Source organism: Pelodiscus sinensis, chromosome 5, assembly GCF_049634645.1.
Source record: "Pelodiscus sinensis isolate JC-2024 chromosome 5, ASM4963464v1, whole genome shotgun sequence".
Lineage (NCBI taxonomy): Eukaryota > Metazoa > Chordata > Testudines > Trionychidae > Pelodiscus > Pelodiscus sinensis.
The window spans coordinates 62,211,341-62,421,062 of NC_134715.1; the positions used below are offsets into that span (position 1 = coordinate 62,211,341).

The 209,722-nt window shown below is 43.0% G+C and overlaps 3 protein-coding genes across 7 annotated transcripts; 2 read left to right on the top strand and 1 right to left on the bottom strand.

Annotated features, from left to right (window-relative positions):
- The first annotated feature begins 43,572 nt into the window (after positions 1–43,572).
- TMA16 (translation machinery associated 16 homolog) lies at positions 43,573–199,971 on the top strand. 2 transcript variants are annotated; one of them, XM_075930157.1, is made up of 8 exons: positions 43,573–43,579; positions 155,564–155,600; positions 157,972–158,084; positions 164,741–164,778; positions 166,124–166,208; positions 170,710–170,858; positions 193,487–193,529; positions 199,736–199,971. In XM_075930157.1, the coding sequence occupies exons 2-8, from the start codon at positions 155,598–155,600 to the stop codon at positions 199,926–199,928; spliced, it is 624 nt and encodes a 207-aa protein (XP_075786272.1). In that variant the 5' UTR covers positions 43,573–43,579; positions 155,564–155,597; the 3' UTR covers positions 199,929–199,971. The 2 variants fall into 2 exon arrangements, with proteins under 2 accessions (XP_075786272.1, XP_075786273.1); XM_075930158.1 differs by lacking the exon at positions 43,573–43,579 and adding an exon at positions 158,534–158,601 and having other exon boundaries at positions 155,566–155,600.
- NPY5R (neuropeptide Y receptor Y5) lies at positions 57,321–96,323 on the top strand. 3 transcript variants are annotated; one of them, XM_075930146.1, is made up of 3 exons: positions 57,321–57,470; positions 76,221–76,388; positions 88,035–96,323. In XM_075930146.1, exons 2-3 carry the CDS (start codon positions 76,251–76,253, stop codon positions 89,376–89,378), a joined length of 1,482 nt encoding a protein of 493 aa, XP_075786261.1. In that variant the 5' UTR covers positions 57,321–57,470; positions 76,221–76,250; the 3' UTR covers positions 89,379–96,323. The 3 variants fall into 3 exon arrangements, with proteins under 3 accessions (XP_075786261.1, XP_075786263.1, XP_075786262.1); XM_075930148.1 differs by lacking the exons at positions 57,321–57,470; positions 76,221–76,388 and adding an exon at positions 79,427–81,493; XM_075930147.1 differs by lacking the exons at positions 57,321–57,470; positions 76,221–76,388 and adding an exon at positions 82,456–82,827.
- NPY1R (neuropeptide Y receptor Y1) lies at positions 61,630–73,759 on the bottom strand. 2 transcript variants are annotated; one of them, XM_025184013.2, is made up of 4 exons: positions 72,392–73,759; positions 70,048–70,150; positions 67,138–67,992; positions 61,630–67,008 (listed from the first exon to the last, which is right to left on the bottom strand). In XM_025184013.2, exons 3-4 carry the CDS (start codon positions 67,864–67,866, stop codon positions 66,550–66,552), a joined length of 1,188 nt encoding a protein of 395 aa, XP_025039798.1. In that variant the 5' UTR covers positions 67,867–67,992; positions 70,048–70,150; positions 72,392–73,759; the 3' UTR covers positions 61,630–66,549. The 2 variants fall into 2 exon arrangements, with proteins under 2 accessions (XP_025039798.1, XP_006121943.1); XM_006121881.4 differs by lacking the exon at positions 70,048–70,150.
- Positions 199,972–209,722: the final 9,751 nt, after the last annotated feature.

Here is a 209,722-nt window from a genome sequence, read left to right on the forward strand (position 1 = left end):
TTTAAGAGCAGGTTAGACAGATGTCTATCAGGGATGATCTAGAGGGTGCATGGTCCTGCCATGAGGGCAGAGAACTTGATAATTTCTCAAGGTCCCTTCCAGTTCTAGTATACTATGATTCTATGGCAACCCCATTAAGGTGGGGTTACAACCTAATCTGGAGTCCAGACCCACAGTTTGAAAACCACTGAATAACACAGTCTTTTAACAGTGATAATTTTCATGCTGAAGTCATGTTAAAAAAAACAGATAAATGAGGAGTTATTCATAGGTACAAATTTAAATGTTGCTTTCCATGAATACCTGTGCAAACAAAACACATTCACAAACCAAAGACACTACAACACAGGCTAATGTGAGATCATTCTTCCCTCTACAGTCTGTTCCACTATACAGGATTTAAAGGTAAATTTGTAAAAGTATTTAAGCACCTTATTGTTAACTTCCATGAGAATGAGGTGCCTACCCACCTTTAAAAATCTGAACCTTACTCCCTAAAGTTCAAGCATTTAGAGGTCTGATTCAGTGGCTTGCTTCTAGCTCTGGATTCTATCTTGATGACTAATGAAAGTAGGGCTAAGCACAACTGAAGGAAATTCATTTTAAGTGAATACTCAAGCTTGAGCACATTATTTGCTTAGCTACAATATTTCCAGTCATTTCTCTGCAACAGAGAATGGTGGTAGGCAACTCCTTGTCTTCTCCAAAAGTCCAGATGTGCAAGATCCTGAAAGTTGCCATACTCCTTCAATGTCTACTATAAGATCATTTGGAGAATTAGTGAGAAAAAATAGATTCTGTGATGAGTACACTAATGATAGTTGGCTATATATCTCATTTGTCATAGATACAACCGGTGCTGCCACAGATATCACAATGTCTAGGGAAGATCATACAGGGATGAAAAGTGGTTGCCTGAAACTAAACCCAAGCAAGATGAGAATAATGCTCATCAGACAGGAAAGTTGTGATAGATTAACAGAAACACCATCCTTCCCTTCCTGTAAGCACGTAACCACCATCATTTTTTAAGTCGTCCTGTATTCTAACTCTTGAAGTTTTATATACCTGAGATCAAAATAAATTTAGCTCAAGGCATTTCACAAAATAAATTGGAATATTTTTCTTCTAAATCTGAGGGAATATCATTTAACCATGTGACAAGGTACAGATCTCTGCTTATATACATGACTCTGACACATCTAGTCCCATGAGCACTACTATGTATTTGATTTGTGTTTTATAAGCCGCCACACTTACAATCCCATGCTGTAGTTGTTATAGTGTTATACCATCATAACAGAGCTTACTTCATGCCAAGAGATTCCTCTCCATTGCACTTTCTTCTTGTGTTCCTTTTCTACTCTTGCAGTTAAAAGGCTAGTGACCTCCTTAGCTCTCCCTAACACAGGCTGATCTAGTACACTAGCCATTCTTTCCTTCAGTCAGTCCCTCACTCAGGAGCTAATTACATTTACAGTGACCAGAGGGCTGATTCTGCTGCTGGTTATCAGAACTTGGTCACAAATCTCTAAATAACTATTTATATTTTGGGGTACTCTCGAGGCAGATGAAAAAGTATTTTAATTGTCATAGCTCTTAAGACTTTCAAGACCAGTATGAAAATCAAAATGCTAAATTTCCCAACAGGTCTCCTCAACAAGCTACAGCGTTACTCAGGTTCACTTGCATATACTCTGAGAAACTGGAAGTCTTTTCCCACAGGGTGTTTTTGGAAATCTACAGTGTATGCAATGTTTCTGTTTTGTTTAGTGGAGAAGCATCACATTGTTTGACATCCTTGACTAATATAATCACAAATCCAAGAAACTCTATCAGTCCCTGTATAGGTATTATAATGTTAAGTGTGAAAGGAAAGGGTACCTCAGCCGGTCTGAAGAGACAAATTCTAAAGATAAAAAAACTAACAAAAAGCTCATTATTCTGGCAGAGAGAGCGATTAACTCTCACAAAGTACTCCTCAAGCTGCATAGATAAAAGATTTTAAAACAATCAGTATGTTTGCTAAAGGACAGAGGACAGAACAATACGAAATACTAATTATTTTATGGCAATTGTAATGAAGTTGTGATAATTTTCTACATTATTCTGTCTTCTGGTCTTACCAAGGACAGAGAAAAAGTGAGTAAGAAAGAGACATCAAGCTTCAATAAATAACATCAGTTTCCAATTATGCCTGGAGCCTTGAACGAGGCAGGTTATAAAATAGGAAGTGTTGGGGATCTCCCACAGAAAGTGCACTTAAACTACTCCAGAAGCATCACCATGGAGTCATCAAAGGCTTAAATAAACCATTACTGAAATTTGTATTTGAAGTATTTGTGTATGACACTTACTATGAAATCTAGGACAGTCATGCAAATTGAAAACATACAGTTATGATAGACAATATCAACCAATATCATTGTAGCTCAATTACTATGTATGTAGTACCATAATGTCTACAATATCTGACTAGTACCTTCCATTGTTTCATATATCGCAAATTACCATTCAAAAATGTATTGAAAAACCTAATTCACTAGATGAAGTCTGCCCTGTAGATGATCACACTCAATGAATTTCCAGAAGGAATAAATTCTATAGGCAAGGTATCTGTATCAGAAAATTCCATGTAGACAAAGCAAGAGGAAAATGCCTGTTTTTATTTTCATGCTATTTATGTACTAGATGCAGCAGTAAAGCATGTGAAGTAGTGAACACAGAACAATGAAAGATACATTTAACTGTGTTTGTACATGGCATCAAGTAGCCATTATAAAAAAGGAAATGAATTAGCTGTTGCAAATCCACCTGTGTGACTATCTAGTATAAAAATAAGCAATACAAGCACACACTCTTTGCCCTAAATATGATTTCCTTCTTCAGTCTTAATCCATGCCAATAAATGCAGCTTAATCTTAGCACACTTTTTCAATAGAAAGTAAAGTTGTAACACTCCTGAAACACTCTGGAGCAATGGGTATATGATGTTGAGAAAACAAATCTTCCTTTTGCTGAAAAATAATTCTAAGTGCAAAATGCAGGCTTGAGTAAGTAGAGGGCAGTAAATGCTGTGCCTTGCTTTAAAAAAGTTTTAAGCATGATCTTGAGATTTTTTTTTGTTTGTTTTTTGTTATTGTCCATCACTTCTCTGTTAAAAATTGGAGGAAGCAATTATTTAAAACAAAGTTATAAAATACATGGGTGACATGGTATGATGGGTGTAAACTAGACTTGCTTTCTTTCACAAAAGAAAATTGTGTCTCTAATATACTAGAATGATTTGAGAAAGTCAACCAAAATGGCTAAAGGGGAACCAATTTGGATTTTCAGCCTTTGATACAGTCCCTCAGAGAGGCTATTAAGGAAAACCAACTACAGTAGTGATAAGATAAAGATCTATCTCGATGTACAACAATTGATAGTATACAAAGGGAAGAAAGTGTAGGAATAAATGGACACTTTTCAGCATAATAAACAGTTAGGAGTGGAGAAAGGTTATTTCAAAAATCTGCACGTGGGCTGGTGCTCTTCAAACTCCATGCAAGGAGAGGTGGGTTAGATACCTCAAATTTTTCTTACTCTAAGTGACAAATTTTAGCAACCCCCATTATAGATGTGACAATGTTAGTATCAAAAATTGTCATGATTCTTCCGCATTCTTTCATAGGTTGCAGAGTTTATATATTCTTCCATCTGGACCAGTAAAACAAAAAAGTGTATCAGTTTTAAAGAAAGAGGATGACATCAGTGGAACTTATTAGATTCAAGGAAAATAAAAAACAATAATATATATTACAATTTTATATAATATTAAATTCTCAGCTAGAAATGATATGATCAGGCTAACATTTTAAACAGATTCTTTAAAACAACTTTGTCAGAGTGGTGTAGCTATAAAATGCACTTGAAAGTAATAATCTGAATTTAAGTTTTTACAAATAACCTTAACTCTGACCTTTCATATATATGCACATCCTTTACTTTTCACTCAACAAATAGAGGAAAAGCATTTAGTGTTTAAAAATAGAAGGAACTGCCCACTGTTGTATTCCAGGTCTAGACTACTTTAAATCCAAATCCATATCCCTGAGTGATGTAGTGAAGCCAACCCAACCCCCAGTACAAAAAGTTCTAGATTTTGAGAAATTCTCCCCTTGACCTAAGTACCATGTCTCTGGTACCTGTCAATGTAGGTAATGACTATACTGCAATATTACCTTGGCTGCAGCATTGTGGCCTTTTAAATGTACATAAGATCACAGATTGTTTTTGTGTTTGTCAAGACATGAGAGATATCCTTGAAAATCCTTGTGACAGAGTAGTGGGAACTAACAGCATAGTTAGAATGTTGATCACTTAGACACCAATTAATTCTCCCAGAGTGGACCTGACTTTGCCTAATTAGTGGAATGGAATAGGCTTGAGGAAGACTAAAGAGCTAACTAGTCCAATAGCACAAGGGGTAGAAGAATTCACGGAAAGGAAGTGTGAGGTTGGGGAAAGGCTAACAGAGCCAGACTAGGAAGGATCTTTAGGTGGAAAGATCTATCTTCTCATCTAGGCAGAGGCTGAAAAGAAACTAGTGCTGTAAATAATGTTGTATATGGATTCAGATACGGTGGTAGAAAGCCAATGTAAATAAACTACACATTTACGCATTTAACAACTACGCATTTAACAACAGAAGGTCTCCAGACAGTTTGTGTAAACACAGCAAAAGACCAAAGCAAGACCATGCTTTGTCAAACCCCCTTTTCTAAATCACGTGATGATTTCTCTCAATGCAGAACGCTAAAGTGAATTCATATTTTCCCATTTTTATTTTGTAATTGTTTGGTCTCATAGTGTGCTGCTTATGATACAAAGATAGAGACTCATTAAAGAGGGATTAACTGGACAACTCAAACACAGGACATGTCTACACAAGGAAACTATTTCAAAATAACTAAAATCAATTTAATAAGTCTCGAAATAGCAAAAGCAAAATAGTGTGTCCACACTACAGGGAAACCTTGAAATTAGTCCAAGGCAGGCCCTGTTATTGTGGATGCGCTACCTCGACTTAGAACCCCAGGGAGCACTGGGGAGTAATTACTTCGAATTACTCTGGAGAGTCGTTATTTTGAACTAGTAGCACCAGAACATCCACACTAATGCTATTTCAAAATAAATGGCTTTCCTCATAGAAAGCATGAGTACAGATTTAAAAAAAAAAAAAAACTGTTATTTCAAAATGACAGGCTTAGTACTGTGGTTGTTCTGCTTATTTTGAAATAAGGAGGGTTATTTCAAAATAACTTCCTAGTGTAGATTAGGGAATAGTGGTAAATGCAGCTGCTTCTCCTAATAGCTGTTAGGTTAAGATGGCTCTGACCATAAAACTATTTTTTTTAGAGAATTTTTCTTTTTTTGCATGTAGAACCTTAAGTGGAACAAATGCATAGTTTAATTTCAAAGACATGGAGAGTTTATTTTTAAAATATTTACATTTTATTCAAGTCGAAGTCTTGTTGCTTTTTGATCACAAATTCTACAAAATTTGATGGTCCCTTATTTCACCAGTGATGTTGCACAGCCAAGAGAACAATTGGCTGACTTTGATGTTCTCGGAAAATGTCATGATTCATGCAATGTAAAATTTTTGGAGTTGACATGACTTTGTGCTGGAAAGCGAACAGGCAAAGAACATTGGCAGCAGGACTTACTTTAACACATTGACTGTTAAATACTTTAGTTTATACCTCCTATGTTTACGAAGGGGGTTATAGATAATGCATGTTTGCTGACAGAACTGTTGGTGAAATGCAGGGTAAGTCATGCTGGGGATGGTCTGACTGATTCCTGGGTGTGTTATAAAATTTTAGAAGTTATTTAAAAAAGCCAATTGGGTGTTTTTTTTTAATTATTATTTCCCTGCTGAGAGATGTACTACACATATCCTGCAGTCTGCAAGAACAGCAGATTAACTTAGCTTGTAAAAAGCTTATACATTTTATTTCCCTAGGATATTAAACACTATAATGAAAAACTGAACATTCAAGACATCTGCTGATGGGAAGGCAACCAAGGAAACTGATTTGGGAATCAATAGCTAACCTCATTTTAGTAAGTCTGCAGAAGTTTTAAATTACTTCACAAACATACGCCGGCTAAAATGATACCTAAGTTGCACTGAGGTTGTCACTGTCTTCAGTATTCCTGTTATTGCCATTCTTACTAAGGAGAGATGGAGTTTGTACCTGTTAGAGGGCTAAATTGGTACTTACATTCCACTGCTTGCCCATGCAGTTTGAGACCCTTGGGGTCTAAGCCATCAATGATCCATCATGTACACTTCCTCCCCTTCTTGAGCAAGTGGGTGAAAATAGACCAGAAGTAAACAGACCTTCACTTCCTTGTTGGCTAGTGCAGTGGTGTTCAGAAAAGCAGACGCGTTTTTTCGGCATCCCTGTAAACCTCATTTTACGAGGAATAAGGGATGTTCCGAAAAAGGGTTTTTTTCTGACATTTGGCCCATTGTCGATGTGCCAAATGACAGAAAAGCCTCTTCCGAAAAAGGAATCGGAAAAAGATACGCAATTGCAGTTCACAATTTGCGTCTCTTTCTCCGATAGAACTGTGTAGTCTAGACACAGCCTCAGAGAGGATACCTTGAGTCAGAATACCTGCTCCTGAGTTGGTACAGCCTACACACCGGTCTTTGCTCAGGATTGTGTCTCTAAAGCAGGGGTGGGGAACCTTTTTTGGGTTGGGGAGCCACTGACCCACGGAAAAGTCAGCTGGGGGGGGCCACACACAAGTAAACAAAAAACCCTCTCACCGACGTGGCCCCCAATTGAGGAGAAAGATGCTTCCCACATTCCTCTCCCACAGCAGAGCTTAGGGACCCCCAGCCTACTAGATTGTGTGTGCTCGGGGACAGTGAGTGCTGGAGTGCCAGCATAGGCTCCCCAATGCTAGGGGAGGCCTTGAGCCTCAGGGGCTGGATCCACGCAAGCCAGGGACCACATCAGTTCCCCACCCCCACTCTAAAGGCATACTCTAATCTACAGGGAGGAAAAATTGTTAATGCCGTGCATTTCATTTTCACTATAATGATGTAGCCACCCCTTCAGAATGCTCAGAGCAATGCTACTTTAAGAAAGTGGATTTGACTGGGATTTCATGTGGCTTTCTTTTTTTTTTTTTAATTGGGAGAAAATTTGGTTTTGATAGGGAGGGCCTGGGGAAAAGTTACAGTGTATCTAGCACTTGTGAAACATGTTGATCTTGCAGTCCTAGAGGCTGAAGTCTGTTATTTATTCACTGAATGGGTATAGCTGAGGGAATGCTAGTGCAAGCTTCCCACACAGTCCCTCCTCAGCGTACCTCAGGTTGGCCTGGAATCCATCTTTTGGGAGGCAGAGAGTAGTGCAGTCCCTGTGCTCATTAATCCTTGGTGTTTCTCCTCAGACCAACAGCATTTAGTTCCAGTTAAGAGAGGTTTGAAAGGATTCATTGCTCTAACTTTTGAAGAGTTCTGACCCTGAACTGTACATTGAAATTTAATCTTTCCGAGATGCTTCCTTCTAGATGAATCAGTCTGGATATAGGCAGGCACATGTTTTTCAGGCAATATTCTGAAGAATAATGGGAAGTTTTAGTAAGAAGCACACAGGCCATACTGGCACATTAAGAAAAAAATATATTTCAAACAGGATATAATTTAGGATAATCATCAACTCAGGAATTAAACACAATGAACAATGGTCAGTCCAATAGTTTTATAGGGAAGGGAAAGTAATATGTTTATACCATCTCATCTTCCTAAATTTAGCTTTATTTTTGCTTCCAGAGCTTGCTAAAGAATTAAAAGCTAAATCCCAAAAGAAGCATATAAACATAAGCAATAAGTTATTGGAAACAATTTCCGATCACAATGTTAATATACTGATGTATTTTAAAGAGTAAGGTGTCTGATTTACTGCTGTACTAACCAATTGAAACTTAAATCACAAAGTAAAATTAATTAAGGAAAGCAGAAGCAAGCTAGATCAATGTCTTCATTTATCTCCCTGCTAAGTGACACGGATTTCCTGATGGATCCTGCTCTGGATGAAAGTAGGTTTACTACAGTTCTTTCCACCTATTAATTAGACACTATTGCCCCCAAAACAGTATCACAGATTTCTAGTCAGCCTGGCCCATGCTCGTCTCTTGTGTGCTTTTACATCATACTATAAAAGTTCACTGAGGACACCAGCATTTCTCAAACTAGGGGTACTGATTCAAAAGGGAGTTGCAAGGAGGTTACAAGGTTATTTTAGGGGAGTCCTGGTAGTGACTCCCTTACTTGTACTTGTATTGATAAACAAAATTTCCAGAGATTGAGAGGTTAAGAGAAAGGGAGGGGATGAGAGGTGGTTAGAGAGAAAGATCAGGAGATGGGATAGAAAAGGAGCACAGGGGAAAGTATAGGGGTCAGAGGAGGAGCACTGATAAGAAACTTCTGCATCTCAGACTAGGGAATTAGAGGAGAGAGTTATAGAGGGAGAAGAGAAAACAAGTTGACTGTGCACATTACTAATTTTTCGCTAAGCCTGATTCTGTGCTAGCCATTTTTCAAAGAAAGACAATGACAGCTTTGCTCACATTGGGACTTCAGAAATGGGTTCTGAACATTTTCTTCTATGTGCATTTTTTTGGTTTAATTTTATACCATTTCTTCTATTTGTTTTTTTCTGTGCACTCCCAATCTCCATTGCACATGTCCTCTTGAAGAAATTGAGTGAAATTCACCCTGAATCTTCAATTACACTACAAGTGGTGACTTAGTCTTACTTTATTGATGGAAAGGAGGATTTTTTCATTGTGCTGTTGGGGTAAATGGGAAATCCCATTGAGATTATTTGGCATGAATTGCGGTATTTTGCTTTTATTTTAAATATTCATTAATCTAATCCTTGCTTTCAGTTAAAGAAAAGAAACTCAGCTAATTGTAGTGCAAACCCCCTACCCTCGATTTTATTTTAACCACTTTTGTCTGTTTTGACTAAGCTATTCCATCTATTGTAATAGAAAGATATCATTTAATTAACAGAGAAGGTAATAATTCAGTATGAAACTGGAGAAGAAAGAGCCAAAAGGAAAGTTCAATGGCATGGAGGGCTGTAACTTGAGACATTTCATAAGCGTGTTTACTTATAAGCACAACAGGTACAAAGTATTATATGCTCTGCAAGCTGTGATGTGCCCCCTGGTGATCAATACAGATAGAGTCAGCTAGTTAAGAGATCAAAGTGATAGTAACAGGATGAATAAAAAAAGGAAGCTGTTCTGGATTTTGTTTGTTTGGGGGGGGGAGAACAGTGTATATATTTGGGCTTGTATAATAGCCTGGATTCACACTGCTTCTCCCTCTGGATTTCAGTGCTTGGGCTCCAGCCTGAGCACAAACATCAAGGCTGCTATTCTTTATTGCTACATCCCATACTCCACAAGCCCAAGTCAAAATGACCCAGGCTCTGACATTCTATGCTGCAGGTTTGTCTTTGCAGCATACTTATCTACTATATAGTTGAAAGCCTGTCCATCCATCTGTCTTTCTGTTTGTTCGAGAATTCCTCCTAAACAGTAAGAGCTGGGACCACCAAATTCAGCGTACAGCTTCTTCTTAACATAACTTAAAGCAAAGTAAGTGTTTGGTTGTACCAGGAAAACGAGATGTGCCTGAAATGAGATTGCTTCTCATAAAACTATATAAAAAAGAAAAACAATCACCAGACAGATGAAAGAGGATTGCTGTGCGTGTGCCCTCCCTCCAGGACTGCCCCAGCCCTGAGCCTCCTACCCTCTAGGAACCTTTTAGGGAAGACAGGAGGGGCTGATGCTCCCCCACCCTGATTTGTATAGGAACATTGCTGACTGTTCCCTTTTATCACAGAAATAAAAAAGTGCAGTTTGCTGCATTCCTCACTGTCTGGGAAGTGCAGGGGCAGACGAACATGGAACTGCCCCCATCCAAGATACACGCACCCCTCCTCTAGCACCTGCTGCAGCTGCAGCAGCCATGGAGAGGCACTTCTCATCTGGTCCCAAGTTGCTGCAGAGAGAAGGGGTTGGGGTAGTCCTCTCTCTTTGGGGCAGACTGTATACTGAGCCCCTCATCCCCAGCCCTATCTCAGAGCAATGATATAAATGAAGCATGTACATTTTCATTTTATTTTCCCCAAAACAAAAATTGAGTTCCATACCCGAGCAACACCAGGCAAATCTTCTAGTACCCTATAAAACAAATCCTGCTCCACTAGAAGTCAGTGGCAAAACTCCCTTTGATACATGTAGGGGAGAATCCTGAATAAGCTCTGTCTCCACCTCCATCCCTGTTCTTTTTTATTGTCTATCACATTGATTTTAAATATTATATATGGTATTAAGTGTTTGCACAATTGGGCTAAAAATTATCACGAGTGCTCATTGTTTCTATGTTATGTAAAAAATGTATTACTGCATTTTTCAAACCTTTACTACAGAACATAGGAAGAGGCAGCTCATTTCTACTGTGACTTGCGAATTTCAGTTTTAGCATTTTTAATATAACAAAGCTAGTGATTCTTCCTAGTGTAAACACTTTATTATACATAATACTATGGGAAAAGTACATTAGGTGCAGTTTTTTGATTTTTGTGAAAAATATACAGGTATGAACATAAAGTGTGGTCATAATTGTTGTGAAAAATGTATCAAAATATGATGAGTCTTCTCACTGAACAAAAGAATTGTCTTGAACTCTTATTCATGTCTCTCTCCAACTGCCAATTTACCTCATTTCATGAAAGCATGTTTGAAAGATGAGAATATGCGCAAACCTATCCTGTCATCTGTAAGTTACAAACTTGAAGGGATTCATAGGCCACTCAGTTCAAACCCTATCATCAGAGGCAGAGTTTGGTGGTACAAGGATCAGCCCACAGTTTTGGCTTAGATTTGAGTTTAGCTATTGATTGTGTGATATGTATATCACAAATCATAGGAATAACTGGCACAGGCTCAAAAGTAAGCTATAAGGTCAAATGTGCTTAAAAGGAGGATCCAAAATGGCTTAACTGATCTCAAATAGAGACTATAACTAGAATAACAAAACTGGGTTTGAAGACTGGAACTTTGAAATTCAAGCAAGAAATCTGTGTAACTGTGACAGAGGGAGAACTGATATATTTGAATTGCATTACTGGTAATATCCATGAAAACAATACCAGGAAAGGTGTCTTGCCAATTCAGTCTGTAGAAATCCCTTTAAAGGTAAGAGAAATGATGTAGGCAATGTGTTTGCAGTGAATGAATTATCCTAGCATTAGGGGCAGAATGCACTGTAACAACTATATAATGTGGTAGCTTTCCAGCAAGGCAAAGATGAGGAGTGGTTTAAACTTGTTTTTAGACACAAGGGCTACGTCTACACTGGCACCCTTTTCTGGAAATGCTTAACACGGAACAGTTTTCCGTTATAAGTATTTCCGGAAAAAGCTCATCTACATTGGCAGGATGCTTTTCCGGAAAAGCACTTTTCCCGGAAAAGCGTCCGTGGCCAATGTAGTCATGCTTTTCCGGAAAAAAGCCCCGATCATCATTTTCACGATCGGGGCTTTTTTGCAGAAGAGACTACTGTGCTGTCTACACTGGCCCTTTTCTGGAACAGTTTTTCCAGAAAAGGACTTTTGCCCGAATGGGAGCAGCATAGTTTTTCCCGGAAAAACACTGACAATTTTACAGTAGATTGTCATTGCTTTTCCAGAAAAGCAAGCGGCCAGTGTAGACAGCTCGCAGCTTATTCCGGAAAAGCGGCTGCTTTTCCGGAATAAGTGGCCCAGTGTAGACACAGCCAAGGTATTGGGGAGAGTCTTGGCTTCTAAAGCTTTTGGGGATCTGAATTGACCCCAGCTTAGTTGCTGAGCCATCAATAAAGAAGGGACTGTAGCTGGAAATTGTGAACTGTCAGATCCTCTATAAAAGAAAACTGAGAAGCGGGTGAAGGTGAGAAAAGGGTGAAGGTGAGCTCCTAGCCTTTGTATTGGACCCAGGACTGCACAATTAAATGGGGAAGAGACTTTTTGGTTATGAACCAGGAGTTGTGCTCTTGAGCCAACAAAGATCTAAGTTGTACTGCACTGGTCCAGCACAAGATTGATTCTGGTGGAAATGGACTCATTAAGCAGGCACCTCACCAGTTTCAGCAGCAGAAAGAGAAAAGGCACTACCGAATGCTAAGGATATGTATCAGCTGATTGTGAACAACTAATCAGCTATCCGATAAGCAAATGCTTATTGGATAGTCGACACAGTAGTCAACTAGTCGCTTCCCTTCACCCCTTGTTGCCTCTATCAGAAAGAGGCAGCAAGGGGCAGGGGTGAAAGAGGAGGGGGTGTCTCAAAGCAGCAGAGCTGCATGGAGCCTGAGATCCGACCCTGGGCTCCACACAGCACTGCCGCTTTGAAATGACTCATGCAGCCTGTGGCCAGCTGGGAGTCCCCTGCTGACCCCAGGCTCTGTGCAACACTGCCACTTTCAAATGTCACATGGGCTCAAAGTGGCAGTGCTGCAGGGAGCCCGCGGTCAGCTGGGGACTCAGCTGGCAGCTTTGAAATGCCACAGGGAGCCTGGAGCCAGTGGGGGAACTGCTTGAGTCCCCTGCTGGCCCCATGCTCCCTGCAGCACTTTCACCTTTGAAGTATAGCAAAAGCCCTGGGGCTATTGCTACACTCCAAACGCGGAGCATTCTTATCTACTAATTGAGTATTTGATCCACTAATTGCATTGACTATTCGATTAGCCAATTAATTAAAATTTTACATCCCTAATCAGGACAACAGCATTACTGAATCTTCAGCCAGTTATGGAGCTTCACCCGCAGTTCTGATAAAGAAAAAGGGTTGCAGCACCAGGTATGTGTAGACTATAGAAACTTACTGGAAGTAATTTTAAAGGTTTCTTATCCATTAGATAATGCCACCACCAGTAGATAATGCCTTGGATATTGTAACAGATTCAGTAAAAGTGAGCACTGACAAATGCAAATGGATCGAAAAGACAACGAATAAGAACTTGTTTTCACAGTAGGACAAGGTTTGTGACCATATAAACTGATGGCTTTTGACTTGTGCAATTCACCAGCCACACTTGAAGCTAATGGAGTAGGTATTACCAGGTAAGCCACTATTAGCTTGTGTGTTGCACCTTTGGACATCCTGGCACATGCTAAAATGTTTGAACAGGTATTAAAATAAATGAATTGTGATAATCTGAAGGTGATTTATTTGAAACTGAATCCAAACACACGTGAGTGGTTCCAAAAAAGTAATACAGCTTGGCACACAATTAATTAGGAAGTAATTTCCACGGACAAAAGAAAATTGAGGCTATGCCTTGCTGGCTAATTCCCGATGCCAACACGTGTGGCATTTTATAGGGCAGTAGGATCATTTGTAGGTTTTTAATATTGGAAAACCACTGCATAGTTTAGGTGAGAAAGGGAAACCATTTTTGCAGTCTGCAGATGTGATGTAGCATTTTCAGAGTTGAAAAAGGCTCTGACTGTTCCTTGTCTGGGCAGTATTGACAGAAGAACAGAGTACTTAAGAGAGTGGTAGCTTATTATAGTCAATGTCCAAATTCTCCTCAGAGAGATTATTGTCCATCCCCAAAAGAACTCCTAGCAGTATTTAAACCTAAAGAACGCTTTCATCAGTATCTGTATGGAAGACAGTTTATGCTGACTGAGTTCCCTGCAATGGCTCTTTAGACTCAGCAATCCAGCAGGACAGCTTGCCAGATGGCTGGAGAAACCACAGCACTATGATTTCACAATCACACACAGGCCTGTCATGTTAATGCTGTTGCCTTTTCCAGATGGTTTTGTTGGGAGGCTTAATTGCAAACACTGCCCCAAGCAGGAGCACAAGCAATTACTCACTAAAGGGGATGAGTGTGCCTCTTTTCCAGTTTGCAGAAGTACCCCTGTTCCTGGTTGGTCCACTGGAACAATGGGGAAGGAGTTGCAGGAAAGGACCCCAGAGCAACTATAAACTTCCTGAAGTGAAGATTCTTATAACATCACAATAGTATCTGAGCAGAAAATGAATTGGCAAATGCAGTCAGCTATATTAAAAATAGTGGCTCTGAGACAATATTATGATCATTAAACTGCTGGAAATGTTGGGATTGCAAAAACCTTAGCCAAGTAAGGGAGAATTTCTTCTGGGTAAAATGCAAGCTGGACATAGAAAACTAGTGCAGGAAAAGTACTGCTTCCCTTGGGCTAGACTGCAAGCTTCTTTCCGAAGAAGCTTTTCTGGAAGAGATCTTCTGGAAAAACTTCTTTCAAAAGAGAGCGTTTGCACAGCAAAAGCGCAATAAAAAGCGATCTACTTTTTTGAAAGATAGCATCCAATCAATGCGAATGCTATCTCGCATTTCAGTTGTGATTACTGTGGACAGAGTGGCCACCAGGGCACCTGTGCTTTTTCTTGGAGGCCTCTTTCGAAAAAACATTCTTCCGTGTTCACACAAGCCTTTTTGTCCATTCTTTTGACTTTGTCCAAAGAACGCCATAGCAGTGGGGACATAAGTGTAGTTTTTCTGGAAAAACAGCCGTTTTTCTGGAAAAACTCTGCAGTGTAGACATACCTTTGCAAAGAAAAGCTCTCTCCCCTTCCTGCTCCCCAGTAAAATTGGCAAGGTCTCTTAGCAGCAGTATCCTATGGTAACACCATTGAAGTCCATTGCCATTCACGTTCTCGGGCCCTTACCCGAGACAGACTGGGAATAATCAATACTTGCCAGAAGTTAGAGTACTTCACAAATTGACTTGAGGCATATCTAATCAGAAATCAAGATGATGTGGGTCCCAGTGAATGAATTCATCAGAATCAGAGTCCTAGGTAAGATACACAGATCGAGAAAAGGTTTGAATCCAAAGCATTTCAACAGATTGGTGAGATTCTAGGGATCCACACATTTACTCCCCAGCAATTCCAATGAGATGGCTTTGTTGGCTTTAGAGGGTAGCTGATTACCTTTGTAGTAAAGCACCAAAGGGCCTGGGACCAGCATATTCTATTCCTTTTTATGATGTACAGAACAGCAGTCATCAAGAATACAAAGTATATCCCAACTCTCCTCATGTCTGCACATATTCTTTTATTCCTCTGCAGGTTATGAACCTTTTGGACTGTGTAGAAACCCAAGAATCCACAAGTGAAAAAGTTCACAAATTCTCCATAGTAAAGATGTGAATAGCCTCTGATCAAATGAAAAGTTTGTAGGGAGTCAGGTAATATAGGGAAACATTTAAAAGAGGCAAGCTGGTCTGGTTGCACGATCCTAGGACAAAAAAGTGTAGGAACCCCAAGCTAGGTAAGCTTTGGCAGGGACCCTATACAGGAATGACTCAGACAAAATGATATACAGGATACCTTGGGTCCCAGGGCTAAACCTAAAGTTATTCATAAGGCAGTGTCAGGGGATAGGCTTTCAGCCATCTCTTGAATCAGAGAATATTACTGCAGATACCAAAACTGAGAAAATTGTGACATTAAGTTCCCTGCTTAAACAGAATGGACAAAAACCTGTCACAGACAGCAATTCCCACAGATACAATAGATATGCCCCAGGAGTACACTGAAAAGAAATCCAAGAAGATAAAAGTCCCGAAGATTTGGGTGGCAATAAAATTCTTATGATATTATGAAACTGTCCCAACAGTAATTAACTATTCTTAAGTTAAGTAACTTGTTGTCAGCCGACGGTCAGAGCAGTGTGTGTGTGTGTGTGTGTTACACCCAAGTCTTCAACTGCTGAGACGCAAGGTCCCGTCGCAGCAGGCAACCTAGGAGGCTGAAGGGCGCCCCGAGAAAAGGCTTAACGTCTGTGCCTTTACCGCTAGGAAAGGGGTCCCGTCACAGAGAGCAGCCAACAGGCTGACAGATGCCCCAGAGTTTATAGGAAGAGCTTATTACATCTCAGATTTCAGCTGCGAGGATACAGGATCCCTTTGCAGCGGACAGCCTAGGGAAGACTGAGAGATGCCCCAATGGATCTGTCCTCTGGGAGGGACACGATCCAAAACGCCCAAGCTCTTCCTATACCTGTCCCTTATGACCGGCTGAAGTTCTTTTAAATTGTGCTTGGTTCTGTTACAGCAACCGAAGGAGTCAGGTTAAAGCTTAAACAGTTACAGGTTTATTAAAGAAGCTTATAAATCATATGGTTACAATGGCTATTGCTCTATTTCTTAACTGATAGCAAATACAGATCTTATGGTTACATAGGAAAAAGGAAGATAGAAAGTAATGGTACCAAATGACAGCTTAATCTTTAAAGAGCTCTATTCTATGCATGCACTAAAACAAAAGGACACATACTGGTACAATTTTTACCCCCTTCTGCATCGCTTGGTCCCAGCGTATCAAGCCAGGATCAGTCCCTCAATTCCTCGGAAAGACGAAAATACGAGGTGGGTGTCCCCATGGACCTCGGGAGGTCAGTCACCTAACCCGACCAGCAGGTAGATGGTAGATTGACACTCAAAGTGAGTGTGCTGCTGGACCCATCTTTATACCCATGGGGTCATGGATTTCTCTTTCTTATCTGTGATGCCAAATGGTGCTGGTCTGTCTTTCGTGACACCAGTTCTTACAAGTGTAAATTAAGTTCACAACTCCCTTGTAACAGAGATAACTAAATTGGAAGTATTGGGCATTCTTCTCTCAGTGGGAGATTCCTCTCCCAGGGATGACTGTGTGTGATTGTATCAACATAGGTGCCAGCCAGGGCAGTTCTCGCAGCCTCGAGGTCAGCTTATTGCCTTAATCGTTCTCTTCTCATATCAATGTTTTCAGCTTCTCAGGATCAGATGAGCCAGCATAGACTATGCTGATTTTATTGCTCCTTCTCTACCCTGTATACAGGCACCTCAGAGGGGCAAGCAAGATTGATGTGACGGGGGGAGGGGCCTGTCTGGCTACACTTGTTAAATTATTTTTTTCTTTCTGTTTGAGTTGGGTTCTTGAGAGCTACCATTTCAGGACTCCTCAAGCTGTTGGACAAAGCTGAGGTTTGTTTTGTTATGAATTGACTTAACCTTTTTAAACTGATGAATGAATGAATCCTCCAATCCAGTCATGTGTAGAGAATCAGTCAGGGGCCATACTTAAAACAAGGCATAACAGAGTCTGCCCAAAAATAGCACCTGTAGGTTCTTTGAAAATAAAATTGCAGTAAAGAAATACCTAACTATTACAAAATTTTAATCCCAACTGGAATATCTACAGGGCTCCAACTTTGACTAGCTACTTGGGTTGAAAAGAGATGATACCAGTATGGTGAAAAGGCATGTTCCCTATCTTCTAGCTCTGTCTTTCTTCTGGGTCTGCCATTTTTATCCTAGTCTTCCCCCTGAATGGAAGAAATAGTAGCTATAGTGTGGGAGGGAATATTTGTGTCCCATCACTATACCTTTCATGGCCCTCCTGCCCCATTTTGCACAGATTTTCCATAGTTCACACAGTGAAGGGGAGCTTATGGCTGTGTGCTATTGTGGACAATTCAAATAAGAAGAGGATATTTAGCTATTCATGGTTTTTAAGACTTGAAAAATGATCTCACCAGTCTTCAGCAGCCACATCTAAATACCAAATGCAAAAAAAAAAAATTCAGAGGGCTAGCCGAGGTAGTCTAACTGGAAAAACTTTAAAAAACAATGAATAGTCTATCAGCATCTTAAAGACTAACAAAACATGTAGATGATATCATGAGCTTTCGTGGGTACAACCCAATTCTAGTTGTCTTTCAGATCAATCTCCCTCAAAATGAGATGCAGGGAGCTTTTGTTTCATATAGTAGTATGTGAAAATTACAGAAATACTGGTCACCATTCAAAAGTCAGTACAGGCAATGTTTGTGTGAGGGTACATCTATACTGCAATACTATTTCAAAATAACTAGCACTATTCTGAAATAACTTAGTTCACGTCTACACAGCAAGCAGTTATTTTGTAATAGTGTCAAAATACTGTCAAGCTAGAGGACTTCTTACTCTGACTCCTGTAACCCTCATTGTACGAGGGATAAGGGAAGTCGGAGGAAGAGTGCTCTGTTTCAAAATAATGTTGCGTAAATGCTTCCTACTTCGAAATAGGTTATTTTGAAATAAAATACACAACTGATATAGCTCAGTTTGCATAATTTATTTCGCGTTAAGCCCTGCAGTGTAGACACACCCCAAGGGTATGTCTACACTAGCCCCCTAGTTCGAACTAGGGAGGCTAATGTAGGCATTCGAAGTTGCAAATGAAGCCCGGGATTTAAATATCCTGGGCTTTATTTGCATCTTCCCATCCGGGCGCCATTTTTAAATCCCCCTAGTCCGAACTAACTGCCCGCGGCTACACACATCAGTCAAACGTTAACTCGAACTAAGTCCTTAGTTCAAGTTAACTGTTACACCTCGTTAAAATGGCACCCGGATGGGAAGATGCAAATAAAGCCCGGGATATTTAAATCCCAGGCTTCATTTGCAACTTCGAATGCCTACAATAGCCTTCCTAGTTCAAACTAGGGGGCTAGTGTAGACATACCCTAAGAGAATTAGGTGCAAAACATGTAATAAGTGTTATAGTGTCCCTTGCAGTTTGTCACTTTCTCCTGTCTATAGCACATTGGACCTTGTTTATCAGACCATGTTGGCAGGTGAAGAGAGATGAAAAACCTTGACAGTGTATCAGTTTTACAAGATACCACCACTAACCCTTGAAGTTATTGCTCAGTACATTCCTACAGGACTCCTTATGCTCAATAGCAATCTGAGATCTATGTAGGTGCAGGATCAGACCAGAAGGTGCTGAACCAAACTCCATAAAAGTTAATGGAAAAATTCCCTTTAACTTTGATGGGCTTTATGGCAGGGCCTAAAAAGTCAACAGTTAGCCAAGATGGACCACACAGGGTCTCCCTGTTTTAAGTAAAAGAAAATGCTTCACAATCTCAACTACTACAAGATGGTAACTACAGATAAGTGTTGATTTTTTCAAATGGTGACCAGTATCCATGTTCTTCATTAGCTCACACAAGTGAATTAATATCAATGTGGTCGTGTAAGAAGTAAGACCTGTTCTGTCTGTGGACACAAAACAGACACCTGCTATGTGAGTCTTAGTAGGTTTAGAGGACTGAAACTCACAGCTGCCTCTATAGTGGGAAAGCCACCTTTTGTCAGCCCCATTCACACAAATTATAACGTTGCTTGCTTACCCATAGCTCCACATACTGTGTTTTGTTCCTTTAATTGGAATTTCTCTGTTTTGATTGTTTAAGTAATTGGTGCTGTGACTATATTCATGAAAGGGCATGGGAATTGTGCAGGTCTGCCCTGAAATGTGAGAGTGAGTTTACAAGCAGCAGCCTCTCAAAAATAGGGTTGCCAGGTGTCCAGTTTTGAACCAGACAGTCTAGTATTTGAGCTTTCTATTCAGGAAGCAAACTGAGAAAATATAAATGAGAAAATATAAATATCCAGTATTTTCTAAATAAGATGTAATGTAGATTGTGATGTAATGTCAAGAGTGTTCAGTATTTTTGTTGAAACCATCTGGCAACCCTACTAAAAATGAATTTAAGCTCAACAAATGAGATAAGAAAGCAGGAAAGCTGTCCTGGGATAATATTTCTCTGCATTCTCCACCAGGAAATTCTGTGCCTGTTTGGAGTGATAGAACAGGATTGACAGGAGGGGTGCAGAGCTGGTTTTGCAGCAGGGCCTGACAAGACCAGCTGTGAGGGAGCAGAGCTGACTTCATGCAATAGGCAATGATGGCAGAGCTGATAGCACAGAACTAGACAAGTTAGTTGCATGTCAGAGAAGAGCCTGGTGGTGAGGACTTCTGTAGACTGGAGCAGATAAGATTACCAGCCCTTGACTCCCAGTTCCTTGACTCCCATTAGTCTCACTGGGTCCCTTAGGGTGTGTCTAGACAGCATCCTTATTTCGGAATCAACGATGCAATTTGTGCAATGCAGATTGTGTAGCTTATTTAGAATGTATTTCAAAATAGCTTATTTTAAAATTTAGTGCTATCTACACAGCACCAAACTTCAAAATAACATGCTATTTTGAGACATCCCTGTAACCCTCATTCCAGGGATGCCAGAATAGCACACCCATGATTTCAAAATCTATTTCAAAATAACGGGCATGTGTAAACAATGAGGAATAGCCATTTCCAGATACCTCCAGTATCGTGAAGTAGCTACGCATAGTAGATATACCCTTAGTGGAGTTACTACTCCTGATTCGATAATTGAGTTAATTAATTTATTACAAACAAATCTTTACATAAATATCATGTTTCTTTTTTCGTTTTTCCTCTTTTCCTGTATATAAAAATATATTCTTGGCTCTGTGTTCTCATGGACTCTGTATACTTGTGAATGGGGAAGAACTACCTGCAAAGGTGACCAAGGAGAATTAATTTTAATGTCCTATAGACAACAGGAGGAGTATAGCTCTGGGTGGGTACTTTAACCTTGGTTTTATTTATTTTAGAAAAGATCTCTTGGACAGACTAAAGATGGGCCTTGCTGGCACTACTGGTTTCAGGCAAAAGGGTTACAGCTGCTGTATCTTGGTTTTTTTATGATTTGTGTTATGTTGTGTTCCTTTATGGAGCTGTGTAGAATCTGGGGCCTATCAGCATAAAAAAACCCCGCCAGCCATGTTTTCATGGGATAGGGGAACATGCTCCTCCAGAAATCACAAACTACTTCACTTTTTAAAAAGAAATTAATGACCACTCCATATCAGGAATGGTAGGAATAAGAGATCCTCCGGAAAAGGGCTTTATTCCGGAGAATCGCGCCAGTCTAGACGCTCTTTTCCGGCTTTTCCGCAAGCCGGAAAAAAAAGCAGCGGCCATGTTTATTTAAATCCCGCGGGGGATATTTAACTCCCCCGCGGATTTCCCTATTCTGACTTGCCTGCTTTGCACGCCTCTTCCGGAGAAGGGGCCAGTCTAGACGTAGCCTGGCTGTATATTCCTCATTCCAGCAAAAGAGAGAAGTGGCTGAGAGGCATGGGCAGCCTATTTGGATTAGCAACCTACTCCACAAAGAGGTCCACACATCACTGAAGAGATGCTGATCATATTGGGCACAATTCCTCACAGGACTACTAATCCCTTTGTGTGGGGATAGCCAGGTTCCATAGCCATGTAAACAGGGCCTAATGCACTGTACTTATACTTGTTAGCAAGTGTTACCCACCAGCTCTGTGATTCTTGGGAAACCAGAACATGGTCACCTGTCAGCCTTGTGCTCTTGGGGAGCCAGGGAGTGACATTCATGGAAAACCATTCCCCTCCCTCAGGCCTCTGCTAGAATCAAAGACAAAGTAATGAAAAGGCCAGGGAAGACACACCTAAACTGCTTCAGACCAGGGTGATATAATTAAGGAAACACTCCAGCCTCATTTGCAATAAAGATGGAACAGAGGGACATCTCATTAGCATACAGAATGGAGAGCAGCTCTTCCAAGGCAGGAACCGCAGTGAACTATGGGACACCGAAAGCAGAGAAGCACTGCCTGATGGGAAATCCCTGCTCCAGATGCTAATGAACCTAGGCCTGCTCACACCCAGATTAGTCATTATCAGACCAATTCTAGTAACAATCCTATTGACATCTAAAATACTGAAACTGCCTAGTTGCATTGTGAGCTCGTTCAAGGAACATCCTCCATAACCAGGGGTGATCAGTCTCTATTGTCTCTCCTCTTTCTCTTTGAACTATCTCTATAAAACTCCTATCCTTGCCCCAAGAAAACTGTTCTGATACCTGGACTTAAACTGCATCAGTTCCACTGAGACTTCTTCATCTCCTGTCTGATCGTGCTGGGGGCTCTGTCCTGCTTCTCTCCTGCCCTCTGGACCCCCGGCTACCATCATCATCTGGGAACCCCGATCAGTGCAAGCTCCGTGGAGTGGTGAGGTCGGTCTCTCTCACAACTATCTCTCTAAGCATAGCCTCCTGACCCTGCCCTGTGTAAACTGTTATATGGTTACCTAACATTTGTAATCAGTTTCAATTTAGATTTAATATTGTAATTGTTAGATTTAATATTGTAACTTTTTTATATCTATTCACTACTCAGAAATAAATCACTTTCATTGTTAAGCTGGTTGCTTTTCTCTCTTTCTTTCTCTTTTGCTCACTCTTCCTTAAGGGGTGTTGTTTTGGCTTCCCCATTTGCTCTGCAACAATGCTTCTTGCACCCAAGCAAAAGATCCCTGTAGTGCCCAAAATCCTGTGGGGTTTGCTCATCGTGTGGTTTACCAGTGAATGACTGTGGTGTGAAAGTGGGGATAGGGAGTGCTGAACCTGGGGGCTTATGAGGATGGCAGCTTAAAGTGCTGTTTAATCCAGCCCACGGAGTCCAAAGGCACATGAGGGTGCAGTGTGGCATTGTAACCCTGATAAATGAGCATACCCCAGAGTATTGGGCAAATCTGGTAACACAAGAGACATCCAAAATGAGGGGAATGAAGCAATTTAAACTCCTAGCATGGAAGTCTGGCCCCATTGACTTCAGCAGAGCTAGGATTTCACTGTTGTGGGAAAGCGTGGCATGCAGAAGTACAAGAGTAAATGTAAGGTCATACTGCAATTATAGCAGCAACAACTTTTAAAAATGTGACTTAAGCTCCTGTTTTGCCTTTCCAAAAGCATTTAACCTGTGATTATATGAAAATGAATCCCTGGACATGATAGGTGTTACCAGTGGGAGGGAGCATCATATCTTCCCATTGTAAGATACAAAATAAGATTGTGGTTTTGGTCTCATAAGATACTTCAGGTGCATGGTATCACAAGCTAACAGTATCAATCATGCTCTATTGTTTGGCCTCTATGGTTTATAGCTAGTCTACGTGTTTGCTTTTGATAACACACAATTATAGCGTGCTAGTGTTACTAGGGTGCTACCTTATAAATAAAATGCATTTAAAATATATATCCTGCTGTGGAAACAAATAAAAACAAAAATCTTTTATAAATATTGTGATAAGTTAACTAGCAACTACAACTGAAACAGGTCTGCTTGGTGACACCAATCCAGTGCTTCCAGTTGACAAGGCTTTGGTAATCATGTTTACTTAAACTGGATATAAAATGTATTCCATTGACTGAGGCACTGTAGCTACAGGAAAAAGGCTTGTCTTCACAATCTCTTAAATAATGTTCCAAGTGTAAGTTGCTCATTTAGACAATGCAATCTTTAGAAAACCACTCTTTTAGTAAGATCAAGTTAGCACGTCATGTAAGAAAAGAGTGTTCTTTTAACCCCACTGATTCGTCGATTTTATATGTGTTCACTTTTTTTTTTTAATTGTATCACTTTGGTAAATACAGTCGTGCCAATTTTCTTCCACAAATTGATCTGAGGAAGTGGGTCTGGCCCACGAAAGCTCATCGCCTAATAAACCATCTTGTTAGTCTTTACAGTGCTGCATAGTCCTGTCTTTTGTTTCATTAAAAGGCAGGCACTATTTTTACCAGCTTGGCCATGTAAAAAAGAGACCTCTAAAATTAATAGAAATAAAAATTGTCATGGATATCTCCAGGTCTATACTTCCCAATATGATATGGAATTATATACTCACTTTTACTTCAGAGTGATTATTGTACCAGTGTTCATTTGTTCATGTTTATACAGCATTTTGAGATTGAAAAACAACATACGTGTGATAATTATTAATTCAAGGGTAGCTACTGACAAGGAGGTAAGCACTGGAGAATGCAGATAATTTAAAAACAAAAGAATAAAAAAAGACTGTAGTATAAGCCAATATGTCAAAAAAAGATTAAAAAAAAACGTTCCAGAAAGTGAAACACACCTAACTGAACCAAACTCCTCTGTTCTTTAAGTCCATTGATTTTAATAGTATTCCACTGTAAATTTGCCCCATTATGACAGAAAATAATTGGAAGGACAGTCATTCATATGAGATACAGGCAGTCCCCGACTTACGCGGATCTGACTTACGTCGGATCCGCACTTACGAACGGGGCTTTCTCGCCCCGGAGGTCGAGGTAGCGGATTGCTACCTGCGAGCTCCGGGGCGAGAAAGCCCCGTTCGTAAGCTGCTCTGGTGCCCCTGGTCTGCTGGAGACCGTCTCCAGCAGACCAGGGGCACCGGGCGGGTTCCCGCGCTTCTGAGGCTTTGCTCTGCCCCAGGCTTCCTGGAATCAGCGCTGATCAGTTTCAGCAGCAGCTGACTTGGGGAAGCTTGGGGTTCTTAAGTTGAATCTGTATGTAAGTCAGAACTGGCGGTCAGTTTCAGCAGCGGCTGAATCTGGACGCCAGTTCCGACTTACATACAGATTCAACTTAAGAACAAACCTACAGTCCCTATCTTGTACGTAACCCGGGGACTGCCTGTACTGTAAATACAGTCTGTGGTTCTTGGACAACTGATGGTCCATGGACAGCTAAATGGTCAATTCTGGCCTCTCCTCATTTACCCTGCTTCTGGAGGTGTATAGACTCTTTTCTGGATAGAAGACTCTCAAGGACAATAATAGCAGTCAGAAACAAGTAGGAGCCAACCTTGCTGCCCGCACTAAGAGACTCTTCTCTTTGTTTTTCCTCCGGCTTAAATACACATTACTTTCCTTCTCCAGACACAGAAAATCTTTTACTGATATTCCCATGACTAACAATTACATTCAAGAATGTTGCCCCTAGCATTTGGCTGTTTTTAAACCAACTCTACTCTCAGTAAATGTGATTGCAGTGCTTAAGTCACTGAAGTTAGTATTTCCCCATAAAATCTGGTTTCTGCAAATTCTCAAGTGTTCTATCTATAAATATTGCTGGTGCCGCTGCAATTCTTGAATTGTTAGCATTAAGAACTCCCACATTTAATAGCACAAGTCCCCCTGCACATCCATCCCACAGACATTTTTGTTGCAAACATAAACTGCCCTGGCTTTAATGCAGGGCTAGATTACCCAATAGACAGACTAAGCATGTGATTAGGGCACCAGCAAAGCAGGGGCACAAAAAGAAAAAAAAAAAAAAAAGAGGAGATTTTACGCTATAGTATTGTTTTTATTTTGAATTACATATAGGGGGGCATCATAATCTTTTCAGTGCTTAGGGCCTCTAAAGGTCTTAATCCGGCCCTGCTTTAATGGTGTTTACTTTTGGTCAGACAACTTCAGTGGCAGTAGGTAAAGCTGCTGCCTGGGGAGGCAAGCTCCCCAAATAGTGGCCTCATACATAATCCATCCCTGCTCTATCCCAGGCCCTGTCCCTTCTCCTATGTCTCTCTCTTCTCCTCTTTCCCCTGCTTGCTCACTCATCTCTTCCCAGCCAAATTTCAGAACCCAAATGTAGCAAGTGACATTTGGGGGCTGGGGGGGAAAGCATTTGTCAACAATTTCTTCCTAAAGAAAATGAAGCATATTTTCCACTACATGCCAGATTGTGAAAACTGGACATGTAGAAGATCCCAAATTTAGTACTTTTAATTGGGTAATAAAAAATGTCAGTCACAAGGTTGGTTTTTTTTTTAAATGCATCCCAAAGTTTGAGATTTATTTTCAAAAACTTTGTAGTAAGGGCAAATCAGTTGCCCTAATGAATACAGAATTAAATATTATGAAATACATGATGCAGCTTTTCTATGATTTACAGTTCTTAATCAGTTTATGTTAACTGATTTTATAATGTGCTGTTACACCATCATAAAGTAATCATTCCAGATTATACATATTTAATGCATTGAAACAAAGACATTTTAAATTAGTCAGAGTGGTTTAGTGTGTTCATAACAAAGTTCATTGCTTTTAGAAAAAAGGGAACAAATTTATTTTGTGTAATCTCCATAACGATAGATGTTTATGAAATTTCACCATATACTAATGTTAAAAACTATGTTTCCAAAGGTTTTAGGCATAACAAAGGATTTTATATCTTACCAAGGTACTGATTTTGAAGGAAGGTTCTCTTAAAATTAGTTAATCAAATGGTCAGAAGTAAAGAGCTAGAAAAATGAGTTTCCCTTTATCTGGAAAAAGGGGCATTGTCCTATTAAAGGCTCCATTCAATGTGGGTAGGGCGCAAAGGGAAAAAGATTATAGCAGGGATGGAGAGAAAGGACAGGAAGATGTTGGAAGCAAGCTTTTTGTATTATAGTAATTAAAATGTGTATTTTACAGAAGGATGGTCTTTTGAAGACTTTATTAAAACTGAAGATCCAGTTATACAAATCTACATCTACAAATCTATGCAAGGATTTTTAAAGATGTGATTTTTATAATCTTCAGCAACAAACTAATGAAATATTTAAAGCAAGTTTTAAACTAAGGTCCTGTAGACATATCACAGTAATGCACAATTGGTTTTGTCAGTAAATTCAGAAACTGACAGTATATCTTCTGATTGGCACACCTGTTAAATGGCTTGGTTACCACTTAATGGCTCATTCACAGGTTCAATATTATGCTAATAGGTCTGGCAAGCTGAAAGGCTTTTCACTTTTAAGTCACTAGATTCCCTCTGTCCCCCACAGGAAGACTCACTAGGCTGCAACAGCCTGCTGTGAGAGCCTGCAGGAATGTCAGAATAAGGATAACAAGATGGTTTATTAGATGATGAGCTTTTGTGGGCCAGACCCACTTCCTCAGATTTAATTGTATCCTTTGGTATATATGGTTGTGACAATCTTCTTCCACTATTTCATCTGAGGAAATGGGTCTGGCCCACGAAAGCTCATCACCTAATAAACCATCTTGTTAGTCTTTAAAGTGCTACATAGTCCTGTATTTTGTTTCAGCTACACCAGACCAACACAGCTACATTTCTATCAGAATAGGGATAGGAAGAGCACTATGAATTTGGGCATTAAGACCCAGAGGAGGCATTGCCTTACCTTAAGTCTTATACCCTCTGCCTATTCACAACTTATTGTAAGGCTTTTTCAAAAGGTTTTTCTAAATCTTTTGTATATCATGGCTTAAAAATATTTATGGTTGTCAGTGCCTTTAAAATACTTATCACCACATTCTAAACCTGAATGAATTACAGTTTTAACCTCTTTGGCTATATTTGTTTACTTAACATTCATTACCATCTGAGCTTCAAACCAAATACAGGCAGTCCCCGGGTTACGTACAAGATTGGGACTGTAGGTTTGTTCTTAAGTTGAATCTGTATGTAAGTCGGAACTGGCATCCAGATTCAGCTGCTGCTGAAACTGACCAGCGGCTGACTTGGGGACGCCTGGGGCAGAGCAGCTGGGGTGCTGCCAGGTTGGTCCAGTAGCGCCCAAAGCGGCGCTATGGGACCAACCGGCAGCACCCCAGCTGCTGTACCACAGGCGTCTGGAGCAAAGCCACAGAGCACGGGGGCAGCGGGACAGCCGAGACGTGCCGTGGCTGTCCTGCTGCCCTCGGGCTCCGCGGCTTTGCTCCCCATCTCCCTGGTCTGCTGTCTGGGCTGTCCGCTGCTCCTGGGCTGTCCGCTGTCCGCGTGCTCCGTGGCTTTGCTCAGCTTTGCTCCCCGTCTCCCTGGTCTGCTGGTCTCCAGCAAACCAGGGAGACGGGCAGCAAACCCCGTTCGTAACTGCAGATCCGACATAAGTCGGATCCACGTAACTCGGGGACTGCCTGTATGCATATTAAGTACACAACATTAAAAATCACTGCTGTACTGTCTCAGCTGTTTCAACCTTAGCTTCTCATGCCAAATCTGTCTTTCATTCATTTACAGAATAATCATAGGAAACAATACTCATGGTCCCACCTGAGTAACCTCTGACAATAGCTGCTTCTTCCTGGTCTCCTTGTCCTCACAACCATCTAGTCTTCATGAGAGAATCTAGGTTGCACTTTTTGGTACTCCATCCACTAAATTTACCTCTCACACCCGCTTCATATCAAATATGCCCTCAGTACTTCCATCATACTCACCTCAATAGCTATCTTGTCATTTCAAATGTACCTGCCTTCACATTGGTTGATTTGCCATTTCTCTGCACTTTGTGTAGTGATTCAGAACATGCAGTGTAAATACAGAGTACTACTGTTGTGAGCTAATGACATTTTATACCCACTTTATGCTGGTGAATGACTATAACAGGTGTACAGCAACAATATTATTTAGGCACCCACGATGGAAGGTGAAAGAGGAGAAAGCACCTCCATTCTCAGAATGCCTCTCACATCCTCAAGACCTCCCACATGGATTGCATCTAGTTTTCTCAGGGATTTCTGAGTTAGACATACCTTACATTTCCTTTTGGGCATTCTTTTTGGGCACGTCAATTGCATAGCTTAAGTCAAAATAGTTTATTTTGGCTCTTGGCACTGTCTACACAGCAGGAAATCTGAAAACGAGCACTCTTCCTCCAACTTCCCTTACTCCTTGTAAAATAAGGGTTACAGGAGTCAGAGCAAGAAGTCCTCCAGCTCAACATTATTTTGAAATAAAGACTTGTAGTGTAGATGCACACTATGTTATTTTGGAATAACATCAGTTACTCCAAAATAATGTCGCTGTATACATGTACCCTTTGACATCAACTGGAAAATATCACTGAAAACTGGAAGGTATTATTTAAAATGTCTGTCACTGCCAGAATTTCCTTCAGCAGCTCTGTTGCTCTGGCATGTGAAAAAGCTCACCTTTGTTAGCACAACTTTCTCCTCAGCACCTACTCTTTCCTCAACCAGATACAGTTCATATCTTCTCTTTAGAAACTATGGCTTCAGTGCAGAGCTCTGCTCAGTTTAGTTCAGAAAGAGGAAAATAGGAGCAAAAGTGGTCCCATGCTTGACATATAAAAGTCATATGTGGGTCCTGCAGCTTAGCAGGCATGGGATGAAAGTTTCCATCCCTGCTGTTCCCAGCTAAGCATAGCCTGGGACCCTACAAGCGCAAACAGCAGCTGTGCTTCATCAGCTTTAACCCATGCCTTAAGCTGGGAAACTACTTAGTGGTAAACATGTTTGACCTCAGTCTCAGCTCATAAGAGTGATAAGAATGGCATTGAGCCAGGTACATGCACACCCGGTAAACAACTGTAGTATAACTAGTGTGGGGAGTACCATGTCCAGTGAGTCTCACTGGGGACCTAGACCTCAAAGGATGCCCTGGATCCCCCTAACTGAAGCCACGTCCACTATGGCCGGGTGCGAGATGACCGGAACGGGACTCCTCACAGACTGAAAGGGCATAAGCATTTCCAAGTGCCTGTAACTCTTTTATGCATTGCTCTGCCTATGCTTATTGGCGTATTGCATTGTAGTAGGTGTGTAACCATCTGGAAGTATTAAGCCTGTAATAGTAATGGCGTAGTGAGATTAATAAAAGCAGCTATCCCTAACTGACTCTGTCTTAAAGCAAATCCACAACCCTGTTGGGCCTAGCCCCTGTGAGTTGACAATGCTGCTTTTGTAGCACCTGGATTTTAAATACATTAAAGCAGCCTGAGGGATTCCCTAATTTACCCATGTCTGCCACAGAGCTAAGATGCCACTAGCCAGTTGGTGGGTGATGAATGAATTCCCACACATCCAGTTAAATTAGAGTGGTGAAAAGCAACCAAAGCAATAGCCAGAATCTGGTTTTGTTTCTCTGCAGTTCATCCCTGCCCACTTCCTTTACTATCCGCTCATCCCTTAGAAAAGCACTAGTAGTGAAGTGGCTTGTCAGGAGCAGTGCCCACTTGTGGACTTTTCCAAGTGCTCCTGTGTGACTCTTGGTCTTGTTGAGGGAAGAAGTCTCTGCCTCCAATACTTCCTTTTGATCTTCTGTGAAACTGGAGCACTACATCTACACTGTACCTCTCTTGTGCAAAAGCTTTTGCAAATGAAGCGCAGATTAACATATTGCTGCACTTCATTTGCATAATTAATTAGGGACCATTTTTGTGCAAGAGGCTTTTGCGCAAAAAGGAGCTGTGTAGACAGCTCCTTTTTGCGCAAAAGCCTCTTGCACAAAAATGGTCCCTAATTAATTATGCAAATGAAGTGCAGCAATATGATAATCTGTGCTTCATTTGCATAGGCTTTTACGCAACAGAGGTGCAGTGTAGACGTAGCCAAGGACTCCAGCTCATTGTCCCTTCAGTCCTATCCCTTTCTGTGGAATTTGGAAAGCCTTAGCCCCAAAGCATTTCAAATAAACAGCAAACCCAAATCAATACTGGGCCATCCACCAATCTTCTGATGTGGCATCCCTGCCCTTTTCTTTTGGTGTGGTTCCCAAAAAGTGTCTACTTATGTGTTGCCCACTTCCAGGGATCTAACTGCTCCTCTCTAGAGGTTGCTCCACCTAACAGCCTCATTTCTCTGCTAGTCTGCAGAAAAAGCTCCCATCATTCAGTGGTCCATTGGTCTCCCTGACCAGTCAATCCTGAATTGACCCAGGCTCTCTCCTCTTATGCACCCCTCCCCGCCCCCAATTCCTCCTCCATTCATAATAGTGGAGTGAGGCTAGGTGGACCCTTATGCTGTCCTTAATGCCTTCTCTGCTGGTGGTAATAGTATTTCCTATTCCTGCCACAGCACAAGCAGTTTTGTTCTGATTCCCTTTAAATGGGCAAAGCCAATGCTTCCTATTGATCTTCTGTTCAATTCAGCTCATTACAACATATCTTGAAAGCAATTATAGAAAAATATTTCTTAACACACACTGGGGAATCTGATACGTGCAGGAGAAAGCCACAAAAGGGATACTGGAAAGTACTCTAAAGCAAATAGTAAGGAGGCCAACAGATAGTTATACTATGGAGAAACAAATATAGAAAACAAAATGTAGCTTGCCTGAGATATGCAGGGACAAAAAATGGGAGTGGATGAGACATAAATCAATAGGATCACTGCTATAAAAACAGTGCATACAGAAAAGACATGTCAGAAAATAATCAAGATACTCAAGGATGTAATTGGAAAATGAAGTGCAGGAGACTTGAAAAGCAAACACCGCAAAACTAAAAATATACTACAAGTGAGAAGACAGACTGCAAGACTCTTAACAGATGAGATGAATTTGTTGACAGATGAGATTTTATATATATATATATATATATATATATATATATATATATATATATATATATATATATATTGCTGGGAAACTGGGCATATTTTCCTATTGGTAAAAAAGTATAAAATGAAAAAAAAATGAACAACTTCAGAACAAATGAAAAATAGATCAGGACATTAAAATGCGAGAAATCTCTAGGAATGGATGGCTGCATCCCAATAGTTCTGAAAGATGCTAAATGAAATGAGAATATTCAGACTAGAGGTTTTTAACTTCTTGTAATAAAGAATAGTAGTATTTGGAGTTGGGGATATGATAAAGGTAAAAGTGTTTCTTATTCATGACAAACCAAGGGGATAGATTTCCCCAAAACACGGTGCTCCAATAACAACGATGTGCTATATCATGTGGTGGCAGTGAGAAGACAAGGATTTATTTGACTAACATAGTAACCGCCATAGTATAAGCACCTAAGTATATGGATAGGGTTGTCAGCACCAATGATGGTATATAAATTATATATCACTGTGACAAAAGACACAAAAGTGTTGCTTCCCAATAATTATCTTATCTAATCACTGGGGACTAAACTCTGTTCCTCCATTCTAGCACATAAGAAAATGAAAAACAGGAGAGAACAATTATAAAAATGTTGGTAAAAATACGTTCTTTCCACACAGAATAATTCCTTCTCTACACTGCATGCATACATTGTAATTAATAGTTCCTATTTACAGAGGTGCATCAAAATATGCAAGAGAATGTATTAGAATGAATGTGACACTTCAGATATGTGCACCTGCAACTGCTTAAATGACAGCATATTCATTTAAAAAACTGCAGGTACATATAGTAAGAGCACCATGCATTCATATTAAACTTTCATTAGCGTTCAGATAAATATCCTTGTGTATGATTACACATACGTTTCAAATAAACCAAGCTATATTTGGGGCATAACATATTCAGGAAAATGCCAAAGGGCTAATTTAAGTGTGTGAAGTGGCCCAAACTCCCTGTCTACTTCCATATATAAGAAATAAAGTAGTGATATTTTGCAACTTCCAGCAACAGGATGTTATGGGTTTTTTCTAACTTTTCTCTTTGTATTTCATGAACAAAAGAGCAGAATTTATCCCATAATTCATCAGTAAAACCTAGAACTCTCAAGGGAATTGTTTGAACCCTTTTAGGCAATCCACATTCACAAATCCACAGGGTATATAGATGGGTAGAGCTGTTCTTTTGAGGGCTTGGAGACCATTTGCCAATGTCATCCTCGGAACTGAACACTGACTGCTGCAGTTCTCTAAATATACAGATGTAGACTTTTCCCCATAGAGATTAGATTAAGCTCAGCAGCAGATAAGTACACATATTGCACAGAAACAATATCCACAATGAAATCATAGGAACAACCATCTTTGAATGTAGTCCATGCAGGGTTTTTTTGTTTTTGATCTGTGTCTGTGTAAGGCCTGATCTACACCTAATGTTTAGATTGACCTAGCTAACTTGCTCAGGGTGCGAAAGTCACTCTGAGAGAATTAAGCTGGCCAAAGGCCCACTACTGACAATGCTAAGTTGGAAGAATTCCTCTGTCAACCTAGTTACTGCTTTTTTGGGGGTTAAAGGGAGCTGATTTACTATAGCAATGGAAAAACCCTTTGTCACTATAATAAATGTCTTCCGTGCAGCAGTGTAACAGCAACACTATAAGGCAGGTATAGTTTAAGTTTACTAGGTCTTCTGTTTTCAAGAGTGAAAACTAGTACTTGCATAATCATAATATTTCTTGGAAGTCAGCAATTGGAACAAAACTGAGTAGCAGAAAAAAAATTTGAAGTTGCTCTTATTAAAGGTGCTAATGGTTGCCAGCAGGTGAATCTTGGATCTAAAGATAATCAGATCTCATTAGCGCCATTCAGTTTCCCAAACACTTTTCTGGGTCAGAAGAGGGACCAATCAAGTTCCTTTATTAATAAGAACACCTTCAGAAAATGGTCTCAAGCTGGGTCATCCAATTCTTCCAGGGCTCCATGACCAGGAGCTTCTAAATACTTGGGATTCCTGGCCTTGGAACAGTCCACTGTTAGGTGGATCTGGTCCAGAGTTGTTGGCCATGAGTACCTGAGCGTCACAGCAGCTCAGTAGGCAAGTTGATAAGAAATCAGGCAGGTTTCTAATGAAATACTGTTTTTTCCTCTTTTTGGAAGTTTCTCAACACTGATACATTTCCACAAAACATGGTTTTGACAAATCAAATTGTCATTCTCCAACAAAAAAGCTATTTGGTTTGAAAATTCTCAGCCAGCTCCACTGATAAGTTGACTGATGTATTAAAAGTGTATGTGATGGCACACTACAGCTGTATTGTATTGGTCAGCCTCTAGGTGGCACTATTTGTAACATTTTCCCTGAACTGGTAGCAGTTATGGCCACAGGTGCAGAGGGGTGCAAACTTTGGCCAGGAGATTACATCTGATCCATTGAATCCTTCAGTCTGGCCCCCAAGCTTCTGCTGGAGAGTGGTGTCAGAGCAGCCTTTCTGGGAGGAGCCAGCTCAAGTCTTAGGCAGCAAGGTGAGCCCCTTCTGTAACCCCTACCCCACACCTCAACTCCCACAGTACCTGGGCAATGAGGTAGCTGTGCGACCAGTCCCAGTGCTCTGGGCAGTGCATTCAGGGGCAGCGAGGCAGTTGGATAGAAAGTGTGCCAGGCTATAGCCAGGAGCCTGGGGCTGGCCTTCCCTACAATTTCTCTACTCAATGTGGCTCACAGGATGTAACCGCCTTACCACCTCTTATCCTGAAGAAAGAGGGGTAAGGGGGTGCGAGCCCGGCACCCCTAGTCCGACCCACCTTGGTCTTGTTCTGGGATGTCCGGCCCTTTAAACACCAGGCTACCTAGCCCCTCACTGCTGGACACTCCTCGTCGATCATGCTCTCCCACGTGGAAGGGGAGAAAGGGGGGCCCGGGCCTGCCCTCACTCACGGGCCCCAGCCCAGGGCCCTAAGGACTCAGACTGCCTGCTAGTCTGGGTCCGGCTGATGGGGGTGTGCCCCTAAACGTGTCAGCCCACAGGCTTCGTCACCGCTCTGCCTTGGGCTACTTCCTTTCCCCCTTCCGTGCTCCTTACCCGCGGCGTCGGGTTTCAGTGGGGCGACAGCTAGGGGTGCGTTAGCATCTGTCCTGGTGGATCCAACCTCTCCGTCCAGCTGCTCCCCCCTTCTTGTGCTGCCCAGAGGTTTTTAAAGTTACCGCCGTGCCAGGGCACTAGAGTCCACCCCGCCCCCTGCGCCGTTCGCCCCGCTGATTGGCCTCTCCCCTTGTCAGGGCTGGCCTCAGCGCCTCTCCAGCGGTGCCGCTGCGCTCTCCCAGCTGAGCCGCAGCTTGGGAGCAGCCGGCACACAGCCGGTATGTGTTCCGCGGCCCCTCTGCCAGGGCGCACACCCTCTGGGGCTTAGTGCGGGGTCTTGGTGCCCCGTCACACAGGCCAAAAAAGCGTGCCCACTCCTGCACCAGAGCATTAAGGTGTCCCATAGAGAACACATCTCTTGTATCTCATTCCATGATGTAAGCGCTGTACTATATGCATCAAACATAGCTAGAACTAGTCTATTTCCAATTGTAATGGGGCAGTACTCACCTCTCATGAGCATCCCCTCTGGCTGAGTGCCCATACCTGTACTCTCTCAGTTCATCAGACAAAAGCATCTTCGGCAAGTCAGCCCCTTGGCTGAGTCAGACCCTAGTGTGATAAATCAAACATACCCCTTCCAGGGTACATATTTAACAGGGGCACCATCATTGCTGTGCTCTATATTATGTCTGAGTCTGTTCGTTCCCCACTCTGACCCAGAGTGGTGCTTCCAGGGCTTCCCATTCCTAGAGACAGCTTTCTTGCCCTTTGCTCAGGACTTTATCTCCAAGTCCCTTAGTGCCATTCCTCAGTGCTCTATAGCTTTGACAAACTTTAAGAATGGACAGACTGAAATCAGTGTTTTGCAAAATTCCTCATTGCCACTAAACTCCATCAGAAAACTGGAAATATCCAGTATAATTGATGTTAAGCAGAAGCAGACGGATGTTTAAATTCTTTACCTTTGCTAACAGCAATCAAAGATTAATAGGAAAGAGTTATAGCTATGCGTGATGGGGCACACTCTTCCCACACTGAGCAGGAGGGGTTTTAACACACCTCTGAGTGCTGAAAAAGCCACACCCCCATTGCCTTACTGGGTATGTTCAAGCTACACCACTATACAAGGGAACAGCTCGGCTCAGTTGCAGCTGAAGGGAAAGGATGTGTCTTGCTAGCTCCAGGCAAACCACAGTGACTACCCAAACACTGAGGTGCTACCATGCAGGCTGGAGGTCAAACGCTCTCAGAGACCTCACAGGTTCTAGGAGCAAGCAGAAGCAGAAGCAGCCAGATCCAAGATGAAGGAGGGGTGCCGGATATCCATCAGGGAGCTGAGATAACTGTAGCAGGAAGCAGCCCAGGGAAGGTGACGGCTACATGGTGAGTGAGCCAACACCGGGGAGTCAGCAAGTTTCGGACATAGCTTTTCCCCGCTGACTCAGTAGCGAGAGAAAGCCCTCTCCTGCCAGAGGATGTAAATCTTGAGAAGGAACCGTGCTGCCCCATGAGGGGGAATTGCGTTATTGCCGGGGACTACTGAACTGCACTACCCTGTGAATAGGGGCAAATTATAGACTGTGGGCATTGGGTTGCTCTGCCCCACAAGGAGGGGTGAGTTGTTAACTGGAATTAATGACTTGCCCTGTCCTGCAAATAGGGGCAAGTAATTTAACTGTAGCCATTAGGCCACACTACCCCACATGATTTGTGGTGAGATATGGACTCTGACCATTGGGTCACCCTGCTCCAGGAACTAAGGGGTAGGGATATACAGACGTTAGTAGGTGGAGTTAGAGATATGGACTAGGGACCATATGGGGGGAGGGATAGCTCAGTGGTTTGAGCATTGGCCTGCTAAACCTAGGATTGTGAACTCAATCCTTGCAGAGGCCATTTGGGGGGGAAAATGTGTCAGGGATGGTACTTGGTCCTGCTGTGAAGGCAGGGGACTGGACTCAATGACCTTTCAAGGTCCCTTCCAGTTCTAGGAGATAGGCAATCTTCATTTATTATAATTATAGCAAAAGTGGAAAGTACAAGAGTACCAGGAGTGAGATGGGCACCCTTGCCTTGCACTTGGTGTGGGGTCCTCCCCATCTGTGTTACACTATGTTTGATGCATACTTTGTACCTCAGTTAAATGTGTTTTACCAGATAATTCAAGAACCAGACAGAAAATTGTAAATATTTAGACTATAAAATATGAAAATATCAGATCGGCTATTGAGCTTATAGACAAAAGCATCTCACAGCAACTGCAATTAACGGCAGACTTAACCCTTCACACAGCTACCCAAATAACAAAACAGTTAGTGCCGATCACAATGAACTAATGAAGCAGCTAACAAAATTCAGGTTGAAAAACCAGAAACTTGCTTAAAATAAGTAGACACTCATTGTGCCTGCTAAAAGCAATTATGATAAGACCCCTGAGAGACAAGCCCTAGGCAAACTACAAAACCTTGCAAACTAAAAGCACAAGATGTAGAAAATTCATAGCCCAAGAAGTGTGTGTACAGACCAAGGTGCAAGATGTAATAAATGCACAAAATCTGGACATTTCGCAGCTGTTTAGTACACTAAGACATTCATGGAATGGACTACTACAGATGGTTAAGAAAATCCTACATCAATAAGATCTATGATTCTTCTGAGCTACAAATCAACACTGATAGCAATTCCTGGATATAACTTACAACAGTTCCTGATGGAAAAAGAAAAAAAAATTATCTCCAAAGTAGCCAAACATGAAGAGAGTAGCCAAATAAGATAAAAGAGCAAAAAGAGCTCAAACAGTTTATAGCAGATGCCACTCCATGAGTGTACATCTACACATCAGGGCTAAAGTCGAATTAAGCTGTGCAGCTTCAGCTACTTCAATTGTGTAGCTTAAGTAGAAATACCTTAAATCAGCTTTTCGAACTGTCTCCACAGCAGGAAGTGGAAGGAAGAACACTTTTCCTTAGACTGCCCTTACTCCTAGGCTGTGTCTACACTGGGCCACTTATTCCGGAAAAATCAGCCGCTTTTCCAGAATAAGCTGCAAGCTGTCTACACTGGCCACTTGAATTTCCAGAAAAGCAATGACGCTGTACTATACAAAATCAGCCGCTATTCCAGAAAAGCTACGCTGCTCCCGCTCGGGCATAAGTCCTTATTCCGGAAAAGCTTTTCCGGAAAAGGGCCAGTGTAGACAGCTTTTCCAGAAAAGCAGAAAAAACGGAAAAAAGCGGTTTGGTCGCCGCGAGACCCCGTAGGAGCCTGGACTTCCTGCTAACCCGAGCTCTTAAAGAGCTCGGAGGCTGCTGGGCGCCCGTGGCAGGAGCCTGCCAGAGACCCTGCTACTTCAGCTCTGCCACGTGCCGCTGTGCTGCCCAACAGCCACCTCTCAGCCCAGCATGGCAGCTCCGGGTGGTAAGCCACCTGCACCTGCAGGGAGGAAATGCCGGGCCCCATCCTGGACCCCAAGGGAGCTGGAGACCCTCCTGGAATGTGGACCTTTACAGGTGGCTGGCACAGAACCTGGCGCAGCAGGGACACCCCGGCTGCAACTGCGAGCAGGTGCGCTCGAAGGTTAAAGAGCTGCGGCTGGGGTACGTGCGGGCCAGAGGGTAGGGGGGCAGGACCCAATGCCTGCCCCTATTATGACCGGCTGAATTCTTTTCTGGGCCAGCCAGCACCGCAAGCCCCAGCTGTCCCCGTGGACACCTGCCAGCACCCCCCCCATCAACCGTCCCACCGAGCCAGGGGAGGGAAAGGACAGCGCCAGCTCGTCCGGTGGTGAGGAGGCCAGTATAGCCACTGCCCAGCAGGCCCCCTCCAGCAGCTCCTCTGAAGCTGAGGCCGGGGAGGAACCCACTGGTGAGTTTGTGCAGTTTGCACTCCCAAAGGGCGGGGGGGTGAAGGGCGGGGGGGCGCCAGGTGCCCGGAGGGAGGAGGGGGAGAGCATGTCACTCAGGCCACGTGAGCTGCACAGCATGAGGCAGCAAGCAGCATGTGCAACCACGTGCAGCCTGGTGACCAAGCGGCACGTGGCCGCGGCAGGCAGCTGCAGGGCATGCCTGGGATCGCGCTGCTCACACACATTCGGCAGGACCAGGGGAAAGGGTGGATGCCGGCTGGAACCGGCCAGGGCCCCAGGGACTCAGCCCAGAGCCCGCAGCTCCGCCAAGAGTGCAGCACGGAGAACGGCACACTGTCCCATGCCTCGCTGTGAGGCACAGCCAGCTGCTCCTGGGATAAGCGCAGCATCACAATCCTGTGACCGTGGACCCCCACCAAGCCCCTCACCTGCTCCCAGTGCCTTGGCTGCCTCCCCGAGAGAAGTCCCCACTGTGGCAACACATGTCCCTGGGCTACTGGGCTTGCGGGAGGGAGAAGAGCCCCTGAGTTTTGCTGCAAGGATGGAACATTCCCCCCACCCAGTCACTCTTCTGGTTCTGTCGAGGAGATATCCCACACGAGGGGATCTGAGAGCCCAGACTGCCTCTGCCAGATGTGCTCCCAGGCACTGCGCGGGGATGCATCTTGCTCCCTGTCAAACACCAGTGATTAGCCCAAAGCTTTTCACAGTCTCCACCGGCAGGGAGTTCCACAGGTGAACGCAGCACAAGCACCCTCCTGCCCTCCATGGGGCCAGGAGACAGACCGGTGCTTACAATACTGGAGGGAGGACCCTACTCCAGGGGCTGTCCTCCTTGCAAACATACAACACGGGGGCAGGAGGGGAACCGAGTAGGCCCAAGCCACACAACTGTGGGGTCACCTGGGCTCAGGGGTGGAGGACATGCGGTGTGGGGACAGTGGACGGCCTGCCTGACTGACCCGTCCTTTCTTCTCTTCCCTGCAGCGGGACTGAACACAAGACGCTCGACTCCAGCAGCAGCGGCACCCCCAGCTGGCCAACCCCGGAGGCACAGGCTCCGACAGAGGGACCAGCTGCTTCGCGGGCACGTCAACGCTGTGGAGGCAATCCAGGCCTCCATCGCTGAGCAGGTGCAGGGGGACCTGCAGTGGCGGCAGGAGGGCTGGGCTGCCTTCCTCGACGAGTGCCGAGGGATGAGCGCCACTATGGACATGCTGACGGCACATGTTGTGCATGCCATTCATTATGGCATGGGTGGAGCCCAGGCCCCCGCCATCCCTCCCGTAGCACAGCCCATGGCCCCTCCTATCCCTGCTCCTGCTCCTGCCCCTGCCCACCTCCCCGGCCACCTCCTCATGCAGCCTGCCCCGACGCGGTCTGCCCAGCGTGGGCTGGCCGGCCCCCGGAGGAGCACTCGCAGGGGCCACCCGTCCCAGTAACTGCCCGCCCTCCCTGTCCCAGTTGAAGGTCTCCCCCCCCTCCTTGTAAATAAACAGTTCTCCATTTTGCTGTTCATTCCTGAGTTGGTAATTGTGTAACTCTAGTTAGTATAAGAAGTGATGTGAGATGCCAAGTAGCCACTTAACTTTAACATGGTTGCAAACTGTGGACAACAAAATCTGTACTCTATCACTGGGGGGGCCCTTCTTAAGTGGTCAGTGGTGCATAAATAAATACTGAGACTTCCGTAAAATGTAAACCACAAACTATATTTACATAGCTAACAAACTAGCAAGAACGGTTACAAGATGCACACTACAGAGTATTAAACATAGTCTAGGCACAGGGAGGACAATTGGGTAGTGTTGCTGGCCACCTCAATCCTTTGGTCCTTCCAGGCCTCAGGAGAGGAACAGCCAGGAGATCCCTTGACAGAAGACGACTGGAATCAGGTACGCTGACTTCAGCCTTTCGCACAAACCCCGAATCCTCGTGGCTGTTCTTCGGGACAGGCGATGGTGGCCTAAACCCTAGCCTAAACTAAAAAGAAAAACCCTAACTAAGCCCAACGCACCCAACGAACAGTCACAATGACGGCCGATGTGCTTTGACCCGATGCTTTACAATTGGGGGGGGGGGAAGTAAGGGGAAGGGGTGGGGAAGGGTAGGGGGATGGGCGGGAGTAGTCTGGGGAGACCCAGGCGACCCTACTATGGGGCTTGGGCAAACATGTCCACCAGGGCCTCTCTGATGTGCACCGCATCCTGGAGCGCCTGGTGGACGGCAGCTGTGTCGGGCTGTTCCAAGGTCTGTACCTCAGCTGCCATCCATGCAGGGAGGAAGGCCTCCCCACTGCGCTCCACAATGTTGTGGAGCACGCAGCACACGGCCAGTACCTCCATTGCATTCTGCTCACCCATCTCGAGACGGGTGAGCTAGCAATGGAAGCGGGCTTTTAAACATCCAAAGGCGAACTCCACTGGGTTTCGGGCCCGGTTGAGGTGGTCGTTGAACCAGGCCCGGTTCTGGTCCGGCTGCCCCGTGTAGGGCCGCATTAGCCAGGGCATCAGGGGGTAGGCCGCGACCCCTACAATGCAGATGGGCATAGGCACATCCCCGACAGTCAAGTCCTGCCGGGGGAAGTAGGTGCCCACCTCCAACCTGCGAAAGAGTGCAGTGTTCCGGAGGATGCGGGCGTCGTGTGCCCGGCCAGACCAGCCCCCGTAAATGTCCACGAAGTGGCCCCGGTGGTCCACGAGGGCCTGCAGAACAATGGAGCAGTACCACTTGCGGTTCATGAAATGGCCTGCTCGATGCTCCGGGGCCCGGATGGGGATGTGGGTGGCGTCCAGGGCTCCCCCATGGTTGAGGAACCTGAGGGCAGCAAAGCCGGCCATGGTATCATCCATGTCGCGCAGGTGGATGATTCATTGGAGCAGGACGTCGTTGATGGCGTGGACGACCTGCAGAAGGGTGCAGAGAAACACATCACATACAGCAGGGGTGAGTGTGCGCTCCCTTGGCCCCCCCCCCTTGATTCCCTCTGTCCTCACACACACCCACCCCAGGGTCCCCCTTGCCACATGCCCCCCCCCCCACCGGGCCTGTGCAAGGGAGGGACGGCCCAAACCCCTGGGCGACCCAGCCGGGTGGCTTGGCTGTCCTTGGGCCTGGAGTGCAGCACCCTCCCCCTGTTCCACTCCCCCTGGGACTTACCTCCACAACGATCACTCCGATGGTTGATCTTCCCACCCCGAACTGCTGGGCCACCGAGCGGTAGCTGTCCGGTGTGGCCAGCTTCCAGAGCGCAATGGCGACCCTCTTCTTCATGGGGATGGGTGCCCGCAGCCGGGTGGCGGCTCTGCAGCGCGGGGGTGAGCCAGGTGCACAGCTGCAGGAAGGTCCGCTTTCTCATCCGGATCCCCTGGTGGTCGTCCCATAGTCCGAGGACCACCCGGTCCCACCAGTCAGTGCTGCTCTCCAAACTCCAGACGGGCCTGTCTACGGTCGGGTGCTGATGCCACACGGTTGCCACGGCCTCCCTGGTGAGCGATCTCTGCCTCCTGGTCCATGAACAGCAGGGCACCGGCCTGCAGCATGAGCCGCAGCTACCTGTACAGCCCCAACAGGGGCCCGACCAGGCACATGGCCACCCACGGCTCCATAGCAGACAAAGAGCAAGGCAGACAAAACAAAACTCACTGAAAACCAGTTGGGGGCCAAAGGGTGGTGTCCCCAAAACTCAGAGGGCAACCACCGACCCTGCGAAGGGTGCCAGTCCCTGGCAGAGGCCCCAAGGCACGGGAGCAGGAGACCAACGGCTGTCCGGCGAGACCCCCTTAAGCACGTGTCTGAACGGCGCTCTGGCCCCGCCCCCGGAAAGGTCTGGTGGCCTTTGCCCTCTTCAAAATGGCTCCGGGCTTCTGCTTTTCCGGAAAAGCGTGCCGCCAGTGTAGACGCTCCTTTTCCGGAAAAACTGAAAACGAAATAGTATTCCATTTTAAGCAGTTCCGGAAATTCATGCCAGTGTAGACACAGCCAACATGAAATGAGAGTTACTATGAGTCGAAGTAAGAAGTCCTCCAGCTCAACATTATTTCAAAATAAAGGCTTGTAGTACAGGCACCTGCTATGTCTGATGTGTAAGATGTACCTTAAGAGAATTGCTAGATCTTGTATGTAGTGAACATACCTGTATAAAATTTGATGTAAAAAAATAAATTGAGATTTCCAGCTGTCAAATAAATTTTATGAAATCATCATCCAGATCATATGTGGTTGAGACTGACAGTGGAGAATTAACATAAATTGTAGACATGTTCAATTTGTCATTCAGAACAAGAGGATAACTCAGATTCCAGGCCAGTTAAAGACAGACATTGGAACTAATGAACAGCCAGATGACTGAGCTGATATGTGCTTAGGTCATGTAATTAGAAAACCAATATGATTCAGAGACACTTAGATTGCTATGCTAAGCTTTATAGATAGCATGATAGTGTAAATACTTTAAATGGCAGGAATATAAAACTTAAAGGGGAAAAAAATGGATGGAATGTTACAGTTGTATTGTAGCTAAATCTGGATTAAACCTATATTTCTTTGTAAAGACCATGTGTTACTCGAAATCCATGCCACAATTTTGGAGGTGGCATTAAATACTTATTAAATAAGTATTTATTAAATACTTGCTGTAAAGTTTAGTCAGTGTGGTGCCATGTGTAACATACCTTAATGATACAATTATTTCTGGTTAGGCATTTTTATTTCCTTCTGCCAGAATTGAAACAAATGGACTGACTCTCAGTGCCTGTCTCCTTGAATGGGGGACAAAGAACAAACAAGTAAGTCTTTGTCTTTTGATGCATCACAATGGCTTATTGATTTCAATGAGCCTATTTGTGTGCAGGACCAGTACTTTGCATTTATTATTGCTTCCTTCCTATTTGGTGAATCACACAATTACAAAGATTTACAATAACACTCAATATATAACTTTATACCATGAGCAATAGATGATCTAGGTGAAATCCATATATACAGTATCCTACAAACATTTCATCAAGTCTAAACACTAAATATATTTTTATCAATTTAACATCTATTTTAACAAGGCAAATACGCAAGAAGGGCCAATGGTTTGTTTTCAGCTATACTTTTCTCAGTATTAAGTGAGGCCTAGCGGGTCTACCAGCATCACACCATTCCTCGCTTCCCAGACAATAGAGAGTTTGGCTTTGGAGAGTACTGGTAGTTTGTTATCATATGTGATCAGTGGATAGTGGCATCTTTTCAATATTCAGTTTAGTGCCTGCCAGTTTGTGCAGATGCATAATTTGCCTGATGAGTTCATTACCATCACCGTATTGTTTTCCCAGGCTGTCCTGGTATCTTCACACACTAAGATATGTCTGTTCTGCAGATATGAAAGCTCCTTCAAAAATAAATTAGTGATAAACATACAGGTTCCTCTGCAGCAGTGGTCCTCAACCTTTCGTAGCTGCCGGGCGTCCGGAGGCGGGGCCACTTACGTGCTGCGCTTCCAGGGGCGGGGCCATGCATGCGCCAGGCGCCCAGGGCCGGCACCGCGCATGTGCCACTGCACGTAAGGAACACGAGGGGGGGGGGGAGGAGGCGGACTATTGCCTCCCCTTCTCACTAGTCTTAAATGAAAAACCTGTGTCATTCCATATTTCACACTGCTTGGGGAGCAATAGTTGCACAACACTCCTAGGAGTGCTTTAAGGTTTGAGGCAGCGACAAGCTTTAGAGAACTGCAGCCTTTTCTACCTTGATCCCCACTAAGGTAAAATAACAGTTTTACTTTCCTGATATTGTCTTCTACCTGCATGGCCAGGCCTAAGTACAGCTTGAACTCCTTTCACTGGGTTCCTGTCTGGGCTGGCCTGGAACAAATGCAAGTTAATATAAAAATTACCATGTGATGCTGATCATCAATAAAAATGCAGTTTATGATCAGGAATGATGGAAAAATCTATTGATTAAAATTATATTTTGTTGGGACTGAATTGCTATAGGAAATGTATGACTCTGGCACAGTCAGCAATGCATAAAAGCACACTGTTAAAGAGATAGATGTTATTTTCCTAGGGATGGGGGGGCAGGGGAGCTGGTGGCCAGACTCTTTTCCTAGTTAAACCAGTGTAAAACTGGAGTAGCACTACTAGTTTCTGTAAAGTTACTCTGGATTTTCACCAATTTAAAATGAAATTAGAACCTGGTCTTTAGGAATGTGATTTGGAATGTGCAGGGCATAGGGTTGAAATTTGTACTTGGAGAAGAATAGTTTGTAAGAGTCCCAGTGGCAAAAAAAAAAAAAAAAAAAAAAAAAAAAAAAAAAAATTGTAGAATAAAGATCAGTGCAAGAATAAGAAGCATAAATCCAGTTTTCATAGAAAAACTAATTTAAAAAAAGACAAATAAGAGGAGGGCTGCAGACATTCAGACCTTTGATGAACCTTTATCATTAATTAAAAAATAATTAATAGTCTTGCAGCACCTTAGAAACTAACAAAACATGTAGATGGTATCATGAGCTTTTCTGGGCACAACTGACTTCTTTACCTCAGCTACCCCCTGAAGCTTTTGAACATTATTAATCAGTATTATTTGAATTGGTTTATGTTACAGTAGCACTTACTGACCTTAACGAGGCCCAAGTCACATTATACTAGACACTGTACTGACAAACCACTCCCTTCAACCCTATACATGTACAATAATTGGTACAGGCCTGATTATGATGTCATTTACAATCTGATTTCCTTTATGTTTCTGATATAAGTGAGGAATAACTCCAAGGAAATCCTTGTGTAAAACCAGAATGGATCAGGCTAGATTCAGGCCCTGTAATTTTATGCAGTGAAGAGTTATTTGAAATTGTAATCTTCCAAATAAAAATGTCAGCATTCAAAATCAATTATCATATGTTTAATCTAATATGTCCATTGTTAATTTTAAAGATATTGCCTTGGAGGCCAACATTTGTCATCCCATTGTTATCATTCTGTGACTGCTGAAGAGTGTTTTTATAGGAAGCGGTATTATTAGTGACATCTACAATTCTGTCTACAAACTGACATTTTGTATAATGCAGGGTGAATTTGAAATGCAAATCATTGAGCTATGGAAGATAATAATAAGAGCAGCAATAATAGTAATAATAAATACACATTCTAGATCATGAAAAAAATTAAATGTGTACACCTGTCAGGAACCAAAAATACATTCAGCATTGTCAGTGCATTTCTTCCAATTATCCACTGCAGTAACCTAGTTAAAATCAGCAGGCCAAACAGTTTTGCCAGATGCATTTAGCTTCAAGTCACATTAAGAAAAATGTGCAGTACTAAAGGGACACTGGGGAATCCATTATATTTTCTGCTTCCCTGAAGAGGACAGAAGTAATAGATAAATCTAACTTGGGGGGGGCGGGGAGAGAAAGGAAGAGGAAGGTTGAAAGAACATCCTGATTTAAAGCCCATTTAAGTCAATAGAAGTATTTCCATTGACCTCACTGGGCTTTTGATCAAGCAGTGAGGCCCTAGTTTAGCAAGATGCTTTTGCTTCTACCTAACTATAAGCGCATAAGTAAGGTACACTGAAATCAATGACACCGCTCATGCTCAAAGTTACGGGACTTCATAAGTATCGTGCTGGATCAGAGGCTAAATACTCATTCTTGCTCAGGGCTAACCAACCTTGTATCTATACTGCAAGTGCACTAACCCAGGGCTTGGACCCAGGGTCCCATGGTCCTGTAGGTCTGGAGGGTCTGAGCTTAATGCAAAGTGGGACCCAGCATTCAAGACCTATTCTTTTGCAATGTAACTGCAGTCCCACTTGTCTCAGGTCCCAGGAGTTATCCAAAAGTATTCCACAATTCCATGGGATAACTTCCTTAGTCCTCTTTATCCCAACAATCTGCAATTCACTCTGTTGAAAACAGAAGTCTCCCCATCTCCTTGGCAAATAAGAGTAGCCTGGGTCAGCTTTAATCCATTCTGTTCTGATCACCAATCTGCAAGTAGAGTATTAGAGAACCTCCTGGGTTTGCAATAGGGAGTAAACTGATCAAGCCTTTTGTAATAGTGATTTGCTTCCTGGTAACGTGTATGGCAGGCAGTAAAATGTGCTCAATTTGTACAGAGTTCCTAGAGCTAGAGCAGCCATATTTCAGGTGGAGTGCTAGGAACTCTTTGATTTAGTTACTTTGAGTCAGGTTTGCACCCTGCAGTGTAGAGGCCAGAGCTCTTGGTTTGATCATGGGTGAGAAACTTCTTGATCTAGAGTTAAGCGTCTACACTTATTTTAAGCTAAGGTCCCTAACATGAGCCAGCTCACATGAGTCCCACTAAGTCCAGGCTTGTATCATGGTGTTGACATACCCAGACAGCCTGGACTTCAATCAGTTCCAGCTTGAGCACACAATGCAGTGCTCCAGAGGCAATTTAAAGGATTGGGAGCCCTGGTACTCTCTAGTCCAGTACCCTTGGGACCTGACCGGTGCCAAATCAGAGAATTTGCTTGACTGTAGTAAAAAAAAAAAAAAAAAAAAAAAAAATCCTATTTCTAGTGATAGTCTAAGTATTTAAGTCTTAAATGTACTAAGTCTTCATATGTTTTATGTTCTGCCAAACCATTCTGAAATACAAATAGATTTAGATTATTATGGTTGTCTTGTTCTTAGTTCTGAAGTAGATACTGTAATATAGTATAGTAAAAGAATGTACTGCTGTTTTAAAATTCTCTGTCTACCTTTGTTATGAGTGAGAGAGTAAGGAATGTATGGGAGATAAGTGTGAAGGTCACCATCGGACAAGATGCTGGGAGAGGACCTAACAACTGATGAGAGGCTCCAGAGATTACTGCATATCAGGAGGGCAGATTGAAAGAGGCAAACATTTATCAATTAGGACAAGATAGTCATGATCAAAACCAGCTTAGCATGGCAGAACAAAGACAATAAGGAGCAAGAGAGACAACCTGAGATAAACATCCATCAGAAAAACAGCATGACGAAGTAAAAAACTTACTGATCCCAATGAAGAAAAACTGCTATAATAAGGAGCTGCTTTGCCATACTTTTGCTGATATATCCCTGCCATGATTAGAGCAGTCTGGACTGATTGAACTCCTGCTCCTTTGTCCATGATCAATTTGGGTTGGCCACAGACCATAGACTGGTAAATATAACATTGATTGGTGGGACACTGTGTGTGTGCGTGCAAATGTCTGTCTGTCTGCTTATGTCAACATATGCTAACTGTTTTGCCATTATATTCCACCATAAATGCAGGATATTGTCTTTTCTCCTATAAAGAGCCCATGTGCTTCTTATAAGTATCAGAGGATCATGGGAGGTCAATGTAGCCCAGCATCATTATCAACATTTCCACTGCTTAGAAGACATTGAGTAAATTAGAGATAAATAACAGCACTGAACACAGTCTGGATTGGTGGCTGTAAGCAAACTTTATGGGACCACAGGAAATTTGGCCATACCCATGATAACTGGATGTGCAATTAACTAAAATCATGCTGGACCACAGATGTTGCTAGACCACAGAGTGCCAGATTACAGAGGTTCAACCTGTATTTGCTCAACCTAGAAAAAAAAATAAGATTTATTTTCAAATATCTGAGAATACTACAATCAAATATGACTGATCAATCACAGTTAATGCATGTGATTAACTTAAGAATTAATCACAGTTTTAATCACACAAACAATAGACTACCTATTGAAATTTATTAAATCTTTTTGGATGTCTTTCTATATTTTAAATATATTGATTTTCCATTACAATACAAAACACAAAGGCTGCGTCTACACTGGCATGATTTTGCGCAAATACTTTTAACAGTCATCACAAATTGTCTGTGTCTTCAACAAATAAGATATAGATACAAGTACAATTTAATCAAGATGTTTGAAATATAATATTACACATTATAATAGGCTAGTTATATTACAACATTTTTGAGCTAATCAAAGAAATTCACAGGAGGTTTATTCTTCTATCACTCAAAGACAAGCTAAATATCAGGGGCCATGTCTATATTACAGATAAGATCAAAGCAGCTGCAGTTGATTTTCCAGGGTTCAAATTAGCGGGTCTAGTGAAGATACACTAATTCGAACTGAGAGGGTGCTCCCATCAATGCCCATTGTCCTGCTTCTATAAGGAATAAGCAAAGTCGAAGGGAGAGTGTTCTCCCTTTCACTTCCTGCAGCGTGGACGGTTCCAAAATTCAAGTTAAGATACTTTGACTTAGCTACCCAAGTAATGTAGCTGAAGTTGCATATTTTAATTTGAAATTATCCCCTAATGTAGACTACGCCAGGAAGATAGTCTTCATTTGCCATAAAATCATGTTTATTACATCTTAGAGTGTCTTGTCTGGATCAGGATACCTCACTCTTATATACATACTAGTTTGAGACAAATGTAACCCTTAGCTCAAGAAAACAAACCATATAAAATGTTCATGTTTTTAAAAATAGCTCTGTCATGAAAAGGTATGTAAGGTTGGGTTATCAAAGCAATAAGACTTCTTATAAAGCTGGCTTGTTCACCCTCCAAAGAACAATTTCGAAATAAACTTTCACAGACAATTCTAGAAATATCTTCCTGGAAGTGTATTTTATAACTCTAAAATCATAATTTCAGAAAAGCCATAATTTCAGGAAAAACATTTGGTTGGAGATGTTTTATACCTTTGTTCATTTCCAATGCTGAAATAGCAAATCATTTTGAATGGCATATTTGCAGGTATTTGACTGAATGCAGAGTATCTAATGTAACTTCCTAACATTTTTCCTATGTAAATGCTTTATGTACCAGTGATGCTTTCCTGAGGTGTATAGCAATGTTCCCTCTAAGATTTTCCATCCATGAGCAAAATGAATTTTGTCTTTTGTACCAATAATGAGGTCATGTGTGCTCATTTGGATGTGTCCTACCGTGGCACCCAAGTTATTAACAAATAGCAAACAATTTATATTTATATTATATATATATATATAAAAAAAAGGAAGAAAGAGTACAAAAACAAGGGGTAAATAAAGAGTCCATCTCCACCAAAATATGCTAACATATGTAATTCACCAAAACAAGCTAATTTTGACAATTATATATCTGCCTCCCCTATATTAAAGAGTACTGTAAGCTTTCCTGTGCTTCTGTGTTTTGCTCATTGTCGAGGGGCAAACCCACTTGACAGTCCAGCAGTCCCCAAAGTTTGGGTCAGTGCCCCCTTTTTTCAAGGCAAACACAGTCTGTGGACTCAATTAATAGCTAATGTCCTTCTATCAGGGTCTATACGGCCAACAGGCCTAGTTCAAAGCACAGTTCCCTCTATCAGGATATATACAATCTGGAGAATTAGCACAAAACACAGTTCCCTCTATCAAGGTCACTATGGCCTAGAGGCCTAGTCCAAAGGGAAGCCTCCCAAACTGCCAGGGAGCTGGGTTGTTTTTTTTCCTGGGGGGAGGGGAGGAGGAAGACCCGGGCCCTCCCATTCCACCAGGTCCCAGCCTGTTGGCAGTGGAGGATTCCTCTGCCTGCTCGGTGGGGATGCCGGCCAAAGAGCGCTGAGCTCCCAGAGGCCAATCCTCCACCTGGGCCACTTCCTACCGCTCCCAACATGCTGCTCTGCTCTTGGGGCATTGCTCAACGACTCAAACCCTCCTGGCCGGCCTCCCTGGCCAGGACTGTTGCAGCAGATGAAGCTGCTCTGGCGCTTGGGCCTACGTCCTTCCCCTCTGGCGGTCAGCTCCAACTAGTAGCCTCCTGGGTTTTTATACCCTGTTTCCCCTGGGAACATTCCCAGTAGGGCTGAAAAGGCCCCACCCCCACAGCCAGCTGGTTAGCATAATTAAAAGTTACCCGATTACCAATAAATTAATTGACCAACCTTATCTCTAATTAACTGAACTCATGGGAACCTACTTGCCAGCCCCTAGGTAAGGTGGAGGTGTGGGACTGTAAGCAGAAGGGATGGGGCAGGCAGCACCAGTACTGATTTACACAGCCTGGGGTTCCAGCAGCTGCTACTGCTGCAGTAGCAGCAGCAGCGGCTGGGAGCCCCAGCCCTTTTGAACTGCCGGGCTCCAGGGCATTTTTCTCCTTTGACTGTCAGTAGGTGAACTTTTACGTGAATAGAAATATTTTGAAAAGCACTCAAGATATTTAGAAAAATTAATTCCATGGCCGCTTAATGTGGTTTATGCCCCCACATTTTTGTTCTTTTAAAAATTTCCCCCTGAAATGTTCCATCCATGTGTGAAATCTGGAGTGAACCAGGTAAGTTTCACAGGGAGGGGTCAAATCAACGAACAATAAGAGTGATATCATGTCAGTGTCTGACTAAACAACTCATTTTACCATAGTAATACTTCCCCATTGTTAATTGCTTTCCCTTTGATTTCTAATTTAGTTTTATGGGGTCTTGAAGCAAAAGACCAGTCAAGCCAGAGCCTGGTATAAAGACAATGTTCAAAATAAACACAAGTAATGACCCAGTAAAATGACAAGCACGTGATACAAAATAATCAAACTCTGACTCAATACCAAACAGAAAGGAAGAAATTGAAAACAAAAATCTTAAAGGAAAAGAGTCTGGAGGAATCTGCACACCAACAGCTAATGTCACTGATATTTATGAACTACCAGACTACGGAAATAGCCATTAAAAACATTTTTGTGCCTCTGCAGATGATACTTTCAAAAATTGCCAGGACCCAAAGGGCCCAAATTAGACCCGGGATGAACACGCTGATCCTTCTGGGCACAAAATAATTGCTTTCTAGAAGACCACCTCCCACCATTCTATACTCTCCCCTCCCTTACTTCTATGCACAAATATTCCATATATAGATATAGTGAAATCTCCAGATTACATATCAAGTTCTATTGACAATTTCCCCCACCTCTGAGATAAGGCTTAAGTATATGAATAAGTCCTAGATGATTATGCACCTTCCTACAAATCGAAGGCATGGAAACATACTGGCTGCATCTAGACTGGCATGATTTTGTGCAAAGGCACATGCCAGTATAGACGCTCTCTTGCGCAAATATTTTTAATGGAAAAAACTTTCAGTTAAAAGTATTTGCACAAAATCATGCCAGTCTAAATGCAGCCACTTACTTTAGCAGGAGCATCCACATGCCACCCATGATGCAGCCCTGCACCGGAGCAGCTACTGTCCACCTACCCCAGCCTGGGATGCTGAGCAGCCACCCACCACTGCCTGACATGCAGCTCCAGTTCTGGCACCAGCTGGGGCTGCCGCTACTGCCCGACATGTCCAACACACAGCTCTGGTTTTGACCCTGGCAATGGCTGGGGCCGCCAGAGCAGCTGTAGCCCACCATGAAGCCCACAGCTCCAGCCCTGGGAAAGGGCTGAAGCTAGGTCCAGGGCTGCCTGGTGACTGCCCTGCTGCTCCTGGGACTGGGCAGCTGCCTACCACTGAGCAGCTGAGTAGCCTCTGCAAGGCTCTTCTGAGAAGGTGGGCGGGAGGCAAATTTTTGGTGTGCACCCACACATGCATGCACCGTAGTTGGAATCCTGGTGTATAGTACTTTACGTCACATTGCTACCTATCTGCCTCAGCAAAAGAGAGATTTGCTGGTACTAAGCTAAGGGTCTAATCCCTGCCATCCCAGTTATTTAACCGGCCAGTCAAACTGCTTAGAATTCTCCCAGCCCCCACTTTCCTTTGCAAACCCTCACTTGTTGCTCTTCAGTTCCTAAAGTCCTCTGCAGTATCCAGCTCTTGTCACTGGACACTCAGAGAAATTACAAAGAATGCTAACTCCAGAAAGACAGTGTACACATGAGCCAGTTGGCTCAGCACGCTTTACTGTAATATATTACTCTGAAGTGAACTCACAGTAAAACCAGGACTAAATTTATTATGAAAGAACGTATATTTAAGTGATAGAAAGTTAAAAAACAAAAAATTGTCATAAATAAAATAAAAGTATAAGCTTATTTCAAACGGCTAACATTTTTAACAGGCTACAATTCTTGTCTAAGGTGGTTATTTTATCTGAAGCTTCTTCTCAAACTCACAGGGCCTCCCTGGAGCAGGATCCAGCTTTCATGGATCCAAAGAGCACTGATCTCTTTGTTCCCTTAGTGATAGATAACAAAATACCTTGTTTTTATAGTTCCCCAAAACTCATTATTTTGACCCTGAAGAAAAGACACCCCCCCTCCCATGGTCTTGGTTTTTAAATGGTGATTTCACATCCTCCCAGTGGAGCTACAACTAGACTACAAGCCTTTTTCAAAAGAGAGCATCTAGACAGCAACCACTTTTCGAAAAAGTGAGCCGCTTTTTTGAAGAGAGCACCGAGGCAGTCTGGATGCTCTCTTTTGAAAAAGCCGTGTTTGCATTCAAGAACGCCTTTTTTTGAAAGAGCACTTTCAAAAAAATGTGTTCATCCACGTAAAATGAGGTTTACTGTGGTCGAAAAAGCCACCGGGTTCTTTCGATTTAATTTCAAAAGAACGCGGCAGCAGTCTGGATGCAGGGGAATTTTGAAAAAAAGGCCACTTTTTTCGAAAAAACCCTGTAATCTAAACACACCCTCAGACTGTCTTTTCCTATTGACTTGCTTGCAAATTGAGTTTTTTTTTGTTGGTTTCACAATGCTTAATTTATATTACAGGCAGAAAGATACCTATCTTCCCTTGTGTGTGGAAGAAAGCCTATTTCTCCCATGTTTGGTTACATATTTTGAATCATAATATCAGTGAGTATCCTTAATTCCTCATGCATTGTTAATATACACATTTCACAATGAGACTAATGACCAGGATATTACCAGTTTCAATTAAATATTTTACAAGGCAATCTTTACAGATAAATACTTTAGGTCTAGTAAAGTCAGACCTAGTTAGAAGTCAGAGTAGTGAACTATCAGTAAGCATCTCTATCACAGTACCTGCATGTAATCTAATGTTTTTGTTCAACTATTTACTAATTTAAGAAGCCATTCAATCTTAGAATATTTATATTAATGGAGATTTAATTAGTGACAGTGCTCAAACAACTTCCTTACAAATATTAGGAAGCAAGAAGAAAACAGTTTTAAGAACTAAAAGTTTTAAGTTTAAACTTAATTTAGCTATTCTAAAGTTTAACTGTGAAGAATGGAAGGGTTCAGATCTCTTGAAAACAGAGTTTCTAGTTTGCTGTAACTCTAAATAGAGTTGATGAATATCTAAGAAAAATGAACTACATTAAAAAAAAGAGTTACAAATCTAAACTTAAAGATGTTCTGAGACTCTCCCACCATAAAGACAAAAGAACTGTAACTGCCAAGAAAAAATTACAACCCTCATGCATACATGCATCACCAAATTATATACTCAAGAGATAGAGGCCTGTAAGGACAACCTCTGAAAGTACTTAGCCAATGAAAGGGTAACAAATCAACTTGGAGTCTAACCTAGTCTGAAAGTGACTTGCCTATAATTGCATGAGACTGGGAAATAGAATGGTATCAAACTGTGACGTAGGCACCTTATCTCACACACACACACACACACACACACACACACCCACCCACCCCCTTTGCTATTCGGCTTAAACAGCAAGCATGCCCCCAAGTCATCCTGTCCACCTGTACAAGCAAGTCACTGCAGAGAGCTAGGAAGAACAGAGAGGATTCAAGAGCTTGGTCTACACTTGGACCTTATGGTCCCTAGTACAGTATCATACAGTCAAATGTCTAAGTGATATGTCCTCACTACCAAGCATGTTGCATCACCCTTAGGGGCCACTGATATCAGTTCCTGTATTCCTGCTTTTCACCAGGAGTAACGCTATTCCACACCTTGCATGGATAAACTGACACTAATGTAGATGCAGCGTTGCTGGAAATTCAGTGCTATTGTTCTCCGGGAAGCCTCCCGCAGCTGTCCATTCCAATCGCTTTGGCCATAGCTTCTGCCTCTACTGCTCTCCCATTGGGCTCTAAAAGCACTGGAAACAGTAGATTGACCTGTCCCATGTGGCCAGCATTGCCAGTGAGCAGCACACCACAGCAAATGAGATGAGTTCCAATGTTCCATTGGACATTCCGATGGCTACGAGTATTTCTGCTCCTACAGCCTCCACTTCCCAGAGACCTTCAGTGTACATTAACAAATGAAGGTTAGACTTCATACAATATATCTCCTGTAATATCTGCCCTTGTAACATTTCTTTACAGTGGGGCTGACTGCCAGCTTGGTACGTCTTCCCACTCCTACAGTATCTGCCTGGCGCAGATCTGCAGGTGAAAGAGGACAAGGGAAGAGATGATCCATGAACAGATGGACTGCATACACTCCCTCATGCAGGAGATTTGGGCCAAGCACCAGGACCAGACTGAGGAGCGACAGGAGAGGATAGCCACCAAGGAGCATTTCTCGAGGCAGTACGAGACAATGTTTTCCTCCCTGACTGCTGTCATGGAGCATGTTGTGACTTGCCTTGAACAGGCCACCTCCCAGAACCCCACCCACTCCAATGACACTCCTGGTCCTTCTCCTCCTGCCCTGTGGCTTCCACCCTCCCAAGGTCCCCAGGGGCCACAGGACACACAGTGGGAACTCAAGGTGAAACTGAGCCTCCAGGCCCTTGGGAGGCAGCAGGCAGTCCCACTCCTGTTCCAGAGCCCCTTCCCCCCCCCCCCTTCTAGTTCCCAGTTCTGTCCTTTCCCAGTATTTTCCCCCAGATAAACACTCCTGTTAATTGAACAACAGATTCTTTATTGCTTGAACTGCAAGGGTGTGGTGAGTGCAGGATTAAAGGGAAATTCAGGGAATGAAGGGGCAACTTGTGGAGAGCCACAGGGAAGAGTCTCAAACGGGTGTCCTGGCCTTGCATAAAAAAAGTGTCCTTCAAAGCCACACTGCCCCTTTCTGGTGCTGCTGTCCAGCTGCTCAAACTTTCTGGTTAGGCATTCTGCCTTAGCCCCCAACCATGCCAGAAAAGTATCCTCCTTGTTCTCGCACGGGTTATGAAGCATACAATGGGCTAACACCACAAAGAGGATGTTACATTCACTGAGGTCCAACCGAGTGAGGAGATTCCCCTTTAAATGTCCACATGAACATTCCACCACTATTCTGCACCTGCTCAGCCTGTTATTGAACTCCTCCTTGCTGGGGTCCAGGCTGTCCATGTAGGGTTTCATGAGCCACAGAAGCAAGGGTTTGATTGAGTTGCCAAGTATCATAGTTGGCATTTCCAGCTCTCCACCTCTGATTGTCTGGTCTGGGAAGAAAGTGCCTGTGTGCATCTTTTGGAAGAGGCAGGAGTTCCTAAAGATGTATGTGTCATGCACCTTTCCCAACCATCCCACGTTGATGTTGATGAAGAGATGCTTGTGAGCCACGAGTGCCTGCAGCACCATGGAGAAGTACCCCTGTGGTTGATGTACTCTGAGGCACAGTGGTCAGGGACCAGGATAGGGATGTGTGTTCTAGCTATGTTCCCACCGCACTTAAGGAAGCTCATGGCAGAAAAGCCCTCCACTATGGTGTTCATGTTCCCCAGAATCATGACACTTGTAAGCTAGTCAGCTCTGGGAGGGACGCCTCCCCTTCAGGGTCAGTGGGTGGCCACTATGACCAGTTGAGTCTCTGAGGGGAATTAGTAGTGGCCAAATAATCAGTCCGGAGTCCCCTGCTCTTACCTCAGGGCAGGGTGATAAAACAATAATAAAAGAGGCCTGGGTTTGGGCAGGCCAGCAAATGACAGTCAGAGGCCCGGCCTTAGTTCAGGGCAGGCAGCCAAGTTTATAGTTTAGAAAGGCCCAGCTCTAGTTCTGGGTGGGGCTATAAGCCTTCAGTTTACCAGCCCAACCTTTGGTCTGGGCGGGGCCACAGGTAAACAGTTTGTAGCCTGGCTTTGGTTCAGGGCAAGGCAACAAGCAAATAGTTCAGAGCCCGGCCTTTAGTCAGGGCAGGGTGGCAGGCAACAGTTTCTAAAGGCCCAGCCCTTGGTCAGGGCGGAGCGGCAGGCACACATTTTGTCAAGACCCATCCCTAGCTCAGTGCGGTGCAGCAGGGAGGCAGTTTGTAAGCCCAGCCTTTGGTCAGGGCAGGGCAGCAGTAAACAGTTTAAACAAATTACACAATTAGGGTCTCCTTGCTCAGGAAGGGTGCAGGCAGCTTGCCCGCAATGGCAGAGAGGGGGAGACTACCACCCAAGCAGTGGGTGGCAGGGGAGCACAGGCCTGCCCACTCCACTGCACCCTGTCCCAGGGCCCTAGAAGCAGCAGTATAGTGTGCTACCGGATCACTGAGGGCTCCAGCCCGAAACATGCTAACCCAGACAGTAATGTGTCTGTGCTATTTCTTGGACCACTTCCCTTCTCCCCCTCAGCACGTACCTGGATGTCCAGTAGGTTTGTCAGGGAGTCAAAGGAGTCCAGGTCCAGCTGCCACTCCTCAGCAGCTTGCAGGGTCTCTGGAAAGTCCGGTATGGTCAGCAGTCCTTCCAGGTCGCTGTTCAGCAGGGGGCCCGGTGGCCCACACCAGTTCTCCACCTCTCTGGGCCTACGCTCATCTCCTCAGTGTTCAGGGGAGACTTCTGGCTTCTTCAATGGCCAGGCCCTCACTGGCCTTGCTAGCAGGCTTTTTGTCTCACTGACCCCGCCCCTTAGCTTCCAGCCAGGTAGATCATTAAGGCCAGGTGCAGCCCTCGGAGGCTCTGGGAGGGGCGCCTCTCCTCTGGGGTCAGTGGGTGGCCACCAAAGCAGAATGTTATTGATGGCCTTAGATACTTGTATGAGAACAACCATGACTGTAGATTTCCCCATCCTGAACTGTATCTCTGTATCACAATACAGTCCCACCAGTTTGAGCTTCTCTCCCAACACCAGAACTGGTGTCCTGAGGATTGATTGGCAGCTGCACTGTCATGAGCACCAGGGCTTGCCTGAGCAGAGCCTCCGTGCTATGCCGAGCTTCCTCCTCGTCCAGCTGTATTTCTTCTGTCTTTCAAAGTGTATCAGATATATCTGTTCTTGTTTGAAGATCTCAAAAATTAGTAGGAGACTGACTGAACATTGGAGATTTCAGCATAAGTTTCACCCATGCAACAATCAGAAACAGACCTATGTGGTATACACTTCTTGAGGGCAAATCTGGGAAATCTGCCCATAGCCAGATATTACCATGGAAAGTAAAGAGTGAATTCCAGAGTACAATTTGTTGGAACAAACAAGAACTTTGTGCTGAAATGATCCTGATATGCCTGGGCTTTACACACATATAACACAATTTATGACCCCATTCAGGAAAGCAGCCCTACCCAGAACAGAACTTAAGTGGAACACATGGACAGTTTCCTTATGAGAAGAGATAGCTCAGTGATTTGTACAGTGGCCTGCTAAACGTAAGGTTGTGAGTTCAATCCTTGTGGTGGCTGATTTGGGGTAAAAATTTGTCAGCGATGGTACTTGTTCCTGCTGTAAAGGGAGGGAATTAGTCTTGATGACCTTTTAAGGCCCCTTACAGTTCTAGGAGATTATGATCCTTCTTTAATTTTTTAGCTTACAGTAGGCCACTAGTACTATTTTTAACAAAGATGTTATTTAATGTGTATCAATGTTGGTAGCAGAGCAAGTTAAACCATAAGAGGCATGACTTGGTTATAGTTTTTTCTTTCTTAAATTATATGATGTCCTAAAACATTTGGACTTCAGTAAAGAACAATGAGCAAAAGAGAACATATCTTCCTTTCAAACACACATGCTAATGACTCCAGTTATTTGTCTATTCATCTTAGAGAGGCAAATACTGAATATCAAACAATTTAGAAATGAAAAGAACAGGGTGGAACAATCAGTCATGATTTTGATCTATATTCTTTAGCTGAGAAAAAGACTGTCAGTGCAACTTATCATTTGAGTATAATTTAGCATTTCCTCCTTTTCCACCTCCTCCATCCAGCCAAATTCCTTTCAAATGCATAAAACATAGGTGTTATCTGAGAGCATGTTCTGTGCTGTTACATATGCTGCAAAAATGAGAAAGGTAAATTCCCTATGTCTTATTTCTACCATTCACCCTAAACCAGTTGGTTAAGGCTCTGCTGGTAAGAGCTAGAAGAGGACCTAGATCAAAACATCCTCAGGCTTTGGGCTCAAGATCCAACTTTAGAGACAAACTTTATGGCTTGAACTTACCTGTATAAAAGTCTGCAACTAAACCGAAGAAGCAAATCCTTATGATCTTTGGGACAGATCTGGAGTCATGATTTAGTAGCCCATTCCTATTTAGCAAAGTATTTAAGCAAATACTTAACTTTAAGCATGTTCTCAAGTCCCATTTATTTCATTTACAGTGATTTGATGAATCACGGCCATACAGAACAGGACTGGATTGAAGCATGTGCCCCAAATGTTTTGCTGAAATGGATTCTTGATACAGATCAAGATCCAGACCTTGCTAGTAGGATACAAACCTACTAAAAATGCAGGTTATAAACAGAACCAATATTTTCAGGAATGTTCTTTTTTTAAAAAACAAAAACCCTGAAGTTAGAACACAAGGGGCAATGGCAAGTTAGGTGTGTGTGGGGCGGGGGGACAATTAAAATGAAATTTTATATAGAAGATCATTTTGCGTAGAAGCTGATCATACATCCTGAATTGGAATTTCCTGATATTCATCATCCATGGCATCTTCAGCCCTATGTCACTTTATGGAAGTTCTGTAATAATTTTTAAGGAAAAATATTTATATACAGGCTCAAAGTGGTGCCTCCTCACTAACATTAGTAGAAGTAGGATCTCAAGCAGCTTCTTTATATTGATAATAATCCTATTGGCCAGCTGATTCATTCAGCATGGCACTTAAACACATGTTTAACCTTATACTCAGGAGTCCATGGACATGTGTAAGTGTCTTGCTGAACTGGGCCATTATTGTAAAATGGCAGGGTCAGTACTTGACACTCAAGCCACTAACCTTCTGAATGGCCAGTCCTGAAGCATAATGAACAAACAACCCAAGTCAGATGGGAGCCAGTCATATTAGAACAATTTTTTCCCAAGTTTAAACATAATTCGCAAAACTGGATTGAAAGGGATTTAAAAATCGGCAATAGTTTTAGTTTTTCTAGTTGTAACCATAAAATACAGTCCTCAGTTAAAGGGTTCCTACAAGATAATTTTCCACCACGCCAACAATGGATATTAGCTTAGGAACAGAGAAATCAATTATTCCTTTTTATATCTTCATGTAACCCTTATTTATGGAGACATGGAGGATGTAGTCTAGAATATATAAGTGTTTTGAAAACAAGGAATATGGGACTACTAGTCTGAATACAGATAATTATTACCATGTGTGACAGACTGAGGGCAGTTAGCTACAATAGTATGGTGGAGGGTACACATACACATATGAGGTTTAATTTTTATATATATTTGTATTGTATTTAAAAAATGTGGTAAGCCGCCTTGAATATTTTAAATAGAGAGGCAGGGTAAAATAAATATTTTAAACAAATAAATAAATAAATACCAGGAACTGGGTGAATGCTTTTCTGTTCCTGGAATAAACTGCCAGCAGGGACTGCTGCCACATAATGAAGGCAGGCAGGCACCTGAGGTTAATTAAGAGCTTCTCTGAAGCAGCAGGCTAATCAGGCACCTGCAACCAATTAAGGCATACTGAGTTACTTTAAAAAGTTTTCTCTCAGGTAAAGGAAAGGGAAGAGTGAAAGACTGAGAGGAGGAAGTGTGGTGCTGAGAAAGGAAAGAGTATGCTGAAGCAGGAAAGATTCATTCAGATACTAGGGAGAAGATACTAAAGGAGTGTTTGGGGAAGTGGACCAGAGAAAAGGCTGCTGTATTGGGGCTAGAGGCAGTTGTCACTACCTAGGGTCCCTAGACTGGAACCCAGAGTAGTGGACAGACCCAGGTTCCTCCCCAGCAGGGGCAGACTGGCCCGGCGGGATACCGGGAATTTCCTGGTGGGATGTCATGTCTGCATGCCATTGCCCCTCACTCCAAATGGCTCTGCGTCTGTGCTGTATGCAGCACACAAAGCCTGACCCGCTGCCTGTGCCACATGCCGGACATGATTCAGGGGTGACATCATGGGGAGGGCCATTCTCAACCCATTTCCCGGGCCTATGTTGATTGCCAATATGCTCCTGCTCCCGAGTTCCTCCCACACCACTAAAAAATCTAAAAGGATTATGGAGAAATTTCACCCCAATCCTTTAACATTGCCAATTCTGAGAATGGCTCAGAAAGCTGTGAGTCTGGCCTCTAGAAAAGATAAGAGGCAGTGTGGAGGGACATGGCGAGCCTTTGAGGTATATTATAACCGCCTAGAAGCTCAAGACCCACAAGGCATGACCAGAGCTCTGCCACACATGGTACCTACAAATAGTTACACTTTTTCTGCTCTCAATAAAAATGCTGAATTTTAAAAAGCAAAAGCAAAATGTTTATTGTTGGGATGAGAGGAGACTAAATGACTAAACAAAGGGAGGTTGATATCAGATTTTTATTAAATAATGTATCATTTAAGGCTGTAGTTTGGAATAACATGTACTTCCATAAATGAGTAAGTAATAAGAATGCCATATAGATTGCTCTCTCTCTCTCTCAAACTTGCTATTCAGGCAGAAAATCAGAGTAAAAGCAATTTACACAGTTTTCACTAGAAGTCAGCATAGACTGTCGGTGTCAAGTGAACAGTACAACATGGTAAAAGGATCAATCTCAAAATGGTGTGCCTGTGGTTTTAATACATTTGAAACTTAATGTGAAATTGTGAGTATCACATGGACAACATGATCTTGGATAAATGTCTCTCATGCCAGGGAATTTGGCTGGTACAGGATGAGGGAAGTACGGGGGGGAAATCTGAAAATGAACAGGATCATTGTGCCAGGTGGAGATCTCTGGCTGGCTTTTGGTTACCCTGTTGTCAAAATATTGACCCTAAAGTGAAGGTGAATTTAGGAGAATCTTTGAGGACATGTTTAAAAAAACTGAATATGGTCAGTCTTGAAAAAAGATTGGGAAGCAAATATTCTTCAATATGTTATGGGCTGTTATAACATGGACATTGGTCAATTGTTCTCCATGACCATTGAAAGTAGGATAGGAAATTATTGGCTTAATCTGAAGCAAGAAAAATTTTGATTATATATTGCGAAAATTTATCAACGATAAGGCTGTGTCTAGACTACATCCCTCTTTCGACAGAGGGATGTAAATTAGACACTTCGAAAGTGCAAATGAAGCAGGGATTTAAATATCCCGTGCTTCATTTGCATAATCACGTCATGGCGCTCTTTCGAAAAAGCACCATTTTGGAAGTAAAAACATGTGGTTCTTTTGAAAATGGCAGGCTTTTCCAAAGGATACTGTACTCCTCAAAGAATGAGGTTTACAGAATCTTTCGAAAAAGCCTGACGTTTTCGAAAGAACCGTATCTAGACCATGGTTTTACTTTTGAAATGGCGCTTTTTCAAAAGAACGCCATGATGCGATTATGCAAATGAAGCATGGGATATTTAAATCCCCGCTTCATTTGCACTTTCAAAGTGTCTAATTTACATTCCTCTGTAGAAAGAGTGATGTATTCGAGACACAGCCTAAGATATAAAATCTGCATCTGGCTTCCAAGGAAAGTTGTAGAATTCCTGTGACAGGAGGTTTATAAGAACAGATTGAATAAACGCCTGTCAGGGATGTTCTGTGTTTTCTTGGTTTGCGTGTGGGGCAGATGCACTCGATAACTTCCTAAACTCTCTTCCAGCCCTACTTCACAATACTCTAGAGAGAAAAGATTTTTGCCTTTGAAGTGCCTTAGTGGGTGTCAAGTATTTGCAAACACATAGCCTGAAAGGTAGAATCTTCTCATGCCCAAAATCCCCTGTGCAATGTCTTCATTTCCCATCACCATTCCAATTATCATAAACAGTACTGCTAATACGTTTTGCTCCTGAAAAATATACTGGGCTCTATCTTTGACTGAACTATGCACAGTACTTCTTGGAGAGGGAAGGGGGAAGAGTGCACAGGTGACCTGGCTCTGGGCTGACTGTGAACCAGGCTGGTTACCAGGTATAAGAACATAAAAATGGCCATACTTGGCTCAGACCAATTGTCCATCTAACCTGGTATTCTGTTTTCCAACAGTGGCCAATGCCAGGTGCCCCAGAGGCAATGAACTGAACAGGTAATCATCAAGTGAGCCATCACCTGTCACCCATTCCCAGCTTCTGACAAACAGAGGCTAGACACTTAAGAGAATGGTTTTGCCTCCCAATACATGTGCCTAATAGCTATTGATGGATCTACCCTCCATGAATTTATCTAGTTCTCTTTAATGTTGTTTTAGTCATGGCCTTCACAACATCCTCCAGCAAAGAGTTCCACAGGTTGACTGTGCCTTGTGTGAATAAATATATCGATTTGTTTTAAACCTTCTGCTTATTAATTTAATTTGATGATGGTGGCCCCTAGTTCTTGTGTTATGAGGAGTAAATAATACTTCCTTATTTACTTTCTCCACACCGGTCACAATTTTATAGATCCTATTATATTCCCCTTTAGTTATCTCTTTTCCAAGCTGAAAAGTCTCCATCTTCTTGATCTCTCTTCATATGAAAGTTGTTCAATACCCCTAACCATTTTGTTGCCCTTTTCTGAACCTTTTCCAATTCCAACATATATATAATTAAACACACACACAGAGAGAGAGAGAGAGAGATGCGGCAAACATATGTGCATGCACTCACTAGTCAAGGGTTAAGTGTACTATAGATTTATACAGAGGCAATATGATATTTTCTATCTTATTATCTATCCCTTTCCTAATGATTCTGAACATTCTGTTAGCTTTTTTTGACTGTTGCTGTTTCTGAGTGGATGTTTTCAGAGAACCATCCATAATAACACCAAGATCTCTTTCTTGAGTGTTAAAAGCTAATATAGACACCATTATTTTACCTGTAGAGCTCAAGTCATATTTTCCAATGTTCATTACTTGGCATTTATCGACACTGAATTTCATCTGCCATTTTGTTGCCCAGACACCCAGTTTTGTGAGATTCCTTTGTAACTCTTCGAAGTTTGCTTTAAATTTAACTACCTTGAGTAGGAATTTTTATCATCTGCAAATTTTGCCACTTTACTGTTGACCCCTTTTCAGATAATTTATGAATGCATTCAACAGTACTGGTCACCGAACAGACCCCTGCGGGACAGCACTATTTACCTCTCTCCACTCAGAAAACTGATAATTTGTTCCTACCGTGTATTTCCTATCTTTTAGCCAGTTTTTCATCCATGAGATGATCTTCCCTCTTATTCCACAACTGCTTTCTTTGCTTAACAGCTAATGGTGAGGTACCTTGTCAAAGGCTTTCTGAAAATCTAAGTACACTATATCCACTGGATCACTCATATCCACATGCTTGTTTACCCCCACAAAGAATTCTAGTAGATTGGTAGAACACATATAGAGCAGATTTAACTTACGTGCACCGACAACAACCTCAAGAGGCTGTTACGGTAAACAGGGACTGCTTTGTTCATATGTCCTACACCAACCACAAGGAAGGATTGGCATAGGAACTGTTACTTCATAGGTGCTGGAACAAGGTGTGCTGACACAACCTTTGGCTTGAAGTGGTTTCCATCATATACAAGGTATACAGATTGGTTCGGCACCCCTGTTATATAAATTGTTCCAATGCCTCTGGTTACCCCACTATCCCATTCACATCACAGACAGTAATAGCGTTAGAGTTGCTTTGTGCCAGTGGAGCCCAGCACAGGGAAATCTGTATAAACATCTTCTGCCAGTACAGTAATATGTTCGTTTGCCAAATACTTTTGTTCCTGCTTCCTTTATGAGAGTGTTTTTCTTTAAATGGGAAAAGACAAGAATGGATGAACCACTTCTGCTGTGTTTTTCCTTGCCGGAATGTTTCCCCCGCCCCCCCCCCCCCCCCATTAAGGGCATTTATCATAGAGTGAAGGGAAAATATAAGTAGAAACCCATTGTTAAACTATTGGCATGTATCACTAGAGATGGCCACAGAGAAAAAGAAAAACTTGCAAAACAGAAAAAATGGCCAACCTCCTAAAACAAAATGTTAACTTCTAGATACATTATACATACAGTAGTTGTCTTATTACCCTCATAAAAACATTCCCAAATTTTAATAAATGATTCCAAAATACAGAATTACATGAAATTATAATGGCACAAGAACACACTTGTACATTAACATTATATATAATACATTATTTATAAGACTGCACAAGGCACATTTTTTTTTTACTTTTGAACACTGGCAAAACAAAGTACTTTCTTAGTCATCTATTCCTATCAGATTTTGAGTATATTAAATTCAACATCATACTTAAAAATCCTTTATGTTTAGAGATGCCAGGCCTAATTTCCATGTATGCTATACTTACTTTACACCCAGTTTTAGGCCATTTTACACTGCCAGAATAATTTCAAGGGATCTTAGTGTAATTAAGAATCAGGTCTATCCTGTTTTAAACAAGCTGGTTACTTGGATTAGTACCTACGTAGACAGAAAAGTACATTGTATGGCATAGATTCTCAGCTAGTGAATATTGTTATAATTCTGTGTACTTCAGTGGCGTTATGTAGATTTACATTGGCTGAGGATCTAATCCTGTACACCTATATTCTGGAAATGTATAGTTGAAAAACCATTTTTAACAAATGGAATAATTCATAGAAATTTCTAGTACAGGCAGTCCCCGGGTTACATGGATCCGACTTACATCGGATCCCTACTTACAAATGGGGTGAGGCAACCCCGCACTACCTGCTTCCCCCCAGCAGACCAGGGAGAAGCGAAGTTAGCACCCCCCCTCCCGCCCCCCAGCAGACCAGGGAGACGCAGAGCGGCTTTTCTCAGCAGACACCTCAGCTTGAGAATAAAGGACTGAGGGAAGTGAGGTGTGGGAGAATAAAACTGAGCTCTGGAGAAATGTTTGGCTAGAGTTTCCCCAACAATATGTACCAGTTCCGACTTACATACAAATTCAACTTAAGAACAAACCTACGGTCCCTATCTTGTACGTAACCCGGGGACTGCCTGTATTTGTATTTCGGGTGAATGATGAGTGGCCTCCACTGATGAAAATCCCATTGATCAAAAGATGGAATTTGTGTATGGCAACCAAACATGCCAACATAAATGTCAGGCCAAATTCTGCCCTCCTTTACAGTGGTGCAAATCTGGCTTAACTCTTCCATTGTATTGGAGGAAATCCAGAAATTAATAAGTGAATCTGAGGGCAGAAAATAGATCTAAATTATTAATGTAGATTAGCAAAGTAATCATTATTAAAACTTCAGATAGCAAGGACCAGCATTTTTTTTCTTGTGGTCCTGATTTTGTGAGTGAAATTCCAACCCATGCAAATATCTGGCTCTTAAACATACTGAGATCCTTTAAAAAAAAAAAAAAAAAAAAAGAGTTTAAGTAGTATTTAAATGGTATGTATGTTTTGAGTGAACTTCATCCTAAAAGTCCTGATTTCCTCAAATGTTAGCAGACAGAAACCTTAAATTTTAAAATTTGGCACGTTGCGCATGCACAGACTGCACTGTGCATGCACTGATCGCGCTGCGGCGCCGTGCCGGGCTAAAATCTACTCGCCACGGGCGAGTAGATTGCCCTAACTGTCGAGCCCTGGAAATAAGCATCATTAAATCTAGCTGTAACATTAGGATCAAAGACATAATTAAAAGCTAAATTCTGCCAAAGTTACACTGATGAAAAGCCAGAGTAACTCCGTTCATTTCAATGAAATTACTGTGGATATACACCAGTGTAAATGAGAACAAAAATTGTCCCTTAATTCTTTCTTTGTTCCTAATTGATTAGAGCACAAGTTATGTCTATAAACAATGCATATACATGCCACCATTTAATTTCATTTGGGTTTGTGAGGGAGCCATTCTTGTTTCTCTATTCCTGCTAATGTGGTTTTATTTAATACTGCTCTAAAAGTGGATTTAAAATAAAGCTCTTCAAATCAGAATGATCTAATTTTATACCAGACCGTCTTCTTAGTGATAGTCTCATTCAGACTATTGTTTCCAATAGGCTTGTATATATTCACACTGCTGAAAAATATTCCTTTTTTAATAAATACAATAGATAAACCTCAGTGCAGACGTGCATAACTGTGCAATAAAAGACTAAAAGACTGCTGATGAAAACCCTAAGTAGAAACAGGTCCAACAGTATCTTATAATGTGATTCAAATATAACTGCTGTGAATATTAATGCAGCAATAGGGGAAAATGCACAGCATATAATTTCAAAGTAACAAGAGAGTTCCTAGAAAAAAATCATTATGCATTTTGTTACAACTTTGTGCTTTTCCTTAGACCCATATCACCTATGACCATTCTGCCAATACTTTGAGTTGCATGGGTGGGGGTTATATTTTTTCATCATAATCGTTATTTATTTTTTTAAATGCGACTGGGCTTGCTTGCTTCAAAGAGGTCTTTGAAATATCTGTGTGCATTGTGGACATGGCTATAGTCTCATAATCATCATCCCTGGAGCGAAAATCACAAAAATGAAAGAAAAATTGTAAGTCTCTCTGGAAATTTTTGTTGAGGAATCCATAAAAGATAGGGTTCACACAAGTGGAGATCATGGCTGTGAGATGACAAATCAAGAACAACAAATTGTGGCTGCAGCTGGCAACAGGTAGAATTTCATGATTCCAGTCAAACACAGTATTAAAGATGGTAAGAGGCAGCCAGCAGACTGCAAATGCAACCACAATAGAAATCAGCATGATGTTGATCCTTTTTGTTTCAGTGGATCTGTATTTATTGTCTCGCATCTTGTCCATCATGTTGTTCCTTCTTTTTAAGCGTATGTATATCTGCAGAAAACAAAATTCAACAACAACAAAGAAAAACATAGAATCATTTAAGCCAGAGGCACTTCTTTACAAGGACAAGCAGAAATTAGACAGAAATAAGGAGAGATCATAAAATAGATTCCCTCTTACCTTTAAGTAGCAAATAAATATAAAACAAAGTGGTCCAAAGTACTGTATCACCAACAGAGCTGTTGTATAAGAAAGCCTGATAGTGTCCAAAGGGAACAAGTCCAAGCACACATATTTGTCCTTATATTCATCGATTGTAATATTTTTGAAGGGTTCATCAGTTAATACATGATAAACCAAAAAAGGCAAGGAGGAAGCCACAGCTAAAATCCAGATGGCAGCAACCCCTATGTAGGCATGTCTGTTATTGGGCCTCCACCCTCGAGGATTGATGATCAGCTGATGGCGTTCAATTGCAATGAGAACCAAAGAGAAAACTGAAACTGTGATTGAGACACACTGCACAAAAGGATTCAGCTTGCACATGGCCTCCCCAAAAATCCAGTGGTCCATTAAAGTGTATACAAAGGTGAAGGGGAGACACATGATGGTCATTAGAAGGTCTGAGAAGGAAAGGTTGACAATAAGGATGTTGGTAACATTGCGCATCTCCTTCTGTTTTAAGATTATGATAATCAAGGCCAGATTGCCAGAGACGCCAAGAATGATCACAGCCCCATAAACCAAAGCCAAGGTGAAGACCATGGCCAATGGAACATGGCAATCTTCATCTGGGAAGTGTAGGATTCTGGAGTTCTTCTCTGAGAAGTTCAGAGGGATGGACTGATTCCCAAGAGAGGAGAGAAATGATGTATTCATGTTATTGGAACTAGCATCCATGTCCTGCATTGGTCTGGACTGCACTGACAGGTTTTTTCCCCCCACTGGTTCCAGAAGCTCAAGAAGTTCTCATCACTCAAGCAGCAGGATCTCACCAAACGCTGTCACTTCGTTTCCCTGATGCCCTGGTACAATCTGCAAAGGGGAAAGAGCACATGTGTTTATTTCTTATTTTATTTGTGCCATAGTGTCATTGTGCTAGGCTTACAGAGGCAGCTCTGATTGTAGAGAGCGAGGGCTCTTTTGCAATGCAGAGTAGGTGAGCTGCTTCTGTGATTCCTTGGTCATAACTCTCCAAACGGACCAAGTGGCCTCAGACAGTAAGCAAACGTCTCGCAGCAGCGCAGGGTTCCTAGACTACCCTCCAAGCAAACCCTCGCCGTGCGGATCTCTCCCATTTCAAACGCTTATCCACCTCGGGGCAGCATCCGCCCATCTGCCTTAGTCGGCAGAGCCACTCACGCTGGAGCAGGGGACGCCGGAAGAAAGACGGGCCCCTAAGCAGAGCGGATGGCACGAGAAGAATTCATCAGCACCGCGGACAGACCAAAAAGCGCGCCGAGATTCAGCACGCGGGGAGCTGGGCGGTGAACCTGCCGTGCCCAGCAGAGCGGTCCCGCTGTGCACAGACTCCAGCAGGGAAGTCACTTCCCAGCGCCCTGCATTGAACACAGGCTGATTTCTCTCTTATACGAGTTGACAGCGAATGGGGCTGGAAGAGCTTCCCAGCTGGTGGGTGGGTTGCTCCCAACGCTCGAGAGCAGACGAGCCCTGTAGAGATGCGCGTGAGATCGCATTAGGAGGAGGGCGCCCGAGCACGGGGGAAGGCCAAGTCGCGTGGTCTCCTGCTAAATATAACCGGGACTCTGGTTGGAGAGGCAGAGCAGGAGCAGACGCGTTGTCCTACCACTCATGCCACGCCTTTGCCATCCAAGATGAGGAACTCCGGGACTGGAACACAGCGGGGGTGGGTGAGGGCCAGCAGCCAGCGCAGAGGCAGGAGTGGCACCACGGTGCCCGGGAATGCAATGGCCTCTGCAGACGCGGGGGCAGACGATCTCACTTTCCCTGAGCCAGCGGGAGAGGGCAGAACTGCACAGAAGGGGCGCGTGCTGCTGCCGCCAAACTAGACGCAGGCACGGAGTGTCAGGGTGGTAAAGGAGGCGAGGCGGGGCTGCTGTTTATCGAAGCGATTCTGGCTAGAAGACAAGGCTAGAGGCAGAAGACAACTTTCATGGAGTCTACGTCCCCTCCAGGCTGGGCCTTCCGAAGGGGGAAAGGAATCACTCTCAGACCTAGAGCCTTCAGTGACTCCCACCTCTCACCCTTCCCAAGCGCATTCCAATTAGTCCCCCGAAGCTTTTCAAAACACCATGTTTGTAGTTAACCATGGAATCCCTTTCACTAGGTTCCCCCTATGACAGGAGGGAAGAGGTTGGGGAGGAAAATCATTCACTGCTATATTGAGGGCAAGCCCTTCTGCGAAATCCCTGGCCCCTTTCCTCGTGTGCTCTGCCATTTCTGAGACTTAACCATTAAATGCATATGCGCCTTCTGGGGGTCCGAAATGTCCCTCTCCTGCCTCAGCTCCCTCCTTTTGGGAGCCAAACTCGTCTTTGAATGCAGAAGGAAACTGTATCACTAAAGCTGTAGAAGAAAGGGGGTGAATGGAGCCTAATCTATGCTGGGAAAGTACATGTGCGCACAATGTTTATAATCGCTCTAGAAATGCTGCAACACCCTCATGGCTAGAATGTAAATAGAGACTGGAAGGTGAATTGTCAGAATTAAGGACTAAAGCTGCCTGTTACTCAAAAGACAATTCTTCATCGAAGAAGTTTTGCCTAAGCAGAAAGTGCAGGATACAGAAAGCAAGCCCTCTATTATGCTAAAAATATTTACAAGTGCGAGAGAGAACAGCTGACGATAGTTTGCTATTTAAACAAATTACATGTAACATGGGTCAATAATGTGGTTGAAAAAGTGACAATTTACGACTGAACCTTTACCCACTGAGTTCTTTTTAATATATTTCCTTAGATCTGTTGTTTTCTCAAATTGTCATGTGTTTAATGGCATCTCCTATGCATTTTAATAGAGCTTTTAAGCTATAAAAGAAACAAAGGACAAGCCCGATCTGACATGAGTAACACAGTGATGAAAAAGTTACTGCAAAACATAGTCGCTTACCTAATTAATATTCTACTGTTGGCCGCCTGGTCCCTAAAGTGCCGCTGACACTGGGTCAAAGGCAAATCAGCAACTCCGATCACTTTAATCTCAGACAGAATTGCTGTTTAGCAGAGAACAACAGGACGGGAGAAGAAAAAAGACATTTTTTAAAAAAATTAAACAGTTTGCAAAAAGAGAGGGGGGAGCGATCAATATTTACCTATGCAACACAAATAGACGTGTTTAAATAATCCCCTCCTTCGCAAAAGCTGCAGGCTAGTAAATCACAGAAACTCAGGCATGTGTATTTGGGGTGCAGTAGGGGTGAGGAGGAAGTCAACAATAAGCTGACACACCTCTGCTACAACCTGCAGTTAGCAACGGTGTTGTTGAATCTGGAATTTTCTCTTTTGCCAAATCTCAGGCAAGCTATTTTCAATGTTGTATGCTTAACCCAAGGTCAGAGCTGTACGAGAGAGTATTGCCAGTTAACGCCATGTTAATGGTTCCTGGATCACAGCTCCATAACGTTGTTGTCACAAATGTGATCTTCGATTGTAAAAACTGAAAAAGCATATATCGCTGAAATCCACTTTATTTTAAGCCACCTCAAGGGGGTGAAGTTGTTTTAAATGACAGTCGGCATAACTAATAGCTGCAAACACACTTGTAACCACACAAAGGTAAGTCCTCATCATAGGAGAGAGAAGGGTAACTGGCCCTCTTTTTTTATGTATGCCCGGGTTTCAGATCCTGCACTCTTCACTCAGACAGACCTGAACACGTCGCCAGAGTGAAGGCTGTAGGGTTGGGCCCTAGATACTCAACAGGAAGATTACAAAAGTAAAGAAAGGCTCATTGGCCAATTAAATCGCATGCTGGCTTTGCATTGCATTTATGCGGTGGATTCTTTATAACCATATGCGCTTATCACCCATATGCGCTTTATGCCCATATGCGTTTATTTAAAATCGCTACTTAATGGAGCCGGCCAAACTTTGGAGATTTGCACCCACTGGCTAAAGTTTGATTTTTTTTTCCAGTGAGTTTATTAGCAGACCTCAACCCACGTCAATGTTATGGTTTAGAATATATTTACTGTTTAATGTCATCCAGTCTGTGTAATCTCCCGGTCAATATTAGGGTTTTATATGTAGCCTTTCATCTTGGTAAGTAAGACCCCTCGCCAAAAGGCGTCGATTGCATTTTGTTTTAACAGAAAACTGTCTGGGTTGGAAGACACCAGCGCTACCAAGACCCAGGAGCTATAGTTAGAGATGGATAGCGCCTGCAATGAGGGCTTCGTGGATTATCTACTCCCGCCAGTGCGACTGTGCCGTGACCTGCTAAAAGCCAAGCCAGGACGGGGTTTGCTGTAAACATTAACTACATGTTTATTTCAGCGCCAGAGGCGGTCGTACCACTCCAAGCACGCCGGGACTTGGCGAGGCTGCCGCAGGTCGAGGCACGAGGCGGGGGAATGTGCTTTCTCCGGGCCCTTCTCCAATCAAGAGAGGGGCTGGAGAATGAACTCAGGCACAGGCTCAGCCCGCGCAGCGGGACTTCGTTCGGGGTCGCGCCCGCGCCCCGCTGATTTTCCCAGGAGCTGTCTCAAACGATTTCGCATTGAGCAGACGGCTCCACGGGGGAAATGCCGATGCTCCTTATTCGCAGCAGAGAAGCCGCCGGAGCCTCCAGTCCCCAAATGCACCCCCCCCCCCCCAGTGATCGGGCTAAAGGGAGCCGCTTGTGCTGTGCGGTTGTGACTCCCTCTTTTCCTCCCCATGTCTCCAGCACGGATTGTATGGAGCTAGGCTGCGGGGGGAGGGCGGGAGGAGGAGGAGTGATGAAGTTGACACCGATCGCGCTTTCCCTGACAGCTCATCGTGCTTTGCCCTCTGTGTCCCGGCTCCCCTTCCCCCGCCTTAAAAGAAGGGGGGGGGGAGAGCCACTAACCTGAACTTCTAATGGAGGAGGAGGGGGGAAATTAAAGGCCGGCAGAAAGCCCTGCAACCCAGCCCCCACGCCCACTCCCCGCTCGGGATCACACAGCCCTAGCCTGCTCTCTGCAAGGATTTGATCAGAAGTTTGATGCTAAAGGGTAAAAGGTACAGCAAATACCCTGGTGAAACTATCCCAGCAGCTGTTCCGAGGGAAGCCTACCATACTGCTAGTCCAAACTGACAGGTAACAGCCCAAAGAGACGCTCCGGACGGCCCGGAAAACATCTCTGCACACACCTCTCGCAGCTACACCTGTTCTGTCTCGTTGATGAGCCACACAAACATCAGTCCAAAAAGCGCGCACGCACCACAACAACATCAACAAAATACAACATGAGGAAACCACAAATGGGACCCACCTTGTAATTGTTCTGATTTTCCTCCGTTCCTTGATTTGCTGATGGTTTGGAGCAGAAGGGAGGATGGAGAACAAGGAGCAAGGCACTGGGAAAAGCATCCACTGGTATTTCTCCAGCTCAGATCCTAAAGATTGGTGAGGAGAGCTGGAGACACCCCCTTAAAGCTGAACTCCACTATATCCCAGTATCACATGATGGTGCTCAATTGAGCAAATCCTGAAGATCCCAATGCAAGCACATCACCTTTAAATTACACATCTGGGGGTGGGTTGCCTAGTAATTCTGAAATAAATGGAATTAAGTATTGAAACAAAAGGGAGGGAGGTTGCACTGAGAAGAACTTGGGAGGGGAGGCACTTTGAAATTGCTTTTGCAGGTTGAATATTGTGAGATTTGTTTGCAAGTCACTGCCACCTTGTGGCCAAAGTTAGGATGATATTATGTAAGAGCTGACTGGCGATGGAACTGATCATAAGGATTGTGTCTTGGATGTGGGTTCTGTTTGTTGTTGCTTTAATCAACATGCCCCCACTTTGTTTTTCTCTTGAAAAATTATTGAACTGATAAGGATTCCCAAATGCAAATAAGACCCGTTTATTTGCATTTCAAAATATCAAGAAAGCTTAATATTTTCTTTAAAGTAAAAACCAGTTATCAAATCAACTGCCAGCCCTCAAGGAAGTATAAGTAATACTCCTTAGATTCAGCTATTGTTATGATTTTCTGCAAGTACATTTCACAGACATATAAAGTCATGCTTTGCCCTCACTTGCATTTCTCAGATTTTAGTCTGTTGGATCTTACTGCATGCCGAAGCACCGTTAGAACTAGTAAATGGGATGGTTGGAGGATTGGGAAGAGAAATAGGTCATGAAAGGGTAGAACTATCCTCATAATATGCTATGCAGAAGGAAAAGTTGGCTAACATTGCCTGGGCAGCTCCTGCATGTATTGTAAAAACTCTGGAATTGACTAGATATTTGAATACAAGGATGCACATGACCAGGCCTGCTCACCTTTCCTGCTTCTAACCCCCATGCTCTCAGCAACAAAGCACTGCAGCTTCAGGGTTATAGTAGGACAATGCAACCCACAGAACCCATTTGGTTTTAGGACCCAGGGGAGAATTGCAAGGAAGTCCTCCAATTAAACCTGTAATTAATAAAGAAAATCACTACAATAAGTTACCATCCTGGTGAGTTTCACTTAAGTCTGGAATGACTAGAAAGCTCAGGACCAGTGTTTTCCAGTGATTCTCAATTCATTTTCAAAACATAAGTCAACACAGACATAGCTGCATCACGATGGCACTCTGTAATTTTTGTGAGACTTGCCTTGTCGAAAAGTGCCAGGTGATGATGATTATTATGTTATCATGATTACAGTAGTAATTTTGTTACATTAATTAATACGCTATTACCAGTAAATGGGAGGCCTGGCTACGAGACAGAAGGAATCGGGATCAGTACTGAGGCTTGTGGCTAAGCTGCACTTAGAGCTGAATCTGTCAGGAGTCCATATATCTCAAGCTGAGCAGAGGATGGGGGAGCACAGCTGCTGAATGGGACATGAGTGCTGAGATTCCTTGGATAGTGTTTTTCTCTCTGAAACAATGGTCCCTTCTGGATCTATAAACTAAGGGCCTGGTTGCTCATGGTTATTAAAGGGTCTGTGATGCTAATTCATAAGTAGGGTTCATGCCAATTTTTACAGATTTTTTAAAAAGGAGAGTTGACTGTCTTCTCCTTTGTTCCTCCTGCATCAGGAGGTTCCCACTTCTTCCCTGTTAGGCTCATGCCCATTCTCTCCGACCTTAGGATGGTTTTAAAAAAATAAAGGAAAGCTTTGTGTCATGCACAACCCCAGCGCATTGATTGCAACAGGTGTCAGAGGCCAGGGATGAGCCTAATTACACATTCCTATGAACAGTTCTGAGTGGTGGTATTGGAGAAATTACATTTTTCTAATCTAAAAAAAAAATCCCCGCTATTCCAGTTGTATGAGAGACTCTTTGCTTCTTGTTTTCCAATCATATTGTTGCTGCCAGCTGCAATGTTTTGCCTCTGAGATGGCTGCATTTCAGGGGTACAGAAAGTAATCCACAATACTTTTATTTCCATTGAACCTTCTGTCCAAGGTTCTCAATGCACTTTTTAAACATGGATGAACCAAGCCTCAGACCATCCCTTTTGTAGTTGGTGAATATTACTAGTATGTGCATTTTACACATGAGAAAACTGAAGCCAATAGAGATTAAAGATTGCTTCCTGCAATGACTGAATGCTGTGAACTCACAATGAAGTCAATGACATGGAAATTCATAATGCTCACCACTATGCAAATGGATGTAAAAATAAAAGGCCCTTAAAGGATTGCTAACTATCACTCTGCAAGTCTACATTAGAGTTGGTAGCAGAACTCAGAATCCTCGAGTCCTGAGTTTTAACTACAATGCTATCTTTCATCCCATTGCCATATCTACCAAACAGTGAAGTGTGCAGTTTAATTAAATTATATTTGTGCAGTACTTAGAAAGTCCTAAAATATCATTCGAGTATAATTTGAAAGGCCTATAACTATATTATTAGGACTGATGTTACTGCTTCCCATATGTTGAGAACCATTGCATTAGAATAGTAGTGTTTAACTTTTGTGCCCTACAATCTCTTTCAAAGGCATTTTATACTGCTATGACAGTTTTCCTATTTCACTTCCCGTCCCCCACTTTACTATTTTGTCACTCTCACATGCTGATTTATGCATTACATTTAGCTTTTAAACTCTACTGGACAGGAACAATAGCTTTCCTCATTGAAACACCTAATATATATGTGAGGCATTAAAAACCCCCCGAAAGAGTAATAATCAGGACTCATCTTATAAAGCAGAGATGTTTTCTTTTCAAACTCATAATGTATGTTGTAAAATAAATGTCCATAATATATGGACATAGTATACTTGCCTTATGAACTCAGACTTTAGAAGTACTCATATGCATTCTAACTATATTTTTCTAGTCTCAGCAATTTCCAGCTCAATCTCCCTGGATCACAAGAAGGTCAAATAACCTCCCAGTAGCTCTTCCTTATTGCTAACCATGGAGAGGACACAAGAATACTAAAATAACTTCTCTGGGAAGTACATAATCTCAGTACACAAAAAGCAACATGAACTGCAAACATTATTGTTAATTTTTAGTAACTGACTTTCTGAAACAAAACACACAGTATGCAAACCCTACATAGAAAAACAGTACTGAACAGATAAAAGATAATCACCTTTCATAAAATAATAATTTAACATTGAGGGAGGAGCAATATCTGTTATAGAGCCATTAGGAAAACAGTATTACTGGCTTGCCTGTAGACCACTCCATAAATTAATAACTATTTTTATATGTCAAAATATTGTAAAGTCTGTATGAAAGAAAATATCAAAATTAAGGTGGTGACTCTCTCTGTATTCATTTTGTTATGCTCGGATAGTGCAGCACAAATGTTACACAAATCATCCTTTAGTTCAATACATGTCACTTTTTGTAAGGATTTTTTAAACTCTCTTTTGTTTTCATTTGCAATAATGAGTATATTCATCTATTTTCATATCTCTACAAGGTTTTTGTTGCACACCTGAGCATTGTTCATATATAAAGAATCACTAGTATTATTGAACCTAGCCCTATTATCGTTAGAGTATTACAAGGCTTTGCCACAGGCTTCAATGGCAACAACAGCAAACTCTATTATTTTAATAACTAAATTATATGCATTCTGTTATAGGACTGAATACTACTTTTTGCTGTGATGAAGCTTTATTTCCCCCCTATTAGTGACAGGGACCAGGATCTAGTGGTAGCTGGATGCCAGCCCAGAAATTGGAACCAAGAGTCAGTGCCAAGAGTCAGCGATGGAGCCAGGAGACAAGCCAAGGGTCAGAACAAGGCTGTGGCAAGCTGAAACCAGACAGGAACAAGGCTGGGTGTAAGGCAGACATGAAGGTAATTACAGCTTCAGGAATAAGCACTGAACATCAAGTAACAACTTCTTATGCTTTATGGTGAAGCAGACTCATTCTTATGATATGTCCAACAAACCATAATCCCACATATGGAGACATTTGGAATTGTAGCAAATTAAAAAGGGAAGCCAAGGAACACAAGGAGAACTCTGTGGTCAGCAGAGTTAAGGACAATAAGGAGGGTTTTTTAAAATAATAGGAACAAAAAAGAATCTTGGCAATGCTGTTTGTCCATTATTAGATGGATATGGTAAAATGGTCAATGATAATGCAGAAAAGGCAGAAGTACTCAATACATATTTCTATTCTGTATTTGAGGTATGGGACAGATAATGCACTTTTATCGTATGGTCTTATTTTTCCATTCCAATAGTATCTTTAGTAAACAGAGGTTTCTAAAGTTAAAAATGTCTAAACAAGCACATCAAGATAACTTGCATTCACAAATTTTAAAAGAGCTAGGTGAGTATCTTGCTTGACTGTTAATGCTGATTTTCGATAAGTCTTGGTGTGATGGGGAAGTTCCATAAGACTGAAAGAAAGCTAACGTGTCAATTTTCAAAAAGGATAAACAGCATGACCTGAGTAATTTTAGGCCTGTCAGGCTGACATTGATCCAGGGCAAGATAACTGAGTGGCTGATATAGGACTTGATAAATGAAGAATTAAAGAAGGGTAAGGAGAGGCACATCAGTATGGGTTTGTAGATCCTGTCACAATAATTTGATATATTGATGAGGTTACAAGTTTGGTTGATAAAGCTAACAGTGTTGATATAATATACTTAGACTTCTATAAGGCATTTGTCTTGGTACTCATGATATTTTGATTAAAAAATTAGGTAAATATAAAATGAACATGGCACCCATTAAATGGTTTAAAAATGCCTAACTGAATAACTGTCAATGGGAAATCATTGCTGAGAAGGTCTATTTCCAGTGGGTTTCCCCAAGAATTGATTTGTATTAACTACCCAAAAGAAAACATGAAACCATCACTGATAAAGTTTGCAGACGACACAAACATTGGAATAATGGTAAATAATGAAGAAGATAAGCCACTGATTCAGAGTGATCTAAATCACTTGGTAAATTGGGCACAAGCAAGCAATGTACATTTTAATAATGATACATGTAAATGTACACATCTTGGAACAAAGAATGTATGCAGGTCATACTTACAGAATAGAGGGACTCAATCCCGGGAAACAATGAAACGTTGACTCTGAAAAAGATTTGGGGATTGTTATGACTAATAAGCAGGACATGAGTTCCCAGTGCAACGTTACAGACAAAAAATCTATGTCAACCCTGGAATGCATAAACTGAGGAATCTTGAGTAGGAGTAGAGAGGTTATTTTACCTCTGTATTTGGCCTTTGCACCATTGTTTCTAGAATACTATGTGCCATTTTAGTGGCCACAATTCAAGAAAGATGTTGATAAATTGGAAAGAAGAGTCCATGAAATGGTTAAAAAAATGGAAAATATGGCTTATAGTGATAGACTTACGGTAGTTAAATCTTCATAGTGAGTTTTCCTTTCCTAGGAAGACTCTCTGCATTCCCATGTTGAGTCACCATCTGTTTCTTTAATCCTATGTATTCCATGTTTCATCTTTGTGTTTATTCAATAAATATACACTATTATTCTAGCTACAGTGACCAGTTAATGATCCAAATGTGAGTACTTCACTGATCATTTCATATCTATTAAGCTTAACGGGAGAAGGTTAAGGGATGGCTTGATTGCAGTTTATAGATACCCACATGGGGAACAAATATTTGATACTGAGCTCTTTAGTCTAGCAGAGAAAAGTATAATGTCATCTATAAACTAGAAATTGAAGCTAAACATATTTAGACTGGAAATAAGGTGTAACAATCAAGAATAGATGTGTTTAAGAGACAAAGAAGCTCTAGAAATTATTTTTGTGATCTGTGTTAAATGGAGGATCAACTAGATATTTATAATCGTCCCTTTTTGCCATAGAAACTATGTATTAGTGAGTCCATAACTGTCACCTACTATATTCCTTGTACATTCAGGTCACTAGTCTCATCGGGTATGTCTACACTACCCCCCTAGTTCAAACTAGGCGGCCTAATCCGAACTAGCTAGTCCGTGCCGCGTGTAGCCGTGTGGCACGGAGTCCGACCTAGCTGGCATTTAAAAATGGCACCAGCCGGCTTTATGAAAATGAAGCCCGGGAAATTCAAATCCCGGGCTTCATTTGCAACTCCGTATGACTACATTACCCCCCCCCCCTAGTTCTAACTAGGGGGGTAGTGTAGACATACCCTTAGCCTGCTCTGTACCCTTAAAACATTAGAAGAGGGTTTTTTAATGTTACCTCACTCTTCTGATACTGTCACTAAATCTCACTTGACATATTGTCACTTTATAGCATCTGAAGCAGGCCTTAAATTCTCAGATTATTTCCTGTATCCTTCTCCCCATACATACACTTTCCCCATTCAGGGATTCAGCTGCAGGGCAGGGGATCTCAGAGCTTTAACTCCATGAGTAGAGGTTGTTGGGGCTCAGGGATTTAGTCATGAGGGGAGGATGCCAGGTCTGGGGCTTTAGCCCCATAGAGGGTGGCACCAAAGTTTGAGAATTTAGCCCTATGGACAGGTAATGCAAGGACTCAGGGCTGCAGGCCCACAGGGTGTGCTGGGCCTTCAGGCTTCTGAGCTGCAAGATATAGCAGGGCTCAGGATTTTAGTCCTGAAGGAGGTGCCAGTGCTTCCACAAGTTTGAAACTATTCAATGAAGCTCCATGATAGATAGCACAAGCTGAATTTAAGCCTTTCTGTGCAATCTTCATAGTGAGTTTTCCTTTCCTAGGAAGACTCTCTGCATTCCCATGTCGAGTCACCGACTGTTTCTTTAATCCTATGTATTCCATGTTTCATCTTTGTGTTTATTCAATAAATATACACTATTATTCTAGCTACAGTGACCAGTTAATGATCCAAATGTGAGTACTTCACTGATCATTTCATATCTTTGAAGCAGCTAATTTTCCTCTTTTTTGCCATGTACTTGATTGAATCGTCATCTTTTCTTCTTCATCCATAATTCCTGACATTATATTTTAAATTTCTTTTTAACTAAACTTTTAAATTCCTGCTAACTCAAAGAAGTCACATTTTCATTTCTTCACATTTTCAAATTGTCTCCATTTTTAAGCATTTTTCACTTCCTTAACTACCATTTCATTGCCATGTATTCCAGCATGGGATGGAAGCCTGTAAACTACTGCTTTTGCTAAACTTAAAGGCAGCCCGGCAGCCAAGGTTATTCTGCTGTGACCCAGCTGGTTTCATTAACCATCCTGAGGGGTTGGATAGCTAGCCGCAGGCTCAGCAGAGGGAACTTAGACCCACAGTCCCTGACTACAATACTAAAATCAATGGGAATACTTTCACAACACACTATTATGAACCTTAGCACTCAATGGGGAAAGAGGATACAAATCACACAAGCACAAGGCAAATCTAGCATTCAGGGGACTATGAAGAGGTACAATATCCATCTAGTCATTCACTTCTTCACTGTTGGCTCAGTTCTGCTTCCAGTGAGTTCAAAGGAAGCAAGACTAGATCTCAAGTTCCCACATGGTTCATCTTCCCAGTTTCAGCCAGTTAACACCTATGATGCCATCGGTATCATGCATATAATGCTGATGCTAGTAAAATGATTACTTCCATGGTTTCTGCCATGTGTTATGCCAGTTCACTGTGACACATCTGGCTTAAGCTGCACAAATGTCATAACTGGAGATTACAAATCCCCCTTCCCACTGCTCTCCATGCTCATCCCTAATTGTTTTATATAAGGAAGGAATCTGGCTTGCACTTTTTGGAAAGGGAAAAGAACAGAAATGGAGGCACAAATAACCTGTAGATTTTTTTTTAAATACATGCATTTTGGAGGGAATCAGAGGAGAAGGAAGTAGGGAGAAAATGGGACGGTCAGTCGTGTTGTCCTGTGGAAAGCATCATTTTCAAACAGCAGAGGTACTGTATATAACTTTCTTATACATTAGAAGAAATCATAAAGTTGTAATTATTTAATTCATTCCAAATTTTCAAAATGTGACTGCTACACTAATATCAGACTTTGTAATGACAATAGGATTTGACTCAGAGTAATTGTATGCCTGAAATTTCTGACAATTACTAATGTAAGGCCTGACTGTCAGAGACATTAAGTAGACATTGACTTGAACTGGAGCTCTTAGAGCTCAGCACCTCTAAAAGTTAGGCAGCCCTAAGATCTTAATATACCCGCAGCGTGAAGGAGACATTTCAGAGACTGATGAAAAACTTGTACTAAAATGACCAGCAAAGAGCAATGTGTGAAGGGAAAGGGGGCAGTTTGGGGCATCCCCAACTCACGTCATTGCTTGTGGGACTGGATTTCACTTCTGGAACCCCACTCCACTCCAACCACACAGAGACTGATTACTCAGGATTTTTGCATGTACAATGGATTTTACTCTGAATGCATAAATTGAATTAGGCCTGATCCTGTTCTGACAAGTGAGAATGGCAAAAAAAAAAAAATCCCATTAACATTAACAAGAACTAGATCCAGCCTTTGTTATTTCTTAGCAAGGATGTTCTTATTTTGAAGACAGTTTTGTAACCCTCTCCTTTTTATTTTCGTATTCTCCACATTACAACATTTCAACTTTGGCCCTATTTAATAGTTACATGACCAGGATTGATCTGCCATTTTTATACCTAAAAATATATCATTTTTTAAAATAGCTGCTTGCATCCATTCCCTCTCTCTGCTCTGCATGCACATATGAAGGTAAAACCTAAGAGAGAGGCTTAAAATGATTTGTTGGCTTCTGACCTATTTCATATTCGTTTAGCTTCTCTCTTGATTCTAGAGCGTCTGCTGAAATAGACCAATGACTGTGATCTGTGGGCTATCTGGAATACCAAATCGCAGAGTATATAAAGATCTATCAGGAAAATAGAAAGTCCTTACATTTTACAAATATCACTCTGGCAAATACAGGAAGAAGATAAACAGCCCTGATCACTGGGTCGGGAAGCAACATCCAGGTAATACAAAGTTGGAACACTTTCCATAAACAGCAGAGCTGGAGCTGGTAGTACGTGCACAATTGCATGCAAAACTTGGCTTATCTGTTTTTTCAATTAAAAGGTAGATGTCCAGTTAACCTTATTTGACTTTGTTTTTTGCATCTCCAAACTAAAAGAGAATTGTATGCTTACTACTGTCTCCTAAATCCGACCGAAATTAAATCACTTATTATCTTTAAAAATAGTAAGTATATCGCTTTTTATAAGCTATGCGGATCCATCTGCCCCTTTCCACTCCCAGGAACCTAAAAACTGACAGGCTAGTCAATGTGTCAAGAATTCTTCCCTCTCGGTCCCTGGGGGTTCGCCTAGAGACGGATTCAAGGGGTCTGATACTTTTCTCCACCCTGATCCTCTCATCACCCATTCTTACTCCCCAACGCCCACTCTTGTCAGACAAAGGATCTAATCAGACCCACGCCCGAGGCAATGGTTCGTACAAAACGCCTCATCGCTCTTTACTCTTTCTCTAGGCTTCCAGCAGCGATAAACTGCCTGCTAGCAAAGCATCTCCGATGACTTTGGGATAGTACGGTTAATGGACATAAATTCTCCATTAAAAACATCGATAAGCCATTGGATCCTATAGCACTCGCCGATCAGAAACGTGAACTACAGGAACATTATTGGCTGGGGCGAGGAGAGAGAAGAAAGATGTCCTTAAATCCAGCCAATTAATGTAATTTTCCTATCCAGTAAGTTCACGTTGCCGATCGCTGGTTCGGGAGGATGCAGACACTGCACTGCATTTAGTACTGTCGGTCGGATGTAAAGGGCACCGCATGGTAGGTTGTGATCGGTTACACAGGGAGGAAGCGATGCGGAGTGACTCCACCGAGCGCAGTGGCGTGACTCCGGATTCCGACAAGATCTTGCTGGTCTCGGCGCTGGGCTGGGCTGCTTGTAGCGAGCAGCGTGAGCCAGGTGAGCCGCAAGCCCCCGGCCACCTTAAGAGGAAGTCACCGGGGAGGGGGCTGGAGAAGGAGCGAGGAGCGCGAGGGGGGCTGGAGTTAGGCGCGCGGTGGGGCTAGGGAGGCAGCCGGGCAGCAGCGCGGAGAGGAGCTGGGCTGGGACCGCTGCAGTCTCCCCCGCAGAGCAGCGCCAGTCCCCAGCTCGCCCCTGCTCCATGCAGCAGGCAGCCCTGGGGCGGGACCGCCTCTCCCCAGCAGCGCGGACCACGGAGCAGGGTCCCTCGAGCTGCCTCCTCCCTCCGCTGCAGGGCGTCGGGCGACAGAGCAGCCGGGCCTCGCCCGACTCTCCGCGGGCGCTGAAGGCAGAGGCGCAGGCGGCAGGTACTGTACGAAGCCCCAGCCCCGCAGCTGGCGAGCGGGGCGCGGTGAGGGAGCGGGAGGAAAAGCGGCTGCAGGAGGGGCTGGGTGAGGGCCCCGAGCCCGCGGCACCACAAGGCAAGTTCCCAGTGCGAGCTAAGGGAGGCGGATCCGGCCCGTCAGCTGCGCTCGAGAAGTTCGCGCGCGCTCTGCTTCCCGGGGGAATCGCTTGCGAGGGGGGCGCTTCCCGCGCGCCTGCATCACCCGCGGGCGGCTCAGAGCACCTGTGGCGCACAGTCCGCCGCCGGGCACTGCCCGACCTGGGCCGCTCCAAAGCCATCCTAGCGGGTCTGGCTCCACGCTGAACGGAGCCAGGTGCAATTCAGGAGCCAGGCTGCTAGAGGGGAATCTCTGCTCCTTAGTTATAGTCGCGTTCGCTTTGCTGGAATACAGAGCAAATGCTTTTTAGAGCACATAGTATCGAATGAAGCACTTTTCGAGAGTGTAATTCAGTAGCCTTGAAACGGAAGTAAATATTACCGTATACCTCCCACGTTGTTGAATTATACTTAATGTAATGCCCCTTAAATATACATATTCTGGCAGTCATGTTTTAAATTTTGATGACTAATTTACCTCCTACTTGCTAACAGAATATGAGAAATGCCCCCCCCCTGGAAGGAGCACGTGTTTGCCATCTCTAGCTCTGTGAATCTTTAAAATAAATCCTTTTATTTTTAACCAGTGATACCTTGGCAATACTCTACTGAGGATCACTTGGAATTTATGCTCAATGAAATCTATGCTTAATGAAATTAGGATGTTGTCTAAGTAACTAACAGTATACTGCAGATGGTTGGTTGGAGGACAAACACAATATACTCGATTAGTTGGCACAATCCAAAATGCCTCTCTCTAGACAAATAAAGTAGAGTGCATTACATAACTGAACTTGTAAGGTCTTCAGCCTGTGTTTGGTTGTTTATCACAAGTTTGTTACAGTTACTCTGTGTGCTCAGTAGCATACACTTTAATATGTTAAGCATACTTTTCAGATCAGCAAGGTATTTATTACCTTGTATTATATCATATTGCTTTAAATTTGGAGGCATAATCCCATTTTAATGAATTGATTATTTGCTCACTGTGGAAATTTTTCCAGACAATTTTGTAATATTTATGATCTTTTTATCAACAATGTTACTTTAAGCACAAGAAGTAATATTTCATTATTAACATATGATAAAGCACTTTTGTGGACTTTTAAAGGGCTCTGTCACTTTTTTCAGAGCTCAAAGGTTCTTAAACTGAAGTTAACTGTTGAATTTACTAGTTCTAATAATTGGAATCTGTGTTTTTTGTGAATGCACTTCCTTAACATCTATCAGGGATGATCTAGATGGTACTGGGTCCTGCCATGAGGGCAGGGGACTGGACTCGATGACCTCTTGAGGTCCCTTCCAGTTCTAGTATTCTGTGATTCTATAATTCTATAACACTACCTTGTTGTGTATGGGCATTATGACATATTCTGTAATTATATGACTTTTTGATCAGATAACGTATTTCAGTGTTTTCTATTTTAGCCAAAGATTAAGTAATTATGGATTATTATAAGACCCATATACAATAGGGCAGCATTAAAGTTATTGTATTCAATTTTTATGTTTCCTAGCTTCTGGGTGCTTAACTGTACATGTTTAACATTGTGTTTGCAAAGTTGGTCCCATGATATTAGAGAGACAAGGTGGGCGAGTTAATATATTTTTTCTAGACTAACTGTGAGAGAGACAAGTTTGCAAGCTTACACCAAAATCTTTCATCCTCCAAAATTATGACTTATGGATTTTTTGCTCTTTTTATTACAAAAATCACATGCCTTAAAGTGGAATAATGAATATAATCCACTTCAGACATGTTAAACCAATGTAAAGTTAGATGACCTTATATCTTAAACTCAATTGAGAGTGGATAGTAGTTTAGTTCCTTGTGCCATTTTAAGGCTTTAGATCAGTTTAAATGGCTACAGAAAAACAACCTCCTATCCCCCAAAATCTTCCTGAAAACATAACATAGGAGAACCAATTTTACTAAGGTGTTCAAGGAAAGATGAAAATTAAGATTCATCAGCTGAACATAGATGATGAACCTGGTTCAGGAAGACGTCATTAAGATGTTCATGATACATTTTCCTACCTCATAGTATATTTATATATTTAATGGTGACTATAGAGCAAAGATGATAGGAAACCATTGAGAAAATACGGAACTACAAGACACTGTTTTTACAGTCACTAATCAGGTAAGGCCCTCACTTTAAATATGACTAAGGGAAACATTTTTAAAAGCACCATAGTGACTTAAGAGCCAAAGTCCCATTTTTAAAAGTAACTGGCACCCAGGAACCTATGTCATATTGAAAATCTCATAATGCATGGGATTGAAAAGAATAGGAGCAGAGATGGTAAAGAAATTCCAGCAGTAGAAGTTGCTGCTAATACCAATCAGCAAGAGAGAAGCCTCAGTAAGCACAAAAGTCCAAATGATATCAATAGCATGTTACTGTGTGATTGTGGACTGAAAACCAGCATTATGGTAGGAAAGCATTTTCAGTTTCATTCAACTACTCAAGCTGAAGACATGTGTAAGTGTTGGGAGTCAGATGAGAAACCAGTAGAACCTGGCAACTGCCTTCTTACTGAGTCATTTCTAAAACCATCCCCAATCCCTCATTTTTGCATGGCTAGCATGCCCCAGTGCAGTACAACAAACAACATTTGTGGCCCAAGCTTAGTAAAATACCCACCAGTTCCAATATATGTAATGAATCACTATCTCTGGGAGAGGCATGGAGAACTGGTGCATCCATGTTGGCTCTGGGTACATATTTAGTACAAGCACTAAGGTATCAAAGCTGAAGCATAAAAACTTACTACAGATTGAACCTCTCTAGTCTGGCACACTCTGGTCCAGCAATATCCCTGGTCTGGCATGATATTAGTTACGTGGATGTCTAGTTATCATGGGTGCAGCCAAGTTTTCTGCAGTCCCATAAAGTTTGTTTACAGCCACCAGTCCTGGCTCTCAGTGTTCTATGCTGTTATTTAGCTCTAATTTACCCCTAGATGTCTTCTAACAGCTCAGTAAGCAGTGGAAGTTGTTGGTAATGCTGCTAAACAATATTGACCTTCCATGGTTCAGCTAATTTTCTGGTTCAGCACCGAGTCCTAGGGATGCTAGACTAGAGAGGTTCAACCTGTACAGTGGCAAAAGTGTTTTTTCAGTCTCTGTCATAAAACTACCTCTCCCCCACCTCCAAGAGGTGAGGGAAGAATTCTTCTGTTGACTTAGCTGCATCTATAGTGGAGTGTAGGTTGACCTACCTGCATCACACAAGACATGACATTTTTCACAGACCTGAGAGATATTGCTAGTTTGAGCTAATTTTAAGGTATAAACCAGCCCAAATGTCTCTTTCTTTCCACTGTTATACCACTCTCCCACAGCTGGTACTGACAATTCTCTTTCTTCATTCTTAAGTAGGAGTACCACATCAGTTTTGTTCATGACCTCTCAAAAAGAAATAAAAAAGGGAACATCAACCCACAAGTGAGAGCAGCAAAATTAGTTTTTATAATTAATTCAAATATGCACACATTTGGGGGCAAAACTAAATATACTTCCTCTGACAACAGAAGTTAGCTAAAATGAAGGATATACTGGGTCTGGTTCCACAGTGTATCAATTTTGGAGACAGCTAAGTTCCCTCTCTTCTCCCCCTCCTGCACAACTGAGTGAGATTTCCTTGTAGTCCATCTTTTTCTATAAGAGAGCTGCATTGTATTTATCAAAGGGTCTGAATGGGAGATTCCAGACTTCTAAGGCAGTTTGATACTGGGATGAGCACAGTTTCAGTGCACACACAGATGTCTTCAACAGCCCATTATTGTAACCACAAAGCACAAAACATCAGTGGACATTCCTACTGCTCTGTGCAATAACTAACCTTCTAGGGATACTTGGCTGGACCTTGAACACTTACAAGATGTCTTGTAACAGGCTATGAGCACACACTACAATGACACTGTGCACATTACCGTGATTGTAAAAAAAGCAGGCTGTACACCTAATGTGCATGGAACAGGAAACAAGAGGAAGCAGTAAGGCCACCATAAGTGGCTTTTGAGGAAATCATTAGTCATAGTACAAGAACTCTGTAAACACAACTCCCTTGATCTTCATGACACCAAGCATCATCAAGTAGTATATACACACTAGACTTCAATCTCTTAGTTGCTAGAGCAGGCAAGGAAGGATCCAGAGGAGGTTTCTGATGATTCTGTTGTTGTTAATAATTTATAACAGAACAAACTGCATTGTTGCAATGATGCTGGAATTTCACTGATTCCATTATTATAAAAAGGAGATTTGCTAGGATTTATCTGACTACCTGCATTAACCTAGAAACCTCAATTTCACCTGTACTGACAAAAACACTAACTCAGTGAGCTCTGCAGGACTTGGCTCTACCTTTAGTAAATGTGTGTTAAATACTATTTTCCAGAGTAAGGAGATTAACTTGAGTATGACAGCTATGCAATTCAAAAATTGTCACAGTGAGAACTGAATTCTGTGGAACTATGAGTGGCCATTATAATGTGACACTTTCTGAAATATTCCTTTACTAGTGAAATTCCCTATTATGAAAATAGGGAATAATGCTGGAACAAATGCATTTGTAAGCACCCCTGGTACAATCTGTCATCATGTGACAGAAATAGGTACCCTAATTATATTATATGGATGGTGTAATTATTGCACAGAGCCAGCTTATGAACTCCTTATTCACAATGGTGAGCAGTTACTCAAATGACTAGTCCCATTGACTCTAGAGGGACTACTTAGGTAAATAGCTGGTCACTCATGAATAAAAGGGTCCACAATCTTTCCATTGTTAATTGCTTACATCCTCTGCACCACACTTCAAATAGTAAGTCCAAAATATGAGGATCCAAGGGCTGGGACATAGTCTGACTATAACACATGCTAAGATCTATGGAACTTACTTGGTGAGGGTTTATAATTATGCTGGATTTAGGACAAAGTATAATATTACTACACTTGTAAATGCAATGAAAGAATAAAAAAAATGGCTGTTTCTCTAAATTCTGATTAACACCAATATCATCATTTCTGAAGTTGCTAATTAACTTCTTTCTGATTCTAAGCAGGACTGTAATATGGATTTAGAACTCAAAGACTATAACACAACGCTTACTCAGGAGAACAGCTCTGCTACTATCAAGAGTTCTGATTTTTCTGCCTGGGAGGACTATAAGAGCAGTGTAGATGACTTACAGTACTTTCTGATTGGGCTGTATACATTTATAAGTCTTGCTGGATTCATAGGAAATCTACTTATATTGATGGCTCTAATGAAACACAAGCAGAACACAATAATAAACATTCTCATTGGAAACTTAGCCTTTTCTGACATTTTAGTTGTACTGTTTTGTTCGCCTTTTACATTAACATCTGTCCTGCTTGATCAGTGGATGTTTGGAGCAATCATGTGCCATGTTATGCCCTTTCTCCAATGCGTGTCAGTTCTGGTTTCAACTTTAATGTTAATATCCATTGCTATTGTCAGATACCGCATGATAAAAAATCCCCTTTCTAGCAATTTAACATCAAAACATGGCTATTTCTTAATAGCAACTATCTGGGCTTTTGGTTGTACAATTTGCTCCCCTCTGCCAGTTTTCCACAAAATTGTAGATCTCCATGAAACCCTTAATTTAGAGGCACTGAACAGCAGACATTTTTGCATCGAATCATGGCCATCTGATTCATATAGAATTGCCTTTACGATTTCTTTATTACTCATGCAGTATATATTGCCTTTGGTTTGTTTAACTATAAGTCATACCAGCGTCTGCAGGAGCGTAAATTCCAGATTGTCAAACAAGGAAAGCAAATTTGAAGAAAATGAGATGATAAACCTGACAATTCATCCACCCAAGAGTTGCAGGTCTCAGGTGCAACTCTCCAGCAGTTCTAGATGGAGCTGTACATGTGTCAGACAACACAGAAAAAGGTATAGTAAAAAGACTGCAAGTGTGATGCCAGCTATTGTACGGAATCATCAGAATAATTCTGGAAAACTCCCAGAAACCTCAAGTACAGAGAAAAGCCAGCTCTCTTCATCAAGTAAGTTCATTCCAGGGGTGCCAATCTGCTTTGAGATGAAACCAGAAGAAAATTCAGAGATGCAAGACATGATCACAGTATCCCGATCCATGACTCGAGTTAAGACAAGATCTCGGAGGGCTTTCTGCAGACTGACACTGCTGATTTTAGTTTTTGCTGTCAGTTGGATGCCTCTTCATCTTTTTCACGTTGTTACTGATTTTAATGCCAATCTGATTTCTAATAGGCATTTTAAATTAGTATACTGCATATGTCACTTACTGGGTATGATGTCCTGTTGCCTGAATCCCATCTTATATGGGTTCCTTAACAATGGCATAAAAGCTGATTTGATGTCTCTGATTCCATGCTATCAAATATCATGATTTTAAAGCCTCAACATTAAAATATAAAACAATGTTATGTCTATAAGCATACAGAAGTATACAAGACTTTATTCAGTTTTAGGTGTGAATCAATTGTGGCTAGCAATGATTAGTAGCTATAAGTGTGAATGGTTAATTCTAGGTCTGAATGGTTTATACATGCCTCTTGTGTACACAGAAATACACAGGTAGATTATAATTGTCTTTTGTTTACCTATTATATGGAAGAAATCATGTTTACTGTACAAAACTATAATATCATTTTAATAGTTCAATGAAATGTTTCAGCTGTATATTGTAAATATCTCAACTGTGAATTCACAATTCATGTAAGAAATTAGTCTAGCCATCTCTCATGAAGCTATAGTAAGCAATTATTGCTAAATATCATTTAAAATGAATCAGACTATTTTAACCAATTAAAATAAATTTTTATTGCTTGATGTGATTAGAACAAATTTATATTTTTCTTTGCTATCGATACGCCCAGTCCAGATAACATCTCTCTATTATATTTGCCAGATACTAACACTTTTTTGGCCACTTCTTTACAGATGGTCTTGTTCACTTGGATGACTGTGTGGATAACCACTGTATTATAAATTGTTATCATACTTCTGGATTTAGTTAGCATAATTTACCCTTTTTCTGATAATTTTATGGTGTCCTGTCATTTCATATGATTTTCAACTTGACCTGAACATAGATAGAATGTCTGTCCTTACTTTCATGACTTCCCTCCAATAACAGTATGTTTTGAATCAGAATTAAGTCTGTCCACTAATCCCTGAGGCTACGTCTGCACAGCATCATTATTTTGAAATAACAGACATTATTTCAAAATAACAAAATGCGCATCTACACAGCAAGCAGATATTTCAAAATAATGTCAAGCTGGAAGACTTTTTACTCCAATTCCTATAACCCTCATTTCACGAGGAATAAAGGAAGTTGAAGGAAGAGTGTTCTTCTTTTGACTTCCTGCTGTGTAGCCAGCGTCAAAAACTGAATTAAGCTATTCTGACTTCAGCTATGCAAATGATGACTTTTTAATTTGACTTTTGCCCTGTTGCATAGATGTGCCCTGAGAGAGCAAATCACAAGAGAAAAAAGAAGAACTAGAAAGAAACATTTTTTCCCTCATGAAAGTAAATGATTCCTTTTTCTCTACAGAGTGTCTGTTCTTTTGGAGAATTCTGTGATCTTTCAGATAACAAATACTGCCTGAGGCATCCAAGCAGCAGACACTAGGGCCAATTAGTGGAGTCAGTGCCTGCTTAATTTTAAGAGCCCACTTTGACTTTTTGCTATCCCCGGTATCTCTGTGAACAAGTTAGTGCCTGCATCTGTTTTAAGTTCAAATGATCAGGTTCTGCCTCCCTGACACTGAAAAATACACTGTTCCACAATTAACACCATTGGAATGAATTAAACTACACGTGGAGTAAGGTATGACTCCAAGTGATCAAGAGTGGCAGAATCTGGCACATTGTCTGACCTTTACTAAGGAGTAGGCTATTCTGCCCAGTCCACTATCTGTTCTATTTCTTTTTCCTCCCCATTTCCTTCTCCCTTTACCAACATCCCTCTCTCTTCATGTTTAATAAATTAGAAAACCCTGCAAAACAAAAAACAAAAAACAAAACAAATCACAGTCACAGATGGGACAAATATCAGACACAAAAATAAACCATTTGACTTTCCTCACTCCAGACTCTTTGGGTATGTCTAGACTGCATCCCTCTGTTGGCAGAGGGATGCAGATTAGGTAGGTCGACATTGCAAATGAGGCAGGGATTTAAATATCCCGCACCTAATTTGCATAAAAATGGCCACCACGTTTTGCCAACTCAACACTTTGTCAGCAAAAAGCGGCAGTCTAGAGGGGGAATCTGTGGAGAAAAAAAGCCTTTTTTGACAGATCCCTTATGCCTCCAGACTTCTGACTCTGCCACGCTCTTTCTGGAGACAGTATCACACTCTGCTGGGGCTGTGCCACTTTCCTCTGTGGTTTCTGCAGCCAATTGGCCATTTCCTCAGTGGCAAGGCAGGGGAAGGGGGATGGAACCCAGGCCCACCCACTCTCCATGTCCCAGCACTAGGACTCTGTAGAATAGATGGTGTGTCCTCTACAACATCTTGGTACTTTTCCATAGGCCATTTCCCTGTGGCACCCAGCACTCTCTGGCTATGTCTACACTGACAGCTTCTTGCGCAAGTGTTCTTGTGCAAGAAGTCTGTGGTCGCTTTCTTGCGCAACTGCCATGTGTGAGCTGTGTTTTTGCACAAGAGCTCCCATGGCAGGGTGGACGCTCTCTTGCGCAAGAAAGCTCTGATGGCCATTTTAGCCATAGGGCTTTCTTGGCAAGAAATCCCTGCCGAGCATCCACACTGCCTTCTTGCACAAGAGGGCTTACACCTGTTAAAAAAAGAGCGTAGATCTTGTGCAAGGATCCGTCTCTTACCATGCCGTACTGTAAATTTACTAGCGCAAGAGCGGGTGGGTAGTGTGGACACTCTGCAGATTCTTGCGCAAGAACAGCCGTACTTGCACAAGAAGCCACGAGTGTAGATACAGCCTCTTTGTCCTGCCTCAGGACTCCAGCCTGAAGATCTCTGCAGCCCACCTAAGAACTCCCCAGGTCTCTGTCTGCAGCACTGTTCTGTCTGGGGTGCTTGCTGCCCTCAAGGCAGCCAGTCCCCCTCCCTCCTCTAGCTTTAGGGAGTAACTGAAACTGCTTTGCCCTGCAGCCTTCTTATATGGGCCAACCCGGCCCTTATTGGCTATTCCTTGCAACTGATTATCTGATTGTCTGCCTCTTGCACAGCCTCTCAATAGGTCTAGTAACTCCTTAGAGCCCAGTGTATGGAAGATGCCCCATCACAGGCTCAAAGAAAATATATGGCAAATATCTGTCCTTCCTTATTGAGATAGGTGCCAAATCTTTTGGTGTTTGGAAAAAGTTCAAAATCCAATTGCCCTTAAGTCTTCCTTACTGCAACTGTTGCTTTTTCTTCTCAATTTAAACTGCATTTTCCTCAACAAAATCTGATTTCATTGCTTCTGGCTGCCTTAACTCAGCACAGGCAAACTGGCTTTGCACAGATGCTGAGGCAAAAGGTGGGGGTACAAAGTGAGCTTTAAGCCATTAATTCCTCTCTCTTTCTCATTTTCTCTTCCAGTTCACATTTCAGTCTGGTGGCATTAAAAGGGCATTCTTTGATCAGCAGGGAGAAGAAAAGCAAGATACCAAAACTAAACACAGACAGCCTTATATGTAATGGTTGGTGTGGAATTAGATGTATACTGTGGCACTATTTCATCATTGATGTGTTTTGTCCAGTTTGCAGGATACAGAGTAGTTGGATAAATAATCTTGGTAGCAGATTTCACCATAACACTGCTTTATTTCTTAGAATTCAGAATGATAACTTACAAGAACCCCAAATCAGAGAGAGAAAAATCAGGCTACTCCCTAAGGGTATGTCTCTACTATAGCCGGGAGATGGGATTGCAACAGGTGTAGAGATACTCAACCTAGATACTCTTGCTGTGGCTAAAGCAATGCTAGCTTGAGTCACACTACCAGTGAAGCTGCAACCAAATGGATGGCTGCACAAGCTAGTTGCTCTCATCCCGAACCTGGCTGCACACTCAAGTAGCTGTTACTCATGCTGCCATGATTTCAGTGCAGTTAGTTGAGCTAGCTTTGATTGATGCTTGGGTATGCCTATACATTCTGCAATCAGAGTTGCCCATTGCAGTGTAGACAGATCTTAAGGCAGAGACACAGAACTTACTCCACCTTGCTCTAAGCCAGGGCCGGATTAAAGGGGGGGGGGGAGGGGCTAGCCTTCCTTTGTAGCATGGGGTACAGATCACAGCCGGAGGATTCTCTGCATCTTGGGGTCTTCAAACTATTTGAAGGCTTCAATATCTGAGATATAGGTGAGAGGATTATTCTAGAAGGGGGTAGGTGAGATTCTGTGGCCTGCACTGTGCGGGGGGTTAGACTAGATGATCATAATGGTCCCTTCTGACCTTAAAGTCTATGAGTCAGGCAGCTGCCCTGGGTGGCAACCTATGGGGGGCACTGATTGAAGTGGTAAGGGGTGCCATGCGCCCAGGCGCGCAACGCCCCTTACCACTTCGATCGGGCGCCCCCTATAGACGGCTGCTGCCCAGGGCAAAAGAATGGCTCAGGCCGGCCCTGCTCTAAGCTGACTCTTTCTAGTACTGACAGAACAGAATCTGCTTGCATGCATTGCTACAGAACTCCCTAGCTTGCAAGCAGGACTTGGAACCCCTTTCCCACATACACTGTTAAAGTGCTAATTTGCAATTTCGATACAGTCCTGAATTTACTACATATTTAATGCTCAAAATTAGGGCTGTTAATTGCGGTTAACTTGCTTGATCAACGTGAACAAAATTAACTAGATTTTAAAGATTAGTTGCAATTAATTGCAGTTTAAAATTGCACTGTTAAATAATATGGAACCAATTTAAACGTATTTCCACATTTTTATATATATTAATTTCAATTACAACACAGAATACAGTGTTCACTTATTTTTTATTACATAAATAATACTGTAAAAAGATAACCAAAGGTTTTCAATTCACCTTATACAAGTACAGGAGAGTAATCTCTATCATGAAAGTGTAATTTACAAATGTAGAGGTTTTTTACATAATTTCACTCAAAATCAAAACAATGTAACACTTCAATGCCTGTAAGTCCATTCAGTCTTACATTTTGTTCAGCCAATTGCTACATTAAACAAGTTTGTTTATATTTATGGGAGATGCTGCTTCCCACTTCTTATTTACAATCACCTGAAAGTTAAAACAGGCATTCACATGGCACTTTTGTAGCCAGTGTTGTAAAGTATGTCCATGACCAATATGCCAAGCATTCATATGCCCCTCCCAACCATCATTCCAAATGACACATGTTCATGCTGATGATACTCATTAAAATAATAATGCTTTATTTAAATTTGTGTCTATACTCTTGTTTCTCTTTTTACAGTGCAAATATTTGTAATAAAAATAATATAAAATGAGCATTATATACTTTGTATTCTGTGCTGTAATTGAAATCAATCTATTTGAAAATGTTGGAAAAAATAAAAAAATATTTAAATAAATATTATTGTTTATCAGTGTGAATAAAACTAATTAATCACTACTATTTTCTCTCATGATTTTTAATTTTATTAATCATTTCACAGCCCTATTCAAATGTAACAACTGACCTCTCTAATAATAAAATAATAATCATAATAATACTTCACATTTCTTTACAATTTTTTCACCATAGGATCTCTAAGCACTTTATGTTTATGAATTAAGTTCCTCAGGGGGATTCATAGGCTAAGTATTATCCTCATTTTATAGACGTCATCAAGAAAAACCTAAGAAAGGAGGTTAGTTTTGAACCTATATATTTTGTGGGGAAAAGTCAGTCTTTTGTGAAGGAAAACCAGCAACTCATCTGCATAAAGGCCTAAGGCCCATCTATAAAATTTATAGCTCAAAGGAATACCTGTGTAGCAACAACTTCTCCAGTCCTTTGCACTCTCAAATTTCCTGTGTACTTGTTTGCAGGAAGACACTGCCTTTTGGGTATGAATCCCTCCTCTATGCCTCTCCCAATCTGACTCTCTCAGCGTCCCCTAAACAAGGAAACCATATGGATTCCTCTGCCAGGGGAGCTCCACAGCTGTGCAGGAGGGACTGGTTTGTCTCCAGAAGACTAAGGCAAAATTTCAAATTTGGATGCTGAAACTAAAGCATTTAAATCCAAATTTAGTCACCTAAATAAGCGGCCTGCTTTTCAGATGTGTTGAGTAACCTTTAGTTGAGTGGGAGCTGGCAGTGTTCAACTCCTTTGAGAAGCACTTGAGGCATCCACCCACCTTTGAAAAGCTGACATAAGTGACTCACTCAAGGTCATGTGGAGCATCTGTGGCAGAGCTAGGAATAGAACTCAAGTGTCTGTTGTTCCCAGAAACAGAACTCAATACCATTCTACCATCCTTCTCTCCTCCCCCCTCCCTGCCCTCTAGCATATATTCCATTTTTCATGATGGGTTACAATTTATATAATTTTAAATGAACAAAAATCCCTTGGTCCTGGCAAATCTTTGTCAAAAGATCTTAAGCTTTTCACTAAACCTATCTCTTACTTAACAGAGAGAGCTTTGTCCTGTCTCTGGTTTTCATTTTCCTATTTGTAAATGGCCCTCCTGTTAACTTTAACATGTTTCAGGAAACTATTTCCCATATACAGCATCTCCTTCTACCACGTTTGTAGTTTTACAGTGGTCTCACTCAAACTTTTCAAACTAAGAGGCAAAATCTTTCTTTTATTGTGTTTGTTGGTGGGAGGTATTTCAGGCAAAAGAAGTCTTTTATAATACTTCAAACAATTGTCAGCTTACTTTTAACACAATATTATATTTCTGACATATTATCTCTCCAGAAATCTATTGCATAGCTGTTAGTAGTGTCTTTCCTTCAATATTCAAGTTTCCACAAAGTCAGGCTCCACAAAAGCAGATAATTTTCCATTTCTGATGGTGATATCCTTTATTAGTTTGTGGCAGCTGAGTATTACCTTCTGTAAACTTTTTTTTTCCATAAAGCATTTTTACTATGCCCTCTGTGAATATTCTGCAAGTATCTCTGTTGGTGATGCCTGAACAATATGTTTAAAAATATATTAACCAACTTTCATGGGAGAAAAACTTTGAAAAACACACAGATAAATCCTCAGTCAGTGCCAACTTATGTAGCTCCTCTGAAGTTATGGCAACAAAACCAACTGAGGATCTGGTTTACATTTTAATCAAAGTGTAATACTCACCTGAGCTGACAGACTCAGACTTCTGGGCAAGGGAGGAGAGGGCCTGATTCCATGGTCTTGCAACGGGGGGGGGGGGGGGGGGGGGGAGGCGCCCTCAGGCGGAAGGGACAGGCCTAGGCAGCTGACCCTCAGCACCACCCAAAGCACACTGGCCAGAGCCCCAGACCCCTTTGAATCACTGGGCCCCGGAGCAGTTACCCCCTTTGCCTCTCCCCCTGTTGGTGGGCCTGGTAATACTTATCTTATTAACTTTATCTCTGACTCTGGAGCCTTCTAGTGAGAGGAATTTCAGAACATGAAATCAGATACATGGTTGAAAATTGGAATAGTTCCTTCCCTTTTCCAGGCTATTTCCTTTCAGACTTTCCTGTAGTTTGTTGTTTTGTTTTGTTGGGTTTGTTTGGATGAAAAACTATTTTCACAATTAAAACCTTTCAGCTCCCTACTTTGGGGAACATTAATGGAAGCATAAAATACATAGCTAAAGTTCTCTGTTCAGCCCAAGAAGCTGCCACAGCAACTATATAAGATACACAGAAGCACTGGGAGCCTTCCAGATTCTAAATGTTAAATAGCTTCCTTCCTATTCTGAAGTGAGGATGGAGTCAATGAATTTGTTTCCCACCCTCTACCCCATTTAGACTGCTATATATTGTAATCTAGCACTAGAGAATGCTGAAATCAGGAGATTCACAGAACAGTTAGTCCTGCATCCTCCAGCTTAAGGAAATTGTTCTTTTTCCCTATCTATATGAGAGAGAGTTTGTTGTGCATCAGCATGTGTGGAGAATTTCCTGACAAAGTTAACTCAAATAAATGAGTTTAGCATTTAGCTTTGAAAGTGATGAGATCTGTGGTCAGGCTTACTTTATTTGGAAGTGAGCTCTGTCATCTAGGTCCACGTTTTCTGAGTGTTCTGTGTGAGGATGTGATAGGGCAGTCTTCCCCTTTGGGGAATAGTACTTAGCAGTCAGACCACTCTGGTCATGCGGCATGGTCCTTTATAATTTTGGGAAGCTTTGATGTATTGTAGCCAGACATGGACGACCCCCCCCCCCCCCCCCCCCGTAATATCCATCTTTGCTTGCCTGGAAGCATACAGGGCACACAGAGCAGTAAAATCAGCATAATCTTTGAAAGCCTTGACAGGAGGCCCAGATATGCCAGCTCACCCAGTGACCCTGGACAACTGTGAGCAGAGATAAGAGGGTGGTCAAACTAATCGCTGACCAAGAGGCTGCCGAGGAGTGCCCTTGACTGAAACCCATATTGATACAATCACACTCGTGTCCAGGGGGGAGGAATCTCCCACCCAGCAAAGACTGTCCAGTACTCCTAATTTAGTTCTCTCTCTCTTACAAGTGTAAATTATTTGAAACTCCCTTGTAAGAGCTGGCGCCACAAAAACAGACCAGTACAATTTGGCATCTTAGAATAGAAAGAGGATATGGGCCCCTAGGGGTACAAAGATGGGTCCAGCAGCACACTCACTCTGAGCGTCGATCTGCTATCTACCTGCTGGCCAGGTTAGGTGTTTGACCTCCCGAGGTTCCATGCGGATGCCCACCTCGTATTCATCTTTGAGGAATTGAGGGACCAACCCCAACCTGACCTGCTGGAGTCGAGAGGCATAGAAGGGGTTAAAAATTTTACCTGTATGTGTCCTTTAAGTATATACATAGTATTAGAGCTCTTTAAAGATTAAGCTGATACTTGGTACCATTATTTTCTAACCTTTTTCCTTTGTAATCATTTTAAGATCTATATTTGCTAGCAGTTAAGTAGAGCAATATCCATTGTAACCACATGCTTTATAAGCCTTTTTAATAAACCTGTAACTGGTTAAGTTTTAACCTGACTCCTTCAGTTGCTGTAACAGAACCAAGCACAATTTAAAAGAACTCCAGCCGGTCATAAGGGACAGTATAGGGAGAGCTTGGGCGTTTGGATCGTGTCGCTTCCAGAGGACAGATCCGTGGGGCATCTCTCAGCCTTCCCTAGGCTGCCCGCTGCAAAGGGATCATGTATCCTAGCAGTCAAAATCTGAGGTGTAATAAGCTCTTCCTGTTGGCTGCCCGCCGCAACGGGACCCCGGTCCTAGTGGTCAAAGACACAGATGTTAAACTTTTTGGGGTGCTCGTCAGCCTCCCTAGGCTGCCCGCTGCGATGGGACCTTGTGTCCCAGCAGTTGAGGACTCGGGTGTAACACACACACACACACTGCCCTGACCATTGGCTGACATGTATGCAGAAGACTTTGGAAATAGGAGATTTTACAGTTTAAGGGCCTCCGGACCAGGAACTTTAGGTGAGGCTAGATTCCCTTTTCAGCCAACCAACTGGGAATGATCTGGGAGAAGAGAGCTGTATATATTCTGCATCATCCCTCAGAGGAGGAGAAGGGTGCCTACTGAGCCTGGGAGTAACTGGAGAAAACTAGTTAAAGGAGAAGCTAATTGAGGTAACCAGCACTGCCCCACAAAGGAGGGAGCAGCTTGACTAAAATCTCCTTAAACCCAATAGGGGGGAGCGGACATGTCTGAACCTCATGGGAGAATCTACAGGCTGGGAAAGGCCATGACTAAGACAGTCTCAGCCTCAAGGGGGAGACTTGTTCAGACCCCTGAATCTAAAGGGGAGCTCTTTTGAGGGAACTGTTCATACCTGCAGTCAGGGCTGTTCCCCACTCTGGCACTCTGAGGCTATGTCTATACTGCTTCCTTCTTGTGCAAAAGCATATGCAAATGAGCAGATTAGCATATTGCTATGCTTCATTTGCATAATTAATTAGGGGCTGTTTTTGCACAAGAGGCTTTTGCTCAAAAAGGAGCTGTGTAGACGGTCCTTTATGCACACCCCCTTCTCGCACAAGAGCCGATCTTCCTGAAACAATGAGGAAAAATGGCTCTTGCGCAAGGGTTTTTTTTTGCACAAAAAGGAGCCATCTACACAGCTCCTTTTTGTGCAAAAGCCTCTTGTGCAAAAACGGCCCCTAATTAATTATGCAAATGAAGTGCAGCAATATGCTAATCTGCGCTTCATTTGCATAGGCTTTTGCGCAAGAAGGAAGCAATATAGATGAAGCCTGAGTGCAGAAGAGAGGGGCACACACATAGCAGGCATACACATACAGACCTTCTGTTGCCTTCCAGGACACAAGAATCAAATCATTACCTTAGGGAGCGTGATTTTATTAATAAAATAAAAATATATCCTTAATAAAGCACACTTGGTTGCTAGGTGTTACAGAACAACTGAGAAAAACAAATTACAAACACAGAGCATGTAGTCTTTCTAGGTACAGCTAAGATAGGGTATGGCTACACTGCAAAGTTAATTTGAAATAAACAGCCATTATTTCAAATTAACTTTAATAGCATCTATACATTCAAACTGCTATTTCAAAATTAATTCGAAATAGCAGAGCGCTTAATTCAAATTTGGTAAACCTCATTCTACAAGGAGTAATGCCAAATTCGAAACAGCTATTTCAAAATAAGTGCTGTGTAGACACTTAATTCAAAATAGAGGGCCTCCAGCCCTTCCCAGGGAGCCCTGGTGGCCATTCTGGGCACAACCAGGAAAACTTACTCTCCTCTCCCCCAGCCCTGGAGCCATTAAAGGGGTAGACTCTGGCCACAGTGCCTGTGCCAGCTCCAAGCCTGCCAGCCCAGAGCCAGCAGTGGCCACCGGGGCCCCTGATCCAGTGGCCCCAAAACATGAGCCAGAAAGCCACTGACATCCAGCCCTCCTCTGCTCCCCAGGAGCAGTCTGCCAGCTCCCAGGAGCCTGACAGGGGCTGGAGAAGGCGGATGCCTTCCTGGTCCAGGGTGGAGATCATGGACCTTATTCAGGTTTGGGGGGAAGGGATGCTCCCAACATCCATGATCTCCGCACTAGACAGAGGAATGTGGCCATCTATGGCAGGATAGCTGCCAGTCTGGCCACCAAAGGCCACATGCAAACCCAGGAGCAGGTTTGCATGAAACTCAAGTTGGTCTGGCGAGACCCCCAACCCTGAGCCCTGAGCTTCCCCTCCCCCTTTTCCCCTTGCTTCCCTCTTCCAGCTCCCTCCTCCCAGGTTTCCCCCCCACCCTCTCCCACCTCCTTTTTCCAGTCTCCCCAGGGGTTCATTCCCCCCCCCCCCAGTTTTGTTCAATAAACCCAGTTTCTATTTTTGAACATACGTGTCTTTTATTTGACATCAGGAAGGGGAGCTAGGGAGGGTAAGAGGAAGGACATAAGGGAGGAATGGTGGGGAGGGCCGGGGTGGCTTTGAGGGCTCCTCAGTGTGGACACTCTTCCTCAGGGCCTCCTGGATCCTGACAGCCCCCGGTGGACCTCCCGGATGGCAACCTGCAGTAAGTGCAGCCGGGCTGATGGCAACGACCCCACAAGACGCACCGGTGTGCCCAGGGGCAGCTGTGGCTCCATGTGGCCGAGTGCTGTACTGTCCTGAGTGCGGGCACTCAGGGCACTCCAAGACAGGACTGCTTTGCTGTCCCTCATCGAGGTAGACAAGCAAGCGGGGAACCCTGAGAACTGTCTGTCTAGGTTGGGGGTAGGGTCCCTTTAAGCACGGAGCTCAGTTAGCCTCAGGCAGCAGCCTCACACACTGAGTCCTAACCTGATGCATTGCCTGCACTGGTTCCAGCCAGCCTTAAGTTTGGTTCAGGGTCCACTCAGTGTGGACACGCTATTTCGAAATAGCAAAATGCTATTTTGAAATAGGTTGTGTGTAGATGTGTTAATTTGAATTAGTTTACTTCAAATTAACTATTTTGAATTAAGTTAATTCGAAATAGCGCAGTAGTGTAGACATACCTATAGTGAATGGGGTTGGGGTGAGCACATGGATTTTGCATAGAGAAGCTTAACCGAACAACCAAAGCAAAGAAAAATACCCTGATTGTGACTAAATATGCTTTTCCCCCTTATTTACTCACGAATCCCTTCACAGTCCAGGCCACTCCTGTGCCCAATATTCCTTGTAAGCATGATAATTCTGATTACTGCATGTTGCTTCCTCCAGTCCTTAACTCAGAAGACACACAAAGAAAGTGCAGACCAAGTACAATTCAGATTTCAGCTCTGTATCCCATTGGTTCTTCTGGCCTCCTATCAACATTCTTGCTAGCTAACTGAGTTTAACCCTTTAATCACTGAGTGCTGGCCTATCCATCACACCAGCGCTATGTCAGCGGGAGACACTCTTCCACTGACAGTTTCCACCTCTTGCAGAAATGGAGTAATGATGCTGAGGAGAGATTGTTCTCCCATTGGCATAGAGTATCTTCACCACATGCTCTAGAAAGGCACAGCTGTATTGGTACAGTTGTGCCAATGTAGTGTTTCTAGTGTAGACCTGACCATAGGTGGTTAGATGAAGATCATTAACTTCCCCTTCCATTAGTCCTTTCTGGAGTACAGGGGAGCTGACTAGGAGACATCTCCAGATGCTTTCTAAACTATGATTCTATAATTTCAGGCCAAGTCAAGATGACACAGCTTGTTCCATTTAAAATTCCAATGAAAAACACTTTATCATTAAGAATGCCTAACAAGTTATATTTGTGTGTGATTTTTTACAGTGAGGTTGTTCATTTTAAGTTAGTTTTGGCTATTGGAGAACTGCTCAATAAGCAGAGTTCTCAAAGTCTATGGATTTTATCCACACATTCCCATGCTCAGAAACAGTTATCTGCCAGAGTTTAAATAAAATCAAGTGTAAGAATTCTGCACTAGAGGCATCCATTTACTAATAAAACTAGGAAAAATAAAACTGAAAATAGTGATACTTCTGCAGGTGGCTGTCATGACTCGTTTGGCTTCACTGGGCTTCAGGAAGATGGTTTGTGCTTCAAAAGGTTAGTCAGTAGCTCTCTCTGCTCAGCTGAATAATGTTGTCTGACAATCTGGCTAGCTAGAGATTGCTTGCTTGCAGATATCAAATGTATGCGTTTCACACCACTTGTCTTCAGCCCAGTTGGGAGTGTGGATGAAGCAAAAGCATTTTTGTAGAGCATAGCTGTCTCAGAAGACTCTGGTCCTGGCAGGAGAGCCAGTCAGCTGTCCAATGGAAGGCTCTGAATGTTAGAGCAAAGACCTGGGACTGGATTCTGTATTCATTAGGGAGCCAATGCTGTGGAAAACTTGTGTTGCTAAGCTGATGGGCTGCTGCTTTTTTTAAAACCAGTTTGAGCTCTTTCAGGAGATGTGGCTTTATTCCCAGATATGGAAAGTTATGAAAAAACTTGACTGCCAGCTCTGTAACAGTCAATGGAGAGGAAATGGAGCCCATCAGACTGAAAACACTTTTTGGTTCACACAGCAACTGCTGGCGTCAACAGTAGGGAAGGAGAAGCAGCAACCCCGTCATAAGGACAACAGAAGAGTGGAGCTGTATTACCAACCAGACAAACAGCTCCAAACTATGCCTTCAGCAATGTGGTGGTGGCTCAAAAAGCCCTCCCTCAGCACTCATCCAGGTGCATGTGACTAAGTGTACTGTTCTCGGACACCCCCTAGAGGGGACATCTAAGCCCTCCGGTAACCTCATGGTCCATTGACTTGAATGGGAGCTGGGTTAAGCCTGTGCACTTCTAAAAATCCCACTCACTATTTTTCCATTACATTGTGAATATATAGGCACAGCATATGGAATACGACCCTGTATTGATTTAAGTGAATGGTGGTCTTGCAGTTGACTGTCAGGACCAAGATGGTATGCACTGACTTCACAGTTAAAACATCACTAGGCACTTTTAAAAGTCTGTACAAAATGTTCTGTTGGTTTGAGTTTATTTTGGAAGTCAGGAATCCCCAAATTCGAATCCTACTTTAGACAGATTCCTCTGTAGACTTATCCTATGACTTATTTCCCCACATCTATAAAACAAGAACTCACAGGGGTAATGTAAGAATTTAGATAATGTTTTAAAGTAAGTTGAACGCAACACATTACATGAAAAACCATAGTTGTCTAGATGAGTTCTTTGTCCTTTCACACTTCCTATCTCATGCAGAATCTGAAAGGCATGGCATGTCAAAGTGTGCATTGTGTAGCGTGCAATCATTTGAAAACTCTTAAGGCAGTTTAAAATGTTAACCATTGGGATCCAACTGTGTAATATCTTTAGCATGAATATTTTTAATTGGCTTGAAGCCGTCTTACCACTGAGATTAGCTAGAGCTGTCAAGGTTTGTTGATATTCAGTAGGAGAAAATATTTTTCTGTGCAGTATAGAAGGGTGAAAACACAAAACTTGATATAGAAAGATGCTGAGTCTAAGAACAGCTTCATAAGCAAGTATCACCTTAATTTGAAACCATACAATCAGTGCCGGATTACGGCACATGCTAACTAAAGTCAGGTTTATACTACAGCCAAAGGTCAGTTTAAGGAAGGAGTGGGGAACCTTTGTGTCAGGGCTGCTGACCCACAGAAAAAAATCAGTTGGGGCCACACACAAGTGAGAAGCAAAACAAAAACAGTCCTCACTGAAGTGACCCCAACTGAAGAGAAAGACACCTCCCATATTCCCTTTGCACACCTGCTTAAAGGGGCCCCACCCTAGTAGATTTTGTATGCTCCCACCTCACAATGGGAGGCTGGAATGCCCTGAGCCTGAAGGGCTGGATCCAAGCAAGCTGCAGGCTCCATCTGGCCCCTAGGCCTTAGGTTCCCCACCTCTGGTATTGTTATCAGATTTGCCCAATTCTCTGGAGTATGCTCATTTATTAGGATTATTCTTATGGGACTGAGGGGAGTTTAATAATTCTATCAGTGTGCTGCTTGTGCTTGCTTGTGCTCCCATATGGAGCTGAATTCTCCCTGCTGCCAATTCCCCCTCCCAATGGAGCTCTCCTGCAGAAACTATGTTCTAATGAAAGGGTTCTTCCCACCTTAGCAACACACACAGGCTACTAATACACTAATTGGCCACAATTTCCGGAAAAGCCATGCAAATCAGGTAAGTCAGGATAGGGAAATCCACGGGGGATTTAAATCTTATTCCTACTTTGAGAGATCCTCCGGAAAAGGGCTTTATTCCGGAGGATCGCGCCAGTCTAGATGCTTTTTTTCCAGCTTTTCCCCAAGCCGGAAAAAGCAGCGGACATGTTTATTTAAATCCGCGGGGGATATTTAAATCCCCCGTGGATTTCCCTATCCTGACTTACCTGATTTGCATGGCTTTTCCGGAAATTGTGGCCAGTGTAGACGTAGCCACAGACACTCTCACCCACTAACAGAGCACTTCCGAGAAGACTGGGTAGTCAGCACTCACAAGCTAACCCCTCATATGTCCCTGAACTCAGCAGGCTGGGTTTAACAGCAATGCTACACTACACCCTCATGTGCCTTTGGACTCAGTGGGCTGGATTTAACAGCATTTTAAGATGCCATCCTCATATGCCCCCAGGTTCAGCAGTTCCCTATCCACACTTTTACACCACAATCATTCGCTGGTAAACCACACGATGAGCAAACCCCACAGGATTTTGGGCAATACAGGGATCTTTAGGTTGGGTACAAGAAATGTTGTTGCAGAGTGAATGGGGAAGACAAAACAACAACAACCCTTGAGGAAGAGTGAGCGAAAGAGAAAGAAAGAGAGAAGCAACCGACTTTGCATTATCTATCTATCTATATTTTTATAGGGAGCCAAACACACAAACAGTTACAATATTAAATCTAAATTGAAGCGGATTACAAATGTTAGGGCTAGGTAACCATATAAAAGTTTAAATAGGGCAGAGTCAGGAGGCTATGATTAAAGAAAGGTAGTTGGGGAGGAGGGGAAGAGGAAGAGAAAGAGAGAGACCTCACCACTCCGTGGAGCTTACACTGATTGGGGTTCCCAGATGGTGATGGTAGCCAAAGTTCCAGAGGGCAGGAGACAAGCAGAGCAGAGCCCCCAGCATGATCAGACAGGAGATGAAAAAGTCTCAGTGGAACTGATGCAGTTTAAATCCAGGTATGAGAACAGTTTTTCTTGGGCAAAGGAAGGAGGTTTTATAAGGATAGGATAATAGTTCCAAGAGAACATTGGATTTGTTTATGGGTAAACAGAGGTGAGACAATAGAAACTGATCACACCTGGTTATGGGTGATGTTCCTTGAACAAGCTCACAATGCAACTGGGCAGTTTCAGTATTTTGGATGTCAATAAGATCCATTAATAGAATTGGTCTGATAATGACTAATTTGAATGTGAACAGGCCTAGGTTCATTAGCATCTGGAACAGAGATTTCCCATCAGGCAGTGCTATTCTGCTTTTGGTATCCCCTGGTTCAGTGTGGTTCCTGCTTTGGAAGAGCTGATCTCCATTTTGTATGCTATGAGTGGATTGCTGGCCAGCTGGTTGGGTGGCTGTCCCTCTTTGATCCAGCCCAGCTGGAGTGCGGCTCAGCCTTGTCAGGCTGAAAGCTGGTCCATGAAGCTGTGCCGCACTCCAGCTGGGTTGGATCAAAGAGGGGCAGCCGCTTGGGCAGCTGTCCCTCTTTGTTAACTTGCTAGCTAGGATGGGGAAAGAGGCCCACATGCTTTTGCAGGGGCATCCCCACTCTTGCCTCCTGCTCCAGGAGGCGGCTGGGTGGCTGGCACATGTGGCACACTGGGGACAGGGCTACGCCGTGCTGTTCCCCAAGGGCGGATATAGGGCAGGGTGAGTGGGGCAGCTGCCCCGGGCCCCATGCTTCAAGAAGCCCTGCGCATGCTCCGTGGCACCACCGTGCATGCACCATGTCAAAGGGGGGGGGGTCCGTGCGAAATTGTGCTGCCCTGGGCCCCTCAAAATCATCATCTGCCCCTTCTGTTCCCAGGTCAGAGAGCCACCTTCTCAGTACCAGCACTGGATGGCCCTGGGCTCTGCTTTCAGGCAAAGGGCTTGGCTGGGCAAGGAAGATACTCCTTCCCCTCCCTCTCCTGGCCCTATCACTGCTTCCTGGAAGCTGAGAGTCCCAGCCTTGCTGTGCTGTCAGTGAGTGCACTGGGATGCAGGGGCGGATATAGGGCAGGGTGAACGGGGCAGTTGCCCCGGGCCCCACGCTTAAAAAAGCCCCGCGCATGCGCTGTGGCGCCACCGCGCATGTGCATGGCATCACGGCGCATGCGCTGTGGCAAAGGGGGGGCCCCGCGGAGTTATGCTGCCCGGGGCCCCACAAAACGGTCATCTGCCCCTGCTGGGATGTGAGGGTGGGTGGGGGGCAAAGGAGGATGTGGGGACAGGATGGGAGGGGGAAGGGGTTACACTGAGGGCCTGGGGCAATACAGGGGATCAGGCTGTGGAGGAAGGGGCTGCACTGAGGCATGGGCAATGCAAGGGATGAGGATGGGGGGAATCACAGGGCTGGAGCACAGGGAAGATTTGAGGGAGATACAATTTTACTTCACACTTTCCTTTACTCCACTTCTTTGCTTCCTTCCCCAACTAGTTATTTGGCTGCATTCTTACCCTTTCACTTTTTCTGCATTACTACCACAACCCTCTCCTTCCCCCAAACTCCTCCTTGTATCCCCACCCCACACCTGCTCCTGCTGCTAGACTCCCTTCCAGACCCCGCACTCCCACTTCCCACCCAGATTCTGCATCCCTACCCCACTCACTGGCAGCCCTGTCCCACACATTGAGCCCCTCATTTTTGTTCCCACCCCAGAGTCTAAGGAGGACCACAAAATCCACTAGCTTGAACCCAGAAAAGTAAATCTGGCCTATAGGAAGCCCTGAACTCAGTCCTCCCTGCCCCGTGGAGTTGAAGTGGAATAAAAAAACATTCCAACCTTCTGTGTTGGACATAATATTTTACTTTATTTAAAATAAAGTTTAATCAACTAACATGAGAATGCTAAATCTGTTTAATAATTTAAATTAAACCATTCTGCCTAGCTGCAGCACTAATAAAATGGCTCAGGTGTAATTATGTAATTAATAGTGAGTTTCCATTAGCAACAGGTAGTCCATGGAAAGGTTTGGAGTGGGCAGGGCGTAAAGAAAGGTGTGGGCTCTCAGAGAAGGGATGGGATAGATCCTGGCTCACCCTAACATTTAAAAAGTGATCTTGGTTTTAAAAAGGTTGGAGACCACTGGCCTAGATCTAACCTGCTCTTAAATATCGTCAGTGATGAAGATGCCACAACCGCCCTAGGCAATTTATTCCAGTGTTTAACCAGCCTGATAAGTAGGAAATATTTCCTAATGTCTAAACCAAACCTCATTTACTGCAATTTAAGCCCAAGAGACCAATAATAATAATTTTTCTCTCCTCCTGTGACACCCTTTTAGATACCTGAAAATTGCTATCATGTCCTCTCAGTCTTCTCTTTTCTAAACTAAACAAGCCCAATTCTTTCAGTCTTCCCTCACAAGTTGTTTTCTAGACCTTTAATCATTTTTGTTGCTCTTCACTGGACCTTCTTCAATTTCTCCACATCTTTCTTGAAATGTGGTGCCCAGAGCTGGACACAACACTCCAACTGAGGCCTAATCAGTGCAGAGTAGAGCAGAAGAATGACTTCTCATATCTTGCTCATAACACTCCTGTTAATGCATCCCAGAATCATGTTTGCTTTTACATCAGCCGACCTTTTACGCTTAGCTTTGGTGCTGTCCACACAGTAGGAGGTTGATGTGAGAAAGTCTGTCAAATTCTCTTACTCATTGTGAGGTCTTTACTAGACCAGTGATACTCAACACCAGAAGATCCACCATCACAGTGTTCATCTTCTCCATAGTCTAGATGTGGTCTAAGCTACATCTTTAGAACCTCACAATATAAGGGGCTTCTAGAAAAGAAAAAACTGACTACATTTTAGATGTTAGTAAAATCAGTTGACAAAGCTGATATGGTAAACAGAAGATTCTAAATAGACATTTTCATTAATATAACAAAAATGGCTACCTTTACTCTTCACTAATTGTTAATTATTAACTGGTGGGAGGCTAGGGCTGTAAAAAACAAACAATAATTGTACTTGTAAAATTAGTATTTCTATAAGTCTATCACTCTCCCAAGGTAGCAGTTTATTGGTCACTTGTAACTGGTAAAACTCACTGTACTTATTTAAATAAATGAGTAAACAAACAAATATATAAAATCATCTCACTGCCAATAAAGTGGGGAAAATAGGAGATCAGAAATGGCAGTGTTGTGAAGCAATCCTGCAAAGCTCATACTTGTACAGGACTCATCCTAAGAGTGACATCATGTATAGCACCCTCTCTAGGCTGGTACTAGCCAGAACACTGCCATATTTTGTTTAGGATCCAGCATGCTCAGTCACATAGTGCTTTAGCTCCTGTTTTTCTTAAGTGTTATGTACAAATCAAAAGAGAGCACACTATGTGCAATTGTGTATTTTAATGAACATTCTACTTTCTGCTTCATGCACGATCCATGCTTCAAATGACTGAGTTTATGGACTTGGATTGTGTGGATCTTCAGAAGAATAAATTTATGTTAGCTTTCTCCAGTAGTTTTGGGAACCTTCATTGTATTTATAGGATAGCAAATGAAAAATCACAATTCATTGTTTCATAGTGAAAATTAAATCAGGATAAATATTTGTAAATATATTTTATATATAATCTGGATACACTTTGCATTTCCCTTACAAAATTAAACATTTTAAATTATTCATATGAAAAGGATCATTTCCTTATTTATGGTGTAAAATATATAATCCTCTCTTGTGAGAGCATAAAGCTTTTATATGTATATTTATATATTCAATGTAAAATGTATAATCTGTGACAATAATACATTGTGTTATGGGGCCTATTATACTTGACATAGCTTACGACCTTAGAATATCAGAGAAGATTAGGGTTGGCAGAGACCTTAAAAGATCATGTAATCCAACCTCCTGCTCAAAGCAGGACCAATTCCAACTAAATCAGTCCAGACAGGGTTTGTCACACCTGGCCTTGAAAACCTGTAAGGATACAGTTTCCATCTCTTCCTAAGTAACCCATTGCAGTACTTCACCACCTTCTAAATAAAATAGTTTTTCCTAATATCCAACCTAGACCTTCCCCAATGCAATCTGAGACCAATTCTCCTTGTTCTATCATCTGCCACCACTGCGAACAGCATAGCTCCATCCTTTTTGGTCATAATCCAACACTACATACAATACTTTTGAAAGGCCAATCAATGCTACTTTCTCTCCACATGCATACCTGGCTATCTATAGCTCACAGGAAGCTCAACTCTGTGGCAAGTAAGACATGTTTAGCTTCCTTAAATTATTTTCCATAAGCCATCTTCTCAATGTAGCTAAGATGCCGGGCTTTTCCATGGCCTCAAATATCAATATGTGAGTCATCTATTGAACTATGGGCTCAATCCATTCTCTTTCAAAGTAATAATTGTCCTAATTAGTGTTAGTACGTCTTGATGGGGCTCAGCAGCCAACAAGTGGACCTCTGGATGTTGTAGGATTGGGTGCTATATGAATAGTTCCCAATGTAAATTAGAGATGACTCATTCTGTTAAGTATATTGCACCTTGTTTGTGCATGAAGTTTGTTCAGAAGGGGGAAGGCAATTATTGTCTCTCTGGTGCATTATATGTGAAATTAACAAGTGTGAAGAGGGCCAGAAAAACGCAATGTGCCACTTAAGCCTTCAAAACAGGGCTTAAGTGAGATACAGGTTTAGTGGTGTCTTTGGTATTGGGGTAAACTTGTCCCTAAGTAATTAATCAAGTAAATTTCCAGTGGTATTAATGAGAAGCAGGAGGAAAGTATGTTCCTAAATCTTAATTCTGTCTCTGAAGAGAGCATATAATAAAAGTCCTGATTGCTTTTTGAAAGTATCATGGTGTTTTTAAGAACAAGTTTGCCCTGGTATTCTGACTAATTTCCAATTTAGACAGTAACATTATACCAGTGGTTCTCAGCCTTTTGTACTGGTGACCCGTTTCTCACAGAAAGCCTCTGAGTGTGAACCCCCCCCCCCCATATACATTTAAAAAATTGATATATTTTAACACCATTATAAAAGGTGGATGCAAAACAGGGTTTGGGATGAAGGCTGACAGTTCATGTCCCTCCATATCATAACTTTGTGATCCCCTGAGATAGTTGGGGAATCCGTGCATTATATCTTTTTAGGACTTGATCCTGCAACCATTTAGGTTATGGAACTCCTACTGAACTCAGTGGGCACTGTATGAACAAACTGGCTACAAGATCAGGCTTTTAAATTATCAACATCTTAAAATGTAAACTTTTATGTTATCACTTTCCTTAAGTTTCAGTATTTTTACAGCACTAAGTAAGCTTGTTAAGCCCTGCCTCCTGATGTTCATCTTACCTGGTGATCACAAGTCTTCTATTCTGGTTCCCTGGTGTTTCAAATATATGTACTACTCTGCCTTTTCTGAAAGGGACCTGTCTCAGTAGGGGGAATATTGCTACCTTGACTTCATATACTGTAAAGATGTTCTCAAAGGTAACTAGGAGGTCTGCCACAATCGATAAAGATCTTTTTGATCATGCTGTGATACTAAAAAATACATTACTTTTAACACCAAAGTAATGCATTTATTGATAATGTACTTTTCTTTAGCACTTAACATAGGATTTCCAGATTATACTAGTAGCTACGGATTCTTAAAATGTATCATCATTGTCAAATAACTTCACTATAAAGTTGAACCTTGCTCATCACACTGAGGGGGCAATCCATTACAAACAACTGCAACTCAGAACAGGGGTTCTCAAATTTCACTGCACTGTAACCCTTTTTGACAATAAAATTACTACACAAGCCTAGGAAGAGGGACTGGAGCTTGCGTCTGTCTGAACCCCTCCGACTCTGGGCTCATAGGCGACTCATGATAACACTCAGGAAGTGCATTGTCTCCTTTATCCCCAGCAAAATTGTAATTACTAAATGGAGTGCCTGCACATTCCCATGCCCTGCCCCTCTCAGCAGTTTACCCTCCGCCTTCTCCCTCCTGCCACAGGCACCAGTTGCCAATATCTGGGCTGGAAGGCAGAGCCAAAGCCCCAGCCTCCCCACCCTGGGTGGGCCAAAGCCCAAGGGCTTCAGAGCACAAGCAGACCTGTAACATGCTCCCAGCCACAAAGAACTGAAGCTCCCTGCATTGGGTTTGATGCCTAATAGTTGGACTTGGACTTCAGCCCTGTCCTCCAACAATCCTAATCCAGACCATTAAAGAGGGGTTGTGACCCACATGGTGATCTTACCCAGAGTTTGAGAACAACTGTTAGAAAATGACAACTAAGGAAAGTTAATCCAAATTGATTGAAAGTGTGTATTTGAATTAGTTAAGCTGAATTAAATTCCTGTGTAGACATTAATTTAGAATTAAAGTGGTCTTTATTTGGCCAAAGTGAATTAAACAAAACCAAATGAAGGCTACTATCTCTGAATGGCAGTAGGGCATGGACTGAGGATGTCTACACAAAAACTTAACTTAGTTTATGTAATCCACTTCAGATTCACATGGGTTAGGTACATATACATCACAATCACTACAGCAGCACAACTACAGTGTTGATGCTGTACTATAGATACACAATGGCAGAAGGGGGTACACCCTAAGTAAGTGATGGGAAAACTCTTGCATCAGCCTACCTACATCCATATTGAGGATTAGGTTGATCTAACTATATCATAGGGAGTGAATATTTTTCCTGAATGATGTAGCTAAGTTTTAGAAGTTTGACATGTTATAGCAGCTTGTGTTGGTTTCAGGTTATGAGAGAGAGACAAGATAGATGAGCTAGGTGGAAGATAAAAGCTTTCAAGCTACAGTGGGCCTCGGAAATGTATACCCTTCATCCAGAGAGGGTGATCCAGTAAAAGATATTACTTTATTTACTATGCATCTCAAATTTTAGTTGTAGACCAGGGCCTATATAATTTGCTTTAATTTTCCTTGATGCCACTGCATAGTATTAAGTATAGAAGCACAATAAAAAAAAGAAGTTCAGGCTGCTGCGTATAATGTTTTATGATCATTTACTTTCACAACTAGCTTGTTTTCAAGCTATTTACTAATACATTAAAGTAGGTTTTGTAAAAAGTCTGATCACAGCAGCTGCTAAGGTTCAGAGTTTAACATCTAAATTGGGATTTAGCCAGCTTCAGAAAGGTTTCACTAAAATACCCTTGCATACAATTTTTTCCTCACAGTTCAATAAGGCTGTCATAGGTATATTTGTCACAAAGTTAATCTTGGCAAACAGGAATTACTGCTTTCTGTGCCAGTAACTGTCCAGAGCTCTTATTAGAAAATTGGATTGACATTAAGGGCAGATCACTTATATTAATTATGGTTATGAACACTGTGTATATTGTCATTTCTCCCATAGCCACATTGCTCATCAGTAATGATACCCCAATGACCTATCAACCAGTTGTCTCTACCCCTGATGATTGTATTCCAGTGTTAGAGTCTCTACAAAGTCCATTCTTTTATGTTGTCAGTCCAGCTCTTCTTCTGACTATCTCTTCTCTTGCCCTGTATGATCCTTGGGAGGATGATTGTGCTCAGGCCAGATGATCTTGTTACAGGACCATACCACTTTGTCATGGTCATCAGTATCTTCACATGATCTAGGGCCTCTCCAGCCAGTGGGGGGCTGTACAATGCTAGGATATGCTAGGATATGCTGCTAGTAATTGGCCTGAGGGCAGTACAGCCACATGGGCCAGTGAAGGGTGCTGGCTCCTGGGAGAGGTGGAACCACATTTGTCTCCGTTAGCTGCAGCGTCTCCTGGGAGTGAAAGCTCTGTAGATCAGCAGCTACTGATTTATAGCCAAATCCACAGGTAGAAATTTATATCCAAGCAGAACTCTACAAATGAGTGGCAATTACAACTGTTCTCCCTTTCTGATGGATCAGCAAGAATTAGAGACTTCTGAATAGAAGGCAGTTGCAAGACTTATTCTGACCACAACATGCACACAAATAGCCCACCATTAAATTACAATTCTTGATTTCAATTATAAGTCAGCATCTATTTTGCAAGAGGGGATAAAATCTGAGCTTAATAAAACAGACTTCTAGTAAGCAACCTGAGGGATTATGTGCCATGTATACTAATAGGCTACGTCTACACTGGCCCCTTTTCCGGAAGGGGCATGTTAATTTCAACTATCGTAGTAGGGAAATCCGCGGGGGATTTAAATATCCCCCGCGGCATTTAAATAAAAATGTCCGCTGCTTTTTTCCGGCTTTTAGAAAAGCCGGAAAAGAGCGTCTACACTGGCCCTGATCCTCCGGAAAAAGCGCCCTTTTCCGGAGGCTCTTATTCCTACTTTAAAGTGTTAGTCTGGGGTAGCTGAAAGTAGGAATAAGAGCCTCCGGAAAAGGGCGCTTTTTCCGGAGGATCGGGGCCAGTGTAGACGCTCTTTTCCGGCTTTTCTAAAAGCCGGAAAAAAGCGGCGGACATTTTTATTTAAATGCCGCGGGGGATATTTAAATCCCCCGCGGATTTCCCTACTACGATAGTTGAAATTAACATGCCCCTTCCGGAAAAGGGGCCAGTGTAGACGAGCCCATACAGTAGGGACCAGAGTTTTATAACCTCTCTCCTTTTCATATGTGTTCATTTTTTTAATTGTATCCTTTGGTATATATGGTTGTGACTATTTTCTTCCACTATTTGATCTGAGGAAGTGGGTCTGGCCCACGAAAGCTCATCATCTAATAAACCATCTTGTTAATCTTTAAAGTGCTACATTGTCCTGCATTTTGCTTCAGCTACCCCAGACTAACACGGCTACATTTCTATTACTCACCTAACTAAAAGAGCCTTTTTATTTGCTCCCAGTGGGCTGCTGGTGGTGTAGTTTACTATACTGCATCAATAATGGTTTGGGAATCTGGACTCTGGCAGCAGAGTGTGGAAATCAGGATATAAGCTTGGTCTTAACTCCATGTGTGAATTTATACTGATAGACATATTTTTGTTGTGATGCAAGTACTACTAGACTTCAATAAATCTAAAAAAAAAGCAAGTTGTTCCAATGAAACTCATCTTGTTTATTTTATGTAGCCACTGGGACTCATTACTTAATACAGGCAGAACACTTATGCATTTGAATACATGATCTTCACCATTACACATCTTTGTGGGATAGCTGTCTCAAGCCTTGTTCATCTGAATTAAGACAGAGCATTTGGGAAAAAAAAAAACCACACACACACTTGCATTGCCTAAGAGAACTCTTTGTTTTCTGCAGAACAGAGCTACTCAAATTTCATTGTAATTGCTCTACATGGGGATAACTATAAGACCAGAGACTGAAGTTGGTGCAAGAGGTAATGGATTTTTCACTTAGCTGGGGCATGTTGCTGGGAACACAGGAAGCCAGTGCTCCAGGACCTGTACTAGGTGCACATGGATTCTGCGTGGAGTTAAGGTTTTGGTCAAGACTTATAAAAACCCTCACTATGGATCTGAGGAATTGCCTCTCTCCCTGTAACATAATGCCACAGCTATAGTCTTCGGGGACATTAACTGAATCCTCCTCATTGCAAAGGGGCGGGGGGGGGGGGGGGGGAGTAGCTGGAAGGGTGTTCTTTGCAGCGTTGTCTTCAAGTCATCATTGTCAAGTCCAAGTTGAGTCTCAAATCACTACAGTTCAAGTCGAGTCTCAAGTCCTTAAAGTCTTTCAAAATCATGTCCCAAGTCGAGTCTCAAGTCTTAATTTAAAAGATGTCAAGTCACTTTTGTACAAGCCATCAATATAGGCATTTCTGGACATTTTTTACCAAGCTGATTTAACAAAATCAGCAAGTATCAAGTCACAAACAAGTCGAGTCATCTAGGCGACTTAAGTTGGACTCGAGTTCCAAGTTGTGGGACTCAGGTCAACAACTCTGTTTCTTTGTGAGGGCTCCAAGACTGTGGAACTTGCTCCCTTCTTCCCTCTGTGACACTACATCCCATATTCTTCATAGAGGTATTATATGGCTGTGGCACAATTATGATGTATTTATGCAAGCATGTAAGACATCAAGAAAAAAGGGGCAGAACTGGGAGCAGCCAGTCCTCAAAGCTGCCCAGAGTGCACTGCTAGGTGCTCCAGCAGCAATTTAAAGGGACTCCAGATGCTGCTTTCATAGTGGCAACAGCAGCAGCTGGGATCCTGGGGCTCTTTTGAATCACCGGGCTCTGGGGCACTTATGCTCTTTGTCTCCCTCACCCCCATCAGCGGACCTACCTGGGGCTAAGCATAGGCTGCAAGCCTCTTTCGAAAAAAAAAAAAAAAAAAAAAAGAGCGTCTAGACCACCATCAATACTTTCAAAAAAGCCAGCTGCTTTTTTGAAAGAGCATCCAGGCAGTCTGGATACTCTCTTTCTAAAAAGCAGTTTGAATTACATAGTACCTTTTTTCAAAGTAGCACTTTTGAAAAAAGACATTCTTGTAAAATGAGGTTTTCCATGGTCAAAAAAACCTATCGCGTTCTTTTGCTTTACTTTCAAAAGAACATGGCAGCAGTCTAGATGCAGGGGAAATTTTTTTGGGGAAAAAAGGCCACTTTTCAAAAAAAAAACTGTAGTCTAGACACACCCTGAGAAATAAGACTGAACAGAATGAGAAGATTTAAAACAAAGCTAGAAGTATTTCTAGTCTGTTAAATGTATACATGGGGATTTTAGTTGCAAGCAAGAGCAGTTTACCCTCAAGAATCTCTGCAAAGTACCTATGACAATATTTAGATGGAGAATACACTACTCTTAATCAATTCCTTTAATAGATTAAGCTTACATTGTGTTTTTATTTTATTTGCTAGGTGTTCTGCTTTATTCTGTTTCTATCCCCAATATCTACTCAAAAACCTTTTGCAGTTAACTCATTTTTGTTTTTCTAAAACCAATGTATGGAAATCATAACTTGGTGCAGAAAGCTGCGTATATTCCTCTCCACACCCACACCTTGATTTGAAATAGCCGGAATGGCATCCTTCTCAGTGCACTGCAGATGATGTCCATTTGAGAGGTATTTTTTGAGGAGGCTGAGGGTGTGCCTCCCATAATAATGAATGGGAGGAAAGGAGTTTGTCTGCCTGGCTGAGTGCCTGTTGGAATGATTACTTTAGATCTGTGAGAATCCTGCATTATACTTAATATACTATACTACCTTTGTTCATTATTTTAAAAGTGAAATAATAAATAGATAATGTAAGAGACAATGCAAGTCTTCAACTCTCACTTATGAGCCTCATGACATTAATATACAGAGAAGAAAACAACTAACCCATGGGACTGAAACAAAGTCAGTGTTCTTGATCATAGGCACCGACTTCCCCTCCAGCTCAGGGGTGCTTGACACTCACACGCCTTCCCCTAAGTCCAGCCTCATCCCACCTCAACTCTGCCATCTGCAACTCATGAAAGCTTATGCAATAATAAATGTGTTAGTTTTTAAGGTGGCACCAGAGTCTTTGCTGTTTTTGCAGAAAACATGGCTATCTCTGAATCCTGAATTTTATTGTGTTCATCTACAGGACCTTATTTTTTTAAACTATTTCACTAGTGTTACTGAAGATAATAAAACCAAATCTCTAAAAAAATCCTCCTCCCTTGCTGTCCTCAAGCATAGAGGCATAGTTTAATAGTTCTGCATAGTAACCCAGAAATCCTAAGGATGGCCCTGATTCAAGGTGTCACAAAGTGTCTGGTTTTACTCTCAGGCACCAACTTCCTTCAGTATTGTGACTTGTAGGAGTTGAGCAGTTCTAGAAAAATCAGGCCATCAATGTGCTGATCCCCAGTAGAGCTGGCAGAATACTACACCATGTTTCCTGAGAACATTAATTTGTATTCTTAAATTACATTTACTTCAACTCTGTTTGAGCCCTGTAACAGGGATGGTCTTTCCCCTGTAAAGTCAGTAGAGGTCAGCAATCCCCACATTAAAACATGAATTTTAGTAATACCACATGGTAAAAGGAAGTGATATTTAAGCTCACATGTTTACATATGAGGGGAATTTAAAAATATTGGTTTTCTACTGCAAAAGCTCAAAAATTCTGGATGAGTTACTCATCCACACAAGGAAAAGAAACAAGTTCAAGTTATCTTAAGTTGAATGAGGATTCATGTTTCCAAGAGCACATTACAAAATGAATAGTTAAGTCAAGAACAGTACTCATCCATCCAGCTATAAATACTTGAGCAAGAGGTGGCAAAGTGTACAAGTAGCAAGAGTTTCTAAATCTCTCAATATGCAACAACAGGACTCATACACTTTACAGAAGTTGACCTGATGCCCTTACAGAATACTGCATGCTATTCTAAAATGGAGCCCCTTTGATGAATTATTCATTTTAAAAGTGTTTGACAAAGAGCATGTACTCTGAAATTTATCATGCAGAAGATGAATGATTGAGCCCAGCTTGAAAATCCTAACACATTCTCAATGGTACCATGCGACAGCTCAAAAATTGAACTGTAGTAAAAAAGACTCTCAGCAGGAGTATGATGTTAGTTGCAGAGGGAAACAATACATGTGTTGGACAGAAAAGTAGAAAAATAAGGTTGTCTCATTTCTTATATCTATTGCCATGCTATCTAGATATATTCACACTGTAAAAGAACTCAATATACTATAGTAGGGTTGGGGAACCGACCTAGGGGTGGCCCCTGACTTGCCTGGATCTTGCCCCCAAAGGTCAAGGTCTCCCCACCCCAGCATTGAGGAGCCCACACTGGTGCTGCAGCTATCCTTCCATCCCATCACAGGGCTGGACCACACAAAATTGCTAGGCTGGGCTCCCCAGGAATATCTTTTTCCTTCTCAATTGGGGGCCATGTCAATGAGGGTATAGACAAGGGAAAATGGGAGCTCCTAACTATCCTGTCTCATAATGCAAGAGCAAATTGAAAATCCATTCTATTAGAAGACAAGAAGCTTCTATGTGACAATGCATTGTTTCTCCCTCCACCCCTTGCAGAATTAATCTATGAAACTCCTTGCCAAAATATCAGAGGTCAAGATCTCAGTAAGATTCAGCATATCTATATGGATGATCAATTACATTAGAAGATCTGGGTGTCAGGGGGAACTATACAGAAGTCCTCATTCACCAGGATGTAAGCCAACTTTTAGCATTAGAAATAAATTTCCCATATGAATTACAAGTATTTTTTACCTTCCTCTGAAGCTTTTGGTTTTGGCCAGCAATTTGGGTTACACACATTAGTTTGATCCAGTCAGTAATTTTGTATTTCTAGAAAAATGCATCCCCATAGAAAATTTTTAAAAATAAGCCATTTTAGCAAGAAAGCATGATCTCCTTCCTAGACTGATGGGTAGGAACCACTCCTATCCTTTTGGGCAGAGTCAGGCAAGCCATGCCCAATCTACTGGAAGCAAAGGGGCAGGACAGGAAGTTCAAAGGGCAGGCTCTACAGCTCAGTTGTGCAGAGCTGGTGACGGAGAGCTGTGCCTCTTACTCACTATTGAGCCCTGCAGACTAGACTAATTCTGCAACTTTGAGAACCTAGAAAAATTGCCAGATCTGCTGACCTTCAAGGACACTGCTGCTAGCTGTGTATGCCAGGGAGAAGGAGGAACCTCAGGAGATAGAGGTACATGCCAAAGAAAGTAGCCCAGGGACACCAGACAATAGTCTGGTTGTGTTGCCAGAATTCTGGTCAGTTTGTTTCAGTGGAATCCCTGCTGATGCAGTGGTGGAACCATCAACCTCTGTTAATGGCCTGGGCTGGCACCTGGTGGAATAAGGTGGGCTTGGGTCTCCCTATCCCCAGTAACTGCCCCACACCTGGGGTTGCCACCTTCCCACCTTAAAGAGGCCTGCATTTGTCTGAGCTAGGAGGCCTGGGGAACGGCTGTTTATTGCTGTGCCCTGCCAGCGGGCAGAAGACTGCCTATTGCGCTACCCTGCGCAAGGGACTGAGCTTCTGAGACTACAAATTCCCCTTTGAGCCTTGCCTCTATAGATATGTGATTGCAAGAGGGTGTTCCCCCCCCCCCCCCAGCCTAACAGGGAGGGACAGCCACAGATTCCTACAGCTACAGAGGAAAGAATGAATGAAAGCCTTTTAAATTCTAAAGGCAGGGCTGCTCACATGAAACTATAATAAAAATAGTAACAAACAGCACTGTAGCTAAGCCAGAAAGCCATTTGACATTAACAATTATAGTTCAATCAGTATAAAGTTTTCCCCTTGTGCTGCTAGGCAGATGCAATTTTATTAACAGATTTAGTTTACAGTGAATAATATGGATACTGTCAGAAAAATAGACAGTGGTTCTGAGTTGCATTACCCACTAAGCAAGAGCTGGCATAGCATCTGAAAAAAATTATAGTAAGTCTTGGTTAACAAGTCATCCTGTGGTACCTTAGAGACAAACAAAAATATATACATAGTATCATGAGCTTTCAGACACAAAACCCCCTTTCAGTGATACTATATATATATATTGTTAGTCTAAGGTGCCACTGGACTACTCATTTTTAAAGTTATATAGACTAACACGGCTACCTTTCTGAAACTTTAAATCTTAAGTAATATTTTTAGAGTAAAACCTGCCATAACAAATGCACTATATTTCAAGGAGTATGTCTTTTTACAATGGCACCTGATGTAATTACAGGTCGAACCTCCCTTGTCCAGCACCTGAGTGGTCCCGAAGCACAGAGTTTACTAGACAAGGGGAAGTCAAGGCTCCCTATCCAGGTTTATTTCCCTCTCTCCCACTGTGAGCAAAGTACTTAAGTTTGCACCTGTTGATTTCAGAGAGAAGACGCTGCTTCTTTCAATAATATTTCTAATACCATTGATCTTTTTTCCACAGAAGTGTGCAAGCACCACATCTTAAAGGCATCAATTTCTTCTCAGCAGCCTTTGTTTAGGAGGACTCAAATCCATAAGTTGCTATGGAGGGAAGGAGGTAGAGCTCTCCACCAGTCAAGCATTCATAATCATGTCATGACATGATTATTTCACCACATTAGTAAGAGAGCATGTTTAAAGTAAGGCACTTGATATGTTCTCACATGATCTTCTCAATAAACCAGGCAAATACAACTAAGATGGGGCTACTCCAAGATGGGTGCATAACTAGCTGGCTAACCATTCTCAGAGAGTAGTTATTAATGATTCACAATCCTGCTGGAAGGGCATAACAAGTGGGGTTCCACAGGGGGTCTGTTCTGGGACCCATTCTGTTCAATATCTTCATTAACAATTAAGATATTGACAGAGAGTACACTTAAGTTCGCAAATGATACCATGCTGAGAGGTGTCACAAATGCTTTGGAGGACAGGGTTGTAATGCAAAGTGATCTGAATAGACTGGAGAAAGAGGTAAATAGGATGAAGTTCAATAAGGACAAATGCAAAGTACTCCACTTAGGAAGGAACAATCAGTTTCACACAAACAGAATGAGAAGTGACTATCGAGGAAGGAGTACTGCAGAAAAGAATGTAGGGGGTCATAGTGGACCACAAGCTAAATAGGAGTCAGTGAGATGCAAAAAACAAAACAAAAAACAAAAAACCCACAAATGAGATTCTGGGATGCATTAACAGGAGTGTTGTGAGCAAGACAAGAAGTCATTCTTCTGCTCTACTCTGTGCTGATTAGGCCTCAGTTGGAGTATTGTGTCCAGTTCTGGGCACCACATTTCAAGAAAGATGGAGAAATTGGAGAAGATCTAGAGAAGAGCAACAAGAATGATTAAAAGTCTATAGAACATGACCTATGAAGGAAGACTGAAAGAATTGGGCTTGTTTAGTTTGGAAAGGAGAAGACTGAGAGGGGACAGGATAGCAGTTTTCAGGTATCTAAAAAGGTGTCACAATGAGGAGAGAGAAATTGTTCTCCTTGGCCCCTGAGGACACGACAAAAAGCAATGGGCTTAAACTGCATCAAGGGAGCTTTAGGTTGGACATTAGGAAACACTTCCTAACTGTCAGGGTGGTTAAACACTGGAATAAGGTTTCTAGGGAGGTTGTGGAATCTCCATCTCTGGAGATATTGAAGAGCAGGTTAGATAAACCTCTATCAGCAATGCTCTACACAGTACTGCGTCCTGCCGTGAGGTCCCTTCCAGGTCTAGTGTTCTATGTTCAGCATACCTGAGGTCAGTGAAGAAACGTGCATCAATGAAAATCCCACTTCCTTCTACTTAGACAAGCTCTGGAAGGTTTTTAAATTGCATGTACTTGTTGAAAAAAATGTCAAAAAAGAATGTACTCTGGTCTCACACTTGCTTAGTACAAAATCATTTGCTGTTGCCTGCTGTTCACATTCTGGGCTGTTAACTGGGATTCTACAATCTCTCATTTAAAGTCTCTGCTGTTATCTGTCAATGTCACCCAGTAATGGCTTAAGTTGGAAGGCAGGCAGGCCCTAGCTGAATAGGGCAGCCTGGGATTGGTTCTTTACATGGTGGGCTGGGTTCAGATAACAAGGTAAGTTCTGGGCCAACTGCGTAACCCACAGTGGAAAGGGGGGAGGAGGTCCTTTGGCAATCTGGCTCAGGTCTCCAAAAGGATACCTGGTGATTCCTGCCTAATCCTGCTCAACTCCAGTTAGGGTCAAAGGGCCAAGCCCCAAATTTTGTAAGGCAGAAGGAACATTGGGTCACAGGGTGCATAGGGCAGGGCTCCCACCAGCAACTTTAGAGGATACCTGTTTCTTTGAAGAGATTCACTACATGAAGGAGCATGTGAGCAAAGGGATGGATGAGTCTGTGTGCCAGGATGCATGAGGAGAGAGGTAGTTCTCTTTGAGAAGAGCGTGTGTAGGGGTAACAACTTGTAAGTACATGTGTAACCACCTATAGGTGGAACCAAACCTGGGCCCTCTAGAGCTTAGTGTGGGATCCTCTACAGCTTATACTATAAAGCCAGCTGGCTCACAGCTTAGACTGCGGAGCTCACTCATTCTTATATCTCGCTGTAATGGGCTAAGTGCCGCTACATCAGACAGTGAACCACACTCACTAGGTTTGTGGGTTACACATGGAAAAGGGTTATGTACATGTGAGATGTCCGTGTGGGGTGTCATGCATGTGTGTACTTGTTGGAGCATAAGGGGTGTGTGTGTGTGTGTGTGTGTGTGTGTGTGTGTGTGTGTGTAAGAGTGGGCCTCTGTTCAAGCTCCAGTGCATATATGGTATCTGTACACAAGAGAAGCAAGAGACCCTTTATGGGTTGCTACAAACTAATCTAGCCCGACATACTGTCATGAAGCCGACTTTCCTGCCCCCTCTGGAGGGCAGGGGTAGGACCCCAAGTCTCTATATAAAGTCACTTTAACCCAGGGCCCACCAGCCCAAGTCTCTATGCAAAGTCACTAGGTGGCCCTTTAAGGCAGGGCCCATTGGCACAAGTCCCAGTACACTATCACTGGTCAGCCCTTTACAACAGGGCTGTAGGGGGTGCAACAGCAGGTCACTGATAGGGTGGGACTGCACTCCTGGTAGAAGGACCTGGGCCCACCCTACTACATCGGGTCCCAGCCCAGGGCCCTGAGAGTGGCAGGACAGCCCACCACTCCCTTGGCAGGGACTCCAACCAAAACTTGCCGAGGTTCCCAGGGTGGGAGAGGCTGCTCCTGCATCCTCTCTGGGCCACTTCCTACCTGGTCCAACAGGGTCTCTTCCCACATGCTCACGGAGTCCTCCACATTCCTGGGGGCAGCTTCTCCTCTGGAGACATCCCAACTGGCCCCAGCGTCTTCTCTGGCTTCGTCTGGGGTTGCTGGCTGCTGCTGGTCAGGAGCTCCCTTCCTAGGTCCTTCCACTCCAGCAGTCAGCCCAGACTAAGCCTTTCCCCAGGCTTTTATACCTGGGCTGCAGTCTGAGCATGCCCAGCAGGGCTGCGGGGGCAGGGCTTCTTTAGCTAGGTTACCCTGACTAAATCCTATGAATTCAGTGTGGGGCTGTCTCGCCCCATCACACATCCCAGTACAGTCCCATCAGCCTGAACTGTATGTGGGAATACAGGGAAGATGTGTGTGTAAAATGTCAACAGTCCTGATACAGATAACTGTCCCGGTGAGCTCTGCTCCTCCCCCCCTCCCCCCATGTGGACTCTACCTGAGCTGGGGCTCCTGCTTGTCCACTCCATGCTGCAATAGATCAATAGTTTGTTTAAAAATAAAGGTTTTGTTTCCTAGAGACTGGAGGAGCTTGCTAAATGCTTCCTGAGACAGGGCTGGTCACAACAGGGCTCCCTTATGACTCCCTCTTGACAGGAGAAATAGACCTGCTCTCATCCTACAGCCACTCCTCACTCTCCCATTCAGTACAGGTCCACCCAAGCGGGGAAGGCTCCAAACAGCACATCACACCTCCAGGCAATGGACATGCTACAAGGCAGGCAAATGTTCACAGTACACACCCTGCCAGAGGGACCACCGTAAACAAACTGAAATTTAAGGCAGAGGTCACTATAGCTTGTGAGCAGGGGTAGTGGGCACTATCAAACTAGGCACCAATTTGCCCCTACCCTGAGCCTCATACTGAATTGTTGCCCACCTGAGCTATGTATAGGAGTCTCCACAACCTTACTCCAGTACAAGAGTGTGTACAGTGGTCAGCAACCAAGGGCAGGACAAGATTCCCACTGACCTAGCAGCCACTGACAGGGTTGGGAGGGAAAGCCCAAAGGTGACCAGTCAAATAATAGAGGTTAGTAGGAAAGAGGTATGAAATGGCTGAGTGGAGGGGCTATTAAGTTCTTAAAATCCTACCCCCAGTAGTCAGAGTCTAAGTTACTAGAGTGTGATCATTTGCAGATGAATTGTTCCTGCTGATATGTCATAATGGGGTCCATCTAGTTCCTGCACAGGATAGGGTTGCCAGGTTTTTGACCAGAGCAGCAGGTTGAAAAGGGATTCTGGTTTTTCCATTCAGCACCATTGACCAGGCCATTAAAAATTCCAGTGGTGTGGGGCTGGCTCCTTATTGGCTCTGTGTGGCTCCCCAGAAGTAGCAACATGTCCCTGAGTTCTTAGGGTGTGTCTAGACTACATGGCTCTGTCAACGGAGCCATGTAGCTGAGTGTACTCGGCAAAAGGAAATGAAGCGGCGATTTAAATAATCGCCACTTCATTTACATCAAAATGGCCACTGTGCTGTGCCGATCAGCTGATTGTCGTCACAGCGCGGTAGTCTAGACGGGGATCAGCCGACCCCAGAACCCTTTGTTGTCAGATCCTTTATGCCTGGTGAAACAAGCACACATCCCCTACTGATTAATTATATAAACACCTCAGCTTGCAATTAAGTACACTTGTGCTGATTGTCTAGGCTATACCAGAGCACAGAAAAGGAATGACTCAGGGAGAAGCGAGGCCCTTCCCAGCTAGGGACATGCAGGCTAGATTGGTAACAAACTACCCTGGATTCTGGCAGGCTTCTGAGGCAGGATATTTCTGCGCTTTTCCAGGATTGTGTTGCACTAAGATTAATTATCTTCCATAGCCAGGGAAATGGCAGAGCCAAGCTTCAGGACTGGAGCCATCAGTTGGGTTGTGGGGGATCTTCCATAGCCAGGGAAATGGCAGTGCCAAGCTTCAGGACTGGAGCCATCAGTATAGGAGGAGGGCAACCACAGATTGTCACTAGTGGTTTCTAATCATATCCTATGTCTTTTGTAAAGTCCAGGGCCTCACAATACTGCAGAGAGAAAGATATTTGCTAATTTTACTGTTATTTTCAATCATTCAGAATGATTATATAATCCTCTTATGGCAAAGTAGTGTTAGTAGACTCAATTAGTCTTTCTTACATTGACTTATCATGTTTTTCCCTTAAGGGACCACTACTTAACTCACGTATTGAAAGAGCTGGTGGTATTAGTTGCTAATGAGCTGGATTATTTAAAGTGATTGAATAGTAGTAATAATACCATCTATTGGCAGATTTAGCTTCCCACAATAAAATTAATTCACTTTACCAAGAAAAAAAATCATTTCCCCATAATCATTCATTCATGGATGGAGGAAAGCTATGTTTTTCAAAATATCCTTCTCATTGCATGTATTTTTGCAAGTTTTATTGGCCAAAGTTCAAAGTATGCAACCCTCTTCATTAAATCAACCACATCTGAAGAAGTGGGTTGTGCCCAGGAAAGCTCATCGTGATACCATCTACATGTTTTGTTAATATTTCAGGTGCTTTAAGACTATTCGTTGTGTTTTTTTAAGTTTTCCAATAAATCTTAGTCACTAAAGAAATTGTGTAGGAGTCAGCCATATAGTTTGATCATGTTTTATTGTAAATGGGGAGAAAATACAAAAACTGCAAATCTTTCTTCACAGACGTTGATTATAAATAGTGATAGAAATGTAGCCGTGTTAGTCTGGTGTAGCTGAAACAAAAAACAGGACTATGTAGCACTTTAAAGACTAACAAGATGGTTTATTAGGTGATGAGCTTTCGTGGGCCAGACCACTTCCTCAGATCAAATAGTGGAAGAAAATTGTCACAACCATATATACCAAAGGATACAATTAAAAAAAAATGAACACATAGGAAAAGGACAAATCAAATTTCAGAACAGAAGAGGGATGGGGAGGGGGGGAGGTAAATGTCTGTGAGCTAATGAAGTACTCCTCTGGCACTTCACTTCTGGCTGAATACAACTGAGAAGTACTGTTTGGTAGATTTCCTTTTAAATAGAATAAAATAAATGGAATTGTTATTTATCAAGTGCCTACTTTCAAAATAGAAATCTAAAAATTTCTGATTCTTCATACTCAGATGAATTTCTTGACCTGTTATATATGCGGCTACATAACTTCTATACTTGTTTGTGTAACAGATTGTGGATAACAGATCATTAAAACAAACTTCTTTTCTGCTAGGCTATGTCCACACTGGCGTGATCTTGTGCAAAAACTCTTTAGCGCAAGAGTTCTTGCGTTAAAGTAGTTGTGCAAGAGAGCGTCTACACTGGCATGTGTTTTGCGCAAGAGCATCCTTGCCAGTGTAGACGCTCTCTTGTGCAAGAAAGCTCTGATGGCCATTTTAACTATAAGGCTTTCTTGCGCAAGAAAGTCATATTGCCTGTCTACATTGGCCTCTTGCGCAAGAATAGTTGTGCAAAAGGGCTTATTCCTGAGCAGGAGCGTCTGAGTTCTGGCGCAAGAAGCCCTGATTTCATACATTAGAACATCAGTTTACTTGTGCAAGAACATGCGGCCAGTGTAGACAGGCAGCAAGTTTTTGCGCAAGAGTGGCTGCTTTTGCGCAAGATCGTGCCAGTGTAGACACAGCCCTTGAGTATACCAGTGCATACTGATGTTGTACTATAATAATGCTATATAATTTTTATGTAACTTTTCCTGGCATGTAATATCTGCCTCTGTGTTGTGAATTAGCAGTTTCCTTAGATCTATTTACAGATTCCATTTAAAATAGAAATCCAGTTCTTAGAAAAAAAGAATACAAGTAGACAGTATCACACATTAAATAATGTTTTCCCTATATTCAAAATGAACAGTGATTACAAGAACATTAATTGAAATTTTAACCTAGACTGATAAAGGCTATAAAGTCCATGTATTATATAAATAATTAGTTACTCAAGCGCATTTGCATGTATACTGCCCATTGTTTAATTATGTGGTAAAATTCAATTGCTACAAACCCACAATGGTCACCATTATTTCTACTTAGTAGGCAGCATTTTTGGATCAACTAAGTAGACGCTAATAGTACACAAGGGAACATTTGTAATAGATTGGTTTTTCAAATAAAGTTGGTTGATTGAAAATGGAGATAAGACAGATCTGTGGCGACCCAGGGTTTAATGGTTTTCATTATGCTACGCTTTATGGTTTTTTGGAAATTCATGACAGCAGTGAGGTTGGACTTAAATCCCATTTCCTTAGACAATTTATAGGTACCTATTCCTTAGGTTGTTTCTTCACTTGGAGCTGGGAGTGTGATTCCCAGCTTGAGGGGACACATGCATATTGGCTCTAATTGAGCTAGCATACTCAAAATAGAGTCAGTGTAGTCATGTCAGCACAAGTGTCAGGAAGGACTTGCTCCAAGTACAGACATATCCAAGATCTTAGGCACATTATGAGTGAGGCTTCCCGGTTAACCATTTACATCCCTAACATCCAGGGTGCCTAGCCTATCCTGCCACTTAGTCTGTCATGGCTATAATACCTTGTGTGCTCGCTTAGTTGGAGAGTATGTCTTCTTCAGCTGGGAGTTATGCTCAAAGTGTAGATATGCCCTTATTGTGGCAAAGAGACTCACCAACCTGCACACTGACATGTGGCTACATGAAGCATTTCTTCCTCTGTACTCTTGTCAACCAGGTCTGCTGTGTTCCCTTTTTGCCTCGTGACTCACCCTCCTGCCAGGTCACCTTGTCTCATTACTTGCAAAGTAAGCCAGGGATTTTCACTCAATATTCCCCCAGGACCTCACAGTAGATTGCCAGCCCTAATACAGGCTCAATAGTCCTTCTGTCTGGGAGATTTTCTTCTTGCAGAAGAACACCGTATTTCCCTTTACTGTAACTTCTGGCCCAGGGACCCTTGTAGAAAATTGTTAAGATCTATCTTGTCAAACCTTTTGCTGCTTCCCAAGACTACTTCCTGTGTTCTGGTAACCTTTTCCTTGGGAGAATCACACTCGGTGACAGTCTGTCCTAGGATCAAGCCACGAGTTCCAGTTCTGACGATAACAAAAGAAAAGGAAGCTAAATTAACAGAAATAAGGAGCAGTATTAACTTTTCTATCCTATATGTCCTTCTGCTCAAGGACTACCTAATGTAGCTTGGTTCTCTTCTGTGCTTTCTTTAGGGAGCTGAAGATAAGGTCTCTCCACTTCCCCCGGTGAAGTGCTTCTGAATAGAGCTTCTCCCTTTTGAGACTCCTTCTCAAAGACTAGCATGCCTTACATGTGTGGCAGGGCTGCCTGAGCCAACAGTTACTCTAGCTCCTCCTTGTCTGGGACAGGATTTATACATATTAATACAACTGCTATTAATCAACTGGGGGATTTTCCTTAATTGTGTGGTGGAGAACTACACAATTAAGGAAAATCCCCCATTTGATTAATAGCAGTTGTGTTAATATGGTAATTCAACTCAACACTTCTCACTCTCAGAGAAACATGGTAACCATGCATTCCAATGTATTACACAATAAAATGTCCTAACAGTCTATTCATGTCCATTTACTATATAGTAGGTTATGTATCTGCTACATTAGCAGCTAAGAACTAATGAAGAAAAAGAAAAGATAGCTAAAGCTGAAAATTGTTCAGCAGAACACAACAAGATAACATTCAAGCATTTGTAAAGAAAGATGTCAGGCTAAAGTATATCAAATTAATTTTGGTACCAAATTATTTCTCTGCATCGGATGTTTCTTTTTGGTCTGGTACTGATTCAATAGAAACTAATTGAGAGTACAGTATGTCACAGGCCCTTTTGAACTCCTTCCAGTTTCCTTTGGGAAATTAGGGAAAAATTAAAATCAGGAAGGGGTGAACTGTTTTTTCTCATTCCTACCAATTTTAGACAGTGATGAATTGAACTGTTCTTGTTTATTCACTTACACAAGTAAAATAATATGTAAATTTCATTTCCAGATGCCTGGTAGGCAGGAGCAGCTGACAGTCTACTTTAGGGCCAAATGAGTCAAAGCACCTGACCTCTGCTTTCAGAGCTAAATAGGAAAGACTCAAACTCATGTACATGCAACCACACCAGCAGATACTAAATTCAATATTTAATAAAGGAAATTGAAAAAGTGGATGTGAATAGATATTGGGCTTCATGCCTCTCAGGAATAATGGAACTTTGATCATATAAGTGTGATTCATTTACCAGGATACTCACACTGCTGGAGCAGTTATGCTGGAGAGGCATAAAGAGTATTGTATAATAATTATGAAAAATTCCAAGTTAAGTGGTATTCAAATATAGGCATTTGGTTCAGATTTCTTGGTAAAAGTGCTCATGTTACAGTCTAGGAAAGCAGACTGCTTATTTCCTGCTTATTTTCCTAGGCAATGCAATTTTAGAACCACAGGAGTAAAAGGGACTGCAGAGGTCATCTAGTCTAACACCCTGTCAAGATGCAGGATTAGCATCTTGTGTGCTGCAGTGGTGACATCAGATACCTGTCATTCACATACTGCCAAGTCAACAGGTGGTTGCACAGTAGGTTGCCAGGCATCTGGTTTTCAATTGGAAAGCCTGGTTGAAAAGGGATGCTGGCAGTTACAGTCAGCACAGCTGACTAGACCATTAAAAGTCCAGTTAGTGGTGCAGGCAGCAGGCTCCGTACCCAGCTCCATGCAGCTCCTGGAAATCTGCCAGCATCTCCCCTGGCTATTAGGCATAGGGATAGCCATAGGGACTCTGTGTGCTGCCCCCACCTGCAGCATCAGTTCAGCAGTTCCCATCAACCAAGAACCACAGCCAATGGGAGTTTAGGGGACAGTGCCTGCAGGTGCAGGGAGGATGGAGAGTCAAACAGTCACACCTCCACTTAGGAGCTGGAGGGAGATTCTGGCAATTTTCTAGGAGCCACCTGAGGTAAGTGCTGCCTGAAGCCTGCAGTCCACGCTCCAAACCCTTTCCCATGCTCCATTGGCATTGAAAAAGGTTCAGAAAAAGGCAACAAAAATGATGAGGAGTTTGGAACGGGTCCCATATGAAGAGAGATTAAAAAGCCTTGGACTTTTCAGCTTAGAAAATAGGAGACTGGTGGGGGGGATATAATAGAGGTCTATAAAATCATGACTGGTATGGAAAAAGTGAATAAGAAAAGTTATTTACTTATTCCCACAATATACGAACTAGGGGTCACCAAATGAAATTAATAGGTTAAAAAACAAAAGGAAGTTTTTCTTCACTCAGCGCACAGTCAACCTGTGGAAACTCCTTGCCAGAGGATGAAGTGAAGGCCAGAACTTTAACAGGGTTCAAAAAAGAGCTAGATAGATTCATGGAGGTTAGGTCCATCAATGGCTATTAGCCAGGATGGGTAGGAATGGTGTCCCTAGCCTCTGTTTCTCTGGAAGTGGGTGACAGGGGAGGGATTACGTGAGGATTGTCTGTTGTGATTCCTCTCTCTGGGGCATCTGGTATTGGTGTGGAAGAAAACATTGTCCTCATTCTGTGTTTGTAAGCAACAAGTAGCCAGAGGGAGTTTTATTACGAGCTGCAGCAAGGGAAAAACTGATTCGGATGGGAAGTCCCCCCCCCCCCCCCCCGAGGCAGATCTTCGAATACAAGCAATTATGAAGCAGTTTATATACTGTCCATTAGATATAATAACAGTAACAATTAGTCTCCTTCCCATTACAAACACCAATGGCTAACAGTTATTTAGTTCCACCCAGATGCTCCTTATCTCAAGGCCCCTGCCAGAGTCAGCATTCTATCCTTATCTCCGTATGGTGGTGAGAGACGAAGGCAGAGTCTTATTACAGCTCTCGCATTGTCAAGAGTCAGAATTAGCCTTACTCTTGCTCTCTTGCTCACAAGACCAAGATGGCTGCACACAAATTCCCTTATTTCCTTTTTCCTGCCTCCATATTGGCCACTGTCAGCAGACAGGATACTGGGGTAGATGGACTTTTGGTCTGACCCAGTATGGCCGTTCTTATGTTCTTAACCCTGAGCCCCCTCCTAGATACTGAAGCCATTGGCCCCCACCTAGAGTCCCCTCTTGAAGTTCCCCAGTTGGAGCCCTCATCCCTTCTCACACCAACCCCCTGAAGTAGCACAGTGAAAATGAGTAAATGAGGAAAGGTGGGGGGAAGAGAAAGTGATGGAATGAGTAGGAATGGAGTGAGCAGGGGGAAGGGCCTCAGAGAAGGGGCAGGTCAGGGGGTGGGGCAAGGGTGTTTGGTGTTCTGCAAACTGAATGTTGGCAATACTATTTCACAACCATGAAAATGCTATGACTTGGCCATGTGAGCGAACATGGGATGATTACCATCATTTATCCAAATATTGCTATACTATCCTGTGCTGAGAGTTCCTCTCTGCATCACTCTTCTGTTCACTATGCTTTTAAACTTCATTCTTACAGGGCTCTGCCCCATAGCCATGACCCTTTACCACTAGCAACTTCAGTTCCCCATACTTCTCTACACTTAGGCTAACTTAAGCCCCCAACCTAATTTCTACTTCTTTCTTAAGCTCCAAATCATCCTATAACCTACATTAGAGAGCAGGAAACCACTCCTGCAAGAACCACCCCTGCAGCTCCCATTGACCAGCTTCTGGCCAATGGAGCTGTGACAATGATACTGGGGTAGGAGCTGTGAATGGAGACCTGCTGCCCTCCTCCTCTTCTCAAGCTTGCCAGCACTGCTGGCTGTAGTGCTTCTGGGAATGGCATGGCAGCAGACAAGCAAACTGCGTAAGTACCCCTGTGGGACATTTTTGGGACATTTTGTCCTGCCCCATCCTGGAAGGTCATGGCAGGCTGAAGGAAAATGTTTGGTGGGCTGGATTCGGCCCATAGGCTGTATTTTGCCCACCCCGTACTAGAAATTTCACAGATTATTCAAAGATATTACACTATTTTCATGCACTAAAGGTTTTATTCCAAACGTTTCATACGTTTCTAGTGTAGAAGTAATCTGTGTCTATTCCTTTGGCCACCATCTCCTGTGGGTAGGTCTTTGAAACCCTATGCAAATACTTACTGCTACCATAACAAATAGTGCCACCTCTCAGCATTCAGGTGGAAGGAAGCTATCTGGGTCATGGAATAAAGACTAGCAATGAGGTAGTTTGGGATAAATATGGCCTGAGAGACAGGAGCAACTTCAAACTTGCTGTAATCATTGTGCATTGACCTAAAGGGCATTATGACAGCTTACAACCAGGAATGAATTTGGCCTTATTTCTTCCCCTGGTGCAAATTTCTGTAAAAAAACCAAACACATGTGTTATTGCTAGACAGTTTCATTAACCATATGTCATGGCTCAATTCCCCAACCTAGCACTTCAAGTGAAGATATGGGGGCTGGCTAAGCAGAACAAATTCTGCAAGAACTTGTGTCTGTAATTCCCAGAAACAAACTTGTCCGGTCTCAGTTTCCCTGAGACCCAAAAGGAAGACGAAAAGGTCACTACCACCACCCAAGTGTAGTTAAAAATATATATAAAATAAACCCTTTTCCAGGGAAGAAATTACTTGGGAATCCCCTCCCTGAGGCAAAGCTCTCCCCTCTACCCCAACCTCGATTTCACTTGGAGTTGAGAAAACAAACAGAGGGAATCCACAGAGAACAATGGGGCTCTGGTCCTCCCGGGTAACTTAGGCACATAGGTTTAAGGACACAAAATCAACCAATATTGCTTAATCAAAATAAAAAGGAAAACACTTTTATTATCAAAACAAAACTACTGTTGCAAGTATAGTAAATGACTGGGGGTTAAAAGCCATGGAGTGAAATAAACTCAGGGGAAATCACTGGGTTATAATCCTTAGTTTCAAAAAAGAAAAACAAATAACCAGCTCAGACATGATTTCCAAACCCCCAAACAAGGAAAACAATAAAACCTGATGGACTATTTAAACTTTTCCCTACTTACACATTTCAAGGAGTCTATCCCGGGGAGAGCCCATCTCTCATTACCTGGGGAAAAACTGCTCTGATCTCAAAAACAAAGGAAGAGAGAAAAAAAACACTCCCTCGGTTTGAAATTCCTATCTGTATTTCATTGGCTGAATGCCCGAAGGCCCCTCCCTCAGGTGTATCTCCAGAGTTGCTTAACCCTTTCCTTACTCTCCAGGTAAATCAGACTCTCCTTAGCAGCTCCTATTCATGACACTATCTTTAAAAGAAGTTTGCATACCCTTGCAATGCATTCACTAAGAAGGGGCTGTCCTGGAACAGGCTTCTAATGATGCTAGTAAATGAAGAAATACAAAGTTCCTCTAGAATGACAAGAGAAAGAAGTAATTCGTTTTGATGTTTTACAATGCCCTGTATGTGGTAAATGTTTCACATAGTAGCTACTAAAAATGGAGCAATTAGCAGTAACATTCTACTTGGTAAGAGAATGTGTTATAGAAATCTGATAGCTTTCTTTGATAGGATAATGAGTCTTGTGGATAAGGGAGAAGTGGTGGATGTGGTATACCTAGACTTTAGTAAGGCATTTGATATGGTCTCAAATGATATTCTTATCAATAAACTAGGCAAATACAACTTCGATGGGGCTACTATAAGGTGGGTGTCTAACTGGCTGGATAACCATATTCAGAGAGTAGTTATTAATGGTTCACAATCCTGCTGGAAAGGTATAACAAGTGGGGTTCTGCAGGGGTCTGTTTTGGGACCAACTCTCTTCAATATCTTTGTCAACGATTTAGATATTGGCGTAGAAAGTGCGCTTATTAAGTTTGCAGATGATACCAAGCTGGAGGGGTTGCGACTGCTTTGGAGGATAGAGTCATAATTCAAAATGATATGGACAAATTGGAGAAATGGTCTGAGGTAAACAGGATGAAGTTTAATAAAGACAAATGTAAAGTGCTCCACTTAGGAAAGAACAATCAGTTTCACACATACAGAATGGGAAGCGAATGACTACGAAGGAGTACAGCAGATAGGGATCTAGGGGTTATAGTGGACCACAAGCTGATTATGAGTCAGCAGTGTGATGCTGTTGCAAAAAAAGCAAACATGATTCTGGGATGCATTAACAGGTGTGTTATGAGCAAGACCCGAGAAGTCATTCTTCCGTTCTACTCTGCGCTGGTTAGGCCTCAATTGGAGTATTGTGTTCAGTTCTGGGCACTGCATTTCAAGAAAGATGTGGAGAAATTGGAGAGGGTCCAGAGAAGAGCAACAAGAATGATTAAAGGTCTAGAGAACATGACCTATGAGGGAAGGCTGAAAGAATTGGGTTTGTTTAGTTTAGAAAAGAGAAGACTGAGGGGGGACATGATAGCCATTTTCAGGTATCTAAAAGGGTGTCATAAGGAGGAGGGAGAAAACTTGTTCATCTTGGCCTCTGAGGATAGAACAAGAAGCAGTGGGCTTAAACTGCAACAAGGTAGGTTTAGGTTGGACATTAAGAAAAGGTTCCTAACTGTCAGGCTAGTCAAACACTGGAATAAATTGCCCAGGGAGGTTGTGGAATCCCCATCTCTAGAGATATTTAAGAGCAGGTTAGATAAATGTCTATCGGGAATGATCTAGACAGTATTTGGTCCTGCCATGGGAACAGAGGACTGGACTCAATGACCTCTCGAGGTCCCTTCCAGTCCTAGTATTCTATGATTCTATGAAATACTAGATGATTCCATTTAATGCAATGCTTATACAGTAGAAAATAAAGTGTTGTATAAGTTCTCATTTAAATACTTTTCTAAACATGCAAATGCTTTTTTTTGCTATCTTCTCTGTAGTTTTATTACTTTGTTCTCCTTAGTTTTAATTTTTCCCTCTCTATATTGAAAAAGAGGGAGCAGAAGAGCGAGATGTTTTGTGTGTGTGTATATATATATGCACTTGAGACAACATCCTGCAGATTTCAGTGGGAATATTGCATGAGTAAATGAAGAGCTGAAGAGTCTGGCTTTAGACTGCAACTGCAGAGGACATTCTAGCCACAACACAAATAACATATCCTTGTTCTTATAAACATTATATGATTCCTCCTTTTTTTGTGTGTAATCCTGTGAAAACAGATAGGAGCACAAAGAAGAATCAATTGTGTAATATGCACACTCATCATCCCTTAGGCAGTCCTGTCATTATTTGTCTTTTTTTTTTTTTTTTTTTTTTGGTAGAGTACAAGCTAATTTGTGGAAACGAAAGACAGGACTATGCAGCACTTTATAGACTAACAAGATGGATTATTAGATGATGAGCTTTTGTGGGCTAGACCCACTTCCTCAGATCAAATTGTGGAAGAAAATTGGCATGACCATATATAGCAAAGGGATACAATCAAAAAAAGTGAACACATATGAAATAGGCAAATCAGATATTAGAATTCCCCCTCCACCCCGTTCTAAAATCTGATTTGTCTATTTCATATGTGTTCACTTTTTTTTATTGTATCCCTTTGGTATATATGGTCATGCCAATTTTCTTCCACAATTTGATCTGAGGAAGTAGGTCTGGGCCACGAAAGCTCATCACATAATAAACCATCTTGTTAGTCTTTAAAGTGCTGCATAGTCCCGTCTTTTGTTTCAGCAAGACCAGACTAACACGACTACATCTCTATTACTAAGCTAATTTGTGTCACTGGAAAAATACAAACAGTTACACAGTTCTGTGTGGAAGTATTTAATGAACAAGATAGTAGGGCTGTCGCTGAAGCTTAGAATTATATCTCCAATGGATGGTGTAGTATAAGAAAAAAATAAATAGTCAAATTGACCCCATTGATTTCAAGGGTAATATCTTCCTAAAGATGATACTTTACTACAACTTCAGGAGATCTATGCTAGCATACACCAGCTACAGATCTGATCCCTACACTTTTAAAGCACACTAAGGCTCTCCCAATGCTTTCTCTTCATTTTTCCAAGCTAGTACCAAGAATATAAAAGATCAACTTGGGACAACATCCTGCAGATTTTGGTGGGAATATTGCATGAGTAAATGAAGAGCTGAATAGTTTGGCTTTAGACGGCAACTGCAGGGGACATTCTAGCCACAACACAAATAACATATCCTTGTTCTTATAAACACTGTATGATTTTTCCTTTTCATGCATAGTCCTGTGAAAACAGATAGGAGCACAAAGAAGAATCAATTTGTGTTTATGTTGGGTATTTTCCAGTGCTGAAATATCAGGTCAATAATTAAAGCAGTCCAACTCAAAGATCCTGTTGATGATGCCATCCTTGACAGAGCTATTGTAATGATGAATCACTTGGACCATGTGATATGGGCATCAGCCATACTGTGAATAAGCCACTACAGCTAGTGCACAATATTTGGGCTGTGTTTGCTCTTTAAAAACACCACATTCTATTCTTTCGACTCTGAAGCACCAGCAGCTAAAACTCTGATTACTGCTACTGTAAACTTTTAGCTCTTAGGGCAAGTCTAGTCTTAAAAGCTGCATCAGTGCAGCTGCGTCACTATAGCACATAAGTGAAAACACTGCTATGCTAATGACAGTTTCTGCTGTTGGTAGAATCCATCTTCATGAGTGACGGTATCTATGTCAACAGGAGAAGCTGTCCCTATATCTAGCATTGTCTACACTGGGGGGTTAGGTTGGTATAACTACATCTCACAGGGATGTGGATTTTTCACACCTGACTGATAGATGTAAGTGTGTAGAGTATACCTAGCCTTAGTAATTTTAGCACAATATCTTCAGTATCCAAGATATTCCCTATAATAGAATATAGATGGTTTTTTAATACTACAGATGCAGATTGAAGTAAACTTATCAATTCAGAAAAGGCAAAATTGGCAAGATTTTTGTGACAACCCCTGTAGTTACACCAATCCTCTTTGAATTACAGGAGTAGTGCTTTAATGTTGCAAAATCTAATTCATTACCACCATTGTGTAATTCAGAAAATATCTTTATACCTATAAAAAAGACTGCTACACTTTTGTGGCATTATTAAAAAGCATGTTACAGCTTTAAGGAATTTGTGTAAAGTAGGGTTTGCAGACAAGAAAATGTACAGACTAAAAAGCAATGCTAATAGCTTCCTTCACAGAGCTATCTTAAGCTTTCTTCCATTTCCTCTCAAACATAGCTCTCCCTCTCTCCTACAGTTTACAAGGCAACCATCCTTTTCCTTGAAATTCAGCCTTAAAATATACATCTTTCGTTAGGGCTCCTAATGTTAACACAACTAAGCTAGAAGGGCTATTACACAAATATTTTGTGTGTAAGAAAAAAATCATAACCTTCCATGTATCAATGAAAGCGGTTTGTAGCTGTTTTGTCCATTTACACTATAAACTGTATCAGGCAGGTACCAGGTCTTTCTCTGTTGTGTTTAGCTCTGAGCATGCTGTCAGTACTAAACACAAATGACAAGGCCACTAAAATGATGTTTACTAAATCATGTCACAGTCTGCTTAGCCTCTCTTTCACATTGAGTCAGAGGCTATGAAATCAGTGACATTTTAGTTTGTGGAAGACTGTCAGCTGAGCAATTTAAATAAGAATTAGCAAAGCTGTCAAAACACTGTTGGACCAGATCCTGCCCTGGTCTGTATGATTTATTAGGTCTGCTCAATCTCAATGTCTATAACTCTCTCAAACTGATGTTTTGCATTATCCAGATCTCTGCAGGCCTCTGTTACTGTTTTCTGTAGCCAGTTGTTTTAGTTAGCCTATTAGGCTTCACTGAACTGCAGGGTGGTATAAAAATAATTTAAAGCCTTTAAAATAGTTGGTCACATACAAGTGATCTCCAGAAACCAGCCAAAAGAAAATAACAATGTTATTTTTCTTTATTACATTTTAAACCTGGGTGATGCAGACAGGAGGATCTAGCTGAAAGGTTTTTTTACAGTATATAAATGGAAACAAGATTATACAGTGCACCCAGGAGACTGTCTGCCTGTAGCATAATTACATATTAAGCAGACTCTCCCTCCTCAAATCAATCTTTTAGATAGGTATGATTTTAAATGATTAAAGTTATTTGACATCCTTTATGGAGAAGGCAGGCTAGTGAAGGGAGTTATGCAAATACAGGCTGTTAATAGTCATATTACTAACATTGTTATTTGGTTTTGTCATGAGGATGCAGAGTCTGAAACTTCCTAGTGGGTTGAATGATGTTTTTTTGAGACCTGTCTTCCTGCCACTCTCCTGATCCCTGCAAGTAGATGAACAGCTCCATTACTCTTCACTTCTGCCTTCTACATGAGGATGTTAAGACCACTGATTCTCCCCTCCTCCTTGGCTAAAGGCAGAATGAGACACACTTAGGAAGGTGAAACAGTTCTAAAAATTACATACTGACCTATTTTAACTGGAAGTGACAGTTTCTGAAAATTGAAAAGCTCAGATGTTTTCATCCTATTTAGCTTCACTGCAATACTGTTTTCTAGTCTGGTCACCTCACTACCAGGAAAAAAAAAAAGAGAGATTAAAAATAGTAGAGAGAATCACAATGTTTGAGATGGCTGGAAGTTTTACTGGAGGAAAGGTCATCTCACATAGAAAGAGCCACATCTTCAGATGTGTAAATCTGTCAAATTCAACTGAAGCCAAGAATGCAGTATAAAATGTGTGCGTGTACGTGCTTCAGTCACAAAGCAGTCAACTCTAGCTTCTACACTTGCTGTGAGAGTTCCCCCCTTCTCCCTTTACACACTGACTATAAACTGCTTCCGGATTGCTGGGCTGGAATGCAACTTGTTTATATCACATTCTGGAACTTCTTGTGCCTTGCTTAATGCTATGCTATATTTGGTCAGGACTGGAGCCGAGACAACTATAACTATCAGGTGTTCACAAATAGTGCTGCTTTTTAAAAATTATATACTGACCTATTTTTATATGTTGTCAGCTCTTTGTAGCAGGCAATATTTGACACAATAGAGATTGTGAGGAGGAAAGTCTGAGAAAAATCAAGAAATAAATGAAATGTATTACCACTAGCTGGTTATATGATAGGGAGTACATTCCTTCCTGACAACTACAGCTGGCAACTTAAGAACTTACTCATGAAATGTGATTGTCTTTATTTTAGCACACTTAACTACAAGCATTAAAAGTCAAACATCTCCAGTTCTTTAAAAAAAACCAACCCTGATATTTGAGTCACTGGGTCAAATTCAGACAATAGACCAAATAAGTAAAATGACCTTTGCTCTAAAGATTAATATTGAAGAGTATTATGAGCCAGATACTCAGCTAGTATAACTTGGTGTAGCTATGTTGAAGTTAGAGTTCTGCACTAATCTAGGCCACCAGAAGCACTGATCCTTTAACTTTTTAGGTTGTAATTTCTTGTGATCCTGCACACAGCTAATGTTGCATTCAGGAATGTCTCAATTTGCCTGTCTATCCTAATTGAAAATCATCAAAAAAAAAGTCATTAGTGGCATTTCTTTTAGTTGGCTTCACAACAATCACATGTGACCAACTGAAAATGCCATTCTGGGATCAGACAAAGAAGCTTGTATCCACATATCTCTAACCAATACAGTTTTCTGACTGATAGCACATAACATTCATTTTAAACTACATGTTTATAGTTCATACAACAGAGATGCAACTGCTGTGAATTAGTTATGTGGTTCATAGAGATGTGAATGGATAAAAAAAGACCAAGAGAACATCCAAATAGACACGAAGAACAGAAGGGACTGAAGAATTATCTACTGTATGAATCACATTGAAATTATACAAAACGTGTTATAATGCAAAGCTGACCCATTGCAGATTCTTTCCATGTTCTACAAAGAAACCTGAAATTGTTTTAGTATAAAAAAACCCAGACTCTTAAATGAGTTGTACCTCACTCAACCGGTACTCCCTGATCTGGCAACATCTGTGGTCCAGCATGGACCATGGCTGTTCATGGACCACAGAGCCCAGGAACAGGGAGGTCTGGCGGCAGGGCAGGAGCGTGGTAGGGGACACCAGTGACTCAGGCAGGAGCCCCAAGTGTCTGTGTAGAGGGGGAGTGTCAAGGCCTAATCCCCACTCTGGCACAATAAATGCAGAAGTGGGGGTCCACAAAAGTACCCTAAAACCTTATCTTTCCAGGCTGTGGTATAAAACTTCCCCTCAAAATCTTAAAAACCTAGATTTTGAGGATAAAAATCCACTGCCCCCACCCAAGTAATGATAAGAAACCAGGGAAGAGATCACTTGGGAAATCTCAGCCCTAAAGTAAAAAACAGGACACAAAAATCTTAACCAATACCAGGTTAATAAAAAAGAAAGAAAAAGAACTTTTATTATCACCACAAGACTCCTGTTACAAGCATAATAACTAGATGGGAAAGTCACCAATTAATATATCTATGGGGGGGATCCCCCGATGGGCCAAGAGCTTAGTTACAAAGGAGAAGAAAACCCATTTTTAAATGCACAAACATCAAATTTCTATTCCCAAACCATAAAACAATAAAATCTAATTGATTTATCTAAACTTTACCCTACTTACAGATAGTGAAGAGTCTTTTCTTGGAGCGAGACATTTTGTCTGTTCCCCTCAGTAACTGGAGAGAAACTGTCCAGGGACAAAGGAAGGAAAAATCCAAAAATTCCTTTCTCCCAGTTTGAAATTCCTACCTACATTTCTATTGGCTACCACCTACCTGGTTAGGTAAGGGACATAGTTAACCCTTTAGTCCCCAGGCTGCTGGCCATCTCTCATGATCATGACAGGGAGGATGAGTGGCATGGCAGGGAGTTCTGGCCCCAGCAGCTGGGGAGCTCCAGCCGTGGCCAGGGAGCTCCGACTCCAGTGGCAAACAGGGAGCACTGGCCCTGGCCCTAGCTGCATAGCTCCAGCCCCACTCTGGCTCTCATGGCTGGGAAGCTCCAGCCCCACTCCCAGCGGCAGCCACGGAGCTCTGGCACAGGCCATGGCGGTCCACCCCCATCTCTCTGCTCCAGCCCCCGCCATGGAGCTCTGGCCCCAGTCACGGAGCCCAGCGGCTGCAGAGTTCTGCCATAGTTGCGTAGCTCTGGCCATGGCACTCCAGCCCCTGCAGTAGCAGTGCCAGCAGCATCTAGAGGGCCCCAGGGGACTGGGGCAGGCTGGAGCCCAAGCTAGGTGGCAGCGTGGGCCATGAGAGGAGGGACCTTCTCTGGTCCGGCAAATCTCCTCATTTGGACCCAGTCAGGTCCTGAGGATGCCAGACCAGCGAGCTGCAACCTGTAGTAGTTTGGGTGGAGAGAATGGGAGCAGATCCTTTGGCTGTGCCTTTGCACCTCCACCTCCACAACCCACTGCTTTCCCTTCTACCTGGCAGGGAGTCCTTGAGGACTAAAACAAATAATGAACATACACAAATGCTATGTTACACATTTAGACAAAGTATTACCTTTAAGCTCTTTGGGAGCAGAACCCATCTTTCTGTTGTATGTTTGTACTAAATTTAGCACAACATCACAATACTAGTAACTGTAGGCCTGACCCTCCTTTGAGTTGCATGGATGTGAATCAGGAATAGTGCAAATAACATCAATGGTATTACATAGAAGGAAAATGAGCATATATAGGAGTAGAACTGTTTACTCAGTTTCTAGAGATCTGAGTTGATTGTGACAATGTTACACCAGTACCCCATAGTTGGGATGCAAGGCCTTTTCAGTAAGAGGATTTGCTGTTTCCCTCACTTCAACAGCCTAAGATTAGGCAATGTTTAAGGTTGCTGAAAGGCTCATCTATTTTCTCAGTCAGTTGGGATGAGTATAAGGGTTTGGGCGGTTTTCTGTGGGAGGTTACTATTTTATGGTGAGGAGATTGCTTACCTGATTAGGGAAAAACAGCAGGTTATGAGTTGAATGGATAAGTTTGTATGCACTAGTATTAATTTTTTCTATTTTAATATGTTCAGATGTTTCAGAAAATTGTAAAATATTTATCAGCCGCTAAAACATGAGCCACTTAAAATATAATCTAAAGTTAAGGGATAGTTCCCCAATTATATATAGTTAACTGTATTGTTAGAATGGCTGGATATGCCAGCTAATTGCAGGAAGCTAAAAATCTGTGACAGAAAGGATAAATGGTCTTCTGCTTGTTCGGTTAGAGGCAATTGATCAAAGCTGTAATGTACTGTATTTGGAAAGAAAAGAAAGATATGGAAGTCCAAAAACTAGAGTAAGAAAGAAATAGGTATTGTAAAGTAAAAGTTCAAGGAGAGTGTTAGTTTATTTATTTAGAAATGAAGGAAAACTAGGATAGTGTAGAGGATTCATTATTTAGAAGCAGGACTCCATCTTTTAGATTTTTATCAGGCTCTAAGTTTGACTACAGTTACTGTGACTGATTTCCATTATTTTTTGCTTCTTGTGTGGTAGTGTGATGTGATGACCAATAATGTGATGACTGCAGTGGTGAAAATCGTAAATTTTCTTGTTGCTCGATCTGCCTTGACACATAGGCAGTTTCAAGCCCTGCTTGAGGAAATGGACAGTGAATACAAGGACATTCTACTTCACAGCAATGTTTGTTGGTTAAGCCGCGGGAAAGTTTTGTCATGCTTTGTGGATTGTCTTGATACAATCAAGATCTTTTTGTCAGAAAAAGGTCAAAACTATACCAAACTGGATGATGACAAATGGCTCATGCAACGAATGTTTTTAACTGATATCACTGAGCATCTAAACGAACTCAACCTCCATCTGCAGGGTGCAGGCCAAACTGCTATGGGTCTTCTGGAAACATGGAAGGCATTTGTTGCAAAACTTGCCGTTTTTTCTCGGAACATCGACGCCTCAGCTTTCCACTATTTCCAACATCGTAAAGAACTATTGAAAAATCGCACCATCAGTATTTCTGAGATTAAAATAGATATAAATGAACTGGCATCAGAATTTTCTGTCAGATTTCAAGATTTCCAGTGTTTGGGCCTAATATTTTCCTTTCTAATCAAACCAGCAACATGGATTCAACAGTGTTTCAGTGGATGAGAGTTCAGGATTTTGAAATGCAGCTCTCTGAATTAAAATGCTCAGTCTTATGGGCCTCAAAGTTTAGGAATCTGCATCACACACTTGAGGCTACTGAGACAGATCATGGGGTCTTTATCATGGCCTGTTGGAATTCCCTGCCTCTGAAACTTGACTGCTTGAAGAAAGTGGCATTTTCACTAGGGATGTAATTCAGTAATTCCTCGCTTAACGTGTGCCCGCTTAACACGTTTTTGTGATAGCACGATTTTTTGGGGGGGGAACATTTTTCAAACAACACGACCCATCCCTGCAATAACACAATTTCCCCTAGGGCCGGCCTGTGGCCGGCAGCTGTGCGAGGCTTTCCCTGCAAAGCGGCAGAGGTTCTCCACTCACCATGCTGTTCCCCAGCAACCCCCTCTGGCCGGATGCTTCACTTCCTCTCCTCCACCCCCCACTTGCAGCTGGCGGCTGGGTTTCCCCAGCTGGCCGGTCACCGGCAGGTGCGCAGGACTTACCCTGCCTGTGGAGGTTTTCTGCTCGCTGCGCCATTCCCCGGCGACCCCCTCTGGCCAGATGCTTCGCTCCCTCTCCTCTGCCCCCCGCTTGCAGCTGGCGGCCTGGTTTCCCCAGCTCGCTGGTCACCGGCAGCTGCCCAGGGCTTCCTCTGTCTCCTTACAAAGCGGCGGAGGTTTGCCGCTTACCGTGCAGTTCCCCGGTAACTCGCTCTGGCTGGATGCAAGACATCTGGATGAGTCAATCCAATTTTTTTTTTCAGTTTTCTCAGCAAAATAAAAATAAATTACACTAAAGATAGATTCTGTCCTCTCTGGTGATGAGGACCATATAAATGTCTGAGAGACAGAATCTTTGTTTTGAGATATTTCAACTAAAAAAATCATTTGGGCAAACTTCAAAATAAAAAATCACTTTGAAAGGAAAAATTGAAACATTTTGTTTCTAAACAATAAAAACAAAACATTTTTAACATTTTGGAATTTTGGGTGCTGAAACTAGTCACTCGATTTGACACTAAAAAGCAGTGATTTTGAATAATAAAATATTCAAAAAATTTATTCGGATCAAAATGCTGTAATTCTCAGATATTTTTGAATAATTGTTCCTCACATAATTGCACAAGAAAAGGATGTTGCCAACTGTATAGACAGGGAAATTAACTTCCCTTGAGTGTAGGAAGTTGGATTGGAGCTTTTAGCAACTACTACTGATTTGATACAATAAAAAGAAACCACAGCTTTCAGCCTTATACATTTGATACATGGAAATATTGTGAGGTTACACAATCATATTATAGATTAAGATGCTTCCATCTGCATTCAGTAACCTTAAAATTGGCCAATGTCCAGCTGTGCCATATTACAGGGCATCCCCGCTACATGTCTAAAATATGTTCTAAAAAATGTGGACATATAGTGAAACGATGTAAAGCTAGGAATTTTTTTTCTGCAGTTGACTTCTGTTTGCCCCCAACTGGTTTTGGGGTTTGGTTTTTTTTTGCATGATGTAAGAGCAAGGAATGGGAGGACTTATAACACATCAAGCGTTAACAACGTTAGTGCAGAACTGATGTATAGAGAGGCGACGTAGTGCAGGGATGCCCTGTACCAGGAATGCTCAGAGACATGACTTCATGTGGATTAAATAGTTGGGTAATCAGTCAAGATACTGATATTTTGCTTTTGATTGCCCACTAATCTATTTAAAGAGAGAAAATATGGCAATGTACTGTCAATGCCCCTATCTTGAGTGTCTTTGGAAAATGCCCTTGAGATAAACATAAATTCATATTTTCCCTACCGAAGGTGATTGTGACGGGGCGATCCCCTCCCATCCCTGGGGCGCTGCCAAGCAGGCATTGATAGGCGTGGGGGGGGGCCCTACCAGGGGTGTGCGGCGTGCATGCAAGCCGCGCCAGGGCAGGGAAAGTGGGCCGCCCCTCCAGCAAGCGGCAGCAAGGCGGTGGACAGCGCGGGGGTAGCGCGGGCGGCGTTTCCCCGCCCGGACTGACAGGGTAGCCAGCCAACCCGGGGGCCGGACGGGTGGCGGTGGTAACGCCCGCCCGATGACGTGGGAGGGGGGCGGAAGCCCGGCGGGAGGTTTAAAAAGGAACCCCTTCCGCCTAGGAAGGGGGGGGAGAGCGAGCGGTGGCGAGCAAGAGGGGAGGATAGCTTGTAGAGAGGGGGAGGTCGGCGGAAACCCCCCCCTCGGAGTCCAGACCCGGTGGCCATCCAGGCTACAGAGCCAGCCCCGGCGTGAAGGGGCAGGCGCGCTTGTATACGACCGCCAGACTGACGGACGAACCTAAGGTGACCGACCCCCGAGGAAGGGGGGGGAGAGGGACACCTGAGGAGGGAAAGGAAGCAGCCCAGGGCAGAGCTCGTTCGAGCTGGCGGGCTGACGAGTTGCGGCAGGAGCCCCGTCAGCCGGACCGGAGCCAGCTAGTTCCACGTCCTTAGGGCCCTGGGCTGGGGCCCGTGAGTGAGGGCGGGCCCGGGCCCCCCTTTCCCTCCCCCTCAGTAGTGGGGGAAGTGCATGGTCTGCTGACCGACCGCGTGACGACGAAGCACACGACCGGGAGCCCGAATCCCCCGCTGTGAAGCGGGAAGACTAGATATTGCGGGGTGCCGTGCCCACACGGGGAGTGGCCCGAGGACCCCGGGGCCCAACGGGCACGGACCCCCTAGTACAGTGATATTTTAGTAAGAAATGTCAGGTTTTGAAAGCTACATGCTGTAAAGTGAATTTTTATCCTACATAAAATCTTCTAAAGGAACAGGAAATACTCTAAAGTGGTTCATACATTTTCATTCAATAAATGGCTTTTAGATACTAAGACAAGATATGAAACAATTATGAAATGATAATTCATAATTTGTCATCATATTTGTCATCTGAAGAAGTGGGTTGTGTCCACGAAAGCTCATGATACTATTGATATATTTTTTGGTTAATCTCTAAGCGCATGTCTACACTGCAAGGCTATTTCACAAGCAACCTCTTATTTCAAGATATTTTTCAAAATAACGGGCATGCTATTTCACCATCCTGGTAAACCTTGTTGCATGAGGGATAAGGACTGACTCGAAATAGTGCATTATTTCGAAATTTGGCCCTGTGTAGAATCCCCAAATTTCAAAATAGATTCGAAATAAGATATGCAATTTGCACTACGCAAATTGAGTATCTTATTTTGAGTGTAGGGTGCTGTGTAGATGCTAAAAGACCATTGTTGTTTTTTTAGTTATAGACTAGCATCACTACGCCTCTGAGAAATTACAAAGGTTACAGAACTTGGCTGAGATAAGGTTGCACTTGAACAAAAAAGTCTCTTCACTCAGTTCAGTACTGTATAGATGCAATTTGTTCAGCTATTTTCTTCAATAAAATGTACTTTTTCTCTCCATAGTAATTAGTAGCTCTTCTACATTCTCTCTCTCAGACATTTATATGGTCCTCATCACCAGAGTATATAATAAGTGCTTTGTGTTTCATGTTAATGATAGTGACAGATATGAACCTACATCTGTGGATCTATTTTTGTCTAGATGTGCTTGTAGTCGTTTATACCTAAGTACAGCAAGCACACAGTGGATATGCAATGCAATAATTCTGGTAGTAATTCCCACTCACCTTGCACAGGTGTAAATCCTGCATAAGGAGATAAGCACTGAGGACATGTCTAAACTACAGAGAAGATTCGACCTCTGCAGGTCAATCTTCTGGAGCTTGATTTAGCAGGTCTAGTGTTGATCCCCAAATGGAAGGTTGAGGGCAGCCCCTGCCCAGGTCCTATATTCCTCATTCTGTGAGAAGTAAGGGAAGCTGACAGGAGCACGTGCTCCTGTTGGCCTCCCGCAGTGCAGATGCTGCAGCAGCTCAGCTTAAGGTAAGCTGAACCCAGCTATGCATTTAGCATAGCTGGATGGCATACCTTAAGTCAACTTGCCTGGTCTAGTGTAGACCTAGGCTGAGGGGGAAAAAATCAGGGCTCTACAAAATGTTTTTAAAAATTTAAATTCAATTCAAACAGTAAAAGAAACAGACTAAACTCATATTTATCTCCTAAGTCTATCCTTCTCTCACATACAGTAGAACAGATGTACTTTTTTTTTCTGAACCAGAATAATAGCAATTTTGGATTCAAATCATTTGGTGTGCAGTCATATAATTAATGACATTGTTTTCACATTGCATTACTATTAAACCCAAATTTTCTTACCCATTATAATTTGCAATTACTGCTTATATAGTACATGATGTCTTAGCTCTCTACCAACCCACACTGGACAGATTTTGACACATACCAGATGTTACTGACACAACTTTGAGTTGTTTAGTTCCTGCCAGTGCTTTTTAAAGTGCAATCACTCTGTGTTAATTTTTCAATGAGATTCACAAATATTCCAATAACTATAAAGACTGCAAGTAAACTTTAACTTGATAAGGGTCCCAGGTGACATTTGAACCTTGCATAAAATCAGGATATTTTAAAAATAAAATCTGGTTCTGTCAACATGCAGCTTCTTCCTCCCAGACACTCTTTGGTGATCTCAGGCAACTCTGGGAACAGCCCTTCACCTCCGTTTTCCCTTTCAGTTCCCCAAATTAGCAACAAAAAAAGCTTTTACAAGTGCAGTAACTGGGTCTGGTTTATTTATTTAAACTTAAAATGTGACACAAAGACCTTCCCCTCAGTCTTAGGCTGACCACAGCCCCAAGCCCCCTCTTAGGTCCTTTCCTGCCTTAACAGGCTACTCACAGGAGTCCCAGTCCTTCATAGCAATTCCCTGATATTAGAGTTTTCCCTTCAGGTGCCTGTCTCACCTGCTCAGCTCCCTGACTGCACTTGCTGTTCCTTTACAGGGGAACAATTTATCTCGTAGTTGTGCCTCTCCAAAAAATCAGGATTGGCTTGCCCAGGCCTGTGGACCACAAAGGGGCAAGCAGCCCTGCAACAGAATGTACAACCAGCGTGAGCAATAGTTCAAGATGGAAGTTTTCATATTTACCCAAATATTTTGCACTACAAAGTATTCTGCTGCTTCAGTGAAAAACTCTTCTTACATTAGAGGTCTTTTGAGTGATGTGGTTAAAAAGAATCTCTTACCTAATATATTGTACTCCAACTTTTACAAGAGTCCTGAGTTCAAGAGGAGAATATGCTAGCCTCTGACCTTTTCCCTGAGTTCCTGCCCCACTCCTCCCTAGCCAGCCTGGAAAAAGGTCCGGGCACGGTGCTAGGAATAGTGGGAGGGGTCCTAGTGTGGCCTCCCTTGGATGTGAAGGAGACGCTACAAGCTGCCTCGTGAGCGGAGCCCAGAAGACTACACACTGTGGGCCAGAAACAGAGGGATAGGACAAGAAGTGGAAGTATAAAAGGCTGGCCCAGTAGCTCAGTTAGAGGGAGATGCTGAAAGAGACAGATGCTGCTGAAGTGGGATGGCAAGGAGAACTGCTGTTGCTGCCCTGGGCACTAGCCCATGCTTCCAGAGTGCCCCGACACTCCTGATACTGGCACCATAGACTGGGCTGGCGAGTCAGCTTTGCCTGACTGTAGGTCAGAGCCTTGACTGTTTGCTGCCCCACCCTGCTCAATGTCTGGGTGAGCAAACTACAAGTTGGACCTCCCAAAATCAGGACTCCTTCATTGGGCAACATCCGGGGTCCAGGAACCACAGTGGCAAGAGGACTGGCGGCTCACAGCCTGGCGGGGTTGTGGCTGGGACCAGCACCGGAGCTCTGGTAGCGCAGCAGGGGCCATGGCAGTCTGAGTAGCAGGGTTGGAGATGTGGCAGCTGCAGTAGTGGTGCCTAGGCTAGAGCTGTGCCAGCCCTGATAGAGGGGACAAGGCTGGAGATGCAGCAGCCCTGATAGCGGGGTTGGAGCCAGGGCACTCTGACCTGCGGGGGCCACAGCAGCCTAAGGGGGGGTGGGGCAGCTGGATCCAGCAGCAGGGAGGGAAAGTGGCCTGGGGAGCAGGGGACCTCCTCTGGTCTGGCAAATTCCCTTGCTTGGGACTGGTGAGGTCTCAAGGATTACAGGCCAGAGAGGTCCAACATGTACTACAGCTCTGCCAAGTTGCAGAGCAGCATCCAGGCTGTTTTGGCCCCACCCTGCTTGAAGGCCAGGACACATGGAGAGCTGCTATTTCCCTCCTTTTCCCTTTGGTTGGAGAAGGCTCTAAATCTAACATACACAAACTACAAGGAAGTGGGCTTCCAATAGATGTGTACACAGAGGGACATCCCCACCAGCTTACAGAGCTCTTTGGCATTCCTTATAAACCTGAACGCCAGCTGAGAATGATCAATTGCAGTTTTAGGTCTACAAGAACTTTGGACTTTGATGTATCTGTAACCATCTTCATATAACATAAATGTGGCCTAAGATGCATATTATTAAAACAAGAGGATTCCCTTCCCATTTATTCTAAAAATGTAGATGGAGCAAAAGTGATAACATATTGCTCATTATGCTCATTTTAATTCTAGTTTCATTTTTCAAGGTGTTCCTGATCCTTAACCATGAGGCCATCCTTCCTCTAGTATTTAGTGCAAAAATTTATGTTTAGTAATAGCAAAGAAGCTATACCTCTCAGCTCTGTAGCAGTCTCCTCACAGAAGAGCGGAAAAGATGTTGTGTTTTAGTCTCGACTCTGATACATGACAATGATATGCATCTCTTGTGAAAAGAGGCTTTCCTACAAGCGATGTGTGGGATGGTAAAGAAAGGCAAGAGAGGCCTCTGATGACTAAGGAAATTCGAAATAGCCTACTAAATGATTCACTGGCTGAGGGATTCACTGGTCTGTCTGTGTTTGCATAAGAAGGTATGGTGGTTGGAAGAACAAGGAAAATAAGGAAGGCTTGTGAGTTTCTCTTGCTTAGTGTATATAGATAGAAAGTTGCTTTCTTTCTTCATAATTTTCCAGTCTCTTATTTTCTCCTCATCCTGAGAGAAAGGCATATGTTCCGTTGGCTCAATCTGCCACGTACAAATAATATAATGTGTTTTCATATAGCTAAGACACAGTTGTTTTGCAGCATGGGTGACATCCCGCTGTATAATTGTTCTGATGCTTCTTGAAGGTACCTCATTACCACCTCTCCAGTGTGACTTTGTCTGTTACTTCTCGTGAGGTAGCTTCCCAACCCCACTGGCAATACAAGTACTTTCCTCTGTGCCTCGCAGACTCTGCAGTCACTCTGCTGGTTAACAAAAAGCACAGTGCAGCCTATTCCACTTAGAGCGCATCTCCACTCCACCATAACTTGGTATCCCAAAATAGCATTGCAGTGTAGACACACCCTTAATGTCCAGCTGTTCCACTTAAACCCCAGCACTTAGAATTCCTTATAGTGAAATCTGGTTTATTTAATTAAGTATAGCATTTCAGTTAATAGCAACTAGAACTCTTTGAAACAAATGATTACATATAAAATAAAACCATAAAGACGCATTCTAGAGACTAGACTTAATTATCAAGCTACTTTCATCTCTAATGAAGAATTACTCACGTGAAATCCTTGCAGTGTTTTATAGCCAAACAGACTCTGACCCTTCTTCCAGTAGACATGCATGCTGTGAGTTTGACTCCTAGCTGAACAAGTAATTGTATCTCTTTGCATTCCAAGACATATCAGACAAATCTTTTATCTTGATTCATAAACAGGACCCTTCCCCACTGCTATTTGTTTCTTCCTACAGAGTTCCTGATTTGTAGATCTCATAATTTATGAATTTGCACCTGGCTCAGTATGTAAATACTATAGACATACAGGTTGAAGCATATGGTAAAGAGGTGGGTACCAGGAAGTTATGCCATTACCGCCTACCTGAAAGGAATTTCTTCGAAGTATCTCTTCTTCTGGTGACCTACCTTATCTCCAAGATCTTAATAATATAATTTTCAATATAAATATCTAACTCCTAAAATATTATCCATACATTAATTTTGCAGTGATTATGATGACAAGTAGTCCACTTGTTCTCAGGAGAGAACTCATGGTTATCCTTTGAACTACCATGCAGATGTTTGACCCTGATAATCACTGTAAACCCCTATTTACTCCTGTAACCTCTGCCAACTGGCACCAAGGGGGTCCTAGGTCACAACTGTGTCCTAGAAATGTTCTATCTATAGCCTGTTTCTTCCAAAGTTGTGGCATAGTTTGGGACAGAGTTAAAATGAAGCTGGGCCTGATTTTCAACTCTATTCCAGTGGGGTATTATTTACTTGTAAAAATCGACTTAAGTCCAGGGACATATGATCACATAAGTAAATGTGACAAAGATGAGAATTGGGCCTGCTTAGGATTAGTGTACGGCACAAAAGGTACTGTGTTTAATTATGTTGGGGGACAGTTCTGTGTTAAGTGGGTCACTTTCCTGTTTGTCCATAGCGTAAATGGGCCCATGTAGCTAGTCACATTATGGACACATTCATTTCTGCCTTCCTTCAGAAAAAAAACCCATATTTAGTGTCTGTTGAAATAAATACAACTTGTGAAGTTGAAGTCCAAAGCTTAATCAATGCTTCTCTGCAGTTTCAGAAAACAATTGTGTATAATGTGGCAAAGTAGTCTCTTTCCATACTTGTTCAGATTTTCAGAAGAAAACAATCTCAACAATACTACAATAATTCACTCTTATCTTTCTCCTACATCTTTATACATTTTCTTTTTCTCAGACAGGAAAACAGTCCCTACAGATTACATCTAGGAAAAGATACTTGTAACCAGAGATTTCCACTTTATTTCTAGTATAATTATCGTATTGGCTAAATTGTATTATTAGTCTTGTTTGGTGTTTGATCCTTATTGCTGCATGGCTGTGTCTACATTGGCATGATTTTGCGCAAAAGCAATTGCTTTTGCGCAAAATCTTGCCACCTGTCTACACGGGCCGTGAGTATTTGCGCAAGAACACTGACATTCTAATGTAGGAAATCAGTACTTCTTGTGCAAATACTCTGACGCTCCCGCTCAAGGATAAGCCCTCTTGCGCAACAGTTCTTGCGCAAGATGCCAGTGTAGACAGGCAACGTTAATTTCTTGCGCAAGAAAGCCCGATGGCTAAAATGGCCATCGGCGCTTTCTTGCACAAGAGAGCATCTACACTGGCACGGACGCTTTTGCGCAAAAGCACATCTCTTGCACAAAGGCACATGCCAGTGTAGACGCTCTCTTGTGCAAATACTTTAATGCAAAAACTCTTGCGTTAAAAGTATTTGCGCAAAATCATGCCAGTGTAGATGTAGCCCATGTGTGAAAAGAACTTCCAGTAAAATTCTTATATCCAGGAAAATCCTAATAATTCATGGTCTTCAGATATCCCAAGTTGTCTTGGAAGGTGTCAGTTCATAGGAGCAAAGAGGAGGGGGAAAAAACACAAAAGGAAAAGAATGATAGAGTAGGATATATAGACAGATGAAAGATGTTCATAAGCGGAGACAAGGGGGCTTGATCACCCAGTAGTGTAATAAATCAGCATAGTGCCCTTGATTGTAATGCTTTTTTATCCACTGAGGAGCTAGCCTAAGAATCTTTTTTAAAATGAACTCTTTTAGTAATTAAAAAACCAGCGTGTTAAGGACATATGTTCTGTGGAAAATGATCTCCACAGTCTCACACTAAAAAAGATACTCAAGATATGTTACTATTGTTTCCTTGAAAGAAATTGTGTAAGCAGATATGTCAAATATATACTGAGGCTATAGTAACTTCAGATAAGTGCCCACTGTTACAAATAAATAAACGCATGGTGACCTGACATAATATTGCCAAAATAACCTACCAGAATGAGGTTGCCAAGGTAACCTATGAGGATGTTCTCCTGACATATCTGAGGAATTTTACAGCATTACTCATAAATGTTGGAACAGTGAGTGTTGCACCCTGGGCTTAAAGTGGTTTCTTGCAAATAACTGGATTTAGATTCAATGGCTTAGTACTCTTCTGTTCCAGCACCCCTGGTAGTACTTAGCAGATAAATAGTGTTTTCAAATTATATGTTTGAAACTCTTTACACAGATAGGTATTATCATCACCCCTATACTACAAATGGGTAAACTGAGAAATTAAATATTTTAAAACTTTTGTCCTGGACGCTATCCATTCGTTGGTGGAGAGAGCCAGGTACAGTTGTGTTTTCATGTTGTGTGATAAAGTCAGACCATAACCCAGTGAGAGCAGTGCACAGAGGTTCCCTGGTCCCTGACCAGGAGTCACAGGGACCAGCCATCTGATTCCCAGGAGCTGCCTTAGATAAATGCTACCCAGATCCCAGACCCCCTCCCATGCCCCAACCCCTTGTCCCAATCCTGAACCCTTTCCTGTACACCAAATCCTCGTATATTTTCTGAACCAAAATTAAGGACATGTTAGTCACACCACTGACCCAGTAGCCATGCCTCCTGCCACAAGAAGTCCCATCCTTGGAGGTAGTACTCCCAGGGTCAAGATGGATACATGACCAGAAGTAAAGGATGTTGTGTGACCCCTCGAAGAATGCCTCCCGCCGTCCTCCTACCAATAGGGATGGATTTGGGCCCCAAGGAACACCCCTCCCTATGCAACTATCCTACAATTGCATTAACCCAATTTGCATTGCATAAACTCAGGGGAGTGGCTGGGTGAAGTCTTCCCTCTAAGATTTTCCTCTCAAGCAAAGTGAATTTTGTCTTGTGCACCAGTATTGAGTTCATGTGCGCTTGTTCAGATGTGTGCCACTGTGGCACCCAAGTTATTAATAAATATTTTATAAACCTCTCTCTTTTCCCTTGCTGCCATGTCTCCTCCCCTCCCATCCCTTCATCCCATCTGCTCCACTGGTGCCTGCTGCCCCCCACCCCTGACCCTTCTCTGCTGTCCTGGCTCTTGCCCTTCTCTCTCCCCTCAGCCCTCCTGGGACCTGCCCGCCTTCCCTGCACCAGCCCTTCTCTTCCCCCTGTGTCCACTCTTCCTCTAGTTCCACTCTTCTGTAACTACCCCTCTCCACCCTTTCTCTCTACCCACCTGCCCTGCCTCTCTCCTCTGGTGCATGTCCCTCCCCTCTATGTGTCTGCCCTTCTGCTTCATCCCCATAATCCCCTGGTACCTGCACCTTCCCTTACCCCTGCACCTTCCTGGAGCATACCCCTCCCTTCACTGCCCCTGCCCTCCTTCTCCCTGGTACTCACCTCCTCACCACCCTCTGTCCCAGTTCCCCTCACACATGACTTGCTCCATCCCCTGCCTTCCTCACACCCACCATGCTCACCCTTCCTTTCAACCCCTCTTCTCCCAGCACCCACTCCTCCCCTCTCCTCTTCTTCCCTCTTGCCCCCATTGCCCCTCTTCTCTCCCAGCATCACTGTGTCCCCTCCCTTCTCACACCCCCACTGACACCTTCCCAGCCATCCCACTCCTCTCCCCTCCCCCGCTTGCCCTTTTACTCATTGACTCCTCGTGGCTCCCTGTCATTTGTCTCTCCTCCACCCTGCTCCTTGCCTTCCCTTTTCTTCTCCTGCCCTCCCCCTCTCTCCTCAGCACAAGACCCTTTCTCGCTTCACCCCCATCTTTCCCTTAGATCTGCCTCTGACCCTTCCCTGACCTTCTGCCTTTAACATGGAAAGAAGTTTGTGGGGCTTGAAGCCAGGGCTATGGTGCCAGGACTGAAGTAGAGGATGCCCACAGTGCTATTTTATGCCCAATCTTTGTGGACTGCCCAGCTCCAACTGGAGTAAAATGGCAGCCACCTGAGGCCCATTCCGGTAAAATGACCCTGGCTGAAATGTGCCTCGTGCAGCTACTGCTTGACTCCAGCTAGAGACAGGTCTTCCCCCAGGGACCCGAACCGCAGTACTAAAAATAGCACCATGGGAGTCCTCTACTGCAGTCCTGGTACCTGCCAAGCCCAAACACACCCTGCCCCACAGTGCAGCGGCACAACTGGGCTCCACACAGCTCCTGCCAGGGCTCTAAGGAGGAGAATGAGGCGGTGCTGTCTGACCAGGACCTTTCGAGGGGAAGAGGGAGGACCCGTATGCCACCGAAAGCTGGCCCCGCTGCCAAAGCTCCAGTGGAGCTACCTACATGCCCTGCTGGGCAGAGGCAGGGGTGGTGGGGGATGAGGCGAGGAGCGATGGCAAAGCACCATTTCTTGGTTGCTTCTTCCTGAAAGTTGGTGTCCCCCTCAAGTAGTGAAATATCCAACTGGGCCAGAGTATTTCAATTCGGGAGTGTCCCAGAGAAACCGGGAGGTCCGGTCAGTACCTATAGCCCAGCCGAGGGCCCTTTCAACCTGCCTGGAGCAGGAACCCTGGGAGCCCAACCCTGCCAGCTGCCCCCGCCTGGCTTGGAGGGGAACGGGGCCGGGGGCGCACGGTCACCTCTGCCCAGCTCGGAGCCCCCTCGGGAACCAAACTCCCCCCAGCCCCGGCCCCTACAAACCCCTCCCCCCTGGCCCCACCATGTCCGCAGCCCAGGGAAGGGGAGGGCGGGGCGTGTGAAAGGGGCGGGCCTGCTGCTCCCGCTTTGCAGCCGGCCAGCTTCGTGCCGCACGGGGCTGCGGGAGGGAGGAAGCCGGAGCGGGCAGGGGCGGGGCGGGGCGGGGCGGGAGGCGGAACCGGACACGCGGGAGCTGGGCTCGAGCCGGGCTCTTTACACGACGGACCAGACTCCCGCTTCCGCCTTTCGCAGAAAGGGTCCCCCCTCTCGCCGCGCACGTGCTGCGCTTCCCGGCCGCGGCCGCTCGCTGGGCGGGCGCGTGGGACTCGCCATGGTGAGTGCGGGGGGGGGGAGGGGCGAGACACCGGCTCCCGCCCGGGGGCCCCTTGGCGCCGTAAGACGCTGAGCGGGTGGGACCAGGGGGCAGGTGCCTCCCGCAGCGCCCGCGTCACGGGCTCCTCTGCCGGGTCTCAGGCTGGAGACGGGGGAGGGGCGCGGGGCTGCCCAGCTCGGGGCAGGTGAGGTAGAAGGGGCGGCGTGTCTGGCTAGTGCCCGCGGAGAGCCACAGTTACTCTGCACTTTACAGTCATCCCAGCCCGGGAACATCTGCCAGGAATTAACGAAAGGGATCCCGCCACCGCATCCAGTCATTACCCCCGATTAGCTCCACCTGCCTTACCCGGCGCGCCCACTGAGCCTTGTCTGCTGAAACTTAAAAATGTACATCGGGATAAAAACTTAGTTACTAGGAGAGTAGGGAAGCTAGTGTAGTGAAATGCTAGAAGTGTCAATATTTAATGATGGCCACTGACACCCAATTTGCAAACTTTGCTTTTGCCATCTAAAAAAATTAGTACTCTTTAGTTCTACCCATGAATAAAATCTGTTGTACAGCAGTGTCCTTTTAAAAACTTCCATACATTCATGGCAGGTTCTTTAACCAGGTCCTGTCATCAGAAAAGGCAATATGAAACTTTGCACAAGTTGGAATGGGATCAAAGGTCACCTAAAAGCATCAGTGCTGGGCTGCCTGCCTCCTCCCTACCATGCTGCTGCCTCTATTGGAGGCAGTAGCGTGGGATGGTGGGAAGAGGAGGCTGTTGAGAAGCAGCCTTTGTCCATGGTGGGCCTGAGCTCCCCGCAGACAGCAGTGAGCCTGGGCCCGGGCTCATTTAAAAAGCAGTGTCACAGTGGTCTGGAACTGGGTGCGAACCAGGATAGCTGAGTCCTGGCACGTGCTAGGTCCCAGACACTGCGCCTCTGCTTTTTAAATGTAGTAAGAGTCTGGTGGCTCTTACTACATTTAAAAGGCAGAGCCACAGCAGTCTGGGACTGGGCACAAGCTGGGATTCTGCTGTGCTTCTGCTTTTTAAAAGTAGTAAGAGCTTGGAAACATTTACTACATTTAAAAGGCAGAGGCTCAGGTCCCCTGCAGTGCCTCTGCCTCCCCCTACTGTGCAGAGATGGTGCACGGGCGCAGGAGGAGAGGTTGGCTTTTAAGCCAGCTCTCTCCAGCACTGGCTTCTGCTACCCTCCCTCCCCCACCTTGCTGCCTCTCATACAGAACCCACAAGGGGGAGGTGGGAGCAACTAGTCGAGTAGTGACAAGGGTCTAAAAGAAGCTTTCATTTGGCAAAGTTTAAATAAGAGTATACTGAAAATTGTATCCTTGTTAGGAGAGGTGACTTAGTTTTCTCACCATTGAGCTCTGTTAGAAGGAAGATATTGTCTCGTAGTGGAAGAGTAGCAGCCTGTAACACAAATTCTGAAGGCTGAAGATAGAAAATTTATGTCTGTTTTTCGTATTGTATATGTACTATGTTTGAATCCGACCGAGTTCAGCAGTCGCATTTTATTATTCTTAATAACAGAAGGACTTACACAAATATAATTTATATAAGCCCACCTAAGCCTACTACAGTAGACTTCTGATAATCTGACACCTTTGGGACCTAGGTGGTGCCAGATTATCGGATATACCGGAGTATCAGGAGGTACTGCATACTCCCAACCCAATCCCCTTCCCTACCCCCCAACCTTATGCTTGGGTCCCAGAGCCACCAGTACAGCTGCCCATCTCCCTCCAGGCACTGTGGCACATGCGCTGAGCGGCCGGCTTTTCAATGAGCTGGCCAGGACACCATGCGTAACCCAATCCCCCTTCCTTTCCCCTTCCACAGATCCAAACACCTCCCCTTCCTGCTGTAACCCAATCCCACTCCTTTTCCACCCTCTCCCCCCAGCCTTATGTTTGGGTCCCGGTACAGTCACATGTCTCCCTCCAGGCGCTGCGGCACGTGCGCTGAGTGACTGACTTTTCAATGAGCTGGCCAGGATGCCATGCGTTACCCAGTCCCCCTCCCCCAGAGCCAAACACCTCCCCTCCCTGCTGTAACCCATGTGAGAGCGGCTGACTTGAGCGGTTCAGGGTTCCATCCCGGTTCCGTCAGGCGCGTTTGCCATTTTGATGCCGGATTATTGGGAGTGCTTGACAATTGGGTGCCAGACTATTAAGAGTTTTACTGTACTATGAATTTTGAACTTTCTGAAGTGTTGATGCTTAATCCTTCTTGAGTGATTCTCTTTGATAAGGTGCTGCCAGCTTCCATTTGAGCAGTCTTTTACTCTTGTTGTAGTAGCTTATGGGACAGTTGATGAAGAGAAGTGAAGTGTCTCATTTTATTCCTTGTTATGTTTGATTTCAGCCAAAAGTTCCAAAGGGTAGAGGTGGAGGACATGAAAAAAAAGTCATTCATCCTTATAGTAGAAAGGCTGCTCAGCTTGCAAGAGAAGCTCACAAACAGGAAAAGAAGGAAAAGTGAGTTAATTTGTACTTATGTTATCCAATGTGGGGGAAAGGGAGATTAATTGTATGTTTTTGAAAAATGATTATTTTGAGTCTGAATTTCAAGAAGATGGGGCACAATAAATATGTAACTTTTTTGGTACTGGGTAAAAATAGGAATAATTAATAAGATGAATTTAAAACAAAGGTAATTAGAAAATAATGCCCAATATTCAACCTAAAAGTGAGACTGTTAGGCACTAGAATAACATTTCTTGGAGGCTGATAGAAGCTTTCGCACAGGGATAATTTAAAATTAAACTATACAACATGATTTATGAGAGAGTCAAGGTAAAGAATCATAAGAATATAGGGTTGGAAGGGACCTGGAGTAGCATCTAGGTGTTATCTTCACTACACGGTGGATGGATGTGATAAATCAATCTCCGAGCGCTCTCCCATTGACTCCAGTACTCCACCAGGTCGAGAAGAGCCGCCGGAGTTGATGGGAGAGCATCCCCGCTGACCTTACCACACAGAAGATGCTGCAGTAAGTACATCAACTTCAGCTGTTCTATTTGTGTACTTGAAAAGTTGTGCAGGTTAGATTGATAGAGAGGTTTAGCGTAGACAGGGCCTTTGTCAATGTCCTTGCATAGGGACAAGATTAAGTATATCCTAGACCATTACATAAAACTATAAGATAATGCCAAATTCTGCCAGATGATATTCAGCTCTTTAATCATCCATCTATGTACTAAAGTACTTTTTTAAATGATTCTGAATTACACATGATGGGTAATTGACATGGGCTTTCTCCTGGTTTTAATCTACTGCAAGTTGACATTGAAGTAAAGTTTGGTTCCACTTGTTTCTTATGCACAGAAAATGTCTTGCTATATGGATATTTGCTAGCCTTACCAAAGGAGAAAGAGACTGAGAATAAAACTTGAATAACATCTCTGGAGGTTCTCTCTGGAAGTGGTATCTGTATCTTTTTCTTCCTCTTTTATGGGACCTGCTTCACTCCTTTCACCCCCCCCCCCCCCCCAATGAGTTAGGGAAGGGCACTATATTGGGAAGGATAGAATTTTCCTAGTGCAGGCAGGGTAAGAAGAGTTCTGATTGCCACTACTGCTTATGCTCCTTTGTGCCATGGTAATCTCATGTCCTGGCACAACAGCCTCTCTCTTCTGGGAACAAATCTTCTCCTCAATCTGGGATTGTTTTGGGGGGGGGGGGGAGAAGGAAGGGGAGAGTGCTGCTTAGTGCTTTAAAGGTCTACTTGCTGGCTTTTTAAATGTCAGTATATATTATATGAACAGCTTTGGGAGGCGTTCTGTCACTTCACGTTTTTTCTGTTATGTGCATAGTTAGAGATGACAAACAGTTAATCTGTCTTTTCATGAACTACTATATTACTTTAAACCAGCGGTTACCAACTGCCGACATGTGGACCAGCAGCAGGTCGCGAACCCCCTGACAGGCCACGGCACATTGCCAGGCTACCTCCCTAGCTTGCTGGTTCTTCTTCATGGGGTTCCAAAGGAATTCCCTTCATGTGCACTTCTGCACACACCAATAGGGTGAGTGTGGCAGCCGGTAGCTGGTTGTGCTGCAGCTGGAGCTGTCCCTACTGGGGCAGCCTCACGGTATGTCTACACTGCATTCCTCTTTTGAGAGAGTAATGCAAATGCAGCAGAGCAAAATTGCAAATGAAGCACAGATTTGAATTTCCCGTGCTTCATTTGCATAATGGCGTCCAGGTGCTTTTTCAAAATACCGTATTTCGAAAGAAAAAAGCGGTCTAGCAGTCAAAATAACCCTTACTCCTTAAAAAATGAGGTTTAAGGGTTATTTTGAAAGGTGTTTTTTTCAAAACAACCCCGTTTCTAGACTGTTTTTCCTTTCAAAATAGGGTATTTTGAAAAAGCGTCCGGATGCCATTGTGCAAGTGAAGCACAGGAAATACAAATCTGCGCTTCGTTTGCAATTTCCCTCGGCTGCATTTTCATTCCTCTCGGGAAAGAGGAATGCAGTCTAGACATACTCTCACTGTGGCCTCAGTTCCAGCTCCAGCAATCACTACGCAGCCTGGCTGGCAGGGCCAAGCACCACATGCAGAGCAGCTGTTCGGGCGACTTGTTCTGCCTCTCCCTGATTGGCGGGAGCCACCCCCTGGCCTCCAGCTGCTCTCCACCAGCAGGTACACACATTACTATTATGCATTATTAAGTGCATAGAAAAATATCAATGTGCAGAATGTGTCAGCACTGTCATACCTGTTAATACTGTCTCTTTAATTCTGGTGCAATTGAGGCAAAAGGTTTGGACTGGAGAATACTCTTTAACAAATATTAGCAACTATTGTATTGTTGTTGGTTTTTTTAATTTGTGTGTTTTCAGCAGTATTTCAACTATCATGTCTCCCCTCTGATTTGCCTGATATACCCAGGGCTAAAATTACAATAACAAATGTGCAAATATGGAAATAAATTACCACAATGAATATGCAAATATTTGTTCTGGTCCACCAACAGTTTTTGAATGAGTTTGCCGGGCTGCAGTATAAAAAAGGTTGGGAACCACTGCTTTAAGCATTACCTTCTTGTTTATAGGGTTATCAGACAACAGTAACCAACAGGGAAATTAAACCTCAGTCTCAGTTTTGTCCTGATGGACTCTAGGGATGTGAACAGGTCAAATAAAATAGCAGTGTGGAAATGGAGATCTTCAAATGGGGGTGCTGGTACAGTGTATACAAATAAAAGTAAAACCATACTTGTCTCTTATGCTTTCCATCCAAGGATTTTACTGCGATGTGCAACCATCAATTAAGTATATACAGTAATGGAATAGAAAAGTAAAAATTCTGTACAATGACAGTAATGCACAAGATTGCCACTACCATTAGTATCAGAATGAGACTACATTATGATCTTAGACCTACTTTGCCCAATCAAAGGATTATCTACAGAAGAAACCTATCCTAGTATAACTTAGTGTGAATTTAAACTGATATGATTATACCAATACAATTTGGTATGGACACTCTGGTTTTCTACCAGAGTGCCGCCTTTTAGTTCAGCTTCTGTTGCTTAGAAACAAATTTAAACTAAACCAAGAAAAGACACTTTTTATATACTGGGAATAAACAGGGAGGATTGTATTGCATTACCAATAAATTTTTATGCTGTTGACAAAGCCTTAGGTGCCTGTTGAAGGTTGCATATGTGTATCTGTGTGGTATATGATATCAGCAGCACTGCCACATGTCAGAATGCAGAAGACAATACACCTTCTCTAAGCCAGTAATTTATCTGCCTGACACCTTTAGTATAGCAATAATGAGAGGTCACTATAGCCCTCTAAGCCCAGGAATAGCTTTTACAGCTAGCAGAGGAAGACGTAGGAATGGTCTGACCTAATTAGATTGTAACATATATGATTCACCAGGCCAGTCAACAGTACTTGCCAAGGCTTGTTCCCAAGGTAACAAGCATTGGTAAGTGTTATGTGGCTGATGTGCAGAAGTGCATAAAATGCCTTAGAGAAGTGTAGGAAATTCATCTGAATCTTGATATTAGTGAGTGCTGTTTCTCCCAAATTGCATAGTGTTTTGTTCGAGCATATCTTTATTACAGTGAAGACAGAATAACTTGGAATTCTAGTTTTGAAGGGTCCAGTAATGGACCCTTCTACTGTGAGTGCTCCTGGCAGTGAGACATGAAATCAGATTGTTAGAAACCAAGCACTGTCTTAAGTCAATGGCTCTCAACTTTTACAGACAACTGCACCCTTTTCACAAGTCTCAATTTGTCTTGCATACCCCATGTTTCACCTTACTTTAAAACTACTTGCTTATAAAATCAAAATACAAGTGTGTCTCAGTAAAAGTAAAATATTGCACTAACATTTCAGTATATAGAACAGTCTGTATGAAATTATAGTTTGCACTGACTTTGCTAGTGCTTTTTAAGTAGCTTGTTGTAAAACTAGGAAAATACACTTTGAGTTAAGGTAACACAGGAAGACTGCGAAGCAACTTTTGTACACAGCAGTGGCTGCTGCCGAGGATCAGCTTCTATCCGTGGCAGGCCCAAGCTTGTTACGGATAGAGGCCTCTCCAGCAGTAGTCCCTTTCTACAGGGAACTTGTACCCCTTGTGGACGGGCTGCTGCAATGGGTAGAAGCTGCTTCGCGGGAGTCTCCGCTGACCCCTCCCCCGCATTGCTGCTTCTGGTATTTCATAAGTAGCTATGTGAGTATATTACAGACATCTTGCTGTCTGCAGTTTGTTCTGTGTAAGCCTTCATTTTGAAATGTGACAGGACTCAGAAACTGACACTCTTCCTTTGAGTGGAGGATACCTGTACTTACAGTGCAAAAACTGCAAAACAATTGCTTCAGTCTTTTTAGGAGCAAAGTCTGCTGAAGACTTTTTTTATACAAGGCAAATAGGAAAATCTGCAAATTTCCACAATGATCTGATCCACTTCCACATATGTGCTTTCTTGCAAATATATACACCCTCTTCTCTCCCCTACTTTTAATAAAAAATAACATATCACCTCTGTGCACTGCCACAAATACTTTGTGTAAACTTTATATGGTCTTGGGCAGTTTGTCACGACCAAGCTAACGTATCTTTGGAAATATTCAGTAGAATTGCCAATTTCACTGTTGCCAGAGAGCAATTGCATCTCTCTACCCCAGCGGTGGGCATATACTGGCCAGTTGGTCAGATTTGGTTAGCCCCTTGCGGGATACCACCATTGTACTTTCCTGTACCTCAAAGGTATGGCCACTTGGAGCTCCTGTTGGCTGCAGATCATTGTTCCCAGCCAATGGAAGCAGCGGGAAGTGGTCCCCCAGTCTATGCCACTTCCCACAACTCCCATTGGTCGGGAATGGTGGTCTGCGGCCAACAAGAGCTGCAAGCACCAGTATCTGTGGAGGAAAAGTCTTATTGCCCATCCCTGGGATAAGCTATAAGTTTATACTAGCTGAGAATCTGCTCCTCTATTTTGTATATTTTAATACAAAACTCTCTCTCATGTATTGCTTTTGAGGAGGTTTCCATCACATGGAGAAATACTATTTTTAAAAGTTGTTAAAATATTCACACTGCAGTTTTAATCTGCGATTATTATGAGATTTTTCCCTTCAAATTAGAATACTTCTGTATATTTTATCCTCACTTGCTGGAAACAAAATTAGGACAAAGGCGGATCATAACTGGAGAGTGAACTGTGCTCAACAGTACAGGTTGAACCTTTCTAATCAGTCACCCTTGGGACCTGACCAGTTCCTAAGAGAGAGTTTTCCAGTATTGTCAGTATTGTCTAGCAGTATTACTAATCCTTCCACTGCTTACTGGGTTGTTAGAGGACATGAAGGGTGTGTCTAAACTACACCCCTCTGCGAACAGAGGGATGTAGGTTGGGCACATGGCTATTGCAAACGAAGCGGGGATTTAAATATCCCACGCTTCCATTTGAATAGAAATGGCCATCACTTTTTGCCTGTGCGGCTCTTTGCCGGCAAAAGGCAGCAGTCTAGACGGGGATCGGTCGACAAGGAAAGCCTTTTCCGACCGATTCCTTATGCCTCGTGCAACGAGGTTTACAGATCGGTCAGAGAAGGTTTTCCTTGTCGACCGATCCCCGTCTAGACTGACGCTTTTTGCCGGCAAAGTGCTTCGTTGGCAAAAAGCGATGGCCATTTCTATTTAAATGAAGCATGGGATATTTAAATCCCCACTTCATTTGCAATAGTGATGCGCAGGGCTCTACAAACCATTGAATCTACTCACCCATGGTGAGTAAATTTCAGCCCGTTGCCCCATTCACCGGCAGCGTGCGCATGCGCAGTGCGGGGCTGGTGAGCGGATTTTGCCGCCGTTCGTCAAGCCCTGGTGATGTGCCTAATCTACATCCCTCTGTTGGCAGAGGGGTGTAGTTTAGCCACACCCTTAGGCGTAAATTAAAGTTTAAAAAACAGCACAGAATGCTGAAAGCCAGGACTAGTGACTGTAAACAAACTTTGAGACTGTGAGAAACTTGGCCGTGGACATCTGACTAGCTAAAATCATTCTGGATGATGGATGTTTCCGGATCAGAGAGTTCTGGACTAGAGAGGTTCAACCTGTGAAATAATCACGAATCTTTATTACTTGAGCAGCTCATTCAACTAGTAGCTCTAGGAGACTTGTATCTTCTATAAACCAACCGCTAGGGTGGGGTACTTAACACGTCCTGGACAACAGATTACTATGCACCCTTCAGAATAGTGAGGTTTTAGTATTTAACCCATAACTCAGTGAGAGAGAGAGAGAGTAAGACTGTGTAAAAGCCATTGGCTGGCTTTGTGAAGATATCAAAACATTGATATCTACTTCTCACAGTAAAATGTTGATACAGTAGGGTCCAATAAATATCAAGGCATCATTTTTCTTTGCTGCCTCCTCTTCCCCCATTGTTTTAAATAGCACAATTGTAAGACATTGGAAATAGTTTACTAAAATCTGAATTAACTGGTTGTGAGATTTCCTCTCACACTAAAAAGGAAGTCAGAAGTTGTTATGCTGTCATATTTTAGAAGTGGAATTGTACATGTTTTACCTACCTTTTCCATTGATTTTTCTTTTGAGAAATGATTGACTAGTGCATGCACTTTCTGTCTTCTAGGTTGAAGAATGAAAAAGCTTTGCGTCTGAGTATTGTAGGTGAGTATTAATCAAAATTAAGATTTGTCCTATATTCTACTTAATTGTTCTTTATATAAGATGAGGACTGTCGTTATAATCTATTAATAAACTGTATAAATGTTAGACTTTTATGTGTGCTCTCATCTCAATTTAGCATGTGCCAGTGAAACCAAAGCTGGGATTTCTTGACTTTACTTCTTTGCAGCACATGTGGATTTCATTGCATGTCTGACTGTAGTAGAAGGCAACTTAGCATAATACAGAACAAACCTGTTTCATTAATATAACTAAGCCTTGTCAGTCCATATCATTACATGTAGTCTACTCCAAAGTTTATAGTTGCATCGCCTCATGCGGATGTTTATGGACTAGCAGTGATTGCACACAGCAACACGGAAGATTGGTAGATTTCTGGTCACAACTTGATATAGCGTTTTAAATAGTTGGATGTTGTAGCTTGTTAATTACCTTTTCAAATTTAAGAGAAGGGTTATCAGTCAAGGTTCCTATGCTGCAACTCTAACTTGCTAATGTCTAGAACACATTTGATTGTCTTGATATTGATCCACTATGGCGTTTCTCTCCACCCCCATCATGTTGTAATATAATTTAACAGTGGTTTTTTTGGGTACTTCTTAAACATTTTACAAGCATTACTCACAGATTTTTTTTTAACAATTTTAAGCTTTTCATCCAATTCTTATACAATTTACTATATTAAAAAATACTGTGTGTACTGATTGCCCAAGAATTGGTTTGTTGAGGTTGAAACTCCTATCTGGCACACTCTGGTATGGCAACATCCATGGTCCGGCATGATTTTAGTTAGATGGATGTCCACTTATTATAGGTGTGGCCAAGTTTTCCATGATCCCATAAAGTTTGTTTATAGCCACTAGTCCTGGCTCTCACTGTTCTGTGCTGTTATTTAGCTATAATTTACTCCGAAGAAATCAGTAAGCAGTGGACAATATTGACCTCCTGTTGTTTGGCATATTCCTTTGCTTGGCACTGGTCAGGTCCTAGGGATGCCAAACTAGAGAGGTTCAACTTGTAGTTAATTTTTGTTAACTTTTTTTTCTTCTGATTTCCAGTTGTTTAAAACTATTAGTAAAGGAGGATAGAAAACCACCTATAAATAGGTTCTTTCTTCTTTCCCAAATTCAAAATGACAACTGGATGAAATCTATTCTTTATATTTATTTCATACCTAGCCTGAGACCTTATACATGTACCATAGTGAAGCAAATTTTTAAGACTGAATTTAAACCCCCTGAAAAATGGGATTTATTGCGGGAATATTGACAGATTTTGATCTATGCTACTGCTACTATAATAAACAACATCCACTTTGTTCCTATAGGAGAAAAATTGCAATGGTTTCAAAGTCACCTTGATCCCAGCAAAGCAGACTACACAAAGAAAGAAGCCTGTGAACTAATTGAAAAGTAAGAATGTGGTATTTCTTAGTAAAAAAGGATCTTTTTTCGGGTTGGAAATAAGATTGAATTAAGATCAATCTCAAATATACTAAATATTAAATATATATTAAATATACTAAATTAAATATATTAAATATGCAGGCGACCCCTGACTTACAAGTGCCCAACCTGTGACCCCCCTGCTTTTAGGGCAGCTCTGTTCCAAGAGCCAGGGGGCTGCCTACCGCCTGGCACAGCCCCCAGCCGGCTCTTTCACGCAGTGGGGCCGCCCCCTGCCTGGAAAATCCCCTGGCCGGCTCAGGGCGCTGTTTACGCTGTGCTGCAGGGCCGCCTATTGCCCAGCACAGCCCCCGGCCGTTCGCATCGCTGGCTCCAGGACACTACAACTCCCAGGAGGTAAAGTCAGCCAGGAAAGGAATCCCCATTCATAACATTGCCCCTCTGGGTGATAAGGATTCGACTTATGATGGTTCTCCAGGAACCAATTAGGTCGTAAGAGCAGGTGTCTCCTGTATATTAAATATACCAAATTAGTATACCAATTAATATAATCATAGTAATTATTATTATATTAAATATTATATATAAAATACATTTAATATATTATACTACATATTACATATACTAAATTATTATAAATCCCAGTATTCATGTATTAATATTGAAGATATTCTGCATTAACATAAATAGATCATAACCATTCTGGAACTATGGGATGAGGTCATAATGTAATCAGAGAGCCCTACCCGTCAAGTATTCTATCCCTAAATATGTAGTGAAGGCAAATGCAAAATAAAATGGATACTTATATATTTTTCAGTAAGTACATGATTGGCACTCTAAATGTTTGTTCCCTGTGTATAAAACGTTGGCATCATTTCTTGCTGAAAGTGCAGTTCTGTGTTCTGTTCACTGAGCCCCACTTCCTACTTGTGTCTCAGTCTGTTTTAGAAATGCCATCTGAACACACTAGAGCCAATATACATGGCAGAGGGGCATTGCTGGCACTGGATGGCATATATCACACTAGAGCAGGGGTGTCCAAACTTTTTTCAAAGAGGGCCAGATTTGATCAAGTGAACATGCGTGAGGGCCGACCATTTTGCCTGACATTCTTTGAACCATTAAAATTAAATGCAAATTAACTATGTTATGCAAAGTTTATTGCAAACGGCATACTTTTCATTTTGTCACATGGATGACAAATCTAAACAAGTGTTAAATCACTCTGCCTTTCATATCTGAAGGCCAGATGAAAAAAAAATCCAGGAAGCTGAAATATATGTCAGGAACATTGTAAAGTACATTACATATTATCAACTTTTAAGTTAAAAAAATATGAACAGGAACATAACACCAACTATACATGTTGTGTCCAAATATATTTATAACTGATTTAGACCAACTGACACTAACTGAGATTTTACAATGTATTCATCTCAATTGAAAAAAAAACTTGCCTACACTAATGTGAAGGGTGAAACTGAGATCTGGACTGCAGCACATAGGCTAGGTCTGGTTCAAAGGCAGTGGTTTTGATGCGCAAAATGTCACGCAGGTGAGAGTCACTTAGTCTTGTCCTCACGTGGTTCTTGTTAAAGTTCATAGCAGAGAATATCTTCTCACACATATATGTTGAGCCAAACAAGCTCAGCATTTTCTTAGCCAATGTTCGAATCTCTTGAAACCGGCTCTTATCCAGTTGTCGGTAAAAGTTCACAAGAGAGAGCTGTTGGTGACGACTGCGTAACTCGCTGTCACAATGCAGCTCAATGAGCTCAAGCTGCAGCTGATCTGGAGCATCATCGGGGTCAACAGAGAATGGAGAGGAGAAAAGGCTGATCTCCTTTTCAATAGCTGCAAAATCCTGAAAGCGCCGTTTAAACTCCCCAGCCAGAGATGCGATGTCTGCTGCATACCTGCTCGTTTGCGCACTGATATTGTCCTGTGGAAAACTGTTCATTATTTCTTGCAACGCTGAAAAATGTATGGTATTGGGCTGTGTTTGTGACTACTGCCTTATGAAAAGTTGCAGCTTTGTCCCAAAGGCTTTGAGGTGTGAATAAAGCTGGTTCACCGCTGCATCTTTCCCCTGAAGACTCGTGTTCAGTACATTCAGATGCTTTGTTATGTCAACTAGAAACCCCAAATCAGCCAGCCAAATAGGATCAGATATTTCTCGCATTGGTTGTCCCTTTGTTTCCAAGAATTCTCCGATTTCCTTTCTGAGAGAGTAGAAACGCTGCAGTGCAGACCCCCGACTGAGCCATCTTACATCGTTGTGATATAAAACATCTTCGTATTCAGCCTGGATGTCCAGTAGAAACTGTTTAAACTGGCGGTGGCACAGGGCTTTAGAGCGAATAAAATTAATAGTCTTTAGCACCGGTTTCATAACATGATCATATTTGAGATGTTTAGCACAGAGAACTTGTTGATGAATGATACAATGGAGTTTAATAGCTTTGCCTCCTTCGATCACCTTGTTACAGATTAGGGTTGATAATCCACTTCGTTCGCCAACCATGGCAGGTGCCCCATCAGTAATAATCCCAGTAACTTTGTTCCAAGGCAGTTTCATGTCATCTACGGCGGAACTAACAGAAACAAATAAATCTTTTCCTCTTGTTTGGTCTGTAAGGCTCTGGAGGTCAAGTAGCTCTTCAGTCACATTCATTTCATCGTCCACCCCTCTCATAAAAATCAGCAACTGAGCTGTGTCAGATAGGTCCGTGCTTTCATCACAGGCTATTGAAAAGAAGTCAAAATCCACTCCTTTGGATGTCAACTGTCTCTTAATATCTGATGAAATCTCTTCACTTCTCCGTGCTACAGTGTTACGAGCCAGGCAAATGTTGGCAAACTCTTGCTTCTTCTCGGGACAGATATTCTCAACCATTTTCATAACGCATTCTTTGATAAAGTCACCCTCAGCAAAAGATTTGCAATTTTTAGCAATTAACGTTGCCACCTCATAGCTCGCCCTTGTGGCATTTTCATTTGACTCACGGGCTCTTATGAAAAATTTCTGTTGTGACATTAAAACAGCTTCAAGTTGCTTCAACTTTTCACTGCGGTCGTGCCCTGTAAGCTTGTCGTATGTGCTATGTCTCGACTGGTAGTGTCTCTTGACATTAAATTCCTTATAAACAGCCACAGTCTCTTGGCATATCAGACAAACACAGTGATTCTGTATTTCAGTGAAGAAATATTCCACTTTCCACCTGTCCTGGAAGCGGCGGCCCTCACTGTCAACTTTCCTTCTCTTATTTACAGTCGCCATTTTTTTAAATTGACCAGAAGGGGAAGGGATCATGTGAGCGCAGTGCCAGAGGTTTAATACATTGCCCAAGTAATACACTGCACTAATACACTGCCCAACAAGAATTCTCTTGCCTTTGTGGCTGTTTGTGGCGAAGTGTCTAATGATGACCTCCGGCGTGTTCGCAGCTCCACGTGCCTGAGCCCGCCAGAAAGCTGACAGTGTGCAGGGCCAATCACAGATACTGAGATTGAGCAGCTGCGGAGTCCGTCCCTGATCTCAGCAGCTGTGGAGTCCGTCCCTGCACTCTCAGCCCCAAGGTAGAGGGCCTGCAGAGTCAGAGGCGGGCGGAGAGCGCGGGGCATGCTGGCCTCACGGCGGCCCATGGGCAGGGCGAACCCGCAGCCAAGCGGGAGAGCGGGGCTGTGGACATGCCCTACAGGGCGGACTTTAGGACCGCAGCGGCCGCCATGGACGGCGGCGGCGCGGCCGGAAGCGGCGCCAGTTCAGAGGAGTGCCGGGGAGCCAGGAGAGGGGGAGGAAGCGGGGGCTGTCCCCGCACTCTCAGCCCCAAAGCGGAGTGCAGGGGCAGGGTCTGGGACCGCGGCGGCGGCGGCTCGAAGCGGCGCGCTGCGCGTGCCAGTTGAAAAAAGCACCGGGGAGCCGGGAGAAGCGGGGGGCCATATTAAATCCGACCGCGGGCCGCATTTGGCCCGCGGGCCGGACTTTGGACATGCCTGCACTAGAGGATGTGCAACTGAATTGATTGAATGTTCTTTCAAAAGATGTAGTTGAGGAATTCTTTTGGGCAAATTCTATGCCCTGTTTCACGCAGGAGGTCAGGGTAAATCACAGAGGTCCCTTTGGCCTGGAAATCTATGAATCTTTGCTATAGGTGGAACGAACATGTAAAAGAAAACTCTGCTCTCTATCATCCTTATCCAGTAATCATTTGGAAGTTCTCCCAATACAGTGCTAGTCTTCCTTCCCTCAGAGAGTCAGTAGGTGACATTGTGTACTCTTAAATTGATGGGGTAAGAGTCCAGAGGTCACATCCTAAACAGCGTTCCTCTTTTGGAAGAATAATGCATTTTTCAAACTGAATTCAAGAGAATCAGTGGCATATATTTAGATGTAGTGCAGATGGCAAAGAAAAAACTAGTAAATATTGGCAAATGACCAAACCAGAATAGTTGTAATAAGATGCGGCGAGACATGTTATAGCTTAAACTTGTTGTCTTTCAGATATTTACATCGATTCAGTGATGAGCTGGAGCAGATTGAATTACATAACAGCATTAAAGGCAGACAGGGAAGGCAACACGGTTCCCGGGAGATGATCATCAAACAGACCACAGAACATGAAAGACAACTCTATGAAGGATATGGAATAGGTATGGCTGTCCTTGTTATTTCTTTGTTGTGCAAACTGCAATAGCTGCAACTTACCCCGTCTGTTTGCAAGGCCTGAATCCTAAGTGAAAGCTTTAGATTATACTTTGGTTCCTCTTCTTCGAGAAATAAATCTTCCTTTATTTCCCTGGATTTCCAGGGCTTTTTAAGGCAGTTTCAAAAACAAGCAGAAAGATTCTGGTTAGAAATTTTTTTTTACTTCCTTAAAGTACAGCAATTGCCTTTGAGCAATGACTGTGCTTTGTTTTATATTGCTTTGTCACATGTGTATGTAGATTTTGATTACTAAAATTGATAGAAAGGTGATGTTCCTGTGAAATCTGGCTTCTGCTTTTAAAACCTATTAATGGCGCTACCTCAAAAGAGTATGAATTCTATTCAGTACCTGCTTGTCTGCCCTTCCTTTTTAAAATAGAGGCTTTTTTTAGCCTGAGCAGACTTGTTGCCGCCTGTTTAAAAAGGTGCATAATTCTGTGTTTGGCAACATACATATGAGGGTATTTGTTGATATAAAGATATTAGCTCTCAGTTGAAATGACCAACATAACTCACTCATGGTTTCATTACTCATCCTAAACTCATGAAATGAAATTTTCATACCATGGAAAAACATTCTTGCATAGTCGTATTAATAGATTAGTATCACTGAAGACTCCCTTGCTTGTATTGTTCCTAAGAATGGGCCAATTGGACATGTGAACCTTGTGGAACATTATATAACTTACTGTATATCATCCATTTAAGAGGGAGGACTTTGGAGCCTACTAAACTTTTAGGGCACAGGATCTCCCATTCCAGGCATCTCAAGGATGTTTAGAGAAGAGAGCCCTTAATTGAAAAGTAGAAATAGTCCTGTATCAGTTGGCCCTGCCTCCACCAGGATCTCCTTATTTGTGATGGAACACAGCTCCTGTAGTGGAGTCAAAGAGCATTAGTGTTAGGGATGTGAAAGTGTAAATGGTTAACCAATAACTCTGAACTTATTGGTTAATGTTCATGGTACCACGCAGGCTCCTGCCCCACTCCTGGGGAGCCAGCTGTCACCCTGCATTGCTGCTTCTGAAACAGAGGAAGCAGTGTGCGGCAGCAGCTGGTGCGTTCCAGGAACCAACTGCCACCCCATGCTGCTGCCTCTGTATTTAAATTTGATATACAGGCAGTCCCCGACTTACATGGATCCGACTTACGTCGGATCCCTAGATACGAACGGGGTGAGGCAACTCCCGCACATGCGCAGCAGCATTCCCGGGCTCGCTCACCTGGGTCCTAGGATCCTCCTCCTCCTCGGGCCGGCTCCGACTGGGGTCCCGCAGAGCTGCCGGGCAGAGGAAGAGTGCCTCCCCACGCCCGCTGGCCCCCCCCCCCCCCCCCCCCCGCCAGCAACAGGCTGCCCCCTCCCCTGAGCAACAGGCTGCCGAAGAGACAAAAGCAGCCTCTCTGCCCCTCCTCCCCTCTATACATGCCGGGCTCCCGGAGCGCAGCAGCGTCCCCGGGGCTCGCTCACCTGGGTCCTAGAATCCACCTCCTCCTCCTCTTCGGCCGGCTCCAACTGGCCTCTGCCTGCAGCAGCTGGCCACAGGGACAGGGATCCCGCAGAGCTGCCGGGCAGAGGAAAAGTGCCTCCCCACGCCCGCTGCCCCCCCCCCCCCCCCGCGGCCTCTCATCCTGCACGCCTCCCCCTCCCCCCCTGCCAGCAACAGGCTGCCCCCTCCCCTGAGCAACAGGCTGCCGAACAGCAGACAAAAGCAGCCTCTCCGCCCCTCCTCCCCCTATACATGCTGGGCTCCCTGGGCAAACAAAGACTCCACCAAAACAAACAAAGTGCTGGCCTCATTGTGTTAACAAAAAAAGGACCCTCCTCCTAGAACCCTGGGTGGTGTGTGGAAATAAAGCTATTAGCTCAAAGCATGGTGCAGAGCTGTTTGGTATTTGATGAGTTACTCCTTTAGTCCTGAGTTTGTCACAGGGACAGAAATAGATGTGAAATCTTCTGAACAGGGGAACAGACAGCAAAACAAACATTAGAGGGGAGTTAACCTTTCCCTATGCTATCCAAAACTAAAAAAAATGTTTGGCTAGAGTTTCCCCTACAATATGTACCAGTTCCGACTTACATACAAATTCAACTTAAGAACAAACCTACAGTCCCTATCTTGTACGTAACCCGGGGACTGCCTGTAATATAAATAAATTTTCAGCAGTTAAACATTTATCCAATTAACTACTTTTTAACATCCCCAAATTAATGTAGCTCCAAACTTAATTTAATTTCTTGGATTTTCATGGGTTTCTTCATTAAAAAGGAGGAGCTCATTCAGGAATGGTGCTTCATTGTGACAGATTTCTTGCTCTACCCTGCCTAAAACTTTGTGCAGCCCCAACAGACATTCTTGCCCTGATCAGGCTGATGTACACAAAAAGTCCCCTTCAGAGGTGTAACTGGTGATGAATCTTTGACCCCATAGATGTTTGGAGTGGGATTGAGAATGTATGCTTCTAACCTTTCACAACCAAAGACTCCAACTAGAGTACAAAAATGCTATAAGTTATAACAAAAGTAATAGTTGAATAACTCAAAACAACATTCTTAATGTTGGAATATCAAATCATAAGTTTTCATTGGCTGCTATCCAGACAAGATTGTTAGTCTTTATTTTGCCCCAAGGGAAAAATAGGAGTTGCTCCCTTGTCATCACGATATCTCACAATGCCTTAAACAGAGCTGTGTTTTGAAAACATAAGCATGACTAATGACAGATCTTGGTCAAGGATGCTGCATGGGATTAGCTTTAAAAAAATGGACATTTTTGAGCCTAACTGAACTGATAGCATCCGTGTGTGTGTGTGTGTGTGAGTCTCTTTAAAAGTGGTATGCAAATGCTAGCTGTGCTTGAGAGAGAGCTTGAATGACTAAAAATCATGTACTGGAACTAGGCTGAAGGCAAGAGGAGAAATCAAGTAGAACAAGGCTAATTGAAACTGGAAAAAGGAATGGTGGAAGCTAAGATTCAGTTTGTGTTGGGGAGGAAGGGGGGGGGGGGAAGCAATAACAATATAATGACCTGACACCTTACTTTTTAAAAACAGACAGCCTTTTTGGAACCAAATAATCAGTTTAACTTTAATGTCTAAAAGAGTATTGTTCAAAGTCAATGCTGTTTATTGTGATATAGAAGTCATTAAAATCAACATTTGGTTCCTGTTTGGAATGTAAATCTTGGCCAATTAGCTTCTTTGAGACAAGTATTTCCTAAATTCTGAGGAGTTGCAGGGGGGAAGGGAGAGGGGGACAAGACAGATTTTTAAAGTATTTGTTAGTGGTACTTAATCCTTCAGAGATTCTCATGTTCTGTTCTGCATAAGATAGCAAAGAATTCATTGATTCGTGGTGTTGAGCTATGTGACTTGACTTACACAATAGGAATCCAGTGTTCTCTCTCCTCGCTTCCTCTTTTGAATTTCTTCCATGGCAGAAATAGGAAAGCAATATACAGTAAAACTCCAATTGTCTTGCATCCAGTGGTCCGGCACTCCCGATAGTCCATCACCAACTGGAATCTGGAAGTGCTTTGACCAGCCGGACAATTGGAGCTGTTCTGGGCTGCTTCCCCAAGTCCGCTGCTGCCACTGCTGAAACTGACCAGCTGCAGACTTGGGGAAGTGGCGCGCAGCAGAGCAGCTGGGGTGTTGCCGGGTTGGCCCTGCAGCGCCACCCCTCACCTCCCTGCTTGGTGCTTGGCAGCTCCCCAGCCTCTCTGCTCCGCGCTGCTTCCCCAAGTCCGCAGCTGGTCAGTTTCAGCAGCGGCAGCAGCAGACTTGGGGAAGCTGCAGAGCAGAGCTTCCTGGTGTGCTGCCTGGTGCCGAGCAGGTGGGTGAGGGGAGGCACTGTGGGACCAACAGGGCAGCACCCCAGCTGTTCTGCCCTGCCGCTTCCCCAAGTCGCTGCTGCCGCTTGCAGCCCCAGCTGGTCTGTCGCCGGCAGCTGTGCAGGGCTCCCCCCCCCCCCTTGCAAAATGGCGGAGGGTTCACCCCACGCTTCACCATTCCCTGCCGGACCCTCTGCCTCTCTCCTCTCCACGCCTCCCCTCCCCCCCGACCCGTCACAGCCTCCTGCTGGAGTACCTCCTGATACTCCGGCATATCCAATAATCCAGCACCCTCTGGGTCCCAAAGGTGCCAAATTATTGGAAGTCTACTGTATATGATTTTTTAAATATGTTCTTTTTTTCAAATTGTTCCCCTATACAAAGTCTCCCTTCCAATTTTTGTGGTTTTAAAAATTACTCTTTCTTTTTTTTAATGTTTTTCTCTTCTGTTTGTTCTGTGAAAGTTCTATGCACACAGGAAAATCAGAGAAATAGGCTAGAAAACAACTCTCTCTGAAATGCATAAGGTAAACAAACTGGAGAAAAAAGATGAACTGAGTTAATTTATAGTTAATTCATAGTTTTGCTCATGATTGGTGTAAGTTTAAAAACGCAAAAGTCTGCCATTTTTAATTTGATGGTGCCTTTGACATATAAAGGGGCAAACTCAAATCATTCATCAATTGTTAGAACAGCTGCTGGAGGTTCTGTCTGTCTAGAACTCAGTCTTCATTAAGAGAAAATTGTTGCTACTAAATACTGTAATTGGAAATGGGATGAAAAAAACAATGTCAGCTGAAGATAGTCATTAAAACACAATTTCATCACCAGAGGCTTCTTTTTATCTTCAAGCTGATTTCATGTTTGAGTGTCTCTCTGTTACTGGGATCAGAATTTCCCTTTGTGTTGTATGCTTTGCCTTGAAGTAGCCTTAGAATATAAAAAGTGTTTGGAGTTCTTAAAGTCACCTATGGGTTGCCATTTTTATAATAAAGCGTTATGCTTTTGTGGATAGCAGTTCAAGAATCTTCATTTCTTCAGGAGTTGATCATTAACCGGTAGAAGTTCTTCAATAGCTACACTGGCAGCTGAGAGTTGCACAGATACTTCTAGGAAAAGTAACAATAAAGGAGGCTTCAATTTTAAAATCAGGTTGTTAAGGAAATAATGGGTCTTTTTTTAGTAGTGTGTGATTGGTTCCTGCCTTTGCCTCTGTGCTTAATTGCACAACTAAACAGGCTTTACAGGTTTGGCTTTTCTAGCATATTGTCAGTTTCAGCATTTTGTATTTCCTGTAAATACTTATTTTTCAGGTGTTCAAGCTTTGCACATTAATATGTATATTGAAAAGGCATTCTGGATCCAAAAGATGATGATACATTCAGGAGTATATTTGTGTATTGTTGTATATTTTTGCTCTGGCAAAGCCTCAGAAGCGCGGGACCCCGCTGCGGCTGCGGGTTTGCTCCCGGTGCCCCTGGTCTGCTGGGGACCGTCTCCAGCAAACCAGGGGCACCGGGAGCAAAGCGGTCCCGCGCCAGAGCAAAGCCTCAGAGGCGAGGCACCCCCCGCTGCTGCTTTGCTCCCTGTGTCCCTGGTCTGCTGGGAGAAGGGGGGGGGGGGGGGCGCAGCTAGTGTGCCCCCCCCCCAGCGGACCAGGCTTTTCTTGTGGACCCTGGGGCAGAGCAGCTGGGGCGCTGCCGGTTGGTCCCGCAGCGCCGCTCTGGGCACTACTGGACCAACCAGGCAGCACCCCAGCTGCTCTGCCCCAGGCGTCCTGATTCAGCCGCTGCTGGTCAGTTTCAGCAGTGGCTGAATCAGGATGCCTGGGGCAGAGCAGATGGGGTGCTGCTGGGTAGGTCCAGTAGCGCCAAGGAGCGGTGCTACTGGAGCAACCCAGCAGCACCCCAGCTGCTCTGCCCCAGACATCCCCAAGTCAGCCGTTGCTGAAACTGACCAGCGCTGACTACAGGAAGCCGGAGGCACAGTTGCTCTGCCCCGGGCTTCCTGGAATCAGCTGCTGATCAGTTTCAGCAGCAGCTGACTTGGGGTTCTTAAGTTGAATCTGTATGTAAGTCAGAACTGGCGGTCAGTTTCAGCAGCGGCTGAATCTGGACGCCAGTTCCGACTTACATACAGATTCAACTTAAGAACAAACCTACAGTCCCTATCTTGTACGTAACCCGGGAACTGCCTGTATATCCTTTTTGCTAGAAAATACAGTGCTACTGTAGTGTTTGTATCCTGCTTAGGCTCTATGTTGATGGGCTTACTAAAGATGCATAGTTATTAATGAACAAAACTTTGCTTTTTGAAAAATAGATCCCAGAGCTTTCACTACTAGTACATGATATATAGATGTTCATCTTTTAAACCTGACAAACTTACTTTCCAGGTGTATGGGTATCCATAAGCCTTTTGATTATATTGCAGTACTAGAATAAAGTTAATCTTGATCTAGATAATTTTTGCTTTCTAAATTCTACAAAAGTAAAATCTGTTGTTGCGGTGGTAATACCAACAATATTTTAACAGGGAGTATGGAATTATCAAGATGTTTTATATTTTTTTAAGCTCATCTTTGACCAAATCTCATCTCGCCAGTTCAAGATGAATCAGACTTTTATCACAGTCTTTCAGAAAATGATTTTATTAACACAAATAAATATGGGGTTATCTTGTGTTTACTTACTGAACAGGGCTGTAATTGAATTGGTTAGGATTGTAAATATTGGACAAAAGCAAGAAGGAATATTTGTAGTTTGTGTTTACAATTCTAAATTCAACTTTATTTGGATGTATCCTACAATATATTTGGGTAACTATCTGACTAAAATGCTATTTTATCCAACTGAACGTTTTAATAGATCCTCTTTTCAGAATAACCAAATGATTATGGAGCAATAATTAAATTGAAAGGTCCTTGTGAATTCTCTATTCCCTATAGCTAAAGGACTCTGAAGTGAAGCAGAACATTTCTTTTCTCACACAGAATAAGATATTCCACTTTCTAGAATAGTAGAATTCTAGATATCTCTAGGATGTCAGTTTGTCTCCAGCTCTGTGCGCTGTGATGACACATTTGTTTACATTAAAATTTTAAAGGACCCCAAGAAAATTCACAAAATCCCTAACAGATAGATGTAATGTTTGAGTTAATACTATTGTAATCTCCACAAGGCAAGGAATAATAAATTGTCATCACACGTAACAAAATACCAATCTGCAAGCATTAATTTAGTACCACTACAACACTCTACACCACTGGCATAATAGTACTCTGACACACATCAGTTTAAGTTCAGCATACTGTTATCCTTATTTCCTACATCAAACCTGAAACTCAGCACGTAACACAGTCCTAATTTTGACCTGTTCGTTGTGGTGCTTTCTTACACAGCATAAAAAGTGCTGTGCCGCCACAAACTGGGGATAGGAGTAAGGCGCAGATTTTCAAAGTGTTCAGTGTTTAGCTACTTCTGTGGTTCTTAGGAGAGGTACCTAAATGTGAACTAAGAACTCTTGAAAATTTGTCTCATGGACTATTTATGTAGGGGATTGTTCAGTGGGCTGTACTGCATGGTTGACCTTATTATTTTAAGATCATAACTACATACACATTTTGAAAACTCTGCTACTGTTGTTGAGACATAGCTCAATGAAGGGTATTAATTGAACATGATACATTTTTGTTTATTACAACTGCTAATGTGTTTCCATAACTAGAAATTCAGGGCTAAATCTTGCCCTTAAGTGCTTACACATAGCTTTGACTACACTTAGGCAGAAATTTTCCACGTCCCTTATGGAACAGTCATGTAGAGTTGAATAGAAAAATAAAACTTCCAAAGGTTTTTGAACCATTCAATTAGAATTTAAGAAAATGATACCCCACTGTATATGGTTCAGAGAGCCTTTAGAAAGTCTTTCACATTCTAGTAACTCCTCTGTAGATTTTAGAACAACTTGTGTAGAATCTTATTTATTTCATCTCTCTCCAAATTCTGTGTTTTCATAAAGCATAGGAATAAAACTGATAAAATGGAGCTGAAAAAGTCCCTATATATGTCATATTGAGTACTTAGACTATTAAAAATCACTGCCCTAGAGAAGAAATTATTGGTGCTTTTCATTGCCCTTTTTTTTTCTCATTACAAATGTTAAGGCATTATTGCATTTTATTTTGTTTGTGTTGAGTCAGATTTATTTCCCTGCCAGTTTTTTTCTTTGGCTGATATTAGGGTTCCAACCCCACTAACCACCTCTGTGTGTTATGACACTTGAGTTTACTTCATTCTGGTTTGTTACTTTGTCTTTAAACATAATCAGTAGTGCAGGCTCTTGGAATAGGTTTTATTAATTGAACTTTGCCTCTTTACAGATGGCAGCAAATCCTAAAGGTTCAGTATTTTGAAATATGGACGTTAGCCGTAGCTGTTGCAGTAGTTTAGGCTTCTAAAGCCAAACAAACAAAACCCAACAACCCAAATGTAGGCATGTCAAAGAGTGTTGCTATGTTGATGGTTGTGTTTGGAAAAGCAGTTGAACAAACCAGTGAGAACCTTATGAGCTGTGGTAACTAAATCCTGATTTGTCAGGGAAGCTAATGGAAAGCAGGAACTGCAGATGATTCTGTGATAATTTTAAAAGGAGTGAAAAAGCCCTCCATACCTGAGGCTGGTAGGTGAATTTTAATTCCCAAAGGACTTCATCAGGACTGGTGGCAAAATTACATACGTAAGAATAAAGCAACAATGGCCATTTTACACTTTTCAATGAACATGTAATAGAATAAATAATATCCTACTTTCCAAAGAACACTTGCACTGTCACATGATGGTACTTAAATTTAAGACAAATTTTATGTGGAAACTTCTGACTTGGGACCCTCTGCTTTATCATGGCATAATGCACAATTTACTCGAACTGTACAAATATAACTCTGAACCTACCTCTGAAACTTTTTTAGCCTGTGAATTTTTTGCAGAAAAGAAGGTGAGTCCTTCCTCTAGTTCCCTCCAATCATTATAAATATAAATTGTCTTCTATGACATGAAACTGTTAGAGAATATGGGCCCAAAGACTGAAAGCTGTTAATGTGACCCTGAAACTGTTTAACATTAAACAGTGTTTAAACAAGATTCGGAGTTTGGTATACAGGGACCTTAGCCTGCTGAGTATCATGGCGAATGCGATTACAATTTTTAAAAATCTTTATAAAGGCACAGAAAAAGAAGGAAAAGTGTTTAAAAGTATTTTAACTATAACATATTAAGTAAGGCTTTCATCTTAACATTTCTTGTTCCCTTTCCCTCTAGCTGGAAGGTTTTTAGAAGAAATCTTTGCCTATTTTGACATTTTTAGATGGTCACTTTTCTTGTTCAGGGAGGAGAGAGAAAGTTAGTTGAGATGGACTGGAGCTGCTAAAAACTAATCTCATTTCCTAGAAGACAAAACAAGACACACACACATGAGGGGATGAAAACCCCCCAGAAAAGACAGAAAATGTGGTTCCTTTTTTTGTTGTTGTGTCCCCTGGCTTTTCTTTAGTGCTGGAGAAAGAACAGCATGGCACATGAACTTTATTAGTCATTCTGAGGCCAGTAAACTTGTACCAGCATTGAGAATTTTAGGAAATTGCTTTCATCATTCTCTCTGATCACAGCCTGACAGCAACTTTTCAAAATATACAGACTTGGCTAGCTAAGCCTGACTTATATTAGACAGAAGGAAAGAGGATAGGAAAAAGAAGAAATAATGGGGCAGGAAAAGGACAGAGTAAATCCTAAATGGTGTTTGGAAGTTAGCTAGAGCTAATAGTGGTATTGTTGTTATCTGGGTCCCTCTGTAGCCCTGACTGGTCAGGGCATCTCTGGCTTAGCAAAACAAAGGTCCAACAGTGTCTCAGTGGCTCCTGAGATCCCAGAAGATGGATGTGGGTGGCAGCAAGGATGGTGAAACACCCTCCTCATCTCTAATCTTATGGAGTGATGAGTGGAAAACCCAAGCCCATAATTATTTTGTTTAGCAATATTTGGCCCAATTTCTGGTGCACCAATTTTGGTCTATTGATTTTGGGGCTCTCACTTTTTTCTTTAGCGAGCATGACCTCAATACAGTCCTTGAGTTATATCAGCAGGGGTTTTTGTTTGGCCTAGTTTAATCTTTTTTTGTTTCCCTTTTGCAGCTTTTCCTATCAGTGGTTGTTATTGGTTTCTGACACACTATATAAACTCACTTTTTACACGTGAGATGACAATTAGGATAAATCTGCAGACCAATTATTACAGCAGTTGCTGCACAGCATGTGGGTAAAGCACTTGACTTAGTGGTGAAACATACAGGGAAAGGCAAAACTTAACTTCAGCTTATATACAAGTCAAAAAAGCTTGGCATATTTACTTTACTGTGGCAAGCTGAAGCTTTCCCATGTCAATGCAGTCAACTTGTAGAGAAGCTGAACTTTCATTAAAAAGAAAAAAAAGAAAAAACCCTTCAAAACTAATTTAGCACTTACGTGAAGAAAATCTTCTAAATATGAACCAAATGTAAACAGATGCAGAGTTGTAACTTTAAGTCTGCAAACAGTTGTAGTGCCTCTGCTGCTGAGTTCTGCCCTGTAGCTATAGAGTGAAAACTAAGACTTCTTCTTCGGGTAGTCCCCGTGGGTGCTCCACTTCTGGTGTCGGGCTGGTCCCGGCGCCGCAAATCGGAGCTTTACAGAGCTGTGTGTGTGTGTGGTCGGGCAGCGCGCGTGCACTCTCGTTTCGCGCCTTTCATCTACCGCGCGCTGCCCGGCTCCCGCCAGTTCTTCTCATCCGCCTTGGGTCGCAGACGGAGCTTCCCCACTTTCTCCTCAAATTTCCCCTTTCTTCCCTTCGGCTGCTTGCCGTGGGGAAATTTCATAGCTTTAAATGTTAAAATACATAGCGCGTCTAGCCCCGTTGGCAGACGCGGTTTAAAAAAAAAAAAAGGAAAAGAAAAAACCGAGTAAGAGCAGTGCTACATATATAGTGTTGGCGTTTTTTTCTGTTGCCTGCTCCGGTTACCAAAAAAAAAAAAAAGAGAAAGGAAATAAAATTTAAATAGAGTAAACAGAAGGAAAGTAACTCAGAGAAGCTGGGGACGCATACAAGCGGCTGCACTTAGCCGGCGGTAACGTTCAGTCCCCACAATTCAAAATGCCGGGCTCCCCCGGCTTCAAAAAATGTGAATGCTGTGCTGAACCAATGCCGGTGTCAGATGGGCACTCGGCTTGCATTCGCTGCCTTGGGGAGACTCACATCCCCCAGAAGTGCACCCACTGTGCCAGCCTAACGACTAGAGCCCGCAAGGAGCGGGAACGTCGCTTGAAGGAGATCCTGTTTGATAAGGCTCTCATGCCTTCCACTGCCTCAGGATCCTCTGCCTCGGACCCCACCACTGATAAGCGGAAGGCTCCTTCTGAGGCTTTGTCCTCATCAAAAAAGAGGAAAGCCTCTCCTGCTCACTCCCTGCCAGCTGCTCCGCAGTCGCGGGCAAGCGCAGGTGACAAGCCGGGCACTTCTCGTTCGAGGGTAACCCGTGCTCCGTCAGTGAATAAGCCGGCCGGCACTTCAGAGTCTCGTCAGCCCCCTGCTCGGGATCCTCACCCGGCACCGGGGCTTCTTAAAGAGACAGACGCAGCGGCTCCAGTTGTATCGGTGCTGGCTGCTGAAGGGCTTTTAACCACGGCCCCCCACAGGGAGCTGTCCTCAGCACTGGCAGGGGATCAGCGTGCCCATACTCAGATGTCTGCTTCACAGCCCTTAACCCTTCACTCTCCAGGCTCTACACAGCCAGCAGCATCAACACAAAAATCAAATGCCCAGGGAATCTCCCAGAGTACCTCGCCAAGGTCTCACCACGAGCCATCCCCTTACCGTTGTGCCTCTACGCACCACGCAAGAGACCATGGGCGTTATTACCACCGCAGTCTCTCATCTCGTCACTATTATGATAGAGAGCGTAGCTGTTCACACCAGAGATATTCCAGATCTCCTTCTCCTGCAAGACGCTCACGATCACCAACTCATTCATCTAGAAGTGCATATTACGTCAGGTATGATAGCACTAGATCTTCTAGACGCTTGTCCCCTGCAAGGTCTGGCCGGCACTATACCCATCGTTATAGACCGGACTATATTGAATCATCTCATCGCAGTCACTCTCGATCTCATCGCAGGTCTCCATGTTCCTGTAGGTCAGTTAGTCCACGCTCTGGCCGCTCGGAGATCTCCAAATGTTCTCCGCTACGACGCCCTGTATCTTCTCGTTCCCCCACGCATTGTTCATGAATGTCAGACCTAGAGGAAGGGCAACTCTCGGAAGCTGATCAGGATATGTCCCCTAATACCAGTTCACCACAGCCCTCTAGGGATGAACCGTTGTCTATGAGCGAGAAGTCACCACCGGACGATCTTAGGGAATTCCAAGACCTGTTTAAACGTGTAGCGCAATCCCAGGAAGTGCAGCTCACTGAGTCTCAAGCTAAACAGCATAAGTTGTTTAAGAATCTGCACCCTAAACAACAGAGAAAGATTGCACTCCCGGTAGATGAAGCCATCTTAGAAGTGGCACAGGATATCTGGCAGACGCCAACATCGATACCGCCCACTAATAAGAAAATTGATAAGAAGTATTTTGTCTCATCCAAAGGTCTGGATTTTCTTTTCAATCACCCCCAGCCGAATTCCCTGATAGTGGATGCGGTTCGTCACAAGAACAAAATGCCCCAATTTAAGAATTCCCTACCGGATAGGGAGACAAAGAAATTGGACCACTTTGGTCGGAAAGTTTACTCCTCCTCAACCTTGCTACTGAGGGTTGCCAATTATGCTGCTCTGCTATCGAACCATAACTTTGATAATTACTCTAAGTTACCGGAACTTATGCAGCACCTCCCTGACAGTAAGAAGTCTCTCCTTAGATCGGTTGTCCAGGAAGGTTTCACCGCATGTAGGACAGCCCTTCAGATAGCCACGGACATTGCCGACACAGCCGCTCGAGCGATGGCAACAGGCATTGCGATGAGGAGAGCTTCCTGGCTATTGTCAGCGGGAGCCCCTAAGGAGTTGAACTCCAAAGTGGAAGATTTACCCTTTGATTGCCAGAAGTTGTTTGCTTCTACTACCGATGAGATCCTCCATTCTGGCAAGGACTCTCGTATGACCCTCCGTTCTCTGGGGATGTACACGTCACCTTTTAAACGCAGACGATACTACCCCTTCCAGAGGAGATATGATTTTTTCCCCTATAAGCAGCAGCAGCAGCAGCAGCAGCAACAGCAGCGTGGATCCGACCAGCCTAGATTCAGACAGCGCCCTCAGCGCAAACGTCAACAACAGAACCGCTCTGCTGCTCGGCCTTCCCAGAAGCAGCAGGTTTGACTCCCGTGCGGAGGACGCGAACATATCTCCACCGGTCAACACTCTAAAGCCTGCAATCACCACCACCACCTTATTCCACCACCGCCTGAGGCCATTTCTTCATCAATGGGCCACCATTACCTCGGACCGATGGGTCCTAGAGGTCATATCATCGGGCCTGACAATCCCGTTCGCATCAATCCCTCCTACCACTCCTCCCACCCCATCCCTTCTCAGGGACCCGTCTCATGGGGCCGCTCTTCGAGAAGAGGTTCTTCACCTACTCGAGATTGGAGCCATAGAGAGAGTACCCGACGAATTTCGAGGCAAAGGGTTCTACTCCAGGTATTTCCTGGTTCCCAAAAAGTCCGGGGGGTGGAGACCCATCCTCGATCTGAGGGGTCTCAACCGTTTTATCCGAAAGCAGCGCTTCAAAATGACCACCCTGGCCAAGATCATGCCAGCACTAAACAAAGGAGATTGGTTCGCAGTCCTGGATTTGCAAGACGCATATTTCCATGTAACGATTCACATAGCGCACAGGCGTTTTCTCAGATTTGTAGTGGGCGACGACCATTTTCAATACAGGGTCCTGCCTTTCGGCCTCATTTCGGCCCTAAGGGTGTTCTCCAAGACACTAGCGGTAGTGGCTACCCATCTTTGAAGGATAGGAGTCGTTATCTTCCCCTACCTCGACGATTGCCTCATCAAGGCACGCACCCAGTTAGAGGCTCAGCACATGGTAGTCGCAACTCAGGAGTTGTTCGACTCCCTCGGCCTTATCGTGAACACTCAAAAATCACGCCCACTACCAACACAGATTTTAAACTTCATAGGAGCGCGTCTCGACTCCCAGTCGGAAAGAGTCCACCTTCCACTCGAGTGTTTTCAAGTAATGCAAGACCTGATAAAAACAGTCTTGCAAGCTCCAATGCTCCCGGTACGCGTGTGTCTCCAGCTTCTGGGACATATGGCTTCCACAACAATCATAGTGCGCCATTCAAGACTACCTCAGGTGTCTGCAGCATTGGCTAAGCACGGTTTACAAGCCTACGGACCACAGCATCTGCAAGACTGTGGTACTTCCAGTAAATGTCAAGGACTCCCTAGTATGGTGGATGAATCACAACAACATGTTGTCAGGAGTCCCCTTCCATGCACCACAACCGTCACGAGAGATAACCACAGACGCTTCTCTCATCGGCTGGGGTGCCCACATGGGCACAAAAACAGTTCAAGGTCGTTGGTCCACGACGGAGATGATGCTCCATATCAATCTTCTCGAGCTTCGGGCCGTGTTTCATGCCTGCAAACACTTCAAGGTATACATGAGAGGTACTGTCACCAGAATTCTCACGGACAATGTAGTGGCAATGTACTACATAAACAGACAGGGGGGTGCCCGATCCCGTTCACTTTGCGCAGAGGCGATCCGCCTCTGGAAATGGTGCATTCGAAACAACATCTCTATAGTCGCGTCATACTTACCGGGTGTGAGCAATACCACAGCGGATGCACTGAGCAGGTATTTCCCCCAGGACCACGAGTGGGTGATCCGCACAGATGTCCTCTTAACTCTCTTCCATCAGTGGGGGTTTCCGGTGATAGATCTCTTCGCAACACGTGCCAACGCGAAATGCACAGCTTACTGTTCCAGAGCGGGAGTGGGATCTCACTCTCTGGGAGACGCATTCCTCCTTCACTGGGGCACATCACTCTTGTATGCATTCCCCCCTGTTGTACTCATTCCCAGAGTACTCGAGAAGATTGTGATGGACAGGGCCCGAGTGATACTTATAGCCCCAGCATGGCCCAGGCAGCCATGGTACTCAACCCTTCGGCAGCTCTCTGTACGAGCACCGCGCCGACTACCTTGCCTACCGGACTTGCTGACACAACAGAGAGGCTCCCTGCGTCACCCAAAGCTGGATACTCTGCACCTCACTGCATGGATGGTACATGGTTCAGCGAGTCCGAGAATCTTTGTTCGGACCAGGTGAAGCGTGTTCTCCTGCACAGCAGGAGAGATTCCACCAGGAAAACTTACCTGTCAAAGTGGTCCAGATTTGTACGATGGTGTGCTCCTAAACTCCTGGATCCCTTGCTTTCGCCGATGCATGTCTTATTGGACTATGTCCTCCAGCTGCAGGCAACCGGACTAGCCATTTCATCACTTAAGGTCCATATAGCGGCGATAGCTGCCTTTCACTACCCCGTTGAAGGCAAGTCAGTTTTTTCTCACCCCATGATGGCTAGATTTCTCAGAGGATTGGCTAACCTCAACCCACCACGGAGGCCTCCGCCACCTGTATGGAGTCTTGACCTGGTACTTGATGTCCTCACTAGGCCACCGTTTGAACCGTTGGCCACGGTACCACTACCGATGCTTACAATGAAGGTACTCTTTCTTCTGGCCATAACATCAGCACGCAGGGTGAGCGAATTATCCGCACTAATGTCAACACCTCCCTATACAGTCTTCAACCCGGAATCAGTGATACTGAGGTCTCATCCAGCCTTTCTACCTAAAGTCTGTACGGAATTTCACATAAACGAACCAATCGTTCTGCCATGTTTCTACCCAAAACCGCATGCATCTCAACAAGACGCTCTCCTGCATACGCTTGATGTCCGTAGAGCTCTGGCTTTCTATATAGACAGAACCCGTGCTTTACGTAAGACAGACCGCCTCTTCATTTCAACATCGGGGCCTTCTAGGGGCAAGTTCTTATCCGCCCAGCGCATTTCCAAACTGGTTGTCTCTTGTATTACGACGTGCTATACTATTCGTAAGAAGTCTCTCACCTCGCAAACTAGAGCTCACTCAACACGAGCAGTTGCTGCGTCTACAGCTTTCGTGAAAGGTGTCCCTCTTCGTGACATCTGCTGTGCTGCGACTTGGTCTTCAAATTCTACCTTCTCAAGACATTATGCAATTGTTCAGCACTTCGCCTCTGACTCAGCAGTAGCCTTGGCAGTGTTGCCTGCTGCTCAGAATACCGATTCCGAAACACACGTTTAGCCGAGATTACTGCTTCGGAGTCACCAGAAGTGGAGCACCCACGGGGACTACCCGAAGAAGAAAAGGAAGTTACTCACTTCGTGCAGTAACGATCGTTCTTCGAGGTGTGTCCCCGTGGGTGCTCCACGACCCACCCTCCTCCCTGCTTCGGAATCTTGTCTTTCTGTCTTTCAGATAGGCGGTGAGACGAACTGGTGGGAGCCGGGCAGCGCGCGGTAGATGAAAGGCGCGAAACGAGAGTGCACGTGCGCTGCCCGACCACACACACACACAGCTCTGTAAAGCTCCGATTTGCGGCGCCGGGACCAGCTCGACACCAGAAGTGGAGCACCCACGGGGACACACCTCGAAGAACGATCGTTACTGCACGAAGTGAGTAACTTCCTTTTTGTATCTTGAGTCTTCACTGATGCTATTTAGAATCCTGTGAGCCTTAGAAAAACTGACAAGAAGTGGATAGATTACACTTGGCTATTGTCTAGTTAAAGTAGGAGGAACAGCAGCAAAAGCAGTCATTCTTTTCTGTATACAGGCAGTCCCGACTTACGCGGATCTGACTTATGTCGGATCCGCAGTTACGAACGGGGCTCGCCCCGGAGGACATGGACTGTGGGACCTCGCGGTCCTGCCGCCCATGTACTCCGGGGCTTTCTCCGCGTCTCCCTGGTCTGCAGACCAGGAAGACGCAGAGCAAAGCCGTGGAGGGGCTCGGGCAGCGGGGCAGCCCAGGCGTGCCTGGGTTGCCCCACTGCCCGAGCCCCCCCGCGGCTTTGCAAAGCCTCGGGGAAGCCAGCAGCGGGACAGCCCAGACGCCCCACGGCTGTCCCGCTGCTGGCGTCCTCAGAGGCTTTGCTCCCCGTCTCCCTGGACTGCTGGTCTCCAGCAGACCAGGGAGACTGGGAGCAAAGCTGCGGAGGACCCAGGCGGCGGGACCGCGGTGTGTCTCGGTCCGCCGCCCGCGTCTTCCTGGTCTGCTGGGGTGGGGGGGGGGCACAGCTAGTACGCCCCCCCCCCCCCCCTCCCCAGCAGACTAGGCTTTTCTCCGGACGCCTGTGGCAGAGCAGCTGGGGTGCTGCCGGTTGGTCCCGCAGCGCCGCTCTGGGTGCTACTGGACCAACCCGGCAGCACCCCAGCTGTTCTGCCCCAGGGGTCCTGATTCAGCCGCTGCTGGTCAGTTTCAGCAGCGGCTGAATCTGGACGCCTGGGGCAGAGTAGATGGGGTGCTGCTGGGTTGGTCCAGTAGCGCCGAGGAGCGGCGCTACTGGAGCAACCCAGCAGCACCCCAGCTGCTCTGCCCCAGGCGTCCCCAAGTCAGCTGCTGCTGAAACTGACCAGCGCTGACTACAGGAAGCCCGAGGCAGAGTTGCTCTGCCCCGGGCTTCCTGGAATCAGCTGCTGATCAGTTTCAGCAGCAGCTGACTTGGGGACGCTTGGGGTTCTTAAGTTGATTCTGTATGTAAGTTGGAACTGGCAGTCAGTTTCAGCAGCGGCTGAATCTGGACATCAGTTCCAACTTACATACAGATTCAACTTAAGAACAAACCTACAGTCCCTATCTTGTACGTAACCCGGGGACTGCCTGTACATTCTTACACAGTGCTCATCTGAGCATCATACATTAAATGAAGTGACTCTTTGTTAGGTAGTATTTGTGTCTCATTCTCTCCTCAGGAGGATTAGGTGTGTGCAATGTCTTTGTTTCGGTAAGGTTTTAGGTGTGTGGTTTTTTTCAAATGTGTTTGTGTATTTGTTAGAGATGGCAGGGTGAAAGAAACACATCTTGCACATGAGCAGAAGATGATCTGACCCATTTTTCTAGTGGCTTCATGTGATGTTGAAAAAGACTGGGAAGAAAATTGATCCTTGTGGGATTCCACAAGTGAGAGGATCTAGTGGTGGGAAATTACTCCCCTACTACTACTCTTCAGTTGTGTCCCTCCAGGAAGGATTCAGAGCATTTTATTGTATTACCCTGGAACCCAGACAACACTATCTCATGGTCAGAAATGTTGAATACTGGAAAGAGGTTCAGGAAGATCAGAATGGATCTGTCCTTTATCTGTTGACAGGTGGAGATCATCCCTCACTGGCAATGAATAGGGATGTTAAGGACTAGTCTACTATCCAATAAGCAAATGCTTATCAGTCAGTTGACTAGTCGATTCCCCGCCCCTCGGGAAGTAAAGGGGGGGGAGGAGTACTTCAAAGTGACAGTGCCACACAGCTGATCCTGGGATCAACTGTGTAGCGCTGCCGTGCGTGGAGCCCGGGGTCAGTTGGGGGACTCTGAAATGCTGCGTGGAGCCCGGGATCAGCTGGAGAGTCCCCAGCTGACCCCAGTCTCCATGCTGCGCTGTTGCTTTGAAATGCACAAGAGCCCCTTCTGGGGACTCTTGTGCATTTTAAAGCTGGCACGTGGCATGCAGTTGGGAGTGAGCGGGACTTCCTGCTGTCCCTGGGCTGCATATGGAGTTGCACGTTCCTCCTTTGAAATGTAAAAGAGCCCCAGTAGGGGTTCTTGTACATTTCAAAGGAGGAATGCAGAAGTGCCTATCGACTAGTGGAGTAGTCAATGGGAATTCCATCAACTACTCAATTAGTCAATTAACCACAGTTTAACATCCTTAGTACTGAAGTGGTTTCAGATCCATATCCTGGCCTGAATCTAGAATGACTGGTTTCGAATTTTAGCTTCAAGTAGATGAACTTGTAGTTGATTGAGGTTGTTCAGAAATGGGAAGTTTGACACTGGGCAGTAATTGTGCACAAATGATGTGTCCAGAGTGGGTTTCTTTAGGATACCTCAATCTATTGTATGTTAGAAAAAGGAAAGGAGGAGTTCTCTGCTAAATGAAGCATTGGCTTGTTGGTGGAGAGTAGCCGCCCATTATTTGTGGCTCTTTCATAAGCCAGGAAGGATACATCAGATTTACAAGGCTTGTCAGTACTCTTTTAGGGACTTCTCTCTGAGTGAAACTATTCCATAGGACCCAAAATCAAGGCCTGAGGGATTATGTAGAGTAGTGTAGGTATCCCTGTTGCAGTAATCAAGATAGGTAGAACAGTTGAATTAATGTCCAGTACTTCTCAAGGCCTGTCTGAAATACTGTTGCACTTCAGTATATGACCTTATAAATTCAGCATAAGGAAAACATTTTTAAAAATAGCATAGGCAGTCAGACTACAACAAATCAGATTAATGACAAATGCCATGCTGTATTTTATCATGGAGAAATATATATAATATTGGTAGTATTATCTGGCTTATTATCTTGAGAGTGAGGAAAATTGATAGACAAAGAATAGCTTCTGACTTTGACTGTGTGTTCAGGGTCAAAGACAGTATAGGAGCCATCTGAAATGTGACATATATATGTCATGAGGCAGTAAATTAGATTTAGTGCTAGAGAGAGAGCATTATTCTTGAGACACTTTGCTGCTCCTTAAATCTATACAGCTGTTTCTAGACTGTAATAAGGCATTCCATGCTGTGCTAAAACTTCAAAGCTTCTGAACATTAGAATCTCTCTCTACAATGATTCTATTACTGATGGCATGAAATGGCCAAGAAACGGAAAGGCTTTATATCATGTAAAGCAGGCAATTGAGCACTGATTGACACCCTGTACAACCACCTTGATGCTAGTAGGAATGCACGTATTTATAGGAATATAAATAAATTCAGAATTTGGCCTGAAAAGTAGAAAAAGCATCTCTGCTGTATACAGGCAGTCCCCGACTTACACGGATCCGACTTATGTCGGATCTGCACTTACGAACGGGGCTTTTCTCGCCCCAGAGCTCACGGGCGGCGGGTCGCCACCCTTGTCTTCCGGGGCGAGAAAAGCTTCTCCTGGTCTCCCTGGTCTGCTGGGCGGCTTTGCTAGTTTGCCCGGGAGCAAAGCCAGCAGACCAGGGAGATGGGGAGCAAAGCCTCGGAGCATGCCAGCAGTGGGACAGCTGCGGCACGCCTGGACTGTCCCGCTGCCCGCGTGCTCTGCGGCTTTGCTCCGCGTCTCCCAGGTCAGCAGACCAGGGAGACGGAGAAAAGCCGTGGAGGACTTGGGCGGTCCCGCCATCCCCGTCTCCCTGGTCTGCTGGGGTGGGTGCAGCTAGTGTCCCCCCTCCAGCAGACCAGGCTTTTCTTGCCTACCCCTGGGGTAGAGCAGCTGGGGGCTGCCGGGTTGGTCCTGCAGCGCCGCTCTGGACCAACCCGGCAGCACCCCAGCTGCTCTGCCCCAGGCATCTTGATTCAGCCGCTGCTGGTCAGTTTCAGCAGCGGCTGAATCAGGACGCCTGGGGCAGAGCAGCTGGGGTGCTGCTGGGTTGCTCCAGTAGCGCCAAGGAGCCGCGCTACTGGAGCAACCCAGCTGCTCTGCCCCAGGTGTCCCCAAGTCAGGCGCTGCTGAAACTGACCAGCAGCTGACTACAGGAAGCCCGAGGCAGAGTTGCTCTGCCCCAGGCTTCCTGGAATCAGCCGCTGATCAGTTTCAGCAGCAGCTGACTTGGGGACGCTTGGGTTTCTTAAGTTGAAACTTAAGAAACTGGCATCCAGATTCAGCCGCGGTTGAAACTGATCAGTTTCAGCAGCGGCTGATGCCAGTTCTGACTTACATACAGATTCAACTTAAGAACAAACCTACAGTCCCTATCTTGTACGTAACCCAAGGACTGCCTGTATCTGTGTACAAGAAGCTCGTATTCTGTATTCTGTACTATGTTAACTCAGTAAAGGTTGGATAATCAGTGTATTAGTAGGTCCCATTCATTTCCTGTTTGGTTAGGTTCAGGCAGATACTAATCAATATGAAAGGCTCTTATTAAAGCTATTGCTATTTTTTGTGATTAGGCAATAAGTAAAATCATTTAAGGAGAGAGAAGACAAGCACAACATTGTAATTACAGATCCCAACTCCATTTCTTTTATAATAGAAATTTCAGCAAAATGACCATTTCTTAATCTCAGGAGTTCTGTTTATAGTAATGATATAGTATAAATGCCAACATTTTACTCAGTAAACAGGTACATCAATAGGGCACCTCCACATCACTATTACTTGAGCAGGCATTATCTTAAGTTTTTCAGGCAATTCAAATGTTCTTGATAGGGCCAAGATGATGGAATTGGTTGGGTGGAGGAAATGGTATTTTTCCACAGCTAAAGAGAGCTTCATTTGGATATGGGTGTTTAAACAGGAAGATATGGTTTTACCTCTCCATGAGAATACACTCTTATGCAAGATCATTTTTCTTAATGTTTTATTGGTCTTTAAAATCTTAGAAATATGTTTAAAATGGATTATTTGAACTGGAAGCCAGAGAAATCTGGGTTTGATTTCCAGTTCAGGCACTCTGCATAGAAAGACGGGAAATATGACAAAAGGCCATCCTGGCTTACCCAGAAGATTTTCATTAAGTCCTACAAAAAGTGGAAACTAAGTTAGATTACACAGTATGACTATAAACAAATATGTAGGGACAAAATTAGAAAGGCAAAGGCACAACATGAGTTTCAGCTAGATAGAGACCTAAAGGGTAATGAGAAAACGTACTACAAATACATTGGAAGCAAGAGGAGACCAAAGCTAGGGTAAATGGTGGGGGGGTTTTCACCGGAAAGGTAGGTAGTAATTGGACTGGAATGCTAGTGAAAATGAGGTAGGATCAAAGGCTAAAATAAGAAAAGAACAAGTTAAAAATTGCTTAGATGAGTTAGAAGTCTTTAAATCGCTAGAATATCAAGGAGATATCTGAGTCATTAGTGATTATCTTGAAAAAGTCATGAAAGATAGGAGAGATTCCAGAGGACTAGAAAAAGGCATTATGTTTACCCATTTAAAAAAAAAGGGGGGGGGGAAGGTATTTATGTATAGTATGTTGAGAACCTAAGGGCATGACTGTAATACAAATAACTTAATTATGCTGCTAATTTCACTTAATTGGCGTTTTTTGCTTTCTCTTAAGAGCCTAAATCTTTTGTCTTTTTTGACACACACTTTTAGACAAAACACAGCTTTCTTTCAGCTGCTAGCGATGGCTAAAAAGTTGATAAAGCAGGTTGGGGGAATCTTCCCCCTGCCTGCTAAAATGAGGTCAGGAAAAGCATTTTGTTAGAAATCCCAGATTTCTCTCCCTTTTTTGTCAGTTGTGGGAGGAAAAAGTAGACTTCTCTTGGATCTCACAATTTTTAACTTGGTCTGTATCCACCTCTGACTCTGTAGTTTAGTGCTTCCACTGCATATGCTTCATAAAGTCCTAATTTAATGTTTGCTCTCGAATGAGAATTGCTATGAATAATTAATAGCTGGTAATCTATTTAATTTTTTCCCCATTAGATATTCCTGACATTGTGAACAGCAAACACCTCAAGATTTTCAGGTGAATTTCTTCTTGTTGTGTTTAATCTTTTGTGGTTTATGTTTGCCCAACAGGACATTTCTGGAAATGACAAACCATGTCTCCTCTTTTTTTTTTTTTTAATAATAAGAAAACCAGCCAACCCAGTATTCTACAAAAGCAGTTGGTGGAGGCCAGGATTCCCTTGTTTTAAGGGAAACTGATGAAATATTTATCATGCATTTAAGATTTTTTTATTAGCTGCTGCAGCCTAAATTTGTAACTTATTGATTAGTAACAATTAATTATTGAAATAAGATTTAAAGTAGGGATGTGACCTGGTAACTGATTAACCCGTGACCCAGTAAGCATGCTTTATTAGGTATTGGTTAACTGGTACCTGGGAGCAGCCTCCTGCCTGCAACCCATCACAGGCAGAGTGCTGCTCCAGCCCTGTGGGGGTCGAGAGCCAGTGCTCCCATGCAAGGGGGCCTGGGAGCAGAAACTGGCTCCCCCATGTTTGGGGCTGCTGTCTCCTGCTACCAGCCCCTGACATCCCTAAATATGAGAGCAGAAGCCAGCCCGCCCCCCCCCACACACATACACTTGGGGCTGCTGGCTCCTGATTCTCCCTCATCCCCCAAATCCCACATAAATTAACCAGTTAAATCCAAGGTTTAACTAGTTAACTGATTAAACTAGGGTTGTAAAATCGTGGTTAAAGTGCTGAGACAGGTTGGAGTTCACATAACTTCAATGTCTTCTTTTTGGGGTATTTTCAGACAGACTTGAAATGTGGGAAATTCCATAGCTATATTTTAGCAATTCTTATAGCATATAAAATCCTAGAATACCAGACCTGGAAGGGACCTTGAGAAGTCATCAAGTCCAGTCCCCTGCCTGCATGGGAGGACCAAGCACCATCTAGATCATTCCTGATCGATGTCTATCCAACCTGTTCTTAAATATCTCCAGTGATGGAGATTCCACAACCTCCCTAGGCAATTTATTCCAGTGTTTAACTACCCTGACCAATAGGAAGTTTTCTTAATGTCCAACCTAAACCTCCCTTGCCCTTATCTTCAGAGGTCAAGAACAACAATTTTTCTTCTCCTTGCAACATCCTTTTAGATACTTGTAAACCGCTATCATGTCCCCTCTCAGCCTTCTGTTTTCTAAACTAAACAAACCCAGTTCTTTCAGTTATAGGCCATTGTTTTCTAGCCTTTTCATCATTTTTGTTGCTCTTCTCTGGATCTTCTCCAATTTTTCCACACGTTTCCTGAAGTGTGCTGCCCGGAACTGGACACAGTACTCCAACTGAGGTCTAATCAGTTGCAGAGTAGGAACCAGAGGAGAACAATTTGTTTCCCAGAGTAGAGGAGAATCACTTTTTGTATCTTGCTCATAACATTCCTATTAATGCACTCCAGAATCATGTTTGTTTTTTTTACAGCAATGTCATGCTGTTGACTCGTATTTAGCTTGTGGTCCACTATGATTCCTAAATCCCTTTCTGCAGTACTCCTTCCTAGACAGTCATTTTCCATTCTGAAGGTGTGAAACTGATTGTTCCTTCCTAAGTGAAGTACTTTGCATTTGTCCTTATTATATTACATCCTGTTTCTTCAGTTTGTCCAAATCATTTTGAATTATGACCCTTTTCTCCAAAGCAATTGCAACCCTTCTCATCTTGGTATCATCTGCAAACTTAATAATCATACTCTCTATGCTAGCATATAAATCGTTGATAAAAATATTGAACAGAATCAGTCCCAAAACAGACAAATGCGGAACCTCACTTGTTATGCCCTTCCAGCATGATTGTGAAGCATTGATAACTACTCTCTGAGAATGATTATCTAGCCAGTTATGCACTCACCTTACACTAGTCCCCTCTAGGTTGTATTTCCTTAGTTGATAAGAAGGTCATGTGAGATAATCTTGTCCCATGCGCTGTGGAGAGATTCAGGGGATTGGGGTAGCATGCCGAGTTGAATTCTTTTTTCCATGCATTGATCAGCAGGATGCACTATAGAGTTAACATGTTCCTTTCCTCAAGAAGAAAACATACCTTGAATGTTACTTTGGGAGACTCTTCTGGCCCTAGAAAGACCAACATTAACTTTTAACCAGGAGAACGGGCCAAATATATGCTCAAGGCACAAAGTGTATTGGCAAATGGGAAGATACTCAAGCACCACTTCTACCCGCCACATACTCTCCCCTGTCTTCCCACAAAAGAGACTAAATAGTAGTTATCTGCATCATATTTAGCCTCATGCAGTAGTTTGAGTATTGTATTATTTGGCGATATCCTTAAGTAACCAGTATGAGTTATGGATTAGTCATATCTTGTGATGTATGGGTGCATTATGCAATTTGTAGATACAGTAAAATCATCAGTATTGCATGTGTACACTGAGGCAGTTATTGGTTCTTCCCGCTAAGAGTTCAACATGATTCCCCAGGTTTGTGTAGCCATAGAATGCAGTTACAAAAAATATCATTCCTAGCGACAACTTAGAGATTTGTATGCATAAGAACTGGCTTACGTAGTTGCATTAAAGGAGACACAACTTTGTTGTTGCTGTTGAGGGATATAACATTTCAAAGCATGAGCCAGCCACTAAATCAGCAGGGAATTGGGGAAAAAACTTTCTGTATATACAGGTGGCATGGTTATAAGTGAAACTGTGACTTTTGTCCCTCCTTGAGACCACCCCTGGTGACAGGAGTGGGTTCCACACCACACTCTTGAGGAATCCACACAGATCAGTCATTCTGGGACTGGATCTCTGTGCCACAGCCCCCTCCCCCTGTTTCCTAACTGCGTTTAATGTGGCAGGCACAAGTGGATTTGGCACATGTAAGAGTTTCTCTTCTGGAGCTTGTGACAGTATAATTTTTAGTAAAAGAAACAGTATCTTTAAAACAAAACATTATTTTCATCTAAGGTACAGAACATGCAGAGCAAAAGGTTAGAACAACAGAGTCCTATTTTCCTATACTTACATCTTAAGCTTTCTTTTCAAGTATTTTGTAAGTTTGATTAAGTCTATTGGAAGAAACAGACTGTCCTGTTCGAAGCATGCCCTGTCTCTTAGCTCTCACTGATGCTCCATGGGCTACATCCCCTTTTATACTAGGCCCAGCCTCGTGGAGAGTGAACTCTTCTTAGCAAATAGTTTTCATGTTTGACTCCATCAATCAAATTAAAGCTGCTTATTTTTGCCATTATTTTGACTTTCCTGTTTGATTCCTTTAACAATTGATTTCACTCTTTGCATTAAGACAGAAGAAAATTACAGACAGCCTGATGGACACATTAGTTCCTCTTTCTCCACAACAATCTATTCCATAATCAAAGATTTTTGGACCTTCTTTTGGTACTAAGTACAGGATAGTGGATTAGATGGACCAGTGCTCCAATCTGATATGGTAATGCCTGTGTTTATTTGCAAAATGAAATCCTTAAGGAAGGGTTTGCACAGTTGCTGAGCACCTTTAAATCTTTTAAATCAGAGCAAGTAACAGGTGCTCAGTATTTTAAATATTTTTCTTCAAAAATTCAGCATAATAAACTAAAACCACAGTAATAATCCAGTCAGATTGAAGGCAAATTATACAGCCAAGAGCTAGATTTATCTAGGAACAACAATAAGAAATCTTAAGTGGGGGATGCAGTGGATTCATTAACACAGCTCAATCTCCTCTGTCCATTGGGGAGAAGACGTCAGTGGATTTCATCCGTGTGGTAGGAGTTAAGTTTATAAAGGCACTAAAATTCAGGAATGGATAGAGTGACTTACTGTACCATGAAAACTCTGACAGAAGGTTTCTGTTTTATTACCTTGTTAGAACCACAGCAGATTTGTCCAAAAAAAAAAAAAGGGGGGGGGGGGGAGAAAAAACCAGTCGCCCTTGAGGAAAAATAATCTATGTGCATTTAGCATAGTCAAACATCTATAATTTCAGTGTAGTAATTAAACAAGTTCTTCCTTCTTTATGCAACCTTTAGCCTTTTGAAAGAAATAGATTCATTATGTGAATTTAAATTACACATACATTGTATCTTCTTGGAATCAGTCATACAACATTTTAACAGCTCTCATAGATGATAATGAACTACAGGCAGTCCCCGGGTTACGTACAAGATAGGGACTATAGGTTTGTTCTTAAGTTGAATTTGTATAAGTCGGAACTGGCTCCAGATTCAGCCGCTGCTAAAACTGATCAGTGGCTGACTACAGGAAGCCCGAGGCAGAGTTGCTCTGCCGCCGGCTTCCTGGAATCAGCCGCTGATCAGTTTCAACAGCGGCTGAACCTGGACTCCTGGGACAGAACAGCTGGGGCACTGTTGGGTCGGTCCCCGCAGGACCAGCCTGGCAGCACTCCAGCTGCTCTACCCCAGGTGTCCCGCAACAAAAGCCTGGTCTGCTGGGGGAGGGCCCACTAGCTGCCCCCCCTCCCCCCCCAGCAGACCAGGGAGACCCTTGCAAAGCCGCGGAGGCGCAGAGGTCCCGCTGCCTCTGCAGCTTTGCTCCTGTCTCCCTGCTGTGCTGGGGGTCCCCCGCCTCTGCGGCTTTTCTCCTGTCTCCCTGCTGGGAGCACAGCAGGGAGACGGGAGCAAAGCCGTAGAGGCGGGGGACCCCGCCGCCTGTGCGGCTTTGCTCCGGGGCAAAGGAGCAAAGCCGCACGGGCAGCAGGGTCCCGCCACCTGTGCGGCTTTGCTCTGGTCTCCCTGGTGTGCTGGGGGGGAATTCCCCCCCAGCACAGCAGGGAGACAGGAACAAAGCCGCAGAGGCGGGGGACCCCGCCGCCTGTGCGGCTTTGCTCGGGTCTCCCTGCTGTACTGGGGAGTTCCCCCCAGCACACCAGGGAGACCCGGAGCAGCTTTTCTCGCCCCGGAGGACGCGGTGGCAGGACCGCTGCGCTCTGGGCGGTCCTGCCGCCCGCAAGCTCCGGGGCGAGAAAAGCCCCGTTCGTAAGTGCGGATCCGACATAAGTCGGATCCGCGTAAGTCGGGGACTGCCTGTACTGTATTCCTGTAGGTGGAATATTAGCTTTTCACATTGAGTACCCAAATCGGGAAATTGATCCAACTGTATTCACTACTTTGCACAAAAGGAATTAAATCTGTCAAATCTAAAACCAACTGGTTCATAGCCAGCAAGGTGTGAAATAGGAATTGACAGTGGGTGTAGAATGAGTAATATATTTAACTTACATTTTTTCAGCATGTTTTATCCCACAGAATCCTAAAGCACTTTTCAAACTAGATAAGTGAATCACTTGATTGATCATTGAAAACAGTCAGCTCTGGGGTAAAAAGTGAGAACGGTTTTAGTTGCCCTCAGCATTGTACAAGTTCAGGATTGGAAATTAAGAACATTGTATCCAGTTGAAACTGCAGGGGGGGATTTAAATTGATAGTGTGAATTAAGAAGGCAGACTTGCTTGACTTACCCAGCTCCCTTGTGAAAATGTTAACACTGCTCTTCTTTTTAAAGTTTCTTGACATGCTTCATCCAAAACACTGTTTTTCCCCCATAAACCGTGCTGGGCAAGTACTAACTGTTAGCGAAGAATGTCACTGCTATAAATGACTAACATTACTTTTCTGCAGAACTCTTAGTGTGTGTTCCTTAGTGATAACCAGACCCTTCTTGGCTGAGATCTTACCATTTTGCAGGCCAATGCAGTATAGCTGTGGGAACACACTGCACATAGTGCAGTATACAGCAGCATGCATTTACCAAAATTTAATCTTCCATTATACAGTCAGTACTAGATTTGTTAACCCTTTAAGCACTGACTTCTGAAAATCCCCATTTGCTTATCTCATTACCCTACTACTGGTAATCACCTCACTGCCTGTTGCTTGCTTATCTCCCAGTTAAATGGTTGCTGGCTTGGGGGTTCATTTTTAGATTCTCCTGCTGGTATGCTATCACAGTGGACAAGTGCCCCTCTTACAGAATTCTGCATGGGTGTAGAAGTGGCAGGAAGATATACCGTTTGGGGTATGCACTTGTTTGTGCACATATGGACCAGTACAGATTTGCAGAGGACAGAGCACATTGGGACTAATGTAAGGCTCAAGCTAACGCAGCAAATCCTTTCTGGTTCCAGACTTATGCCTCTAGCTAATGTTGCCTGAAAACCCTTTTCTGTAAACTGTGTTGTTTTTTCTGGGTTCTGCATTTTCAACATTGTTATCCATTGTATTTTTTTTTTCCTTTCAGGGAATGGGATGGTGATCTGAAGAAACTGCCAAATATTAAAATGAGGAAGGTCTCTGCTAAAGATGCAGTTTGCAATAGGACTGAGGTGGTAAATGTGGAAACTGAAGAGGAGTTAGATGCAGCAAAAGACACTAACCCACCACCTGATACAAGAGACGAAACAGTCAAAGGTGACTGCAAGGAACCTATTTGAACTATCACTTGAGGCAAGAATAAAGCTGGTATTTTCAGTTACATTTGAGACTACTTGTCTGGTTAAATACTTGATTAGTTGCTTGTGCTTCACCCTGGCCTTAAGGTACATTAGATTCAGTGTGATGCTTATTTAAAGAAAAAAACAATGAAAGCTTTAAAATCTGAAACTTTCAGAAAACTTCAATTTTTTCCCCCTACCTCTCTTCAGAAGCCCCTCAGGTATGCCTTAGTGGGGAATAGTTATCCATAGCCTTAGTGCACTGTCCCACAGCCAAATCTGCGAATTACCTGTTTTAGCAAATGCGATTTTGGAGATTGGGTTTTCATGGTATGGCCCACTCTTTAGATAATAATAATAATAATGAGGTGTATATGTCCTGTAATTGTAATTACCTGTAACTTGGTCCATTACGTAGGGTGTGCTTTTAGAGAAAATGGTACTAAACATGCGCCTTAAATCTGGAGTTGTTGAATGTGGGGATAGATTTTTCTTTGCTGAGCAAGCAACCAGATCTCAGCAAATTGTGAGGCCAATGGTCAGGTGATGGCTTAGAGGAACAGGCTTTTATATAGCCTCATGTTAATATAATGGAAAAGTGCTTCACACTTGTAGGAAGGCTTTGGTGCTTCCTGTAAAGCATGTCCTCCCTGTATGTTTAACTTGGATCATATTTCAGGAAAGCCATTGTCAGACTTAAAAAGAAGTGAAGGAGAGAATAATAGGAAGCATCTCCTTCTCTATCCATTTCCTTTAAGAGCACAAGAACTGGCCTGTAACTAGGACACACATCAAACTAGAAACTTAGTGCCCCATTTAGTGATAAGGGATACCTTTAACTTGATCATCAAAAGGCTTCCTAGACTGTCAACTGCATGAACTCAAGAAAAGCCTTAAACTTTAGGGCTGTAGAGGCAGAATATGTTTCTGCCACTAAAGGCTATGTGCAATGATTGACCATTTTCTTGGCCCAATGGTAGCCAGGTAGCTCTTTTATGTAAGGGATTTTACTGTCATTACAAAGACTGAGGTGATTGCTGTGGAGCTGAGATGCGGTTGATCATTTGGTATGGGTTAGTGGATGGAATACTGGACTGAGATTCAGGCCACTAATATAGCTAGAAAGAGAACCCACCTATCCTAAGTCACTAACCTGTACCTCAGTAAAATGAGGCTGCTGCTTATTTCCTATGTAAAGCACTTGGGAATTGACAGATGAAAAGTGGTGAGAGAGAGGTAGGTGATTTGTGGCATTGTAATGCCTCAAGTCATGAAGGGGGTGAGCTTTCTCAGAGTTAGTTGTTAAGGGATGCTGCTAGATCTGTCACAGACTTGCCAAACAGGTTTACAGGTGGGCAATCTAACATCTTCATGGCAAGGGAATTTATATGAACCAGGTATCCAGACTATCCCTCATGCATAGGGAAATGCACAGAAATCGAGCTCAGGGCTTTTGGAGAAGACCTGATGATTTCATTTTGCTGCATGCACACATCCCTGTAGAACAAGTGGGGACTCCCTGAATATTTTCATACTGCAAGGCCTATGTGACCCTGTTTTATTCACTGTCTGAGTTTACTGACTACAAAATATATTGACCTGCACAATATGAATTGTAGTGATGCTAAATGCTTTGTGTTCTATTGAGTCAAATTGCCAGCTCCGATACCTGCTGAAAAACACTTGCTGTGCTGCCACAGTTATGTGAGATGTTTTCATGGCCACATTTTTGCTGGTACAGAAACTCCAGGTAAGATAATAGAATCCATAATTCAATTTTCTCTTAGGGTTAGTGGACATTGTGTGGTTGGTTGGTTTTTTGCGGGGGAAGGGAGGAGAGGCTACGTGGGTTATGTATGTGGGTGAGGTGGTAGCTACCACCGAGCAGATTTGAACCTGGGACCTCTGGAGCTTAGTGTAGGAGCCTGTTACAGCAAGAAATAAGAACAAGGGAGTTCTACAGCCTAAGCTGAACACCAACTGGCTTTATAGCTCAAGCTGTAAGTGCCACTATGTGGGACAATGAACCACAGTAGGTATGAGAATTATAAATGCAGTTTATAAAAAAGATTTTCTTCGGCTCAGTGTTATGACTAAAACCACCTTGTTGTGATCAAGGCTAAGTTTTAAGCATCAGTAGTGTTACGCATAATTCTAGGATATGGCGTTTCATTTGTCCTCTGTGTGAGATTCAAGGGATAACCAGCCTTGCTGTTTCAGGTTGAAACTCTTAACTGGGATTCCCTTGCCCCAGTGGAGAGCTAGTGGATGGGACCACTTTGCCCTCGCAGGCTGACAGGGCAGCGGGATTTCCCAGAAGGGCAGGGAGAACCCCATGTGCAGTAATGAGACTGCTCAAGCAGGAGCCTGGTGCGCAGAGGTGGCAGGGCTACTAGGCACTGCAGCGAGGGCTAGTGAGAGGGAGGATCCATTATAGTAGCTGGGAGGCCAGCAGTCAGGCCAGGACTGGAGGGAGCTGGTGTTGGGGGGCCAGAAACAACCTCCCTAGCTCTGGCAAAATCCCTGATCTGGGATGGGTCAGGTGCTGGGGATGCTGGACCAGGGAGGTCCAACTTGTAGTAGATACAATCTAAAACTAAACCTCTTGCTGTCAACCAGATACTGTGTTTGGGGGCACTGCTCTTGATGTGTAAACACTTCCTAATCAGAGGTGTCATATCTTTCTTTGACTGAAATGGGAGGCAATGTTGGCTACTACACTAAAAGTAAGTGTAGGATGAATATGGAACAGTTTGAAACTGATGTGTCTCTTTTCCACTGATTGATACATCATGCTATTTTGTGTCTGTTCTGTTACACCCTATCTTTGCAAGTTACTTATCAGATTTCTTCTGTATGTAGTCTGGAATGAGGATTTCCTGTCCTGATCAATGAACTTGTATCAATGTATTTCATAACAGTAAGTTTCTGTTACTAACCAGAAAAAAAACTCAGTTCTTGCCAGATGTTTTGAACTAAACTGAATTAATCAGTAATAAATACATAATTAACCTCTCTGTTTCTTAAACTGAAATGAAACAGTGCTACATGGAAATGAGCTGGAGAAATTAGAGGCTTGCAAGATATTTTGACTGACCTGTCACCATTGTTCCCTTGAAGCTGCATCCAGGATCATTCAGCAGTCTGATAGCTTGTGCACAACTCACATTGCTGGGAGTGCACGTAGGTTTTCAAACTGTCGGAACCTGTGGTGGCTCCTCTCTGTGTTGGGGACCAGAAGGAACCCTAGAACCAGGAAGGGTGAGTAGTGAGGTGAGGGAGGCAGGAGGTCTGGAGGGAGCAGGACTAGCACTTATGTCCCACTCTGCATGCCATGCCCTCCTGGCAGAACCTGGGACAGCTCCTCTTGGGGCCACAGGAGGCTGAGAGCCAACAGGGAGGTGGAACTGTTTGCGGTGCCATCACAAGGCATATGGAGCTAGCTTTAGAGAAGCTAGACCTGAGGCTGGTAGCAGCATCCAAGATGGGCAGTGCTAAAATGAGTACTCAGCCACCCATCCAATAGAGAATGGTTGTGTGGGGCTGTGCTGCCATTGCTACTGCCCTGCCTGGGTGCTTCTTCCTGTCTGGACTCTGATGGCAACTCCCCTAGGATCTTGGATAGTTGTTCAGAGTAGAGCTGGCAGAGGGGATGAGACCCTACAATCCTTTCCCCAAAGAAGCTTTGAGCTAGCAGGTAGGAGGCAAGGCAAGTCTGGGAAAAACAGTTAGGGGTTCTCCACAAGAGCCTTTCACACTTTTATTCAGTTAACCCATTGTTTCCTAAGACTAAACATCTGAGCTTTCAGATTTATCCACAACAAAGGTTTTATTGCCTGCTCACTGTGCCCTGCATTGGTTTAACTAGAGATGGGGTGGTGATACATTTAGTAAAATGGGTGCAATGTGATATGTAATTGCTCTTAACTACTATAATGGGTCTCATCTGCTTAGCTTGCCTTGGTAAATTTCCATGCAAAACTTAAACAGATATCATTGATCTGAAACCAATAGATGTATATTCACTTTTTTTTAGCTGAATTGGTGAAACTTCCATATGTAGACATGCAATACGTCTGTTCTTTTTAAATAGGATGAATAAAAGGGGCAATAAGCCTTATTCTTCCTAGAATAACTTGAAAGACTAGTCTGTCACTATAAAAAAAATGTGGTGTCCTTAATAGCAATGTGCTAAACTGACCATTTTTTTAAAAAAAAATATGCTATTTGGAGTCATGGAAAATATTATATTAGCTGTCTAAACATTTTCCATTAATAATTCCATTAAAACAAAAGGCATTCTGTAAAGCAAATGTATGATCTGTAAAGATAACTTGAAAAAGTCAAACAGTTTAAAATAGGGATGTTAAATTTTAATTGGCTAATTGATGCAATTTGCATAAACTATTCAATTAGTGGATAAGGGAGCCTCCACCTTTGAAGTGTAGCAATAGCCCCAGCATTCCCTCTTTTCTCGCTCTGCTTGCTGCCTCTTTCTGATAAAGGCTGTGGGGGGAGAGAGCGACTAGTCCTTCACATTCCTAGTCTAGAAATAATTTGTACTATCTGGCCCTCCTCACCTCTTGGGCATTTTAAAAGAAATTAAATATGGAAATAATTTTAATTGTAATCTCATGTACCACCCTATGTTCCTTTTAGCTATCATAATTTTTCACTGTTGTGTTGGTAGTAGATTACACAGGGGAAAAGGAAACATCTATAGCTTATAATGAAAAAGGTGTTTGTTTATTGTAGTCAGAAAAATTACTATAAAATGGGCAAGATCTTACATAGGTAACAGGTAGGATGACTGACTCACTCTGACAAACACTAATTGGTATTAAGTATCACTACAGAAAAATGAACTGGATTTGTATTCTGTGTTGCATACAATGAATTTGTTGGGTAAGTTTTGACTACAGAATCTATATAGGGTAATGATGGAAGAGAGAAACTTCAGTTGACCTTAAATTTCCAGGTTGAAAGTGATAGAGAGAGAAAATGAATTTGGAATCCTATAATGTCATTTTTACAATAATCTGACAATTACTGTGCTCTGTAGCCAGCTGGCATATTTCCTGTGTTGAAGAGTCTACTCCTTCTGCTAATGCAGATAGAGATGAATGCTATAAGGACTCTTTGACTTTGTTGTACTTGTATTCATTTTAAATGAAAAATATTGACCTCAATTCATGTAAAAATGTTGCCTTTTGTCTAATTACTCCCATGTTTTCTATGCTTAAACATAATTACTTTAAGGAATATCTTGGAAATGTGACTTGCAGAAAGTGGCTATAAACATTGCAATGTTAGCTGCTGTAGCTGGGAAGCACTAAAAATTATCTTGCTTTTCTAATTAGAAAATGTAAAAGATGATTTCTTGTTCACTTAAAGAATGGCGTGAGCTGATTTTTTTTCCTCCCTGCCCAGTGTCTAAAGTAGTTAGTTTTGTGTGTGTTTGTTTTTTTAATTTAGCTTAAGTTTAAAGCTAACTAAACTTTAAGCTGTAAAGCTTTAAGTGTTACAAACAACATTGTTTTAGCTAGAGGGCTTCAAAACAAGTTATGTATAAAACTTCATACTAGCGTAAGGGCTGTTACACAGATTAGTACATCTTGAATAAAATAGGATGTGAATTTAAAGTAATTGAGTGATGCCCCATTAATTTCATATGTGGACACTTTTATTCCAGAATAAGTGCCCTATTCATAAATAGTTTCATCAAAGAGAATTAAATTAATTCTGGAATAAAGGTATCCACCCATTAATCAGGGAAAGCAACTGCTATGATGGCATCCTTCAGCATATGATTAAAGTGTTACATTTCACAAGCTTTCAAAGATAGGGGCCTTCCCCCCCCCACCCCAACTATTCCTGCTCATTCATTCAGAGCCATAGAAACTTCCTGAAAGATCATAGCTAACCTACAAAAAGGCAAGGGGGCAAGCCTGGTCATGTTTTTCCATATATGCACTAATTTTTACAAATTGTCTGCCATTTGAGAAAGAGACCTGTATACTAGTATTCACCCCATAACGGATTAATCAAATAATTTATTATTAATTTCCCACCCTGGTGACATAATTGCTTTTGTACATCCCATTGTAATGGATTTGCAGACTTCCACTGTGAAAAGTAGGAAAATTTGCCTTAGCTGAAAATCACCTTCTGGAACTCAGCAGATCCAATTTATTCACCACAAGATTATATTCTGAGGGAGACGTCAGATGTTACTTCTCCTGTTTTCTTTGTCAGGTGCAATATGTATGTATGTACATATATATCTGCCACCTATAGGGGTGGAATTTGAAGTTACTCTGTACTTGGTAGGGTTTATATGAATTCATTGTTCTATCTAATAACCTGTGAACTTGGTTTAAAGGAATTAGCTCTATAAAGCAGCTTTAATCTTTGAGAATGTGGCATCTCCCAGCCCACTTTGACTGACCTGATGTCTGCCTCCTAGGAGCTGCAACCAGGAGTAAGACCCATTATAATGGGGCTGCTGATTCTCACTGTAAAGGAAATGTTCAGGTGAGATTTAAAACAAAGGTTCCTACTATGGAGCCTCACAATACAATTTTAGTAAGCTAGTCCACAGAGTAGAACCGTATTTTAAGCTCGCATACTTGCACCTTAAATGTGTGTATAGTGGCATGAAAATACCCTGGGCAAAGTGTCATGAGGCACATGATAAAACTCTTCTTACAATATTTTAACTACAGATTTGCAATCAGAGTACCTCTTAATTATCTGTAATTCAAATACTGACACATTTATGTAGAAAATTGAACAGCTGTACCCATTCTATAACCATGTTATTGTTAGAAATGAACAAATAGAATTATTAAACCAACATTTACATAGAGAGCATGGCCTACAAGACTGGTCTCTCTTTCACTGCTCTGAAACAGAAGCTTGTTCCACTTGAGGTAAAAGAAGCTTTCTGTTGTTGTCAGCTCTGATTTATATTCTTGTAGCTGCATCCAAATCAAGAAGGGCAGTGTGCTCATTGGGAATGACTGGGTCACGATGCTATTACCTACCTTAATACATGTGTAATGTGATCTTGTCCAAAATTATTTCTTTTGCAGCTTTAAAAAGATAAGCAGCAAACACTGAGGTGAGATTGCTAAGAGTTTCTCATAAACCATAGCCTGAATTTCTCTCAGACTGGTTTATTCCCAGGCTGTTCTCAGCAGGTCTTCCTGTATCTAGCTGTGTTGCCTCTGAGAGCCACAGTGTTTTTATTGTTTGCTGAACTGGTTCAAGTAAAACCCACCTGATTTTGTTACTACAGAGGATCATTCTTCAAAGAATTACAGACAGCATGTCTGACCTTATGATCTGCTTTCTCTGTTGCAATATTCCTGTGTAAATTTGCTGAAGAACAACCTATTTTTTTTCCAAATTATAGACCACATAGTAGCTCTTAAGGAATTGTAACCATGTGGCAAGTTTGGAGGCGTAATATGCCATTTTTGCTTTCTCTAAGAGCTTCACACTGCACACCAATTGGAATGAACAAAAATGAAGTTTTAATTTAGTGTCCTCAGTGTAACTATAGAAGAGGATACTACAGCACATATTTTACCAAAGCTGTGTGAATTCTTTGGCAAAATGATCAACCGCACCATCCTAAAACCAAGCTGACAGGTGTACAAGGACGTACCTAGTGGAAAGAAAGGTGGAGTTGTCCTTTCTAAGGTTGCAGCCAAGTTCCAACAAAAGCCTTATTTTAACTGCCCAAACTTAAGTAAAAGACAGCTGTTTTTGTTTTCAGAAAAATTGTCTAATGTGTTTTGAGTTAAGATTATTGTTGGCATAGTAGACACCAGTCACATGTTACTTCAGGTTACTGAGTATAACCCTCTACTTTTAAAATAAATTTAGCTTTGTGTTTACCGGTATATAGAATAGAAATGAAGATGTCTAATAAAAGCAGTCCAGGCAGTTTGAAGGTGCATTTTTTTTTACCAGCAAAGTTGAACAAGTAAATAAGTTTAAATTATGAAATTTCATCTACACTTTGGCAGGGTTGGCTTAAATTATTTTTACTGCAACTCTTAAGAACATGTTCTCTCAAGGAGCATTACAATCCATTGATCTTGCTGGCAATAGAAATTGTGTAATGTGAACACCTCTGCAGATGTACATAGATTATCCAGAGCATATTATTTGTGATAGTATATCATATGAAAATGATGGGAACCCATGTTTGCTGGAATTCTGTGCAAAGGAGCTTTTAACACATCACCCAAATCTTTCTCTGAGATTAGAGAGAACTTGAGATAAGGTCAGAAAGATGGAATCCTACCAACAAATTCAGTTAATTATGCTTGGAGTTCTGCCTGTGGAGGAAAAATGAGATGTGAAAATGTTCTTTGTCCTGTTAAAGGATTGTCACACTTAAACCAAAATGTTTTTTTTTTTTTGCAAGCTTAGAGATGATCTTACTACCATAATACCTATACTTACCATTTACAGTACATATAAAATATAGAAAACGATAGTAGTTTAGGGTCATTTAATACAATTACAAATTTGACTACAACAATTAGCAATTATATTAATTTTGTTTCCCTTACCCCCTTTATCTTTCAGTACATATCCACTCACAAAAACCAACTTTCTTTGGAAATAAGAATGGGATTAAACAAGAAAGAACTCATCGTACCAATTATTATACAGTGTAAAATATTTTCTTAGGTGAATATCACTGCAGTGTACAGAATTAGAAAAAAGAGCTTGATCTGATGATGGGGAATGAATTGTTGTGGACAGAGAAAATTAACGCTTGCTTTTCAGATATAGCACCACTGGACAGGGTAAAGATCCTGATCATACTAATACAAAGGTAAGTGGTGCAGTGTCATTGTTTTGAAATGAGTAATTGAAAGCATTAGTTCTGGAAATAGAAACCAATCTTAATAATCCAGGAAAGAGGTCCCTGTTCACATAGGGCACAATCATTTTGTTTGCTCTACAGTTTCTCATTAATATATATAATTCTGCAATCCTTGTCCAAGCAAAACTGCCCCTGAAGTTAAAAAGGCAGAATTTGGCTTATCAGTGCACATCTACAAAAAGGCAGCTTGGAATGTGTGTTCATCCCAGAGTCTGATCCTGCAGTCCAAATTCCAGTGAGGTCAATGGTGATTTGCCTGAATGAGGACTATAGTTGATTACCACATTAATGTGGCTTAGCTATTTGTTTTTACTGAACTTTAATGCTTTTCTTTTATGAAATGAAGTAATGTTATTTTGTGAAGTTAAATTACTACTTGCTGGTAATAACCTGGGTTTTGTTGCACAGAATCCTCAAGTGGTGGACTATACTGATTGGGTTAATACAGAACATTATACTCTGTGCTAGACGACAATGGCAGATGTTTTAAGATGAGGTGTGGTCAAGTACTTACATTCATGGCCAATTTTCATATGAAGTTATTCATGCAAGCCTGTGTGAGTAATTGCCTTGTTTTTTTGCTGGCAACAAGTCTCATCTTACTAAGTAGCAGTGGCTTTTAATATAAAGCTAAAAGTCTCTATCCCCAGACCAGCAGAAGAGCTCTGTGTAAGCTCAAAAGCTTATCTTTAATATCATCAAAAATTGGTCAAATATAAGATTTCTTTGTCCACCTAGTCTCTCTAAAAAACCATCAAGTTAACTGACAGAGGGGATAGTTTAACAGAAATTCGCAAGTGTTTTTAATGTTTGTTTGTTTTTTTAATTTGAGTTTTGGAAGAAGTGGAGGAGACAGGGACATCTTCTGATGCTGCTGCCTCCATCT

Coding starts and splice junctions, on each gene's coding strand:
- NPY1R (XM_006121881.4), bottom strand. CDS start 67,866: ATGCAGGACATGGATGCTAGTTCCAATAACATGAATACATCATTTCTC. Junction 67,009..67,137: donor TATTTATTTGCTACTTAAAG/GTAAGAGGGAAT, acceptor TGTTTTCTGCAG/ATATACATACGCTTAAAAAG.
- TMA16 (XM_075930157.1), top strand. Junction 166,209..170,709: donor GCCTGTGAACTAATTGAAAA/GTAAGAATGTGG, acceptor GTTGTCTTTCAG/ATATTTACATCGATTCAGTG. Junction 193,530..199,735: donor AAACACCTCAAGATTTTCAG/GTGAATTTCTTC, acceptor TTTTCCTTTCAG/GGAATGGGATGGTGATCTGA.
- NPY5R (XM_075930146.1), top strand. CDS start 76,251: ATGCCAGCCCAGAAATTGGAACCAAGAGTCAGTGCCAAGAGTCAGCGA. Junction 76,389..88,034: donor GGTGTAAGGCAGACATGAAG/GTAATTACAGCT, acceptor GATTCTAAGCAG/GACTGTAATATGGATTTAGA.